This window comes from Durio zibethinus, chromosome 23 (assembly GCF_047325235.1).
Source record: "Durio zibethinus cultivar Kanyao isolate XHJ-2024 chromosome 23, ASM4732523v1, whole genome shotgun sequence".
NCBI classification, from domain to species: Eukaryota; Viridiplantae; Streptophyta; class Magnoliopsida; order Malvales; family Malvaceae; genus Durio; species Durio zibethinus.
The window spans coordinates 4,147,979-4,390,560 of record NC_143184.1 but is presented as its reverse complement, the minus strand read 5'-3'; the positions used below and the strand labels follow the sequence as shown (position 1 = coordinate 4,390,560).

Here is a 242,582-nt window from a genome sequence, read left to right as displayed (position 1 = left end):
AAATAAATCTATTTAATATTTAATATAATTTAAATTTAATATAGTTATTAAATAATATAAATGCGCATAAAATCATCGCACTTGATCAGAATATAAACCTAGTAAAAGCTAACTTTATCTATTCAATTTTAAGCGCTTTAACAGTACTCATTTTTTCCTATCAAGCACCGATTTCTGCGATGGTAATTTAAAAAGGCTTTTGTCTGACAAAAAACCAAAAGGCTTTTAATGCACAAGCATCGTCATAAATAAACCTATAATTGTAGAGCTTGTAGTATTAGATATTGACATACATGTATAAAAAAGGATAAATACAGCAAATATTTAAAAAAAAAATTTCATTAGTAAATAAATTATTTAGTTATAAAGTCATGATAAAATATATCGTATTTTATAATTTAAAATAAATAATTATAAATTATATATTTGAGATAATTTCAATAAATAATCATCGATAAAATTCAAATTTAAGAATGAATGTTCATTTATAAGAAAATTAACTTTGATTTCGTAATATAAAGATATTAAATTTTAAAAACTTCACATATATAAATTATTATTTAACTTTTTTTTTCCATAATAAAAGAATTCATTATCTTAAAAAAAATGAATGATGAACATTTTAAAAAAAATGAATATTAATTTGAAATTTTTATTTTAAATTCTATAAAATTATTTTCAATAAAAAAAATTACAAACTTCATTTAAAACATCTCATTTGCCCTTTATAATAAAAAGTTAAGAGAAGTCAAATCCTTTTCTTACTAATTAAATCTCACTTCTTCCTTGCTTTTTTAATTAATGTTATTATTATTATTTGTTATTAGGTAAGGTTCAGTGAATTAAGAATGACATATTTACTCAACCAATTACTCACAACCAAGCTCAATACAAAATTTGTGCTTTTCTTTTTCTTTTTTCTTATTGATGAACAAGATAGTTAGGAACTGACGTAGGTGTTTTTCAAGTAGCAAAAGAAGCTGTTAATTATTCCACCACAAAGAAGGCATTGATCTCTTTAATTTTCTTCTATTTAATTTTTTACTAAATTCATCTTTCCCCTATTTCTTTAAATATTAAAGACAAAGTAATTAATTAAAGTAAAAATTGTGCTGATAAAAATCATGGTAAGAACTTCCTTATCGTAATTTGTACGCAAAAGTATAAAAATAAAATGCTACTATAAATTAGAGTCAGATTAGGTGTTACTAAAATATTCTCTTCACAAGAGAATCCTTTTTCAAGCTCAAACCTTTTTTTTTCCCATTCATTGTATTTAAATTTAGCTATAAATTACATGTAGCAAACACAACATCAAATCTGGCCTAAAAAAAAAATCTCCATTATTAATCCATAGAGTTCTGTGTATTAACTATTGAATAAGGCATCATAAATATTTGGTACATTATATTTCATTTACTTGAAAAAAAATAAAAAAGTAAGAATTCAACATTTGTGTTAAATATATAAATGATATATTAATATTAATAAATTATTTAAATTCGATTCAATTAAAATTAAAATTTAATTTAATTATTATTAAATCAAATTAAAATTCAATTAATTTAATTTATCAATCGAATTAAATTTAAATATATTAATATTCTATTAGTAAAACTAATCAAACTCTTTTATTTTATTTTTTACCCAAAAAAATCCTAATTTTTTTTATTTTATTCTTTTCCTCTTACTCCCTATCTCCCTATCTCATCAAGAGACCTATCTACGGCACCTCTTCCTCTTACTCTCTCCTAATCCTTTCTAACATCAATGCAGTAGCCAACTAACCATCATTTTTATGTTGGCCTACTCTTTCTCGCTCCCTCGATCCTAGGCCAACAGTGCCCCATTTCCTCTCATTCTCTCCGAATCATTTATGGGTTAGTCCTCCTATCATTTCTCGATAATTTCTGATAGTTGTTTTAGTATTTTGGATGCTTCTTATGTTTTTTAATGAGTCACTTTGACAGTAAAATTTGGGAAATATTATGATTTGCTGGTACAAAGATTTTGTAATCCAATGGGTTTATGTTTAAAAGTCTGACTTAAAAAATATATATTTGGTGGATGCCATTAGCAAGCTCAAGTTTTAGGATTTTTTTTTTTACAAATCTTACTATCACATTTTTACACAGCTTTTAAAAAGATGAATTTGGATTTCAATTTGATTAATTTTTACACAGCTTAATTTTTATTTGGATTTTATTATTTAGATTTAATTTGTCAAGCATTTTTTTAATTAATTTATTAAGTGTTGTTGTCTTGAATAATTAAATTGAGATTTTATTACCAATCATGTAAATCTAATTTGTATATTTTTACCAGATATTAAAACTAATCAAATAAATTCAAGTTTAACTTTAGTTTTATTTCATGTTAAGTTTTAATCTAAAATATAAAATTTAATCGAATTTAAATTTTTTAATCAAATTTAAACACGTGCATAATGTTGGCTTGACTCGATTACACTCTTATTTTGTATTTATGTATCTTAACTTTTGTGAAAAATTTCATTCACATGATATAATATTTTTTTATAAAAAATACATTAAAATATATATTTGAAAGCAATGAAAAATTAATATTTTAATAAAAATATCCCAAGTAAGTCATGTTATTTTATGGAGTAGTTGATAAATACAAATTTCCTTTGGTGCATTTTTTACAAACCTAGTATATTTTGAGTCAATAATAAATATTAACATCATTGAATTATTATAAAATATTTAATTTAATACATAAATTTTAAAAAAATTTAATATAATATTTAAATTATAAAATTATTAATTAATATAATATTTATTAATAATATTATTAATTTTAAATAATAACACGTAACAAATAAATATTAATATTATATTAATTAATAAATTTATAATTCAAAATATACATTAAAAAGTTTTTAAATTAAGATATATTAGAAATTATCCCAAATATAAAAATGGCCCTAGTCCGACATACGCGCGTCCAGAGTAATTAGAGCGCGTGGTTGATGCCTAGAAAGCGTTAGTTTGGGCCTTGATATCCTACCCGGTCTGTATCCCATATTAGTTGCCGCTGCTGCCGCTGCTGCTGCTCTCTCTCCCCATATCTTTCCGATTCGACTTTCTTCCTCTAATTGCCAAACCCTAACCCTAATCATTCGTTTTCTGTCCAATAAACAACAAAATTTGGCCTTTTTTAATTATTGTTGGTCTCCTAATTACTTATGCACTGAACTCCAATGCGAGGTAGGCATCGATCTGGTGCGTGCAGCTCAGAGTTGTCAATCTGGAGTCTCGGCGATGAACGTTTTGAAGGGGAATTTGGCGGAGCTAGAGATTGGGAGCACCGTGGAATCGCTTCAAAAGTTTATAGACACTCAGAGGGAGCTCTTCCACGGCCAGATCGATCAACTTCAAAAAGTCGTCGTTACACAATGCAAACTCACCGGCGTCAACCCTCTCGCTCAGGAAATGGTTCGTCATTCCGAAATTCAGTTTCTTTCTCTCTTTGCTCAAAGTTGACAAAAAAAAAAAAAAAAGAAACCCTGAACTCTAAGAATTAAAAGTTTTATTATATTTACCGTTTTGCAGGCAGCTGGTGCTTTGTCAATAAAAATTGGTGAGTGTCTGCTAAAATTGCTTTTTGGGGTCACTTAAGATGCCGTTAGGAGCTAAATTAGTATTTCTTAATGGAAGTATGGCTATAATTATGTAATTATTTTGAGATTGTTGCCACCAAGTGTTTTCTTTCGTGTTTACTGATGTGCTAACTATTTCCTAATGTAGAATGGGAGATATTTTATGAATCAGAATGGTGGTTTATTAAATTACTGTCTAACTTAATATCAAATATGTTTTTCAGGAAAACGACCTAGAGATTTGCTAAATCCTAAGGCCGTAACGTATATGCAAGCTGTTTTTTCCATTAAAGATGCAATTAGTAAGAAAGAATCCCGTGAGATTAGTGCTCTATTAGGTGTTAAAGTCACACAGGTATTTATTTAATGATTTATTTCTTTTTTTATTTTGACACTAAATTGTGTCCATTTCCTTGGGTCAATGATTTATAAGATATTAAGAAATGGGTCTGCAGTTATGTTAATGGATCATCTTTTAGAACTATTTTAAATTCAATTATCTTCTTTAACTTCTTATTGTCTATCAACATAACATTGTTTCCAATCATACTGTCTCCCAGAAAGTGATTTAGATTCATTCCCTGTTAATTTGCAGGTGCGTGATTTTTTTGCTAGCCAACGCACTAGAGTGAGAAAGCAAGTTCGGCTGTCAAAGGAGAAAGGTCTAAGATCTAATGCATGTAAAGAAACAGAAGGGGTGGTTCCAACTGGGTCTGATGCCATGATACCTGTTGAGCCAGTTCCCTTAAATTCTGTTGGCCCTGTTAATGCCAAAGAAGCCCCATCGTGCTCAGCACAGGATGATGCTCTTTCTGGTATAGACGAGCTGGATAAACATTTTGTTGAAAATATATTCAGTAAGATGCGGAAAGAAGAAACTTTTTCTGGGCAAGTGAAACTGATGGAGTGGATCTTGCAGATACAAAATCCTTCAGTACTATATTGGTACTCTTTGAGGAAACTTAATACACTTAAAAATAGGCATACTGCTTTTTGTTTTATTTGATTCAGTATTGTCTTTTTATCTTGCAGGTTTTTAAATAAAGGTGGTGTGATGATTTTAGCAACGTGGTTGAGTCAAGCAGCTGTTGAAGAACAAACAACTGTTCTCTTTATTATCCTCAAGGTTTAAATAGGTTCTATTCAGATGATTTATGGTCCTGTACTTCTAACTTTACCAAGATTATAGTTATTATCTGGAATGTAGGTTCTTTGTCATTTACCTTTACAAAAAGCTCTCCCTGAACATATGTCAGCCATATTGCAAAGTGTTAACAAGCTGCGTTTGTACAGATTTTCAGGTATGCATTTGTTGGTTTGAATTTAATTCTTCTTGTGCCTTTTCTTATCTCCATATTTCATTCTTGTGCTTGGCTCAGTTTGGTTGGATCATTATCTCAGATTTCTAATCAATGTGTCAGATGCAATAATGATTTATGGCCCTATTGAAAGTGTTCTTATTTCTATATGATTGTGTTAATTTTTCTGGTATAATATAAATGCTTTGTTTTTGGAGTCTATTTTAATGGTTGCTTTTGGTTTCTGACTATATCCTCTGTAATGTCAGAGAGGAAATGGAAATCATTATGGCAAATTAGAGTGGATATACTGTTTCTTATTGGTCATTAACTGATATGTAGTGGCTATGAAAATGCTCTGCTCTAACATGTGATAAAAATCACTTGTAAATACCCATCATTTATGATGAAAATAATTTTTGTGCTTAGGTGTATTATATGTATGCTTTGTGGTGCTTGAATCTCATTTATCTGATTTGAAGATCAGACATATCAAACAGGTCAAGGCTTTTAATATCACGGTGGAGCAAAATGTTAGCAAGAAGCCAAGCTGCAAAGAAACCAAATGGTTTGAGATCCTCCGCTGCAGCACAGAATGAGATGTTACTGAAGCAGAGGCAAGTTTACATCTTTGCCTCCTATATTTGCTTGATTTTCTCTCAATTGATTTCTTATTATTGTTCTTTGGCTCTGCAGTATCAGTGAAATTATGGGTGATGATTCATGGCAATCAAATGTTGACAATTCTGTAAGAATACTACACACAAAAATCAAATAAAATTATGTTAAAATGGCTCTCTGTTTAGTGTTTTCTAATTAATGTTAATGGTCTTCCAGGAAGGGGTTCTTGCTACCTCTAATCTCAGGTGTGGATATTTATATTTGTTAACTGATGTTTATATCCCTGGTTGGCATTCTTAGTATTTTGTAATTGTGGAGATAATAAGTATAGGTGAATTGTTCAGGAAATTGGAGTCTTCACAAGTTCTGAAACTGCTGCCGGCATCCACTGATGATTCCACGAAGAAGAACATCCTTGGTGTATCTGGTTCCCGTATCCTTGTCATTGTTTGGTTGTGTTTATCAACCTCCCTGTTTCCTCTCTCTTCGCTCTTCGTTATTTATTTTTTGAGCAGGTTAGGGTGATTTATTTATTTCTTTTACCTTGTAAACCATCCAAATAAAAAAAGGAAAACCATTTGTTAAGGAACAAGGTATCTTATCAGTTTTAACTCTTAATGTATACTTTGTAGTACCTTTTGGTCATTTCTTTATTATACCTATCAAGTATTTTATCATATGAAGTCATGCACATTAGACATGTTCATTGCTATTCATATAAGTTAAAAGATGTATGCTCGGCATCTTTTTTTTTTTTCACCAGTTAGAGTTTGGATTTCTTGTTTGTATGGGAGATTGATTGTATCTTATCCTGACTTAGGGTTTGGACCTTTTTTTTTGGGGGGGGGGGGAGGGGGAGGGTTTGAATATGGGAATTATTAATTTTATTGATTTCTTTCCTGCTTGCTAGTCATGATCCATTTGCTTGAACTTCTTGCCTATCTATTCTTCTGATTTACCATTCTCTATCTTAATCGCTTTATAACATGCAAGATGATATATGTGCAATTGTATAGTTCCTTTTAATAGTTCCATTCAAGAGTAGCACAGTGCCTTAGCTAGTCCAGATAGCAGAGAACGCAGGAAGGTTCAGTTAGTGGAACAGCCAGGGCAAAAATTGGCTGGCAAAAGCTCGCAGACTAGAACAGTACCTATTAGTCAAAGTCGCCCTATGTCTGCTGATGATATCCAAAAAGCAAAAATGCGTGCTTTATATATGCAGAGTAAACATGGGAAAACTGGCTCGTCTAATGGAATGAATGAAGCAAAGAGTGAAGGTTTCAACAAACCTTCAACTTATCAGGCTAACTTATCCCCACCAGTTTCTAATGTGCCCTCTTGGCCTGCTGAAGAACAAAAGAAACCTGTAATTCCCCCCAAAACTTCTAACAGGCTGGAAAATTCTCTTGATCCAAAACAGACTATGGATTCAAAGGAGTCCCCATGGGAGAAATGCCAGAAGGTCAAAATCCCATGGCACACACCACCAGGTAAATTTGCTATTAGTGTTTTTTTTCATCGGTACCTTCTGCATTCTGTTAACACCCTGAATTTTAGATGGTAGTGAGTGCTCCTTAAGTAACTTCTACAATTATCATCGATGAAGACTCAATTGTATCTTTGCAACCATGGACTCCTACTTCCTTTCATCCTCATCCCATCGCCCACAATCTTTTTCCTTTTCTACCTTTTTTTTTCCCCCAATAGGAATAGTTAACAGCCTGCAAATTTTAGTTTTGCATCACCCCTTTCCAAAAATATTGAAAATAAAAAAGTTGTTACAAATATTTCTCTTGATATGTGATGATATTTATAATAATTGTATATAATAATTGTACTGTTGGAAATATCCTCGTGTTAAAAATATTAGGATTAACGTTGACAGAATGTATTTGATTTTTGGTCTATTGCAAAAGTTTGTTCTACACTTGATTTTTTTTTTATGTGTGCACCAAAATGGGGAATGTGCTTGCAATAGCTTAGTAAAGTGCCTAGCGGCCCATAACCATAAAAATAAAGGTGCTGGTGAATTGTACATCCAAAAAGTTTAGCGGAGAAAATGAAAACCATTAGTTTAAAAATTTGGTGACAACTAGTCTTGGTAGACAAAAATTCTTATTCGGATAATGAAGTTTTTGCTAACATTAGTGGTTAGTCCGAATATCATAATCTCTAGTAGAAGGTTTTAATTATCAGACAATGGAGGACAGTATTGTTTCAGTAGGATCAGGCTGGCTGTTTGAATCAGTGTGCCTTGATACGGGGCAGATACTGCCTAGACGCTGTAGTTACACCAATAAAGGTTCAATCATTTAATATAATTCTTAAAAAGAATTTCTCAATTGAGTTTGATTGAAGCCTTATGAAGCTTCAACCTTGAATGACCACTTGACCAGTGATTCCAAGGTGTAATTATCACACTGATGGCAATAAGGGTTTTTCTTTTATTTTTTCAATTTGAGATCTGGATGCTAAGAAATTGAAATTGAAATTTCTCTGGATCAAAGTGTTTTGAGAGCACATTTGGATTAAAATTTGGTCAAAGTAAATTTTGTCATGATTTTGGAACCAAATTTTTGGAGTGTTCTGAAGTGGTATTATTTACATTAGCAAAATTGACCAATGAGGCTTGATGATATCACAGATTTATGAAGCCACAAAACAACGGTTGTGGATTTTTCTTATAATGAGCTTAAAGCCTTTCCAAATTGCATTGACGTGCTTTGCTTTTTGCCAGTAAATTCTTGTTGAAATAATAATAATTAAACACAGTTCTCTCCAATCTGCCTGAAATGTTTTCTTTATTTTTAAGCCGGACTCAGTAACAGAACCAGCTCCTTTTTTCGTTTTTGATCCAGCTTAATGACTGTTGAACTAAGGCCAATTTTCAGTTATAATGGAATTGTCAGATAAGTTGAGGTTGGCAGGGATTTTTTGTTGAACTTTTGACTTTTACTTAGTTGCTGATTTTCACTGAGTGCAGTACCTTTCAAGGACATGTCTTCTTCATCTCATCATTTTTTATGATTTTTTTCTCCCCCTAGCCACCGTTCCAACCACGATAATATAGCAACCTTCTTCAGTGGTAGGCAAGGCAGTCTGTGACTATAAGGCAAGCAATCAAATCGTATAGCTAAAACTTTCTAACTATTTTGATCTTCCTTCTATTACTCTCTCTAAGCATTTTAGGTAGATATTCTTTTTTTTTTAAATTTAATCATTTCACTTATTTTAATTTATCTGCGGGTTTTAGACTGTTTAAGTCATTTTCTTTTATGCAGAAGTAAAACTCAACGACCTTTGGAGAGTTGGTGCTGGTGAGAGTAGCAAAGAGGTTGATGTGCAGAAAAACAGAAATTGTAGAGAGAGGGAAACTTTCTATTACTCAAACCAGGAGATAACATCTAACCCCAAGGAACCATGGGACAGAGAAATGGACTATGATGACACACTGATCCCAGAAATCCCAACTGAACAACCACCTGAAACTGACCGTATAGAAACACAGGTTGCGCTGGGTGAACATGTAAATAGTACAGATACTTTGGTACCTTCCTCCCAAATTGGTGGTGGCGTTGCAGCTGAACCAGATCTTGAGTTGTTAGCTGTACTTCTGAAAAACCCGGCTTTGGTTTTTGCCTTGACTTCTGGCCAAGCTGGTAACCTGACAAGTGAAGAAACAGTGAAGCTGTTAGACATGATTAAGGCTGGTAATTCAAACGATACTGGTAAAAAACTGGAAGAGAAGGTTGAAGTGTCTCTTCCATCCCCAACGCCATCGAGCAATCCTGGAACGGTGCGTGATATAGGCTTCTACCAAGAATTTATTTTCAGTTTCTCAGGGGTGGGCGGTGCCATCTGTTATCTCCTCGTTGCTGTCCCTTGATCCATATTGCACACATAATTAAAAAGAAAAACTACATATAGGAATCCGCATTCACTGAAAAGAATTAAAATAAACCGGGTAGAAATAAGGTTAAAAGTGAGGCCTGCAATAGAAAAATTGCAACCAATTTGATGTTTAGATGGGAGCATGCCCACATGGGAGAGAGCAATGGTTCAAGTCAACTATCGATGGCTATCTTCATCAGTTAACCAGAAGGGAAAACGTGGCAAAGGATAGAACAGGTTTATTAGGCCATGTGGGTTCATTTTTACAAGACCCTTTCACTGCCTGCATGTATAAAACTGTTGACCGTGGCTTAAGCAACGATATATGTGGACCCTCATCATCATTGCTATGTTTTTAAAATTATAGAGTATAGTATTGTTGTACTTTTTAAAGTATGATAATGACGGCTATCGCTATTATGAACTAACTTTGGTAGCTTGTTTAAGTATAAAAAATGTCTGATTTAGACTGATTATCGCTGTCATTTCATTTTATCTTGATTGTATTTTTTGTTTAATGTGCAGAGTGAATGGAGACCGGAGACAGTCAGGAACCCTTTTTCACAGCAAAGTCCAAAGAGAAACAGAGTTGTTCAGGCTTCTCTTGGAGTTGGCACGGCCACTCCTGTTGCGGAAAGGCTTCCTGCTACCAGCATGGCGGCGCTACAACAAGAAGCAAATGGCCCTTCATTAGCTCAACAGATTGCAGCAGCCATGGCACAGTTGTTGCCTCAATCAAATGCCATCATTCCTGAAAAGCAATCTCCTAATGTTGCTTTTTCACACCGTGGTCTCCCGTCTAATTATCCTGCTATACAACCACCAGCTTCCGACGTAGCCTCAACCATGCAAAATCCACCCCCTGTTAACTCTTTAACAAATTTATTAGCTGCAGCTGGTCCTTCATTGCGGGTTGAAACCATGAGTAATGTGAAGCGTGCAACAATCTCCATAACACCAAATGTACCAGAAAAAATGCACTCTTCATTTTCTCTGTCTCCCTTGATGCCAACACTGTCACGGCCGCAACCACAGCTACGGCCACAACCACCCCATGTATATGATCCTCCTCTGCAAACTCATTTATATTCATCTAGACCCCCAGTGGATAACATAGGTCCGATGTCTGATCCTTGGAGAGCCAGGCAGAGTTTGGCTTCTAATCCTCATTCTCAGGCTAATCAAAACAATTATAATGCATCGTTTGGAGGATTTGTGCAGCCTCAGTTGCGATCAGGTCCTCCACTAGAAGGGAATGAGTATGTGGGCAATGAATGTTTTGAGTCATGGAGTCCAGAGAATAGTCCAAATAGGTCTTCGGAGTATGTGCCAGGAAGGAACTACCTGGAAGCCAGAATGAATTCCGGGTGGAGTTATAGACCTGACAGGTCATGGCTAGGGAATTCTCCTGGGTACAGGGACCAGAACAGACAGGGAAATAGAAGATGGCGTGACAGAAGATGACGAGACTTGCCGGCAATTTTTGCCTTGGGTTGGGGATGCCGGCCTGTACACAGTGAGTTTTCTATAGTAATAAAATTCTTTGGTGGGTAAAGGTGGAAAATGGAAGGCAATACCGGAACGTTATGTTCACTGGACACTACAAATACTAATTGCGGCTTTCTGGATTTTCCAGGCTTTGTGCTTGGTATTCAATTTGACAAGCACATTCAAAGAAAGGAATACAAACTTGTGAGGAGTTGCCCTTTGTGTTTCTCTATCTCATACCCCATGGACTAACAGTTTAACGGTGGATTGGACTGGGCCAATTTGGACTCAAAATCTTAAATTACGGTTTATCTAGAGCAAAAAGTCGTTTAATCGCAATAGTAAATGGACCCTTCCTTTTGATTGTGAATGGACTTGTTTTGGGCCTTGCTGGATGACTTGAGAACAATCACCTGTACTAGATTCTATACTTTAAAAATATTTATGGCACCCGATTTTATAAAAAAAAAAAGGAGAAAATCTGCACTATTTCTAGAATAAAATAGCATTTTAATTTGAATGGCATGCTATTATTCTGCTAAAGTAAAAGAAAAAAAAAAGGGGAGAAAAAATAAACATGGTGAAAAAGAAAAACTGAAACTAGGCTATAAATTATGAAACCGAAACTCGGCTATTAATTATGAATGTGAACCAAGACTAGCTAGCCCAAAAATAAACCCACAGAAAATCTCGTTCTGGCCCGTGTTGCCATTTTAGCCCATAAGTAACACGAAGGTTGCGTGCACCGAACGCTGGCAAACAAGGTGAATATAGATTTGAATGGGTTTTATCATAACCTTCTAAGCAGCAGATTTCGACTGTGTTGCCTTGTTCTGACGAAGTTCCGGTCCTTGGATACTGTCGCAACTTGTTCTGTTAGAGTAGCTACCCAAACTCAAACACCAGCCAGGTTGCATGATTCAATTTTTTATTTATCACAATTTCTGAGCAAGAGCTCTGAAACAAGAATGGGATTCAGGTTCCAATTTCTAAATCCCATGTGCCGATCCTACCTCTCAAGACGGTCTTCACCCAAAAATCTCTGCCCCGATCCCATTATGATCCAGTCTCTCAATCCCCATTTCCAAGTTTACCATCGCCCGGTCTTCTCTGATAACCCCAATTACAACATCCCAAGACGGTGGCATTTGGGTCATTCTCATGATCACCACCATAACGTAACAAAGGAAGGAGAAAAAATATTCCAGTTGGGTCTGGGAGCGGATATCGGTTTAGCTACTGCTAAAGCTTTGACTGGGTATTTATCCGGAAGCACCGCTATCATTGCTGACGCCGCCCATTCAATTTCTGACGTGGTAAAAACATAGTCTTGTAAGACTTTATTAGTTAAAACTTGGAAGTCAAGCAATTAATTTTCCTCCATTTTTGTTTGTAGGTTCTTAGTGGGGTTGCTTTATGGACGTTTAAAGCTGCAAAGGCTCCCAAAGACGAAGAACACCCATATGGTTACTTATGATTGTACCTACACTCTACTCCATTGTCTTAATTTTGCTCGTATTATTGAATGTTAATTATGCTTTTAAGAGTTTTTTTAATAATAATTTATTTGGTTTCCTAAATTTCCTTGTTTTATGGTTAGGACATGGTAAGTTTGAGACCATTGGGGCCTTGGGAATTTCCTGTATGCTTTTGGCAACTGCTGGTGGTATTGCTTGGCATGCTTTAGAAATCCTAATTGTATGACCACTTTTGTCTTTCTTCCTATTTCTTCTGATTTAAAGAGAATAAGAGTAAAATAAATTTCAATATAAAAAAATGTCCTAAAAATCGAGATATACATGACTGAGAAAAATGGTTATATTTGAATGAAACTGGTTTGGACCTTACAATAAGTCAACCTTCTTTGTGTACAGGGGTTGTGGTCCACTGCTCCTGCAGTAGTTAATAATCATTCATTGGCTTACGGGCAGAGCCATCATCTTGGAATTGATATGCATCACCCTATACTAGCGTTGAATGTGACCATTGTAGCAATATGTGTTAAAGAAGGGTATTGAGCTTCTTTTTTGCCTGTTCTACTCTCATTTCTTTCTCGATAATATCTCTGCTTTTTTTCTTTGTTTCATGTGTGATTGCTTCTCCAAATATTAATATCTATATGTTGACATGTAGGCTTTACTGGATAACAAAAAGAGGTGCGGAAAGGCAAGGCAGTGGACTGATGAAAGCAAATGCATGGCATCACCGTGCAGATGCAATTTCATCTGTAGTTGCACTTATTGGGGTTGGTAAGACTTCTCTTTGGTGGTTTTCTATTTTATCCTGTGTGATTTTGGGTAATGCCTAGCTGAGTTAGTTATGAGCTGGTAAGCAATGCAAAATGGATATCATTGCTTTTGGTTTGAGGATTGCTAATTAATGTTAGTGGCTTTAGCATCTGGCTTGTTCTTTGCCCTTACATTGTTAGCTTAGAATTTGTCTAATTGGCTCTCTTCTAAATGAATTCGCACATTCAAGTTATGCTAACTAGGAATATATTTTTTTTCTTGATTAAAACATTTTCTAATTTCTTCATCATACAATTGTATCTATAAATTACTGCAATTTTAATGGCATCCTTTATGCCCCTTTTTCTTTGAAAATCTCTCTCTCACTCTCATTCTATCTTGTTGGGGGTGGTTGGTAGTTGTACTTCATGCAAGTGAAATTAAAACTTCACTGTGCTTGATTGTTTGAAGTCTGAATTATAAATTACATACTAATCTGGTTTCCACCTTCCTTCCCTGTCCCTACCCTGTACAATGTTTAAATCTTTTCTGCGGATTTCCTTAAATTGAATTTTATTTAAGTGAACAATCAATGACCTCATGCCTTGTCCAATGATCCAGGAGGCACTATTCTTGGAGTAAAGTTTTTAGATCCTCTTGCTGGACTGGTTGTCTCAGGAATGATTCTAAAAGCTGGACTGGAAACTGGATATCAGAGGTGCATTGCTTGTTGTCATTTATATATGCTCCCTTTCTCTTATTGTATGCTTTATCTTGGTGTCATTTTAGATTTGTAATTTTTCAAAGTGATTGTAGCTGTTCGGCAATTCAAAAGGTCAAAATTCAAATTGCATCAATGAGTATGGAAATAGTCAAACATACCTGATGTTTAAGGTCTAAAATTTCAATGTTATCAATCGGTATGAAAATAGGCAAACATAATGTTATGCTTTAGGTCTAAAATTTTTGCATTTATTCTTTTACTTTCTCAATGCCAGTATTTGGGTTGCAGGTTCAAGTTATCATGCTCATGTCTTCTTGATTGGTGGATTTGTAGGTCACGTGTTTTATTGGTGTTTCTTCAAGGCTTAATTTAGTTATGATCTTGTATTTTTGTATTACAAGAGTCTGATGATGTTAATAAAGTTGTGACAATTGGTTGGCTCATAAGATCATGTTTGTAGCCCTATGACAAGTCTTGTTTCGTTGGAAGTTTGTCAGTAATATCTACCAAATATTTAAGAATAGTTTGTTGTTTGATATGACCCGGCTATAGCCTATAGATAGGTTGTTGCTTATATAAAAAAAAAAAAAAATCCATAGTTGACATGTTTTTTTTGGCCAACTTTGTAGTGTTCTTGAACTTGTCGATGCTGCAATCCCTGCGGAACAGTTGGAGCCCATAAATCAAACAATTCTGCTAGTTGAAGGTGTCAAGGTAACTACTAAAATTTGTTTGCTTCTTTGTTTATGAAGACCAGTTAAAGCACTAAACCTAAAATAAGTTTCTCAATAATAGAGATCATCAATCTTGATGCATGTGTCACGGACCTAAGGGGGAGTCCTGAATCCCACATCGAACATAATAGGAAGGTCCCTGGGGTATAAAAGGGTTCACACCATCTCCGCCTTGTGAGGCGCCTTTTGTAGGACAAAACCGTGAGGCCAAGGGGGCCAGAGCGGACAATACCTCACAAGGGTGTGAACCGTGGCGAGAAGGCTGATCTGGGACGCCGAAAGGGTGAATGCCCGGGTCCCGGAGCCGCGCGGGTTCGGAGCTTGAGTCTCGACCCGTGACAAGTGGTATCAGAGCCAGCCCTAAACCGTCCGATCCACGCCGAGCACCTCGAGGGAGGTAGGCAGGGTGGCCGGCCTCCGTGACGAGGGCGTCACGAGGTTGGGTGCGGGAGAATGTCACGGACCTAAGGGGGAGTCCTGAATCCCACATCGAACATAATAGGAAGGTCCCTGGGGTATAAAAGGGTTCACACCATCTCCGCCTTGTGAGGCGCCTTTTGTAGGACAAAACCGTGAGGCCAAGGGGGCCAGAGCGGACAATACCTCACAAGGGTGTGAACCGTGGCGAGAAGGCTGATCTGGGACGCCGAAAGGGGGAATGCCCGGGTCCCGGAGCCGCGCGGGTTCGGAGCTTGAGTCTCGACCCGTGACACATGCACCTGGTATTTGATATTGTGATCTGTTGGCTTGTTACTACTGGTGAAATATACAATTAAGTTATGCCTTTTCCTTTCTTGGCAGTCTCCCTAAGTACTCTTTTAACAAATGTCTGTAGGGATGCCATCGTTTAAGAGCAAGGAGAGCTGGTTCTAATCTATACCTTGATGTACATATCGTGGTGAGTTTTTGGTACATTTTCTAGTGCCAGTGAAAATCGCAAGGAGAATATGATTAGAAAGTATAAAAAATTACCTCACTTTTGTTAAGCTTGCTGAGGATATGATGTTTAATAGAGCAGAATGAAACAATGTGATTCATATAGCTAACCGTAAATAGTCGGATAGCGTTTGTTGCTACTAGTACTTTATATTGTTGGTGTTTTTGCTTGACTGTTAAACTGCCTATTTGAGATTTCCTGATGCCCTTTGTGATTTTCCCCTTATTTTTGACATGTAGGTCAATCCCTTTTCTAGTGTTAGTGCTGCACATGGCATTGGTGAAAACATTCGTCATCAAATTCATGAGTCCCACCCTGAAGTGACTGAAGTTTTCATACACATAGGTACATTACTTGGTTACTTCATCACTGAATTGGTTGCAACAAATTTGTTAAGATGAGAGCTGTAATTTCACTATTTTGTGTTGAAAGATGACCATCTTTAAAAGAAAACTGATTGTTAAGGGAAAGAAGAAAAGAACTTTCCCTCTAGGTAATTACATCATTTGTCTTTTGTTGATAATTTCTTCTGACTTCCATGGACCATTTATTCTATTTTCAGCTTGATAATTTAACCTGTGGTATGGAGAAACAATTGATCTTGGAGCAAGTGATTTTTGGCCAGTGTAAATACTGAGCTAAGATGTACTTTAATGGCGATTAGCATTTAATTTAACTTTTTTTTTTTGCCCTTTATAATATTGTGGTTTTAGGCATAGATATCTGATACCATGCTGAAGAGATTACTGGTTATTGGATTGTAAAATTGATGCAAGAACTGTCTTTGCATCACCAGTTGTCGGCGTCTTTGTTCTGATCAACTTTCTTTTTACCTTTTGGAACGTGTAGATCCTGCATATATAGAGTTCTCCCCCGACGTAATGGACCAGAAAGAAAGTTTGAAGAGAATCGAGGAACGGAATAATAATATTTCTGCCAGGGAGGAAAATGTTGAAGCAATTGTTTCTTGCATATTTTCATCAAAGTTTCCAGAGGTACCTCTTCTCATTTTGTTGAGTGTTTTAAGTGTAGGCTCAATTATAAATAAACTATGCTGTGGATAAAGGTGTTAAGCACTGAAGTCGGAGTAGCAAGTTGAAATATGGTTTGGTAAAAAAAGCTCCAGATCTAAACTTTAACCATTGTTGGAAGGGAAATCATGAATTTTGTTTTCATCTTGTTATTTTTGCCTGTTATTCAAGCCAACACCACACTATTGCTTGGGGCAGAACTTGCTACTTTATTCTTAAAACATTTTTAATACATTTTTTTGTTGAATACATGAATTTTGCAGAAATTTATGGTTGAACGCATAACTCATCACATGTTACAAGGGAAGATATTACTGGAAGTTGAGGTTAGCATGCCCCCGGATATCAGGATTCGGTACAAGCTCTCTTTCATTTTTCCTTTGGCGGTTTGTTCAATATATATGTGGATTAATTTTAAAAATATACCCTATGGTAAAGGCTGAAATGAAAATATCCCCTAAATTTAATACGTGATACTTAACTAATTTATGATTTGTTATATTGTTTTTTTACCAAAATCTGTTATTTTTTCGGTTTCTTTTTAATTTTTTAATTTCTTTTTCTTTTTTTTTCATCTAAATTTATATTCTCTCTCTAAAAATTTATTTTTGCTCCCTAAAATCAAATTAATTCTCTCTCTAAATTCAAATCATATGACGAGAGGCAAAGTGGAAGACATTGGCTGAACATGAGGTAAAAATCAACTTTGATGGTGCTTTAAATACAGAGAGGAACGTAGGAGGAACTGTTAGGGGAGGGTCTTAGGAGCAGTGTCCATACTTGTACCAGGAATTAGGGATGCAATAATAATAGAGGGAATTGCTATCTCAAAAGCAGGTGAGTTTGCTTTTGCCACGGGATGGACAAACATTGTGCTGGAGGAAGACGCGCAAGGAATCATTGCCCAGATCACTGACCAACAAGAACATAATTTGTCTTTAATTGGAAACCAAATAATGGATGTCCAATATAGTCTAACCAAGTTTCAGAACTGGAAGGCAATGTCTGTTCAGAGAGAAGCGAATGAGGTGATGCACAAGTTGGTTAAAATGGCAGTGAAAAATGTGGAGACTTGACAGTGGCTTAATGTTTGCCCAGTGGAACTAATAGGCATTGTAACCCAAGAGGCTGTTTATAGAATTAATGGAATGACTTGCTTTATATAAAAAAAAAAAAAATGTGAATCTCATAATAGGCGATTGAATTTAAACCTCGATCTAGTTGATTTATACAACAATATTTAAAAAAGTAACAATCAAATAATATTTAACATGTTTGGTTTTGTTTGATTTCAGAGAGAGAATTAGTTTGATTTGAGAGAGAAAGAATGAATTTAGATGAAGAAAAAAAAGAAAATTTAAAAAAAAAAACAAAAAAGTAATAGATTTGAGTAAAAAAATAATGTAATAAATCATAAAATAGTTAAATGTTATATTTTAAATTTTAGGGGTATTCTTTTTTTTGGCTTTAATCATATGGTGTATTTATAAAGTTTATCATATATATAGGGATATGAATCTTATTCGTATCTAATGAGAAATTTGACTTTTTATCTGAATGGGGATAAGAATGTGTATTATATTGTATTTACAAAGATGGGTATGAGTATGTGTATGATTTTAAATTTTTATTAGATACAAGGATAATATAATATCCACCTCGTATTTGTACTTTATATATATTTTATATATATTTAGTAAATAGATTTTTTAGTAAATATAAATTATTTTATTAGATTAATTAAAATTAATATATTTTTATTGAAAAATATATTAATATGTATTTATAAAAAAATCAAAATATACAAGATAAAAAAAATTTTAAAAATAAATTTTTATTTTTATTTTTTTTAATCGCTGAAGGGTACGGTGAGTACTCATATTCATTAAATATTTACGGAGATAAGAATGTGAATAAATTTAAAATATTTATTGAATGTAAATATGATGATAAGTATAATATAAAAATATAAAAATGAGGATGCAGAATGCTTTACCTTACCTGTCGACATTCCTATTAATATTGACTTGAGGATGCGAAATACTTTACTTTACCCACTGATATCCTTATATATATCGAATACCAATTTCTTTTCTTTCCTCATTACAGTGATGCTATGGAAGCGGGGAAGGAGGCAGAGAAGGAGATACTGAATGCAGCTTCAAACATTGTTCATGTCAATGTTCAGCTAAGATTGGGAAGTCCAATTCCGCAGTTCAAGTATACATAGCAAAGTTTCAATTGTTCAAAAAACCAGGACTCTCTTCCTGTGGTGTTTTCGGTACCAATCGTAATTATACACATTGTTTTCCATACATCTTTAGCAGGGAAATTAATAAGTAATATTTGATTTACTAAAAAGCGCTTATGTAACCCCTGCATAAACCTCTTATTGTAAGTAGTACGCATAAACCTCTTATTGTATCAAGTAATCCAGATGTTTTTATCTCAATAAGATGACTTACATAAAGCTTGAAAAAAGTGGCTGTTTAAACTCAATTGAGTCAACTTTCAACTGATTATTATTATATACTTTTTTTAAAAAAATTAAAATCCAAGTTTTACATTTGAATTTTGTTCTCAAGTTCCTCTATCCCCAACCTTAAAAAGCTGGTTTGCTATCTATTTATTTTATCTTTTTCTTTTTTTTGTTAGTAATTTAAAGTTTCTCATGTTTCTCATTCATTCTATTTTTTTTCATTTTACAAGCGTGTTCTAGTAGAATTTTATTCTCTTGTCACAAAGTCTTGTCTCGTATATATATTTATGTATGAAATATGTACAAATCAACATTTTTGAAAAAGGAATACCTATTTGAATGATTACTCATATTGAAATTTACAAAATCTTCCTTTGAAATATCTAAGAAATTCTCCTTTTAATTTAATATTTTTTCATTGTTTTTGTTTTCATTTTTAATTGACATAAACCCAAATCATCCAGTATTATAAGATAATCCATCAATAATGATCGAGATAACTCGGTAGAACAAAGGATTGAAAACCCTCGTATCATCAGTTCATATATGATTTTCGACATATGACTAATTTGTATGAATATTTATTTTACAAATTAATTGATATAAATTAACATAATACATACTTATCTAACTAGTTATCTTAAAGTAAATCCTTTATTTATTTATTTTTTCTATTTTTTTGATAAGCAAAGAATCTATTATAATTAAATGTAATAAAAATAATAAATAATGCAGTAAAAAAACTTTCATTATCGTTCTTTTTTTTTTTATTCTCTTTACATTAAAAAAGAATGTTAATATTTCATACACCAAAAATATGGTGTAGAAGAGTTCAAAGATAGAAATAACAAACTCAACACAGCTACAGTACGAATAAAATCCAATTCCTTATTATTTATTTATTTATTTTTGTGTTCTCTTTCATATTCCATTTCTTCATTCTTTTTTATGCGACTATCTAAAGTTCATCTAAGTGATGTACGCGATATAAAATCTTTGTTATTCTTCCTATCGTTTCTACTCGTCCGAAATGAAACAAAAAATTATCTTAAAAGATGTATTGTCTTTTATTAAAAAAAATGGATTAAATAATATTAAAAAAAGAAAAACCTTGAAAATGAAAGTAAATATTATCAAAACAGTGAGAGAAAAAAGAAGCAAAACAAATTTGACACGAAAATAAAGAGAAAAAGGGAGATAGAGAGCCAAGTGATCAGATAATTGTAGTCTGATTTTTTTTAGTCGACATTATATTTTTCAGAAAAGGATATCATCATCTCAATGGCTCTAAATCAGACTCTAACAAAATTAACCTATCAATTTTTCTTTCTCATCAAAAACTAAAGTTTGGAGTTGAGAGGGAAGAAAATGAGAGAAGAAGGCTCAGAAGGATCCATTGGTGATTTTCTAATCACAAAATGGGCGAAAAACCCTTCATAAAATAGGTAGTTTTCAACATCACCGCCTCCCCTTTTTTATCATTGAAAATTAAAAAAAAAAAAAATCAAAGCTTCAAAAGTTTATCAACGCCGAACCTGATGTGCCTATGGGAGGAAGAGTAAAGATTAGGAAATTGAGATAAAAAAGATGATTGAATTATATAAAAAAGCGAATCCGAAGATTTGGCTTCGGCTGCGAAGTTGGCTTTCGCTATCGCGTATAAATAGAAAATCTAAATTAGGGTTAGGGTTTTTAACCCGTTGGTGAGAGAGGATAGAAGGGGCAAGCCTTATTACGAGCCTAACCCTGCGTTCACCAGAATGGGCAGATAGCTGATTTGGGCTTTGAAGGACTCCTGAAATTCTGGGCTCCGGCTTCATCCTAGTCTAAGCCCACTTGTTTTTCACTTCTCATTTGACCAGAGTTTATTTCATTCGCATAGTTGCTTTTGGTACTTACGGTTTTATTCACGTTGTACAATCTAATAAATATAATTTTTTGTATTTTATCATTTTTTTTATAAAATTCAATCATTTAACAAGATTATCTCTAATTTTATGATAGAAACTTAACTATAGAGAATGAATATTTTTAACATATTCTAGGAGGAGAAAGGGATTAAGAATTTTTAATTTAATAATTAAGTTATTCATTGGTAAAATAATAAAATTTTAATTTTCGTCATCAATAGTCAAATTTTAATAGTCTCATTATTAATGGTCAAACAATAAGTACTCATTTGAAGATAAGAGAGTGAGGTATCATAAGATTCCTAGTCAGATGTAGCATGTAATATTGGATTCAATTAATTTCACCAAAAATTGACTTCAAAAATAGAAAATAAACAATAGCATTGTGAGTCCATCTAGTGGGACAAAGTTGGGAAATGATAGTCTTTAATTGGGGTGGGGAGGGTAAAAGCGGATGTTAGGTATGATGAATATGTACGATTCCTACGACTTGAAAGATGGGGTAAAAGCAGATAGTCTCTGCTGAATTTTTATTTATTTTTATCATTTTTCATATTCATGTGGAAAACATTTTCCATGGAAAGTGGCCCAAGCTGGTTCTACATTTTAGGATTACATTACTTACCAAGTGTGTCTGTATCAGCGTTTCTTTTTTCTCGGTACAAATTGGCTGTGGAAAGGAAACGGAGTTTCATATTTGTTGTTTGTTTTAAACTTTGAAGAAAAATGTCTTCGAAGAGTGAGATTAGGTTATTTCGTGATCGACACGTGGTTCTCTTACTTAATTTTGATAATTTTAAATACAATATAATGATATAATATAAAAAATTATATATTTTAAAAAATATATTTTATATTTATTTATATCGATACGAATTTTAATATAATATAATTTATATCTTATACTTATTAATATATTAATACGTCTAAACACATAACACAATTAATTACATATTTAATTTAATTTTATCATATAAATATACATGTAACATATTTAATATATTTTTTATATTTATTTTAATTTAATATAAATATATAAAAATTATTTTAATTATTAATTTTTAAATTATAACATTTAATTAACTATTTAATATTATATAAAAATTATTTTTAATATTTAATTATGATTCTCATTTACGAATCGCGAGGTCTACTCCCACTTATCGCTGGGTCATCATGAATTTAAAAAGTCAGGCCCATTGTTTGAAGATAGATAAGTTGGTGTGTACCCCATGAGCCCCATTTGGTTTCCAATGCCAGAGTGGCCATCTCAGCATTGTCACAGACAAGAGCAAGAAAATCTTCCAAGGACAACTGACAGATAAAAGTAACAAAAAAACCTGTGGCTCTCAGACATCCCAGATGGACTTTGCAATAGCGGAATTCCCATGTGAGAGCTGTTGCTGAAAAGGGTTTATCATTGGCAGTCTTTGTTGGCTTATTGCTTCCAATTCTAATCTTTGTTGCTGATGCTGCTGTTCATGCAAATTGACTGGCCTTGACACTCCAATCCCCATGAAATCAAGAGTCGTCATGTTATTTTCTCCATTGCTCGCTCCAAATATTGCTGGCCCTGGTGGGTTCCTTTCGATCGCCTGAGTTCTCCCTTGTAATAAGCTAGAACTGCCACAATCTTCATGTTCCATGTTCTTTATCAAGCCTTGGTTTCGGTCAGCTCCATTAATGAACATGTTAGTGAAAATTCCCATATCATTCATTCCTGAGCTTCCTGCCACAGTATTGAAAAGTTGGACCATTTCATTGGGGCTTTTTTGCATGAGCGGGTTAGAGAACCCTCCCTCGTTGATCCCAACCATGCTTGAATGATCGGTTTGTGATGGAAAGTGTTCGTAAGATGTGTTCTGCTGCTGCATTCCTCCAAAATATGTTGGTCTAATGGACTGGTCAGGACCTGCCATGCTACTAGGAAAGCTTTTTTGCATCATGGGAGAGTTTATACTATTACTTGCAGTTGCACCCATTTGGGCTGCTTTCTGCAACAAGGCTGTGGCTGACACGTGGGGCGACCCGTCAATTTGGCAAGCATTGTTGCTGTTTTGTAAATAATTGAAGCCAGATGGGTTATTTGAACTAAGTTGTAGGCTAGAGGAAGCTGAGGAAATGCTTCCTTGGCTGCCAAACAGAGTGCCAGAGCTGCTTGAAAACATGCCTCCACCCATGTTCATAGGCTTAAACGGCATTGGCACTAGCTCTTGGGGAAGGGATTTGAGCGAGTTTTTCGGGTCAATGTTGTTGAAGTCAGATGTTCCCAGAGATGTGTTGGCATTGCTCATTGGCATTGATGACATGAGCTCTGGCATTTGGTTTAGTAAGTTTGATCCCATGTTGATGTTGTTCATTAGTCCTTGGTTTACCTTGTTGTTTTCTTCAGCTAATGCGTCACAGAATGCTCTGTGCGTGACGAAGCTGTCTTTTCTGCACAAAGAATAAGCAGTGGGGTCAAATTAGGTTTGTTATTGGATAAAAATTTTGATAAGAAACAGTACTTTTGATCTAGAGAGAGATTTTGAAATATGATAAATAAAAATGGGGTCAAAACTAAAGTATGAAAAAGCCTATCAATTGTCGGCCAATATTTTCCAACATTTCTTTTATTTGGAGAGCTTAGAGATGATATAATTAATGCATAATCTAAAACATATATGCAAGACAGCCTGCATCCAACAAGAAATTTTATAAAATCCAGTTTTGCTGTAGAGTTATGAAATTACCATGTAAAACAATGCAAAACTTTAGAGTCATCATCAGATAATCATTGAACACCTTGCACTGAATTTTATATATATATATATATATATATATAGATTTATGTACCTTGTAAAGGATACCATATACATACATACATATATATATATATATATATATCAATTTCAGTTCTTCATGCAGAAAGCGGATGCAAATCATTAAATTTGATTAAAAATTCTAATATAAAGTATATAAACCTTGAAAAGATGGTTCCACAATCACATTTGTATTCCCTAGTACCACAGGTCTTCTGATGAGCTTTCCAATCAGATTGCACAGCATATTTCTTTGAGCACTTGTCGCATTTCCACTTCTTCTCGCCATGCTTACGGCTAAAATGCTTCTTTATTCCTGTAAGATCCCCTAGTGCACGAGCCGAGTTGTGGTGGACACAAGTTGGCTCGGGGCATATGTAGACTCGTTTCTTGACCTCACTGGTTATCCTTTGCCTAAGCTTCCAGGGAAGATTGTGACCTCTTCGGTGCAATTGAAGGTTTTGGTCCCTTTGGAACCCTTTGTTGCATATCTCACACACGAATCGATTTGTCGCCATAAGCGTTGTTGGTGATAGAGCAATAACTTCAGCATTTGGATCTAATTCGAGCAACAATTATACAACTATTTCAAAAGACTACCAATTGTTCAATGAGAGCATGAGGTAGTAGAAGATTTACCTTTAAAAAAGAATTAAGTAATTGTTTTTGTAATCTAAGCAAGAGAGTTCTGTATTCTTACTAGGACAGTTGGACCCCAAAGAGCCAATAACCAAATAGAACACAGTCAGAAAACAAAAAGAGAAGTAAAAAGTGCAATCAAGCAAACAGTTCTTGGCAATTATTGTAAACTAATAGCAATAATTGAACCTTTTATATAACAAATTAGAAATTAATCTTTTCTTCCTAAAGGCTATTTATTTCTTGGAAGATACCCCCATTAGAAATCTTGTTCTTTTGTGCTGCTTAACTGGATCAAATCTACCTTGACATGCATGCTTCTATTGAAGAATATGTAAAACTCAGAGCCATGCATCTAACTCAAATCACGGATCAAATCTAAAAACCACATCAGTTAAATATTTCATCGGAACTTACCTGATCTTATAAGATCAAATATATGTCACCTGAATTAGATAAACTTAGCATAGAAGAAAGATTCAAGGGTAAATGGATTTGCCTGGAGTTCCTGGTAAATTTCTTTTCTTCTTAACTGCTTGTTGTGGCTGTTGAGTGGTAGAACCATTGCTGTTAGAAGCACCAGAAGGTCCTGAACCAGAGCTAGTCAAGTTATTTTGCAGCTGTTGTTTCTGCTGCTTCTCTTCAAGAGGCTGGACTTCCTCTCCAGCGTTTCCTGAAGAGAAGCTTCCGTCATCACCTGAGATATTTGACATTTGAAACTGAGAGGAAAGATATAGTGATAATATACAAGCTTGTCTGTTTCCTTTTCCTTGGCTCCAAATCCTATTGTTTCTTTCTTCCTTTCTTGTTGTTGGTGCTCTAACAAAAAGTGGAGGCTTGTTTTTTGGTGAACATAAAATCAGGAATCTGCTCTCTCTAGAGGAAGACAAAAACCAGGGAATTCTCCTTCATTCCTGGTGAAAGAAGAGGGTTCTAGCTGCTAACATTGGAACCTGGTCTTCTTTGGCTTTATATAAATATATATGTACAGGGTTAAAATTTGAAAAGGACAAGCACAAGGAAATTGCCCCCCTAATATGATCATTATTAAATAAATTGCCATTCTTTTTCATTGTTATTTTTTATATATAAATTAGTTTAATTGGTTCCCCAGGATGCCTTTCCTTGAATAATACTAATATGTTACTATGACAGTAATGTTAAAATTTTTGTTACCAAAACAAAATCAAATTAAAGCTTAGAGAAATTAATTTGGATGAGAAAATTAATTAGATTTCTTATCAATCTATAGCATTATGATTTGGGAGTAAATTAAAAACCAAGAAAGTTTGGCTAGAGCAAGGCTGTAGGCTTCACATGACATATTTAAGCAGACATTAGAATTTAAGTTATAGTTTGTTGATGTAAAATCACATGATTTGTTAATAGAATGTTAAATTTTTAAATTTAATAATTAAAAATCAAATTTTGATAATTTTAAATAAAAAAAATTGAAGGTATGATATATAAGACATAAATTCAACTAGCTAAAGAAAGATATCAATTGTTGAAAAGAAATTAAGTCCATCAATTCAAGTTTAAAATTCAATTATACTTGAAAAGATTGGACAATTATTGTGTTGAGCAAATTTCTTCATCTTCACAGATTTTGAGTTCAAACTTTTTGAAAATGTGTAAATTCTATTTTATAAAACAGTAGGAATTTACATCTGAACAATGATCATCTTTAAAACTAATTTAATTTTTATATTTCTCTCCTTCTATGCATTTATCCCACTCCATGAAATTAGTTTGCAAAAACAATTTTGCAGTCTATATCACAATATATAATCAAGAAGGGATAAATTTCTTATCAAAAAATGTTTAATATGATATTTATAATAAAAAAATGTTCAATCAAATATGAAAATTTACTTTACTTTATTTTTGGATTTTTTCAATTTTTTTATATTTCATTTATTTTATTTTTATTTATTTAAATTTTAGTTTTTTTTTTTTAACTTTATAATCGAACATTTTTTTGATATAGATATCATATTAAATATTTTGTAATAATATAAAAGGCTGCCTAACAAATTAATGATTAAACCAATCAAAAAAAGGTGCAAGAAGCTTGTTATATCATTAGGATGCGTCTCCGTTATCAGTTGAAACTGTGCCGAATCCTGTTTGTCTGGTTTGATCCAAACGATCAAGGAAACCAAACAAGTCAGTGTCCAGAGTTTCAATATCTTATACATAAGTTATTAACCCCATTAAAGATGGCTGCTGCTTTGTTTTCTAGGTTACAGTATTATAATATTTAGAGTAACGACGACATCTAAACTTGTATGTAATCTTAAACAATTGCATTACCCAGAATTTCTTTTGTTTCAACCGGTAAAACTATGCCTCTGGATTTGCTTTACATCAATGTGACTTTTTATCCTAATTACTGAATTTTCTGAACAAGAAAAAGCTGTGCTTATAAAAATATTGTTTCTATTATACACTTTCTTCTTTTACTATGAATTTTTTTATATAAAACATATCACAATTTAAAAATTATATTTACAATATATCATCTGATAACACATGAAACTTTGTATAATATCACATTCTATAAGCGTTTGAATTTCCATCATTCTAACTAAATCCTTCTTGTAATTGTCTAAGAATATTATAGGGCAAAAGTATTTTATTTGATTCTCTAGGGATGCTAAAGCTATCCTTATTTATGGCCAATGGGTTTTGTGTGTGTGTGTTTTTTTTTATCTCCGACTCAAGCATGATGGAGGTGACGCTATAGTTCAATCAAAAGGGGAGAAAAAGTGATACTTTAGAAAAAACGTATTAGCCATTTGCCTAACTGACAAGACAATCCTGAACTCAGGGAAGAACAAGTGCTTGTTCATTTGTTCAATACTAATATGTTCAGTTAACAACCATTATCGAAATTTTGGATAAGACCAAAACTAAATCCCAAAATATCACCACAAATATCGTATTTTTGAGAAAAAAACAGATCATACTCTTGAACTTTCTTGATCGTATTGAAGAAATTTCATGTTAAAAACCAGATGATCACTTTCTTTAGTGGCATTTTCTTTCAGTTTTTTCCACTTGAAAGAAGAAAATTGAACCATCCATGTCAATTAGCAGGATTTAGTTTTCCAAAAATTAGTTCACATGTTTAATAAGAAACAGCAAGAAGCCCGGCTGTAGAATGAGAAACAACAAAGAGACAGAAATAAGAATATGAACCATTGGCTAAGTTCCAAAACTCAGGTCAATCATATTTCAAAACTGTACCATTTTGCAAGTATCTGCTACTTCTCCATCACGAACTACTAGTTAAGACAAACAGAATTGCTTGGTTATCATCGATGGCGGATCGATAGAATTTATGAAGCAAACATAAACACAACAGTGTGAAGACAAAAATGTTCCAACATTATACATTTTCCTGGTTATTTTATGGCAAAGATCGAATATAAAGGACGACCCTAAACACCATTCAGATGCTGCAGTGTCACAAATGCTGAATAATTTAGAACGAACCAGGTTTCTAATTGACATAAGCTAAGTAACCCCATGGAATATAAACAACAGAAAAGACGGCCATGGCCTTGCATTCTTTCCTTTTTTTAAAATATATATATTTTTATGAAAACGATGTTTGATTGAGGTTAAAAAAAAAACCAATCATGAATATTCTATTGTTTGTTGAAACTGACGTGTTTTTTACGATGAATTAGAAAGGAATAAAAAGTAATTAAGGAGAAAGATTTTTTTAAAGATTTTAGTCTTGCATCAAGTGTGAACCTTGTCTATTTTGTGTCTGTTGATGGTTAATTTTCAATATTATTGTAAATTGGTGGATTTGAAATAATTTGTTTCATTTTGACTGGTTCTACGGTAAGAACGTAGCTTTCAAATGGTCCCAATTTGAAATTTATAAACTAAAAACAAAAGAGAAAATAAATACATGAATCACTTTATTAGAAGCTCTAGATATAGTTTCAATTAAAGTTAATTAAATAAGCAAAGGAAGTTATTTGTCTGTAATTTTTTTTATTCAATAGTCTTTTTTATATTCAAAAAAATTTATGACATAAATATTACATCACGTCTAATCACTTGTTTTTCTTTTTTTTTTCATCGTGCTAAATCCCGAACAGGTTTTGCTTCAAATTCTAACCAAGTGTTAATTTCTTTTAAAAACGTGGAGATATCAACCCTGGCAATCACTGGAGCATTGATGGAGATTATTTGGAGAGAAAGAAAAATCTTTGGGAATCCAACACCTTTTTGACTTGTTGAAGATAATCTAGAAAGTGAGAAAGATGAAAATCATTATTTAGACTAATAGGAATTGGGTTTTGAATTATAACATTAATAGTGATTAACATCATCATCAGTTATCACCATCAGCCTTGTGAAGTGGGGTCTCTCAGACCTTAGTCTATGTAAGACAAATTTTCAGCAAAAATGTCCCAAGCTCTAGGGCTCGAAGTGGAAATGGGCCTAGGTATGGTCCGTCCGTGACATTGACCATGTCATCAAGAATTAAAATTTTTTTTTTGCCCTTTGGATAATTAAGATCAGGCCTGATTCGGATGTGAGAAGAATAAGGTTTTCTTCATGTTAGAGAATGAAAATTGAAAGAGACCCTCGATTCTAGAGGCAGAGCTGAGCCTACTCTTGTTTGCCTAGTAATTCAAGCAGCGGTTTCCCACCTCGAAAACATGGCTCATTTTCACCAGTAACATCAATGATCTGCAACCGTTTGATAACTCGAAAATGGGTAAAAAAAAAAAAATACTACAGGTTTAGGAGGAAAGTTCCCATTGTTTTTATATGGTTTAAGTTTCCTTTTCTTCCCTTTTTCCCAGGTAGGTAACATGCCAGCGAAAAAATTTTGGCATTTTGAGTATTGATTGAACGTTTGTTTTCTGTGTGTTTTGACTGGCTTCAATTCAAGTGCTTAGTTTTTTGCCTGCCAATTACTTTGACCTCTCTCTGAAGTTGTATCCAGAAAAAAAAACTCAGATATCCTGCAATGGCAATTTCATAGACAACTAAAAGAAAGAAACTGCAAACAACAAATCACGCAATGCGACCGACCTGTCCAACTGAAATATAGTATCAATCAAAGATTACGAGCAATTTGACTTGCATACTTGGTTAAACTTTGTTTCACTTTCAGAATAATAAGTGCTATTAATCTTGACTCTTGATTCTCCAATTTTTTTTTCCTTTTCCATTCCTCGTGTTTAATAAAAAATTATTAATTAAAAATTTGACCATATGCTTGTTAAAAAAATATAATACTAACAATAGGACAACTTTGTTAAATTGAAAATCTAATATCGAAGTAAAATTCTTTTGCTTTATACACTTTTTGAGGACAAAGTTTATAGAGAAAGAGAACTTATTTAACTGAGAAAATAACAGTCAGCTTCACCAAGATCAAAGGTTGGCATTACGATTATTCAGCAGTCAAACCCCTATAAGGAATACCGTTTGCAAGTCAGTTATCTAGAAGACAGTAAGAACCACCTGTGTCATTTGCTCCCACAATGAAAAAGGTTACTCCGGTTTAAGGAATTGTTCCCCTCCTCTTCTTTCTGAGATTATAACCCCGCATCAGTTTCGTCTGACTTATGTAAGATGAACATGTTTGATACTTCAATTTTTCACCTGACATTGGTCACGAATCTGCAGCTGGTTGGGTGAATGGAGTGTTATGTTTTCCTAGTTTGATTAAGGAAACATATGCACTCCCAATTATTGACTAAAAGAATGAAAGGCACCCAAAACACAATGCTTTGGAGGCCGTGGAGGGAGACGTGGTTTTTTCAGGACCAGCTTAGCAATTAGTCCACTCATTTCTCCACGTATCAGATTCAGATTTGAGACCGACTGGCCATTTTTTGCCACTGCAGAAACCAATCTAACTCTCCTCCATGTTGGGCTTACAAGCACCATTTCTAAAAAGGGCATTAACAACAGGCCTGCCACGAACTCTTCGTGAGTTATTCTGTGGAGCCTCTGCAACTTTTCTCTTCCTCCTGGGACTGAAGAACCCACATTCAAGAGCTTCTAAAGCTTTTGTTGTTAATGGTCGGTTCCTGGTACTCTGCCTCCGGTTGTGCATTACAGGATGCTGATTGACCTCTGCGCCTTTATCAGGAAGCTTCAATGGTTCAGGCTGCACCATTATTTCGGACTGAAAGAATGATATATGAGCACACGAATTATCAATATTTTGCACCGTCTCTGTGATGAAGGGTCCATTGGTTTCAAAATCCATTGAAACTTGACGAACATTCAAGTCTATCAATGCATGTAACTGCGTTTTTATCAGAGATTCTTCTCCATGAAGGCAGTTTTCAGTGACAATGCCTTCCTTTCCCTCATCAGCACCGCCTTTAGACAAAGAACTGGCTGGTGACAAGTTTGGGGATCCCATTGGAAAAACCATAGCTTCACAAGCATCAGGCAAGCTAGACCTACAGTGCGAATTGTCTTCATTTAACATCCTCTCAGCAGAAAAGTTTTCAACACTACAGCTTGATTCTCCATTGACACAATCAGTTAAACCCTGCTGTTTAATAACAGGAGCCAAATATTTGGAATCACTAGACTGCACCTTTCGGCTGAAATTATACTTCATAACCTTTTTCTTCTTCTCATCAAGCAGACTTGTGTTATGGCTTTCATGATTTTCCATTGATATAATGCTGGTATCAGAGGTGTGGGGAATGACGATGTTTGAATTACTATTTACACAATCTGATAAGTCCACATATTCTTCCCCATTAGCCATGGACTCTGCAGCATTTGAAGTACTATTTTCTTCTGCATCATCTTCTGAGTCATCAGATGTATCCTCCTCAGAATCGCTGGAAATACCAGAGGGGGTGGATAAGCTCGTAGCTTCAAGTGGTAAGCTTCTCAGTTCTCTAACCTTGGATCGTTGAGCCCCTCGGACCAAACTAGTATCTACAACTGTAAACTTCATTAAATCTCGACTGCAACCAGAATTTCGTGGCTTGAGGTATCGGTTACGTTTATTTGTCATAAAATCAGGATCTTGTTTTGTTACTGGGTCCCACTTATTTTCTTTGTTCTCTCTGCTGCCTGGCACTTCAATTTCAAGCTCAAGAAGCCCTGGTTCTGAAGCAACTTTATTAAGAACGTCACTAACAGAATCAAAATAGTGGTTACCTTTCACCAGCTTCCTTCTTGAAAACTTCTTAACACCAGGTACAAGAAACACCAGAGAATTCTTTGAACCAGAAAAAACCTGATCCTTTGGCTGTTCAGAGTGCCAGCCTCTGGCTAAAAGGCGAGGCCAAACAGCTTCCCAGAAAAGATCACTGGATCTAGCTTTGCTCAACCTAAAATCTCCTGTTAAAAACTTGATAATATCTGCAGATGCAAGAGTAGAACATGCTTTTCCAACTGGTATTTCAGGACGAAAAGAAACTACATGATTGGCTTTTACTGGTTCCATGGCATTGCTAGTTAGGTCTTGCTTTCCTTTGCCAATACCTATAGCTTCTATGAGCATACCAATGCCAACTGTATTCTTTATGGTGAATACGTATTCCTCAAAGGAAACTTTTCCCTCACCAAATGTTTTAGAAACCTGCAATAATCAGAATTCATAAAAACACCATGATGAAATATTTTTGTCTCTGAAAAATATAGACCCAATATGGCTGAAAAATTAGGTGCAATAGTTCAGCAGTAAACTGAAATTTTCAACAGTACGTAAAAACCAGGAGTTCAATCGAAATCAATAGATGTTCTTAAAAGGTAGCTAAGAATAACTGCAATATTCTTAGAGATACACTGCAAAATGTCTAAGCTTTTAGACAGGGGTTGAAGAAAGAAATCTTTTATTTGTAGTTGAAATGCAACCGCATTTTCAAACCATTTTATATGTAGTTGAAAAATAGACCAAATAAAAGGGGTTGAAAATGCCTAAGTGGAAAAAGCATATTAAGCATTCTCCTTACTCTTGTCCATTCAAAAAATCAGACGAAGACCTATAGATACACTGCAAAAAACTCTGGATATTCATGTGAATTTTAGAGATGCATTTCCTAAGAACAACAGAAGTTTCCATGCATTATTCTAATCCTTTATGACCATATATTCTCCTATATTTCCAAAACTGAGCCAAGTGACTTACGGCGAATAGTGCATAACCCCCAGAAGAAGAGATTAAGCTCAATATATCCATACAGAAAGCCAGACACTCTATCTACCATGCTTCAAAAATGTTGAAAGCAGTCCAAGCAGAAGCCAAAGGTCACAATGCTTGTTAGAGACTGACAATGAAACACCAACAACCATTTTTATTGATCAACCTAGATCACATAAGTAAATTCTTACATGCATGCCTAAATGAACTGAGAAGACCAAGATAGCAACAAAAGTAAAGGACGAGCTTAAATTACCAGCTCCTTATTCTAAAGAAAACTTTAGGAGACTAATGAGCCACACGGCAATTCAATTGGCACAACAAAGCTCTTGGTAAAAGGAAGAAGTTTATTTTCCTTAAGGAAAAACAACAATGTTAAAGGCAAAATATGCCTTTATAAATCCAAAAAAACTAAAAACTAATTTACATTTACTTTATGTAGAAAAACTTAAGAAATAAAACTTTGTGAAAAACTAAGAGTAAAATTAAATGTATATTGAAAAACTATTCATCAGAGAATTATACAAGCACCTTAGGTTTATACACAACTAACTGGTAAGTAAACTAAAAAACTAAATATTCCTAAAACTGATCTTATAATTGAGAGATTGTCTATCATAATTTTCCATCCTTAATTCTAGAGATATAAATGCTTTAATTCTAGAGATAAAAATATAAATATACAGATTATAAAATTACACCTAGCTGTAAATAAGGTTTTGTTTGTTTCGCTGACTTTCAAAAAATGATTTCTAGAAAATGTTTATATTTTTTGAATTGAGAGAGATTTTTTATTATTTGGATGAATTAATAAAAAATATTTTCAGTTGTTTGGTTGTTTTTTGAAAAATCTATTTTTTTAAATAATATTAATATGACTATTAAAATATTAAAAATTATTTATTATTAAAATTATTAATCTTAAAAAATAATTATATTTTAATAATAATATTTAATATTAAAATATTTTGTTAATATAAAAAATACTTAAAATAAAACTATTTATTATTCTTTATATTATTTATTAATATATTAATATATTATTTATTAATAATATTTATTAATATATTATATTAATAGTATATTATTTATTAATATATTATAATATAATATTATTTATTTATTAATATAATATTATTTATAAATAAAATTATGCTCAAAAGTATTGATAAGTAGTTCTACTCATAGATAGTTCTTTTCCAGAAAATGTCTTCCTCTTTTTAAATTAGTAAGATAATTTTCAGAAAAATGACTTTTTTTTTCATTGACCAATAAGTCATTTTTCGTTAACTAGCTAATTTTCTGTCAAACAAACATCTGAAAATACGCAAATCATTTTTCGAAAGTAATTTACTGTGAAACAAACAAAGCCTAAGTGTTTTCCCACACCCTCGTCAAGCTGGTAAATAGGGGTTTTCCATTCCCAGCTTGTAAATAATTTCTTAAAATGTTACACTACTGAGACAATTAGTCAACCAAATTGCAAGTTGACTCTTAGTTGATACATACGGTGTACAAATCAACCCACTATCTAGTTTCTCCTTTATAAAATGCTATCTACTTCAATATATTTGATTCTGTCATGTTGCACAGGATTGTGTGCAATACTTATTGCAGACTTGTTATCATAGTAGAGTCTCATTGGTCCATCCCACTTGATTTTCAAGTCTTCTAGGATAATTTTGAACCATAGTAGTTCACAAATTCCTTAAGCCATTACTTTAAACTCTGCTTCAACACTTGATCTTACCATCACATTTTGTTTTTTACTTTTTCAATTTACAAGATTATCACCTAGGAAAGTGTAGTAGCTTGAGGTGAATCTTCTATCAATTACTAAACCTGCATAATCCATATCTGTATATGCTACCAGTCCCGAATTTCTTTCGAATAAGATACCTCTTTTAGGATTAGCCTTCAAATAGTGTAGTACATGATAAACAACTTGTAGGTGCACGTCTTTAGGACTATAAATAAATTGACTTATCACACTCACAACATATGCTATGTTAAGTCTAGTATATAAGAGATAAATGAGTCTTTCAACTAATCTTTGGTACATCTTTCTATCTACAGTAGCATCTTCATTAGTTTTTCTAAGTTTATAATTAGTTTCTATAGGATTACTTGCAAGTTTACATACAAGCTTCCCAATTTCCTTCAAAAGATTCATCACATATTTCTGTTGTGAGATAAAAATATCATGTCATGAGTGAGCTATTTAAATTCTTAGAAAGTACTTCAATCGCGCTAGCTCTTTTATCTCAAATTCTCTGGCCAAATATTGTTTATAGATTTTCTCTCTTTTTCATTATCTTCGGTTATAATTATATCATTAACATATATTAATAGAACTATGACTTTCACTGAATCTGAGTGCTTGATAAACAATGTGTGACCCTCTTAACTCTGCTTATATCGCATTGCTAGCATCACTTTGACAAATATCTCGAACTAGGCCCTAAGAGATTGTTTGAGGCCATATAAAACCTTTTTCAGCTTACATACTTTGTTTGTTTTTAGATGACTTTCAAATCCCAGTGGAACCTTTATTATATTTCTTATTTCAAATCACCATGTAAAAAAGCATTCTTTACATCAAATTGTTGAAGCTGCTAATTATAATTTGCAGCCAATAATAACAAAATCCTAACTGTATTCATCTTGACAACTGGAGCAAAAGTTTTCTGATAATCCACTCCATAAGTTTGAGTGTAGCCCTTAGCCACCAACCTGGTCCTATATCTTTCAACAGTACCATCTGCTTTGTATTTTACAGTGAAAACCTATTTACACCCAACTTGATTTTTTTCCTATAAGTGACTCTACCGGTTTTCATGGCTTATTTTTCTCTAAGCCCTATATTTCTATTTTTATGGTTTGCCTCCAATTCTCATTAGATAATATTTCGGATAATGTAGTTGAAATAGAAATAGTGCTCAAGCTCATAAGAAAAAATTTGTGAGATAGTGAGAATTTTTCAAATGACAAAAAATTAGAGATTGGGTATAGTGGATGTTTAGTACATTCTTTGGTTCCTTTCCTAATGGCAATAAGCAGATCAGAATCACTAGTTATAGTTTTAGAATATTCATGCTCATTTTGAAAAACAGAGTCAAAGACTGTACTTACCTCATTTTCAGAGTTAGGATTAGATTCTTGGACTTGCATTGGTTCAAGATTTGGAACTTTCCTTCTTGAGTACACTTGTAATTCCTTCGTAGAATCAAGAATAATATTATCCCTTGTCACATCTTCTGTGTTAGGAATAGGTTCAAACTCAAATTTAGTATTTAACTTGAACTTAAAAGAGACAAGTTTAAACTTAAAAAATTAATAGCTGAAAATGTTGAAGAGGAGGAGAAGTTAAGCAAAAAGAAGTCTTTATCCTTATCTTTCATGCATGAAGCCTCCCTCAGAAGATAAGGTTGAGTAAAAAATGATTTATTTTCTTAAAAAGTGACATCTGCAAATATAGCACTTATACCCCTTCTAAGTTGATGAATACCCCACAAAATGCATTTAATTGCTCTAAGATCCAACTTCTCCTATTATGACTGTGAACATGAACAAATTATGTACAATCAAATATTCTATGTGTGAAGTTGTTTGTGGTATTAAAGTTGAGATAAAATTGTAAGAGTAGATCTATAGGAGTTTTAAATCCCAAATATCTTGAAGGTAACCTATTTATAATATATGTGACAGTGAGAACAGCTTCCTCTAATAAGATTTGGGTACATTTACTTGAAAAAGTAAAGTTCCGGTTGTGGTTAGTAAATGCTTATTTTTCCTTTCTGTCATTCATTCTACTGTGGAGTATTAAAACAATATAACCAATCAATAATCCCCTCATTTTGGAAAGAGGTAGATAAATTTTGGTTGAAATAATCTCTTGCATTATAAAACCTAAATATCTTAATTTTCACTCCAAACTGATTTTTAATCATGTTTTGGAAGTTTAAAAACACACTATTCACATCTAATTTAGATTTAAGTAAAAATATCTAAGACCCTGGTACAATCATTTATGAAAAAAATAAATCACCTTGCATCAGAAATATTAGGAATTATAGAGGGACCCCATATGTCAATACGAATTAAATAAAAAAAATTAGAACTCCTTTTATTGCTAACTGGAAAAGACATACGTCTATGCTTTGCAAGTTCACAAACATCACAATGAAAATTTTTGGCATTTAATCCTTTGAACAAAAAATGAAATATGTTTTTCAAAGTTTCAAAAAAGATGTCCAAGACGAAAATGATGAAGCCAAATTTTGTCTTTATTGGGAGATTTTTAAGAAAGAAATGACAAAGGTAAATTATTCTTGATATTACTTGTATTGTTTGATGTCTCAAGATAATATAGTCTATCATTGTCCTTAGCAAGCCCAATCCTCTTTCCTGAACTCTGGTCCTGAAATTCACAATAGAAGGGATAAAAAATCACTTTGCAGTTCATATCTCCAGTAAGTTTTTGTATAAATATCACACTAGTAGACAATCCAGGAATATGAAAAACATATTTAAGAACAAACGAGGGATTAATTTGAATATATCCTAATCCTGTCATTGTAGTAAGTGAACCATTTGCAACAACAATTTTCTTATTACTTGGATACAAGGTACATGTACTAAACTTCTGTGAGGAATGTGTCATACGATTTATGGCTCCTGAGTCGATGACCCAAGAATTTATAATAGGCTTAATAGAAACATTTAATCCATGAGAACTAAAAGCTTTACCTGAATTAGAAACCTTACCCAAAGCACATAACCGGTATGCTTTTAAAGGCTTTTTAGTTTCTCAATCTCTTCTTTGTCCAACCCTCTTTGTTCTCAAGATTTTTATAGTATTTCGATGGTTTTATTAGTTGTTACTTCCTCAAATCAGGTAGTAGTAACAGATTTTGCTATCTCTGGCATAGTTATCTTTCTCAAGGCTAAAACGAATCTTAATAGTAAAAATTTTCTTCCCAAGAAGAGCTTAAAGCTCTGATACCATTTGTGAAAATCTACACCCAACCTGCGAGATACTATCTACTTTGACACGAAGATCTTACGATTTTATCCCACAAAAGTTGTGTGACAAGTTTAGGTTTAGATCTATCCATATATATCATAGTAGAAAGTCTGATTATCCCGATGTGGGATTAGGCATCACAAACTCCCCCTGTTAAAACTTGATGTCTTTGTCAAACCCAGCATAAAACACATAGATCCATCGAATCACACTAGATGTTGGGATTCTAGAGGTAGCTCTCACAATGTAGCACTTAACTCGTAGGATTCTAAAGGTGGCTCTCACGGTGTTGCACTTAGCTCACGTTCGATTGGTAACCTGGCTCTGATATCATATGGAAAAGCTAAGAAATAAAACTATGTGAAAAACTAAAAGTAAAACTAAATGTATGTTGAAAGACTATTCATCAAAGAATTATACAAGTGCTTTAGATTTATATAAAACTAACTAGTGAGTAAACTAGAAAACTAAATCTTTTTAAAATTGATCCTACAATTGAGAGATTGTCTATCATAATTTTCTATCCCTAATTTTAAGGATACAAATACTTTAATTCTAGAGACACAAATATAAATATACAAATTAAAATATTATAACCAACTATAAATATGTGTTTTCCCATATTTTATCATTCCATTAATACATAAATATTTCTGAATGTGTTAGTCAACAACCAAAATCATGCTCTTCCATTATCAAAAAAAAATCTCGCTCCTCCATTTTAGCCTCTAAAGACGGCCCTATAGTTAGTTGCCCCTTTTAAAAGACAGATCTTCAAAGAGAAACACTGCTTTGTTTCGATGAACCAACAGAATACTCAAGCATGGCCCCAGTTAAACCTACATTCTTTGCTAATTTGCTTCAATTTCCCCGTCTCAAACCATATATAGCATCTGTGTTATTTTTGGTTTACGATATTACACACCACAAAATCATCACTAATTCCCATGCTCAAAGTATGTTGCTCTCCAAAGTGGCCTGAAAAGTTACACAGTCAACACTGTATGTGTCTATGCAGTGTGGATGATGCACATTTGCATAAATACCACTTGAAAATAAAAATCAGAAATTATGTGCACATTTCAGAAGTTAACAAACCATGCTAACTAACAAAAAATAACGTCTCCATCAACATAATAATGTAGTGTTCCTAGATCAAGTTTCAAGGGAGTAGGAGAGATATAAAATGATTAGGAAGGGAGTATGTGTAACTTGACAGCACTCAGTGATATAAAAGGACTAATTAACAAAATAAATATGTCTAATTATTTAGAAAGATCAAATGAGTGGGTGTTGTGCATTAAAAAAAGGTCAGAAAAATACCTCAAGCAACATATCTTGACATTCTTTTGAAAGATGAGAAAATAATCGTGATAATAATTCCTGTTGCCTCCATCCTCTGAACAGCTTTTCTCCATGAATGCAACGTCTGCTTCTTAACTTTCGGCATTCTGACCATCTGCGATATCCGTCAGACCTGTAAAATTTTCCATAATAGAAAGACAATATCTCTCCCATCTCTTTACTCTCAACAAAATTTTTCACAAGGATAAGATTTTTTCCGAAGATGTATAGCCCAAGAAGAAAACTGTCAAGTTCAATATCCTTCCATACTTCACTCGAAAATCCTGGAAGAGGACAAGGACATCTATCCACCAGATTCAGCTTAGAATTTGGCTCCTGTGGAAAGAGTAAATCAACATCCAGCTTAGTTCCGGTTGTAGCTTGAAGCTTTGCATACCCTCTCGTGTCTTTCCCATCACCCAACACAGAATATAGACTTCCAACTTTATATTCTGCACATCCATGGCTTGACGTAATGTGGCTCTCTTCACTGTTTTCAAATTCAAATGCACCATTTATACTTTCTTCAGTCTTTGTCCAGAAAAGAGGGATAGGCAATCCCATTGGAAAAAGGTTTGGCACATTAATTATGACTTTTGAGTCAATTGGTTCCATTACAACCTGTAAACTACGACATTCTCCAACTAGAGGTGCAATTTCTGCTTGGTATTGATCTCCAACACGAGGAATCACATATGGATCTCCAAAAATTTCATCCAAAAAGGAACATGAAGCAAGTAATTGTTCAGCAGATTCATCTTCAATGCCCTCCATGCCATTATCCAAAAGAGTAGTGTCTATCTGCCCAAGAATTGAGCAAAAAAAAAAAAAAATTAAATGGACATAAGACTGCATAAAACCAGCCCTGGAGCCCTAATTTACTTCATCAGGTCCTGAATGCAAACATAGCAAGCTCCTTATATGGATGGAAAAACTATTATTATGCATGGGAATTTCAATATTTCTAGATAGAAGTACTTGCAGCATCAATTTTCTACTCTTAGACCTGCATGGAACTGCTAAAGTCAATATATGCCAAATATAATTTCTCCAAATTATTTATTTTAATTCAAGATAAAGACGGAACTTGAAAAAACAGAGGAATCCTTTTATGTATGAACATCAGTAATTTCCAGCAATCAATGCGGGAAAAAATCCTAACGTTTTTACATATGCTTGGGACTTAGGTAGGACCTCGAGAATTCATAACAGTGTTGAAAAACTTTATGAATGCAATGAAACAAGACAAACATTCATCAAAAGGGAAAAAAAAAAGGAAAAAAACTTGTGCAGGCTAAGTTCATCAGAAAAAGATCATAATAATCGAATGCAAAAACAACCAATAGCTAAGCAAGAATTAAACCAAGCGTGGTGAATATAATTTCAAACATAATTCTCGAGGGAAAAAATAAGGGCCCTCAATTTAAGCATGAAGCTTATGACTACAATTAAAACAGATAACAACATTTATATTTTTAATAATCTAAATTACCAACAGCAAGAACCAAAAGCAGGTGGATACTGATATTCAAATGCCAAGGTACATGTTCACATGCCGATTGAACAGATAAAAAACAACATAAAACCAATCTAAACGATCCCAAAAACACATAGCTGTCAATACAGAATACTAAACGATCTCATTCAAACATATAGTATACAGAATAATGAAATCAATCAAGAAAACTTGTGCATTATTCAGTGAAAATTAATATGCAACTCCATTAGATTTTGATTAAACATACAAAACAACTACAGAAAAAAGTAAGAAAAAACATATTAACTAATAAACGGTTGATAAGAAATGTCTATAAAAATGTAAAAGAACAATTTTTTTTTCATAAAAACATATGGCTAACCTTCATAGAAGAACTTGAACGTTAAAACCCACGTGCCAAAACCAACCTGGACAAATGGGTTTTCATTGTTATACATCTGTAAACCTCGATCGTCAACTCTTTTTTTTTTTTCTCTCTTCACTCTTTTCTTGTAGCCATAAATAAAAGCAGAGCAAAAAAAAAGTACAAAAACAAAAAAAAAATGAAAAGAAAAGAAAAGAAGAAACAAGACATAGTAAAGAAGATTTTTGTTACCTTGTAAGATAGAGCTTAGCTTTCATGAATACGAAAAAGTTGAATTCTTGAGGGCTTAGGAGAAAGAGAAAGAGAGAGAATAACAATACGACAAAGAAAGCAAAGAAATTCTCTTTAGTTTTGCTGTGAAGAAAAAAAAAAGGAGAGCGAGAGAGAGAGAGGATTAACGCTTGTGTTCGGTTTGATCTATGAGAGTTGAAACCACACGCGTTCGTAGATGGGTTTCGATTCGATGCATGGGTCAAATGACCAAAAAGGACAAGTTTATGTTCCCTTTATGTTGTTTTTTGACACTCCTATTTTCGAAATTTTAGGGCAGTGTTTTTGGGTTCTTTTTCAAATAAAAACACAATTTTGTTTTGCTCTCAGGAAAAGTTTTGCAGTGAGAAACAGTGACAACAGAAGGAAAAATATAAACGGATTGAACAAATTAATAAAGTTAATTAGGCTTTTTTTCAATAGTAAAAAAGAGGGGTTATTAAGGGGAAATACAAATTTTATATATAAATAAAATAAATCACTTGCTATATCTCGAATTAAAATTAATAAATTAAAAAATTTTATAATATAGATCAAATGTATAAATTTTAAACAAATTTTAATGCATTTTGATATATTTAGTATATAAATATTTTTAATAAAAATATATTAACAAAATTTTTGTTATTAAATAAATATCAATTAAATTTGAATTATAAATAATATTTTTATATTTTATTAATATTCATATTAAACTTTATCAATATATTAATTTAAATTTTTTATTTATTTATTTTTAATAAAAAAACTTCATAAACTTTAATTATATAATTTCATATAAACTTTGTCATGCGTTAAGTTTATCGGATTTTTCTTTATTATAGTTATAAAAAAATGGCATAAAATTCGACAATAGGTAGTGAGATTTTGAGTTTCTAGAGTTTAATTCTTGGTAGGTGAATTAGACTCGTGGTCCTTTGGGGAGAGATCATTGAAACCAAAACCGTACAGGGAAAAGGAAAGAACATAACTTTGTGGATTGGTATTAAATAAAATGCAAAAATATATTAGGGCATGTGTTTTATTTGGAATGAAATGAAATGAAATCCATGGAAAGAAATAAAGGAGCCCCCACTCTGTTGTTTGATCCCCAAGGGAAGAACTGTCTCGAGTCTGAGAGACCCACCTAAGAGTCAAAATGTGTTCCCAAAGACACCGTTTAATTTTTTTTTTCCCCCATAAAAACCACCATCCAAAAATGTTTGGAATTATCATTTATCGAACAGAGTTTATCAACATGCAAAAGCCATGGGGCCCCTTAAGTGTACGGCTGTGATCGTGTTGTATGACAAGGAAAATTTGACTTGTCTTTTGTATTTTCTCAGTGCTGCTGCGCTACAATAGCGGATGGCCCATCGTTTCATATCGATCGGCCAATCCCATGATTTGTAGCCATAATCTCAAAAAACAATGGGCCGTACTTATAATTAATGGTCCGCGGTGGCAACGCCATTAAAAAGTTTAACAAACGTAAATGAGGTTGGAGTCATGCTTCTTCTTCTTCCACTACCCATTTTTGGCCGAAAGAAAAGGGTCAACAGTCAACGTACCATAAATTTTTTTAATGGGTTAATATGTAATTTTATTTTTGTATTATATTATACTTTTTACGATTTGATATTATTAAAAAAAAATTTATGATTTGATATCAAAATTTTATTATATCATATCATTTGTCTTAAACTTTAATATTATTAATAATATGTTCATATGATATGAAATCTACAAATAAAAAACATGAAATATGACGTATTTTTATTGATCAACGTTTATTACATCATTATTTTACTTCACATCATTAATCAATGACACAAAGTATTTGATGAAAGAAAAATCAAAATATCAATTTTTTTTTACAAATGTTAAATTATAAAATATGATATAATTTAGGGAACAATTTACATATTATGTTTTTATTTTTTTATAGTCCACCGAAGAACTAGGTGAAAGGATCATAAAGTAATATAGCCCAACATAGTTAGCATGGGCTCTTCATATATTTCCATTTAAGTTGAAACCCAATTTATGCCCATCTTTGGAAACAAAAAGAGGACCAGTGAATCCAAATAAAGGAGGGCGCATTTTGACTACACATGTAAGGGCCCAAGATTTTCAGCATTATATATTGGGAGTAATTTTGCTAACTTTTGTAATATTTTGATAACTTTTATAATAATTTTCGTAACCGTTGTAGTATTTTTGGTAAGTTTTATAAGAATTTAGATCATTTTTATAGTGCTTTTGTACTTTCTATAAAAATTTTGGTAACTTTTGTGTGTTTTTTTTTTATAACTTTTGTCAGATTTTGGAAGCTTTTATAATATTTTTGGTAACTTTTGTAGTGTTTTTAGTAACTTATGTAATAATTTTGATAACAATAATAGTGTTTTTGATTACATTTGTAATTTGATAATCTTTGTAGTTATTTTTAATCATTGTAATATATATTTTTGGCAAAAGTTGTAGTACTTTTGACCAAATTTAATCGATTTTTATCTACCAAATCCATTGAACTTGACTTATGCTCACTCTCACTCTGCTCTTGGTTTTGCTCCTGTATATCCTTAATAAAGGTAATTTTCTCTCCAATCATTTTTTTTTCTTAGGAAGGAGTTAGAGAGAGTAGGGATGTGTATATATATATATATATGTGAGGCTTCTGAGTTGAAACTAGTTTAGAGGTTCAAAATAATCAATGACATCATCTTTTCCTATATATTATCATTCCTACCGGGTAAAACATGCAATCAAGTAGGATTTTGGTGGGTATCCATTTCATTTAGTTGCAGTGATGATCGTTCTTTCCTTAAGAAAAAAAAAAAAGGTGTACCAGAAAATAATTAAATTATATGCAGTTGAGTGGTTGACTCCTTTATCTGATTTTCCCGATTAGCTTTCATTCATGCGCAGCAGATCAAACAGTTAATTAACCGTATTTCTTTTCCAGAATCTAATCTTCGTGAAATTAATAGAGCTTTGCCATAAAACAAGGTACCCTGCAATAAACAAATATTAGAGCTCAAGCATCCAGTAATTAACTAAGGATTTTTTTGTGTAGCAGTGCGGCACCAAAAGAACACAAACATCAGAAAAGACATATTCCAAAAGCAGGCAAATTTGGTCATATATGTCATACTGTATATAAGAGTTGAATATGAAAGAAGACAATTTCTATTCCTTTGATGTAAATTAACATTTTAGCATAAGTATTTAGTACTCTCTAATTCTTACTACTGTAACAAAGCTGCAGATTCAAATATGCTTAGCTAATAAGATGCCCACTACAGCAGATGAAAAGAAGATTCTTAAACGAAAGTGGGAAGGGTTGGCCCCTAAAAAGATGAGAATTATAGAATGTTTAACTTTCTTTGAGGTCCTCAAAAACCATAAAAGACTCTTGGGTCAATTTTTTTTTTTCCTTTCTACATTAAATTTCCTTGTAACCCCCTACTTTTGATAGAGAATCCCTAGCTCCTTCTTAAGTCCAAATCTTCAAATAGTAAATTCTGGGAGCTATAACATTTTATATTTAATTAATAATTTTTCTAATCAATATATAATAATATTCTTGCTATGTTTGGAAAGATGAACCTAAGAAAATGGATTTGAATTAAGTTTGTTGAGACTTTTCATATTTTTATATGCTTCTCGATTTTTTAGGGCTTGCGTTTGATGCATAATTATGTTATTGTAAAAGCTGAAGTAAAATAATTTTAAATAAATAATAGTATTAAATTTAAAAACAAAAAAATGGCTCAAAAGGAAAGCACAGTTGATTTTTTTTGGCAAGCTGTAGCTAGGCTTATATGAATGGAACTCATGAAATGATGAGAGCTGAAACATGAGAAAATAAATTGATCTAATTTTAAAGTAGACTAAAGTTTTAAAAGTGAAAGTGAGTTTAAGATGGCCATGAGTATGTCTTTTCTCTGCTTTTGTTCAAGCGCCTCATGACTAAGAGCAAAAGCATGTATTTGTTTAGTAACCATGGACCACCAAATCATGTTCTCTTAACAGTGATCTCACGCATGACGCAGAAGATTGGCCATTGCCAAGCCAGTCCTGGGAATTACATTAAATTAAGGAAGGGATATATTCTCTTTGACAATACATAATACATCTAGTTATAAGGGGAATATATACAAAGGTGTGCACACGAATTTCTTTTTTCAAACTGTTGATTCGCATGCTTTGTCGCTGTATTTTTTCCTTTTTTTTTTTTTTTTGGCTAAGTCAATTCTTTAATATCATTAATAATTATCAAGGCAGTATTTTTTTTCTTTCTATTCGACTTTCAAGCATTTTAATCTGATTTTATAGTTGACAAATCTTTAATAAGAAAAAAATACAGTGTATTTTTCTTTATTACCCTCCATGTTTTAAAATCTAATTAAAGAAATAGATTGCCCACCTTTAGTGACCTAAATTGGTAGTTTTATTACTCTAACGACCTGTCAAAGTGTGCATGATCCTAATTTAGGCAACTTATCCTGTTGCCAATTGATTTTGTACATTTTCCCGACTTGCCTAGGAAATCAACGGAAAAATGCTATAATTTCTTTCGTTAAACCTAGTATTTAATTCCATTTATCAAGCACTTTGCCCTTGACAAAGCCATAGCAACTAAGGGTAATTAAGACAATCTAACTGTTAGATACACATATTAATTCTCTAATAGAAGCATCAAGTTGAAAATCTTCTCTCTCTCTTTTTTCTTTTTTTGAAACTTTATTTGTAAATTTATGTATAAAAAAACTCTTGATACTTGTTTAACATTATCACTAAAAATATCTAAAAAAAATTAGTTGAAAATTTCAATTAGCTTCTAAGATATTTTAATATTTGCCCTACTTCTATTTATGATCCATGATTTTTTTGTTTTACTAATATTCAATTTTATAAGATTAGGTTTAGATTTTACAACACTTTCAATGTAGTGCGATTGAGCTTATTACATTATTAATTGAATCCAAATGTCAACTCTAATAAAATTCATTTAATATAAATTTCTCATTAATTGTTGTTACAATAATTTTTTTTTAATAACAACTATAATAACGTTTAATACTATTTTTAATTTCATCATCCATTCAAATGAAATCTAAAAGAATAATGACGTCTGATTCCAAATGAATAAGCATCTAATAATTATTATTAGTTTACATAAGTGAACAACTTTCAATCAATCAATAAATAAGAACTTAAAGCTCACGCTTAAAGCTATAGGCTGCTTTAATTAATAAGTAAACCAAAGTCGTATTCATAGTGTTGGGTTTGGGGATGGTTTAACAAAGCATAATGATCATCAAGATGAATGACCTGTTAATGAACTTGCATCAAATAAGAAGTTCTTTTGATTATCAATGGATCAATCTTCCACCAAATGCCTCGTGTAGACCCTATATTTGTAGCCTTTAATTGGTCATCATACACGAAGTCCATAGTTTCAGGAGTACCCTACCTAAATTTAACAATTAAAAAGAAAAATAATTTCTTGTCTGGAAGAGTAAAATAATCACATGTAAAAACCTAAATAGTCGGTAATTCAACTTTATTGTTTTAATTTAGGCTAAAATAATAATAAAAATTCTGAATTTTATTACTTTATTTAGATAAGCACCTATATTTTTATTGCACTAAAATAAATAATTAACCTTTAATTACTTTACACCCCAAATATATTCTTAAACTTTAATTTATATAAAAATAAACCTTTATCTTTTAATTTATATCTAAATAAATCTTTAATATACATTAATTTTTTATTTAAAATAAGGGCATACTTGAATACAAATTAAAGAAAAAACTTATTTGAATACAAGAAAAATATAGAAATTTATCTAAATAAAGTGATAAAATTCAAGAATTCTTTTAATATTTTAACCTTATTTAGTCCACAAATTTCAAATCTGCAGCATTTTTTTAAGTTTCAGTTTGAAACTTATTGAGAGCACTAAGTGTTAAGAACCAAGAAGGGGGACCATTGTATATAATTGATAAGTTTCTCAATACCTTTCAAGGTTTAGATTGCTCCCACAAGTCCCGTAAGGGACAGTACTTATATATATATTTTAAAGGAAAACCCTAACTCGCACCACCAATGGAAAATTGCCTGCCTTTGGGTCTTCTATATGTTGACCAGTTTGCATTACGATTTGCCACATCATGAGAAACAATCTTTACCATTTTATCATTTACATATATATATATATATACACATACACACGCGCATAAACATACATACATAAATATATATATATATATATATTTGCGAGTTAGTAATTAGAAACGACGTGTTTAAGTTTAACGAGATATTAATTTTCTCTTAATCTTCACATTTTACAGATATGACCGATAAAATAGACATTGTTATAGATAGAGAAGGCCATAAGTACAGCTTTGAAGGTGCCGGCGATGTCTCAGGTGAGGATGGCATCATTAAGGAACAAGATCGGTTGCTTCCGATAGCTAACGTTGGGCGAATCATGAAGCAGATTCTACCTCCTAACGCAAAGATCTCCAAAGAAGCTAAAGAAACCATGCAAGAATGTGTATCCGAGTTTATTAGCTTTGTTACGGGAGAGGCATCTGACAAGTGTCACAAGGAAAAGCGCAAAACTGTTAATGGGGATGACATTTGTTGGGCACTCGCAACTCTAGGGTTTGATAACTACGCTGAGCAATTAAAAAGGTATTTGCATAGGTATAGGGAACAGGAAGGAGAAAGAGCTAACCAGAATAGGTCTGGAAACCACGAAGAAAATGAAGAAACACCAAATTACAGAGGTGAACTGCCAAGGAGATCTGCATCTGCGGTTCCATCAACCCCATTTAAGTTCAATTGAGAGGAGTAATAGCTCCCTTTCCAAACCGTTTTGAAAGATATAAAGCGTGGTAATTGCTTGTTTCCAGACTTAATTTTAAATTAAGTACTCTATGTTTCTGATAATATAGGCATGATAATAATTAAGGCATCAGGGCTACGGGTTTGGAGGGTAAATGTGGTAAATCTTTTACATTTCTTGTGTGGGCTTAAAATCAAGAGTTTGTTTTCTGATTGACTAATATCAGCTTAAGAGAACTGGTAGAAATATTGAAGCTAGTTCTTGGAAGTTTCTCCGTGAATTATTGAGTTTTTATTGCAGGTATTTTGTTAGACAACCAGCAGCCTATCTGATTAGTTCATAAGTTGGCAATTTGTGTATGAAAATTTAGGGTTTGGTTTATGCTTACTTAATTTCGATTTTGAGCTGAATTCTTTAACTATTACAATTAGCATCTTTTATAGTTTGATGCATAAATATAGAATGTGAATGCTGAAGAATACAGTCAAGATTGTAAGGGTTTTCATCCTTCTGTTTCATGAACTTTATGGCGAGGTTTTCTTTCTCACTGGCTACGTAATAGATCTAACCACAAAGAAGTCACCTCAATCCTTTATTAGAGTTAATAGCTAAGACATGCCTTGGGCTTCTGCTATATATGCCATATATTTCTCAAAGTGTTCTGATACCATACTGGTCAAGTGAAATATAGAGCAACTCCGGCCGCACCTACACAGGTTTTTTTCATTTCTTCATTTACCCTTTCAAAATAGTCATACTTAATTATCCAAGGTTAGGGTTTGTCTCTGAAAGTTCTAGATCCTGGAACCCAGTTAGTATTTGGACATATTTTTGTTTTATCGTGAAAACCCCCATCAGGTCTCGATCATGCTGCCATTAATTTTTTTTAATAATAATAATGTATACAATATATATCCAAAATGGATTGAATGGTTTTCGCGAAACTGAGGATGATTCAAAGTCAAGGTTTTGGAAGTTCTGTTTATAGGTTGTTGGCAGATGCAGACAATTAATATTAGAGAATTAAAGAAATTACGGAGAGAGTAAATAATTAGGCTTTTCTAAGGGTTTCTCATTTGAAACTTCTTGTTCAACCAGTTTGAAAGATACTGCCTGAGAGAAAAACAAAAGAAAAAGATACTGTTTGATTCTTTTTCTTGATAATTAAAAAAATGAAGATCATACAAGGATTTCAAACAGCTAATAAATTTTGAAAACCTATTGCTTTACTTTGTAATGAAATTTTCTCCCTTGGAAAAGGTAATTGTCAGTTTCGCTCTTTTCTTCTTCATGAATTAGAGTTGGAGCAAGGGTCTAGATTAAAGTAATGAAATTCTCCTGCTTGCTTGGTGTCATAACTGATGTATGCATGGAAAGAGTCGCCACCTGCTGGATATGGCCGATCATGATTTCATATATGAGCCCTGCCTGTCACATCTAGCCTCTAGGCTTAACGAGACGTGTACCAATGAGTTATGCCCAATGGCTTATGCTGGAGCTAGTGAAACACACCAAATCTACAACTTTATACTGAGCAAATATAATTCAATTTTGTTTTCGTTTTTTTTTTTAATCTAATGCAATTTCATAGTGTTTTGGCTACCAAACAAGAAATTTTTGGATATAAAATTTATGATAATATATCAAATATAAACTCATATAAAATAATAATTAATTTTCACGTAAAAAATTTTTAATTATCAAACACTTTTTCAATTTTTATGATAATATATCAAATATAAATTCATACAAAATAATAATTAATTTCCACGTAAAAAATTTTTGGCTATCAAACACTTTTTCACTTTGTCTCAAGTTTTCTTCAGGAAATTGTAAGCATATATAATCTATTAAAATCGTTTTCCTTATTCCTCCTCTGCTGGCAATCACCTTACTCTCACCAACCAAGTGTACAACACCAGCTTCCCATGCTTTATCCACTATGCTCATTTCTCTCTCCGCTGTCTCTTGATCTGATCTTCTTCATCCTCTTTGTTAAGTAGTTTGTTGTCCGACTCCTCACCCTTTAAGCTGTCTTTCCATTAGTAACTAGTGCATGAGACAACCATATATTTTCTTTGATAAACTCTTTCAATCTTTCAATTAAAGTCCCCTCAAAGGATTATTGTTCACTACGTATATCTGTATATCCACATCTAACAACACAACGAAAGACATTTAACTCCTTTAGTTATACTCTTCTAAAATGAAATCAGCCTCCTGCTGCAACCTTGCTAACTTGTAGTGATTTCATGGAGACAAAAATAAGGACCGAATGCAATACTGGTACATTTGCCACATAATGCTCGAAAATGGGTGGAATACCATGAACTAGCTCTGAGTAAAACATGGCACGTCCAGGAATTCTGCACAAGTTTGTGTTAGCAGTAATTATCTCCTTTAGCCTTTCAAGAGAGATTTTGTGATCTATCTCAAAATTGTACTTTTTTCGGTATACACTGTTCCAAACATATATCACGGTCATCAGGCCTACTACAAAAGCTAGAGGCAGGTATCCTCTTTGATCAAGTTTGTAGAGAACAGAGCTCAAATAGACTAACTCCACAGAGCTAATGAGAAGAACATAAACGATTACAAAAAGTATATTGGTTTTATATATCATGATCATGATGAGAACCAACAAGGATGATGTTAGAGTCATTACAAACACCACCGCAACCCCGGTATGCAGTTACTTCTTATTAATTTTAATGCTTAAGTTCAGGTAATTAGAAGACTGACCGATGCAAAATGAAAAAAATATAATTAATTGTATTAATGTGAATTAAATATAAGTTAAAAGCATAACCAGAGTCTTGAGTATTACCATATGCATTGGCAATCTTTTCTGTGGTCCTGGAACCTATAGTAACCCCAACACAAGCTAGCATCAGCAGGTAATTCTCCTCAGGAATATAGTCCTTCATAATCGGCTGATGTGTGAACAATTTTGACACGAGAAAAACACCCCAACGAGAGTGACTGCTGGATTATAGAGAAAGTCCCTGAAATCATTGCTTGACTTGATATAATTGCAGCAGCCACAGACACCACAAACATTGGCCAATACAAAGGGCCTGCATATCACAAGTCACAACTTGCCACCTTAGTAAGATATATATACAAAGAAAAGTCAAATTAGAAGAACATTGGGTATCCCTGGGCTTGACTTCTATTTTCACTTAAACGAAGGAAGGAGGCTTGTCCAATACAGGCCAGTAACAGAGCTGGGTAGATCACAGTGCCCATGCTTATATGTATGGAACGAACTATGAAATGGCCAACATCAGTAAACAATGCTTTTGTCCCTGCATCGAAGTGTATCGAAGCGTACGTTTGTAACTAGTAATATTTAACAACTCCTTCAATAAAAAAAGTTAAATTGAATTACTAAGGGAGCAAAATTTTGGAACCTGATATAGCAAGAACGACCCCACCTAGGGAGACCCATGCATCATTTTTTTCCCTGAAAGTAGTGTACAATGTATTTTGGGTTTATGTTGATGATTGTTGGATCAAATTTGATGAAGTTGTAAACTCCTATTCCACCAGTGAATGTGAACCAAACCCAAATTATGGGAGCAAAGCTGTAGCTCACTTTGTCAGGTCCAAATCTTTGAACCATGAAGAGGCAGAGCAAGATAGCTATTGACATCCAAACAATCCTATCTGTTTGCACCAAATATCTTTATTATGAGCAGCTTGCCTTTTGTTTCAAGAAAAGACAAAAATCAAATCAGTTTTATTTTCAATTTCATGGCAGGGGAAGAGTTAGATGCAATAAAATAAGTACATATACCCTCTGTCACTGCAGCTGTAGCTTCCTTGATGCCATCCACAGCTGACAAAACAGCAATTAAGTGTTAAAATATGTATAGCAATTAAATGCTTTTAATTGATAAAACAAATAAGCCATTATATATATATATATATTTATATATATATATATAGATATATCAATGAATGGTATGAAAGTACAAAAAATATAGTTAACCTGACATGCAAGGGGTGAGGACACCATCGCCAATGACCATGAAGTGCCAAGCATCATGATGATCAAGAGAAAAATTTTGGCTAACTGACTGTTCTTCAACATAGACTTGATTTTGTATGCCCTTTCAATACTCTTGTTGGGCAATTCCAGCTTGAAATTGGATACACCACGATCCTCTGCTACTTGACTAGGGACCAAACTCGCACCTATCGGCACATTAGCGAGTACATGGCAAATGTCCCTCCTGAAAAACGTCAATTAACGACATAATTCTTCCCGTCCATTTTAATTTGCTGAAAGTGAGATTGGATTATAGTATATGCATAGCAAAATTATCATAAGACTTAGATCTTGAATCTTGATTCCATCTATTTTAATTTGTTTTTAATACCTTAGTAGTGAACCTGATTACATAACAAAGAATGATGACTCCACCACTGTTATAGTGGAATATTGCGGCACACTTTTTTTTTGTTTTTTTGAAGTCTCACAAAAAAAGTCATTAACTATGTTTCAACATGCTTGTGAAGATCAGAGCACATTCACAAAACAAATTGAAAAGGAAGGTAATGAAAAATTAATGATAAAGCGTTAACAACTATACGATTTATTGATAAAATATTAAATTTTTAATTTCAAATTTTAAATTTTGATAATTTTAAATATTAAAAAAATATGTATACTAATACTTTTCTAGAATAAATAATGCAAGTCAAAAGTTTCTTTTTTTATACTTCTGATTTTTTTCTTAAACTGCCATTAAATAATGCTCCGTTCATTAAGAATTACATCGGCAACGTAGTTTCTGTCGGTGGATTCATGGGTAGTTAGATGAACATAGGTTTAAGAAGGTTCCCCCCCCCCCCCCCCACCACCAAACTTTTATATGGCCTACAAATAGTTTTTTTTTTTTCTTTTAATTTAACTACGTACTTTTCTGTGGAATTTAAGGAACCGATTAATTTTGTAATTCAACGTCAACTGGATTTTTTAATTCAACATGAAGAAAAAGAACTCAGCAACTTAACCAGTAAAGTTCTCTCTCAGATTGTTCAAGCTAACGTACGTTAATCACGCGTGATTATTTTTTTTAAGACTAATACAATATGAGATCATCTTCTCTTTGGCTCCCAAATTTCTAACCCATGCTATGTTGTTCAAACACACAAAATATTATTGGTATTTGGCTAGTAACATATCAATAAAAGATACAGTTTGCTATGATCTATAGTAAAAGTCAACTTACTTTAGTACTAGTCGTAGCACATCAGAGCTCAATTATTAAAGTTGTTAATAATATTCTTACTTACCTTCACCATTATCATTGGCTCGAAAGACAATGAAGACGTAGTTGATCAAAGCGATGAGAGTAATGGTATGGAAGATCAAAGAAACAACTCCCACTATGTCATCGCTGTGATATATACCATTCCCAAAGGGGTTTGCATAAACATAAAGTGGCGATGAACATATATCTCCGTATACTACCCCATTGCTCTGGAATGCTAGTTGCAGGATCACCCACCATTCAACACCCTTCACATTAACTCACATTACATTACATTAAAAAAATGAAATTATTTTTCAATGTTAAAAAGTTTTTTTTATCTTTTCTTTTGTGTTTTTTTTGGCCTCGAAGGTAAGTGAAAAGAAAGTGGGGGCGCGCGGATATCATCTACATTCTATATATATATATATATACATACCTGAGAGCTATGGCCGTGAAGGTTCTGAACCACGGCTCGGATTCCAAGTCCAGGGAATCGTATCTGCGCTGCTTTTGGAACGAGCGTTTTTTTCCCTTCAGAAGCTTTCTCATGGGTGTCATAATCATTTGATTCCAGCTCCTCATCCTCGTGGGTTTCTTCAATAGTTTCTTGTACAAAACTAGACATCCGGATATAAAGAACAATGAAGCTTCAAGCATAAGAAAATTTTATAAAAAATCAAGGAACGCCAATACCAAGCCCTGTTTTTATCTCTTTTCTCTGACAGACAAATTAGGGGTTGGGGAATATGAAAGGGCTATATATATATAGGGTATGTGAAGATCGATCAAGAGCCATAGCTCCCAAATGTGAGGGTGGGATGGAATTTATATACAAAGGGGGATATCGGCACTCACCAATTTTGCCACTATATATTTTAACATGTTGGAATGTGGTTCTATTAACAACTAAACAAGTTGATGAATGGTATAATTGAAGAAGCACAAAGGCTGTCCTTGAGTGACATTATTTTAGATGTCTAATCTCTTCTTCATTTGTCCATGGCATAATAAATATTGTCAAGCATGCACCCAAAAGATCAAACTGTATCTTTATTTGGGATCCATACATCTAACAATATATTATTTTTATTTGCAGGACTCTAGAATTGTGACATTTAACACGATAAATCCGCATTTTTTTTTTTTACAACAGGACATTGTTTTGTATTTCTATTGGTTAGCTTTACTTATTCAAGCCAACCTATCCTCCTTTTTAAATCTAATTAATAATAATAAATATATTATTAAACTCTATTTCCCCAAACGTTTTAAGTTTTATGTTAGAATGCCAAAAGGTAGCTTTTATGTCAATCAGATACCTTTTTCATTGAATTTGACATTATTCTTTGTTATTCCTCAACTCAAAACAATGAATTTCATTTACTAACCACAAAGTTCCAGCCTTCAATGCAAGAGACCATTTAGATTACCAAAAAAATTTCTTATTTTCTATCACCTGAAAAACGTAATTATTTTTGTTATTTGGACCTTACTAATACCGTTTTTTTTTTTTTTTGCATTACTATTACAAAAAGTATAAAATTAAATTGTTGAAACCAGAGTCTTTCTTACCATAACAGATTTGGATAACTTAATAATAGACAATTATTTTGTTTTTAACAACAAATTATTTTAGTTACATTATTGAACACAAACTTATTATTCTGTTAAACTATATCAATTTTTGTTTGCTATATTACTTATTTAAACATAATATATATGATATGAATTTATATATTACAAATAGGTTTTTTTTAAATATATTTTATTTTATTTCATTCCATATTGTTAACACAATGCTAAAAAGAATAACATTAAAAACCCATAATAACACCCAGGATGTGACATTAATTAATTATTAAACTTTACCATTTTCCAAAACCTAAGGAACTATTAGATATTTTAATTAAAATTTTACTTTTGCGCAATCATACATACATAAAATATCATGGATTCTCTCATTCCTTGCAAAATTCTAGAATAAGAATATCACTAAATTTTTATGCAACAATTTTTTAATGATAACATATTAATAAGACAGCTACAAATGAATTTGTGATAAATAGGGATTAAACTTACTCTTTTAATATATTTATCTCGGGGTCCATTTCTATGGTTGGTAAGATTGAAAATTATGGTGAAAGTAAAATTTATTATTGTAATGATAAGATTAAAATCAATAATTATATATATATATTTAAATATAAAAGCAACAATAACCACTACAAAAGTTTAGATTTTTAATGACGTTTTTTTTTAACATTTAGCAGTGTTTATGAAAATTAATAAAAGATTTGCGACGTTTGCAAAAAATATTAGTAAGAGTATCGGTTATACACACATAAGAGAAAATAACGATATTTTTTATAAAATATCGTTATTTTAAAAGCGTTTGTATCTAAAAAATACTGTTAATTTAGTGATGTTTATATTAAAAAAATACCGCTAATATAGTGGTGTTTATATGATAAAACGTCACTAAATTAACAGTATTTGTATCGAAAAAACATAGCTAAATTAACAGCATTTGAATCAAAAAATTATCATTAAAAATTTTATTCTAAAAATGTATTGATAATTTATTTTTATGCATTTTTAATGTTATTTATATTATTTAAAATCTTAAATTTTTATTTTCAATCAAAACATTAATACATAGTATTTATTAATTTATTATATAATAATAAATTTTATTTATTACAGTAAATCACAAAAGTTATTTCAATATTTTTTAAATAAAAAATAAAAATGAAAAACAAAAAAATTTGTATCGATATTTTGTCCAAAAACTATTAAATTTTAAAGGTAAAAATAGAAAAAAAAAATGAAAAATTATGGGCAAAGTTGGAAGAACGACACGTAATAGATGAAATTATTCTTGTTGGACCTAAAACATCCGGTAGAGAACTGGAGGCAAACGTGCCTCACTCTCCAAACACTATAATAGTGTTATTGAATAAAAAAAGGATTAAAACTGCACTGAAACGAAATGTCAGTGGGATTCAAATGATCCCTGAATCAAACAATGTGCAAATATTTAGTAAATTTGATTAATTTAAAATTTTTTCTTTATTTTGTTTTAATATTTATAAAATACTATTTGTGTAATATAAATATATTCTTCATAGATGACAATAGTTTACTTTTTTTAACTCAAATTAAAGAAGTTGTTGATATATATCTTATATTTAGTTTTTTATTTCTTTTTTTTCAATGTTTTTTTATCAATAAGTTGTGTTAATTTTGTCCTACATAATCTTATTGATATTAATAAATTAAAAGCATAGTTCAATATTTACTTAATGATTTGATTTATATATTTTTTATTTAAAGAATTGAGTTCGTATTCATTCATTTTTTAATATAAAAAAGAAGTTAATACAAATTTTTCATGGAAAAAATACTTGCAAAACACATGAAAAAAATATATAGTTTAACACTAAAAAGATGGACTGCTGTTTCGATCTTCAAATCTTGCTTAAAGTAACTTGTAAATTGATAAAACTGGATTGATATTCATAATACTATTGCACACATACAATATATATTTATAATATAAGTAAAACATTTCAAAGTACATATAAATATTACCCCATAATTAACATGCTTCCCATTTGCCTTGTGGAGTTTATTTATTATTTAAAACAAGAACTACTCTTTTACTCCTAATTTCTCCCTTTAGACTACAGGAAGGATAAACAAGTAACAAGTTTTTTCAGGTCTTCAATGGAGCTGCAACCATGTATTCATCAAGTCCAGTACCCCACATTCCATCAAATGTTCCAAAGCTCGAAAGTCATACCAACTTTAAGCAACTGGTTGTGAGGAATTTCGAACACTTTATCAGTTCGCCTCAAAATTTTCTTTAGAAAATTGTAAGCATAATCTATCAAAATCTTCTTTCCTATACCAGCTCCTTTGCCTGCAATCACATCAGTCTCACCTACCAAGTGAACAACACCAGCTTGCCATGCTTGCTCCACTAATTCAATATCTTTACGTATTTTCTCTTCTTGATCACCTTCTCCCACTTTCATTATATTCTGATCATGTTCATCCTGTTTGTTCTCAAATTCATCTTCCAATTCGGCACCCTTTTCAGTTGTTGCCCCATATTTAGCTTGCATTTGAGTTAACCAAGTGTCTTTTTGGATAAACTCTTTCAATCTTTCTAGAAAAGTCTTCTCAAAACTGTCTCGCTCATTGTGCACATCTGTATACCCATATCTAACGACACAACGGAAGACATTGGGCTCTCTTGGTTCAACTCTTCGAAAAAGAAATCTTTCTTCAATTGAAACCTTGCTAATTGGTAGTGATTTGATGGAGATGAGAACAAGGACAGAGTGCAATGCTGATACATTTTCCAAATAATGCTCGAAGAGAGGACGGATACCATGAACAAGCTCTGAGTAAAACATGGCAAGTCCTGGAATTCTACTGAAATTTGCGTTACTAGTTATCATCTTCAACTTTTCAAAAGAAACCTTATGATCGAGCTCGTAATAGTACTTTCTCCGATAAACATTGTTCCAAATATACATCACTGCAATTAAAACTGCAGCAAAGGCCAATGGCAAGTATCCTCCCTGATCAAATTTGTACAGAACAGAAGTCAAATAGATTAGCTCCACGGAACCGATGGTAAGAACGTAGGCAATTACAAAAGGATGTTGGTTTTCCATATCATTATCATGACGACAACCAACAAAGATGATGTCAGACTCATTACAAATATCACCGCAATCCCTATAGAAAGATGATGTCAAGAGTCATTACTAATATGTATGTATGTGTGTGCGTGTATTTGCACATTGAACAGATGTGTAAATTATGCAAAGTTGTGTGGGTTACCATATGCATTGCCGATATTGTTACTGGTCTTGAAACCAGCAGTAACCCCAACACAAGCCAACATCAGCAGGTAATTAACCTCAGGAATGTAGACTTGTCCTTCATACTTGGTGGAAGTATGGACAACTTTCACTCGAGGGAAACACCCTAGGGAGAGTGATTGATGGATTATAGAGAAAGTTCCTGAAATCATTGCCTGACTTGTTATAATTGCAGCAGCCACGGCCACCACAAACATTGGCCAAAACAAGGGACCTGCATCAAAACAAGCCGCGTAATTAATAAATTTAGTAATAAAAAAATCAAACAAATCTTAAATCAGAAGAGAAAATTTTCATTTGCTAGCAAGTTGGTTCACCTGGTATCGATTTGTAGAAGGTATCGTTAACTAAATTTTCGTTTTTACGAAGAAAAGAAGCTTGTCCAGTGTATGCTAGCATTAGAGCCGGATAAGTCACGGTGCTCATGCTTATTTGTATTGAACGAACCGTGAAATGGCCAACATCAGCAAACAATGCTTCCGCTCCTGCATTAAGGTGCAAATTCTTAACTAAATTAATTTGGAAGCTTTGTGAAGAAGTATAGTTAATTGAATTATAAGGCAGCGAAAAGTTAATATAGAACCTGTTATGGCAAGAACGACACGGCCAAGTGAAACCCATGCATCCTTTTTGTTTCTCTTAAAGTAATCTATAATGTACTTAGGATTTATGGCTTTAACCACTGATGGATCAAATTTAACCAAGTTGTAAATGCCAATTCCACCAATGAATGCGAACCAAATGCAAATTATAGGGGCAAAGCTATAGCCCACTTTGTCAGTTCCAAATCTCTGAACCATGAAGAGGCAAACCAAGATTGCTACAGGTATCCCAACAATCTTACCTGTTTACAAAAGATCAAATCATCTATTTACATCACTTTAAAAAGTTTCTGTTTTGATTATTTAACTTTGAAAATTAAGGCTTTAACACGTTGCATAAATAATTTTATATTCTTCACCACCCAATCGTTTAAAGGAGGCGAATTAAAACAAAATATATACCTTCTGTCATAGAAGGTGCTTTTTCCTTGATGCCTCCCACAGCTGATAAAACTGCAAATTGCAAATGATAAATACTGTTTAAATAAGTCATGATGAAGTAATTATAGAAAAGAAATCAGAAGCATTAATATATAAAAATTTTGTTAAACCTGATATGCAAGGAGTGAGAATGCCATCGCCAATGACCATGGAAGTACCAAGCATTGCGACGAGCAAGAGGAAAATTTTGGCAAAATTACTGTTCTCTAACTTGAACTTGAGTCTTGATGCTCGTTTAAGACGATTGCTAGGCAATTCCAGCTTAAATTTGGATACATTATAATCCTCAGCCTGTTGACTCGGGATCAAACCCGCCCTTGCATAACGGCATATCAGCGAGTACAGAGCAAATGTTCCTCCTGGTTCACATATATATAATTTAATAAGTGCATTTAACTTTGTCACTATCCTTTCATGATGACTACTCTGTCTAGAAACCAAGGGAATCTCAAAGCTATAGTAATCCTTGCTCAAGCGGTTGTCCGCAAAAATAAAAAAGGCAGTAGAAATAATTAGGTAAATGGATTTGTTTTCTGTAATTACAATTTATTAAGATGCTAAACGCTATATATTTGAATCTTGAACAGATATGATGTGAGGGTTTTTATCAAGTTGAAAATATATATATAATTTCTTCTACCTTAAAAAAAAAATGAGAGATTCATATTAATCTCAAACTACAATACACAAAGAGTGACTTGATGGGAGCATATACATTAGCTTTGTGGAGTGTAGTAACTATATATTTCTTCAAGAAAATTTTGCATGACTTGATGGATGCATGTAATGAAACAGAGAGAGAGAATCAGGGCATCTAAAAGAACTTAATTGAAACTAATCCTACCTTCGCCATTATCATTGGCTTGTAACACGATGAAGACGTATTTGATGAAAGGGATGAGAGTGATGGTGTAGAAGATCAAAGAAAGAGCTCCCAATATGTCATCTTTGTTCTTTATACCACTGGTGAAAATACCGGCGTATACGTAGAGAGGCGATGTGCCGATATCTCCATATACTACACCAATGCTTTGGAATGCTAGTTGCAAGATCACCTACCTCTTCAAAGCCTTTAGATTTCACAAACAAAGTTCAATATAATAAGTAAATAAGTTTGGTTGGATCAGTCTGGAAAAGGTATATAATAATCACTTACCCTTCAAAAAAAAAAAAAAAAACTAACTAATGATACTAATTATACGAAATTTACGTATGACTTCTCAGTTATCGTGCAGACCTGGGAGCCACGATCATGGTGACCTGGAACCTTGGCGGATTCCAGGTCCAGGGAATCGTATCTGTGCAACTTTGCAAATGAGTTTTTCTTTTTTTTGATCAGTTGGCCTTCATGATCAAAAACTTCCTCATGATGAGTTTCCTCTATGGGGCTTTGGACATTTACAACACTATTAGGCATTTTTCTAGACCAAGGTGGAAATTAACAAACAAAGGAAAGCTTCAAATTTATAATTAAAAACCAAGAAAGCATCAAAGCCCCCTTTCCTTTTTCTTTCTATCTACTTGATTCCAATTCTGTCACATAGAGAAAGGTTTGAGAATATGAAAGGGTTTGGCCATGACTCAAGAATCAAGGGTTGTTCAGCTATGGGATGTCTTCGACGTGATGATGCACAAAATTTATAGGCAAATTAGAGATGGAGGACTCACGGGCACTGTGAATCTCACTTTTTTCAATCCTGAATTACATATGTTGGTTGGCGGCCCCTCTCGACTTATTGAGGAATATTCTTTTTATGTTATGTTTCAAAGATATTATATAATTCTTTTTGTCTGTTGATGCTGTTATCATGAAGTCAAAGATGTTTTTTTGTTTGTTGGCTAGTAAATGTCAAAGATGTTCGTGCCCCAAACTTTTTTTTTTTTTTTATCCAAACCCTTTCTTAAAGTCATTGGTTTTCCAATGAATTTTCTTTTACAAAGTGCATTTATATATAGAGAGTGTAAATTCCTTGTATAATAAAATAATAATTTTTAAATGAATTTAAATTTAATATATTATTATTGTATAAATTTTATAAACTGTCAATAAATTAAATGATAATATCTCATTAATAAGTGAATATTAATCATTAAAGTAAATATACAAAAAATTTTTAAAAATTAATTAATTAAATTATATCATTTGATTTATCTTATTAATATGATGATATCATCTAATTCAATATCGATACATAAAATTTATAACAATACATCAAATACAAATTTTTAAAATTACTAATGTTAAAATGACATTGAACCCAATCTCAAGCGTGTAAATCCACGCACAAGAACTAAAGATGACTTAAGCTTATGTTAAAATTATTTTCATATAAAATCAATACAAAAATATTCAAACAAATATCTTAAATAAATATAAAACTAAATTAAATTATATAAAAATTAAATTAACCAATAAATTTAAATGTATATCACTAATAATTATAAGAAAAAAAATACAAAATTTACGATTCCCAATTTTAAATTGCTATATCTAAATTACCCCATTTCACCTTAAATTTTTTTTCAACTACACATATCATCGTACTACATGTAGATAATTTTTATTTTATATTAGATTATCAATATGTTATGTAGATCGCATATTAAATTAAATTTTGTATATTTTAAGTATTTAATTCAATGATAAATAACATAAATTTTATTTAAAAATTGATTTTGATTTTTTTCCAAAAATAGGAAAAATTTTGTACCCGTATATATCTTAGACAAGGATGTTTAATTTAAATATACACAAAACATATGCTTTGAAATAAGATTGTATAAAATAGTGCAATCATAGAAGTGAGAGGTGGCGTTCTTTATTATTTTTTCCATCATCCAAAGAGTGAATTCAAAGCAAAAGCTGCATGGCTCAGCTCAGGATTTACTTGATCGGGCGATAAAATTAATTTCATTGATGTTAAAAATAATAATATAGGTAGGATTGGTTAATATAATGATAAGATTAAAATAAGTTATAAAACATGTATTTATATGTAAAAAAAAAAAAAATGATGGTAGTGAAATAAATTATAAGAAAATAAAAAAATGATTTAAAAATTATACATAATAAAAAAATTTTAAATTATTTAATATTTATAAAATAAATAAATAATTAAAAATTATTAAATTATTTTTACGTCAAACAATAATTTGTTAATAAAAAATTAAAAATTAATAAAAATTATAATAATATATCAAATAATATTTTTATTATATTAAATTAACAATTTTATTTTATAATTTTTAAATAAAAATGAACAATAAAAAAATAAAATTTTAAAATTTAAAATTTAAAGATATTTTTATTTCTTGAATATAATTAAAATATTAAAATATTTAAAAAATGGCAATTAATATTCATCCACTAAACCAAAAAAGTCAAATAAATAAAATTTGATATTCGTGCTCCAAATGCGTTTTGCACAAAAACTTGTGCAAAACAGCGAGGATATCCTCACTGAGGCACAGTTGTAGCCAAATCACCCGTAAATCTCTCTTCCACATAGAAAGCGAATATAATTCCAAAGATTAAATTTAATAAAAAATGATAAATCTATGCCTTGAATATAATTGATCGAATTTAAGTTAATATAATATTAAATTTAAATTTAAACTCAATTTAAAATTTGAGACTCGAAATTCGAATAAAATTCAATTGAATTTTATTTTTTAAAATTAAATTTAATTCAAAATAGAAATTGAGTTATTCGAATTTACTTTATTCGATTTAATTAATATAAAAAAATAAGTTTGATTCTTATATTTGATAAAAATTAAATTATTTGAGCTTAAATTCGAATTCAAATTCAAAATATTTTATTAATTAAAATATTTTAAAATATAAAAACTAAATTAGACCCACAAACTATTCAAATCGGATATCAAAATACTCAAACTCGACTCAATTAATAAGTTGAGTTACTTAAATCCAAACTCGACTCGATAATAAACAAATTAAATTGAAATTTTATTCAAATCAAACCCGAATAACTTACGAATACTAATATATAATTTACATCTCTACTTATAACAACCGATCTCAATTATTATATAGTAAACTATTATAATTTTACCCCAATCTATTATTTCAACAAAGCCTTGAATTAATCAACTGAAGCAGACATGATAAATTAATAAATATATATAATAATTGAAACATTTAAATCGCTATTGGAGCATACATGAGAAATTAATAAAAATGAACAATAATTGAAACATTTAAATTGCTATTTGATTCGGAAGAATCGATTGAATTTGATTTATTCTAAGTCAAAATTTGTGTCTCATTCAAAATCTGCTGACCTAAATATAATAGTGATATAAAATGTTGGTTAAGCAAGTAACTATTTGAACCACCATGTTTGTAATAAACAATTGTAATTGCCTAAATAATGCTCTGCCGGTGGTTTCATGGGTAGTTGATGAATGGAGGTCTAAAATTTTTTTCCTTAATATGTCATACGGCTTACAAATAGGGTTTTTTTTTTTTTTCTTTTTAATTTAACTACGTACTATATCTTTAGTGGAATTTAAGGAACTAATTGAATTTCTAATTCAACGCCATATCGATTTTTTAGTTCAATATGCTTTGAGTAGGACATTAAGAAAAAGAACTTAGCAACTTAACCAGTCAAATTCTCCCTCAAATTGTTTTTGGTGACGTGATTGTTTTTTGAGATTAAAAGTAAATCAGATTGGATCCGTACATTATCAAAACCCAATTCTAGTTAAGAATACGATTCAATTTTTTTTTAATGATATTGGAATATCCGAGATTAAATAAAGAAATGTAAGCAAATTAATAAAACAACATTAAATAAATTTTCTTACAAACATGGATTAAATTAAACTGCCTTCTCAGGACAATTATTTCAATACTAAACGTAAGTCAAAGAATGTGCACATATTTAGTAAATTTGATTATTTTACAATTTTTTTTATTATGTAGTTTTAATATATATATATATATATATATATATATATATATATATATATTCTTCATTGATAGAAAGAAGGGTTTAACTCCAATTAAAGAAGTTGTTGATATATATCTTATATATAGTTTTTTTTTTTTTCAAATTTTTATTAACAATTAGGTTGTGTTAATTTTTTTACATATATAATCTTATAGACATTAATAAACTAATAGCACACTTCATTATTTTGCTCAATAATTATTATATAATTTTGCTTACAGAAAAAATTGAATTTGATTCCACTCATTTTTTTTAATATAAAAAAGAAGTTATTAGAAATTTTTCATGTGAGAAGTATTTGCAAAGTTGGTGCAAAAAAAAATTAGTTCAATTATGAAAAGATGGACTGCTGTTCTTGTAAATTGATAAATTTGGATTGATATTCATAAAATTTTTGCACACATACAACAATTACAATATGCAAAAAACTTTTCAAAGTACATATAAATATTGCCCCATAATTAATTAACATACTTCCCATTTGCCATGTGGAGTTTATTTAAAACAAGGACTATTACACTTTTAATTTCTCCCCTTTAGTCTATAGGACGGACAAAGCATGCAGTAGCAAGTTTTTCATGTCTTCAATATTCTAAAGCTCATAAGTCATGCCAACTTTAAGCAATCGGTTGTGAGGAATTTCAAACACTTTATCGGTTTGCCTCAAATTTTTCTTCATAAAATTGTAAGCATAATCTATCAAAAACTTCTTTCCAACACCAGCTCCTTTGCCTGCAATCACATCAGTCTCACCTACCAAGTGGACAACACCAGCTTGACATGCTTGCTCCACTAATTCAATTTCTTTACGCACTACCTCTTCTTGCTCACCTTCTCCATCTTGTTTCGCATTATGATCATGTTCAAATCCATCTTCCAGTTCGGTATCCTTTTCAGTTGTTGCCCCCTTTTGAGCTTGCATTTGAGTTAACCAAGTGTCTTTTTTGATAAACTCTTTCAATCTTTCTAGAAAAGTCTTCTCAAAACTGTCTCGCTCATTGTGCACATCCGTATACCCATATCTAACTACGCAACGGAAGACATTGAGCTCTCTTGGTTCAACTCTTCGAAAAAGAAATCTTTCTTCAATTGGAACCCTGCTAATTGGGAGTGATTTGATGGAGATGAAAACAAGGACCGAGTGCAATGCTGATACATTTTCCAAATAATGCCCGAAGATAGGTGGGATACCTTGTACAAGCTCTGAGTAAAACATGGCAAGTCCAGGAATTCTAGTGAAATTTGTGTTCTTCAACTTTTCAGAAGAAATCTTATGATCAACCTCATAATAGTATTTTCTCCGATAAACATTGTTCCAAATATACATCACAATCATTAAAACTGCAGCAAAGGCCAATGGCAAGTATCCTCCCTGATCAATTTTGTACAGAACTGAACTCAAATAGATTAGCTCCACGGAACCGATGGTAAGGACGTAGGCAATTACGAAAAGGATGTTGGTTTTCCATATCATTATCATGACGACAACCAACAAAGATGATGTCAGACTCATTACAAATATCACCGCAATCCCTACAGAAAGATGATGTTAAGAGTCATTACTAATATGTATATGTGTGTGTGCGTGTATGATCCATTACCGCACATTGAACAGATGTATAACTTATGCAAAGTTGTGTGGGTTACCATATGCATTGCCGATATTGTTACTGGTCTTGAAACCAGCAGTAACCCCAATGCAAGCCAACATCAGCAGGTAATTAACCTCAGGAATGTAAACTTGCCCTTCATATTTGGTGGAAGTATGGACAACTTTCACTCGAGGGAAACACCCTAGGGAAAGTGATTGATGGATTATAGAGAAAGAACCTGAAATCATTGCCTGACTTGCTATAATTGCAGCAGCCACGGCCACCACAAACATTGGCCAAAACAAGGGACCTGCATAAAAACAAGCCGCGTAATTTATAAATTTAGTGATATATAAATCAAACAAATCTTAAATCAGACGAGAAAAATTGCATTTCCTAGCAAGTTGGTTCACCTGGTACCGATTTGTAGAAGGCATCGGGAACTAAATCTTCGTGTTTACGAAGGAAAGAAGCTTGTCCAATGTATGCTAGCATTATAGCCGGATAAGTCACGGTGCACGTGCTTATTTGTATTGAACGAACCGTGAAATGGCCAACGTCAGCAAACAATGCTTCCGCTCCTGAATTAAGGTGCAAATTCTAACTTTGTTAAGAAGTATAGTTAATTGAATTATAAGGCAGCGAAAAGTTAATATAGAACCTGTTATGGCAAGAACGACACCTCCAAGCGAAACCCATGCATCCTTTTTGTTTCTCTTAAAGTAATCTATAATGTACTTAGGATTTATGGCCTTAACCACTGTTGGATCAAATTTAAACAAGTTGTAAATGCCAATTCCACCAATGAATGCGAACCAAATGCAAAGTATAGGGGCAAAGCTATAGCCCACTTTGTCAGTTCCAAATCTCTGAAACATGAAGAGGCAAACCAAGATTGCTACAGATATCCCAACAATCCTACCTGTTTACAAAAGATCAAATCATCTATTTAAACCGCTTAAAGAAGTTTCTGTTTGATTATTTAATTTTGAAAAATAAGGCTTTAACACGTTACATAAATAATTGTATATTCTTCACCACCCAATCGTTTAAAGAAGGCAAATTAAAACAAAATATATACCTTCTGTCATAGAAGGTGCCTTTTCCTTGATGCCTCCCACAGCTGATAAAACTGCAAATTGCAAATGATAAATACTGTTTAAATAATTCATGAAGAAGCAATTATAGAAAAGAAATCAGAAGCATTAATATATAAAAATTTTGTTAAACCTGATATGCAAGGAGTGAGGATGCCATCGCCAATGACCATGGAAGTACCAAGCATTGCGACGAGCAAGAGGAAAATTTTGGCAAAATTGCTGTTCTCTAACATGGACTTGAGTCTTGATGCTCGTTTAAGACGATTGCTAGGCAATTCCAGCTTAAATTTGGATACATTATAATCCTCAGCTTGTTGACTCGGGATCAAACCCGCCTTTGCATAACGGCATATCAGCGAGTACAGAGCAAATGTTCCTCCTGGTACACATATATATAATTTAATAAGTGCATTTAACTTTGTCACTATCCTTTCAGGATGGCTACTCTGTCTAGAAACCAAGGGAATCTCAAATCTATAGTAATCCTTGCTCAAGCAGTTGTTTGCAAAAATCAAAAAGGCAATTGAAATTAATAATTAGGTAAATGGATTTGTTTTCTGTAATTACAATTTATTAAGATGCTAATCGCTATATATAGCACTTTCAATCTTCAACAGACATGATGTGAGGGTTTTTATCAAGTTGAAATGTATATATATATATATATAATTAATTTCTTCTACCATAATAAAAAAAATGAGAGATATGTATTAATCTCAAACTACAATGCACAAAGAGTGACTTGATGGGAGCATATGCATTAGCTTTGTGGAGTGTAGTAACTATATATTTCTCCAAGAAAATTTTGCATAACTTGATGGATGCATGTAATGAAACAGAGAGAGAGAGAGAGAATTGGGGCATCTAACAGAGCTTAGTTGAAACTAATCCTACCTTCGCCATTATCATTGGCTCGTAACACGATGAAGACGTATTTGATGAGAAGGATGAGAGTGATGGTGTAGAAGATCAAAGAAAGAACTCCCAATATGTCATCTTTGTTCTTTATACCACTGGGGAAAATACCGGCATATACGTAGAGAGGCGATGTGCCGATATCTCCATATACTACACCAATGCTTTGGAATGCTAGTTGCAAGATCACCGACCTCTTCAAAGCCTTTAGATTTCACAAACAAAGTTCAATATAATTAGAAACTAATGATACTAATATTATACTATATTACACAAGAATTTTTAGTTATCGTGGAGACCTGGGAGCCACGGTCATGGTGGCCCGGAACCGTGGCGGATTCCAGATCCAGGGAATCGTGTCTGCGCAACTTTTCAAATGAGCTTTTCTGTTTTTTGGGTTGGTCCTGATGATCAAAAACTTCCTCATGACGAGTTTCCTCTATGGGGTTTTGGACAAGTACAACATCACTAGACATTTTTCTAGAACAAGGTGGTATTGGGAGTTTGTGAAGAGCACAACGTGACGATGCACGAAATTTATAGGCAAATTAGAGATGGCGGACCCATGGGTCATGTCGATGACAACTTTCCAACCTGCATTACATATATTGATTGACGGCCATTTTGACTTCTCGAGGATTCTTTTTATGCAATTTTGTTTTTTTGGTACTAATTTTGATGTAATCTTTCAATGACAGTATATTTCTTCTCATATCTAAATGTTTTTTTGTCTGTTGCCATTTCCCCAGACTCTTTTATTGTCCTTGGTTTTGTAATGATTTTTTTTTTTATTTACGATGTATAAATATATATACAAAGCGTGTAACTTCCGTGTATAATAAAATAAAGATTTTTAAACTGCTGTTAAGATTATACAAAATTAAATCTTTTGATTCGTATATTCGTATCATATAAAATATTAAAATTAATATATTTATATCATATTTTATGTAAAAATTATATTATAAATTTTATCGATACGAAAATATAAAATATATTTTTAATTTTGTTAAACTCAAATATAATTATTATTAAAATTTTAAATAATATTATTTATATTTTATTTTCTGTCATATCATTATATCATATTTTAAATTATTAAATTTATATAGAATCCAATTCAATCTTCATAGCTGTTTATTTCCATCCGTAGGGCCTGTAAACTCTAGAGAAAGGCCAGACACTAGAATTCAAGATGAGCTAAATCTATAATCATTATTGTCAATATATTATGTAGATCATATACTAAACTAAAATTTATAAATTTTGAATATTTAATGTAAGTATATACCTTGGAGAAAGATGTTGATGTTGAAATTTAAATGTATACAAACCAAAACGATGTACAGGGTTTGGAATAGAATTGTATAAATTAGTGCAGGTGAGATGTGGCATTATTTCTTGTTTTTTTTCTTTTAGCAAAGAGTGAATCCAAAGTAGGGACGGCAATACAACCCGTTCTTGACGAATTTTGATCCGATTTGATCTTAAAAGATAGATTTTTTTTTTAAATTCGAGTTTTTAGTCAGGTCGAATCGGATCGAGTTCAAGTTTTGGATAAATCCGATTCGATATTATATAAAAATTTTATTTTTTAATTAATTATTTAATTTTTTATTTATATATATTTTTATATAGTGATATTTTTTAATATTTATATTTAAAAAATAATATTTTATATTTAAAAAATAATATTTTATTAATTTCGGATCAAAATCGGATATGAAAAAATAAAAAAAATTTCGAATAAGATTAATTTCAAATTTAATAACACATAAAATCGAATCAGATTTAAAACGAGCAAAACTCGTCCCGAACCCGATCCGATATCAACCCTAATCCAAAGCAATGTATCATCCAGGGCCCAATAAGTTTCTTTCGCGGAAGAAAAGGGAATATAATTCCTTAAGATTAAATGTGATAAAAAAAAAAAAAAACGATAAACCTACGCCTGGTAATAACCGATCTCAATTAATATGTAGTAAACTATTATAATTTTACCCACAATCTATTATTGCAACAAAGCCTTCTGTTACTCAATTGGATTGAACCATTTAAAACGTTATATTGGGTTCGGAAGAATCAATGGATGTGAATTAAACTAAAATAAAATTTGTGTCTCATCCTGAAGACCTAAATATAATGATATAAAATTACTCATGAGTCGTTAAGTATTAACCTCCCCTTGCTTTTTCACTCTTTGAAAAAAAAAATTCCATTTGATTGAATTTTTTTTTAATTATTTTTTGTCAAAATAAATAAATAAAACAAACAAAATTTTAACCGAAAAGTGGGGAGTAGTGATGTATACTAATGGAGACAAAAAATGATTCGTTAGTATTAATCCGTGTCTAATGCTTATGTGTATTTGTTAGTAGGTTCTTGGATTGTCCAACAAACTCAGCGCTAAAGTTAAATGCTTCACCGTGCAAATCCAGGATCTTTATCTAGCTAGCTTCTAATAATACCAAGATGAATTAATTGATTAAACAGGTTTGACAACGAAAAGGAATATTCGAACTAGAACCTACAAAGAGATTTATTTATTAATGTTTTTTTGTTTGGCAACGAAAATTTCTGAGTCATATTAGTACAAGGAATGCTATGCCCGGAGCGTAAATCCAACAATTTCCGTTAAACAGCTACGACATAAGAAATCAATTTTTGTGAATCGCATATTTTCGGATGCCATGTTTGACTCGTAAACTTTTGAACAATCCGAGGGAAGGGAAGAGACTTGGTTCAAGATGGGCTTGCTTGGGCCCGAAGGCTTAAGGCTCATTTGCTGATAATTAAGTGGAAGCGACCACTCTTGCTAAGTCTAGCAGAGAGAATTGAGCTCCAAGAACTAGAAGCAAGCCTCTTAAAGTCTAATCGGTTATGAGACAGTTCCACAAAATAATTTGTCTTTGACCAGTAAAAGAAAAAAAAAATGGTCGAATAATAAGGGTTAAATAATTCTCAGGTTATAGCATGCCATGAACTTGGTCTTTCAAAAGTACTAACATTATTTTGAGGAGAAATTTTGGTGCAAAAATATCAGAGGAACCATGGAATTTCTTATGCTTTCCTTGAACCTTACAAAATTTGCACCATCACTTAGAGAAAGTTGATTCGGTGCATAAAACTGGTGCAGGAGATCGCTTTAGTCATATAATACTACAAATCTTGAGCGTGGCTTTATACCAACTTTACAAAATGGGCACCAGAATGGGGAGAAATTTTGGTGCATAAATTAATCAATTGTTTCACAGTTCCCTTAGTTCAACCTGGGTCAGCCGATTGCAAGTAGTCAAAATTGAGGCCTTTCAAGCTCCATTCGAGACATAAATATAAATTTGCTCAGGCTTTTGCATTATTTGAAACCTTGTCAAAAATTGGATTTTCAACTAATTCCTTAGCAGAAGGCCGTCGAACTGGATCCTGATCCACCATGACCTGATAAAAATTATAAGACCATCAGATGAAATCAACAAAGCTCTAGCTACCTCTGAGGGACTATAATCACTCCAGTCAACACGGATCAGCTAAGAATGACTCAAAGAGAAACTGTTCGCAATTTAATTCATATTGTATATGGTTTGACATCTGAAATCTGAATGTATGATATGTGATAGGATTACACTTATAAAGCTAATCATAATTCATGTATCCTTTGTCATATGTTATGTACTAATCTGATCAGTGAACTAGCTAATCAGACTAGACCTTTGATTAGCATGCTCTTGCTCATATTTTAAGAAAACCAATCAAAAGCATTGACTCAATACCGGATGCCAACAATATCCTTTGTTAATTTAATAGGCTGGGCATGCTCCCCATGAATTTCTTTTTGTTATTTATTTTCTTTTCAAAGAAATTAAAATTATTTTCTTTTCAAAGAAATTAAAAAAAAAAAACACTGTTATTCAAAGATCCTCAAAATCAGCATGATGCCTTTCATTTTAAACCAAAACCCAAATTAGTATTCATGGTACAAAGTCAAAAACTAAAACCAGACTAATATAAACAGAACAATTATACCAGAGAGCATTTTTGCCTTGCATATTTTAGATTTACTACCACTTACATATCAGAAGGACAATGAGGACTAATCATCTTCATATGTGCTTTAGGTGCAGCTAGAAAACAACTAAAATATCTACTTGTATTTAAAGAAAGGTTTTGAGCACTATTTAAAAAGAAGAGAATATATATACCTTGAGTAAATTTTGAAATTGTAGGGAATGGCCAGGAAGCAGTGGCAGCTTTCCTTCCCTAAGAAACTGAGGTCCTGATTCTGGCAAAGGTGACCCCCTAATGAACTCATAAATAGTAACTCCCAAAGAGAAGATATCAACCTTTTGAAGATGATCATAGTTCTCATTTAGGATTTCTTGAGGCATATAACGAGCATCACCCTCTTCAATTGGCAGGCTCTTATTTAGGAGAGTTGCACATCCAAAATCACCAAGCTTATAAACACCATTCTTGACATATATATTATCAGGTTTTATATCCAAATGAGCTATTCCTCTTTCATGCATAAACTGCAATGCCTTAGCAATCTGCACAATTTTTTACATCAGAGTGGAAGATAATAATAGAAAAAAGATAGAAATAAAGAACACATTTGCTTTAAAGGTGTTAGATGCGAATGCATTCAAGAGTACAAAGTGCTAAGTAGAAGGAGAAACAATGAAAGAGTGTGAGAGGGAAACTATTGTTTGGTTCTGAACTTCAAAGTATAACAAGTTTCAAAGGTTGAGAGGTGCTACTCTTAGCAGAAACTGATGATATATTTAGCCTTTTGATAACCATGAAGGGTGAAAAACAACACTATAAAGTTCTCATTATCTTTAGGATAATTATGTGATGTTACTTCATAACGGGGTGATTCAAACCATCCAAGCTAATATATAGGAATGACACCTCTTTATTTTTCAAAACATTATTCTTACTCCCACCCCCTTCTTCTCTTGTAGAGATGCTGTATTCCCCCTAATGCTAACCTGATGCAAGGCTCTCAATACTTCTCCTTCTTTGAACAACTGGGAAGATGTTTTTCTGGACAAGCTGGAATCACAGAGCTCCATTTGAATATAGAGTTGCTCATTTTCAAACCAAGAAGAGTAATATCCAACAATGTTTTCATGAGACCCTGCAAAGGATTGATTTAGTGTTGATAGTGAAAGTTACAATTCAATTTTTTCTCTTAAAGTGAACAAAACGAGATACTAAAGAAATAGAAAAGAGAGTAAACCCAAATTTATACCTAATGCAGCTAAAGCTTGAACTTCCATTAAGGCTTTCCTCCTGCAAATCGATAACAATTATTTTATGATTAAATTTTATTACCAATGTGCACAGAAAAATGCAAAAGAAAACTGAAAGCTACCTCTCAGTTTCTTGATGCAACTGCCGTGTAGTATGTTTCACAGCATAAAAACAACCATCAATTCTCTTTAAAACTTTGAAAACACGACTGAAGTTCCCAGTACCAACTTGCTGGAAAGCAACACAAAAGGAAAGAGGATACAAGAGCCTGAAGGTTAGATATCTAATATATAAATTGGAAGTGATGATTCCAAGAAAGTCTGCAAATTTGTGGAATATGGATAGACACCTCAATCTCATGAAAATCTGTGTGATAGCGCGAAAGGCCAGCTCCACCAATAATTGCAGGGAAGAAACCTGCAGATTAAAGGGATACGTTATTAACACCTTTTAGATAAGGAATTAGGATGTGAAGAGCACTAACCTTTTTCTCCAAATGGGTAAGGAAAATGGATATGGAAGTTTCAAGAAATATTATAAATGTGAATATTTCTTTGTAAACAAGACATGTACCTTCGCACTTTGATCTTTGATTTCCAAAAGGATCTGAGTAAACTTCTAAAGCATCCTTTAGATATGGGTTTTTAATGCAAGGAGGTGGCATAACCCGACATCGTAGAGCAACAGCAGATTGGGAAACATAATTTTTGGTCTTCTGTACTCCAGGTAGGACTGTTTTTTCTAGGCTGTCATCATCCACATCGAAGTTGTCTTTGGCAAGTTCCACTATTTTTTGAGAGCCAGATAATGTAGGACTGAGTGGATTTACCAAGATACCATCTGAGAAAAGAAGGGATATTCAATCGCAAAAGGGTTGACAGAAGACACTTGTCCACTTAAATTGCCTACATATATAATATAAACAAATATATAAACAGAAAACTCTTACGCCTAAAAGTTGTGACAGGAATATGTGCTAACAGATCGAGTAATGATAAGTTCTAGAACTTTCAGAAACTACAAATTGCTTAGGGAAACAGAGACTGAAAACAGGAGAAACTAAAACAATTATCTCAAACGTTCCACTAATAATGGATTACACACAAAAATAATGAGTAATTTCTATTAACAATATCTTTAAAGTTCATCTATGTTTCCCATCCCCGTTAAAGTTCAAGTTAGAGGTATAGCCACACTCCTACTTTTCACCATGTTATTCACCATACTGAAGATTGTGGTTTGGGTCATTAAAAATGTTCGATGACCTTATGCAGGATGGATCCAATTTGAAACCATATGCTCTTTGTCCAGGCTCCAGTTTCCACAATGAATATGCAAAATTTTTTATTATGTATACACTCACTAATTTGCCTTTTGATAGTAGAGAAATCGCTCTTCTGTCACAATGAACCCAACCATTACATGAATTAATTATCATAACAACATGGGAACATCATAGTTTAACTGTCACTTAAACTTATTGAGATCAAACACACACAAAGGTAAAAGAGCAATATTGAGATCACAACATTTCAACAACAGCCACAATCCAATCCATCTAAAACTTCTAGTTTTCACCGATTTGTGTCATACCTTGTCGAGGTCTCTTGCTTTTGTGAGTATTCAGCTTCTCCGGCGAATTAGGGCAGGGAATATTTTCCTGTGCAATTGATTAATTAAAGATAAAAAACAATTTTAGAACTCAAACCAGATATTTGTTGACAAATTAGTAACATTACCTGGTTGCAATCAAAGCCGTTCATCAAGTTCTGATTATCAGGGGTGATATAATCAGGAGTGCTGCATCCATAATCAAAAAAAAAAAAAAAAAAGGTGAACGAACAAAATAAGAAATTTTGAAAATTATATCCAATGAGTGAATATTTACCAGAAGAAATCTTGACTGAGAATGAAATCTTTGTCATCGGCGGCGTCGAGGTCGAGAGCGGAAGTGACAGGGTTATCGGGTTCGGAATCTAGAAGGTTCCGACTGAAGAGAGTGGATGAGGTGGTGCAAGATGATTGGTGATGGTGGAGCTCAACCTGAAAATGCCTCCCCAATGTCCCTTTCATTTTCCCACTGTCTCTCCTCCTATTACTTCCCCTCTTCACCCCTCTCCTCTTCATCAACCAACCCAAACACGCCCCAATGTCTCTCTCTCTCTCCTTCGATCGTGGGGATATAAAAAATGCCAATCTTTTTCTCCACTTTTTGGTTGGGGAGAAAAGTGGAGAAATCCAACCAAAAAGTGGAGAAAAAGATTTCAAATTGCGCGGGCAATCGGCAACATTGGTTGGTAGAATCGAGAGTCATGGGCACTACAGTAAGATCATCAAATCATTGAATCTTAACCGTACATCCCATTTGATTAGAATTTTCACAATTTCCTTCATCTTCAAGGGATTATTACTATAGAAGGCAATCTACAATTCTACATTGCGTACAACGTAAGCTTTCCTCTTTTCGTGGTGAAATTAAGCCCCAAGTAAGGGCACAATAGTAATTTTACTTCCAATTTGGGTATGGGTCGCTCTAAACACATCTCCAATTCTTCGAGTAATGCTATTTACATCTCGCTTTCAACCATAAGTGGGAGGGATTATATCCTAAAAAATTAACTTTAAAAAAATATATTTAAATACTAATCAAATAATCATCTTTTTATGTTTCATACCCATTTTCATAAAGTTATCGAAAATTTATGTTCGAAAACTTACTATTATACAAATAAATATATTTTCAAAAAATATTATAATTATTTAAAAATATATTTTCAATAAGCATTGTAATTATTTAAAAATATATTTTCGAAAATAATTTTTATTTTAAATTTTTTTATTGTAATCTCTTCATCAATGTTTGGTATAAAAATATTAGATGTCTCGTATTGTGATTATCAAATAGGTTTATAATAATTTTTACAACGTATAAGTTGTTTTAAATTTGACAGAAAAATCTTTAATCTCTCGATTGTATTGTTCATTCAATAATATTTACAACACTTTTTAAATTTTAACAAACACGCATTTAAAAAATATCTTTAAATACAAAAAAGTATTTATGTAAATGTACCTCTTCACATTTAACGATTTTTCTTATATGCACATCTGTCAAAATTGTAATAATATTATAAATATTATTAACGAGTAGTGCTTAGTGACTAAAAGATTAAAAGTCTTTTTTGGTAAATTTGTAATCTATTGATAATATAATCAGGTTAATGTACCTTATGATGTCAAGTTATTGTGTATCGAAATTTTATTTTTAAAGTTTTTGAATAATTTCAAAAATGAATGTTCAAAAATTATTGAGAAATTTATGAAATACACTTTCAAAAATTTATTTACGATTTCTGTAAATTGATGTCTAAGAGTTTTTAAGGAATTTCGAAAATAAATTTTTGATACATTAAAAAAGTTTTCGAATATCTATTTTAAAAAAATTTTGAAATTTTTTAAAATATTCGAATCATACCATAAAACTTAAAATCTTAAATTTTTTGAAATTAAATACAAAATGAAACAAAAAATAAAAAAAAACTATTTACATTTGATTCTAAACTATATAATATCAACTGATACTTGATTTAGGATTTAATCTTTAAAGGATTTAAAATTTCGATTGAAGAGGAAGTGTGAAGAGAGAAGTGGATGTTTGGATTTTTTAATAAATTTGTGCTTTAATTTTGGGTGTGAAGATAATAAGTAGTAGATGTTAATAGTAATGAAATGTGAAAATAGTAATTTGTGGTGCAAATAGTACTACTCTTCTTCTTTTCACATCCTAATAAATTTTATTTTTTAATAAATTACAATTCAATTTTTTTTGCATTTCATGTTTAAAATTTTAAAAAATCCATTTTTCATAACTTTAAAAGACTTTCAAAATTTTATTTTACAAAAAAAATGATTTCGAAAAAAACTTTTCACTCTATCACATTTCATTAAATGTTTAAAGTTCTAAATAATGGATTTTCGAAAAGCACGATATCGACAAAAAAGCTTTGAGATTTAGGGTTTAAAATGAAAAAAAAAAGACTTAAAATAGTATAAAAAAATGTGATTTTTGTTAGATGTAATGTATTTAAAAAAAATAGAGATTTTTATTTTGAAAGTGAGATATATTTAGTAATGAGATATAAAAAAGAATTTTATGAATATATTCAGAACTCCCTTTTGGCATTGATAACTCATTTCTCGTGGTCAAACCCTAAAAACTGATTTTTATTTTCGGAAAGGGAAATTGTTTTTTGAAAAAACGATATTTTTTGCATTCAAACTGTTGGAAAGATTGATCCCAGAAAAAAAGAGTGGAATGGACCGCCAAAATAGACACATGACATAACGTTTGCCAAACTTATGCATTGTGATCTATTGGCGACAGCGAAATAGGTTGTTGAATGAGGAATATAACAAAGTATATTTAAGTTGTTTTTGGGTCCAAATTAAAACAGAAATTAATAATTTTAAACAAATGCAGTTGACTTGAACAAAACTTGCACATTGTCAACAAAATCACATGCCCGACGTGCATATAATGGTTTTAGGGATGAAGTGTTAAGCGTGAGTACATTTTGTTGTTAATGTTTAATGACGGCCCTTTTTATTATACACGTAGGTGTCCGCAAAGTATTTTTGTGTTTTTATATTAATTTTATATATATATACATGTATATGTGTGTGCACACGTATATATTTTTTAATTTTTATAAATTAAACAATAGAAAATGATTTAGGTAGAACAAATGGATGCTCATTTAGAAAGGGTGCCCCAGAGTCAACTCAATATTGATGAATGTCCAAACTCCAATCTACTGCTATAATTTAGCTGAAATCGAAGGCAAGTTATTCATCATTTTAATATTGTCTTATTGACTTGGGTATTGGTATAATTCCTAAAAGGACTGGGGCATTTATACGCAATGCTGGCGTTGCCCTAATCGACATTTGAGTATCAGTCATCAGTATTCATACACCACCGTCATTATTTTCACTTATATTTCGTGTAAAAAATTTCATAATTAGAGAATATTTTTCAAACTCAAATGCTGTTTTTTTTTTTTTATCAACAAATTTTCTAATATTAATTATTTTTTAGTGATAATGATGATGTTAACCTTAAATAATTTTAGCACACTTCAATTCTTGAAAAGTTTGGCCAACATACACAAATTTAGTTCATATAGCAAACTTAAAATTCTACTCTTCAACTATTTGTTAGGATTCCCCCACTAAATTATCCCTATTATTATATTCTTAATTTTATATGATTTTTAATTTTTTTAATTTATAATTTAAAAACATAAATAAATAAATTATTAAATACACTGATATTAAAAAAATTTAGATTTCATAAGTAAAATTAAAAAGATAATAATATGTAAAAAATTAAAAAAATTTTAAGAAATATGATACATGTCAATATTTTTATCTCTATAAAATTATTAAAAAATTATTATTAATAATATATCAAATAAATTTTTTGATAAATAATAGCGATTCAAAATTATTTATAGTCACGGACATACCACTTAAGGGAGTGGAATTGCTGTTTCGAGTCAACTTTGAGTAAGTGGAGGTTTTTTAGGGGTGGTTAGAACTGTGCGTATAAACCAATGCCCAACCCAAAAGCAACAGAAGCCAGACCATAGTTGCTTATTATTTTTATAGTATCTGTTGCAGCCAGAAGAAGTTGGCGTAGGAACGAAGCGAAACTCTCCCGCGTTTGTCGATTCGTCTCCTCTAATTAACGAATCCTTGATTCAACACAACACATATATCTTTCTAGTTTCTACTGTTTTCTTTTCTATATGTTCCCCAATCACACCATAACCTTAAAACGGACACAACTGTGCTCCTTCCAACAGGACAACATCGTTCTAAAAACTATCAATTATTCTCTCCGTTTGCTCTGATGATTGTTATTGCTTTCGTAATCGGCCCCTAGAGTCCTCCATAATCCCTTCTGGATCTCTCCATGGCCACCCTCTCAGCTTATCCTAGCGCTAACCCTAACCCTAACCCTAATTTTCTCTCACCTACAGAACAAACCAACCAAAGCCAGGAATCTCTCCCTCAGATGCAACGTCAACCTTCCCCTGACCCGGAGCCGAACCCGACTCCCAACACTAACCCTAATTTCCACACCCCACTTTCGACCCCACCCGAGGCGGTTCCTCCAGCCGCGCCGCTGCCCTCTCTTCTGAACCTCTCCTTCAACCAGGACCACTGCTGCTTCGCCGCGGGTATTGACCATGGCTTCCGGATCTACAACTGCGATCCATTCCGCGAGATCTTTCGCCGAGATTTCGATCGCGGCGGCGGCATCGGGGTTGTCGAGATGCTTTTTCGGTGCAATATTTTGGCTGTCGTTGGCGGTGGACCCGACCCGCAATACCCGCCTAATAAAGTCATGATCTGGGACGACCACCAGAGTCGATGCATTGGCGAGCTTTCGTTTCGTTCGGAAGTAAGATCAGTTCGGCTTCGGAGGGATCGAATCGTAGTCGTTTTGGAACAGAAAATTTTCGTTTACAATTTTGCGGATTTGAAGCTGCTGCACCAGATTGAAACCATCGCGAATCCGAAAGGACTCTGCGCGGTGTCTCAGGGGGCCGGGTCTTTGGTTTTGGTTTGTCCCGGATTGCAAAAGGGACAGGTCAGGGTTGAGCATTACGCTTCGAAGAGGACTAAGTTTATTATGGCCCATGATTCAAGAATTGCGTGCTTCGCACTAACGCAGGATGGGCAGTTGCTTGCTACTGCGAGCACGAAAGGGACGCTGGTTCGCATTTATAATACCGTAGATGGTTGCTTGCTGCAAGAGGTATGTAATTTAATACTAATAACGCTATTTTGTTACTTCCTTTTTATTGATTATGTAACATGAATTAGGCAAATGGGGTTTAATTTTTATGGATTAAGTGGAAATCTTAGCACAGATGTTTAAAGTGAGTAGGACCTTTTTAGTTAAAGTAATATAAAGACATAATCTGCAGAAATTTCTATTAGAATGTTTGTTCTATAACGCTCAACCTGGGTGTTAGTATGTTTGTTGAATCTATTTTATTTCCTTTCTGATTTTGTCAGCTTTGAAAAGGCTAAAAATATATTCCTTCGAGCTAATAGTCAATGTTAACAAGTGGAGTTAAATATGTGATAAACTGGGAGCAAAAAGTGATGGTGTTCATATTAAATGAATGGCGATTGTAACCTTTTTGCCATTGTGATCTTTTAAGCTTTCTCATGTCTTTCTTATTATGTATGTAGCGGATATAAGATGTTCACACTTTTTTTGAGGGGGTTTGGTGATTTATATGGTTTTGGGTAGCATTGAGAACTCAAAATAATTATGTCTCACTTAGATTTTCTAACACTCTGAAAGTTTTATTTTATATAAATATAGGTAAGGAGGGGAGCAGATAGAGCTGAAATTTATAGTTTGGCGTTCTCTTCAAATGCCCAGTGGTTAGCAGTTTCAAGTGACAAGGGAACCGTCCATGTTTTCAGCCTTAAGATTAATGCTGGTTCTCCAGGCACTGACAGGTCACGAGGTGCATCCGACCCTGTTACATCATCCCATTCCTCTCTTTCTTTTATCAAAGGTAAAGTGTCCTCTTCTGCCCATTGCTTTTGTTGTTGTCATTGTTTTGAACAATGTAATTTCTGTCTTCAGTCACTGGATCACTATGAAAGTTGACATGATAGAATTATTTAATTTCCTTTTCATAGCATAAGATTATGCAAATGCTAGAGATTCTCTGTTGAAAATTATATTTTATGCAACAAAATAGAATCTATCATGGAATAAAAACATTCATGACAGTTGCCATATACATCTTCCTTTTTCTGATCTCTGAGATTCTTGTCGCCTCTGGCATGAGAAACAGAATTATAACTTTCAGGTGGATGATGTTTATGACCCAGCTGGCGAATTAGCATTCTAATAGTGTGTAATATAGCTGCTAGAAATGTGGCATTTAAGATATTGTTTTAAAATTTTGTGATCGATATGATGAGCTTCAAAACTGGCTTTGTACTTATAGGAGAGTTATCCAAGTACTTCAGCCAATTGAATGTGACAACTAACAAGACTGTGTCTAATATATCTTTTAGACATTAGGTATTTGAGACATTTTGGATTTTGGGAATCAATCATGGTAAGCATCTAAAACCTTTCTGCTTGCAGGAGTGTTACCCAAGTACTTTAGCTCAGAATGGTCGGTAGCTCAGTTCCGCCTGGTTGAAGGTTCTCAGTATATTGTTGCTTTTGGTCACCAAAAGAATACGGTGGTAATTCTTGGCATTGATGGAAGGTAAGAAAAAACAAATACTAAAAGAGATATCCATTAGTATAAAATTTCCAGTTTTTCTGTTTAATTTGAATTTTATATGTTATTAAATCAACAATATAATATTTAGGGCGGCGTTGGAAGTATTTTATGACTTGTAGGTGTTTGAAGCGAGCTTGGTAATTACTCAATGACCTTGACATAGGAGTTTTTGATCCACCACTTTCCTAGAGTTATCTGTTGTCAGAGCATAATTTGTGAAAAATCTTACGAGTTTATTCTTAGGAAATTTCCTTGAAGCATCTAGGTGTCATCAAGATGGTCCCTGTTGATGTGGCCAAAACCTTTGATATTCTTTTGCTAGGGTTTTCATCACTTCCTCTGCTGCTTTTCACTTGGCATGAGCTGACTAAATCCTTTTTTTTTTTCCTTCTTCGCTGCTACTTTTTCCTTTTGTTCTTGTTTCTGTCTTTGTTGAAGTGGAAAATTTATGGGATAATGAGGGCCTCTAAAAAGTGCAATTGATTATGAATGCAGCTTCTACAGATGTCAATTTGACCCAGTGAATGGTGGGGAAATGACTCAGCTGGAATATCACAACTTTCTGAAGCCAGAGGCAGCTTTCTGAAGACTTTTACATTTATATTTATCTATTTCTTGGCCATATATTGTATCTTCTACGGTTCTACCTTCTTTTTCCCATAATTCACCTAATGTATTTAGTAACTTGTAAATATTATAAATATATTTTTGTAAAGTTTGTAACTGCTTACTAAAAAAACCAATAGATTTATCCTGTTCATAATTTCATTGCCACTAGTTAAAAACTAGAGAGGGCGTTCAAATAGTAATCCTATATTAAGGGAATTGCTCATTTTACTTTGAAGCATAATTAGTGAAGTGTCGTAAGATTCTAACTATTTGAATTGCGATAAGTTCACTTCTGCCGATCTCACTCACCTTCCTAATTTGTAGTCTCTCTCATGAAGACCCCCGAGGAGGGGCTCTTTGATGAGAGGCCCCATGTCGGTTCCCGGTGCACAAATCTGCTGGCTCCGTCTGCTTGGGCTAAGGTTGTGGACATGGTTCAAATTAATGTTCTAGTAAAGGCTTAATGTCACGGATTTAATGATAAGTTTTAAATCTCATATCGAATATAAAAAGAGTTATTAAAGTATAAAATGGTTCACATCGTTTTTTTCTTGTGAGTTACCTATAAATAAAATTGTGATATTAGAGGAATCAGAACGAATAATATCTCACAAGGGTGTGAATCGTGATAGATAAGTTAATCTGAGACGTCGGATGAGTAGATGTCCGGGTCTTTGAGTCGCACTGGTCGAAGCTTAAGTCTCGACCCATGACGAATGGTATCATAGTTAGTCTTAAATTATTCGACTCATGTTAAGCGCTTCAAGGAAGATAGGTAGGGTGGGTGGGGTGTCAAGTGTCTCAAATGAGATAGGCAGGGTAACTGGCTTCTGTGACAAGGGCATCACGGGGTGGGTGGGGAGAATCAACGGAGATAGGTAGGGTAACCAGCTTCCGTGACAAAGACGTCACGAGGGTGGGTGGGGAAGAATGTCACGGATCTAAGGAGAATAGCTAGCCTCCGTAACAAAGGCGTCACGGGAGCCAGGATAGCTAGCCTCCGTCACAAGGGCGTCACGGGGTGAGTGGAGGAGAATGTCATGGACTTAAGGAGAAGTCCTGAATCTTACATCGAATATAAAATGAGAGTCACTGAGGTATAAAAGGGTTTACACCGCTTTTTCCTTGTAAGTTACTTTTTGTAAGACAAAACTATGAGGTCAAGGGATTAGAGCGAACAACACCTCACAAGGGTATAAATTGTGGATGTCTGAATCTTGGAGCCGCGCGAGTAGGAGCTTAAGTCTCGACGAGTGACAAGTGGTATCAAAACTAGTCTTAAACCGTTCGAACCACGTCAAACCCCTCAAGGGAGATAAGCAGGGTAACCAGTCTCCGTGACAAAGGTGTCATGGGGTTGGATGCGGAGAATGTTACGGACCTAAGGAGATATCATGAATCCTATATCGAACATAAAAAGAGGTTTACTGGAGTATAAAATGGTTTACACCATCTTCCCCTTATGAGGCGCTTTTTGTAGGATAAAACCATGAGGTCAGAGGAGTCAGAACGGATAATATCTCACAAAGTTATGAACCGTGATAGATAAATTGATCTGAAACGTCAAATGAGTGGATGTCTAAATCTTAGAGCTACGCAGGTGAAACTTAAGTCTCGACTCGTGACATTAGCACTACATATGTAAAAATAATGTGGCTGTCTTTCTAGATTTGATCTTTATTTCAAATGTTATACGTTTTCTTATTTCAAATTATAGAAATATAAAAATTATAATGGTAATTTCATGAAACTTACACCGATAGACCACGGCCTGATCCATTTTGTAAAACATAACGTTGCAATAAAGTTTGCATAAATGTCGTTGCCAGGTTAGGTTCAAGTTCGTAATTGGATTAAAAAGAAAAAAAGAGAATTTGATAATCAAAACATTACTAATAGAACTTGCCGTCTGAACTCAGTTGGTGCTTCTGAAGGCAACCATGATAATTACCCTTTCTACTACTAATAGAACTTGCCAACGAATAATCCTATCTATCTTTCAAAGTATAAAAAGATTTTATAAGCACTATTTTGATTGCTGTCCTATCCCGGTCATTTCCATCTTCCCACCAGTCTCCTTGATACCCTTCTTGCCATCCCTTTCCCTCGACACCAAACGGGCCAAGACACAATCTATTGGAACCACACAGGCCAACATTAACCTTTTGCTGGAACCTGTCATCTATGATTGCAGGGCTATGTTAAACCAGCTGCAGTCGAAGAAGGTTTCTCATATTTTTCATGAAGCTAACCAAATGTGCTGATGCTTTGGCAAGGAAGGGCAGCGACCACCCCCCATAAACGGGGTCTTTTGTATTCCTAGTTCTAGTAGTGATAATATCGAATCCTTATTTTGTCATGCATGCTGAACACCCTAGCTTTAAACAGCCTTTGATCCTGGCTGACGTTGCTGGAACTATTTTGTATCTCTCTTTTAATTAATTTCTAAGCCTTCCCTTTCGAACAGAAAAAAAAAATTGTCAGTTTAATACTGCACCCAAAAAACAGGCTGATATTCAACGTTACAGTTACTTCACATTGAAAAAAAAAAAAAAAAACTACTACTACAACCACTTCAAAGCAATAAGAAAATCTTCAGCACGTTAAAAAGATTCCTAGGTTTTTCAAGGAACGTCCAGTTGATTTCGATTTTGTCCTTGTTCAGAACCCACAAAATTTTTTCTCATAGTTCTTGAACAAGTTACAGTCGTCGAACAACTATGGCAGTCATCAAAGCACATGGAAACCCTTTGTCAACAACTACTCAGAGGGTTCTTGCTTGCCTTTACGAGAAAGAGGTTGAGTTTCAGTTTGTTCCTGTAAACATGCGAGCTGGTGAACATAATTCGGAAAACTATCTTTCCCTCAATGTAAGTATGGATTATAGATATCTCCTCTATTTTCGCTGAAAAAACCCATCCCACTTTTACCCTTCTTTTATCCTTTTGGAATAGGATTTCCCTCTGCAGCTCAACTCTTTCATACTACGAGGACTGAATTTTTTTCATACAAACCAATCTTTCCATAGTTTCCATTTGTTCAGGAAAAACAAAATGCAAAAACACCAATGAAACAGAAAACCCCAATTTGTCAGAACTGCACAAAGCCAAAAATTACAACCAAATCTTGTCTCACATAGTAACCAAGGAGAGTTTTTCATTTTCTTTTATGTATTAATCCAGGTTTCCCAAAACCCGTTTATGAGACTACTTTGAATCTAATACTTCTCATCCGGTTGATGCTGCCATTTGGTCAAGTTCCAGCTTTTGAAGAAGGGGACTTTAAGCTCTTTGGTAAAGTTTTATGAGCGAAACCCTTAAATTGTTAGCATGGCATGAAAATAATACTATTACTATTTAGTTTAACCCCTTCAAACTCTGAACTTTTAACAAGCAGAATCAAAGGCAATCACCCGATATATCGCCCATGAATACAGCGATAAGGGGACCCAACTGTTATTGCCTGGCTCGAATAAGAGTGTGGCAGTCCTACAATAATACAATTATGGAATGAGGTCGAAGCCCCCCAGTTTGATCCTGCATCTTCAAAGCTATTCCGGGAGCTGGTTTACAAGCCATTTTTTGGCATGGCTACTGACACTGCAGTTGTGGAGGAAAATGAAACTAAGCTTGCCAAAATTCTAGATGTCTATGAGACTCGATTGGCTCAGACTGACTACTTCACCTTGACAGATTTGCATCACCTCCCCAGCATTCAATATTTGCTGGGGACCCAGGCCAAGAAGCTGTTTGATTCACGCCCCCATGTTAGCGCTTGGGTGTCTGACATCACAGCAAGGCCAGCTTGATCCCAGGTCGTCGCTAAGCAAAAACAATGAAGACCTGGGCCACAATCTAAGCTATTAGCATTCAATGAATAATGTCGGGTGTAATCGTTTGCATTTTGGTTTCAGTGTTGTGTCTCATTGCCATTGTCTGGGGTCGTTACCTTCAATCTTTAAGTTGAAGGTGTTGACTCTGTGTTGTGTTCCATCTGTTGTGAAATATAAATTTGCTTCAGCTTTTGAATGTCTTCAATTCATTACTGTCATACAATATTCTTCTTAGCCCTTAGGAGCAGGATTGCATGATTTGAACCGTTCAATCGAAATGATCCTTCGTGTTTCTTAGAAGTTGGAAAACTGCTATATGTGCAGAGATTGAGCAGATAGATAGGACTGTTGTGTTAGCATTGACAAACACATCAAGCCCTTCGAATCAGCCCAAGAAAAGAGACTTCTCAAAGGCAGAACGGGAGTTGATCAATCCCAAAACGCAATTGAAAGGAATTATTGTGATAATACTTAAGTAAACCCTCTGTGATGAGATTATCAGAACGATGGCGATGTTTTCGTTTGGTTAAAATTAAAAGATCCATTTCTTTAATCTTGTCTTGTGATTTAAATAACAAAGCCAATATAATATATTCATCTATAAAATTTCAGTCTAAACCTAAGTAAATATCTTTTGCTATAAAAAAAAAAAAAGAAAAAAAGGTAGAGTTTTGTTTGATTTTTTAACACCTTATTGTCCAATAATTAGGTTTTTTTTATGTACTAATAATGGATTCATTGGAGTTCAATCAGGCCAATGTTTCTTTTCTTATTTTTAATTCCAAGTATTAAAGAGTTGGACCAAAAATGTCTAATAATAAATGAAATAAATTAAAACATTGGGCATCCTGGAATCGAACCCCTGTCAATGCCTCGGGTGGCTACTATGACAGGTACGCCTAGAGTTCAAAATTCGTTGAGCTGTTAGCATCTTTACTCTTTTAATAGGAAAGTAGCTGGCTAAAAAAATGTGGGACACGTCAAAGCACTGAAGCAGAGAGGAGGGAAGGGTTGAGTGATAATGAGGATAGTAGGGCTAACGGGAGGGATCGCATCAGGGAAGAGCACAGTCTCTTCCATGTTCAAGTACAACCACATTCCCGTCGTCGATGCGGATGTCATCGCTCGTGTACCTTCCCTCTCTTCACCTACTTTTCGTTTTTTGTTTTTTTTTTTTGGGTCTACCACATGTTTGATAAAATTACAGATTACATTTTTCAGTAGTACTGTTAATTTTGGTTTTGCAGGATGTGTTGAAGAAGGGCACCGGCGGGTATAAAAAGGTGGTGGCCGCATTTGGGCCGGACATTTTACAAGATGATGGACAAGTCGATCGTTTGAAATTGGGTCGAATCGTCTTCCCTGATGCCTCCAAACGTCAACTCCTTAATCGGTAAATTTTCTATAAATTTCCCTTTTTAATTTATTTTTAAGTGGGCTTAATATTGGGAATAGCTTTAGAAACATTATTTCTCCACTATTCTTATTCTGGTAGTCTTGGAGGTCGGGATTTCACCTTCAAAATGCAAAATTTAGTCGACTTTTTAATGTAAAAGTTGGTGTTCTTTAAGTTGCTTATATACATGGTTTTCTCAACTACTCCCATATGGTGCTGATGCTATAGCAAATTGATGTCATGATCTCCTAGGAGATTGCTTTTAACGATTTAAAGGCAGTTGGAAGTTATGTTACCCTCTGATCCTTAAGTCTGAAGATCAAATTCTGTCACTTAGCGTGTCAGTTTACCCAGGCTAAATGTTGGTAATATTATCTCCTTTACGCCTGGAGGTAATCTGCATGGAGTCTTGGTTACATATCGTCACCATTTACCTTGTTTTAAAATTGCAGATTGTATTGATTTTGAAAATGTGGTTAATTTTCTTCTTGTAGGTTATTGGCTCCCTATATAACTTCTGGCATCTTTTTAGAAATTCTGAAGCTTTGGATAGAAGGTCATAAGATAATTGTTCTTGACATTCCATTATTGTTCGAGGCCAAGATGGATAAGTGGACAAAACCCATTGTTGTTGTATGGGTTGATCCTGAAACACAACTTCAACGACTTATTGAAAGAGATAATTCAACAGAGGAGGATGCCAGAAATAGGATAAATGCTCAGATGTCTCTAGATTTGAAGAGGAGCCAAGCAGACATGGTATTAGATAACACTGGTTCTCTTCAGGACTTGGAGGAAAGGTTCAGGGAGGTACTGTCGCAAGTCAAAAGGCCCTTGACATGGACTGAATTCTGGCTTTCAAGGGATGGAGCCTTGTCAGCTCTTCTTGGTGTTATAATAGTTGTTCTTGGTGGCAAGAAAATTTTTACTGATTGATAGGTTCTACAATCACCAGCAACTTGTGGTTTTAAATTGGTTATAACCCTTGTCCATTCTTGATGGCAGGAAGTGATGTTGTAGTTTCATATGATAGCAAATAAGATGAATGACACTTATTCCTTTCCAATTTAATACATCAGAATTCAGTACTCCACCTTTGTCTTGGCAATGTAGAATGCAGTTGGTTTACTTTTGATTGCTTGCCCTTAAATATTGAAGTGGCTTTTTGTGTAAAAGAATGATTTTTATACCAAGAAAGTGAGATTTACCATTTAACTTTCTGTTTAAATTGCTTTGTATGAATAATCATTTAATACTTTTAGATGCTGTATCTGACAATATTGTTACTGAGACAAGGACTTCTGATGTAAGTTTGAACTTGGTTCTGAGGATTTTCATACTCTAGAAAGGATTGGTAAGGAATTTGTTGGTAGATTTTTTTTCTTTTTTTCCTTTTAATGTTTTAGGACCATGAAAGTAGATACTTGTTCGTTGCTAATGCAGCCTTACCGGATTCACACCAGGCTGCAGAGATTTCATAGATTGTAGTGGAAAAGTATTTTAGGTAGCCTGGTCCCATAATTCTCCAGGGGAACTGATAACTTAGTTGCTGTTAACCCAAGCACATTGCATCCCTGGCTGCTGATAGCTTTCTAAGATTGATTCTGTAAGTTACTTTTTCCACCATGATAAATGCTTGTGATTCATCTGCTATTACTTAAAGAACATACTCAAGTTTTACGACTATATTATTTTAATTCATTTTTTAATTGCCTAGTTTTATAATTTGATCTTCCTCTACTTTGCATTAATCTTTCCTGATGGTCCATAATTGAGTTATACTTCCCAATTTCACAATTTACTGCCTTGACTTATCCTCTGCTGCTTCATTTGGTCAAGTTGACGACTAATATTTTTAGCAATGTAACTTTTTCCGGCTTTGCTTTGCTATTGATGAGTGGTCCACTCCTGAGATAAGTAGCCCTCAGTGAGGTTGTGTACCGCATTAAGGTTATTGTTGCTGTTAGATTTTATTGATTTCTTCTTTTGAGATTTGATAACTGAGACTTTTTAATGATATTAAACATTTTCCTTTTGCAACAGTATTGTACAAAGGACATAAAATCAAGACCTATTGTGAGTTTCAAGTGTTGTCACGAGTCACACTACCCATAAAAGCCTGGCAGAGCCATTGGCTTAAACTAAGTGGGGGATAAGTTTTTATTAGAGTATTGCGTACTGTTTCAGAAAGTCCATGAAAGTTTCTTGTCCTCATTTTTGGGAAAAATATATGCCAAGTGCCAATTGCTTATTGATAGTTGTTTTCGTTTTATTTCCATTTAGAGATGCAACTTCAAGTTGCCAATTCGGTTGAAAACTTGCTTGGTACTTTCTTGTGAAATAAAAGAATCTGGCCGATTGTTGAACAATATAAATACTTTTAGGGAGGAAAGATGGCAAATTATAATGTTCTCTGCCTACCAGCCGCTAACGACCAATCGATAACACTTATATATGTGGGGTTTTTACTACCCTTTCTAGATCATGAAACATAAAAATTTGCTGATATATGAGACTAAACAGAGTTATCAGGGGATTATTTTGAATTATTGATGGCTAATCAGACTAATTGGGTGATTGGGGAATGTTTTTAAACGTCAATTTATTCCGTGTTGAAGAGTCTTACTTATTACTGAGTATACCAACTCAATACAAATCCTGTCATAGCCAGTGGTTTCATTATGGTAGTTGGAGATGGTGAACTGCCATGAATGAGATGATTCAGAATAAAAATTAGAAATGCGATGGTGGTTGTTCTAATTGAATTGATGGTAAATCAGACTTGTTAGTTCGAAGACAGTACAGAGGCATGCACCAAATTAATCAGGGTGTTTCTTCAATTGAATTTGCTTTGAGAAAAGTCGCAATTAAAGTTGGACGTTTAGCTTGGGAAGGGGTAAAACGAGATTAGGATTATGTCTTGTCCGCGCCTTGTTCAAAGAAAGGAACTCAATAATTTCATTCGATGATAATATACTACTATAAAACTTTTGTTTCTTTCGAATTCTAGAATCCCAATCGAAAGTGCAGCAAAAAGGTAATTCCACCAAGGATTTTGCCCGAGAATTCTAAAGGAGTTTTCTAAATCTAAAACATCCAAAAAAGAAAAAAAGGCCTGCTGGAATGCAACATTGCATGTGATTTTGTGATACCCGTCAAAGGGACAGGCAGTGAGCAAAGGCAAATACTATCCTTTAGGCTTATACGAACAAATGCTATCATTTGGCGCCGTAAGCTGAATGGCTTTGTTGCTGGCTCGCCGCTTGGGCGTTCAGCAGTTGGATTTGCTGCAAAAGTTTGTTGTGGGTGGGGGGCATGTAAGGTAAGCCTAACCCTGGAGGGTAATCTGGTGGGATAAAAATCGTGTGGCATCTACTGTGACCCGCAAATAAATGAATGGTTCAAAAACTAATTAGGCTAGCTTAACAGCTGAAAGAAAGCCATACAAAATATAAAATCACGTGATTATTCTCACAAGCAAGCAGAAATTGGAAGAAAAGGTGATGTGGCATCCACACCAAATAATATTGCTTTTTCTCTGATACTACCACTACTATTTTAACTCCCAATCTTTCTCATTCTCTTCTCTAAAGACGTTCGCTTCGCCCCCGCTCTCCAGCACTCCTTTCCTTCTCTCTCTCTCTCTCTCTCTGTGAGATGGCAACTAAAGCAGCTGATCAAGATGATGCTGCAGGAGCACTGAATTATAAGGTGAGCACCGTGCATATATGTATAGAATTTATAATGAGAATTTATCCTGCTAATATTTCTAAATTAGCTGACTCCCCCGGCCGTCTTTTACTGTTTTTAGACATGGGTCTTTAAAGTCTTAATTCATTGCGAAGGATGCAAGAAGAAAGTCAAGAAACTTCTTCAAGCCATTGATGGTATATTTATATCCTACTCTCTTTAATTCCATATTAAATAGTAAGTAGTACTGAAAACCAATGGAAAATCTATTCACTTTTCCTTGCGTTCTTAATCTTTTTTCAGGTGTTTATGAGACGACCATAGATTCTCAACAGCACAAGGTGACAGTCACTGGCAGCGTGGATCCGGAAACGCTCATCAAGAAGCTGAACAAGTCAGGGAAATCAGTTGAACTTTGGCCAGAAAAGCCTGAAAAGAAAGAGAAAAAGCCTGGGAAGCCAAATAACAATGAGAAACAAAAAGACGACGAAGAAGCTGGTGATGATCATGACCCCAAGAATAAATCAACAGAGAAGCCTGCATCAGCCGCTGCCAAAAATGGCGGTGCCGGTGCTAGTAAAGGCCCTGCTGGAGATGATCAGCCTCCAGCTGGGGACCAAATGGGAGGTGTAAGCCAGGAACCAGACAGTACTGCCGAAAGTGGGGGTGTTAATGGAGGTAAAAAGCAGAAAAAGAAAGGGCAGAAAGGTAACACTGGTTCCAACGGTGATGCATCCGGTGACACTCTATCAGCTCTGGTTCTTCCAGAACAGGCTCCACCTATGGCATCAATCAATCTGATGCCTCCAAATTACCCTATGTACCCATATGCACCTATGTACGCACCTATGTACTATGGACCTCCATCGTTTGGCGTAAGTTACAAAACGACTCATCCTAGCTCAAGCTTTTCATATTATACCCCTACCATGCATCCTAATGCGTACGGACCACCACCTCCACCATCCTATCCGATTGATGAATTCAATGAAGATGGTGATTACGATCGTGATGAAAGTGGTTGCTCAATCATGTGAACAAAATATTGAAGAAAACGAGTACATGTAGATTTTGATGTTATTTGTACTGTTAATGGATATCAGGGGACAGGAAGGGATTAATTTTGTAAGATGCAAATAAAAATAATTAATTTTAGTACTACTTTGTTAGGGAGAAATCAAAAGTTGGTTTTACTTTTCATCGGGGTTTGAAGGGGTTTGGAATTTTGCTCTTTGTAGTTGTAGGACCTGAAAAATCTCAACCTTTCCCTCTTTCTTATGTGCCAAGAAGATCTTTGTCCATGTTGGTCCCTCTCTTTCTTTATCATTTTCCCGTATAAAATTTAAGCGGAAAAACCTGAACTGAATCAGTGAATTATTTTATGTTGAAAATTGTGATAAGTTGTCAGTAAGTAGTAGTACTATATATTCCTTTATTTATCCAAAGACCCAAGTTTTCAGCTAAGGCAATCAAACCCTCGAAAGAACCATGTTTAAATTTGGATATGCACCATACATAACAAGAATATAAAAGTAAGTGAAGGGTAAGAAGCAGCTCTCACGAACAACTTGAAACATGCTTTTGCTTCAATTATCAAAAACAGAAAACCTCCAACCCCAATCATAACTTTCTAAATGGTTAGCATATACAGATCTCATTCCCACTATCTTACCTACCTTTTTTCTGATGCAGAATATTCATGGTGGATTATACTTTCTTTTCATATCGTGAAAGGGAAATTGGGGAATATATAATACAATATATAGATATACTTATCCTCTCACCAACGCATATGCCAATTCATTGTCGATCAAACCCCATAACAATACCATCCCACAAACCGCATATTCACATGCATGCAAGTTGCAATATTATATAATCATGAAGCATAGATCAACATGATTCTCAAGCTTCACCCCCCCTATTTTCCTTTGGATTTATCTAGAAAAATCTATGTTTTTTTAATAAAAAATTTTCTAGGATTGAAGTTCAGAAGAATATATATATTTTAATCCACTATGATTAGCATCAGCCAGAATTTTAAGTTGATAGCTTTGCTTCCATTCCTTTCACACAATAAAGAAGATTACTACTACTATCTTTCAAAACTTTGCCCTACACCTTTTAGATGGCGGAGATGGGATGATAACATAGTGTTGATTTTTGGGACCCTCTTACTAGAAAATGATTTATAAAATCTCGAAAGCACCCACCTTTGTCTCTTCCGAAGTCCATATTTTTTCTTGTTCTTTTTCCCCTATATATATATATATATATATATATATTAAAAATTATCAAAAGAGAGAGAGCTTGCTTGTTTCCCTGTACCTAAGAAACCAAGATTCCTAATGCAATAAATAATAATCATGAAATTCAGCTTGTTGGAATATTCACTTACTTTCAGCAAATCTTTGAATGAAGATGCATGCATGCCTCTAACCTCTTCCAGCAGAAATGATTATAAAAGAAGTACTGCTAATTATATGAGTTAACACCATGCTGAGCTGAGACGAAATGGGATGGTAGATGCGGTAAAATTCTGGAGATTAATCGAAAGGACAAAATGAAGATATCCTAAGATTTTTGATGTGAAAGAATAGTGGAAATGAACAGGGACGCAAATGTAGGACAGTTCATAATAACAAAGGAGAAATCAGTGCAAAGGGAATCTAGCTAGTTCAAAAGCAGACACATTCCATTTCCATAGCTTTGTTCTGTCTCTCACCGACCGATATATTGAGACCCTTTGTCTCTCCTGGTTATTAACTTCCAGCAGATACAGATCCATGTTTTGAAATAGGGTCATGAACATCTTCAAAAATTAAAAAATAAAAACTTTTATTAAATTTTATCATTTTTTTCATCGATAAAATTGATAAATTTAATGATAATTTATATCTTATAAATAAAAATTCTAAAAAATATTCTAAATCCATCACCGATTTCTCGTAAGGTACTAATGAAGAGTTTTCATGGTGAAACCTTGCGGTGGGGAATTTAAATGTCTTCCTAGATTTTTATTCAATCTAGATGATGTTGCAATTATTTATGGTTAATCATTCATTCGCCAAAAAAAAAAAAAGCAAAACAGAAAAGCTATTAGACAAGAAAAAAAATTTTGTCGCACGCTTTATATGTCTCAATTGATGGGCAACATAGAATTTCATTCTGGTGTGTTTATGGATAAGAATAAATTTCATAATTGTAATAATTAATTCCAAAAGATTGATGGAAATCAAATAGGACAATAAAGATCAATTCTACAACAACAATCAATGCATCCCAGCTTATAATATGGTGATAGCACATCAATACATGATAACAATCGAACAACAAAAAAAGTGAGATTTGAACCAAAATTTTAAATTTGATTCGTAATCTGCCTTACTCTCTTTCTCTCTCTCTCTCTCTCTCTATATATATATATATATATATATAAAGTTCTCCTCCTTTTAAGGTTTTAGTTTTAATAATTTTTTGGGTAAATTATAAAAGACAATTTTTCAAAAATTTGAGCACTTTCATACTATTTTCTTTTCATATTTGACATATTTCTGATTTCTTAATACTTCTTGATATTTGTTTAGGAACCTTGCTCCTTTCCATGAACAATATGATATTTATTAAGATATTTCAAAAAAAAATTATTTAGTATTTCTTAATTAGTTCAGTGCTTTGGAAATGATGAGCTTTGGAATAAAAATATTAAATCGAATTGTATTGCGTAAATCTTTGATATATTATTACATAAGTAATTTTTATTATTATTTTATTTTTGAAATGTAATTTCTATTATTGTTAGTTATAAATTTATAATTTAAAAAGGTACATATTATTCATAAGTTTAATTACTATTAAAAATTTATCATTATTAAAGTTTGTATCCATTTTTCCAATCTAAAAATAAAAAAATTATAAGTGCAAGAATTCAAAGCCAATTTTTATTATTAATTAGTTAGCACTTACCGTTGTAAATTTATAATGACTTGCCCATTTCTGTTTATTGGGGCTAGAACTAAGATGATAAAAAGGGCCATACAAGTGAAAGCCCATGATATATAGTTAGAGGGATTGGGCTTCGGTGTTAAGCCTTGTCTTGTTTTTCCAAGTCCATATTTTTTGGACATTTTTCTTACCTTTCTGAAACACCAAGGGGGTCAGCTAGTGTGCAACGGGCTTCTCGTTGGACCGAAATGTAAAATCACAGGCTCCAGAGTGCCCTACCAAGGGAATAATCTGGTAAAATAAAAGGAAATTCCTTTCGAGAAAATGGGTATTGGTCCCGATAGAATACAAACCATGATTGACCACATTTTAAGTGGTTTATATTTTGTACAATTGTTATGGACGGCTGTCCTGTCAGCTTCAAGTTCATGAAATCATGATATAAAATAACTTTTTTTTTTTCCTATTTGATGCGATTACTATCCACTACCCACAAATGTTTTGTCGTTTTTACAACATTGGAATCTTTAGGTTTAGGTACTCCAAAAAGCAAATTCGAATTTTAAGAGGCATCTTAGCACATGGATAAGAACAAAACATGTTGCATTGCACAAATGGAATAGTTAGATGCAAAATTGCATTTTGTTTTTATTTCTAATAAACTTATATGGCATATTTAAAAGTCACTTTTTAAAAATAATTATAAGAAATACTTGTATATCTACATGATTATTAACTTGATCCTATTTATTTATGATTGATGAAAAAAAATTATTGAAAAAAAAGAATATGATGATATGAGATATTTCTACTTATTTTCTTTTGTTCGTAGTGTCATCTATGTATTGCTTTTTCTTTTCTTTTTTCTTCTATTACTTGATTATAATACCAATATGACCAATAAACAATGACAAAATGGTCACAAATCGATAAGGAAATAATTGATAAATTTGATTAAAGGAAAATAGTTCACACCATTTGGGCCACGAAACCATCAAAGTTGATCTGTCACACAAGCATAAGGAATCTTATCCTATCTTGAAAGGAAAATGGTCCTACCACCCACAATCCATGGCATCTTGCCTTTAGTTTTGCCATATATACCCACATTTGTTCTATCTATAGTTCTAATATCTTAGCCTAAAGTCACAAGAACAGTAAAAGCATATATGAAGCCTCAAAGCCTCTGCAGTGATAATTCTCTGATAGGTGAATCAGAGGGAACGATCAGGGAAAGGTTGAAGCAAGCGTGGCAGGCGGCCATGGATACTATGGTTAGGAATGGGGTTCAAAGAGGGCATAGGATTCTGATTTCCAAAGAAATTGAGAGACGAAATGGGATCAGCTACTCCACTGAAGACCCCATTAGAACCATGATGTTCTTGGGTTCATGGAGCCACACCTAGCTAGGTTTTGGAGGTGTTTCATGCAAATATTGTAACTATATATATACATATATATATATATGCTTTAATATTTTGTTAAAAAAGTTAAGCCAAAAACATCAAGAAAGTTGTCACCAAAATGCAGTTTTACTTGGATGATGGAGCAACAAGCTCAATATCAATTATTGAAATAAAGAAAGACAAACTGTATATTGTTAACTTTTTTTTTGGGGGGGGGGGGGGTAAATGAAATGTAGCGATATATATATGCATATACTTTTGATGTCCTAAAATACTTTCGGAAATTCTTTTTTTTTTTTTTTTAACATACGAAAAGAATTGAAGAGAAGAGAAGGAATTTGTTGCAATTCTAGAGTTCATAATCAACTAATCAAGTTCGGGCAGAGCATTGCTTTAAAGTTCTTAGACTCAACCCCTAGCTTAAGAAAACCATATTTTCATATATAGTTTCAATATATTTTTTAATATTTAAATAATATCGAACCTCAATGAACGTGCTTGAATAAGCTAGACCCGAAATTGGAATTAAAGATGACAATTCCGCCTGACCCGCTTGGCCGACCCAAAATACTTTCAGCTACTAATATAAATAAGGGAAAAAAAATGAAAGAGGGCGGGCGGGTCATCCTCCTGCCTGACAGACAAAATCCAAAATGCCAAATGTCGGCAGCTGCCGCAACTTAATCGAAGTGCCTTTTTAAATGGGTCCTTTGTAATAACGTGTTTTTCTGGAACTTGTTGCCAAAACATAGGCTGCTCTTCTCCACCGCAATCTAGCATGCAAATGGCTTCTCCATCTGATCACGAAGCCACTATTATCGACGGCAAAGCCATCGCTCAGACAATAAGATCTGAAATTGCCGACAAGGTGCGCCAACTCTCTCAGAAATACGGCAAGGTAAGGGTTACCTTCCTTTTTTCCTCATTTCTTTATAAACTAGTGTCTTTGAATTTGATATGGCAAAAGGTCAATAATTTCATTTCATTTATGGGTAGACTGGGAAAGTTGATATTATTCTAACCACGTGCCAGGGCTAGCTGTGGTAATTGTTGGGAACAGGAAAGATTCTCAAAGCTATGTGGGAATGAAGAGAAAAGCTTGTCCTGAAGTTGGAATTAAGTCTTTTGATGTGGACCTCCCTGAGGAACTGGCCGAATCCGAGTTGGTCAGCAGGTTTCACGAGTTAAATGCAAATCCTGATGTACGTGGTTGGTTAATGTTTCTATCTTTATAATATTAATGAAAACTATAAAACCTTGAGATTACATTTAAGTTTCCTGAAAGAAGCAAAAAAAAAAAAAAAAAAAACCCATTTTTAATTGGTGGGAAGTGTAAAAATGTTAGCTTTATTGTAGCTCAATTGCTTATATGGAGATTTCCCTTCTTCGTTTTTATTTAGTATTTTTGTTACATTAATAGGTATATTGGTTCAGCTCCCCTTACCAAAGCATATAAATGAAGAGAAAGTTTCGGGTGAAATCAGTCTTGAGAAAGATGTAGATGGTTTTCATCCTTTGAATATTGGCAAACTTGCAATGAAAGGCCGAGAAAACCTGTACTAATTCCTTGTACTCCCAAGGCAATATTACCATGCTTTCAAGTATTATAATACAATGATTTACCTAGTTCTTTTGCTAAGATTCCCTTTTTTTTTTTTTCTACAGGGTTGCCTTGAACTGCTAACACGAAGTGGTATAAGCATAAAGGGAAAAAATGCTGTTGTTGTGGGCCGAAGTAACATAGTTGGATTGCCTGTTTCATTGCTGCTGCTGAAGGCAGAAGCTACTGTTAGTATTGTTCATTCACGTACGCCAGATCCTGAAACGCTAACTCGGGAAGCTGACATTATTGTTGCTGCAGCAGGACAAGCTATGATGGTAAATATATATTTTCGCTCTTTAGCTGCTCAAACGTTTTAAATTATTTTGTTCTAGCCTAGCATATTCAATTATTCATCCTTGTTTTATCTTCTCCCAAAAAGTTTAGCAGTCAGGTTTAGTTATAGCTTAATTTTGCTGATTAATAATGTTGATCCTGCTGGATTATGACATGATTGTGAAATACAAGAAAACACTTTACTCCAAGCGCTGCACAACCTCAAATATCCATGATATCCTTGTTTGAAACTTTGAATGTATTCATCTTGCAAAAAAGGGGAAAATAGAGGGGAAACTTAATTGCTGTTTGGTTTTCTGCGGATCAGAGAATCAATCCTCAATTCCTCTGCTTGGGGCTTCATCATTTATGTTTGCATAATGATGTTACTTTGATTGTTTTGTGATGGTAAACTGTGTTTAATTTTAAATTCTTCTATTTATCTTCCAGATTAAAGGCAGTTGGATCAAACCTGGTGCTGCAGATATCGATGTTGGAACTAATGCTGTTGATGACCCAACTAAGAAGTCAGGATATAGTTAGTAGGTGAGGTGGATTTCCAAGAGGCATGTAAGGTGGCTGGATGGATAACTCCTGTTCCTGGTGGTGTCGGCCCAATGACCGTTGCAACGCTGCTTAGGAATACCTTAAGACAGTGCGAAGCGTGTGATTAAGCAGCGAGGCTCTCTGATTTCATCATTGTTTACTTCATGATAAATTTGCTTATTTTTAACCTGTGAGTTGGATCTGTGACGTCATAGTTAAAAAGAAAATCTTTTTTGCAATTATAGAGGTATCACTGTTTCCATCCCATACTCAAAGTGTAGCATATTTGTTTTCTATTGCCAAATTCTGAAAACAAGTCAAAATGCAATTTCAAGTACTTTACAGAGCTGCTTAAGACTTGGGATCTATCTGTTGCATGTTTAATCATGTTCACCATTTCTTTCTATGAATTCTAAGCTTATCATTTGATTAGTTTATTTGCTCCCTCAAAATAACATCCATCTCAACTCTGTGCTTGAAGTAGTTTCTTTATATAAACTTGTTGAAATCTATTAGCCCGTAGCCTACGCCTGGAAAGAACGAAGAAGAAGGAGGGAAAGGAAATAGAGGCAGAGAAATCATTGGACTCCTCCCCACCACCCAGTCTACACTATTGAAATGATTCCCCATTGACAATTGAGAATCCTTGTTCTGCGTCTAATAAGAGAACGAAGTATGGCCAAAATGCCCGATTTTCTAATCATTTCTAGAATGCTTTCTTTCATATCTGGAAGGCAATGTTGCTACTGAACTTTGGTCTCCTCTGCCTGCAGCTGGATTCATAAAGGAATTCTTGTTTTTATAATATCCCAACAAAATTTTAACAGAGAACAACAATATTTTAAAGGGCTTTAATACGCAACTATAGACTCTGAAAATCTCAAGTGGATTTATGTTATAAAAATTACTATCTAAAATTTGTTATGGGTTAAGTCATATTGATTTTAAAGCTAAAATCACTGTTATATCAAGTAGGAGTGATTAAGGTTGAATTCTAAACCCCTTCTCTTAAAAGATACAAAATTTCCACTAGTTTCAAAGCATTCATCACTTGCTTCCCCTGACTGTTAGACGTGCAAGTCAAAAAGAATGGCTTCACCCATATTCACTTTCATCTCAACTTTGGTCTCAATAAAAATTTCTTAAGATAATGAAAAGGCTCAATCTTGAAAATTTATTTCAACAATATTTAATTATAGTTCAAGACATATAGATGAGAAGCAAGCTACTAAAGGGGGCAATTAAGACCAAAAAAAAAAAGAAAACGTAGTCCCACAAGCTTAATCTTTGTTGACGTGAGATTGGATTTGGATGAAGCTATCAGTCAAACGGTAATCTTTGTTGACGTGACAGTAGATTTTGACGAATTTAACGGGTTCGACTGATACGTCTAGCGGTCAAGAGGGGAAATTTTAATAAAAAAACAAAAAGTCGAACGGTCAAGTCTTCAAGAACTCTGCGCTTGTGAGTTAATGCAAAACGACAACGTCTCAAGCATCCCTCCGCATCTCCAGCTAGTACGTGTGGTACTTTAAAAAATTGCCGTAAGAAGATCGAACTTCAGAAGGAAAATATTAATATACAGTTCAGATAAACTGTTAAGTTTGGGGGAGAAAGTCGGGACACGCGAAATCTGAATGGCTGTGGCTGCTCTGGCACTGAACCGGCAACTCCCATGCTTCTCAAAGCCAAAGACAAGAGCAAAGTCAGGGGCATGGTTCCTCGAGAAAGCAACCCTTTTGAATTCTCAAAACAAGGCTCACGTCTTCCCATTCCCTGGGGGCCAACACTCAGACTGCAGAATCTTGTGTCAATCTGGGCCTTTCTTTCTTGTCCAAAGGATGCGTACGTATTACTCGCTTCTTGTTTTTGCAGTATTTTATGGTTTTGCGATGTGGCTGTCTTCAGTTTGGGTATTTTTGGTGCAATTAGATCCAAAGCTCTTTTTTTTTTTTTTTTGGCAAACATGGGTTTTGTTTTCTTTATGTTCTTAACGATTCCCTTAGATGCTACACTAGATACTGATTTAGTTTGAATGTGGCGAATGTTTTGTCAATGTCAGTTGCGAAATTGGCTATTTTCTCCCAATGCAAGTGGTACGCACCAAATATCCTGTTTAAGGTTGCTGCATATTATTTTTGCTATCTGGCATATTAAAGACTTTCACTTAATCATCTGTTAAATTGCAGAATATTGCGCCATTCTAACAGTATGTTGACCCACATCATCTAATATTTTTCCTTTTTCCTGATACTTTAATGTTCATGATTTGGTCACATAGTGCGCAATTCAGGGAGCAAAACCATGCTGGATTATGACACATGCAAATCCCTCCTGGCTCAATGAACAGTAAACTTTATCTTTTACAATTGAGATTAAATTCTAGATTAATTGATTTCCATAACAATGCTCCTTCAAAGTACTTTTATGATTTATGAATTTGTTGATCACATATTTCAGAAGTTCATATTCTCAGATAGCTCATTGTTATGCATTGCTGGTGCAAAATTATCTTTGCAAACCATACTTTTTATTTGTAAATTCAAATCATATTTTTGTAAAACAGTGCGTGTTATGTCAGAAGGATATTTCTGGTTAAAGATGCTTTAGTCCAGTTTGAAACAGCACTTAGTTTAGATCCAAAGTCCAAACCCTGTAGAAGCCCAAGCTGCTCTCTATAACAAAGCCTGCTGTAATGGCTATTGGTAAGAATTTCTGATGCTTTTTCCTCCTTTGTTTAGTAGTTAGAATTTCAAATCACCATGCATGATTTTGGTAATTCCTATGTACTTTAGGAAAGAGATGGATAGCCAAAAATAATACTACCTTAACTCCCTTCCAGCTGCACCTGTAAAGTATAGCTTATGTATAGTACTCAGAATTACATACTCTTATTATATGAATTGATACGCTATCTATCTGCTAAATTCCCTTCATTCCTCTTATACGAAATCCCTCCTTTCATAGGTATATAATAGAAGGTTTTTGGAATCCGATTTGGCATATTACTGCCATGTGGTATTTTTTTCTTACATGGCATGGCACGTGGCACACCTAACGGCTCCATCTCTTTTCAGCTAAAATCGGGTCAAATTGACCTGAAGTACTGCATTAATCTCAAGTTATGATTTGTTACTGAATGGGGCTGCACTTACTAACAATCTTTATTTTATCGAGGAAGAGGGGAAGTGAAGAAAGCTGCTGACTGTCCCAGTATTGCTTTGAGAGACTACAAGCTCAAGTTTGGTACAATTCTAAATGATCCTGATCTGGCCTCCCTTAGAGCATCGCTGAGTTCAAGGAATTGCAAGAAGACATTTATTGCTTAAGTTTTCTTCCAGCCGTTCCTCTTTCTCAATCTCCGCCAAGATATCCTAACTGCAACAGCCATGGAATCAAATGAAAGTAATTCATCCACATGAGGATCAAATTACTAAATGTTGGTATTGCAGCTATTGCTCATAATTATTTGTTATCTTTCCAGGCAAGACTTGGTGGAAAAGATATAGGTTGCACTTTTCAAAGAGATCTCAAACTTATCACAGTGAAGTCCAGGCCCCATTTTGGAGGGGGGTGGGCTTAGGAGATTCTTTTATGTGGCGTTCTCTGCAGCTGCTGGAATTTCACTGTACCCAGGCTATTTCGTGTTATTAAAGGTGGTGATGGTGCTCCTAATTTTTTGGAAACTGCCAGCAATGCTGCCATGAATATTGGAGGTAAATTAGGAGGTAAGTATGTTAGATATATGTGTGTTATTTGATGAGATAATCTCTGTTTTTTTTATTTTATTTGAATTTGTTGGTGTGACCATCAATCTAATAGTTTGTAACCAGCTTTTTAAAATGACTAAGTTTTTGAATCAGCTATCTACAGGTATCATTGTTCTTGTGGCATTCTTTTTCTGGGACAACAAGAAGAAGGAAGAGCAACTTGCACAAATATCCCGAGATGAAACTCTCTCTAGGTTGCCTTCGCACCTTTCCACCAATTGGGTTGTTGAACTTGTGCAGCTACGAACACTGCTAGGCCAGTTAGTATTAAACTGTCAATTTTTTTTTAATATTTCTTCCAAGTTCTTGCTGCTCCATGATTGCAAACTTCAGATTGATCGTTACAAATATTATGCCTGCATTGTCACTGTAAAAGTATAGTCTTCAAGAATAATGTTGCCGACCATAAACAATTAAGAATTCTTCTCATTTCAATCACAAGATAAAATTAGATTTCTTGTAGTGATTTTAAGTAAATACACTTGACACATTTCCACAGTAATCAAAGGATTAAAATTTAAGCTTATAGTTAATAAATGAAATAGAACAGCTACCTGTCTTAGCTCTTTGTGTTTCTTTAATGGTACTTAAGTGCATTGTGGACACTCCTGTGAACATCTGTGACCATAACTAGTTCTGTTCTGTTTTCTGTTTCTACATCATTTTTAGTGAATGCTACTGCTTGGGGTGGGGATAGAGACAAAGAGGAGAGCATAGAAGGAAAAAACTGAGACTTATACCATTAGATCAAAAGTCGTCTAAACTTACTATAGAAAGGTACATTAATATTTACTACTTTGGTTGAGTGTAAATACATCTTAATGCACTGCTAGTTGTATGTTAGCTTGCATGCTGATGCATTTTTTTATGCTTGCCCTTATCTATATGGTTTTTGTCATCACATTCTAATTGAAGGTTGGATTCAGGGAAAAAAAAGAATCTGTTTCCTTGGCTATACAAAAAGCAGAGAGATTTTGAACTGAGCTCCTCAGATGAGGTGTTCTTCTAGCTCCTGTCATTTGGGGTGATGGTAGAAGTAGAACACCGCAAGTGGAGAAGAAAGGTTTTGGTGTTTCTCCAAAGGCAGCTGCTGCACTTCCTTCTATTGGGGTAAAATACAGGTTTCTAACCTACAGTTTATTGGGGTAAGATACAGGTTTCTAACCTACAGTAGATTAGTAGCCATACAAGGATAATTTTTGTTCACTGATGACATTATCATCATTTGTATAGTTATGAAGACTTCTTAGATGCTTAATTTGTGCCATACATGCTCAGGTGTACTTGTGCCGGTATGCCATATATACCTGGGGTTGCTGTCTTGTTGCAATCGATTGTACATGGAATTTTAAGTTGTGAAAGATTAAACACATGCACTAGGTTGGTTTTTTATTAAATTGCTTTCTTGAAACTTTTTATGTATTGCTGTCGTGGCAGAAAGACTTCCAGAAACAAGATCAGTCTATAACTGCAAAATCAAAGTTGAAAGCTGAAATTCGATTTTTAAGGCTAAGATTGTATCACTGGAAGAACGGGAGAGGTCACCTCCTACTCTCTCTCTCTCTATATATATATATGTATATATATATTATAGTACTGTTTATCCTTGTTTTAGCATATAGAAAACAAAGGTTTTTCAATAATGTATCTCGATCAGGTCAGAAAAGTTAGTGTCTTTACAAACTGTTTCCAAACATTAATTACATTTCCAATTATCAGTGATAGGCTCAAATTTGTCAATGAACATCTTTTCTTTTGTTAGCTTTTATTTTTTCTTTTAATCTTTTAACTAACTATTCTTACTTAGGTGGATCAGGGATCAAGAAAAGTCTGAAGGAGTTACACCCGGGGAAGATGTGTACATAATTTTGCACCTAGATGGTCAAGTTCGAAGATCAGGAAAAAGTAAGAACACATGTTGGAAACTTGTGTTAGTTCCTCCTCTTGGACTGAGATAATTGCAAATACAATTATCAGTGAGTCATGACATTAATTTAGGAAGGTTATAACTGGTTGCTGATTTTTGTTGCTCAAAATTTTGGAATTCATGCTCACACTTTAAAGCATTGATTGGCTTTCCATCAACTTTCTTTTCTCATAAGGCTGTTAAATGAATCAATCTTGTAAACCTCCTTAGTTATCAGTTGTAAGTGCTTTGGGTCAGATGAATTTATGAACATCGACTCTAAAGTAGAAAAAATTCTGCACTTCATGACATACCACGTAGTTGATGTGATTCAGTTGCAAACTAAACTATATATTTTCCATCTTAAGTTTCAAATACCAGTAATGTAATATTGGAACTTTTTTCTTCATTATCATGATAAATTTCCTTGTCTGCAGGGAATGCCTGATTGGTCACAAATAGTGAAGGAGCTGCCACCAATGGAAGCATTGCTAAGCAAACTAGATAGATAGAATTTCTGTTAGCAACCCTTTTTTGAGTGTGCTTCAAACTAAGACGGGACAAGATTGCGTGGCTGATGGTAGTCTTTCTTCTTGTCTGATTATTCATTCTTTAGACAACCAATTTTTTTGTCATGGTTCTTTTACACAGCAGGTATTATTGCTTTGTAAATTAGACCATACAAAATTTTGAATACTATAGAAATTAGTTTTGGTCTGGTTATCTAATTCACCTATTATTTCACTATTTTTGAGTTTTAACAATGTTTGATCCTTACCCCTTTTTCTTTCTGTTTCTTTTTCTTTTTTTTTCTCTTTTAAGATGGTAGGAGGTTGCCTAACCAAGCACGCTGTTTCTTTTTTTTTTTTTATATGCAATAATGACCTAACCAAGTAGTTGTTATGATTTGGATGCGCTAACCAGAATAAAGAAAAAGACATTTCTTTCCCTCTTTGTCTAGACTTCAGCGATTAAAGACTTATCGGGCCGAGTGACCACTCCTCCCTTCATGGGATTGGATGATCAGATTCAGGTTATAGTTTTCAATTCATTCTCTTTTATTGTAGTACTTTCCCTTTGTATTGAACACTTGAACGCCAGGATACCCATACCCCGATTTATAGTTCCAATGCTTTCTGGGCGCCAGGATTTTCAACAGTTTCCGCTTGTTTCCACTGCTAATAATTTGCTGTTTTTTAGCATGTTCTCAAATTTTTGGAGCTCAAATTTATCATCTTCTTGGCTTCTTGGCAAGATGAATACACCTGTTAATACCACCGTCTAAATTTGACTATGTCCTACTTTTAAACGTTAGACACAATATAAAAGTATGGAATAGCTGGAAGTCGTCTTTCACCTTTTGGTTTAGTGGTCAAAAAGCTTTAAAAATGACATGTGGACATGAGTTATACGCCATCCCCTTTGCGCAACACCCTCCTTTGAACCAAAAAAAAAAAAGAAAAGAATAGCTGGGAGTTGCATCTACATAGAACGATGCGGGCTATAGAGAATTGAAAGAGCCAAGAACGGGTTAAGGTTGGGAACTTGAGGCACATGTGCTGCGCTTGCTTCTAAGAATCTGATAAGATTAAACTAATTATTTCATATTTGCTTAAGCCTTTAACCCGAGTCAAACGCATCTTTTTTATGCTTATCTTTACTCTATAATCTTTCTCAAGTACTTTTGTTATGCAGGAGAGTAATTAAAGAATCCATTAGTATTTCTCAAGTATATTTATCTTGATCACTGATCTTCAAAAGTTTGAACCCTGTGTAGCCTCTTAAAACCTCAGACCAAACACCCTGAATAAACCACCCGTCAGCTTATGTAGGAGAAATTGGTGTCCCTAAAATGCGGTGATCAAATTCTAGGATTTCACATTCAACTTGACAACACATTTTTGCATGTATTATAGGCCACTACACTGGCTCTAAGCTATCTAGAAAACCTCACCGCCTATCTGGAATTCACAACTCAAATCAACAAAGAAAAAGCTAACGACGTTGGAAAATGGACCTACCCAGGAATTTCAACGGATTATCTTTTGTTTTAAAACTCTTGTTTTCCGTTTTTCACATTACCAATTGTGTCATTTTCTTGCATTAGGTTTTGAAGAGGTCATAACATTCACAACGATTCCAAAAACTTTTAAAATAGCTATCCAGGCGTGTTTGAACTTGTAAAAGAGTCGTTGAACTAATGAGTTTTACTTTATCAAAGAATTAAACGAGTGCCCATATCTCTAAAAACATTTCTTTTTTCTTCCATTGTTGGGTTAGGTTGTGCTCTTATTGTTATTCTGATTATTTTTTGTCGTTATTATTGTTAGCAGACATGGGATTAGGACAGGCAAACTAGTGAGGCTGTTGGACGAACTAGGATTTCAGCCAATTCAAGAATATATGCCTCCCCAATCGGTCAACCAATTGCCTCCTTGGTGGGCTTAGACGACTTCAACCATCATTATCTCCATATTTACAAAACTACCAAGGATTCATGTAATTTATGTCTGTCCAAAGCTACTAATAAGCAACAGCCCAAACAAAAGAAAAAGAAAAAAGACATGGCTAATCCCTCTAGTTTTCTCCTGGCCGTTTCATTAGTCCTCACAACTCTGATCATCACCTCGTCGACCGTCGATGCAAGTAGTGAGCACCACTTGAGCTGGTTTCCTACCAAGGCTGGCTGCCAGGGCTCGATGGCTGAGTGCATCGCTAATAATGAGTTTGACATGGACTCCGAGATTAACAGGCGCATATTGCAAACCACGCAGTACATAAGTTACGGAGCTCTGCAGAGGAACACTGTGCCATGCTCTCTAAGGGGTGCGTCCTACTATAACTGTCAGCCAGGAGCACAAGCTAATCCTTACAACCGAGGCTGCAGCGCTATTACTCGTTGCCGTAGTTAAGGTTATTCTCCCTACTTTTTTTTTTGTGTCGTTTGTTTCTCATTCGTAAGATGGAAATATATGTTGTTGAAGAAATTTCCAATTATGTTATCATTAAGTCTTTTGTGTTTCATTGTCTTTTAATTTGCTGATTTAGAATTTTATCTTCAAGTTTCAATCAGTTTCAGTTCAGTTATAGAAGATAGATTGATCAGACGTTACGGTTTATTTGGGAGGAGATTCTGGTCAACCCTGTTTGTTGACTCCAACACGCAATGGCAAATTATGAACCGGGCATGAAAAGGAAGACATGAAAATAACATCACCTAAAACACCGAGGTAACACTTAAATAGTAAATAGTAAATAGTAAATATTATGATTATAGACACTGAGAATGATCGTTTATCAACTAATGAAAGGGAGAACAGACATGAATTGAACTTGTACTTTTTTAACCAGCTCAATCATAACCAACTTTGAAAGACAACTTTAGTCATCATCTCTTAAGTTCATATAGCATTTCAAAGTACTAAAATTGATATATTTGTGCTTGTCCACACCGATTAAAGATTAGGGTTAACAGCAGCTCAACCAGAAGGATAGTTGACAAAGCCGTTAACTGCATATCAACTTGTCAAGCTTAATGAATAAATGTAAATTGTATCTGCTATTGCACATAGGTAGAGCAAAATATTAACAACAAACCACCTCACATTCATTAATTCCCTCTATAAATTGCCAAACAACCAGTGCATCTATAGGTGTTGAAAGCAGATAATTCTTTCTCCCAGATCACAGAAGCAATACTTAGTACAAATAAAAATGGAAAAGGGGGCCATGCAGTAATGCCCCTAATCTCCTGCCAGTAGTAGTCTCAAATAAAACAAGTTATCACCAATTACAATCATAACCAGCTGCTAAAAACAATCTTTGGCCAGGTTTTATGCTGAGCCTTCATCTTGCTTTGATTCATCTGACTTTTGCTTTGATGGGGCTAAAGGGGATGGAGAGCCCTCCACTCCCATCTCCGCTTTTAGGTCATTGATGCTCTGCTCCAGCTCATTTATACGGTTTCCCATTTCATCAAGTGCTTTGGAGTTAAGTAAACAATAGATATCCCACACTTCACAATAATACTAAACTAACTAACTAACTGTTTCCTTTTAAAGTAATGCTATAATACTGCAAAACATAACAAAGTTTCAAACTTCTTCAAATCTAGCCAGCAAAACAGTTATCAGATACAGGTTCAAACCACTGTCTCACAAAGCTTCTTAGCCTTATAGTCCAAGATTTCCCAATAGGTTGACAAATATAAAACTAAAGTATCAACTACTTAGACAATTCAACCTATTTATGTAACAATAAAATGAAAAAGCTCAAGAACGAAAAATAGACAAATATTTTTACGAAGCGTATCATTTACGACAAACCATTTACTTCATACATGAAGCAACTCGACAACATTTCATATGTTTGACAATATTTCTATCTTATGAAAAAAAACATGTTTCAATGAAATTTAAGAATATAAGAAAAGGATATTCTTTGTGATAATGGAATCAGACATTGTTTGAAACCTGGATTGCTGCAAACAAAATCTTTGTCAATAACTGAAATATATTCCACCAACAGAGGTTCCACTTATAACACTCACCATTTGTTGAAGAAGGTTTTGCACCTGCATAAAGCACTCAAAGAAATCATTAACTAAATAATTATAAAGGCACATCAACAACCGCAGCAAATAATTACTGAATTATACTCATTAGAGACTAGGGCCATCAACAACTTTGCAACTTAAAGTTGAGACTATATCAAAATTAGCAGTAGTGATGCCCTTATGGTACTAGCAAAACAGCATACATTGAAAGTGGTTATTATTCATGTTATAAGACAGGGTTGAGGAACTCACAAAAACAGTCATATCAGCAGTGCTTTGCTTTGACTCTTCCGAATTATGCCCGTCCTGCAAAAACATATTCCAGCCAGCCCATACCACACAGCATTAGCATATGGCCTGATACACAATACTAAATCCTACTTCAGATTGTTTAACACTAAGAATGTGGTTCATCAAATCGTCAAATAGCTCGAAACTATAATCCTCTAACCGACTTAAAACAAATCATCAATTTCCCTTTTTTTTTTGAAAAAAAAAAAGAACTTGAGTGGAAATTGCATAGGAATTATGAAAAATCTCAAGAAGACAAAGAAATTGTATGTCATTCAATAAAAGGATTGGGTCTCAAAACAAGTAAAACCCTAATAAACGTAAAAAAACCTGCGCTAACGTTCATAATAAGGCCAGAAAGTAAAACCCTAACGCCAGCATTGCAAGCACAACCAATTTCAATTGAAAAATACAAAATTTTAAAAATAAAAATTCAAACGAGATATGAACCAGAGAAGCATAATTGTTAAAAAAACCCATCAAGATTTACGAATTTTTAGACAAAACGGATCAAAAACGAGTCGAAAAGAACGCTCTTTATAGCAAATCCTTTAAAAACCGTGATACGACTTTAGAATCCAAGATTATCAGTTCTAAAGTTTAGATAGAGCTTACCATAGTTTGGCAGTGGATCTCGGGTAGTTCGTCCTGCTCCTCAGTTGCAAACCGTTGCTTCAATTCGAAAAATTGGAAGCGTTTGAGTGAAATCAGAGATCGTCGCTGCTTATTTTAAAGGCGGATGGTTGCGTTCCTTTTTCATCCCGGCCTACACCTTTTATTTACCCATATGCCACTATCTCTTCAACTTTTTTTTTTTTTTAAATAGAATTGAGCTCTATGATTTCGATAATAATTTCTTTAAGCTTTGTTTGGTGTTTTTATTTTTAATTTTTTAATAAAAAATTTAAAAATAAAACTGAATTAAAAATAATGGGCAAATAATAAATTGTAAAAGCACTCTTGAAACGGAGTCTAAATTTTTTTTCTTTATCATATCTTTTAATTTTACGGTTATTATTTTATATTTATTGATAATCTTTTTGAATTTTACAAATAAAATTAAAATATTATAACATGTCTCGTTATTTATTATATTGTTTTATTAAAATTTTTAAATATTCTCTAACAAGATATATTATGTGATAACTCTATAACCTCGTTTTCTGAAGTGCAAAAATTAGAAAAAAAAATTATAAAGGTTACCAAAAACACTATCAAGGTGACAAAAATTATTACAAAAATTATAAAAAATACTAAAAAAATTATCAAAATATTACAATTATCATGTCACATAATCATTTATGTGACCATGAATTATCTGTTGGTACATAGGTTAATAGTAGTTTACATTAATATAAATTAAAAAAATAAACTTATTTGAATACAATCAAAATATAAGTTCGTATTTAAAAAAATTAAAATATATAGAAATTTTTAGTATATTAGCCTAACAAAAAGTAAAACAAAGCCATATATTTAGCTGATTAATTGTCATGAATTTTTTTAAAGTTAAATAATAGTAATTGAATAACCCTTCATCAGAGTAAGCCCCTTTTTGAAGCAATTGAAGCACCGATGAGGTGCAATTGCCATGGCTCGTTAGAGCCTTTTTTTCCCAAATGGTCTAATGGTGTGGTTGATAAAATATCAGTCATCAATTGACCATATTTTATTCAATTGATGACCGGTCACTGATTTCCTTTTTTTTTTTTCTTTTCAATTTTATTCTTTAAATTATTTTGTTATATCAAAAATATCTTTATGATTTTTTTTATTTTGATTTTTTATTTAAAATTTTGAAAATATATTTGTTACTTTAATATTATAAAGAAAATTTATTACTTATTAATAAATTTATTATCTATTAGCAACTATTATATAATAATTAAATTTTATAAATATTAAATAATTTAAACTTTCAATTATATACATATTTTAATTTAATATATTTAATAATCAATTTATTTTTTAATTATAAATCATTTTACTATTACTATTATTTTTATTTTAAAACACATATTCAATTATTAATTTTAATCTTATAATTACAACAATCAATCCTATCTTTATTATTTTTTTAATTTTATTAAAATTAATCTTACCATTCCTCTAAATGAATTTAAACGATTTGCTAATTGCACTCAAAGAACCGATATTATCTTTTTCTTTTTTTTTTCCTTCCCCAATGCTTATTAAAATTATTGCAGTATTTTAAGTATTAGCCGTTTAACGACCATTGACCATTATTCGTTTGTATCACGAAATCTTAAAACAGCGTTTTAAAACAATCACTGGGCTGTAACAGCGCAAACAGAAAAAGGAGCCCTCTCCGACACATCTAATCTTAAGTTGTTTCACTACAGGATCCGGCGGGCCCAGGCATGTTCCTACAGCTGTCTTCGAATTTCGTGTCGGAAAACAAATCACACCCTTAGCTTAAACTTAAGCTCTGTAGGGTGTTTGGGATCACAGAAAAACGCGTTTTTCATCCTTGAAAAACCCTCTCTCAAAATTTTCCAATTCATAGGGTTCTCATCAATTCACCATTCCGGCAATTGTTTGGGTTTGAACCGATACGGATCGGGCATAGAACCGGAAGATGATAGACAAGTGTTTAGGAGCTCAAAGATCTAGAAAGATCCAGAAAGCTCTCCGTCACTGCAAGGTCACGATCCTCTGCCTCGTTCTCACCGTTGTCGTCCTACGCGGCACTATCGGAGCTGGAAAATTTGGAACTCCGGAGCAAGACTTCGTCGAGATCCGCGACCACTTCTATTCCCGTAAACACGCTGAGCCGCATCGCGTCCTTGAAGAAGTCCAAACGACGTCATCCAATGACCGCGTAGCTATCGACACCAACAATTACAACGAATTCGACATAAATAAGATCTTAATCGATGAGCAATCCGACGACTCGAAACCTGACTCCAACAAGGCCTATTCTCTCGGGCCCAAAATCTCCGATTGGGATGATCAACGATCTAGATGGCTGAAAGAAAACCCTAATTACCCAAATTTCATCGGTCCAAACAAACCAACGGTCCTCTTAGTCACTGGTTCATCTCCAAAACCGTGTGAGAACCCGGTTGGTGATCATTACTTATTGAAATCGATTAAGAACAAGATCGATTACTGTAGATTACACGGGATAGAGATATTTTACAACATGGCGCTTTTAGATGCGGAAATGGCAGGGTTTTGGGCTAAATTACCGTTGATTCGAAAACTTTTGCTTTCGCATCCGGAGGTGGAATTCCTCTGGTGGATGGATAGTGACGCAATGTTTACGGATATGGCATTTGAGGTTCCTTGGGAAAGGTATAAAGACTCGAACTTGGTTATGCACGGCTGGAATGAGATGGTTTATGATCAAAAGAATTGGATTGGGCTAAATACTGGGAGTTTTTTGTTAAGGAATGGGCAATGGGCACTTGATATTCTCGATGCTTGGGCTCCAATGGGTCCTAAAGGGAAGATTAGGGAAGAAGCAGGGAAGGTTTTGACGAGGGAACTTAAGGATAGACCCGTTTTCGAAGCGGATGATCAGTCTGCAATGGTTTATTTGTTGGCTAATCAAAGGGCGAAGTGGGGTAATAAGGTTTACTTAGAGAGTGCTTATTATTTGCACGGTTATTGGGGGATTTTGGTTGATAGGTATGAGGAAATGATTGAGAATTATCATCCGGGTTTAGGTGATCATCGTTGGCCTTTGGTGACTCACTTTGTGGGGTGTAAGCCTTGTGGGAAATTCGGGGATTACCCTGTTGAGAGGTGCTTGAAGCAGATGGATAGAGCATTCAATTTTGGGGATAATCAGATTCTTCAGATTTATGGGTTCACTCACAAGTCTTTGGCTAGTAGAAGGGTTAAGAGAGTTCGAAATGAGACTGTTAATCCGCTTGAGGTGAAAGATGAACTTGGACTGCTTCATCCAGCCTTTAAAGCGGTCAAGGTATCCTCTTCTTGATGATATACGCTGTCTATAAGATCTTATGCCGCTAAATGATAAGTTACGATGTTCAAATGTTGAGTGTGTAGTGGGAATTTTATGCTTTAGGCTTGTATAGATGGTATTCTTTTGTCCCTTATCTGTGTTTAAAATAAAAAGTTCTTAATGCTTTCCATAGAAAAACAGAGCCCATTATTTTATCTGCGGCTATTCAGTTTTGTAGCACATCAGCAAACTTGGATCTGTCATTACCACTTGGATTTGTTAGCCATAAAGTTGCTGCATTGTAATTCAATCAGTCAAATAAATACTAATACAAGTATAATATTGCTGCATCATACATCAGTTATGTTTATTGTTGTCTGTAGCTGGTATAAATATAATTACTTATTGATAGGGTAATGAAGTGAAACAATGGTGACTCCTGGTACTCCATTCTTTAGAACCAATATCCTTGCTCTTTATCAATCTCTTCTTTCTTTGTTTTGGACTATTGAGGTTAAGAATGAAGATGAAATATAGAAGATGATGATGAGTCCACAGAATTAGAGGAAGGGCGCTGTAGTTCTCCTCTTTTTATCTTTTTAACTGTTAATACTAATGGACCACGTAATTATAGTAAAAACAAAAATATATAGGAAGATGTATAGTTCAAAGTATTGAAAGATAAAAAGATAGAAGTCGGGGAACTGCAGGAGGCAAACATCTTCACTCCTGTTTCTCAATGGACTCATCACCATCGTTTTCTCACTTTTCTTCCTCTTCTTCCCTAAGGATCCTAACCTTTACCTGATCATAACAGCATTAGCCTTACCGGACATGTCCCTTGTAATGTTTTTTATCTGCTTCTCCTTATTCTCGTTCTCGTTATCAAGCTGCTTTTATAATGATAGAGCAATCTCCTTTGCTATTAAAAATTAATCTACCTTGTCAGATGCTTGCTTTGTAGTAATTTGATGCTCTACTATGATGCATTTGGGACACAAATGAAAACTTAAAAGGTCCAGTCAAGATTATAAATATGCGATACTCATGAGTTACGGTTCGGGGATGCTATCGTCCAAGTTGTCACGTTTTTTTGTATTTTTGATTTCCAATATGGTGGTATTTAAATTGATCCTCATATTACCACATAGGATTTCCAGCCTCATGTCCTAGCTACAGCATACCTCGTTTTAATGGAGCCTTACATGGATAATTATCTAATGCCATAGAAAGTTTTGATGATATTTCTAGCAGAAACTGGCATATATTTACGTAGTTTTATCTCTGTTCTGTGGGTCAATGGTTCGTCTTATGTTGTGTGCTGTTTCTGGGTCATGTACAAGTTCGGTGTAGAATTAATATGGTTTCTGTTGAAAGATGAAATAATTTTAATTTCAAATATTCTGCTATAACTCGGAGCATATAGGGTAATGAGAAGACCGGAGTTGTCGATAGACAATGAAAGGTCATTTTTAACCCAAGTTTTCTTCATATTGCTGAAACCAACTAGATAGAGAAAAATAATTATTGGCCGAAAATGGTTGATAATGGAGCAAAATGCGGCAGAGGCAAATTCCCTGCTCAGGTTCTCTGTTCGGGAAAGATTATGTAAAATATTGCGTGCAAACCTGTTGGATTCATGTTAGAACAACGAAAAAGCTACAGGAAAATTGAATATACATAAAAAATGAATAAAACATTATTAATCTGGACATGTATTTCTATTTAGCGAATCTACTAAACGAATGAGCAACTTGATGGTGACAATTGACACGACGTTCAGAAGACTTCAAAACCCCCTGATAACAAAAAGGAAAAGAAAAAGCCAAAATGCCTCCTAATTTTTGCTGGGTACTGTAAAATAACATTACTAGATAACAATAAAAGCTCGTGCAATGTTTCAAAGGAAAACAAGCTTCAGATTTACAATGGCCAAGAACGCAGCCCATGCCAAACAAGGCTTAACCAAGCCACCAGCTGTCGGATTCACCTCTCTGAAATCCCTTGAACACCCAACCAGAGCACCAAACAACGCCAAACACGCAACCAACCCCGACCCAACTGGCTCCCATCCACAACGCAATCGGAAGCCAAGCCAAGCTCAAACCTAGCTGATCCAAATAAAGAGAAAAAGCAGTTGGTCTCTCGTGGAACCCGTCTTCAGCCCAAACAAGCCAAGCTGAGAGACCCATTACGAAGCTCGAAGCCATGCAAGTTATATGTATAAGCCACAAAGGAGGGAACCAGAACGGTTTTGCTAGAGTACCGTAACTATGACCTGAACCAAACAAGTAGATGTTTAACAAGGAGAGAGAAAGAAGGAATGAAACTGCTATGGCTAGCGATCTTAGGCCGCGTTTGGCCATAGCCATTCTCTTTCTCACCTGCTTGCTCTATTTTTTTCGTTGTTTTTATCCTTATCCTTGGTGGTGGTGGTAAGGGTAATGCCAGGGTCATCTCTGAAAGTTGATTGAGGTTTTGGGATGCCATAGAAGAGAGAGGGAAAAATGGAGCCTGAGTTTACGATAAGGGAGGAACTTCAGGTGGTGTTGATAGAGAGGAGAGCGCGTTTTTGGGGCTAAATTTATTTGAAAGGTGGGAAAAGAGTGACAGGTGGGCGGAGAAAGTGTTAAGGAGTGGACATTGGACAAGGGGTGTCACAAGTGGATGAGAAAGGCGGCCTTTCGTTTCGGGGGCGGCTTTATTCTCAGCAATCTGGGTGTTCTAGTCCTTTTGGGAAGACAAAACTTTGATCTATTTGTAACTGGATAAGATCTGTTTTACCAAAAATAGAAAAAAGAATGAACTGGACTAAGTTCTTATGCTCCCTCGTTTCGCAGTCCTTTTTTTTTTGGGGGGGGGGGGGGGGGTTGATTTGTTGGTTCCTGTTTGTTTTGCCGCACAGTTGTCAAACTTTGGTTGATATAATCATATGAAATAACGAGCCTTTATTAATTCTTTTACTTCAGCTGGTTCAGGCAGCCTGGCCGGAAAAAAGAACCAGCACATTGACAGGGTTCACCCCACAATTGCATTGGAAAAAAAATACTTTCTTTTCTTTATCGGGTATAAATGTTCTTTTTTTAATAGTTTTAGTGATTTCCATTCTTTTAAATGTAGGTTTAACTCTGAAAATCGATATACGTATAAATGGAATATTTTGTTACAAAAAAGATTGCTAATTGAATAAAAAAGAAAAATAAAAACTGACAAAATTTGGGCCCGTCTTTTCATTTAGCCGAACGCAGCTCAACCTAACCTTGGACTTGGGCTTCGTCGAACCATCAAACGAGACCATTGCAGGTCCGCATGCGGCAGCAGAACTAATCGAAAGGTCCACAACCAAACTAATTTTTGTCGAAAAGACTTTCTTGACCGTTCGTTTCCTCCGCTTGGTTCCCTAGGGTCTCGTTTCCTTAGACTGCAAACTCCAATCTCTTTCTCCTCGATCAAAGTACTGGCAAAGACAACTTCAACACAAAAGAAAAAGCCATGGCAGTGAAAAGTTCAGCTTCCGCTCATGCCAAACGCTCTCGGAGAAAAGATGATGGTGCTTCTTCTTTGATCCCCAAACTTCTCAAGAACCCAAAGACGGCAATGGCTTTGGCTTTACTCTTCATTGACTCCCTTCTCATCTCCTTCATCATCGCCTACGTCCCTTGTAAGATCCCGAAAATCCCGCTCTTACTTTTTTTTACTGAATAATTGAACTCTTTAGTGACATGTCAACGTTGTAATTTACAGATACGAAGATAGATTGGGACGCTTACATGTCTCAGGTGTGGCATTTTTATGCTAATAAAGCTAATTTATTTTTCTGGGTTGGCTCAGTTATTAGTTTTTAATTAATGGGATAATGTAGAATTAGTGTTTATTAAGATGACAGGTCAGTGGGTTTCTTGGAGGAGAAAGGGATTACAAGAACTTGAAAGGAGACACTGGTCCACTTGTCTACCCAGCTGGTTTCCTTTATGTTTATTCTGCTATTCGGTATATTACGGGAGGACAGGTTTTTCCAGCTCAGGTGATAGTACTAGGCAAATTGAATTTTCTTGTCTCTTATTTGTGCTTATGTAAACCAGTTACTTATGCTCCCCCCCACCCTCTTTTTGTGTTGTTGGTTGCAGATATTGTTTGGGATTTTATACATCATAAACCTGGGAATCGTCTTATTAATCTATTTAAAGACTAATGTGGTATGATTTTTGTGTTTTATTGGTTTTGTAACTAATATTCGCCTATAATATATACTGTCACCGCCTTTTTGTTTCTGTAGTTAGGTGTGTTGGTATGTAAAATTGCATAGCATTATTCAAAATCCTACTTTTTTTTGGCCAAATTCAAAATCCTGCTTTACCTGCCAATAAGGTAGAATGTACTTTTAAAGTTCTAAAATAGATGTCTTTATTCTGAATGCTGGAAACTTGGTAATTTGTTTGCTTGGTTTCCATTATGCAACTCCATTATCATTTCACTGTTCCTTAAGCACCATAAATTTTGTATCTTCATTCCTCAGAAACCATCAAATATCTGGAAAAGGAAAATGTTCTTGACTGTTAATGTTTCTTAAAATTTGTCTTGGGTTTTGACATTGCCAATTATTTTTTTTAAAATGTCTTGCAGCTTCCATGGTGGGCTCTGAGCTTGATTTGTCTTTCAAAGAGAGTTCACTCAATATTTGTTCTTCGTCTGTTTAATGACTGTTTTGCAATGACACTCCTCCACGCTGCAGTGGCATCTATTCTGTATCAAAGGTGGCATTTGGGATTGATTATTTTTAGGTAGTGTTCTCTCTTTATTAGTACCTTTTTCTTTTAAAAAGGAAAAGAAAAGAAGTCGTTTCAACTTTCCCTCTTTTTATGTGTAGTGCTGCAGTTTCAATAAAGATGAATGTCCTTCTCTATGCTCCACCTCTTTTTATACTCATGCTAAAGGTACATTAAATTCTGCTTGATTACATTTTCCTAGTAATTAGCAACTGGCTCATTTATTACGCTCAATCAGCTGCATCTTTCTTTGGTATCACTTCTTATAACAGGCTATGAATATCAGTGGGGTAATATCAGCTTTAGCTGGTGCGGCACTTGTGCAGGTGTGTCAACTATTTCTTTTTGGCCTTTGAGGACTCATTATCAACATTTTTAAATTTCCTGATAATTGAGATTTCTATTTCTAAATCCTTGCTTTACAGATTAAATTCTTTTTCTTTCTTAATGTGGGAAGTAAATATAAATCATCATCCATCTTAACTTACTTTCAATGTGGTTAGGTGAGTTGGACTACTGCTTTTAATGTTGTGGCAGGAGGCATTGTCTGCCAACATGTTGATTCATTTCTACATACTCAATAAATGGTTCTGCAGATTGTGCTAGGGCTGCCATTTTTAGTATCATATCCAACTGCATATATATCGCGCGCCTTTAATCTTGGACGTGTCTTCATCCACTTCTGGTAATTTTATAGTATAGAAAATGTTCACCCTTCTCCTTAGTTGCCAGTTACTACCAAATTGACAGGATTAATCAGTAGCATTTTTACTTGATGGTGGTAAATGAAAATATTGTTTAGGTAATTTTTCTTCGATTGTTGATATTTCAAGAAATTTTAGCTTGATAGTGCATCAACTGGATTACACAATGGATTGTTAGATCAAAATCTGATTTCAAAGAATTCTAAAGTTGAGAAAAGTTTGTTGTTTTGCCTTCTTATAAATCTGTTAATTGTGAATCCTTCTGCAAATTCAATGAACTTAAAATTTAAGATCACTTGTGTAAAAGCTCTCTGTGGTGCATATGTTATAATTTTCATGTTATTACCTGCCTTTGAGGGTATTAATTATTTGTTTTGAATAGTTCAGAATATTTACATAAACCTGTCTCTGAAAAATATTGCTTGCCATAAAATATACTGAAGCTCATAATCAGTTTCTGTTTGGTAAAGCTGTATAGATTTAAGGGGTTAGTGGACAGTATTCTTCATTAATTTTTTGAAGTTAATTTTGAAGGGATAAGGGTCCACGATTATATTTTTAAGAGGTTGTACCCATGAGCCTGCTTGTCATTTTGTATGTGGAGGTGGTTTGTTGGGAATAGGGCTGTAGTTCATTGTTTTGCAGACTATGCTTTTATGTAGTTTACTTGCACAATAATGGGTGTTGTTGAGGTCTAACTTTGATTTTTATTCTGTGGCTAGGTCTGTTAACTTCAAGTTCATTCCTGAACCAATTTTTGTGTCAAAGGAATTTGCAGTCTCTTTGCTGATTGCTCACCTTTTATTACTCGCTGTATTTGCTCATTATAAATGGTGCAAGTAAGTGAAACTGCTTATATTCTCTTAGTAATAAGCAATGAGCATGTGATTGCAAGATTTATTTTTTTTTTTTTTTGGGGAAAATGCAATATTTCCCTCTTGTTAGATAACCAAGATATTATATGATGCAGACCCCAATAGATAATCCATTAAGAGAATATTTGTACCTGGATGGTTTTGTTTCTCTGGATGTTTGTGATACTTCCGGGAAAATGTCTAGTTTTAGCCTTTTAGGTGATATTCTTGCCGTGTAACTGATGATAAGCATGTTGATTGCTCTTATATCTGGTTTGCAGACATGAAGGTGGGCTTTTTAATTTTTTGTGTTCGAGGATTAGGTCTTGTTTATCAACATCTATGAGTTCATGGCCAAAAACCCTCAAGAAAGAATGTAAGTTGTGATCCTTCCATGAATTTTATGAGAGAATCCCTTCATTCCTTCTCTTCCTCTTCATTGGCATACTAAATTTGGTGGAAATAAATCCAGATATTGTTACAACCATGTTTGCTGGAAACTTCATTGGCGTTGTATGTGCCCGCTCATTGCATTATCAATTCTACTCGTGGTGAGTGTCAGGCTTGTACAAATGCCTTGTTCTTCATAGTAGGTTGTCTAACCTTGTCAATTTTGAGGAAAAAATGTTTCTTTGATGCCTCCTATGATGCTGCAAATTATGGATTATCTAGATGACTACTTTTCCAGTTTGTCTATATTTGATTACTGCCGTACAAAAGCTTTTAGAAGGAATCGGACCTTTTCAGATCTCTCTATAGTTTGTAATTTAATTTTAGAGAAAGAGGTTCTTAAGAGTTTCATCTGTTCCTGACTAGAGTCTCTGGGTGCAGGTATTTCTATAGCTTGCCTTACCTGTTGTGGAGAACACCTTTCCCTACATTGCTTCGGTAACTTCTTCACTCAAGGTCTTGAATAAATTTGGAGCTGTCATTTACAATATTCATGAATTTTTTTTTATTAAACTTTTTCTTTGTACAGTGTGCTTTTGTTCGTAGGAGTGGAGCTCTGCTGGAATGTCTATCCATCAAACTTTTATTCATCTGCTCTACTCCTTTGTCTTCACTTATTTATACTGTGGGGTTTATGGTCTTCTACTCCTGAAAATCCTTATGCAAGTGATAAATCGCTTAGCAGAAAAGAAAATTGAAATGCCCTGTATTTTCATGTTTGCCTTTACCGGTGAAATTATGTACTCGTCTTCTAAATGTAATCCAATTACACCTCAAATCAAGTTAGTTCTCTACATATTTATACACAGGGAGAATCTGGCTAACTTTAACGCCTTTTCGAGATATAGTAAAATGAACTTGGTTGCATTTACCTGTTAATTTTTTTTTTCTCTTGGTAATTCTGCAAACTTATTGTAATGCCTGCTCTGAACTCTATTGATTTTACCATTTGGTTTGCCACTCAAATTTTGTATTACCTATTCCAGTGCTCATACATATACATGAATACTGTAATTCTCATAATAAAGACCAAGTTGAAGACCAAGCTTATAGATAGATGATTCACAGATATTAAGAATGAAATCAGTCCAACAGCAGATAACTTTTCTTATTTTCACCTTATTTGCCTTGTTTCTTTTCCTTTCTATGCTCACCTGCGCAATATTTTCGAGTAAATACCGGTACATGGAGCCAGCAACATGGGAGGTCGTCAAAGTGCTCGGCAAGTTTGTGAAGAAGTTGAACGTAACAAATTCCCATCTTACTGAATCCACCCTGGAGAGCCCAAGGGAGCTAATCTTCGGGTGCCGTTCATTATTTAATCCTAGCAAAGCAATTGAGATACATTGATAAATGATAATTCTTGCTTTGTCCTGCTATCTATCCCCTCTCTTACCAACAGCTTTAAGTGTTTATCAACATCACCACTAGACAATTACAGTGACAGAAAGATGCAGCTGACAACCAATAAGTTTCACTTGCTGATATTTTGATTTGTCCACGCAGGCAACAACCCTGTGAATGTCTAAATCTAAAATAATTGATAGAAGTTTTTATGATAGGAGTCAAGCTCTCGAAAACCAGGTTAATCAGTGCAATTTCCACGAGCCCACAACATCATGTACTAGACGTATTAGCTCCCTTATGTCCCACATTCAAAGTTGGCAAACGGAGCGAGAAAGAATTAGCAACAAGTGAAAGCCACAGTCCTAAACGTGATGGCAAATTGGATGAGTAGATGGAACTATCAAAAAAACTGAAGCAATGGCAAGCTAGTCGACCTGGCACAGCTTTCTCAAGGTTATGGAAATTCTCCTATCCTGAATTAGTTCTTGCCCTTCCCATATCTGAATCCCAGGCTTGCGGTTTATCTCATGTTTCCAGATGTAGCGAGCTTCTCCTGACATTAGAACCAGAGATCCCGGAGTCAAGAGAACAGGAATCTTTCTTATAAGTGGAAGCCTTTCACCATGCTCAACAATAACAGAACCTCCTTCAACTCGGGTGAAATGCATCACACATGATGACTCTAAGGAGACAATGGCAATTCCATCTTCAAAACGCATTAGGTCAACATGTGCACAGATTCCCTGCACAATAAACAGTTAAAAACTTCGTGTAGTTGATATTCCTTGATTCTGGAACATAAACATGTCCAAAATGTGATTTCGCACCTCACCTGGATGGTATACATTTACAATTAGTTGATCAAATAGAGGTTCTCTCCACAATAAATTCGATGGTAATAGACAGGGTTTGGTTCCCTGGTTAGAGGTAGCCAAGTCTGTGGATTCAGATACATGATCACCAAGAAGCACTGCTTCACGTATAGAGTTAGAAAGTTCAGTAGCCCATGCTGGGAGATGTCCAAATCTCATGGCCTGAAGAATGCACAATTAGAACATAAATTCTGGAGAAAGTAAAAGCACAATACAGAAAACTTTGAAGATTTAGGAGTGTGTCCAGAATTGGCTTAGATAACTAGTCAAAAAATAGTTTTAACATAAATTTGATACAAAGACAAATCTAGCAGTAAGAGAAATTGTCTCCAATAATCTATTTTGATCATGGATAATGACCATCATATTATCCCACCAAAATTCTGCAGACTAAAGTTCATGAATCTCTATCTAGTTGAACATTCAAATGCTGCAAGTTCATCTTCTAACGCCAAAAGTTGCTTAAAGTCAGACAATAAAGACCAAGAATAAAATAGATGCTAGCAGCTAAAGATATGTTTTTCTCATAGAAAATGTCCACGGACCTGATTGTAAGAATCTTCAGTGAACCACCCCTCTGCGACAAAACCCATCATACATCAGCAAAAGAGATTTAAACTTCAATTCTCTTCAAACATCTAAGTTTCTGCTTATTGGTCAAGACTCGAGACATGTAAAAAGACGGATAAAGAAACGTACCGTTTAGCACGGCGGAAATCAGTGAAGATTGATGTTGAGGAGAAAGGAAGTCTCTGCACAGCCATAATCCATTAATTTCCTTGATCTGTTCCCAGGATGGAATTAGGTATCTGCTTTGCTTAAGTTCTGGTTGTGAATCATTGTCTTCGCTGTCTGAGGATTCACCAAATACTTCCCTGAAAAGTTCCTTGTGATTCTCCTCCATCTTCAAAAACTTGCCTACAAAGTGGGCTTCAGCTTTGCCTTTAATGGCTCTTATGGGCTTCAGCTTTGCTGCCCGAATCCATATAGAAGTTTGGAACTTGGAAGTGTTAATACTTTGGACCGTTGTAAAAAATAAAATAAAATTCAATAACAAAATGAAACTTCGAGATAAACCGTTTATTTATATTATATAAAATATTAATAATTTATATATTTATATCATATTTTATATAAAAATTATATATCACATTTTTTGTTGATATATTAATATAATATTTTTAATTTTATTAAATTTATTTATATTTTTTATTAAAATTTTAAATTATATTATTTTTATTAGTCTTAAAACTCAACGGTTTGGAAGTTTCCTCGAAGACATATTATCTATTTATCAGCAATAACGTAAAAAGCAGTCAAGAGACCGTGAGAATGAACAGACAATGACAAAGCATCAACTTGATATTTGTGTCAATCAGGTCCATAGACATCCGTGCAATGCACAAAATGCTATCTCTGACACGTGAAGTCACAAAAACTTATCTCGTTTTGCCACTTGTCACTCATTCACGGCATCAAATCCCACGTGTGAAAAACTTTCAAACTTTCTCTCAATGGGCCGTCACAACCATTCGCCATGCCTAATTGTTGAAAGTAAAACCTAGGACAGGGGAATCGCTATAAAACGGGAGTTGTTACAACGCTCTGTTTCGTCCCTTCCGTTTTATTCAAAGAAGCTCGATTACATCTCTCTCAACTCTGCTCGTTTTCAAGTAGGAGACTCAAAATCGTGAAATCAATGGCCGAAGCAGATCCCAAGCAGTCAACAGAGACTGTAAGCATTTCATATGTTAATTAATACCATGTTTTATCAGTACTATATATTTTCATTCTTTTGGATTGATGAGTTTAATTTTCTTTTTCCTTATTTTTTCTTTTTTGATGAATGAGGAAGATCGAAGAAAATAAGAAGCAACTCAAGTATCTAGATTTCGTTCTACTGGCGATGGTATATGTAGTTGTATTCTTATCTAGCATCTACAAGTACGCCAAGGAAAACTCCGGTCCACTTAAGCCAGGGGTCCAAGCCATCGGAGGAACTGCCAAGACCGTCATTGGCCCCATTTACGACAAATTCCATGATGTTCCGTTCGAACTCCTAAAGTTTGTCGATCGAAGGGTCAGTACTCAGCACTCGCTTTATTATGGGAACGTGACTTTTTGAAGTCGTTTAGTTAAGGAATCAAAATTCTTTAATATATTAGCAGAAATAGCAAATTGATTTTCTGAAAAAAAAATGCAAATTGATGAGATTCTTGATGGTCACGTGGTGTGCAGGTAGACGAGTCCTTGAGTGAGTTGGACCGTCACATGCCGTCTCTCGTAAAGCAGGCTTCCAGCCAGGTTCGAGCCATGGCTTATGAAATCCAACGAGCCGGCGTTTTCGACACGGCTAAGAACATCACGAGGACCGTTTTCACCAACTACGAACCGACGGCTAAGGAGTTGTATTGCAAAAACGAGCCCGTAGCGGAACAGTACGCTGTTTCGGCTTGGCATTCGCTTAACCGTCTCCCGCTTTTCCCTCATGTGGCTCAGATTGGGGTTTCCACGGCTGCTTACTGGTCGGAGAAGTACAATCAAGCTGTTATTTGCTCTAGGGAGAAAGGATATGCAGTGACGTCGAACATTCCGTTGATTCCGATTGATAGAATCGCAAAAGTTTTCGAAGAGAGTGGAAGAGTCCCTGCCATTTCGACCAATGGGGGATCAGTTCTGACGCAGTGAAAATCAAGGGGGGTTTGGTTGGGTTTTCGGGATTTGCATTTTTGGGTTAATTATTTATTACTAATAAAAAAATCGTTTCAAGAAAATGGAGACATGGACTCCATTGTGCGACTTCAGCCTTCTTTGTTTTTCTCTTATTTTTGGGTTATTTTATTTTATTTTGTGATCATTTAAAAATAGATTATAAATAATAGAGTAGGAAATTTTATGGTTGTTTGATGCCAGCACAAAGTTTATGAGTAAATTGATTGGATAAATGTTTTGAAGTGGTTGTGATCTTTTTATTAAATTTTGAAATTCAAAACGATAAATTAAAAATTTTATTACATACATAAATGAAATATATATAAATTTAAATAATTTAAATATGCATTTAACATATTATTTATTTTAAATTTAATTTTTATTTTATATTAAAAAATTCACCTTAAGTTTAGGGATAACTTAATAATGTACGTCAAAGGTACTTTCGTCACACTTTGGGTAGACACGCTAGGCGTCCAGGCTCAAACACTAAGTATAGTTAAAAGGGTTAGCGTAATAAGCATGAAAGAAGTGTTAAAATCGCAACACAAGCATGATGGGTCATTGTAATTGTGTGTGGATAACAGGGCACTGAACAAGTATCATATCCCACTCATTGTAGACTTGTTTGATCAACTTGGAGGCTTTAAGTGGTTCATCAAGTTGGATTTGAAGTCAGGTTGTTATCATGTCATAATCGCAGAGATAGATAAGCCCAAGACAGTGTTTCACCTACTATTGCTCTTATGAGTTATTGGTTATGCCATTCAGACTCACCAATGCCCCAACAACATTCTAAACACTTATGAACAAGGTACTTCAGTTGTTCTTTGATCGTTTTGTTATGATTTATCTTAATGATATTGTGATACACAGCTAGACATTGGAAGACCATGTAGACCACTTGAAATAGGTGTTCGAGGTGTTGTAGGCACATGAGCTGTATATGAAGAAAGAGAAGTGTTTATTTGCCTAGCAAGAGGTACCGTTTCTAGGCCATATAGTGGGAGATGGCAAGAAATGCATGGATGCAAGCAAGGTGCATACCATTTTGGATTGGGAACTGTCAGCCAAGGTAACTGAGTTAAGGTCGTTCATTGGGCTAGTCAATTACTACTGGCACTTCATTAAAGGCCACTCAGCTATAGCGACACCATTGACAATTTTGCCCAAGAATGAGAGAATGTGGGAGTAGAGCACTGAGTGTCAGGATGCCTTTGATAAGTTGAAGCGGGCAGTGACCGAAGAGCCAATGTTAGCCTTGCTAGACCATGCTAAGCCATATAAAGTGCATACAGATGTATTAGACTTTACGATAAGATGAGTGCTGATTTAGAAGAACCATCTGATTGCATTTGAGAGTCGAAAGCTCAATGAGACTGAGCGCATGCATATGGTCCAATAAGGAGATGACAGCAATGGTGCACTGCTTGCACACTTGGCAGTATTACCTGTTGGGGTCAGGGTTCATGGTCATAACAGCCAATATGACAACCAACTACTTCTAGACGTAAAAAAAAGATGTCCCCCAAACAAGCTTATTAGCAAGATTTTCTTATGAAATTTGATTATAAGTTGGAGTACAAGCTAGAGTGGGCAAACACAGTGGCTGATGCCCTAAGCAGAAAGGTAAACCTTGCTGCCATTACCCAACCAAAAAGGCATTTGGTGTTACGTATCAGAAAGGGGCTCACGTATGATCCTACAACCAAGGCTTTTATCCAGTATGTCAAGCAAGGTAAAATTAAGTGGTTTTGGTTACAAAATGACTTATTGTACACCAAGAGCAATAAGTTATTTATGTTACAGCATGGAAAGCTCCATAAGGAAGTTTTATAAAAGTGTCATGATTCTAGGTGGGCTGATCACCTAAGGGTGAATCGCACCTTAGCCTTGCTATAGGATCGATACTACTAGCCACACATGAGGGACGATGTGGAGGCCTATGTAAATACTTATCTTGTATGCCAACAGAACAAGGTAGAGCTGAAAAAACCAAGAGGTTTCTTTAAGCCATTGTCAATACCAAAGCGACAATGGAATAGTGTCACTCTAGACTTTATAGTCAGTCTACCGAAAATAGAAGGGTTCGAGAGCATCATGGTAGTGGTGGACAGGTTTTTTTAGTATGAGTTTTTCATGTCAGCAACCAACGAATGCCCAGTCAACGAGGTAACTCATTTGTTTCTGAAGAACATGGTAAAATACTTGGGAGTATCGAAGACCATTGTTAGTGATTAGGATGGACCTTTTACAGGACGGTTATGGACTGAGTTGTTCAAGTTGTTAGGTTAAACTTAAATTTTTTCACCAGCATACATCTACAAATTGATAAGCACACTGAGCGAGTAAATGGTTTGTTGGAGGTCTACCTCGGGCACTATGCGAATGCCATGCAAAGGGATTGGCCAAAGCTGTTAGATGTCACCCAATTTTCCTATAACTTGCAGAAGAGTGAAGCAATAAACCATAGTCATTTTGAGATTGTAATAGGTCAGCAATCGCTAACACTTGGTTCAATTGCTACAGGTTATACATGGCCCAATCCAGAAGCATACAAGTTTGTCAAGGCTTGGCAGGAGCAAGCCAACTTGGCCAGAGTATGTCTACACAAAGCCACAGAGAGGTCAAAGAAATGGGTAGACCATAACAAGAGAGGGGTGTAGTTCCAAGTAGGGGACTTGGTTTTAGTGAAGCTACACCCCATTGTGAGCCATAAAAGGTTGCACAAAGATTTAGTTTGAAGGTACAAGAAACCTTTCAGAGTTTTTAATAGGGTAGGCAAGATTGCCTACAAGTTAGATATACCACACAAGCTAAAGGTACACCTGGTATTTCACGTTAGCATGCTTAAGCCATTCCATAAGGATGAGGGAGATCCAAGATCGACAGAGTTGAAGCATGTACCATTAAGAGTCAGCGCCTTATATAAAAGAGGGTTCACAGCATTATTGCTAATCGAGAGGTGAAACAGAATAATTACTAGCCAAGATAAAAGTACTTGACACTCTAGAAGGGACTTTCAGATGTGAAGTAAGTTGGGAGTTAACGAAAGACTTATAATAGTTTCGAGACCATATCAGATAGTTTCACATAGTGGACGCAACAAGGGCGTCGCGCAATCAAATAAAGAAGAATATCACGCCCTAAGCGGATACACCGGGCGCCCAGGCTTGAGCAACAAGGGCCAAAGCTTGAGCACTAAGAACAATTGCGAGGGTTGGCGTAATAAGCATGGGAAAAGTGTCCAAACCGCACGTACAACATGCAGACCTGTTCGCATAGCCAAAACCAGGTTAGCAACATGCTCGCACCACACCTAGGTGGACTTAGGGGAGTTTAGTCGATCTAGAATCTTTTAAAGGCATCTAAGATCGGTAGGATTCAGTAAAAAAATCTAGTTGACTTTGAAATTAATATGAGTCTTATGTAATTTGTGTAATAATATATAACCCTTTATTTTTAGGAATATTATAAATCCCTTAATTTTAGGAGATAACCATAAGTAGAATGGAGGCTTCAACTATAAATAGAGGGTTGACCCACCCTTAATTGTACATCATCACATCATCGAACACACTTGTTTTAGTAATACACAGAGTATATTCCAACATTCTATTATGTTTTCTAACTTGCATAATTTACTTTTTCTTGTTATTGTTTGCCCGTCATGCTAGTTGCTTAGGTTGAATTTAAGTATACGAAATTAATTTTAAATTCTAAGACTGCACGGATTCAAGTTTAAGTCCAGAGCTCATGCCATTTCCGCTAAAGATATCATAATCAACTATTACATGTAGTACTCTTTGTGTGGTTCATGAAACAAATTAAAATTCTCATAAATACAATTTAAGAAGAAAGAAATGTAAAATACCATAATTCAATCGAAAGAACAATATCTGGAGTTATTTATTTATTTATTTATTATTATTATTATATCTTTTTCCTTTCGGGGACTGCAACTTGCAGGACCACAGACCACAGCCCACAGCCCACTGCCCACAGCTGGAGGTTTCGCTTGATCCGCATTCTGGACCTTATCCAATGCACTTCAATTTTTCGGCTGTATTTGATTTCGAGCCGGCCGTCGCATTGGCAAACCAAACCCCACCCGTATGTTAAAAGTTGCCAAATCAGGATTATTCCCCCACCCCCGTGTGACCACGTCAAGTAGTACTTCTAGTAATTTTCCTTTCCCTTTCAACTACATAGGCTATAACCCAACACCATCCTCTGACCAACCAAACACTTTAAAGTTAAAAGTCCATTCTATTTTGTTTCAAACCAAACCCCCCTTGTTTAGAATCCGAGCAGCAAAAAAAGTATCTTTGCCTAAATCCAATCCCACCCTTTTATATTGACTTAAATCGTTGGCCAACACATGCTGACACCGATAAAGCAAGTTGGCCATAGTTTGGGTTTCAACTGTCGCTTTGCAATGGTTAAAATAAACCACATTTGGTGAGAGATTTTAATTGACTTCCTTTTTTAATTAGTCTTCGTTTTAATTAATGTCTACAAAAGTGTTGATTTTTAGTATTTCTTTTGCAATGAATAAATCCTAATCAATCCATGCTTGATTGAACCTGCCTGATTATTCCTTTTTCCCCACTTTCTAGGGTCCATGTGATCATCTCCTTTTTACACTCTGAAACCAAAATTATATATTTAAAAAAGAGAAAACATAAGTTAATCCACAATGTCCCATGCTGGCAGACGAAAATTTTTAATTAAAAATTTAATATTTTATTATAATAAATTAAATCTTTCTAATCAATAAATTTTAAATTCTTAAAATATTATTTTTATCTAATTAAACTTTTTAAGTATTATTTGAATTTAATTAAATCTTTTTTTTAACAAATTTTACTGACTCTCATGCAAAATAAGAACTTAATTAATCTAAAATAATACTTTTGTGGCAACATGAAAAATGCTTTGAGACTCAATTGAGTATAATAGAAGAGTAAAAATTTATTTGAGAAATTTTCATAACTGCTTATTATTAATTTAATTTGGTAATTTTTATATTTAATATGTTTATTTTATGTTGAATATGTATAAAATATTAAAATTATTATATAATAATTTATATTAATATATCAAATGTAAATTTTTTTATTAAAAATTTAAATCATATTATTTTTATTTTTTTATTATGTTTAAAATTATCAATATAATCAAAATTATAGTTCTTCGTGAATCTATGTGAATTTGGATTGTTATCAATCGGGTAAGTACTTATGTGCAGATTTACGTTAGTTAACGGAGAATTACATGTCGGAGAGCTGTGGCAAACTGTGAAGGACTGCCCAGCTTTCACAAACTAAACTTGAAATTGAGTTTGTTTGTGGTTGGGTAATTGGGATAGTTGATCTTTAATTTATTTACAGCGATTGGCCACCTAATTTGAAGCTCCGCCGCACTTTCCATCACGCCTAAAATCAACATCATGTATGAAATCATAGTTGAATATTGCTGTATCCCCAAAATTTGGCTGCCAAACAAAATTTTACTACTATCACTCTTTTAATGATACTTGAATTGTTATGCACGTGTTAATGTCTGTAAATGGCAAGATTTTAATATTATCAAAGCAAATCAAAGCAACTTTTATGTCTGGTATTTTTCTTTTGCTATATTTAAAAAAATACTATATATGAGAATATTATATATTTATTTTTTGATATTCAAAATTATTAAAATTAAAAATTTAATATTTTATTAACATGCCAAACATAGCTGTTGAGATAAAATGTCAAAATTATTAAAAAATTATCTAAGAAGACTCAATTGGTATGTTAGCTCCCATTCTATTTTTACTCGTACGTATTATGTAGAGTTTGTAACTGTTGTAATTTTTTTATATTAAAACAAAATGCTTAATCCAATCTTCAAGTATTCATAGACAAATTAAGGAATTTCCCTTTCTTATCTAAAGCGTGGTCAACCAAGGAATTCAAAAAAAATTTTTGGCTAAAAATCCAACAAAATTCCTTCATTCCCACTCATTTAAGGGACACTGAATAAACTCAACCAAACAGCAATAAATGTACAAGTCAAGAATAATAAAAAAAAAATCCTCAAAAACAAAACGAATTGATCCATGCGCTTTTTTTATTACCCAAAAAGTTAATATTTTTGACACTTCCAGCGTACCCTCAAACCATTTAATCTCTTCCCTGTTAATCTTAGCCTCGAAGAATTAAATCCTAAATATAAAAAAAAAAAATCTATCATTCCCGCAATCAGTCAGTCCTTTTTCTCTCTTCATCTCTTTACCCTCTTCCATTATTTATATATTTTTTTTTCTCTGGGCGGAGGTGGGTTCCTTTTCCGATTAGGAGAACAGCAGAGAAAAAAATCCAAACCCCTTCCTATCCTCTGTAACGAGAAGATTTTGTGTTAAAGATGGTTGAAACGCGACGGAGCTCTTCCTCTTCCAAACGCCGGCTGTCCTCACCTGTTACATCTCCTCTTACTCCCAGTAAAAGATCCAAGGTTATATCTTTTTTCCCCTTTTTAACAATCAAATCTTTTTTTCTTCTTTAGAGTTTTTAATTTGCATGCGTGTCAAAATCTCTTTCTTTCTTTTTTTTTTTGGTTTAGATTTGAATCTGAGACTGAGTTTTTTTTTAGGCATCTGAGACGCTTAAAGAAGCCCTAGGCCCCCCTAAGGAATCCGGCTCGGACTCACGGGTAACGGATCTCCGTCCTTCTGATCTGCGAGCATCTGATGCAGCTAAGGCCATTGATGCGTCTGTCCCCGATAAGTCTGCCGATGCTAATGTGGACAACGGGATTTTGGTGTCTCCGCGGTCCTTAGGTGCGATCCCCGATTGGTTTCAAATTTGGGTTTTTAGGGTTCTATTTTTGTTGTGAGGTTGGTTTGGGTTTTTTATGGGGTTTTGATGTAGGTTTGTTATGGTTAAGTAGGTGAAGCTGCAGTTGATGCGGAGAAAGAGAAGGCCGTTGGTTCAGGGTTTACCGGTCCAATTAAGAAGAGGCCAACGAAACCAGCGAAATCAGGTTCTAAAGTGCCGTGGGGAAAGCTTCTGTCCCAGCGCTCTCAGGTATGTTCTCTAAAATTGCATTCTTTTTAATTTATGGGCTGGCATTTGGTTCTTGATCTCTGTGTTTAATCAGGTTAGGATTAGAAATTAATGTCAGAATTCTTGGTCTTTTAGCCAATAAGAAATAAAAAATAAAGGTTTTGTTCCAAGAACTGTTAATCCTGGATGGATTTTAAAATTTGTACACGTGAATTTTGGAATATTTCTACATAATATGTGAGTAGAACAATGATATGCTTTGGTTCCAATCATGCAGTGGAATCTTGGAGTTCATAATCCTATAGGTAAATTTGAAATCCTTTTTTAAGTAGAGACTTGAACTGGATTGCACTGGAAGTTTTCCATCCGAGAAAATATCTGATTATCATTTGAGGTGAATGGGGTAGATTTTCATTTCCTATAGATCCCTTATTGGTCTATTTGGCTCATGCTTGATTTTTAAGAATTTGTAGATGTGAATTCTGGATGACTTGAAAACTATACCAAACAACCTGTTGTTTTGGTAATAATATGCTTGGGTTCCTGAAACAGGTTGGCTAACTTTGTAGTTCATTTCCTATAGGTCCATTATGTCCATTGGAAATTCTATTAATTTAGTCTTACTGAATGCAATTTAAGTTTTTCTTCAGAAAAAAGATTGGGAATTTGGGAGAGGAGGTTTCATTATTGTTAGGTGTCATTATTCTCAGCAAATTGGCAGGAAAATTACTTTTAGGCTATCTCAGTAAGTCAGCTTGCTCTTGTAGTCTGGTCTAATCTCTTATATTTGTCATTTTCTTTCTCAAGAATGGAATGAATGAACTAGGTAACTTGTTTCCTCACTTTTGTAGCGAAAGAGTTAGTAATTTTTTATTTGTTTTGTGAACAATCTCAGGGAAACCTTTTTTCTTTTTCTTTGCTTTTTGGTTATCTTTCAAAGTTGAATCTCATCATCTTATTATTTGATCCATTGGCTGGGTAGCCACAGAGAGGTTATCCATTCTCATCTTTTAACTCATTCTTTCTAATGCTAGATGACAACTCTTCACAATAAACTTACTTAATGAAGGATGTACCACTAAGTCAAAAGCTAATCGGCCCCTTTATATAGACTTTGATGCGTTATGGTTTTCATGCCGAACTATTCTGCTTGTGGTTCTTATTATGTTCAATTTATCACCAGAATCCTCACATGGTCATGTGTGGCACACTATTCACCGTTGGTCAAAGCCGTCAGTGTAATTTATGTCTTAAAGATCCCAATATTAGCGGTGTTTTGTGCAAAGTGAAGCACATAGAGGTATGGATCTATGGATTGCTAACCTTTTGTTCGTAATTTTTATTGCATGTTTATGACAGTAATAATTTTAATTTTCCAATGTAGAGCGATGGCACTTCTATTGCCTTACTAGAAATTACAGGAGGAAAAGGCTCTGTCCAGGTTAATGGGACGGTTTACCGTAAAAATAGTTGTTTAATTCTAAATGCAGGCGATGAATTGATTTTCACTAATACTGGAAATCATGCTTATGTATCCTTTTTCTTTAACCTGTCTAACACATATTTTTTACAAATTTTGATATTCCCCTCCCTCCCAAATGAAAATCTATGTATTATTGTCTTCCTGCATGTTTCATTATTGAACTTTGATGTTATTATGATATTTGTTCCTTCTTGGAACTGTTTTAATTCCTTAATGGAAACTTAGATTTTTCAGCAGCTCACCAATGATAACTTAGCTGCCCGGGGCATACCTTCTTCTCTAAACATTTTAGAAGCCCAGACTGCTTCTGTAAAAGGGATTATTGAGGCACAATCAGGGGACCCATCGGCTGTTGCTGGGGCAGCAACAATATTGGCCTCTTTGTCAACAAAAGAAAATTCAGAGATGTCCACTCTACCTTCTGGGTGCGATGTGTCAGATGACCTTGTTCCAGAAGTGGTCATGAAGGACAGTGCTGGTAATACTGATCCAGCAACTGCTTTTTCAAGGGAGAAAACTGTTGCTTCTCCACCTGATGCTGCCAATGAAAATCCTAATCTTGATAGACTTGGATTGGATGATAGTATTGATGCTGACAGTACAAAGATCCCTGGGACAGGTTACCCTTTGAGGCCATTGTTGCGTATTCTCGCTAGTTCGTCTTCTACAGACTTTGATTTTAGTGGTAGCATTGCCAAAATTCTTGATGAGCAGAGGGAAATTAGAGAGATGCTCAAGGAATTTGAACCTCCTATGGCTTTGGTATCAACTAAGCGGCAAGCGTTTAAAGATAGTTTACAGGAAGGCATTCTTGATCCGGACAATATAGATGTCTCATTTGAAAATTTCCCATATTATTTGAGGTAAATCTTGTGCATTCTGTTCTTAATTGGGTCTGGCACTTTTGTATTATTATCTGGGAATATATTTTGATCATTCCTTATGTCTATATCTTGGGAAGCCTAATTTGGATTATTGCTTTTACTTATTTTGCCAATCCACTTTTCTGCATATTTGCAAGTCCATACATTATTTGTGCGGTGAATGTTGACCACCTGATATGGCAAGTACTGGAGAATGTGGTTTCCCTGTTACTGCTGCCCAGTATCATCTTTGTGTCTTCTGTTTTTGTTGTACCTAGTCCACTGCCTATTTTACTGGATTTGGTGTGTAGGGGAGTTTTGAATAATTTTACTTGAAAATTTCCATTGTGACAGTGATACAACAAAGAATGTTTTGATAGCCTCAACCTACGTGCATTTGAAGTGTAATAAATTTGCGAAGTATGCAGCAGATCTTCCTACCATGTGTCCTCGTATATTATTATCTGGTCCTGCTGGTATGACTGCTGTTTCTGTTAACTTGCCAAGTAAACAATGTTTAATTCTTCTTCTTTGCTCTTTCTAATTCCTGATGAGAGTTTTTAATTGCCTTTGATATATATAGGTTCCGAAATATACCAGGAGACTTTGGCAAAGGCACTTGCAAAACATTTTGGTGCTAGATTGCTAATTGTTGATTCTCTTCTGTTGCCTGGAGTATGCTTCCTTCAGTCCTCCACTTGTTTTGATTCTTTGCCAATTGCATGTTATGAAAGCAAGAGTGGGTTGAAATTGCAGTTTGCATGCATCCTACTTCATTTTTCTGCATATTGTACCTTTGGAAATTTTATGCAGATGGGTATTTTTTGATCTACGTTATCGGGGGAAGTTTGTTCAAGTTATAATTATTTTTATTGTTGTAGATAACAATTCTGCCTTACCAAACATGTAAATGACTAAAGTTTCTTTTCAATTTTGAAAACAAAAATATGTCAAACTCTGGCTGGAAGTTCCTTAAAAAATTTGTGTTTTAACTGTTTCTTAAGCTAGATATCTGGTCTAGTCTTGTTTACTTTCTTGTGGTTGCACAAATTTCTGTATTTTTTACTTTCTGAGTTTCTAAATGTCTGAACATTTTTGTGTTGTCTTATCTTCTATTATTTTCTTTCCAATATATCCAGGGATCAACAACAAAGGAAGCTGATGCTGTGAAAGAAACTTCAAGGGCTGAAAGGGCATCAATATATGCGAAAAGAGCCGCACAGGCTGCTGCTTTGCATCAGAAGAGACCAACTTCTAGTGTTGAAGCTGATATAACAGGTGGTTCTTCATTGAGCTCCCAAGCTTTGCCAAAGCAGGAAGTATCTACTGCAACATCTAAAAACTATACATTTAAGAAAGGTATGCCGATTCTTTGAGATAATACAGGGAAATTGTCCTTGTTATTTTGTAATGCCTTAGGTTTCTAAGCAGTTATCTTGTTGATGGAACATTATCAACTTGTAACTGAATTAATTAATTTGAAACTTTCAGGTGATAGGGTTAAGTATGTAGGTCCCACATCACCTTCTGGATTCTCCTCTTTACAACCTTCTTTAAGGTAATTTTTTTTTTTTTTTGGCTTTATGTTGTATATTCTACTGTTTAGATTAGCCATCTGCCTGTTGTCTGTTTAATAACAATTACCTTTTTCTTTACTTCAAAATTTAAATTCAGAGTTTATCTTATTTTGGCTCTGTCCATGCAAGCATATTTCATGTGCATGCTATGATTTTATGCCATGGATTGATGACCCAATTTGATTGTAGTCCTTAATACCATAGATGGTCATTTGAGATGTTTATGTTTGTTTTAAGAAGTTTGCTGCTAGTGTTAGCATGGTGGTTAGAACAATTTATTTTTTCAAGGAAGAAATTTTATTAATGTATGCATTATGTTTTGCAAAAAGTTTAGTAGTTTTTTTCTGTGTAGGGGACCGACAATTGGTTTTCGGGGCAAAGTACTCCTTGCTTTTGAAGAAAATGGTTCCTCAAAAATTGGGGTCAGATTTGACAGATCTATTCCGGAGGGCAATGACCTTGGTGGGATTTGTGAAGAAGATCATGGTTTCTTCTGTGCTGGTGACCTTTTTAACCCATTTCTTGCATTAATTTAAGCATCTTTTATTATTTATTGTGGACTTTACTTTTATCCAATCTTACCCATCATGTTTTCACTTTATAGCTAGTTCACTTTGCTTACCATTTTGTTTTCCCTCTACAGCAAGCTCACTTCGCTTGGATAATTCTGGAGGTGATGATGTTGACAAGCTGGCTGTTAATGAACTTTTTGAGGTACATGTCATTGATTAATACATGAGAGCTATCGCTTTACCCTGTTCACATTTTAAAGTATTTAGCTTTGAATTGTCTCAATTTATAGGTTGCATTGAATGAAAGTAAAAGCAATCCCATGATATTGTTTTTGAAAGACATAGAGAAGTCTATGGCTGGAAATACGGATGTGTATACTTCCTTGAAGAGTAAAGTTGAAAATCTGCCTGCAAATGTTATAGTAATTGGTTCTCATACCCAGATGGATAATCGTAAGGAAAAAGTAAGCAACTTTCTGTTTTTTGTTTAGCTATGCTTCTTTCTTTGATGCTGTATGAAGTATTTTTAACTGTTTGATGTTGGCATTTTTGTGTTTCTGTAGTCTCATCCTGGTGGGCTTTTGTTCACAAAGTTTGGAGCCAACCAGACTGCTTTACTTGATCTTGCTTTTCCGGTACGTCAAGCACCAACATTTTGTTTTTGTCCAATGTTTCTTGCCGTTGAAAGATGTTGGAGTGGTTTGCCTAATTTTGATGGACCATCTAAAAATATTAGAGATGTTCCTTACTTGAATTTTACATGATGCAATTACACCAAGCGATTATAATGGGTAGCATTTCCGGTTTCGTTACTTAAAGTGACTGTTCCTAGAGAGTGTCCTCACATGTGTTAGTGCATTGTAATCTAGTATTCGCCTCTTTTTCTCACTTATTTTCTCATTTCTGATAACATACTAATTAAGTATCATTCCTTATGCAGGATAATTTTGGTAGACTTCACGAAAGGAGCAAAGAAACACCTAAAACCATGAAACAAGTTACTAGGCTTTTCCCTAACAAAGTGACAATCCAGTTGCCTCAGGTGTGTTTATGTCAGTTTCTGCATCAGTTATCCTGTTACGATTATTGAAATATTTAATTTAATATTTCTGAATCGTCAGGATGAAGCTTTACTATTGGACTGGAAGCAGCAACTGGAACGTGATATTGAAACTCTTAAAGCACAGTCAAACATTATTAGCATTCGTTCAGTGAGTATTGCTATAATTGTACATTGTGTATTCCAATTTTTCGTTTTCTGTTTCTGCATGCCAGTAGAAGCTTCTTTCTATGAAGCATATTGCCTGAAAGTGGCTTACTTTCCTGAACTTGGTAAAACCTTGTTGCAAGTGTAGGATAATTAACCTAATGTGATGGGAAACTACAAGAAAGCTGAAGGAGGTTATAATAAAAATACACCTCTCCCTTCCCCCAACCTCATCTACCTCTTCCAAACAGACAGAAGTTGCCTTCTGTGTCCTTGTTATATTTAGAAATTAATAAACAGTTTATTTATTTGAAAATTTGAGGTTACAAGTTTGTTTTTGGAGATTTGCATAACAGTTATTGCTATCAGGTTCTCAATCGAAATGGTTTGGATTGCCCTGATCTTGAAACGCTTTGCATTAAAGATCAAACCCTTGCAAATGAGAGTTAGTATCCTTGAGCTTCTTATTATAATGTACTTCATGCCAAGTGTGTATTGCTTTTTCTTAATTTTTAATATTTTTACCTTTATATATATCTATATATATATATATATATATATATATATATACACATTCATAAATGATTTTCAGGACCTTTTTTTATTATTTGAAAATTTAACTGATCATTTACTTTAAATGTTGTAAATGTATAATACTTCATACTCAAATTCAAAAAACATGATTTGTACATTTGGAAAGGAGCTAGTGGTTAAACCTTGTGCTATTTTTTACTTTAATATTATTAATTTTGTACCTTTTCTATTATCGTAGGTGTGGAAAAAGTGGCAGGCTGGGCATTAAGTCATCACTTAATGCATTCTTCAGAAGCTTTCGTGAAAGATGCTAAACTTGTAGTTTCGACTGAAAGGTTTCATATTCTCTTCATTTATTGCAACCTGCATCTTTGAAACGTGAAAAGACGAGCTGGAACTATATGAACTAAAAGTTTCTCTAATTTATTCTTGTTCTAACTTTTCTGTGAAATTTTCTGTTTCAGCGTCAAATTTGGGCTGAACATTTTGCAAAGCATTCAAAGTGAGAGCAAAAGCTTGAAGAAATCACTTAAGGTACAGTTGTCTTCTTTCTCTTGGGTTCTATGTGTAGTCATTGCTCCTGATACAGTTGTCCATCATCTATCTGGTTAAAAAATTCATTATGCTATTTATTATTATTTTTTTATTTTCAGGATGTGGTTACCGAGAATGAATTTGAAAAGAAACTTCTTGTGGATGTTATTCCGCCAAGTGATATTGGGGTTAGTTTTGATGATATTGGAGCCCTTGAGAATGTCAAGGAGACCTTGAAGGAATTGGTGATGCTTCCCCTTCAAAGGCCTGAATTGTTTTGCAAGGGACAGTTGACAAAGGTTAACTCAATTATACATATTTTTCTATATGTAGTTTCACTTTATCATGTGTTACTTGGAATTGTGCATTTTCAAAGCATACCCTGCTGTTTTATTATTTTTTAAGTTATCGTTTTGCAGCCCTGTAAAGGAATATTGCTGTTTGGGCCTCCTGGTACTGGAAAAACAATGCTTGCCAAGGCTGTTGCAACTGAAGCTGGTGCAAACTTTATTAACATATCAATGTCTAGCATTACCTCAAAGGTATTTTAAGTTCATAGAATCTGTGGCATGTACCCTTTCTGTTATATAAAATTTCGTTTTGATTTATGTATATGACTTATTTGTATATCTTGCAGTGGTTTGGTGAAGGAGAGAAGTATGTTAAAGCCGTTTTCTCTCTGGCGAGTAAAATTGCACCTAGTGTTGTTTTTGTTGATGAGGTTTGTTCAACTTATATGTAAATTCTCCTATTTCTCATTCATTTTTGTGTGTGTTTTCTGTTCTCTCTAAAGATTTATTGCTGATATGTCATTGTCTTTCCCTATTGTTTTCATATTTTTCTTCCTGTTTCTTAAATAATCTATGTAGTTTTATTGATTTGGCTGGTTATTTTAGGTTGACAGCATGTTAGGAAGACGGGAGAATCCGGGTGAACATGAGGCTATGCGTAAAATGAAGAATGAATTTATGGTCAATTGGGATGGTCTTCGTACAAAGGATAAAGAACGAGTGTTGGTTCTTGCTGCTACAAACCGGCCATTTGACCTTGATGAGGCAGTCATCCGGAGGCTTCCTAGAAGGTAACTTGCTTATGTTGTTTCTGTGAGTTGCTGTAATCGGACCTTAAGATATAAGCACCACTGACTTCCCTGTTGAGTGTTGTGCAGATTGATGGTTAATTTGCCAGATGCTCCAAATAGAGAAAAGATTCTAAAAGTTATATTAGCCAAAGAGGAATTGTCACCTAATGTTGATTTGGAAGCTATTGCAAATATGAGTGATGGATATTCTGGAAGTGATCTGAAGGTTGATTTTTCCACCTTTTTACTTGATTTTATTGTCTTATTTGAAAATGTAAAATGGTGTAGTGAACCAAAGTAGGAAAGTAGGGAAGCTGCAACTCACATGCTAATACTAAATTGAACAAGCCTGGTCATTTTCTCTTCTAGCTAAATATTGATTCGTAATGAGTTTTCATCTGTACTAGACTGGCAATAGTTCTGGCATAAACTAGTTTTGAACTTTGTTTTTCCTCAATATAAAATTTTAACTCGTCAAGGTTATTAGCAAGGCTTCCCCCTTCCTGTTAACTGAGTCATCTTGTAAATTTTATACAAAGTCAAGTTGAAGCTTTTTAATAGGTTAAGTGGCTTTATCTTTTATCTATGTTTATTTCCCTAATAAAATTGTCTGATTGCAGAACCTTTGTGTGACTGCTGCACATTGTCCCATACGAGAAATTTTGGAAATGGAAAAGAAGGTCAGTTTGATATTTTAGTTTATATGTTCTATGATAAATTTGCGGCTACTGGCATATAAACTATGTTGGTTTTGCAAATGGTGCTAAAAAGCGGTGGATCAGTCATGTAGGTGTTCTTTTTATAATGGTGTCTAGTAGTTACATTTTTTTTATGAGTCTTTATCTATGCAAGTGTTGTATGGTGTGGGTGCTTGACTACCTTGTTCACATAGGCCAAGAAGATGATAAAATATGTTTTTGCTAATAGCTGGATTTTCTTTGTGTGCTAATTTTTGATATTACCCATCTTGTGGGTTAAGGGATGATAAGAGAAGGAAAGGATCTCTTATTATGTTGTTTAAGAATTATATCTTTTTTAAGTAAAAAGAGTAAGTTCTAATTCAAATGTAATTGCATCTACAATTTTAATTAAGGAATCCTTCCACTACATACGAGGATTCAAAGGAATTGATACTTTGATGGGTTTTGGACAGATAATTGTACCCTTTTTATGATATACTGCATACCTTTTGACATGAAAGTTTATTACTTGTACAAGAGTACAGACTGATATATGACATGCAATTTCAGGAGAGAGCTTTGGCGGTGGCTGAGAATAGACCTCCACCTTCCTTGTATAGCAGTGCTGACATTCGTTTTCTGAAGATGGATGATTTTAAATACGCACATGAGCAGGTACCATACTTGGTCTTAATAATTATATTTTAGAGCTTTCAATTTTGGATTATCCATTCAAGTATCAGAAGTTTAATTTTCCCCTTGATTTACTTGGTGTGTATGTGAGCGTTGAGCATATATTAACATATTATATTTGTCAATTTGAATGATTTTGAGTACTGAAATTGGCATATTTTTAATGGAATATTCTTTGAAAAAGGCTGTGCTCTATATATATAGTTTATTGTATTTGATTGGTTATGATGCAGGTATGTGCAAGTGTATCATCAGAGTCTACAAATATGAGTGAGCTACTTCAATGGAATGATTTATATGGAGAGGGTGGATCGAGAAAGAAAAAGGCTCTAAGCTACTTCATGTAGAGGAGGTATCTTTGTGTATAGCATTCCTTTTCCATTTCATTCTTAGTTGTCACCATAAAAGGTGGCCAAGTTGAGAGACTTGTTTGTGGAATTCCATGGCAGGTCCCGGCTTCCTTGTACTATAGCATATAGGTTTTTGAAAATTTCAGTCTTTCTGTTAGCAATTTTACAATATCTATCAAGCAGGTTAACTTTATTAAAAGCAATTTCCATTCCCCTAATACCATGCCTATTTCCTCTATCCGTGGCACCATGTCCTTCGCCTGTACATACAAGTAGCAAATTGATCAAAATTATTCTTTTCTTTGTAATTTGTTCACCATCATGTCATCCATTTGAAACGAAATAAATACCCCTTTTCGTGCGAGGTTAGCACCCGGCTACCTTTTTATTTTATTTTATTTTTTCTTTTTCTATTTGGGGGTGGAGGCTGATGTAGGGTTGGGGTTTGTAAGGAATGCTCATGAACTTTTTTATAGTAGGTTGCAAAATGGGACATTATCTTGTTGTGTTGTATTATTTTTTCTTGTTTTCTTTTATTGGGTTCTTGATACTTGAGGATCTGGAAATGATTGGGTTGATAATTACTAGGTATATTTTGAGCTGCGCTTTATTGTTGTTTTACTTTTTCAATCGTGTGCTGATTGTGATTGGTGAGTACAGGTTGAGTGGGATGTGCTGAAACTGCCGTGTTGGATGGATATGATTCGTTGGTTATGAGAAATGGATTAAAGTTTATTACTACTATGCATTGTTATTGAATCTGTTGATTCCTATGACAGTGACACTAAATTGGGTAGAATTTAGACAAACTTGATTCTGTGCGTCTAGCATTTTATAAAAAGTAAAAAGATAGAAGGCAAAAGGATAACTAAGTTTCTGAATTAAAATTTACTAACCATTTAAGCCTTTATTTTTTAATAAAATCGTTAAACATTTATTTTCAGTGATTGAACTTTTATTCGAGTAAAAAATTTTCCAATCAAAGGATTAATTTAGTGAAAAATAAATGCATAGAGATTTAAGAAGATAAAAATAGATGTTAAAAGATTCCATATATTTCAAGATTTAATTTAATTTTTAATTTTTATTTGAGGTTTTTATTTTTATCCTTTTGCCAAAATAAAACAAAATCCCCCTAAACCCTGACAAAGTCTTGGAAAAAGTAAGGGCTATCAAAATCTAGTACTATTTTATTTGGAACAAAAGAGAAAATGGAAAAAGAAAAAAAAAACATTTTCCCAATTCGAAAAGGGTTTTTTTCGGCAAAAAAAGAAAAAAAAAATCTAAAATGGTCCTTTAACTTTTTTCACAATTGTTGGATTAAAGTTTGAAAAGGAAATTGTCGCATCTAACCGTATGTATGTATACATATATTATATTTAGAGAGAGATGATTAGGCAAAAACACAAAACAGGTGAGCATCCAAAATTAGGATGGAATTGGTTCTGATTTTTGACTGTATCAGGGAGACAACTTGTGTTGTTGGACTAGAACACATTGTAGTAGTTGGAGGATGAAGAACTTTGTATGCCCCCCCTTGCCTTTGGGCATTCGCATTGGCATTGACAGCTTATTCTGATTGGACAAGTGGAGTAGTAGTATTTATTATGAATTATGATCGTATATGATAAGGTTGTACTTTTTGTGAATAAGGGTCTGACTGACTCTCACTACCGAAGGAAAAAGCAGCCACCATTCTTGGAGTTTTCTCCCCACAAATCCCCACTGCCACAGCCCTTCTCTGACGTACGCTCTAGTCGTTCTCAACCAAAACATCCCCAGATTCACTCCTCTGCTTTGGAAGCACGGTACTTATCCTGCATCCTCACTTTCGGTTTTTTATTACTTGTTATTTTGTGTTTGCCGTCTATTACTTTAAATATTGCTTTTTTCTTTTTTTTTTTTTTTTTTTGGGTTTAGAGTAGCTCAGCTTCGCCTATGTGCTGACGGTGGCGCCAACCTAGTGTACGATGAAATGCCTCTGTTGTTTCCTCAGGAAGATGCCTCCGATGTTCGACGCAAGTTTCTTTTCTTCTCTTTTAGTTATATACTTTGACGCTTCGGTTTTGTTTTTGTTTTATTCCTCTTATATAAGTTGTTCGACGGACTTTAGTTGGAATCAGTTTATTTCCTTTTATCTAAATCATGTGGTTTATATTCTTGTATTAGTTAAAACCTTTGAATTTGATCAAAATTTGGTCCAAGCAATCGATGAATTGTTAGAACATAGCTTCTTTCCATTATCAAAATTTTTTAGGATCATTTCGGTGAATTGAGTTTCTAAATTGATTTTTTTGTTCTAAGTTATCCGGAAAAATGCTTTCTTGTTGGTTTTTTTAAGCGACGTGATAACATTAGGCGCTTTGATGTTTTAATGCTGCATTTATATCTATCTATTATGTGGTATTCACATGTATATTACTTTTTATTATCTTACTTGCTAGCATATGGAATCATTCCTTTTTATTTAGCTTGGCTGTAAAACTATAACAGTGACGGCCCTAATGCTGTATCTATTTCATACTCTCATCTCTCCCTCTGTCTAATTTTCTCCCATTTTCTTCTAGAGCTGGCTCATTCCAGATAAAACAGAGATGAGATATGGTGGTTTAGTAAGCACATTGAATATAGTTACAGCAGAGAAAGTGATAGTGCAATCTGATTGTGATCTTATTTGGATCATTTCCCTTGAGAAGTTGTAGCGGCTTTGTATTTCTGGTTGCCACAACTAGCTCAGGCTGAAGATTTCACTTGTTCTAAACCTAGATGGCATTGATCCTCTCTGATTCTTATGTCTTTGAGTTATTTTTCTGTTTCATTTGATTGTGACAATTTTCAAATAAAAACTGTACCATCTCTATGTCCTTCATGATTTTTTTACAATTTTATTTTTCCATACCATTGTAAACTTGGACATCGAATTTGAATCATGAAGATGATATTCATGGTGTGGTAATATCATTGTTTCACTTGTATGTAATATTGATGGTAGAGGAAAATTACTGTTCCACTCCACAAATTTTCAGTTGAGATAAGTTCCCAGTTCCCCCAAGTTGTAAAGGGGGTCTATTTGGCATCTTCCTCAGTTTGGTTCCAAGTTTTTTGCAATGTAAAAGGTTGTTAACTGAGGACTTGTTGATGATGTGGCCATTTCAAAAAGATTTGAGGTTGGCAGCAGTAACGAATTGCTGCAATGTTGTCCAAATGGTTCCATTTGCTGTTTTATTGCTGTCTGGTTATCCTGTAATTGTAGCCTGTCAATTAGGTGAACTGTATTTGAGATATTGACTGATTGGATACCATCATGTGTCTTCTGAAGCACACATCAAGCTATCCTCTCTTCCGAAGCTTCTGACCAAATTTTTGGTGAAGTATAGGCAAAACCTACAAAATAAACATGCTTAAATTCATCATCTGCTAGAAATTTGAATGTTTCTAGCTTCCAAGCTTTTCATTCAAGGGGTGGAAACTGGTATGTCTACGATATTATTCTTGTCATTGCTTTAAAGCATCATTTATACTGGTCGATTTAATTGGATTAGGAAAGTATGGAACACAAAAGTGGCAAGGTGTTGAACTAAATAACATTTATCATTTTGGATTGGTAGTCCAAGACTTTAGCTGTTTTGTTTCCATTTATTTTCCTATTATTTTTCTGCTTATGGAGATATTTTTATTTCCAGTGAGAATTGTATTCTGAACTTGACTTCTAACTATGTCGAGGCCACTGATATTGGAGCTATCTCCTGAAGAAGTAATTGCTTCAATGCATATGGACCTAATCAGGTTCAATTTTCTATTGCATTTGGTTCCTTTCATTCATTTATTATTTCTTTCTGAATCCTTTGAAACTTCAATTTACATATGACATCTCTGAAGTAAATCTTATGATGGTGCTTTCTGAATTTTTATCTTGTATTTTCAGGAAAAATGGGTTTGTTTTGGAAGAAGATCCACATGCTCCACCAGGGGCAAAAACATTACTTTTGGAGTTGAAGGTAGTCCTCCTTTTCAGTGGTCCTAAGTGTTTAACCGATCATTGTTCTTTATTCAGGCAAATTTACCCCTTTACAGTATCTAGGCTAACTACTTATATGGCATTAAAATTTATTGATATGCTATTTGACTTACAACTAATTGACTTGGATATGGACGTGATATAAGATGTAAATATGAACATGGCAATTTAAGGAAGAAAAATTGATATCAAGATGGTAGGAACAGAATAATAAGTGTATGCCATGCCAATGTGTGTGAATAGATCTGACTAGGTGTGGCATTTTTTAGACTCACCACACACTTGGTTACCACATGCTGATACACATAAAAACTGTGCATCTGAAAAAGAGAGGCATCCTGCCTGAGTACTAATTCTCTTGGAGTCAATTTAAAATCTGAAAAAAATGATTGACATTTTATAAACATGTTCTATAATTTTGCCTGTCCTGAGAATATGCACCTGATTAATCTTTATTACAGACTATTGTTTCTTGCAGTGTAATGATGTTTTTATCCAAAGTAAAGGCATATCGAAGTTGAAGAGATTGTCAACACTCTGCACTGCATATTGATTAATGGTATCTCTAGAAACAGATGTCAAGGATTTGATTTCTACTCTTGCTGATAATTAAGGAGAATGCTCAATGATCAGTAGTTACAAAGTAGACACGTCTGATTCTGTTTGCCCAACTGGAGTTCATGCAATTTTGGCATCTTGTGCTTGCAGATCATCTGTTATGATTGGAGATCCACTTGGACGAAATGAAATGTAGAAGGTAATGACCTTAGCCTGCGTTGACCTGATTTTTTTTTCTCATAGTGAAGCATGACATTTTATAAATGCATACATCCTTCTTGCTGTCATATATAGGCTTTAAATACAGTTTCTGGATCTGTGTCCCTCCCCTTGATGGAGCATGGATTTTTTACCCAATTCCTAGCCCTACAATTGAGGCATGATCATTTGACAGCAATTTCTTTGTTGCTGAAGGCTAATACACATTTTCTGATGTCATGGTGTTTATTAAAAATGCCTTTATTAGTTATAATTACCGAGTGACATAATAATGGTTACAAAAAAATTGCATCTCAAGTTCTAAGTTATTTTCCCAGATACTTGAGCATTTAGCAGACTTGAAATCTCCCTGGAATTGCCACATGGGCGGCCAACAATGCAACATTTGGTAGACCTGACAGCCTTAAGCAAAGGACCAGATGAAAATGACACAAGCAGATGGATCTTCGTTGCGTGTGGGTTTGCAGCTTGCTCCTCTCCTTAACTTATTCTGTATATTAATATAGTTTCATTTCATTCCTTCAAGACTTGATAGATGTCCGCTAGTGACAGAGCTGGAAATGTGCATACTACAGAGAAGGAAACCTTGTGTCTTTATTGTTTTCAAGTAATGTCGTTCCAAAGAAGAGTAAAATATTTAATTCTGATCTTGGGACCAAAACAAGCTTTTCAGAACCATGGTGGCAAAAATTGGCCGGTTTTAAAAATGATTTCTTGTCGCTGGACTTTCAGTCTAATTTTCTAAATTCTATAACTTTCAGTTTTGGATAAATTTCATCTAGATCTTTAAGTTTTAAATATAATTTAACACAAGTTTATTAATTTAAAAAATAGACATTTCACTCCAAAATTTTTAATTAATAAGATAACGAGGTCATTTTGTCAATTATCTTATAATTATTCTTTTAAAAGTCTCATTAAAAGATTATTTTATTTTTAAAAAATTAATCTTTTTAAATATTCATGTAAAGTAATGATTTATGAAAATAAATTTTTTTATTTTTCTTAAAATACATAAAATAATAATAATATATAAAAAAGATTTATAAGTGCAATATATAAAAATAAATAATAAAAAACTACCCTGCTGGCTCACGTCACGTTGTTTATTAAAGTTTAAAGATAAAAGCGTTCAAATGTAATATAAATAAAAAGAAGTACAGGCTATACAAAAGCCCGCCTGGATCCCTCAAGGCAAACTCTATATTTAATCAGTTAGTGAGGTCGGATTCATCAACCATAAAAAAATAGTGAGATCGAATTACGCCTAAAAGTTGTCTGTGTCTCTCCTCAACTCTCTTCTTCTCTTGTTGGTATTTTCGATTCCTTTTGCTTTTCTGTTAGGGTTTTAGGCCGATTGATTACCTTTTTTTTCTACGAAAAAACGATGCTTTAATCGACTGTGCTAGGGTTTAGACTTTAAGCTTAATGGTTATACTGTAATTAGGATTCCAATTCCTAGGTTTTTAATTCCTTTTTTCGATATTGTACTTGACTTTTTCTATTTTTCCTTTTTTTTTTCTTGCAGGTTTCTTTTTTTGGTTCTTCGCTAGGTTTCTACGTTTTAAAAAAAAAAAAAAATGGTATGTTACTCTCTTAAATTTACCTTTATTTGTCTGTTAATTGGGGAAATTTGGAAAAGAAAGAAGAAAGCAACTTTTTGTATGCTGTCAAAGCGGTTTTGGGTTACTTGCAGTTTCTTTTAAGGTTTTTTTTTTTTTCCTTGGCTAACCCTCTTTTATCTATATGTAAACTTGGGCAGCTTCCTCTTTCTCTACTTAAAACTGCGCAGGGCCATCCTATGGTAAGATCTTACTTTCCCTTGCATGCCTCTTCTCAACTTACCGTGCAAAACGTTTGCTTCAGTTATTGATTTTTGAAACAACTTTGTGATTTTTTTTTTCTGTTTGCTAAAAGCTGGTGGAACTGAAAAATGGGGAGACTTATAATGGACATTTGGTCAATTGTGACACTTGGATGAACATCCATCTCCGCGAGGTTATCTGTACTTCAAAGGTACAAATATAAATTCATTCAATGTTTCTTATTTCATTTTATTTCTTTCAAAGAATAAAAGTAAGAATTTTTTTTTTTAAATTATGGTTGGGGTTTGATTGAAAACATGTTGTAGGATGGAGACAGGTTTTGGCGAATGCCCGAATGCTATATCCGTGGAAATACAATCAAATATCTTCGAGTTCCTGATGAGGTACCTTTACTCCTTGTATAATCTGTTGTTTAGTTTCTTTCCTTTGGGTAGTTAAGAGTATTTATCACGTTTTTAATTCATTCACTCTTAAATTTTATAAATGCTTGATTCTTAGCTCGCTTCATGAAAGCATAGAGTGGATTTTTAGCTTATTATTATTATTATTATTATTATTATTTGTTGAAGAAGCTTATGGTGCTATAAGGAGTAATTTTTTTTACCAGCTAACTGGTAATGGTTTTTTCTCGAAAACGTTTGCCATTTGTAAAAAAAGACAAATTTTAAGTTTTCTTACTTGATCACCTTTGTGTTCCACCTGCAAAAGTTTTAGGGTCCACATAAATATTGTTGCTTGGTTTTTATTATAATTTTCTTCTGCTGTCCTTTAACCATTATACTAGCATATTTCACCAATCTACAAATCTTAATAACTTAACCATTGAATTTCAGGTAATTGATAAAGTTCAGGAAGAAACAAAGAGTCGTGCAGGTATGATTTAATTCTCTTGCTAGCTAGTAAAAGGGATGGATCATTATCTTAATATTCAATTTAAGTAGAAACATTTGAGGTACAAGTAGCATGTTTCTCTGAAAAGATGCATTGCAACGATGTATACTATATCCTCTAGGTGTATGTTGCAGTTTAAATTGTGCTTGGATAAATAATTTTATGCTGAAAGTAATGTAATTTTCCTATGTACATGGTCTATTGTGTTTCCTTTTTTTTTTGTTTGTTTGTTTGTGTCTGCTTCATAGAATTCTTCTTCCAGCTTCCCCTCCCCCCCCCCCCCCCTTTTTTTTTTCTTTTGTTTTCTGTTATAGCTGTATACTGGGTGCCAACTGTATCAAAACTTTCCCTTGAGGTTGATTCTGTTGATTACATTTGAGATTTATACATTTGAAAACTGAAGTTCTTAACCTGGCTGTTTGATTTTGCTGACCTTTTCAGATAGAAGGCCTCCTGGTGTAGGCCGTGGCAGAGGTAGGGGTAGAGAAGATGGTCCTGGTGGAAGGCTACCAAAAGGAGTTGGGCGTGGGCTAGATGATGGTGCCAAGGGTGCAGGTGGAGGCCGAGGCAGGGGTGGTTCAGGTGGAAAGACTAGTGGAACCAGAGGTAAATTTGCTGAAAAATGGCTGTACAAGAGTGTGTGTGCTGGCATTGAAATACTCAACAAAATGGTTTTGTAGTTTAGCAGATTGAATCATCTGTCATTGGTGGTGTAACATTTAAAAGTTCAGACTAACGGGCTTTCTCGTTCTGATGGCAGGTGGTGGCCGAGGTCGAGGTTGATGTGATGCTGCTGCTTCATTTTGGGGCGATGTTGCTATTTTTAGAAGCAGGTTGCATCCAATTGAGTCAAGTTGGGTTCTTCCGTTGAGTTAATTCTATCAGAGTGATCGCGTTAAGTGCCAAATATTAGGTGGCATTGCAGAACAAAATTAAGGATCTTGTGTTGTGTTTTCTCATTTTACCTTCTCGCCCTTTTATCTTGTTGAGGTTCTAGCTTGTAAGACAATTTACTGTTAAATTTATGCGTTAAGGTTAAATGATTATCCCTCTGACTGCTTGTTGAGCTTACCTGACTGCTTGTTGGAATGAATTTATTTGTCTTCTGGAAATGTTAGTTGCAGAGCTCCAAACTTATGATAGACCGCATGTTTGGGAGAGATAGGTTCCAAAGTATTGAACTCCAAAAGGAATTGAAACAATTGTTTTAAACAGTACAAAATTTACATTTCCTTACATAATTGTACGGTTAATTAACAACACTTTCTACGGACCTGGGAAAATTTTTTAGGGAAAAGAAAAGTTACAATAAAGCTATTAGATGACAAAGCAATGCATGGCTGACCAGTAGATATTTAGAAGGGATGATGCCTACTCTTTTTGCGAGGTCGTGGTGACTTAACGACCAATACACTTTGAGATCCAGGATCGATTTATCTCTGGTGAACCATCAGCCATCCAACAACACAAACGACCATCCTCACCGCCAGTCCATCCAAAAATGCCTAGACTTTGAGCAGGCCGACTCTGCATGCTTGACATAGGCAATATACTCCTAACACACCGATTTGCGCCCCCCCCCCCCCCCCCCCCCCAAAGAACTGCTTCAGCCGGTCCTATCGCTGCTGCTCCTTTATACTTTACCGGGATAGAGACCCAGCATTAGTCCCACCAATCACCCATAAATTTTGTCCTCCTGAACAGTGACAATCACCAAAATAATCAACCTGCAAATACAGGAAGGCAAACTTTCCAATGGGACTTCTTTGATAAAAGATTAATTGTTGAAAATGAGCAAAAGATCCAATTTTTAACTTCTAAAATGACTTGTAACTACAGAAAGCAGAAAAACAAGTTCAACTATTTTTTGTACTTACATGATCCAATAACCGTCTGATGCTAATGAACAAGCTTCCTCAATGTTTGCTTCTTTTCTTCCGTCCTTCCTGTTCCATACACGACAAGGGTAGTAAAATAACGATTCATTAAGCACAACTTCTGGATAAAATTTGTTTAGTTAAGATATTTTGGAGCAGGGTTGTCAAAATTTTAACTACTAAACTGACGGTTTAGTTGGAATGTAAGACGGACAATCTGCTTGTATTCTTTGGAATGGGATGTCATTTTTAGGGTAGTTCTGTATTTTCTATTCCAAGTATTCTAATGAAGTAAAATTAGGTCTTAATTCACCCGTTCTAAACAAATGGACATAGCAGATACCATCTCCCAATATTTTCAAAACTCAGAAAACAAGTCTTCATGATTAATGGATCAAGGATAATCATACCTTAAGGTGTCAATGTTTGTCAAACACCAGAGCTTCTTGGAAGAGTTCCCAAAAAGACCAACTTTCCCAATTGAAGTTCCCACATTAATAACTTGAAATAGTGATAAAAGGATAAATCAGATTCTGATATGAAACTCATCAAACCAGTGGCAGGAATTTGTCAAAAAGAAACTATCAATTCTCTAAACAGCAAGTCAAGCAAAAAAGTATTAAATTCTAAGGTTACGAGCATCGCAATGAGACTTTTATTGGTAAAAGAACTTCACTTTTATGTGTAGAGCGTATGGACTGAAAGGAGATTCGTTTGAAAACGAACAGGCAGGAACTAGGAAATCATTTATAAGAAGTATTCATAGAAGGCTATACTACAATTAATTCATAGGATGAGTTAACAGATTGCTTGACAGACCAATCAGCTGTATGTAATAATATTCCACCCTTTCTTTGCTGAAATTACAGGACTTTGCAATTATACACTACTCTTCAACAACTCCAACAAGCAAAAAAGTTTCATTTATTTATGGATAACAATACACTAACAGATTACCATCTAACTTAATTAAATTTTTTCGTGGTTGGATCAGGGACCTAAGAAGAAACCTGTCCTCACAGTTCTAAAAGATGAGGGAGGGATATCCACTGGTGACCAGTCACTAAACAAAATAAAATAAAAACCATATGCCTGCACTTACAGATTCAAGATGATCATCATCATTAATATCTCCATTGGTATCAAATATGCATATCAATCCATCAGCAGAAGCAGAATCTAGTTTGTTTTGAAGGCCAGGGATGAAATGAACCTATCAACAATAAGGACAAACACCAAGAGTGACAATAAGCTACATGATTCCACCAATAAAATCCCAACCTTAACTAGTTTATTGCTGAAGCATGAAGTTTTTTGATCTACATTAAGCTTCAGTAAGCCAAGCATGCTTATGGGATATTAAGCAAGCAATAGAATTAGCCACAAAATTTGGGACGTAAGTAAACTCGTTGACCTCAAATTAGACAGACAGATTGTAAAGGGGCCAAGACTAACCTAAGTAACATCCTCCACATGGGATTCCTCCAAGCATGCAACTTGCTTCTTGTTCCTACAATCCCAGAAAAATGTGTTTTTGAAACAGCCAACAAGCAAGAAAATTGAGACACTGTCAGAAGTAGTTGTGCCCAACAACTTATCCCGCAAAGGAAAAGCATATTGACTACAGTTAGAACATCTGTTTTAATTCAAAACTAGACCAAAATTAGATGCTAATCTAAACTGGGAAACCTTTATAACTATCAAATGTGATAAAAGCCACGATAGAAAGATTAATAAACCTGGGATTGACATCCTGCAGACAAAAGATTATCACCTAACCCTCCAAACTAGAAGCTAAAGACCTCTTGAGAAGAACCAGCAGTTATACACGAAACCTACGACATAAATCATCAAACAAATTGATACAAAAAGAAAAGGAGGGTCCATTCCATAATTGGTATAGGGAAAAAAAAATACAGGCTGATCTATTAAATACCTGGTGAAAAGTTCTGGTATCCCACGCTCTGATGGTTCCATCATAGGAGCAAGAGTGTAAAACATGAGCAGCAGTACCAGAGAAAGAGAGATGATTGATAGTAGAGGAGTGTCACTTTGCATTCTCCAAAATATTGACCGGTCATTGGTGAGTAAAGTTTCACGGTGACGGGTCAATACTTTGGAGGGGCGCATAGGCATAACGAATTCAGGGTTTTAGACGGTCGACTATAAAAGGTCAGGTTGGCCGTAACTGGCTTCTAGCAACCAATCATTGTCACGTCGTTGAGCATCAAATTCGGCTGTAGTTCTACTGACAACAATATTTGATCAAGAAAAATCAAAATTATTAATCTTGGTATCATCATATCCAAGTTAAAACCCGAAATTGACTCTCAAAATTAGTCTAACAGCTAGATTTGGAAGTGAACCTCGTTCAACGATCCAACTTTGATTATATTCATCATACTAGAAATTGGTGAATGGTGATCCTCTCTTCCCAGTTGGTACATAAAGAGAATAATTAGATTGAAGTAGATGTCATTATAACATTTTAAGACCCAATCAAGGATGAAATCCAGAAAACCCCATTTTTGAAGGTACAACAACTACAACAGCTTAATTCAAGTCAAAGAGATAATTGCCTGCCCATTGGACATAAACATATATCTTGCCGGATTACGCAAAGTTTAATCTCACACAGAAAAACCAGCACACTTTGATCCCATCAAAGAGACCAAAAAAGTATGACGCACAACTATAGGTTGACAGAATTTGATATCTTCAGCTAACAAGATATCATGTGCTTGTAGCAGCTTCTTTTTTCTCTGAAGTTCCACCACCTAGCTCCTCTGGCTTTGCATCTCCTTCAGCCTTGTTAGTGTCTTCCTCTGCTGGCTTGGTCACTTCTTCCTCTGCAATGGATGAATATCAGATTAGCCAACAACCAATGAACCAGTAAAGAGAAAAGGTAATCACAGGCAAAAAAAAAATAAAAATTACTCATATAAAGTCTCGCAGCATTCTTACCTTCTTCATCACTGTCTTCAAAGTCACCCATGTCACCACTGCCCATGCCTCCCATGTCACCAAATTTCTACACACCACAATTATTAGGTCAGAAAGGAATGTTCATAAGTTAATGCTGCAAATAGAAATTGTAGATAAAATCTTATATATCCATACCGAGAAGTCCATTCCTCCCAAGTCAATATCACCAGGACCTAATCAAAATAAGTAGCAATTAATAAATTCTCAGCTTAAAATGAATCAGCCTTTACATCAATGCAATCTGAACAGAGAAACATCAATAATCACAATACTTACCACCATTGTCTTCATCTTCATCCACCCATTTGTCCCAGTCCACTTTGATATAATGAGGGATCTTACCACCCCCACGCAATAATTTTTTCCACCACACTTTCTCAGCCTTCTCCAAGATACAGAATATGCTCCTCACTCCTATGTTAATTTTGCTTTCCTTTTTTCCAAAAAAAACAGTAAGAAAATTTTTCAGAAGACAAATTGCTTAGAAATCAATATCAGAATTAACAAGGGTTAGGAAGGCAGCATGTTTATCGTAACACATGCATACATCAAGGGCATTTTGTGGTAGCAAATACCGCATACAAATAGGCAACATTATGAAAAGGCCCAGGAAGAATAAAGAGTTAGAAACGACAAGCATATGTGTTAAAAATCTAAAAGATAGTTGGAACACATATAATCTAAATCTAATTTAATACACCTGAAAACTGAGTTTACAAAATCTAGCAGCTTTCAGAAGTGAGCCCTTAAAATATAACACTGGGGGGCTACGGGCTAGCTAACAAATATTCAAAATTCATTTGAAAGCTACCCAATCAGCAGCATTATACTAGCATCCATTGATCATCATCATCATCATCCATCATCATCGACACCCTAGACTCTCAAATATCCATAAAAAATGAGACAAATGTATTGTTGATTCTCAATAATTACTAGAGCAGTATCCTACCTCCACAATGACCTTATCATGAAGATCCAACTTCACCTCATATAGGTTGTTATCTGCTCCAGCAGTAGCAGAGAAAGTAAAGACTCCCTCTGGTTCAAGATTGACCTTTGCATTCTTCGAATCAGGTAATAGCACCGTAAGGTAAACCTTGTCGGCTCTTTCAGCCCACTTAATCTCGGGATGACGACTGAAAAAAAAAAAAAAAAAAAGAAGATTTCAAGCATAACTAATAAATCACAATTGAAAAGCAAAAAATACCCAAAACCAAACAATTACCAACCAAACAATCCCAGATAGACAACCTAATCAAAACCCCCCACTAAAGCCTTTTTTCCAATAGCAAAAATGTTCAACCATCTAGAAAGTTCCATTTTCTCCCCCTTGTTAAGTTGCCAAATAAAATTTTAAGACAAAGAAGAGCAAAAACAAACAAAACAATCAATCTACAATCATCATGACACAGAGACACTCAAAGAACAAGTCATAAAACATACGTTGAAACAGACAAAGAACAATGAAAACAATGGCAAAAGCGTAATATCAATCAAATCGGGTTTTTTTGCGATAGGGTAGGGCAAAGATTCGAAATACGAAATGAAAATAAAATCTAAGAAAAAGAAGAGAAAAAAAAAAAGATTGTGAAGCTTACCTCATGGTTAGTAGAGTGTAGAGAAGGAAAGAAGTTGCAGAATGTAAAACCCTAGACAAAACACAACAGGCAACAACCGATATTAATATACTAAAATCTGCAGCTGGACAGCCTTCCTTTTCCTTTGCCCTTTGGCTTTTATTTTCCTTTGGCTTTTATATTGTGGGTAAAGAATGGCCTTCTAGGACTTTCCATTTTAATTTTTTAATGCTATCGTGTGGAAAGCTCTATTGTCTTCATCGCATCAGCATCTATTGCTTCTTTTTCTGATATTTGGATGGAATACGATCGGACGGTTCAAAATCATCACCATCAAAAGTCTGGTTTTGTATTTGGGTTTAAGGTCTATTTTTTATTGTCTGCGATGCTAGAGTCCAAAGTGGCTTGGGCTTTAAAAAGCCCCAGCCCTTTAGGCATGAGCCCAAATTAAGCGAGTCCACAGTTTCTCTCCCCTCATGAAACGACATCGTTCGGAACTACTCACGGGTTGAAAATGAGACAATATTGTCGATCAAAACCACTGCAAAAACCCTAGCCAACAATTTCTAGAAAAAAAAGAAGCAATAAGGATCCGATGGGGAGGTCGAGAAGGAAATACAAGCAATCTCGTGCGAAGGTGAAAGTGGGTCTTCCGAGAAAAAATCCTCACGTCTTCAAGCAATCCTTCACTCTCCCTCCGAAGCTCCGCTCCCTCGTCGAGGTCGACGATGCCCACTCCAAGTGGGACGACAAAGCCAGCGTCATTCAAAACTACAAATCCTTCGGCGTCGTTTCCAACCCTAATTTCCTCGGCGTCCGTTATCGTACTTCTCACATCGTGGAAAGCGATTCCCTCCAAGTCCCTCAGCCTCCGCCCTCCGATCGACCCGCCGATGAATTCGAGCCCATTGATTCCGGCAGCGATCTCGAAGAGGATGGTCAGTTTTGCCCCTCTTCACTTCTCTACTGTTTCTGCCTTTCAACTTTGAGGTCTATTTAGGTTTGAGAGTATTTGGGTGAATAAAAAATGATTCCTTTAGATGAACAAAGTTAACCCATGAATTAAATGCTATTACGAAATTGTAAGTTTCTCTCAGTTGCTTCATAGAAACGCTTTGTGGTATCATTTAGAACTTTCACTCTTTGAAAAACAGAAGTTGCATTACCTTTTTACCTTCTCTATTGACGTTTAACATACCATAATTTTGCCTATATAGACTTAAAAACAGCATTGGGGAAGAAGCGAAGAGATGGAAAAAGCACACATTTACAACCATTGACTACTATGCAACGTCTTCATGTAGGTCGGCTGATTGAGAAATATGGCGATGACTACCAGGTTGGATGGTATTTCATTCTTATATTTGGAGTTTTTGTAGTTATTCTTATGATGTTAGTTTCCCTGATTAATGCTTTATTTTACAGGCAATGTTCATGGATACAAAACTAAACAAGATGCAGCACTCGGTTGCAGCTCTGGAGAAACTATGCAAGAGATATCATATGTTTGGAGATAAAAATCCTTTGATATTACTCAGCTGAGAATGTGACAAGTTTTTGCTTGTCAATCTCTCAGGGCTCTTAAAAAATTATGGCTTTTCTCCATTTTCTATTTGTAGTATGATCAGGATGTTGTATGGATAGGCAGTGATCCCTGTAGCCTTGCTCAACTTTCAATTTCGATTATTGTATTATCTTGGCAAAGAAACAAAATTATTCATTATTCATTTTCATTAGAAGATTTCATTGGTAAATTTTCCTGCTTTTTCTTGCAAGTGCATTTCTGTCTGCGTTATGTATCTTGAGATGAAATTGCTGAACCTGCAAATCCAATAGTAGCGCAAAAAGGAAATAACAGAAAGGAAACAGAAGTGCCAACTGGAAATTGGAAAGATTTGTGAAAGTGATCCCAGCAACGCCCATCTTATCTGCTAAGTAATCCCTTGAAAGTGGTGATCATGCAAAATCCCTAGATAGGGAGGTAATCAACAGATTCATCCATCTCCGAGGTAATAGTCCATTTCAAGAAATTATCTTCATTATTTGGAAATTGTGAGCAGATATACATCATGCCATTAAGTCAAATACATGGTAGCAAATGTTATTGAATAATGATTTGCCCTAGGAATTAGAACACTTGGAATATATTACAGGGGAAAAGAAACAACTGATAATCAGACACCAATAAATGCCCGACACTGGGATTCCCAGTGTTCCTTTGCCTGCCTGATTCTCTCCACTCTTTCTGTCTGAAGTCGCTGCTCCCAGTATTCACGACAGCTGTCCAAAAAAAATGCATGATCCGAGTAAAAACCTGAATATTGGGTGCAAAAGCACTAGCATACTGCAACTGGCAGCACATATTGGTACGTATTCATTTATTTGTCACTCTTCACTCCAAAAAAAAAATTATATTTGAAAAAATGAAACCTAGTTAAAAAATCATTGAACTGATTAAAGAAAGAAAGGGGTCAATAGTATAACAATAGGAATGTACCTTCTCCTTAATAGTATACTAAGCTCATCCAAATGTACAGCACCTTCATAAACTCCTGCCTGAAGTCAGGAAAAAAGTAAATCACAAAAATGAAGAATAATTACTTTTGATGGTAACGATGTTGACTTACTTCTATGGGTTCAGGTTGCTAAACTGCTAATAGCTGCACAGTGCATGCATCCAAAGAATGAACAAAAACAGATGGAAAATTAGTCTTTAGTTTACACAAAGCGTTCGTTCACCTGATGAGATTGAATTACATGCATGCTACTTAGTTCTCTGTTATGAAAAGGAAAGCCGTTTATCCAAAGAATGAATAAGCACAGAAGGAAAATTAGAGCAAAAGTCAATTATGGGGCATAGATACTCACCTCTCGACATAAAGGACACTTTTCTTTTGGCGCTGCTGATTTCAGTCCATCAACAATGGTCACAGACGCAGCTGAACAAGCGCACATGTAGCAGAATATATGTCCACAAGTGAGGGATACTGGATCAAATACCGTATCCTGTAACATTAAGAAAGAAAATGAAATGTCTTAAATCAGTGGAGTCCAATTAGCAGCTAATAAAGCTAAACAGTTTTATAATAAAAATTTTCTGTACTTTTTATTTTCCGCTAGATAAAGTAACAAATTTTGACAATTATTTTCACTTATGAAACTGTAAAATCATATTCTAAAACTTGCTTTGTAATATCTGTGATGTGTTTTACTAGTTACTACACTTTTTTTGTTTGAGAGCAAATTATTTTTGTGATTAATAGATAGATGGTACCCAAAGTACTCCACTATCAGAGCTGACAAGAGCTGAAATCCTGTCACTTACCAAACATATAGAGCAAGTTAAGTCAATATCAAGCTTGACAGAATCAAAGAGTTGACAAGACAGGAATGGTTTGCCATCATTAAATATAAGGTAGCAGCCCTCAAATAATGCAGGGGTCTTCCCTGATTTGACCTTGGTTTCACTCAAATTTATATGGAAAGCCATAAGCTCACATAACCATGGTGATTGAAGAATTTCCATGTGCATACTTTGTGCTTGTGTCCTGAAGGCTTGTCCTTGTTTGGAGTAATGAACCTGCAATCCATTGGAAAGCAAAAAATAAAAAATAAAAAAGCTAAGCAGAATTGGAACATAATCTTTTTCGCCACAGCAAATTCCGCAGAGAGATGAAAATACCTTATCATATTTCTTGAGTATTTTTCGAATTGCGATAGCATTAATCAATGCATAGTTAACCAGGTCCTTCCCTTCTTGAATCAAGGCAACATGGCTTCCTTGCAGAGCGCCTTTGAACCAAATGAAATACTTCCTGAAGCCAGAAGCCAGATGCAGTTCAAGCAATTTCTGTGCACGCTTATTGAAGCAGCCTACTACATCAGACATTTCTTGGAGAAGGGAAGGGAAGAAGGTCCCGTCGCACACTGGAATAAAGATAAATCAGATAGAGCAGAAATTACAAGCTTCTGCAGGTTAAAAAACCTTTCTCCTTTGTATTTTTAAGGAATCCACTTCAAATCACCAATTTAAAGCTCAAAGAAATACTATACCCAGATCAGAAAGGAAAAAAATCAAGAAGGGAATAAAAAAAACATGAGAAGTATGAAAAGATAAAAGATAAGAAGACACAATAGTATCCTCCCTGATTTATTTTTTCTTTATATTTGCTTACGACCATAACTCCAATATAACTGGTTAACGTTGTCAACGCTGCATCTACTCCAAAGTATCAATTTATATTTGCTTAAATCATTGGTAGCTGTTAATACCTACCCGAAATCAAGCAAATATATGTTCAAGAGGCATATTTAAGAAACTAAGGCCGGCCACCATTATCTCCTGGATTTTAAAACCGCAAAAGTACACAAAAAAAAGAAAAGAACCCAGAGAACAAAAAGGAAAGTTTAACCAGAAAAATCATCAGAAGGAAAAAAAATATATATATATATTTTTTTTTTTTCAGAAACATTTATGTCTGATCAACATATACCTGTACAATGCTGAGGACAAGTTTGGATGTGATCAAGAACCCCATTAACGTCTTTCTTGGATTGAAAATCCCTCCTACACTTCTTCAAAATTTTCTTAAGCTTCTTGAAACCAACCCCAGGTAGTTTCTTCTCTTGTCCTTGCATGTACTCTTGATATTTCTTGCAGAACTTCATCGTTACTTATAAATAATTATCCCTAAAACCAAAGACAACACTTAGTTCCCGTTCTTTCTTTCAATCAACTTACATAGGTATCCCGTTCTCTCTTTCAATCAACTTACACAGGTAGAAATAGAATCGAATAACACCAAAAAAAAAAAAAAAAAGACTGCAACGTAATTCAAGAAGACATGGAACTGAGGATCAGTAATTCTAGTTTTAGTTATTATCTGATATTTTGGCTGTTTTTTCTGTCACTCTTTTCCGAAATGGCACGCATTTAATGGACAGATGGGAATGGTGAGTGTGGAAAAAGTCAATTTCTCGGAAATCTCTCGGCCTATGACAATTCATCTACAGCTGCAGATATAGTGCTTGTTTTTGTTTTTTCCTTTTTTTTTTTTGTTACCATTTCAGTGTATATCACAAGAATTCAGACATATAATACTAAACCCTTTCACCAGTTCAGCTCTACCAGTCATCTGAGTTTTAGTTAATTACTACTAGGACTATTATAATAGTCCAAATTAATAATATTGCGTCAACGAATAACTCGGTTAATGCAACTATTGAAAAATTACAAGATATAATTAATTTTTTTAAAACGTACTTCAAGTTTCCGTTTTCGCCTTGTTTTCCAAGGTCCCTAAATTACTGAACACTTTCGTGCTTTAAAAAAGTCAAGTATTGGCTGGATGGTTAGCTAAATTCACAAATAGAAAAAGTTGATTGGTATTAATGAGAAAAAAAAAAAAGACCTCAAAAAGCAGATGCCAAATAAAGTTGATACTGAAACAAAAATCATGTGAAATATGGTACATCAATTTTTATCAGCATCAAGGTCACTGCCAGAGCCGATCACTACTCAACCATTCAATTAATACTAATTGGAGGATGATTTAAGCAATGAAATCAAACTAAAGTGCTCAAAAATTTAGCACAAAACCGCGGTGCATATACAAAATTTGACCCCGGCTCTGTGGGTGGTTGATAAACCATTTAAACTTCAATGTCTACTTTTAACTACGCAAGGCTACATCATGTTCAGCATTATTATTATTATGACATGACAAATTTAGAATACTACTATATTTAATAGTTTTTTTACTTTATGAACGGACCAAAACCAAAAGGCAAACCATATTTTGAGTCAGTGGAAGAGGCACTAGATGTTGTCGACTACTCTACGCGGTTTAAAGCATTTTCCAATTTCCAAAAGTGTTATCATTAGGCAAATATATTTTATTTAAAGACTAGTCTATTTGTAGTTGTAAACCAACTACTAGAAATGTTCAAAGTGACGATAAAAATATAATCCTGGCTTACCAACTTGATTAAGAGTGTTTTTGGGCATCATTACGAATTGCTTTGGTGAAAATAGTAATAATCATGATTTGATAATTTAATTCAACTCTCTATATATATATATATATACACCTCCAACACATTTAATTGTTTTTCTTTGGCTAATATAACACATGTAAAATGTTGTTTTTGTTTTTGTTACTAACATAGTAACACATATTAGGTAATTCGAGCGTATGATTAACCATTATGTCTCTGCTTGTGGAGAAGCCCATGCCCATCAACTGCGGCTGATTTTCCTTTCAGTCGGGCTACAAAAGGGTCCATTAAAGTGAGTTGGAAGAAGGCCTTTTTAGGGTGAGCCCAAGAACCACTGGGCCAATGATGTTTTCTAAGACCGCATATATATATATATATGATAATTTGATATCATATAAAATATAAAATATTTATATATTTATATTATATTTTACAAAAAATTTATATATTATAATTTGTGTTAAGAAGAAAATATAATTTTATTTTTATTTTTGTTAAATCTAATTGTGATTTTTATTAAAATTTTAAATTATATTATTTTTATATTTTTATTTATATATTTTTTATCATATTATTGTATCCCGTTTGAAATTACTAAGTTGCCTCGGATCCCACGTGGGCATTATGGCATTTACACTTCACGAACAAATCATCACCACAATCCCAACACGATGGCGGCGGAAAATTGAACGATTTGTTTAGTTGAGAAGGCAAATGCCAAATGATTTTGTCATTAATTGCTTACGGATAAGCACCAAAACCCAATCTAGTTGGATCTTCCTTATTCTAAGCCTAACTTTGACATGTTATTTCTTGGTCTCTCTGAATAAATTACTTTCTCCACCTACTTTATCAAAACCCAAGAAAAAAAGGTGACCCTTGATTCCGATACAGGACTAAAGAGCTGCAATGGCGACGTCGGAAAAGCAAGTCATGGTGGGTGGCATCGACGATAGCGAGCACAGTATGTACGGGCTGGAATGGACGCTTGATCACTTCTTTGCTCCTTTCGCATCCAATCCTCCTTTCAAGCTCTTTATCGTTCATGCTAATCCTTATGCTTCTTCTGCTGTTGGTCTCGCTGGACAGATATTTGACTTGTGAGCGCTCTCTGATATTGATTTACCAAGTTCTTTGGAGTTTACTCTTTTAAAGGTATGCTGTAATTTTCATATTGACTTATAATTATAGGAGCTGCTGATGTCTTACCGTATGTGGAAGCGGATTTGAAGAAGATAGCTGCCAAGGTTGTAGAGAACGCCTAGGAACTGTGCCTTAGTAAATCGGTATTTATGATTATATTTGCGCTATTTGTTAATTTTCTGATTTTCCTTTGTGTATGATTAAGATCAGAATGGTTATTTCCATGTAGAAAATTGGAACTACAGAATAGTAGCAGTTGTTAGAAAATTTTAGATATTTTGAGATTAGACATATAAATTTGAGGTCAATAAAGTTATATTTGGACGATGATATTTGATATTTCTCTGACATGGTTGAAAATTCCTGTTACGTTTTCATTTCATTGATATAACTCTATGACTCTTATATCAAGCAAATGAGAAACCATGTTATTTCTCTTAGTAATTTATTGGACGGTCAAGTTCCAGACTTCAGAGTTCAAACTTTCTTTTTAGCCTAATACAAAAGGGGTATTAGCTCTCTACTACACATTTCTCCTAGCAGCCAATCTAACTGTTTTAGGTTTTATGCAGGTAAATGATGCCATAGTTGAAATGGTGGAAGGTGATGCCAGGAATGTTCTTTGGGAGGTTGTAGAAAAACACCATGCCTCAATACTTGTCGGCAGCCATAGATATGGAGCTATAAACAGGTAAACATATATCTAATCTCTAATATTGAGATAAAGATTGGGAACTTTATGATGAGCCATTTAATATTTTCTTTCTCTTTAGCTAAAATTTATTAAGTTTCAAAATCACTAAATGAATCTTACTTCCTGAAAATTGATGATTAGTTTGGTTTTGTGGGGAGGAATTCTCAAATGAGCTAATGCATCTATTTTTAAGATCTTTTTGTTTTCTTGTTATATTTTTGGTTTATTTGGCGGGCTAGGCAATAGGAGGTTATTGTTTTCCCTCTTCCTTTTACCGAGTTTGAAACTAGGAGTTTTGAGTTTTCTCCCCACTCCTTGCATCAAGCAAGGAGGCATGTGCCCTTATGCCACAAGGTCAGTGGCAAATTTGAAACTTTCGTTTTATTCTTAGGCCTAGTTCATTGACCTGATTTACAATCATGATATATCAGTGTTGACACTTGAGAGTAGCTCTGCTATATTATCTTGCAGATTATAAACCAGCTTTTTTCATTCTCGCTTTGTAGTTCCTTTCATTGAACTTTCACTCATTTGTTGTGAAGAGTTCTTCCCAATAATTTCAACTTGATTTTCTTTGCCACACGCATGAAAAAGCACTCAAAAAAACAGAAAGACATCTCTAAATATTCTTTCACAATTTAAATTTATTGCAGTACAGCTTTTAACAAGTTATCATATATTCTATTTCAGGGCTGTTCTTGGTAGTGTGAGTGATTATTGTGCTCATCATGCTCAATGCTCTGTGATGATCATGAAGAGGCCCAAGATCAAACATTAATCCTATTATGGGCCTCAAAATAAAGAATCGAACAACAGTGGGTGTACCTTTTTTTAGTTACCCACTAACCATGATGTTGCACACTGCACTGCCAATAATGCTTGATGTTGTATATTGGTGTAAATAAGCACATTTTATATATTCTTATGCATTTGATGTCTAATATTTTAATTATTCTTTTTCAAGTGAATATTTTCTGCTTAATCCGTCATGCGATTGCTTAAATAATTTTCTCATCAATGCTTTATCAGTGATAAGCCTGCTTGAAGTAAAAGAAAGGCACTAAAAACTTGTGAAATGAAGGTTCATTTTAGTTATTTCTTTTTATGATCATAGTTTTGCAGGTGATCTTACTTGAAGAACTTTGAACTGCTATGGCTGGATTTATAAGTTTGGGGTTATTGTGGATACTTGAATGTCTTAAACTACATAGCTTGATTTCTTTCCATCATTTACAATTTACTTTTGGTGATTTTTAGTTCTATAAAATGGGAAAGGGCTTTTTATCTTCTTAAGTTGGACGTAATTTCAGTTGTTATTTGAGGTTGTTTGATTCATACATCCAATGCACCAGATATGTGGTATTATTCAAGGCCAAGTCATTAAAATATACAGATACAATCAGGAAGAGTTATTGTTAAGCTAAGGTTCCAACGAAGCCTAAGGGTAATAGTATGAGGCAAAGACTGGTTTATGGGAGCCAAATGAGGGATGGACAGCATTCAAAACAGAATGCAAGGGTTGTGACATAGTCCCTCTAGGCACAAGTGCATCCATGGCAAGTTGGAGAGTGAGCCAATGGTCAATGATCTGGGGAAGTACAATGGGATGTTGCCTGAAGTGGTGATCTATTTGCTTAGATGGGGGAGAATATAGAATAAGTGGATGGATGGAACAGAAAGTGGAGGGTTTAAGGATATAAGGAAATAAAGTGGATTTTACTGGAATGCTGAAGCATTGTAGTGGATAAGGGATATATTTTGTATTTGGCAACCAATAGGAAATTGACACTGGATTAACTTGGTGCTTCAAGTACAATGGTCTTGGCACAGACAGAAGCAGTCATGTGGAATGGAAGATTAGCAATATTTGATTCTGATTTTCGTTTTACTGAAAAATTCAAGAATTAAACCCTAATCTCACATTGATCCACTTGGAAAGTGGGTGAACACTTTGATCTAATTCAGTCTCAACTGTCAAGCTACTTGCATTACATTCTACATTGACTGAATTACTATATTATTCAATATACAAAACGTTTAGAGCAGAAAACATTGTCGTATCTTGTCCATCATTTATCTGAATAATGTGTGACGCTCTTTCACCATTTTGCGCCCAGCAGCCCTTAAATTCTTTGATTATTGTTTTCTTTAATAAACTTAGCAAATAAATTATTGTTTTCTTTCATCATTCATGATCAAGTAGCTGTATTCAGGTTAGCGATTCTTCCTCATCTAGATCCAGATACAAATAAATTAAGACTGACAACTTATTTTTGTTTGCACGTCAATGTGAAAAAAGCAAGAGAAATTATTGTGCGAAAACAATTAAGTACATGTTGAAGAAATTATTATATAGAAATTTGCTTAATATAGTTTGTTGGCAAAGTTTTTCTTTTGTAAATCAAACTAGATCATGATTACGCCACTATCCAATCAAGTCCAATTTGGGCCTTGGGAATTAAATTATTTGATGGTTGATCCAAGATTATTATTAGAAATTTGAAACCAAGGAATAAAAAAATACTTAAAAAATAAACTGTTTAATTACTGTTATGTTTCATATTGTCTTCGTTAATTTTTACATCTCAAAAGCTCGATTAATTTTTATAGTGCGAAATCATTTTTTAAAGAAAATTTATTTTTTATTTCTAAATATAATTAATTTTTTGTTAATAAAATTTTAAAATTTTTATTTTAATAATAAGATTTAATATTTAATAATTTTATTTTATAAAAGTAAATTTGACAATATTAAATAAGTAGGTGTTCAGGTGACAAACGACCACATTAAAAACAGAGTGCAATGATGCTTAAAAAAAAAAAATGCACACATAGTCTAATGAAAGAGGGTCAATTAAATTTAAATAAAAAGAGATTATTACATTTTAGTTTTTTTTTTTTTTTTGTCGATGTGAAAAAGGAGGGTATTTAATACACCGTATTTTAAAGACAAAAGTTCGTATAAAACTGTTAAAAGTCCCGACCGCGTACTCTGACACGTTGGACACCGAAACATCAGATAGATATTCCCCACATTCAAAACCAAACACACGCCAGATAGACAACCAAAAGAAGAAAAAGAGAGTAGATTGAAATTTGTCGCTTTCGGATTTTTTTGGCAATTTGGTTGGACTCTTTGTTTTTCCCCTTATGCCTTTGTGATCGCTGAGTGGTGAAAGAAGGGAATGGTGGGCTCTAATGGCTCTCAGCTTGATCGTTATCTTGATCATGATCATCATCATCAACTGATGGACGGTCGTGCTGGGAATCATTCTGTACCTACATCATCTGAGTTCTCATGCTCGATTTGCCTTGATTTGGTTTCCGATACCGGCGGCAGATCCAGGGCTAAGCTCCAATGTGGTCATGAATTCCATCTGGGTATTTTTCAGTTTTCTTAATTATGCTGTTTTTATCATTAATTTTTTAAAATTCAAGTTTTTTTTGGTAAAAGATTATATTTTAAGTTGGATTACTGCTTGTTAACATCTCATCTGTTTTGATTTCGTTGTAAAGCAAAATAAGATAAACTACTTGATGATTTATGCAAATTTTGGGTTATTATCAATGAAATTATGATAACAGAAGTCTAGGCGGATAATGTTAGTCAATTTAATATATGGAATCCATGATCAATGGGTTTCAATTCAAAAGGACTGATAAGTTTTAGGCTGGACTCTGAAGTTTGTCAGATAAGCTAAGGGGTGAAGGCCGAAGAAATTTATAAATGAAGCAAACTTCACGCATTTACAGTTTCTGCTTGAACCATGCTTTTATATTTTTTATTGTGTCTTGTTGTCTTTTTGTTTGACAGATACACTTCTTCTGTTATTATTGATTTTGCTGCTTATGACCCATACTCTGCAGATTGCATTGGTTCGGCATTTAATATGAAGGGGGCTATGCAATGTCCAAATTGCAGGAAGGTTGAAAAAGGCCGATGGTGGTATGCAAATGGCTCCACCCGATCACTTCCTGAGCTAAGCACGGAGGACTGGCATCTTGATTATAATTATTATGATCCAGTTTATTCTGAAATGGTATAACAAAGCTCCTATGTTTTCTATTAGTTGGTATCGTCATTTGTTATCTTAAAACACACATCGTTCAACTTACACAATTAATATAGCTGCATTTTTAACTTGGACTAGAAATTATCTTTTCGAAATATTGACATGTGTCTAATGGCATACCTAAAATCGTAGTCTTTTATGTAGATGCAGATTATGGCTTGCGATATTGTATATGCCTTTTCATCTTTATGCTGCTCTTTATGTCTTAGTCTCTAAAATATATAAATATAGGCTTCAGTGTTCACATAAAGACAAGTTTAAAAAATGTCAAATTCGTTTAAACCCTGTCCTTTTCATCACTGAAATTTCCGGCAACTTATCTCTTTTGAGTGATATATTTTTAAAGATATACTGTTTTCTTTGTTAAAAAAATAAAATAAGAATAGTGGTAAGACTATTAAGACTCCTTTCAATTCTAAAATAGTATGATGAATGTGGGCTCTTATTTCTTTTCCATTACAAAACTTGTTATATAGGTGCCAAATATTTTTGTATTTTGCATCTTTATTTTTCTTTGCTATTAAAAGTGTTGGTTCAATTCTTGCTCACAATGTGTTCTTGATATGATCTTTGTGATCACATTGTGTTATCCCCCCCTTTTTTTTTTTTTGCAGCCATTTAGGGCTCAATGGTGTCCATTTGGTGAATTTACAAGAACTGCTTCATCTTCTGAGTAAGTAAGCAAGATCTCTCTTTTTTTTTTTTATATTGATTTCATTTTGACCAATTTTTTGTACTATGATTGCACAACTGTTAAGCTTATATTCTCTTGAATTTTTAGTTGTTTAGTGCTTTAAGATTATATTAACATAATTGGTTACAATAATATCGCTCCATATTTGGAATAGTTTTCTCTGATGTTGAAATCAGGGATTCAAATAGTGGCAGTGTAGTGGTGTCACGGCCACTATTTCACAGTTTCGGTCCCCTCCACCTCGGCTACATGCCCGAAATTTGGGTGAGAATGGGATACCTGCCCATAACAGCGTCTTGCGGCCACAAAATATAGGTGTAGCAGACAATAGCGGGACGCTACAGCCGCATCCACCATTTCCCAATCCAAAGTGTAAATCAAAAACCCATTTTTTTCATCAATCACAAAATTTCACATGAAAAAAAAATCCAAAACAACACCTCCTCGATGAAGAATCGGCAAATATGAACCTCAATCAATATCAAAGAACATGTTGAAGTTAACAGGAAAAAAATTACCTTTTTTTTCTTTTAAATTTCTGCAAGTTTAAGGACTTGATTTCAGCAAATTTCTACAAATTAGCTTTTGGGTTCATCCATGGCCACTCTACCTCAGATCTTGAGAGTTGAGAGGAAGCAAAACATCCTCATAATCGTCAAGATGGGAGGATGAGGAGCTTGGCTTCAGTAATGGTTTAGGTAGCCGCTTGGGTTGAGGAAGAAGGCAAAGTTACTGAGTGGAACTTAGAAGAGATTAGGACTTAGGAGACATAGGAGGTGTGGGTGATGAGTTAGGGAGGTCTGAGCATCTAGCCACTGATGGATTTTAAGAGAAAGACAAAGTGATTTAGAGTGAAGGAGAAACATAGTTGTGAATTTTGAGAAGAAAGTGGGAGCGTTTGGTAGGTTTTGGTTAAGCTGAACCAATAATAGAATTTTTATTTGTTTATTTTTTTTACCTTAAAACTTAGGTGAGAAATTTGAATGCTTTGGGTAACTCATGTGTGGCATCTAAAACTTATAATTATATATATATATATTTATTTAGGTGAAAATTTGAGAGAGAAAAGCAAATGATTGATGAAAAATTGAATATTTAAAAGTTTTTTTGATAATTTAGTTGAAAGTTTAATCGGGAATGTAAGTTGTTAATTAGTGAATTTTTTTTTTTTGTATTTTTATGCATTTAGTCACGTATAATCATTTAAAAGTAATTAGTAATTTGTTTATAATTTCGATAACAGTAATGTTATTATTAATTGTATTTTTTATGAGTCGATAAATATTAAATTACTAATTATTTTATTACTTTGATTTAATTAATTATTTTAATTATTTCACTTGAATATTTGATCTACTTGTAAAGTATATTTATCTATACTCAAAAAGTTAGATTTTAATCATCTTCCCTTAATAATCATGCTTTATAAAAAAAAATAGTTAAAATGTTCATCAATATTTTTCTAATTAAATTAAATCATGATGTTAACTTAATATAAGATATTATTTTCAACCTTATGTATTTATAGTATTTATGTCAATGAATTTCATGGGTATATTGATGAAAAGCATTTTAAATATTCATATTAATTCTAAGTTATAACTACAAAATGTGAATAAAATATTTTGACTTATAAATAAAAGAATTAAAATGTCATAAATCACTTTAAAAATAATAAAATAATAGTTTCTATAATTATAATTATAACTATTATATTTTATAACAAGTTGTGCAAAATTAAAAAAAATTCACGACTATGATGATCACAATAATTACGATGATCTCCATTATATCTGCAATCGCAATAAACGCGGTAGGAATGCAAACGCATCCACGACCGCAATTTAAATTCTTGGTTGACATATCTTTACCTTGTTCCTCCTTTCCATGGACATTGATTTCTTTATCCCCAAGATAATTACAACCTCTTTGCTCTGAGAGCGAGTTTCTAGTTGAATTTTTTCTTTCTAACTAATTTGGGGTACTAGACTAATAAGGTTGAAGTGGTTCCATCTTTCCTTGAACTGGTTAAGTTGCAGAAAATAGCTTATTGCTTTATTGCCACCAATTCTTTAGAACTTGTTACATTTTTAAAATCCTGGACTCTTAAAAGCAACGGATTTGCATCTACTAGAAAATTTCTTTGAGAATCTTATGTAGATATATTTTCCTTGGACAGATAAGATAAATTCATTTAAAGGAACGGTAGCTAAAAAATTGTCGGTTGCTGAGTACTAGGTTTTATATTTTATTGGAAGGATTATAAGGAGTGATGAATGTTGTGCAAGTTTAAACTTTCTTACTAGTTTCTTCTTATGTTTTGAACTTCCGTTTGGTTCAGTTATTGCAGTTATTTTCTTATGCTGTCAATCTCTCATTTCTCCTGTTCACCCTGGCGGAACTGTAAAACAGGATGGAAAAGCAGTTATATAAGAATCTTGTTGTCTATTTACTGAAAATGTTTGGCAGTTCCTTTGATAAAAACTTTGCTGCTCTCTGACATGTTGATGCTTTATTATATCTTTCAGGGAAGTGGAATCTCCATCAACTACATGTAAGCTTTTTTATGATTACAATACTTTCTGCATCCCAATTCTCTGGTGACTAAATGAGGCAACAACTATGTGACACAAAAATGAAATTTCTTCTTCATGTAGATCATGAAATACATGAACAACATGGTATGTTTGCTGAACACACTGCTGCTTCGTCTTTGGCTCATTCATATGTTGCATATGTTGGACCACGTCCATCCACAACTCTAAGATCTAGTGATAGTGTTGATGATCCCAACTTTAATCGCCATTGGAATATCGTCTCTGGACACAATGAGATTTTTATTCCCTATGCTTTGCCCACCTTTAGCATCCAGTATCATAGTTGGGGCTGGCATTCTCCAAATATCTCTGTCTCTGATAGCCATATCAGCAATACTGATCCAGCTTCTATTCCAGCTGCAGCTCTGAGATCTTTCAATGGTGAACTTGATGCTTTCACTAGACCCAGATCGTTTCCACATCCCTTTCCCTTTGAGTATGGGTAAGGTGCCAGCTAAGATGAGTTTGCATACATACCTGATTGTTAGTGGCAGTGATTATTGAAACATGACAGTCATGTTGTCAATTGTTGGATGTGAAAATAGTCGCACACGTGTGTGTGTGGGGGGGGGGGGGTGGAGTGGGGTGGGTGCGAATGTCATGATAATGCTCTCCGGTTCTATGTACTACCGTACATGGTCTGTGATGTAATCATGTTATAGGTGTTCATAAAAGCCAAGTTTACTTGTGTTAAATACCATAGGAAGATAACTTCTCTTTGTTTATGAGCCCACGGTGATTAATTCAGTCTATGAATTCAAGAATGCAGTACTCTTTTGTTCAAAATACCCAACATGATTGGAAAAAGAGTCACTTGCCTTATTTTCTTTTTATCGTGAATGCTGTTGATCATTGGAAAACTAAATGGTTGTTTACTCTTCCTAGGTCCAGTTCTAGAGGTGGGAGTTCGTTTGTCTCTTCAGTTATTCCTCGTCATCCAGGCAGTGGTGCTCATACCTATGATAGAATCCAGGCATCTCTTGCCTATTATCGACAGCAACATCGTTTCAATCAACAGCACTTCAATCGACCTGGTGTGCCTGCTCCTGTAGTTCCTGGTATGAGAAGAGGTTTGGCCCCGGTAGCCCCAGCAATCCTACAACCTGATCAAAGCGGTAGCTTCTATATCTATCCTCCATCAAGTTCATCAGGACAGAACCTACATGAAGCAGAAAGCTTTAATCCAAATAACTGTAGTGCTCTGGTAAGAGAGCGTCTATCTCATTTCCCAATCGTATCAAGGGTGTCAGGTTGGGGTTCATATCATCCTACATCTAGATCTGATTCTGGCCACAGGTCTAGGAGCTTCATCCATTGGCATTTTGCTTAGATGATCCATTCAAAGTTTGGTTGCAAATGCTTGTCAATTGGTTTGTCCATGTTTGCTTCAAATGATTGCATCTGAATTTATGACTGACATGAAAGGAGAACCATAAGAATTGATGAACTCTGCCCAATTTTGTAGATTACAGCAAATTTGCTTGGATATGAATCCTAGTCAAAGTCAAAGGTTGGGTTTGCAAATCCGTATCAGCCTGTTTTTCCATGCTTGTTTAGTACTAACATGAAGACGACAGTAAGATGAGAGCATTGAAGAAACTTTGTCCTTGTTGATTTTGTCAAAATTGTCTTGTCAGTCACAGGCAGACCTTGAAATTTTTTAAAAGCTAAATATGAGAAATTAAATTTAGATATGAATTTGTATTTTATATAGTTGTATATATTTAAATTTTTTAATTTATCTTTTCTTTTTGTATTTTATAAACTTATAAATTCGAAAATTTTTATTTAAATCAATATTATCTTATTTAACCTCAATCTATATTCAGCTTTCGAAACTATTTCCCATTAAAAAATTTATAGATTTTAAAATCTTGTCTCTCAAATATATAGGTTACCCATTCAGTGATTTATCTCTTATACTTTAGTTATTTAAAAATGAAGAAACAAAGATTCTATTTGATCCACGGAAATTTTGAGTAGAAGAAAATAGAATATTTGAGATTTTGTAACTTATGTTTACTTAAAGTTGAAAAAAATTTTCCCCATTTCAATATTCGAGAAAAAAAAAAAAAAAAAAAAACAAAAATCATTGTCAAGACTCCGGCTGTCAGCATCTCCCTCTGCTTGTCTTTCTTCTACTTGGCCATCATGCAATGGTTTTCTCGGTCACAAGTGTACTACTCATTATACTAACCGTCCATTTTTAAAAAATAAAAAATAAAAACTAAAAACTTGCGTGATAATGGATTAATACACAATTTCTTTAAGATTTTTCTCATACCATCCAAACAGATAAGTAATTTTCTTTTCTTCTCCTTAGATTTTTCTTTACCTCGAATCTTTTACTATGAATCAAAACTTAACCTAAAGGAGGGATATATGATATGGAAATCTGATTCCAAAACAAAGAATAAAGGCTGTCAGTCTGTCAATCACATTTTTAAGAATTTCCATACTTGAGGTTAAAACGTTTAGTCCAGATGAGACAAGGAAACTTGATACAGGGTAGGTATCCTGCTCTCCTATGTTTTATTATATTTTCTCTTAAAGTAGATAGCCAGATTCCAGCTCTAATCTTGTTTAAGACAACATTGGAGAACTATGAAAAGTAAAATGGCAAACAAAAAATTTAGAGGATTGGTTTCTGAGTTCTATCTTGACCATTAGGTGCTTATACAAACCTGTTTATGCATGTAGATTTTGTACATTGGTGTTGAAGAGCATTTAGAGAAATAAGTTCGCTAAAGGACAGCTGAAAATAAGGAAATTGAGGAGATAAGCCTAGTGGAAGAAATGGCCATGGGAAAGAGCAGAGAAATTAGTCTTGAGCTCTATCACTTTGTCTGGGCTGACACTTCCTCCCTTGAGAAAATGGGAATACCAATATGAAGAAAGCTTTGGTTGTCTCTTCAAATCCGGGTCATCCAAATCTACATAATAGAAGCCAAAACTTGATCGATAACCATCCAGTATCTCCAGCACATCTAGGAATGACCATGAGAAATAGCCTCTTGTATCCGATCCATTCCTTTGAAAATTTAAAAACAGAAGGAGCAAAGAAAAACTTCAGACTGAAAAACAAACATAAAAAAAGGGGAAATTCAATAACTTTAATCACCTTCCATAATAGGATTTGCAAAGAATGATTAAAACACATATCTCATGCAAAGGCTGTTGAGTGTTGACTAGAAGTTTGTCTAAATATGTGTACCTGACTGCGTCCAGCACACTCCCGATGTATGCATGCAGATATTCCACTCTCGACGTGTCTTCTAAGGTTGAATTGCGCCGAATTCTCTGACCTGCCCAGACACCATGCCATGTTCACCAATTAGATGAAAAGACAGGATCAATGAAATACATATATATTGTTTGAGTATCGATATCCCAATCTTTAGATTCTAATACACATCCTTTGAGGCCTAGCGGTTTTGGAGTTGGGAATCTTATGTTTCCATTAGTTACTAATTGCTTCGTCTATTGTCTGCTTAATGCCCATCTACCATCTTCTGGTACATGTTTATTCAGTCATTTCCGAAGATTCACCAATACGAAGTATTTTGTTTAAGTTTTAAAGTCCAAGTACTTATTTCATCATCATGTCTTTTTTCGGTCTTTCTAATTGAGAGCTAGTATTATATAGAAGCCATTATGTTTCATTGAAAAATCAACTAGCGTCTGCATAACGGCATAAATACAACAATAAAGAACACCGCTCTCTTATCATTCCCAGGAAATTGCTGCTTTTTTATTGCTGTAAGCTTCAGCTTAATCTACTCTATCTGCATTGTCCTTTTTTTTATGAAATAGCTAAGATCATTTGCATGTTTTTCTTGCATACTTAATAGATAGGAGGCAGATATTCTTCTTCTCTTGTACAGTTTTTACTTAATTTACCTGTATTTCAGGAAATACTTTTATAACATTAAGTTTTCAATCGAGAACCCTTGGCGAGAAACACTGTCATTATAAAACAAATAATTCAAGAGTTTTGGAAATTATGTTTCATGGACATAATGTAGCAAAAAAATGCTGATTTCGATATGATTTTCACTTCAAGAAAGAGAAAGGATGGATATCCAATTCAAAGAGCAACTACACAGACAAGTAGGTGCACACATTTAAGTTTCTGTGTGAAAGAGGGAGAGAAATACCATTTTCAACAATGTAAACAGGAGGATTGCCATACATTTGCTTGACATACTCCAGCACTCCCTGTAGGCCCCAAGGATATATTGGAAACTGAGCAAGGAAGCTGATTATTAATTCAAAGCCCCAATTGCAAACGAATAAACAGATGTAACAATATCTTGCAACCCACCTCAGAATCCAAGAAAATATCCCCCATGTCTGCCATAAACAGAATGCATTAGCATGTACCTTATGAATATTCCCTTGACTCATTGAATCTAGGACTATTTATGCAATTAATCTCAGATGAGTCAATGGTTCAAAGCACTAAGTAAATCCAATTTAGCAAGGAGATTTATATAGCATACTCATTATCTTTGCAGCTACATCTATGTTAAAGTCTCTTTGTTTCAATGCCAGACTGCCAGGGTCATCTTGGATGTAGCATGTTGTGTAATGTATTACTCCAAAATAGTCAAACGAACCCTTAACAAGTTCAGATTCATGATTGCTAAAAGCAGGAATTCTGGTGCCAACCAGTTTCTTCATTATGTCAGGATAATCTCCAAACACCAAGGGATTCGCAATCCTGAAGTACAACACAGACACATGTTACTAAAGCTAGAATAAATTTGCCAAACCCCATAAAAATACCAATAGGTGGAAATTAGTAGTATTGAAGTTCATCTAGATATAGTGTAAAAATCAATATTCAAACAGAAAAGACAATTTTCAAAATTTGTCCCTTAGACATACATGCTTTCCTAAAAATACCTTACGTATAGGACTTACCAACCAATATAGAAGTCATTCATTCTTTGAGCTGCCATTGCATCCTCTGTTGAGTTTGTACTAGAAACAACCCCAAATGTATAGATGCTAATGCCTATGAATCCATTCTGCTTTTCCTGCATTATCATATATTACTCTTATAAGGGGCATTACCTGAGTTGTTTCTCATCCTAAAGTACTTTATCTGTTCTGGCATTGAAACAGCATTGAGTGAAAACTAACATTTTTGGAGAATTTTTGCGCAGCAAATCAGCATTCAGACAAAATTAGTTTTCAGAAATAAATTCCCAGTTCCTTATTGATTATAAAAATGGGATGCTAGAGCCTCAAGCAGAATTCTTGTTGCTAGAATCGATTTATTAGAATAAATACATAGCATTAACAGAAAATGAAAGTTAAAATGATGCTTGATAAAACTTTAGATGTTAGATATTACTTGATACTTTCTCTTGTACAATCTTGAAGCTGATGCATGTGCCAGCAATATATTATGAACAACTATGTATGGCTCAGACGAGGAGTCGCCTCTGGTACAGTTTACTCCAAAAGGTGAAGAGCAATGCCTAGGAGGAACAACTCCCTGATCATAACCTCCAATAGCAAAGACGTTTGGCTCATTCACAGTAATCCAATATGAAACCCTGTCCCCAAATTCTCTAAAGCACACATCTGCATAGGCGGTGAAGTCTTTCCTGCATTGACGAATTGATTCATTCACTTTCTTTGAACTGTATTGAGCCTAAAATACAGAAAAACATAGAAATGCAAATTAAAAAGATAAGTTCAAATAAAAGTACACAATTCTTCGGTTAATCCATCCTCCATACTCATCTTCAAGTGCCTGTGGGAGATCAGCATTGTTCAAAGTAACATGAGGCTGTATTCCTGCATAGTCAAGTCAAATAGATATCATTTAAAATAATACTCGAGCATATTTTCTGGCAAGCATTGCTCAACTTCGAACATGAAAACTTCTTCTAACTACTGAAGATATTGAGCGAAGTTTGTCCCAACCATGGCTGACTAGTTCATTGATGAGGTTGTTATAATATTGAACACCCTTTGGATTGAGAAGCCCTCTTCCATCTGAAACGTAAAGGTATGATAAAATGTGAAGAAAGAGCTGGGAAATGGTATCCTTCTTTGGCTAATATAAGTAAACAAAAATTTGAAAATCATACTTGGGATAAGTCTTGACCAGGAGATGGAAAACCTGTAGGCATCTAAGCCCATTTCTGCCATAAGTTTCACATCTTCCTGAAAATAAAAAAGAATAGTAGCATAATTACATTTAGACCATTCTTAAACAGAATTCAGTTTGGTGTAGCTGAAACTTGAAACTTAGACAATGGACAAACAATAGTTAGTTGCAACTTCCTGGTCATATAACCATGGTGACATTATGGTCCAAGATGCTAGCCAGTATGAAAATTGCAATATGAGAAAAACAGTTGGTTTCTTCATTCACAGGAATATATGGAATTAAAAGCAATGTAAGAAAAGTCATGAATTAAAAAGCTTATTTCATGCACCTTGTATTTGTGGTATTGATCAACAGCTACATCTCCTGTGGCTCCATTAGCATACCCTGAAATTTTTTCAGTAGTTGTGAAATTACTTGTTAAATCATACATTTTATCATTATTAAAAACAAATAAATCTTTATACTCTGAGACAGAAACTTTTGGACTTAGGAATTGTTGCTCTCAAAGCCTCCAATATATCAACGGAAGCAAAATCAAACAATAAATCAAATATATAAGAGACAATAATTTAACATGGTTCGGTCCAATCAACCTACATTCACGAATGAAAAACAAGATTCACTAGTTGTAGAGAATTACAAACATACATCAAATCATCAACCTCACTCAACAATTAATACGCATAAAACACTCTCAATCTCCTCTAGTGTTATAAAGTATTCTCAACCCAAATCTTTGTACACTCTTTCAATATAATCAAACACATACCCATATACTCCAATATATCATACTTATATAGACTCTTTCAGTCTCCTCTAATCCACATCATACCTATGTAGATTCTCTTAGTCTCCTCTAATCCACTCACAAACAAACACACACACCCATAAGATGTATTTGACAATTTTCTGGATGTTAAATATCATTGAATGGGTTACTTTTTTTTGGCATTGGAAACACATCACATTATGGCAGGGTAACGTCTCACAGTTTAATAAATCTTTCACTTATTTGATAGGATGGTTAAGAGATTATCTATAGTTAAACTCTTCACAACTTATCAATGGTTATAACCCATTTGGTATGAATAATTTATCAGTCTGTGCATGAATGTTCTTATTTGGACATCTTGTTTAGGCTACCGAATTTATGTTTCTCGACCTGTGAAATGAAAAAATATACTCTGGAGTTTTTTTATTTTATATTCATCTGAAGGAAATATGAGAAAGAAAACAATAAATAAAAGAAATAATATATATATCATATTATAGTAATTTAATACACATAAAAATTAGAAGAATACAAAAAAATATTGATTTTTATCAATCTCACTAACAAGATCCAAGAAGATGAAGGGAGAGGGGTAGATATGGGGATCAACTAGCAGCGAGAGAAGGGGTCGCTTCTTTTTTCTCATAAGACGTAGAAGACTCAATACTCTTATGAGATGTCTATCTTATAAAACTCTCAACTCTTTTTTATTTTTTTTTCATACTTAATCTTGTAGAGATTTCAACTATTTATAATCATACAAATTAATCATTAAGAATCCCTCTTCTCTTAAAACTCTTCTCTTACAAGTCAAACTTATCTATTAATAATTTACTTTCTGTTAAAATTCTTCTTTTGCAAGTTTTCTTGTCCATCAAGTAATATTTAATAAATCTCAAATAAATCCAAACAAATCTCTTATAAGATTTTGAGTCAATATTCTCAATAGAAACCCCGTGATGCAAGACAGGGTAAAAAAGGAATGATAATTTTATGATTAATTATGGATAATTTGTTTTCCTAAACTAAACAAGGAGTCAAAGACTTGAAGGTGATGGAACAGAGACGGACCCTGCCACGTTTCTTTCTCCTTTTTCATTTGCTGGCAGCACTTAGGCCAAATTGAGGTTTGGGGTTTGCCGTTCTTCATCTGTTTTGTTCTTTATTGAATAAAAAATATGGAATTTGTAGTAGGTTTAATTAGATTAATTAAACCACCCTGTTAGTGATGTCTGATGAGTAAGAATATTTAATTATGTGACCATATGAGCCAAAACCAAAAGTTTACTTCAAGTCTAAAGAATCAAAGAAAAAGAATGAAATGGAAACAACAAACAGGCTCAAGCTCGAAGCAATGAGAAAACAAAGGGGTTTTAACAAAATTTTCCAACTCCCAACACCATTTACAGAAGTTTGAAGAAAAGAAACGATTTGGGAAGTGAGTGTGTTAAATTATTCAAGAGGAGTACTAGAGTAAGAGAAGAAGAAGCTAACCAGAGTGAGCAAAAGTATCCCATATGCTAGGAGTCCTCCCATCTTCGCTTGCTGCTCCCTCCACCTTCCATATGTTGTCAAAACCTTGTCATTCTTCATAACTAATGTATGATCTTTTATTCATAATCATTGTTCAATGACTAGCTACCAAGTCTTAAAGTGTAAAAATAGATAAAATAATGAATAACAATTTTGATTGAAGAGATAAAATTACTAGTGAACAACCAAACTACCTGATAAGCAGAGGTGGCAGAACCAAAGACAAAGCCTGGTGGGAAGTCATATCTGCTATATTTATCAGCGCAAAGCACTGCTACTGCCAAATTTAGTAGCACTATAATTAGCAAGAAAGAGAGGGTCTTCATTTTTCTTTACCCCGAGAGTTCACTGCTACGTCCCAGCTGGTGAACCGATATGATTTCACAACCAGAAGAAATGAGGATAATAAATTATATGAAGACAAAATGCAATGGAAGGCCAATATTGTTCATCGAGTCTCGATGGTGACAAAACACATATGACAAACAACTAGCGGAATTAAGAGTGAAATGTGGGATATTTTTGTGTTAGAGGTAGCTTTGTAAAGAGTCCTTTTAGATGATCGAAGTCAAAGTTTGGCTACGAATGCTTATCCACCGATTTTGCATGGTTGGTTCATACGATTGTCTACGTTTCTGCCGAGAATGAAAGGAAGATGTGACAAATTTCTCCAATTTGAACGTCTGATATATCTATTTTCCTTTTTTGAAAATTTCAAGAAACTTAAAGAATGAACAGGATTCTAGAACAGAGGATAAAACGCAGGCCCAAATGTTAAGAATAGAGCAATGCGAGTTAAATTGCTAGATTTAAATTCCAATCTTGTTTTAAATAAGAAAAATTCGAAAAAACAAAAAACAAAAATACAAATGACAGGTTTCTATATTGACCATTAGGCATTAGGTGGTTAAGAAACCAGCAATTAACATCTTATGATAACAATTACGTATTGAAGTTGAAGAGAACCCGCAGAAGTTCAGGGCATATCTTCGAACCCGGATCTTCCAAATCTACTGGAAGAAGTGGCTCTGCCTATGAGCAGAGAAGTTTCAATTAAGCTTGGTTAGTACATCTGAATTGATGCCTTCTCCTTCGGGAAAATGGGACTAACAATGTGCAGAAAGCTTTGGGCGTCTCTTCGAACCCGGGTCTTCCAAATCTACTTAGTAGAAGCCGTAGCTTGATTCATAGCCATCCAATAACTCAAACTCATCCAGGAAAGACCATACAAAGTACCCTCTTGTATTTGATCCATTCCTTCCTTAATTTGACGAACGAGGACAGGAAAACATTATACACGAAATGGAACAACTGAAAGAAATCTACGTAAAATAATAAAGATAAGGGTCCCTAAGTACTTATCAATTGCAGACACTCTCAAGGCTGATGGCTCTTACTTCTTAGGATAGTCTAAAATTCAAATTGGCATACCTCACACCAACAAGTACACTTCCAATATACAACAGCAGATAGTTTACCCTCGAGTTGTCTTCCAGAGTTGAATTACGCCTTTTTATCTGATCTGTCAAAGACACCATACCAACTTCACCGATTAGAAGAAAAGCAAGATCACGGGCGCAGACAAATTTATGAGACATTGCCAACCAAGATCTTTTTTAATTCCAGTTCACATTCTTTGAGACCTAGTAATGTTGGTATTGGCGTTAGGAAGCATATATTTTCATACAGTTTGCAATAAAAGAGGTATACAACCTGCGAGACTTAATTGTATCAGCAATTGTCTGTTCTTCTGATAGGTGTTTAGCTGTTATTTTTTCTGCTTATTCCTTTTCCCCAGCAAAGTTAGCGATTGTTCTAAATAACAGTATGTTTCACTATAGTCTGTCGAATTGAGAGCTATCATAGTGTACATGTATGTGTAACTGTTAGACCCTATAATTTGGAAGCCTCATGTTCTGGACTGCAATTTCACCAATGGACACGCATAACAAATAAAAACATCCAGGCCAATTCCTGGAGATGCAATCATGGTCGATGCAATCATCAGAGGTCAAACATGATCCAGATAAATGCATCAAACATTGTTAGACAATTGATTGTAGATTGCACTAACCAGGAATGTGGTGCAAACACAAAGCTGTATTTTCAAGATTTATATAAGCAATACAAAGCCCTTATCAGATTTCTCCCTTTTATTTCCTAAAGTTCTAATTTATAGGGGGTTAGATGCAAAAAGCCCTAACAACCATTCTTGCACATGATATAAACCATTGCTGTGCATAGACCAATCAGTTAATACCACAAGATTCACTACAAAAGAATCAAATCTTAAACAGAAAGCCAAGTTCAATTTGTGATTTTAAAGTTTTATTTTAAAACTACCATTTTCACAGTGGAAGAAAGACTGTAATAACCTATATATTGGCACACATATTACTTCCCAAAATATATCTAATCTTTGAATTAGCACATTCAAACAAATTGATCAGTAGCAGAATAAAGAATAATTAAAATCTGAAAACGAATACTAGTTCAGAGACTGAAATTCAACTTCCACTACTATCATCTTTATAATTTATAATCTGTCATTAATGGAGACAAAAATAATTTCCCATCATTTCATAAACTGTGAAATTTCATTTCCCAAAGTTCAATCACGGAAAATTCAACCCATTGAACAATTGCGTGAACAATTGCTGTGCACGCAATCTGACCCGATAATCTAATTGATTCAATGCCAATATACAATGTAACGGATTAAAACAAGCTTAGTTAAGAAATTAGACATAACCATATCTCAAACACCGCAGTCTCATCTTCTGAGAAAACCAAATTGAAAAGAACATCATTCTTTCATCAAAGCTCAAACACAATATTACTACTTAGTACTTGTCACATTGCAAATTCCACTTATTTGAATAAAATATAACTGACTAGGAATTTTGATGTGATACACTCTCCTAAGTGTACAACGGCAAATCAGTCCAAGCACCAGAAACATGTCCATTCTCACAGACATAAGCTCGAACAACAGGCTCTCCATCGTCATGGTACCCGAAAACCCGCTTCAAACAGAAAGCGGAATGCAAATCCCAAGTCTGTTTGCAAGAGCAAAAAGCGCAATTCAGATCAATCTTGCTTCTGTTCCCATCATTTATCGTCCTCCACACCCGAGAGTTCTTGAAATTCTTGAAAATGCCCCTGAAAAGCATGTAATTTCGCTTCTCTTCTGTGTGAACGCATCCCGGCCAATCGCAAATGTATAAGCAATCACCTCGAAACCGGCTCGCTAATAGCTTATTCCCTCGTTCTCGGGTTAAATTCCAAATACCGGATGCTAAATGAGACCTAAGCGGTCTACAAATCTTCCTTCTTTTGCAAACGGAAAATTCACGCTCAATTTTAGTTGTTCCGTTATTCATTATTTGTTCAGGATAACCATCTATGGAATCGGACGCGTTATAAACGGTGTCGTAATAGAGATCATCGAAAAGTGACCAGGAACAATGGGACCCGGGAACGTCCACTTCCTGATTCGGATTGGGATTGCCTTCCGTTCTGCTGTAACAGGGCTCGGTGGACTGCGTTGAGTCTTGGAAATTAGCTGGCTTATGATAATTCTCGTCGGGGCCAAGCTCGCGTTCAAGGCCGAAATCGGAGTTCTCTAGAAGGACGCCAGCGTGGAAGAGACCTGGGCAGCAGACAGACAGCTTGTAGAGGGAGGCCCACTGGCCGGGTGGGGCGGATGATGAGGCCAGGAGATCGGCGCAAACGGCGGGGATAGTTTTGGAGCATTTTTGTTTCATGCAGGTATTGCGAATTAGAGAGGAGAATTTGGTGCAGACGCAAGCGAGACAAGCCCAGCTTTTGGAGTCGTCTTCGAGCTTCGAGAAGATGTTTAGAACGACGTCGTACGGGAGTTTTGAGAACGGCGTCGATGCCATTGTTGGGAGTGGGAAACCAAAGGGGTGAAATTTGGTATCTCTGCTGTCTCCTTCTACTATTTTCTTTCTCGATTTAAAATTGGTCGAATTCAGGCCAGGTTTGGGGGTTGTCATTCTTGTTGGACTTCAGATATCAGTTCAAGGAAATATTGCTTTTCCCTTTTTTTACTACTTTTGGAACTGAACGAACTTTCAGAGAAGCTGATGAGGCCGTAGGTGGTGGCTCGTTGGTGTCAAGGCAAAGAACCTTGTGGTGGTGTAAGACCGCGGGGGTTGCATTTTTTATGGATGGACAGTTACTTACGACCACTTGGTTATGTGCTACTTGTCAATTTTGGAGCCTCAATTTAGTTGCAATGCTAGAGGCGTCGTTTAATTTAGCCGCAGATTTAAGACTTAACAGAATGATCACGAATGAACCTTTGACGACAAGAAAGAGAAAGTAAAATTTTAGAACTTAAATTTAAATTTCATTGTACATAAATTATTTAATTATATTTAATTTGTTAATTGATTATTAATGATATATTATATAATAGTAATAATTAATTATGACGATAACTTTTTTTATATTTTAATTTCATAAAATAAAAAACTTAAGTGAAAAAAATTAATCTAATCCCTTAAATATATTAAAATTAAAAATTAATATATATAAATTTTTAATTTAAGATGAACCCTCCCTTTTATAAAACATTAGCTTCAAAATACCTTAAATCCTAAAAAAATCCAGACAACAAAATTTGAACCCACACTACGTTATAGCAATGATAGACTGGCTAATAGAAAAGCACATTCTTCTCTCTTGTAGGATCATTTGGAAATGATTTTTTTCATCAATCGTTTAATTTATTAGAAGGACCAAACTAGCATTTTTATATATCTTTTTGGAAAGCTTAACGATGATTTTCCTTACCAAGCAAAGCTTACCACTACTCCCACACCAAAGGAAACACAACTTTTATCACCCTCGTCTTGATGCTGACCACACACCATTTTCAATCATCATCCAGGAGGGGTGGAAAATTCCGTTCCTTCCCAATCCCTCCACATAGACGTTGACATTTCCCGTGCCCACTCGTTAACTTGCCTACTCGTTAACTTGAACCTGCAACACCAGGACATGATTCTGCCACCGCCACTTCTCTCCTGTACTTTTATGAATCTGATCACAAACGTAAATATTCGTACTGAATTTCATATCAAATCCGGAAAAACAAAAACTGCCCTTCGTTTGCTTGCATGCAACCAATCTTATCCACGTCTTGATTGGAAGTAGGAAAGAAACAAGATAGATTAACATTTAAAAGTACTAATAATAATTTAAATTAAAATGAGAAACAACCAAAAGGAGGATTAAAATTAACTTGCAGTTCCACTTCATCTAGAAATTTAATTCAGATTTAAGTTACCCACTCCCAAATAAAACGGAAAACAAAAAAGAAAAAAGGAATAGCTACCGTTCAAAGACACCGGTCATAAACGTTTTTAACTACTAAATTTATTTATTGGTGGTACTTCTCATGCTATCTCAAAAAATTGTACTGAAAACCGTTACGTGCCATTGGCTGCCATTAAGGTTCATCCAGAATTAAAAATCTTAGGCTATTCTCCTTTACCTCCTTGTTATCCCAACAAAATTCACAAAAACCAACAATCAATTCTAATGAAGTGCCAACAAAAGGTATATAAAAATGGTTTAAATAACAGATCACACACCAGATGTTCTAAATTTAGATATGAAATCCAGCATGATTGTATACTTCTAATAAGTTTTCCACTGCTCATGGTAATTTAATAGGAACTTAAAATTCATAGGACTCTTCAGCTTCTGGGTCACAAATCAACTCAGCAATTGTCTCTTACCTGTCAAATGAATTGCTATCAGGTTGCAGCGAAAATTTATAATAAGAGAATATCGGAGATAAATGGACAAGCATCGTCACAGATATTAAAGAGTTATAGTGTTTGACTAATCAAATCAGCATTTTTATTTTATCTGGCAATGGAATGAAAGCAACATCCTCCTAATAAGAAACCATACCAACGAAAAACAATTGAGGAGCATGAGATCAAGACCTGGATAAACTCTTGCTCCTACTCCTGCTTCTACTCCCACTTGGACTCCTGCTAACACTGTGTTGTTTGGGACTCTTACTCCTTCCTTTTTCACGCTGCAGTGAATCCATTAAATGTAATGTAAAATATAAAAAAATATTAACCAATAAAAGGAGGGGCAGCAAACCAGATAGGTTAAACTAACTCGTCAAACAAACTGCACAATGGGACAGAAACCAAATTTTCCAAAGATGAACCAAAAAAAAAAAAGCATCTTCAATTTTGAAAAAAAAAATGACTAGATATATGCCAAAAAAAAAACACTTACAGAAGGCAAAGGAGACCTGGATCTTGATTGAGATCTGCAAAAGTTCCAGAAAGAACCCAAGTTTAAAATCAACACGTTCCTTTTTTTAACAACTTTCATCCAAGAGCCTTGATGCCCCATCCATGTCAGAATCACCATATTCAAAAGGAATAAAAAAGAAAGCATAAATATTTAGCAATTAAATAAGGAAATAAAGAATAGGACCAGCTCACAAACCTGCCTACATAAGGAACAAAACCTAATCTAAGAAAATGAAATCCTTAAAAAGTAATTTTTCATATTTTGACACCAGTGGATAGAGAATAAGCACGCCCCTACTGTGCCACCAAAATCTACAGGTAATCCACCCACATAGCATGGCATGTCCTATTAGCTTGGAAATATCTGGAGCTGAAATTGACAGTGAAATGTTTCTATCGCACAATGATGGTGACTTGCAAATCCCAATGCATTTACTTCACTGAAATCCAGCTCTACTATTGCAATTCCTTGTAAAGAAATCCAGCTCTATTATTGCAGCCCATTGTCTCCTTTGTTCCCAATCTAGCACCCATGGACATTTATGATGCTATGTACATTAGACAAGGGGTAGGGAAGGTTTTTAAAGTTTCCCATCTAAAAAACAGCATACCTCTGCAACCAAACGAGTTGCATGCAATTGAACCATATTCCCACAAGATCCTAATTTCCAATCCCCAGTTTGCTGCACATATCCACATCTAAAAAGACAAACAAGGCAATTTGATATAATAAAATAAAGAAAGTGGACGTAGTTCAAAAGCTGGAAACAGTCTGGACCCAGTTTCTCATATAACCCATCTTCTGGACGAGGAAAGCATGTAATCAAAAGCATAAATTCATGTTGACAACAACAAGAGAAGAGTCCAAAAAGCATTAAAAATATTTCATCATTGATAACACAAGTAGATCCCCATGAATAAGATGCGTACAAACAAGTCTAACACATTCCTTTTACCATATACAAGAAACTAAGCATAAAAGAAATAATAACTAATTAGATATCAATAACAATCCAGAATTTAAGGCTTGAAGCAAAGTCTGAATGATTGGTTAATTTGGAGTGTGCAATATCTATTTCTAGATGCACGTGTTTTTCTGTATCTGTTAAAGGGGCAACTGAATGAGAAATTTTTCACTGGTGAACAAATATTGAAACAAGAGGCAATAATAATGTATGACCAAATAACTCTATCAAGTTGGCAAACTAAATATTCATTACGCAAAATGAGATAGTTCAGCTTTCCAAAAGCCTGCACTTATTGCAGTGCTTTTTTTTCATTTTCAGAATCCAAAATGATCATAACTTCCAAGTCACACGCCATACACTTATCTAATTTAGAGGATTCATTTTAAACAAAGAATCCTCAAATGCATTCAAAAATCAATTGCACGGTACACAAATCTGATGCATTTACCCATGACCACAAGCATAAAACAGAGGAAATTATTATCTGTAAAACCAACTGCCAGCAACTAACAATACAAAATAACATTATTGATACAACAAAAACATATCAAATCGAAAGGGGGAAGGAAGCATACCTTGACAAAGAGCGGGACCTTGATGCAAATGGGGAACGAGAAGGAGACCTTGATCTTGACTTTGCAGGTGACTTGCGCAAAGGTTTAGCTCTTGGAGACTTGCTGCATTACACTTGCAAGGTTAACATGCAATTGTTAAGCCATAAATAAAATTTCATATCCTAAAAGAAAAAGAAAAACCTGCGGCTCTTGCTCCGACCATGACTGCGACTGCGGCTCCGGCTTCTTGAGAGAGATCGACCACGACTAGGGCTTCTAGAGGAGTCCCGCTTGGAATCATATTCCCTAACCTAAAGATAAAAAGTCTAGTAAGTAAAATGGAACATAATACTAGCAAATAGAGAGAAATAGCATAAAATATAGCAAACAAATCAACTGAGCTTTAATTGTGTGTATGTTAATTGGCAAAATGAATCATCTTCCTTCAGTTTCTAGAACACTAGGTTGAGATCATATACCCTAACATATGCCCGAGAAAATGCATTCCGAAACTCCGAGTCATCAAGTTTCTTGATCTGCAAAACAGGACAAGGAATTTTTGTACAGAATCATTATTAATCAAGAACATTAACTAAGTTAGGACAAGGTAGGTCTTCCAGGCTGTCAATAAGAGTTCAAAAGAAGAAAGAAAACTTACAGCATACTTCATATCATCATGGTTGGTATAGTCCACAATCCCAGTTGTCCCTGCAAAACAAAAAGACAACTTATAAAAATAAACCTACAATCATAAAGCAGTTTAACTTTCATTCCCATAGTCTAGATCTGATTGTAATGGTTTTGATCAATTCAATTATGCAACTAATTTTAACTAAAATTGCACATAAAAGCTAAAGTATCAGTCAACAATTGGGAGCATCAAACATAGTGCCTTACCACTACCATCACGGAAAACTTGGGAGAAACAAACATCCCCAGCTCGACGCATGTGATCCTGAGGAAAAATACATCACACAACAAAGATTTGTTTTAACTTCCTTCTCTTTTCACATTATAGGATTTTTTTTTTTTTTTTGGAGGGGTGACACAATTACCAAAATCAACTTTTACCTTCAGGTCCTGCCATGAAGCAGAAGATGGCAACCCAGTGACAACGACTGCACATCATAGCAATCCATTTAAGGACAAATCATAAGTAGCCTAATATACATAGCAAAGGGATATAAAGAGCATCAAATAGATAACAAACCACGATATTCAGAACGTCTGGATGGTCCACGCCCACGACCACTGCTATGACTGCTGTGACGATCTAGGGATGAACGGCCACGACCACCATGTGCAAGTTCAACCTGTAATTAATAATAAGCATGAGATAGCCTACAAAGTCAATTCCATTATACAATGGATAGATGCTAAATAAAACCTAAACATGCAAGAAAAGTAACTAACCCGCAAACGATGTCCTCCAAAATCATAGCCATCACGACCACGGATAGCATCTTCAGCATCTCGAGCCTCTTCAAACTAAATATATATATATATATATATACATATATATATATATATACATACATATAAAGTCAAAACAAGAAGCAAAAACCCAAAAACAATAGTATCCCCCTCACAATAAAAATAAACAACAAAAAGAAAAGTCAGCACCTTTAGAACTCACCTCAACAAATGCATAACCTGGAGGCCTTGGTGGAATTTTCAGGTCAATATGGGCTATAGGACCATACTGCAACAAAAACAAAGAGATGATTATAACTTAGAGAAAACCTACTAATCTAAGAAAAGCATATTGAGATTCATTCAAACCATCAAGCAAGATCAAACTCAATAGTGGAAACTGTAGTTCCACTCCACATTTTTAAAAGAGCCAACCTTTGTTTGACAGGCATAGTCAAAGAAGAATTTATCCAAACCGTGAAAAAAGTATGGTAAAACTACATTTAGGTATTTCCTTGGATTTCAGTAGCCAGGATTAAAGGTTAAATTTGCAGATTAGCGGTCTTTACTTTGGCAGTCATTTACTCTCATCGTTTTTCTTTATCCGTAGACCTGATTTGGCAGTCTTTATGCTATAATTCCATTCCTTTACAATTAATATTCCCTAAAGATCTAATCCAAGCACGGAATTCAAACCATAAATTCGCAATTTATATTTTTTTTTCAAAGTCCCACCTAAGACAACTTGTTTGCTCCCAATCAAGTACTTCACAAGTAAACAGCAAAACTACGTGTTTTCTCATAAGAAAACTTTCATTTAACCTAAGTTAATGAGGAGTTAATGGTGAAATTGCAAAAAAAAAAAAAAAAGATGAAAAGGTTATTAACCTTGTAAAACAAATCTTCCACTTCTCTCTCGCGCACATCACCAGGAAGATTTCCAACATAAAGAGTCCTGCTCGAACGGCTACTCATTCTTTTCTTTCCTGAGAAATAGAAGAGAGAAACAAAGGCAAATTTCCAGAGAGCTCCGTTAGGGTTTAAATAATAAAGAGAAAGATGCACTGATTTAAGGTTTGAATTCAGGAATTATGGTTTTTTACCAGCGAGAAGGCAGACTGTTCCGAGTCGGTGAACAAGATTTTTTAGGGTTTCGATATTTTAGAAGAGAGGGGGCAGAGGTCACTTATCGAAGAATAAATGAGGAATAAAGTTAGAGTGTGGCGACGTTTATAGAAATTTGTTGCGCCCTTTCGATATTCTTACAATCAAGTGTCGATGATATCTTCTGTTTTGACCTGTCCGACTCGTGGCTTACTGCAGGGCCCTTCTATTTCGTGGGTAAATTTTCCAAAAAAAAAAATAGTGATAAAGTCAGAGTGCGGGGGTGTGTATAAAATTTTGTTGCGCTCTTTGGATACTTTCGCAATCAGTGGCGTCAGATACTACGAAGATGAAATCTTCTGTTTTGACCTGTCCATTTGCATGCCTCAAGAAATACCGCGTGCCCTTTTTAATTCGTATTTGCCGAATAGATTTTTTCCACTTATTCATTGCCACGTAAGGACGCGTTATATCAAGAACCTTTTTTTTTTTTTCCAATTATTTTCTTAATTTTATTTTGTCCACATTTTTTTTACTGTAATTTTTTTGGTTAAAAAAAAAAAAAAGGGCAAAAAGAGGTCAAAGGTGAGAGTTAATAATAGGTCGATTCGATGAAAAAATTAATAATTAATTTAACTAATTTTTATTTAATAAATAATTAAATTATTCAAATATTATTAAATAATTGATTATAATCAAATCGATCAAAATCGATTTTATTAGGTTAAATAATTATTTTTTTATTTTTTTATTATAAATAATTATTTAATTATAAATTTAATTTAATAAAATTCAAACTCAAGTATCATTTAAATTAAATTACTAAAAAATTTAATAATTTCAATAATATTTTTCAAAAAAAATAAAATAAAAATATTTATCTCAATTTTTTTACTTTTATTTATTAAAAAATTAATTATTTCGATTAGTTCGATTATCAATTTTAAAAATAAAAAATTGATTGAATTAATCAATTTAAAAAATCGATTATAACTAAAATCAAATTAATCAAATTAATTCAATCGAATTCACTCAATTTTAATCAGTTTAGTCAATTCAAATCGACTTTTGCTCATCCCTAATAAAAAGAGTTGTACATATGAACTCAAATAGAGGTAATACTAATTTACTAGATCAAGACTATATTTAATATAACGTAGCATGTTAAATATATATTACGGTTTTGAAAATAGAAAGTAGTATCAGATGTGCCCATAATGATGTTAAGAGCTATTTTCACAAAATTATTAGAAAAAAAAAAAAGATGTTAAAAGTTTTTTGGTTTAGGAGAAAGGTTGAGTAACACTTACCATCCAATTCCATGTGTATATATATATATATGATTCTCAGAATTTCAGCCATAACTGCAATATTATGAGAGTTGACACAACAGATTCTCAAATGAATGTTGCTGCCACACCTAGGTGTGATGAAAGATTAATCATTGCCTCTTTGCACGGGCTCAAAACAATAATATCCAATCCAAGGAAAGGGAAACCAAGATCATTTAGAAAAGAGTTGGAATTCCAATCCGAACAAAAATACAACAATCTCCATGTATTATTATTCTTGGAAATTTAAAGGATCATAAATTATCACTATGCATGATGGCGTATACCATCTTCGCCTTCCTTGTCTTTACGTGCAGCAGCTCTTAATTTACGTTGCTCCTCCTTGTAAATTCGATTTCTTCGTTGAAACTGCAATAATTATCAAGATCAACCACAATGAACATCAATAGATGTAAAAGCTTAGGTCAATGGTAAAGAAAATCACACATTACTTTTTGGGACATGAATCGTAAATTGAATTTATATCTTTTGGTTTCATCCCATGACCTTTGGTGATGATCATGTATTCAAACTAGCTGCCTCTACAAAACCATTAAAATACCACTTGACAGAGAATATATTGGACTTGTTTACAATAAATCACACCAATCATCAGTTGACATTATTTTCATCTTATGATACTGTTTCATAGGTTACAGAAAATCGGCGTCCTTTAAGCAAAACCACAAACATAGATGCTATAATTCCAAAATACTCATAAAACTGTATGAACAAAAAGTTTAACAAATTCCCCAAAACAGCCTCTAGGTCACAGCCATATTGATTCAGATATCAGGCATTGTAGCTCTAATACCTTTTGAACTACACACTCTATGTTTGCAGGATTATACTACTAGTAATGTGGAAGGAAAAGCATATACTTATCATTTTGTGACAACATACATATAATAGCAATTCAAGAATCATTCTTGAAGGCCTCTAATGATATTGCGACCTTGAAATGCTTAATGTATCACTCTACCATGTGCCACATCTTTGTATTAATACTGCACTGAAGAAGTTAAATTTGAACTTTCTATGTTGCTGTAGTTTATATGAGTTCAACTACAAGTAAAGCATATCCCATGTACAATCCAAGATCAAATATATTACATCATATATCCCCTTTTTTCTCAGCTTTTAAGTTGATGTTACACTTCATCTTCTTGGAAACTTGTTTACATGGAAATATATTTGCCAGATTGCCCTTCTATAAGGAAAAAGGTGCAAAAGGAAATGGAAGTGCAAATGAAAAAAAAAAGATTATTTAATGCAATTCTGGTTCTGGAAAGTAATTGACGAATACGAGGAATTAAAATTAGAACTGAAAAAAAGTAATTCAGGAGAGAAGTATGACACAAGTTCCATGTGTCTACACTAGATTGTGAATGGAATACTCAGCTGGTGTTAAGATCAGATCATCCACTACCATAGAAAGTTTAAACTAACCTAAAGGTAGATGAATTATAAAACTAATGAAGCTATCTATAACTGGATTATAATTCAGTCCCAGCCGCAGCACTAAGACATAAAGAAAGCACCTATTATTAATAATTCATAATCAACACTGGGGCTCATCAATAAGGCTCCAACATTGCCCTCTTTTTTTTTTCTTTTTTTTTCAAATTAGGGAAAGCCAGAATCTAAACATACTAGAGACAGCAGTAACTTGGATTTACAAGTACGATTGAAACAAAACAATGAAAACTACTCATTTGCAAAAGATCGTCAAAAGAAACTAATTGAATCGATTCCAGTCCACTCTGGAGTTTTGAGGACCCACAGGGCGTGAAATTTAGTTAGCTCAAGATCAATATTTAACAAAGCATGAAATTTGAAGGAAAAAGAAAAAAAAAATATTTATCTCATAAAATGCGTTTCTAATAGTAACTAAAATTATAATGTGATGGATCAAGAAATTTTCTAAGAAGACTAATTAGACACTCCATTGACAATAATATAAAGGAATTAGGGTTTCAGGAACATTTCAGCGGCAAAAAATAAAATAAAGAAATCTTGGAATCGAAGTGAAAATTAAATTAAATTAAAATAAAAACGAATGACGAGGTAGAGGGATTACCTCTTTGGAATGGTGGAGGCACTCTAGATAATCTTCACGGAGGAGAGCGCAGTCCTTGGGCTCTCTGCAACGGGACATACACTCGCTGAAGTCGACCCAGAAATCGTAGCACCTGCCTTTGTTGCCATTGATTCCCCAACCAGATGCCATCTCTCTCTTTCTTTCTCCACCTGCCTGCTCCGCTCGATTAAATCGGCTGTATACTCAAATACAATGTTCAATTTTGATTGTACGGAGTGAGGAAAACAACTTTGGCTAGTTTCGGCCTTTTCAGGTGGCTGCAAATTTACCAAAATACCAGACAGACGGGTTTCGGGCTACCCGTGGACCGCGGGTCCTCGTCCGATTTCCTTACTAATAAACCCATTTTATTTTTATTTTTTTTATGAAAAATAACAATATGTACTGGTAAAACATTTTCTTTTGTTATACGAACGGCGAGAACTGGTAACAATTTAAATTGTACTTCGCCTTTTCCCTTTCGCAAGTGAAACTTAAAAAATGCATATGAACCCATCGCTTGTAATAATTTAATTTAAGAAAAATCTTACTGCTATATTTATGGGCATATATGATATTCTCATATTCAAAATCTCACCAACTAATAATACGTGCATGACTTAGTTAAATTAGTTCTTTTTTTTTAGAGTTTAAAGTGCATGTATTTACTTTGATAACTCATGATTGTTTATTTTGGTCACTCCTAAATTCAAGTTTTGCCTTGACATATGTAGAACAATAAGACACAATATATAATAATAAAATTATAAAGTGTAATTAAAATAATAAAAATTATGATAATTTTAAATTTTTTAAAATATTATAAAGTGTAACAATTTAAACATATTTGTAATTATCACTTTTAATTGAATACTTTATGAATTTCATCTTTAATGCTTCATATAATGTATCATACCTTTATTTTAATTTTATTTTACATCGTACTTGTTTTAGCATTTCAAACAAACATGGTTTTTAATTTAACACTACATAAAAAAGCTATCTAAAAAAATACATCAAAGTTAACTTGTCACACCAATAAAACATTGTGGAAATTATATAGTAATGTATCCAAATATTAAATTTTCAGTATCTTCAAATACAAAAAAATTGGTGTAGAAAATTTAATCATATAAACTTTGAAATTTTTATTTTTTGTACAATATTTGAATTTTAAAATATTTTTAAGTTTCAAATTGCAAATGTGATTTTTGATTTGGTGTTGAAGAGTTTGTTGGAAATTAAGTTTGATGATGGACGAGATATGTTAAAAAAAAAAAAAAAAGTTAAGTGGCATTAGAGATGATATTTCATGGTGCATTTATACACTCAAATTAACAAAGTATAAGGAGGAGGATGTGTGAGGGAATGTGGGGATAGATTTGGTTAGGGAATTGGAGAGAGCAATTGTGAATGTGTCCTACAATTAAAAATAAATAAATTTATAATTGTTGAATAATTAAATAAATTAAAATATAACTAAATAAATTTAATATAAAATTAAATTAAACTCACATATAACAAAATTTAGATATAAAACCTAAAAAATTTAAAATTGCTTTCTTATTACTAAGTCAAATCCTTATTTACTGGTTCTATGGTTTAATGTAACGTAACTTTGTACATCAAGTAACCATATGCATCTGATTGTAAAAAAAGTATCCAATGCATTTGCTAAATAGGAAATTATGTCTGAATCTGGGGCTGGGCCAATGCTTTGTTTCTGAAGCTCGGGGGCCATGGGGTCATCATATCATTTGCCTGATTTCCTGCGTGACACGTGCTTGATAATGACCCTTGGCACTAAATAAAAAATAATAAATAAGAAATCAAAATATAGAGAGGACAGATAAGCTTAAGCCTACGAGTCCCAATAATTTTATCCTCCCCCAGCTTTTTCAAACTTAATAATTTAACTTAAAACCACCACCGTCTGTATCTGGTTACTGTAGTAATAAGTTCATAATCTTTTGCCTTTAAACTCCCTACGCTCCAACCTCAATAAATATCTTTCAAAAGAAAACTGATTTTTTTTTTAATTTAAACAAAAATAATGTAAATACGAGAGTTGGGTGCAATTGCAAAAGCCTGAATCTCCAAATCCAATGTTTAATTTGAAATCCTTTGATTGAAGGAAGAATCCATCTGCCAATCCCATGTCACACAAGGCTCTAGATTCACGTCCCTCAATAGACTCGTGCACGTTCCAGCTCCATTCATGGAGACCCTTCCAGCGACAACAAACCCGAAACTCCTCCGATCCCCAACATACACCTCCAAAACGCTCCCCAACCGATGGGTTCCATTCCAAGCGTCCTTGCCTCTCCGATCGCACCACTTCTTTCTCCATCGACCTCTCCAAGCTAACTCTTCTCGACGACGACAACAACAACAACAACCCAATCTCCGTCAATCCCAAGAGAAGTAGCTTTAGGCTGTTTGCAAGGAAACGCCGCCGCCATGGGTCGAGGTCGGTGTCCGGTCGGAGCTCCGATCGGAGTGGGACTAGAATGTGCTGTTCTGTGGGGGCGTCGGCGGCGCATGGGACGTGCTCGGATTTTCCGGTGACGGTTGGGACGGACTCGAGTGGGGAACTGTTTGTGAATGGTGGGGATGCTTATTGGGCCTCGGATGTGAGCGATGCCCGGAATTCCAGGCGGGAAAGAGTGGATGGTGGGAGTGGAGAGAAGGAGAGTTTATGCGGGGTTGGGGGGCAGTTTGGGGGTTTTGATGCTCAAGGGAATGAATCTGGCTATGGGAGTGAACCTGGGTATCGTGGTGATGGAGAGTTTGGTTATGGGGATGAGGTTGATGAGGAAGAAGACGACGCTCGCTTGTTGTTTTGGGGGGATCACGTTGGAGGTATTGTTAATGTTCTTGTTGTTTGATTATTTTAATGCTTATTTTGTACTTCTTAATATGGTTCTGAGATTTTTTTTTTTTTTTCGGAAAATGCAGTTAACTATTAGTAATTGATGATGTTTGGATTGATGATTCTTGTTGGCGTAGTTGTAGCAATGCTGGTCATCTTTCTTCCTTTCTTTTTTGTTTTCTCAAGGCAGCGTGGTCAAAACTGCAAGTGTTTTAGACACTGCTATCTGTGTTACTGTTAAGTTTGAAGACTTGAGAACTTATACCGCTTACTTATCTGACTAAAACGAGTAAATTTACCAAAGTTAGTTCTGGATTTTGCCCTATTTCGTAGTTGACATTATTGTACTCATGATTTCAACAAGATGAAGAGACACACTAAAGGAGCTTAAGTAGTAAATTATGTAGCAGAAGCATTTGGATCAGCGAACGTATAAGTGCCTAAACACAATAAATTTAGTTTCTAGAGGGCAAGAATTTACAACAGTGATCATAGGTTTCTTTCTCCTTATGTTACAGAAATTGTCATGTAACTTGGAAGCATTGTAGCCTTTGTTTTAAGGCGAAGTTGGAAGAGCAGATCATAGTGTTCTTTGTCAACTTGAGTTGTGGTATTTCTGTAATCTTGGTAGATGAGGCAAGTTGTGTGGCTCGAGTGGCAGTTTATTTTGAGTGAAAAATTGCAGAAGCGATATTCTTAATAGTAGTATTGATATCTATAATGAGGCAAGTGGTCTCTGTAATCTTGCAAAAGTTATTTTCACGCAGTTAGTGGTTGTTAGACTCATTCAACTTCTCTTTAAATTCATGTCTATAATCTTTCATATATATTTTTCAATTTTAAAATGTTGCTTTAATGGACTCTTCATATCCCCAATAGGCAATATAACCCTGTCTCATAGATCATAAGATTTTCCTTGCTGTATTTCAGAGCTTATAAGTTGCATTTCTGGATGGGTTTTTTACGTCAGGATTTTTTTTTTTTCATTTCTTTACTTAATGTTTAAACTTAGCCTTGTGGTTCCCAAGTTCCAAATCTGTGAATTCGGCTAATGGTCTAGGAAAGAGCTAGTAGACATGGAACAATAAGTACATGGTTAGAAGAAACTATTGTTGTGCCTTCTCATCTGCCTTTGCCTTACTTTTGTGGTTGCTTGTTGTTTCATGAACTGAATGCCTTTTCCTTGCACCAGATACATATTCTAAAATGGAGATTGTTGGGGAGAACACATTTTCTGATCAAAAAGCCCATCATAGATGTCGTCGCAAAAAACATGATTATAGAATGGTTGATTCCTTGAGGTAAATTACCCAGTTATTAAATGATGACATACTCCCTGATACCAGCTTGGACATTGTTTACTCGTGGTGGAAGGATGTGTTGGCTTCTAGATTGCCACTTGAGAGTGATTATAATGTATCAATAACGTTACAACCTTGTGCAGTCGAAAAATTATCCATTTGCTGAGTGGTGAAATTCTTCAGGGTCTCTTTGGATATTTTATGCAATATATTCTATAAATTAAACATAAAGTATTTTGGATGTGCATTAACATTGTAATATGTTGTAAGAAAACAACGTGAAATGTCCTATTGAAATTGATGTTGTGTATTTTACTAGGGTTAAAGTTGCTTTCTGGAGGTTACCATTGTCTCTTGTGCCTTTGCTCGGAAGAAATGAAAACTAGGGATGGCAACAGGTCGGGGCAGGGTGAGTTTTTGCTCGCCTTGAACCCGATCCGATCTGAATTAATAAAATATTATTTTTAATATGAATATAAAATTATATATATATATATAAATAATTATAAAATTAAATAAATATATAAATAATTATAAAATTAAATAAATAATAAAAAAATTATTTTTATATATATCGGGTCGGGTTAGCCTAAAACCCGACTCTGATTTTTTTTTTCGTGTCATCAAATTCGATACTCGATTTAAAAAAAAAAAAATTGATCCTAAAAGGTCAAGTCGGATCGAAATCCGTCAATTTTAGGTTTTTTTATCTTCTCTAATGAAAACCATGTACAATTACGGTAACTGAAGTGAAAAATTTTGTATTAAAATTACAGATTGTGGCAAAAGGCAAGGTTAGAAGGTTTATATTACCGTGAGTGGTTTTAGAAAGGGAAACTGGCTTGGATTGAGTGGGATGCATGCAATGTATTAACTCCACATCAAATAGCAGGGGCAGTGGGACGCATTTTAGTCCTTAGAGATGGTAAGAGGAGCATGATTTTTGGCAGCACTCATCATTCCGTATAGCAAGATCCCCATAGTTCATTGCCATAGCCCATATAATGTTCACAAGATTTTGGTACAAGGCTACAAGTGGATTGAAAAGTTATTAGCACGGCTCTTTTTTTTTTTTTTTTATCTTCATTTAGAACAAGTAATTCTGGAATAATACTACTACGTAGCATACTTGATACTACTAATCCACTATTGATTAACTGAGTAAGCGACAGCAGGACCAGTAAGAGTTTGAGTAAATTGTTTTTTAACTTGATTTTTAAGAAATCAAAAATAAAATTGCACCTTGGGAAAAGAAGGGTAGAAGGAACAATGATGTGGTGATTAAATTATATATTTGCTAAAGCTAAGAAACGATAGGGTGCCAAATTAGTAGCAAAAACTAACAAGCGGCGGTGCAGTAAAAAGGAGATGGTAAGAGGAGAAGCACTGAGCGCGTACAGGGCTCTGTTAAGAGCGACCCGGAAATCATTCGTGGGGGACGCCTTGATGCTGGACGCCTCCGCCATGGAGGTTCGTAAGAAATTCGACGCCAATCGTAACGTGACCTCTGAGCCCGAGATCCAGAGACTCCTCGAGGAAGCACGTGAGGCCTCCCATTTCATTTGCACTATGATCGTTCAAGCCAAGCTCAACGACCGCGGCGGCTATGGTATTTAACATCATTTGCATTGCATCCCTCAATTACACTCCCAATATCTCATTAGAATTTACTTTTTTGTTTTACTTTAAGTGATTAACACATGTTCGATGGATTGTCTGTTTGAGCTCCTCTTTCATATCTTCATACATTTTCTTATTCTCTGTTGACATACATTACCGTTTCAATTGTTTATAATTATTATATGTTTTAGTTAAGGGTCATAATTTTAAGCTCTGTTATTGATTGCTTGCTGCAGAGGTGAAGCCGAGTAAGGAGCATGCAGGGGCTTCACTGGAGATCCCTTCCGAAGAGATCATTAGAAAATCAGCATGACAATCAAAGAGTAAACTTGGGCTTTTATCAGATACGGCTTATTCTCTGTTTGCTTCAGGATGTCTGTCCCTTCAGCTTTTTCTATTCTGGGATACCTAGTAGAAGATTTTTCTGTTTCTTTGTTCCAGTCCATCAATTGTGTTATCCATCCAAGCAAAAACCATTTTGATTAGTTGCTCAAAATTTTTGTTAAAGTAAAACAATTATGTTACAATTTTTGCCTCGGTTCATGAGGGTTTGTCTCATTAATAAATTTCAGTATCGTTCCATGAAATACCGAGAAAGCACGGGGTAAATGATCAAGAAATCAAGAATAGACTCTCTACTCCTACATTACGCGATAAAATCCCCACCAAATAAAACAAGCCTTCTAGCATTCTGCATTGTGGGAAGTATCAAAGCCTGCAGTGCAAGAAATTCCATAATCTTTCAACAAGCAAGTTTTCTTTCATGAATTCAAATAAAAAATGATACTAAAGGATGGAACAATTTTGCCTCTCATAGGTATATTGCTTCTAATAAACATAAGGACTCTTCCCACTGGTACAAGCGACATTAAAAATATTGACACCAAGTGCATTTTCTCTTTCTCATATCAAAATCTATGGATCTTCTACAACAAATGTAAGCAAAAATTCAAGAGGAAAAGACAAAGCAAAGCAGGAAAGGAAAAAGGAAAGGTAAAAGGCTAACGGTCATGGAAGCAAATCGGATCCTCTTATGATGGAGGATCTCTCTCACTTTAGGTGAGCACCTTCCCTATGTAAAGAACATCACTAATTATAATTGTCATGTCATTTAATGAGGAAATGAAAGTTGTGTGTCTTTCCACTTTGCTAAACTAATCTTCTTCGTTATCTTCTTCACTTTCTTCAGTATCTTCCTCATTATCCTCCGCTTCATTATCTTCATCACTATCTTCCATTTTGTTGTCGTTCTCACTATCTTCCCTTTCATTACCATCCCGACTTCCTGGCTTTTCCTTATTGCCACCATTTCCTGATAAACAGAGAATAGAACAGATTGACTTATAATCTGAAATATCTCAGCGAATAATCTAGCATGTAGAAGAAAAGGTTAGAGATTTTTTTGTTAAATTCTTATTCTCGTTCTTATTCTTCTCTTCTTTTCCTATTTTTCGGTAACAAAGATAAAAATTGCTAGGATAGATAAACATACCGTATTCACTGAACATAACTTCACCAGAACATAGTCCACCCTCAATTTTGATGAGTTGGAGAGTCATTCTAGGTCCAATTTCTTGAAGCTTGACAGCACTTTTTGTAGAAGCTCGATTAACTCGACTAAGATCACTAATCAGAGTAACTGTTGCAGCTTCCTCATCTGCTTCACTTTCTGATCCATAGCCAGCTCTTCATATAACAAACAAAGAAGTGAGTAGAACTATATAAATCACAAAGTGTATTCCATCCATAAGGACAGTACTGTAGATATGTATAGCTCATAAGAAAGGATACTCACTTAGTGACAAAGTCGCTCACATCTTGAAGATTCCTAAGATCAGGTACTTGATGATTCTGCACAAATTTTCTGATTCTACGGGAGACGCCAACAGGCTGTAGTCTGATAGAATAATGTCGAAAATCAATAAGCTTTGTGTCTTTATTGTAATTAAGTAACACAATCCTTTGGCAAGAAGAGAGTTTAACCTGAAACATTCATGTTAAGACAATGTTAAGAGGGAAAAAAGAAAAGAATTGAAGTCAGTTTGGATACTAAAATTTAACCATCTAACCACTCACAGTGTTGATATCAATATCTGGAAAGATGTTCTTGAACATGGTAGTCGTGAGCTTTAAATGTTCATCTCCTGCAGCAAAGCCAGACAGAACAATCTGCCCAAGATATATTCAAAATTAATACTATGAAGATGATATAAATTAAGATATAACTTCAACCCCTTTGAGCAAAATGCTTAATGCGAAAACATTAAGGATTCGATCTCTCCCTTGTTCTGTTTTAATGCAAAAATCACAGCAGCATTTGGCTTAAAAAAAAAAAAACCAATCTACTAAAAAAAAAGGCTGAGATAAGAAGAAATTACCAAAGGAGAATTTTTGAAAAGATCCTGAGGACATCTAGGGCGCAACTGAGATTGTGCAATATCAACAGCCAACGAATACCCATATATTTTAAATGTAAGAGTAGGGCCTTGAGGGGTCTTTGAAACCCTCAGGAAAGGTGAAGTTTCAGTTTTGGATAAAATGAGGAAGTGGGTTACACCCATTGGCCCTGCAACATTCAAAAAATCTTTCAGATTGTTCCTCCTCTTCTCCTGCAACCATCAAATAACAACAAAACAAAAGTTTATTAAAAAGAAAACGTATAAGACAACAAAATTTCTGTAAAAAGAAAAAAAAAAAAAAGGAAAGAAATTACCTTGAGTTTGAGAGCAGTATAAGGAAGCATCAATTTTCTCAAGTCCATTTGAAGTTGCCTAAGCGGACCAGGCAGCTTCCCTCTCGAAAACACAAAACTCTTTGGGATTTTATTCCCTGTGATATGGTCCACATTTGGTTGCTTTTTCTGCTGCTTTTTCACAATTGGCTTCACGAAAACCTTCTTCTTTCTCTGTTTCTTATTCAGACATCGGACAATGATTAAACCAAACCAACCCCAAAAAAACAAGAACAAAAAAACCTAAAGGCACAAAAACATTCCTAAATTCATAACTAAATAGAATATTTTTGAACTTGAAAAGAGGCAAGCAACGCTAAAAAAAAAAAGAAGCAGTGCCATTACTTACGTTATTGAAACGAGCCATGGCTCAGACTCTGTGGAAGGACGGAGACGCCGCAGGCCGCTGGTTTAATGGAGTCAGCGGATTTGAATGAGAAACAGGGTTTAATCGGCTGGGTATTGGAAAGACAAAATTTGATATATGCTTTTATACTTTGTACGGCAAATGACTTGGGCTGGGTTTGATACAAATTTTTAAAGCCCAAATATTAGTTTTAATCGTACCTTATGACGATCGATATAACCCAAGAATCCGTGTGATTTTGCCCGATATGCAGCAATGCGCCTGGATTTTGCCCACAAAACGTCTAAAACTGGAGTCATTACATTCATGTGAATTGCATCATTGATTTGGCTGAATCATGTCACTTGAACTAAATAGGATTTGAACCCCCCCCCCCCTCTCCTTTAGGTAAAACAGTCTCCTGATGAACCAAAAACTATAACTGCTAAAAGTAACTGCAATTAACCCAAAACAATCATTAATCAGCCAACCATTTACCTTGACTAGGGCTGCCTAACGGATAACTTTCTTTTACACATTCCTCCTATAAGCCATTTCAGTGATTTCATCATCTTTCTTATCTCATTTGTTGTATTTAAGTCGTTACCATTATACAATTTAATGATAAGTAAATACTATCTGAACCTATGAGATTAATTTCACTTAGCTGATTTGAACTCTGGACCATTGGATGTGACCTTCTTTTTACAACCAACAGACAATTTTCTGAATTCGAAAAGGGATGGAAGAGTGATGGTTTACAACGGCAGTGGTCGTTGCTGTATGTGCATGATTTGATCTTTTGCAGACATTAATATTTTCTCATATTATAAAGAAGATACGGATACCTAACAGATCTAATCCCATCCAAATGCACGAGTAACTCACCTGCCGTTTCACATGTTCTTCAATAAATTTATTGCATCCATCACCAGTCTCTCGCTTTTCCCACTTCAAAATGAGTGCCCAAGTCAGTCAAAGAACACTTTATAAAGCTACCTATTCTGTGCATTCAGAGAAATCATAGTTCATAAGCAAACGGCTCTTCCAGCCTTTTCTTAAAATCTATATATTTATGGTAGTTCAGGGAGGGAATACCTAGTTCTGCTCTATTTTTTCAAGTTCTTGTCAATCTTTTGGTTTCTCTTTATTCTTTTCCCTCAAGAAATTCTTTGGTTAATGCTAATGGCAAACGCCAATGTTTAGCTGACATTTTTGCTTCTCATATGCCTTCTAAAATCGGGTCAATCGGCACCAAACGCAGCAAGCAATTATGTGCAAGATCCATGTAGTGTAACCACATACCGTGCCCTTTGTATCAACTCACTAGCATCATTTTCCAGCACTGCTAAGACAAGACCAAGCAAGTGGGCGCGAGCCGGGGTTTCAGTGACAATAGGAGAAACCAAGAACGATGCTCAGTACTTGATGAAAGTGAAGAATTACAGGGAGATGAGAGGGAGATACGAATTTCCACTCTCAGATTTGCATTGAGTGCTTTCAAAATGCTATCGACCTGCTACACGGGTCACTTGGGGTTCTTAGGAAGCTAAGTGCCAGAAATTTTTATACACAGATGGGGGATGTTACGACTTGGTTGAGTGCAGCACTAACCGATCAAGACACTTGCTTGGATGGTTTTGAGAATCCAAGGGGAAAGCAATCCAAAATGCTGTGAAATCGGGTTTTGAGATCCTGATATTTTACCAGTAATGCTTTGGCCTTGGTCAATGAACTTGCAGCCTCCGGCTTGGAAAGCTCAAATGAACCTTAACGATTCTGAAAGAAGGGATTTGATTATAGGTTAATGATTAAAACGACAATAGGGTATTTCAGCTGAATAATGCCACCAGGCACCACGCATCAAAGCATATTTTGTTTTCAGCTAGATATGTATGAATATTAATATCTAGCTTGTTCATTTAGAGCCCTGCTTTGAATTCTATCAGCTTTAAATTATTTTTTTTCAAATGATACAATTGGCACTCGTACTCACAATTTTAATCTTTTTAATATAATTTATAAAAATCTCATCTTCATACTTATTAAATTTAATAATATTGATACAAATTATAATGCTTTCGATTTTTTTTTTTTTGGTTAATTTTATTGACGATTAACTTATGTGAATGATATTGTTCTATTTTTGCTAATATTTCATTTATTATGCCACATGACTATTTTTTACAAGTGGACTTAACATTAATAAAAAATAAAATTTATTTTTACTTTTTTTAATCCGGTCTTAATTAAAAAAAACCCAAATTATAATTATAATTATAAACGATGAGTTACAGCCTGCAGGCAAGGCCCACGATTGCACTCCGCTTTTGTTCGGAATTAAAGGGCTTAACGAAGCCCAAGCCTGTGAATTTGAGGCTCCAAGTGCCCTTTAAATGATTTTACCGAGTGCCGCAACGGTGTCTGTCATTGGACCTGTGGCAGTGCTAAACATGGCAAGGTGTCAATCTTTAGATTGTTTGGTTAAGACTCTCCGGTATGGGATCATTGAGTTCTATCGCTGACCCGTTTGCCTTTCGTTTTTATTATAGTTTTTCTGGTTTTTGATTGGTTAATAATTAATAACGAAAAAATATTTTGCCTTTAGTGAACTCCAAGAAAGTCATACAGGCATACATAGGTTGTAAGAGATTAAATTTGCAATCTGCGTAGGCCTGAGTCTGGAATTTGTACTGTCTCATTTTATCTATTCAAGCTAACCCGAAGTGTCCCCCCAATGCAAGGATTGCTACTTCGAAATATACATTCATCGATAAAGATAGTTGAATATTTTATTCATAAATAATTAATTTAATTGATTAAAATTATTATTTTCGGTAAAAAAATTTTAAATTTAAATTTTATTGATAATCATTTATTGAGATCATCTCGAATGTATAATTTATAATAATTTATCTTAAATTATCAAATATAGCACATTTTACTTTAATTTAAAAAATTAAATAATTTATTTATCCTCAAATTTTTTTTACAAAAAAAAAAATTAAATACTTTTGTTTTCAATAAATTTTGATGTGTTTTAATTTAATAAGAGTATTTTTTTTTAAATTAGGGTTTGATTAGAGGTCGATTTTAGGATACTTCATCCTTATCCCTTTCAATATAAATATATATATATATATATTATATTTTTATATTAATAAAATTATTATTTAATATTTTATATTTAAAATATTAATTTAACAAAAATATTATATTTACATTTAATTAAGATATAATTTATATTAAAATATAATATTTTATAAATATAATATTAAAATTAAAATTATTAAATTAATTTTGAATCAAATACAAATTGTACACAAATTATATATATAATCAAATAAAAATTTTTAAAGAATCAAATTGAAGTCGAGAGAGGCGGGCGAAATCGTGAATCAGAATTTTACATAAGTTTTTTCTCTTAAAATATCTTAGGCTAACGTAATGGTATTGATCACAAAGCGGGGACCATTAATTATTGAGGTTGAACTTTCTACGAATGCCCTTTATAAATCATATATCATCATCAAATTTAAGAATCTTTTTTTTTTTTTGTGCGGCTCTTCTTTAAAGCAAAAATTATTTTTATTATTTCACTTAAAACGACGATAATAAGGAGCCAAAACTTTGAATATTAAATCAACTTGACCTCGTTAGAGCAAGTACGGCTAAAATCTAAGTGTTTACTGCTTAGCAAGAAAAAAATGGCAAAGAAAAGTCTTCCAGACCCAACAGTCCAACAGGGACATGTGCCTCTTTCCCACCTCAAACTCAAGAAGGTGATGTACAGAGAAAAGTAAAGAAAGTGAAAAAGTAAAGAGAGCTCTACGAGTTTTGAGATAAAAAGAGGCAATGCATGCGAGCATTGTCCTACTCATTGGCCATGACAAAGGCACATCCATGGTTTTGTCTGAAGAAGACAAAATGCAGTGGCCATAGACACATTATAATAATTGAGGGATGGAACCTTCTATTGCAGTTACTCAGTCAATCATTTACAGTTGTAAATAAAGATGTTAAATATATAAGGAAGTGGGGGGGGGGGGGGGGGGAATATTACTAATGTGTATAATAATAAGGTTTTTAATATGTTCCAATATTATAGCATCAACAATGGAACCACTTGCATATATAAATACAGTTTTAAATTTTATTTCAGGATATAGGAAATTGAAATAACACCCAACCCCATATTATTTTATGTATATTTCATAGATAATATTAAAACTCAGTTCCACCCGCCATGAACAGCCAACAACGACAATAACTCCATATGCTTTGATTCAAACTGCTTAATTTATTAAATTAATTCATAAAAATACTAAATGCAATCTTTGAATATGTAGAAAATTTTTACGATTTAACGTTTTGAAGAAGGTATTCCGTTCCAACTCAATTTTCAAAGACATCGGAATCAAACGAAAAATCAAGAAAAGTGTGCATAGGATCAGTGGCCACTGCGTGATGGAAAAGATATTTTTAGGGGCCCTTTTCTTGATCTCGTCAGTCAATGGTTTTCGTGGAAGTCATTTCCCCAAGCCTAGAGGCATGATTTGGAATATGATATTTTTAGGTATAAGGCCACGTTACTGAGCTCAATTCATAATACCAATGGTTCCCTTTCCCCTCAATACATATATATCATTCAAATGAAACGTTACTCTCATGCTCTTAACGATGTGATGCTTGTATTTGAACTACAAAAAGGTTCTCAATATTAGTTAAATCATTTTCTAAAGTATCCACTAATTAACCAATATTTGATGCCGACTGAAACCCCATCTAATTTTTTTTCAAGTTCTAATCTGCATCTGTTTGCCAATAATGCATTGTTATTGTTTCTAATCAACCCAATAATGAGGTTGCATTCATAGGAAGTTTTCATTTCACTTCAAATTTCAATTCGTCATAGTTTTTCTTTTTCTTAATCCATTAAAATATTCTAATCTTAATTAATCTTCAATCCAACCAAACCAGGAAAACATTCTTACTGCCAAAACAAAATTTCTCTGTTTAGAAAAAAAAAAAAGAGTAGGAATTTCTAAGTATAAGGGCATGAGTATGCTAATTGCTTTGCACTGCTGTTCTTAGTTCTTACCATGGCAGATGGTGATTGGCAAAATAAATAAAAGAGGGCAAAGGCCAAGACCCAAACGCGAAGTGACAGACAGTGGATAGAACGTGGGAAATCGTTCAGAGCCAAGTGTAAGGAGGAGAGTCGACGTTGCTTAAGATGGAATGCTCCAACGACGACGACGTGCAATTCAAGTCCTGTCTATTAGGTCCCCACGGGTACACATGTTTTGTCCACCCACACGCCACACATCCCACACCCAGATCCAAAACTCCGCATTGCAAGCGCCCAATCAGAAGAAGTCATTTTTGCTTCATCCTTCAAAAGAAGCAGTATTCAAGTTCTGTGCTTCTTTTCTGGTTCAATCCTATTTGAGCTTTGTGATCTATAAGTTAGTAAAATCGTAGTACGATAAATCTAATTATTTTATTAGAACAAAAGAAGAATCCAAAGCTTTTTTTAAAATCTTAACATATTACAAACCAGGAGGAGAGAAACATTTATAAAATAATTAGCAAAGAAAATCTTTTTTCCTTTTTAAAATTTTTTATACACATTAGCTATAATTTATCAAAAGTTAAAGCTCAAGACTTTAATTAATATTATAATTAACAATTTAAATTTATTGGAATAAAATAATTGGAAAAAAATGAATTGGTGTAAAGATGATTTGGGAAGTCGACGATAAAGACTATAATTATAATATTTATATATATTTAAAAGATTAATTTCATCCGAGACTTTTAAGTTTTGACTGAGTATTTATAAATTTGGAAGGTGTTTTAATTAAAAGTTACAAGCAGGTTTATACATTTTAATTTGAATTAAAGATATATCATAGAATTATTCTGACCTTTTTTTAACAGTAATAATGCAATCAAATTATAAACTTATGGTTCCCACTTGGCACATGTAGCTTATAAACAATTTAAATTAAGATTCGTATTTAACAATACATCATTAAGAGGTTGTTTGGATGCTTTATATATATATATATATATATATATATATATATAAAGAGATCATTAGACTAATACTACTTTGATTAACGCCATTTATATTTAATTAAACATGAAATTTTGATTTTGAATATGATACTTAATTTAATTTATTTATATAATTATTTTTAAGAAATAATATAACATTCAATCGTTTGGGATATTTAATAAAATATGAAAAACTGATTTCGAATGTAACATTTAATTTAATTAATTTATATAATTATTTTTAAAAAATAATATAACATTCAATAAATTTAAAATTTAAATGTCAACACTTATAATCCATTCATTTATCTTAAATTACAATATCTTTAAATAAAAAAAACCCAGCTTACCAAAAACAAACAAACGATCATCAGCTTGAAATTCTAATGATTTTCAAAATGGCACTGACATGTTGTTGAGATATTGAATATACACTTGATACCGATCGATAGACGAAAACAACACAAGAATTTTCGTTGTCAAATGATAATAATTACGCAAGTAGGGCTATTAACTGATTGAGGTATTAAATACTTGAACAAATGGATGTTGATTAAGCTAGCAAGTAGAAACTATCTGCCCTGCCCCCACTATGAACCGACATAATGATTTTTAATTTAGATAAAAATGTTCCCCTCACCGATTAACAGATGTTTTCCATCAATATTTCTGCAGTCTTAATCATCTGATATCAGCGGATTAGTTAGGGATTAATCAGTGACAGGAGATTTAATAGTATTATTGCATATATGACTTTTCAAAATAAAACAAAACGCCGTTGCAAGAATAAACACAACAGACTACCATATTAATTTCTTTGCTAAAGAACAATGAAAGCTTTTTTTCAAAGTGACATTTCTTTTTCATTACAACGAAAATGCATGTGCCAGTCTCTCCCTCTCTCTTCTTTTTTTTTTTTCACCTAAAAAACGTGCAAATCCCTTGTCGTTTAAGGCATTAAAAGAAACCGAAATCCTAGATTAGTGTTTCTAGTTTTAACCTAACATTGAAATCAATTAGAACGAAGAAAGTGAAGCATGAAGGTGTCCAAATTCATCAAATTGTTGATTCACATTTGTGCATGATTTACGTAAAGTGGGTTTAATTTAAAAAGAATTATCAAATTAGAAAAAAAAATCGAAAAGGAAAAGGGGAAAAAACAACGGGGAAGTGTTAGGTTGGCTAGAAAAAAATGGAAAGCGTCGAAATCACTTCAACTTATTCAACTTAAGGTTGGCCAACCAAATTTGTTTTTGAGTACATTTGGGGCGGGGGAATTGTACTTTACAAAGAGACCTAAGATCGGAAAAAATTTACGAAGTAATCCTTCTTCATGCTTTAACTTCACTTTTAGAAAACTTCGGAATAGCTACCTAGGTAGTTAGGTAGGCAAAACTGGGGAAGGTTAGAGAGAGGAATTTGGTTGGCTAATGGAAACAAATGAATCCATTGAAAACTTCCTACTTTTTTTTTTTTTTTAATTATAAAATATGGAAAATATTAATCTAAATATACTGTTCTTATTTTTATAAATTAATTGGATATTGAAATTATAGGCTTAGAGTTAGAAAGAAGTTTTGTGATTGAAACTCAAAGAAATCTTATATATATAAAAAGTAGCTGCAGTCAACCATAGTAAAATGAAGTTATGAAGGTATCAGCTTAGTTTTTCTATGTTAATTAAATCTATATGACATGGTAAGATTTTATATATGCTAACCCAGTCAAATGAAATGTTTATATAGGTTTCAATCCTAGGGGGACCCCAAACATTTTTTAGGGATATACATGTGTATGCCAATTCCTTTTTTATTTTACCTATCTATATTTTGGTTTTAAAAAAAAAAGATAGTGAATTTGTAGTAAGAAACGTACAAGCAATTTTGACATGTTTATAGTGTATCTTGAAGTAGGAATTATGATAAACAGAGATTTTCGTCTTTTAAATAATAATATGAAAAAATTTTCATATTCACTAAAATTAAATTTAAAATTTAAAAATTACTAATTTCTTTTTAAAAACACTAAACATAATATTTTTAGCTCAAGTTTCATCCTACTATAAAAAGACTAACACAAAGTAAAATATATATTTTTTAATTTTTAATTTATCTCTAAATTTTCATAACTTATTATTTATTTAGTTAAAAAAGACATACATATTTAATTTTTTTTTTGAATTCGTTATCTTTAAATATAAAATTTAATAATATACTAATTGATTTAAAGAATAATCAACCCAAATAAAATACTTAATTTCACTAATTTGTAAATTAGATATAATTGTCTAATTCAAACGTAAAATAATAAAAATATTTACTATGCACCATAAGCAAACAATAAACAAACATTTTATTGGTCTCGAAGCTTTTGATTTAATAGTTAAAAGCGTTTAAAAGAATATTAATGGTTTGATTTTGAGTCAAAATTTTTTTTTATTCTTACTTGTATTAAGATTTTATTCTCTTGATATAATAATAATAAAAAAACAAACATTTTCTTAAAGCTTGTGTCTCAATTTCATACGTATACTATATTATATTTGATAAAATGAAAACCTTTTTTATTAAAAACAATATAATATACTTACATAATAATGGTATCACTAATAAGTATTACACTCATAGTCAAACTATTTTGTTTTAGTCATAGATTCCAGATGCAAATTGGGTAAAAACTTGGAGGTATAAAATAAACAACTAAGGCAAACCACCCTTATTAAAGCAAATTCATAAATAATAAAAAAAAGGAAACACCCAATTAAACACCTTCCAAAATCGCTAGAACTTAGAAAAATGAAAATACCAACGATAATAGTTTACTTTTCAAATTTGGAAACTTGAAAAAAAAAAAGCCCACTAATTAGGGTGTTTCGGTAATACCACCCCTTTCCCAAGCCCTTATTTATCTCCGCTTTTCATCTTACATCTCAAACCCCCTTTCTGCCCTTTACACCACGCACTCCCGTTCCAACGCTCATCACCCTCAGCGTCAACTCGCCGGCGACTCAGTTCCTGGCGTCTAACTTTAACAATTTTTTTTATAAAATTTATCCTCTTTTGATCTTATAAATTGATTTTGGTTTTTGAAGTTGAAGAGCGATGGGGTCGGAGCTGATATACAGAGGCCATGAGACTCAGACTGCTTCGGATTCATATTCGCCCAAACCCGTTAAGCCATGGGCCTCCGTTACCCGCCCGATTCATTATCTGCTCCGAGAACAACGCCTTCTCTTCGTGCTCGTTGGCATTGCGATAGCCACTCTGATTTTCACCATCTTCCCAACCTCACGTCCTCCGGGAGTCCCCCGCCACCACCTTACCACTACGATCCCTGATTCAATCACCTACTTCCCCATCGAGACACAAAACAAGTTCTCCTACCCTCACCGCGTCGGGTTTGGATCGGCCAATCCGACCGGTAAGATTCCCTTGGGGCTAAAGCGGAAAGGTTTGAGAATCGTCGTAACGGGTGGAGCCGGGTTCGTCGGGTCCCACCTCGTGGACCGTCTTATAGCGAGAGGAGACAGCGTGATCGTGGTCGATAACTTCTTCACGGGAAGGAAAGAGAACGTCATGCACCATTTCGGTAACCCTAACTTCGAGCTTATCCGACACGACGTGGTGGAACCTTTACTCTTGGAAGTTGATCAGATCTATCATCTCGCATGTCCCGCTTCTCCTGTTCATTACAAATTCAACCCCGTCAAAACTATCATATCCTTTTTATCTAATATACTTTATAAATCCCCGTAACTCTGTTTTTGCTTTTTCTTTTTTTTCTCGTTCAGTAGTATATGCATGTTTTACCTTAATTGGGGTTGGAGGTGTGTGTTTTTACAAGACGAATGTGGTGGGGACATTGAACATGTTAGGGCTGGCGAAAAGAGTAGGTGCCAGGTTCTTATTGACCAGTACCAGCGAAGTGTACGGAGATCCTCTGCAACATCCACAAAAAGAAACTTACTGGGGCAACGTTAATCCCATAGGTTAGTCCCTCTCTCCTTTCTTATTGGAAAATTTCTGTGGCCGGAAAATCTAGGAACTTGGATTTTTTCTTTATATCTTTTCTCATTTCCAATTTCACTAGTAGTTCCAATTGTCTTCAATCTGGGGTGGGGATTGGGAATTGGGTTTCTTGTACACATTTTGTTGTCCTGTTTTGGAAGTTTAAATTATTGCAAACATGGCGCCGGTGCTGGCGCTCTAGATATTTTTAGATCTGGTCCAATTTTAACGTTTCACGAGGAACCCGTGATTACTGGCCCCTTAAATCGTACGGCCAACAATTTTACTTTCTATCCTACAGCACACTAACACGTAGCGTAATTTACTGCCACTTCAGAAAAGAATCAGTTAGGTAATTATCAGAAAAATTAAAAATGGAAAATGGACTTTTTATTTTTATTTAATTTTCGGTTTTGGAATGGTGAGTGAGAAATGGAAATTGCAGTAAAATTTGTCTTCTGAATGTGGAATTTAGTTTTAGTTTTGATCTGGCTGGTTGTGTTTGTTGTTGTTTGCGCGTGTCTCTCTGTTTACATTATGAAAAAAGCACATTTTCAATTGGGAATTGACCAAATTGGTTTGAATGTATGATGATAGGTGTCCGAAGCTGTTATGATGAGGGTAAGCGTACCGCTGAAACGTTGACCATGGACTACCATAGGGGAGCTGGAGTTGAGGTTATCTATTATATCGGCACTTTTTTTTTTTTGCTGTACTAATCTAATTTTAAGCCTACGTAATCTTAATTAATTTATCTCCACTGACATAGCTCCAAACTTTTAAATTACTCGTATAAATATGAGTATTATTCTATTAATGTATAAAATTTTCTGTTTGATTATTTCAGGTTAGGATTGCCAGAATTTTCAATACCTACGGACCTCGTATGTGCATCGATGATGGTCGTGTCGTTAGCAATTTCGTTGCTCAGGTACCCTTTTTGTTTTAGTAATTTTTAACAATTTGTTTGATAGGGCCATTGGGATTGTTAATGTGGATAATTAAATCATGAATGCAGGCTTTAAGAAAGGAGCCCTTGACTGTGTATGGTGATGGGAAGCAGACAAGGAGTTTCCAATATGTTTCTGATCTGGTAAATGATGTTTGATTATTGTTTTAGTCAGAATTCTTTCTGATCAAAATTTTTTTATGACTCTTTTCACCTTTTATTTCTCTTTATTGTCCATTGGAAATGTTGGTGCCATAATACTGCATTATTTTTTTGTATTGTTATAGTTTAACGTATGATTCTTAGCTGGAATGAATCTAAAATTTCTAGTGTAAAACTAGAAAACTAGGAAATGCACATGATTTAAAAAGTACATCCTGACATTACATGGTAAAAGAACATTCAAAATATGAATATATGATATTTCTGTATAGGAAATGTTACGTCTTGTGCAATAAGATCTTAATTGACAGGATCTTCTATGGTTCTGATTTTTCCTGTGGAGGGTGTAAAAATTAATTGAAGAACCATACTCCATGTGACTTTGTGCCAGATGAATATCCCAAGTGGACCAGCAACTTTTAATTGCCCCATAAGTATGAGGCATGCATCATTGTTTTTTCAGTGCCAATGGAACTAATAGTTCTTCCAAACCAGTTTTAAACAAATTGTACTTAAAAAGATGGTATCCTCCTGCTTCTTTTAACAATATCTCAAGTGACCTTTTGGGATTTTTTATTGTATTATTTTATATGATTGGCCAGCGTTTTAGAATAAATAGTTGGTACTTGCTTTTGAGTGCACTACGTTATCTTATCTGGGGTAGGTTTTTCCCCAGGAAACATTTTATTGATGTATTATTGCTAATGCTGTGTAGCTAGATTTGTGGGGTATATGCTGTTCAGTTTTTTGTCTAATATCAATACTGTCCTGTCCTCTGGTGTATATGCTAAATCAGAACTTTTCTCTGCTCTCTACATTGATTAACGCATAGCATAGCTGTTTATGCTCATGTTTATAAAAGTAATCTGTGTTGAAAAAGGTGGAGGGTCTCATGCGCTTGATGGAAGGAGAACATGTTGGACCGTTTAATCTTGGAAATCCAGGTGAATTCACCATGCTTGAGCTTGCTGAGGTAAGTTATAAACTGAAAAGTAGTATTGATATTATTTTCTAAGGAAGCTGATGAAGCTAATCTGAAATGTGTTGGTGATATTGATGACAGTGATTATTGCAATTAAATGCATGAGATCTTAGTTTCAATCATGGGTGCGCCATAAAATAAATACTGTGTTCACAGTCTGATTTGATTCAGATTTCAGAGTCTTGTTAGTTGAGGTCTTAAGTGACGTGGAACCCTGTGTGTTCATATAGATGTTGAGCACATCTCTTCCCCTTCTTTTCCTGTCCCTAATTGAGAAAATGAGACAAATTAACATCCTAAGCTTGTGTAGCATATGTTGAAGAGTTACTTTTATTATTTACATTTTTGTAGTATGTTTCCCGCATCCTTCATATGTGTGTGTGTAGAGGATGGATCAACTTAGCGGTGTAAAACTAAAAAAATTTAACATATTTTTCTAAGCATTAATTTTAATAGTTTTGAAGAATGAGATTAAACCATTTTTTCTTATTTTTATTTGTCTCTCTCGTCCATTTGATCTATTGAAATCAATGTTTAAAAGAATATGTAAAATTTATTTACTTTTACACTGTGTAAGTCAACTCTTTCTCATATATACATCAATAATTTTTCTTGGAAAGTACTGAGATTTCTCCATTTGTATTTACAGGTGGTCCAAGAAACAATTGACCCCAATGCAAAGATAGAGTTTAGACCCAATACAGAAGATGACCCACACAAGAGGAAGCCAGATATCTCTAGAGCCAAAGGGCTACTTGGTTGGGAACCCAAAGTATCCCTCCGAAAGGGTCTCCCTCTAATGGTTTCAGACTTCCGGCAACGTATCTTTGGTGACCACAAGGAGGGCAGCAACGCCAACAATGCATCATCTTAAGGTGCCATATAGACACTCACAGACAGGCCAATCAAATATATAAATTGTTCAGTGGAAAAGAACTCCCTTTTCCACATTGAAGCATTATATAGTTAGCGGCAGCAGCAGCAAATGAAGTCTCTTTAGAATAGATTTTGGAGGTTTCCCTTTTTGACATGCGTTTCCCAACTTTGTGATTTCCATGGCTCTATACAGTGAGCTTTCGAATCTAAAAATAACATTTTATCCTATTTTTTATGCAGTAGCTGACAGCTGCTTATGTTCAACAGCAATAGTGAATACCCTATGCATTCCCATACTCATATCTACATTTATAATTCTTTTGTTTGCTTATATTAGTTTGTCTCAGATTACTCTTACAACAATTACTCCAGCTCTTTTGGTCAGTCCCTCGGTTTCTTTCCCCTTTTTCCTTTTCTCAACAAGGGTGCGGCCGTTTCTGTAAGAGTCTACTCCTTTTCAATTAAAGAAGGATTCATGAAGTTTCTTGCTAGTAAAATATGGGAGAATCTTGATGTTAGTGACACCACGAATGAATCAGAAAAAAAAGAAGACAAATTGGATCTTACAAAAGCGACGGATATTCTAATCTGTTTCCGTGAATCAAAGAAAACTCTTACGAAAAAATCTACACGAAGGACATGAATGAGTAAGAGATTATTGCCAAGTAGAAAGGTTCGACTCTGCCAAACAATCTTGATGCCTGATCTGTTTCCATGAATAAGTCTCGACTATCAAGTTGCAAGCCTCAACTTCCTTCCCCTCCTTGAGTTCATGTGAATCTGAATGGGTGCTTCACTTAGTCTAAAACTAGAGTTCACCAAAGAGATGGTTTTAGTTTCGGACAAAAACTAGTAGCTTAAGATTCGCTTTTCGCCCAAAAATTGTCCTGGTACTAATGGCCCAACCTAGTTAAGAAATGGCCTCATAGCACTTCGCCTCTTTTAGGACCTTCAGGAAGTAGTAGTCTATACTCTGGAGTTTGAAAGATAGGAATCACCCATTGGGCTTCAGGGTATATTTTGTATGAGACATTATAGCAGCCATGTTAGACTTCTAAACCCAATACTCAGAGCTGCTGACTAAAGATTGGTTTGGCTAACTAATTTCACCATGGTTCTTGGACATAGTACGCCTTAAACAGAAGTTATGACAGAAAGAAACTTGTTTCAGACATCATAGAATAACTCATCATCAACTTCTCACTTTGGATTTCTAAGACCAATGATAGAAGAGTCTCCTCTCAGGAACAACTTAGTGATGAACCTATCTTTGTTCACTGGAAGAGCTTTCTTCTTGCCTTTGCCAGTTTTTGGTACCTGAACTAAAGTTAACATATGAGAAGTTAGATGAAACTACTAGCCCTTAGATCTTATAGAATAGGATTGAAGTAATAAAGTGGTCTAAAATATTCACTGCAGAAATAAACTGAACTCAGTCCACAACTCTCCTACATTATCTATAACCATGTTGCATTGCCGATCAAATGCCCTCACATGGCCAAGAAGCTTCTCATTGTTTCGGCAGTTAATTAACACCTGAGTGACCAACAAATATTAAAAAAAAGAATTACAGATTCAAATAAAATTAAAAATTCAACAAGAAAAAAAGAAAAGAGGCACGAAATATCCATTTATCTATTCACTCACTGATCTCACAGGCATAAATGAAATATAAAACTCCACAATAAGCTGGAAAACATAGGGCTATCAGGAAACCAACTTTCATAAGAATGGGAGGGAAAAACATGTAAAACATGCTAAATAAGAAACTCCATGATTGCAAGCCTGCAAGACAGAGCTAGTCTGCCACAGAACTCCCCTTAAAAACAGTCAACTAAAACCATCACAGCACACTGCAGCTGTGGTTATCCCAAACAGTCCCTGTAGCTAAACCTTTCAGTCACCAGTGAAACCACTGGCTTAACCCTCTATTTACCTTACATCTAACCATGCTTATTAACTTTGAAGTAATCGATTAAAAGCTTCCTTCAATAGTAAAACCACACACATATTACCTGGGTGTTGTTTTTAACACTCATTATCAGCCCAGACAATGGCACTATGTTGAATTGTTCTTCCTCGTTATTCCCATCCTGCCCAAAATACTATAATTTTATTAAATGACTACTACGAATTTGAATTGTAGAAAAGATAGTTTTCAATAAAAAAAAAATCATTCCCTATTAAATTAAGAAAGAAGCATATACTGATAAAGGAAGCAAGATTACTAATATTGGTATCCTCATCCATAGGCTCACAGCAAAATCTTTTCAGAAGGAGAAGTGAGTAAACCTTAGGAATTTCGTTTAAAACTTTAGAAGAAACAGTGATTTATTATGGGCATGAAAATCCCTAAGAATTAGTAGGGAAAAACAGAAATTAAAAAAAAAGTACCTCATCGCGATTTAATGCGATTATCACCCAGCAATGCCTGCAAATATTAACAAATTAGGGTTCATTAAATTTTTTTTTCAATGGAAGAAATGAAGATGAAGAATCGAAAAACAAAAGAAAATGAGAGTAGAAAGATTAACTGAACTTACAGAGTTAGGGTTTCGCGAGAGGGGTTTCTTTCTCGGAATAAGATTCTCAAACGGGCCACAGTTGAATAGAAATATACAGGGTTCAAGCCGAACGTTCAACGAAAGAAAAAGGCTGTTTAGCGCTTCAGATTACGGTCCAATAGTTCGTGTCATGGACATTAAGTTGGGCCTCCATGGTACAGTAACCCATGACTATATATAGGGATATTAATATTATCCATATTCAATGAAAAATCTTACTTTTATTTCGGATAAAGAAAAATATTATATTATGAATACGAAGATAAAAAGGTTATGAATTGAAATTTTTATTGTGTATGGATACGAAGACGAGTAATATAATATTTGTTATGTACTTATATCCTACATATATATATTTATATATAATTAATGAATAAATTTTTTATTAAAAAATATATTAGTATATATTTATAAAAAAGTATTAAAATATACAAGTTAAAAATAAAAAAAAACTAAAAAAATAATTTTTTTATTTTTTAAAAAATTTTATGCGTATAAAAATTATCCAAACCATTAAATATTTACAGGAATGAGATGGAGATAAATTTAAAATATCCATTGAATATGAATATAAGAATTGATATAATATAAACATTTGAGAATTAGATAGAGAATATTTTACTCGTTTCATATCCTATCCATTTATATCCTTAAATATATTAAACAAAAAATTTACATAAATATTTAATAATTTCAAGTTGACTTCAAACGATAAAAATTTGAATTATGAACTCTCAAATTAAGAATATGACATTTTGTTAACAATTGACATTATTATCTAAAAAATGTGATTATAGAGGCTAAAGGACCACGGTCAAAATAAGTACTGTATGGTACTACAATTTTGACATTTTTTGAGGTGCAATCCTAGCCTTCCCTTGACAATTTCATTCAAATTCTAAGTAGGTACTTACTATTTATAAAAACTAGAACGTGTGTAATATTGGAAGCTAAATCTATTACTTTACATGCGTACTTAAAGCCTCAACAAAAGAAATGAGGAAAAGATTGATGTTTTTGACTTAAGTTCTTTCTAATTTGGGGGAATTTATGAAAATATGGCATCATGTAAATGTTCTCCAGATGACCAAATCGATAAATTTTTGTTCTTTGAATATTAGGATACTTGTAATCTTGAAAGGGGAAAGAGTATGTATCTCTCATAATTATACTTGATCGAAGAATAACCACATTTATGGATTTAGCTTTGTATTTTTAAAACTATACAACAGTCAACAAGGTCAAGAAATGACCAAGCATTGGGGCCTCAATGGATCAATGATGGCGTACTTGCAGTAGGTGGTATTGGCCTGCAACTGCAAGTGCATCATTTGCATTTATATTATATATATATTCCAATTACTCGCTGCAATTAGTTCACAACAGGAGTGGGGAGGAAGGAGCTATCACTGTAACTTATCAATGACTTTGTTGGAACCATTAACTTCATTGGCAGTGAACACAAAGCAAGCATCTAAGTTTTTCTCACTTCCCTGCCTCCAATATAACTTGAATAGTGGTCCAAAGGAGATTTTGGGTTTTTGTCAGTCAATCTGTCAACAATCTATAGCTCAAATCGAGCATTTTTAGGGACCCCAACAGCAACAAAACATTTCAGTGAAACAAATTAATCGTCCACAAACATTTCAGGTTTCGTTTTTATTCCATGAGTTTTCCCCTTCAAGGGTTCAGTTTTGTCGTTTTGGGAGAATAAGAAAGTTATGCTGCAGAGAAATATACAGAGACAACAGCTAAGTTGATACTATCAGGCTACATTGCTGAGTGGGTGTTGTGTGCGAAGTCCCTTCAATCCACACAAATACCTCCCGTTTGATTGCGTTCTGCCACTGGTTGTTGCCATTGACATTGTCGTATTAGTGAATTTTTTGAACCCTTGGTTGAAAGGATGAAGAATTTGCTCAAACGTTACAGCATTGCAGCGCTTGTCAAGCCAAGCTGTGATATCTGCAAAAACTATTTCTATGTTTTCATCGGGCTCTCCTGATGTCAATCCATGCCACATCCCTGGATACAATTTTATGGTTTTGTCCCTGCTGCTAGCTTTCTCATACAAGGCCTTGCTTACTTCAGGATCTGTTACTATATCTGCTTCCCCATGCAACACAAAGAAGGAGATTGTCACCTGCCAAAACAACCCAACCAACCGGTGTAAATGTAACATAAATGAAAAAGACTCTCCCGTTTGCCGACAATTCAACTACCTAATTTCTTTTCACTCCATTAACTCATTCAAGGATCCTAGTGCCTCACGTAACAAGGAAACCTATAATAAGAACCTTCTGACAATGTACATTATGAGTTCATAATAAAGGACCTAACAGCACCTACTATTATTTATTACTGTTATTTTTTCCTCTACAATGCAGTAACATTTACAGACTGATGTGCAACTCTATCCCTGAATTGTAGAACTTCTTTCATGATTGAGGCTTAAAACCACATAAAACAGAAACAAGTAATATTTTTGCAATGGGGAGGGCTCAAGAGGGGATGATTTTAACCTCATTTAAACCATCTTCAAGGCTCATGCTGGTTCTGAGCATTTCAAGCGCTGTTTTCAGTCTAGGCTTGTCTTGATATATTAACTTATTGTTCCTTATCTGCATCCATCATAAATCAAAAAGACCCCATGAGCTATACATAATTACAGTATTAAATCATTTAAATAAACTAAACTAATCAAAGATGAGCAAGAATTAACAAGAATAAAAGGAATTGAATATCCTCACCACTTCTCGCTTAGTAGGGTCCTTGAATGCTGACTCAATGACGTCTTTTGTGGGTACTATCTTCCATTTAGGTATAATTTCTTCCATTTTTGTCAGAATATTCACGACCACTGGATGTGGCTTCACTTTCTCTGATATCTATAAAATTTTTGAAGTACAATTAGAAATAGACTATATATATATATATATATATATATATATATTCTCACCATTACCTTACACATTGGTGCAATGAGAACAGCACCATTCCAAAAGGAAGGGGCCTTTTTATGAAGCAGTAGGGCCACTGCGCCGCCCATTGACTCTCCATATAAGAATCTGGTCTTGTCCCTGTATTCTTCCTGCGCTGGAAAATCATGGTGGCAGATTTAGACGGTGAACTAAAAGAGAGAAGTTGGTTAAGCAATTGAGGTAATTACGGGTAATACACATACCACAGATGGATTTGAAAAAATCACTGCAGTCATCAACGATGTTTTCAAACTTTTTAATATAACATCGGGCACCCTTTGACCTTCCATGTCCTTCATAATCAATCCCAAACACGGCATATCCTCCGGCAGCTAGCCTGGTTCCACATTCTATTAAAATCATTATATCAGATCAATCCTGGCCTTGACCAACTCCATTAATCAATTCCAAACACACACAAATGAATATTATGTAGTACCACTGTAAGAACTTTGATTTCATTAAACTAAATTATCACAAATGACTAACTATGTTGAATCTTCTGATCACCTAGCCAACTTAGGGAATCAAATAAAGCCAACATCATTGACTTTTAATCTCTAATAAATTTTTACATTTCATTAAACAATAGGTCTTCTATGAGCAGAAAACAGGTTCAGATATCCCAAAGGAAAAGGGAATATAAATAAATGTTTTAAATTTTTACATTTCTTTGCTGAATTGTCCCGTCATCATGATTTAGACCAAGCAAATGTTTCTTTCCTCCTCCTTCTAATAGAATTCATCCATTAGCTTATGGTTTCTGATAGTCCTTATTACAGAAATCTTGGTGGGGCTAATTTGGATGGTGAGTCCAAGCAATTGAATGTATGCCTACCAAACCAACCCAGCTGACCACATTTTAAATTTCAGTTCCGAATACAGAATATGACCCACCAGAAGATTTACACAGCTTCAAATCTTTATCAATGTTATAGATGATCATATAGAACTAGAACACCCATCATTATTTGAAGGAAAAGTGACTATCATGTACTAATAAATAACTAAATAATTAGTCAAGCATAAATTCAGTTATAACAATACTTTTTTTTTTTAAAATAAAGCTTCAAACTAGATTTTTGAGCTGCTTGTTGTTGTAACATCAACACAATAACAATATCAAGTTGATCATCGAACAAATCAAAATGGGAAAAAGCTTAAAAATCATACTGAAAACGTTGGCTTTATTTGGCCTTGCGTACATAATAGAAAATCCTTCAGAATGTCATGCCAATGTTAATAACTCTTTTTATTTTCCATGTTAAGGAATAATTTCAGGATCTATCTTATACTTCCCTATATGATTAAACAATTAAAATGAGAAATTGGGTGTCCAAAACTGGGGTTGTTTATTTGTGGCTGTTAAATGTAAGTAATTCTTGAATTAAGACTGCCAACTTAGTTTGGTTTGAAGTTCCCCATCTCCATATTCTACCTGAAACTTAAATTGAAGGAAACTGCCAAACACTGTTTGCATCCATCTTAACAAAGATAATTAATTTCAGTAACTCATAAATACTTTGGTGGTTGATGACAAGATGACCCAAATTATTTGGCGAGCTAGGCAAGCAAACGCTGCTGGTAATATTATTGTTCACTATTTAAACTTGGGTTGAGAGAAAAAAAAAAAGGGTAGTCAATTCTGGGTAGGAAATTTTGTTTAATTCGTTTGGTAGTTTGTTATTCAGGGACGGATCCAAGATTTTTAATCAGTGGAGGCAAGTGTTTTAGCTTAATTTATTAAAATTTTCATTGAAAGATAAATTAATATAAAAAATTTTAAACAAATTAACATATATAACAATTTTTTCTATAAAATACAATTTTTTATGCCATAAATACAATATCTGTGTAGCTAAAATTAATTACATGGTTATTGATGAACATAATCTAAATACTATTATATCATAGATAAATTATTTTTGGATAAATGCTCCTGTAGACATAGGCACATATAAATATATATATTTATTTAATAAAATTTTTTGCACTTGAAATATAGACACATAAATATGTATATATATTTATTTAAGGAAATTTTAATTATAAAATTCTTAAATATAGATATAATATATGAAATATTTACTTTAATTTCTTATTCATTATAATGTGACAAATAATAAAAGCTTATTTTCTTATATATAATGAAAATAATATTTTTTTATATATAATGAAAATAAGAATAAAGACATAAATCTATGTTAATTAAATATCATTTTTTATTTTTTATTTTTTATTTTTATTAATTCACACTTATCGATATGAAATGTAAAAGTTTTTTATTTGTTTTTCTTTAAAATTCATGTATATATTATAATGAAATTGCTTATCACTCAAAGTATAAATGTTCAATTACTAGATAAATAATAAAAAATTTTCTTTCATGATCCTCAATTTAACGAAGGCAAATATGATGAAAATTTTTTTTAATAAGGGCAAAGCTTGAAATTTCTAAAATTTATAAGATTTTTTCATAATTAATCTAAAGCATTTTAATATTTCAACGAGACAGCTACCCCACAATCCTATACGTAAATCCGTCCTGGATTCCTAATGAAATGTGAAAACCATTTTGAAGCTACCGAGTTTGGAAAATTATTGTTTTGAGTTTGATGGCATAGCCTATGGCAACATGCAAGAAAAAAGGATATGCTTCAGCGACGATATTTAAGTGTTGGAATTTTGATATTATTTGAAAAAAAAAAATTGTTAGTGAGTGGTTTAAGAAAATTTTAAAGTTAATTAATATTTTTTATTAATTTTAGTAGTTGATAATTAATATTTAATTTTTAATTTAATCAAAGAAAATATTATTTAATACAATAATAATAACTTTAAAGAGTATATTCAGATATTAAATAGCAAAATAAAAAAAAAAAAACAAAAAATAAAGGAAATTCTTGAACGGAAAAAGAGTGACAAATACTGACGAAAAGAGTTTTAAAAAAGGGTAATCGGCCGTTAAAGAGTATTTATTACCTCTCATGAATCCACTGCACTCCACACCATAACCTGCAACCACATTAATGAATTAAATATTTTACACCCATGACCCAACTAACCTTTTTTTTTTTTTTTTTGGTTTTTTTGCTAAGTAATAAACTGAGTAATTATTGAAGAGAGAAAGAGAGAGGGTTACCATGACAAAAGAAAACAAGAGCCTTCGGAGAAGAGAAAGGCAACCATCTGCAAGTAAAAAGCAAAGCTCCTCTTGAATTCCTTATATGCTCCTACACCCTCACATTCAACCCACAACCATGAACGTTTAACTCAATCTCCACATTCTTAAAAAGAAAAAAAAAAAAAAAAACAGTAACAAGCATGAAAATAAATACAGAGGAAGAAAAACCCATTACTAAGGCTAATTACCTCCTGATATTCAACCGCCATGTTCATGAAAATAGAAGAAAAGACAGAATACCACTCTCTCTTTCTTTTTCTTTTTCACAATCACAAAGAGATTTTTGTTTTGTTTACATATTAAGATATTAAAACTTTGAGAACAACCCAAAGATAAGTTACAACAGAGAGAGATATGAGAATGAAAGCAGTTAAAGGAAGAAAGAGCTGATTGACGTTGGAGGAACTGAAAAGTTATATTATCGTTACGAAAAAACAAAATACAAAAGGAAATGAGAGCGAGCAAGGGCAAAAGCAAACGCAGGGTTTTTTTTTTTTTTTTTTTTTGAGAGAGAGAGGGACGGAGAAGGAGACGCGTTGAGGATCAACTACTTGTTTATTCTTGGTTTCGAAAGTGTAATGCTTCGTTGTTTTATAGGAAATTTTCAAAAGAAAAAAAAAGTTACGGAAAAGGGATAACTGATGAGGTGGCGTTGTGGAGAGGATGGGAGCTGGGGAAGTGTTGTTTTTCTGTCTACTTCTAGAGAGTAGAGTTCACGGAAAGTGGAATTATATCAGCTCAGCCCTCAGCCTCAGCCTCAGATGCCCATGATTTTCCTCTTCTTTTGGATTCTCTCGCATTCCAATTCCCAAATTCCAATCCCCTCAGACTGTCTTTTTTTTTTTTTGTTGGTTTTTTATGAGTGCATGGGACGGTTATCTTGGAACTTAAAGGAGTAGAAAAAGGAAAGGGCATAGAATTTTAGATTTTCTTATATTAATCAGTACGCGCGGGTTAATCTGACAATTACAGAAAAAAAAAACTGTAATTAATACATTATTTTTTTAGAAAAATGCATTAAAATATTTTAATTATCTTTAATTTATATTATAATTACCCGTTAATTAAATTTAAAAAGAAAATTTGCCACCTATTGTGAGAATAGGGAAGGCAAAACGAAAAATAATGAAAAAAAAGTACTAAAAATTAAACTATTTAATTTAGTTAATTTAATGATATTAAAGTTGATTTTAAGATAAAAAAATTTCGAATTCAACCGAACTCACAAAACTAACAAAAAAAAAAAAAAAGAACTAGATTTTGTATTTTTGTATGGGTAAAATAGATTTAAACGTAGGAGCTGGATCTTAATTTATAACAAAAGCAAATATTTGATCATTTCTATTTTTATATATAATTTTCTAAATAAATCGGTGCTTTTTAACTTTGTAACACCAACATAATTAGTAACATATATATAGATATATTAAATCCATTGATTTTATTTAAAAATATAGAATTTTAATTGGAAGTAACAATTCAAACGATTATAATAGAAAAAAAAAATCCTGGTTTGGCTATCCATCTTAATAAAAAGAAACATAGGATTTGCATGCATGAATTAATCGAAATTCATTAAATTTGACTAGGAGTGATCATTTGTCAAAAACTAATTATAGTTATCAAATAGTTAAATTAATTTATTAAAAAAAAAACCTTATTAGCCATAAAAAAAAAAAAAGATGTAAGTATGTGTTTGTTTCTTAACATATCAAAATTAATTCAGACAATAAATAAATAAGTAATTGCCAATAAATTTTTGATCGATCGATTGATTAAAGGACAATTTATGGCAAGTCAGATTTGGATTCAAATACAAGTAACTTCAATGCTCACTTCAATTAAATAAATAAATAAATAAATAAAAGATTAAGGCTTGAAACTTTTAATGCTCAACTGAATTGCATTGTATTGTAAAGGGTTGTTAGGAGGTCCAATGTCAGACGTGGAAAACTATTTTGCCCAAAACCATGAAACTAATACTATGAATATATTAATGGTCCCACCGTCTCGTATAAATCTTAAATATTAGGTTGAGTATTATTATTATTGTGATAAATACCAAACTCATTTTTTCTACATACCCAATTCTAGAAAACAGCTTTAAATTCCAATAATAAAATAAATTAAAAGAAAAAGTATACCTTTTATGAATGGTATAGAAGATTATTTTTAAAGGTGTATTCTGTCATTTCATCTAATTTTTGTGCAGTTTCATAAGGCTCTGAGTTGATATACACAGATCAAACTTAAACTCGTTTAAAAAGAAGATGAAAAAAAAAAAAAAAAAGGAAAGCAAAAGTCCAGTTGAGAAACAATATCAGAAGCATTTAAAAAATTCTGATTTGGCCATCCCTACCTACCCTTATCCAGGAAAAAGAGATTTGTCTCTTGTTCCATGATATTATCAGTTTAATTACCGGATTTTCACGGGAGGGAAGGTGTATAAAGAAAGTTACAAATAGAAGCAACTGGTTTCTGGTCCCAAAATCCGGTTGAAAAAGATAGTTCTAAACGACAAGATTGAATCAATTTATTAAGCACTAGTAGTGTAGTTCATCAACCATTGCCCATTAGTCCATTACTCACCTATATATTTCACAAACCCCACTTACCCTTCCATTTTGATTCACTGCAGCATTTTTTGCAAGCTTTGGATGACATTATTGGGGTTTACAATCCCTGTTCCACACTCATCCCAATCATCAAACTATTAGGAAGAGTAAGGTCCAACCCCATTGGTTTTAGCCAATTAAAATGCTTAAAGTTTTTTTTTCTTCAACTTAAGGAAGCCCTACTTATATAAAGCCTTAAACAATAAAAAGGAGGCTGTGTAATAGAGAAACACAGAATGTGGTGGCGTCGAAACCAAGAAAAAGAAGAAAAGCTAAGAAAAATAAAAAGAAAATGAAGACGAGAGAGTTGATTGAACGAAAGTCGATCCATGATCTAATTAAGTTAAAATTTTATCAGCCAGTTTATGATTTAGAGAAACAGAATGTGGTGGTGTCGAAACCAAGAAAACGAAGAAAAGCCAAGAAAAATAGAGAGAAAATGGAGACGGGACAGTTGGTTGAACGAAAATCGATCTATGGTCCAATTAAGCTGAAATTTTGTCAGTAAGTTTATGATTTAAAGTTCTACATTTTGAATGGTGAAGTTAGGTTTGAAGCTGTCTAGGAACAAATTTAGAGTGTATTTATTGAGTCACCTATTTAGTAAGATATCTCAAATTATCTTTTTAGTTGTTGATTAACTCTAGTTTTAGCTAGAGAAGAACTTTGTGTATCTATTATTTGATACCGAAGATTTTTTTGATTGGTTTGTAGTTTTTTTCCTCTACATTGGAGGATTTTTCACATAAATCTTGGTGTGCTTTATTTTTTTTGTGTTGTTGATTATTGATTGTTGTCTATTACTATAGGTTTATTGTGATATATTATTTTTACGTTGTTATGTTTATTGCTTCAGGCTCAATAAGTAGTATTAAAATTATGGTTATTTTAAGACATTGATACAGAAGCAGCTCAAGACAGAAGTAAATTTTATTTAAGATGAAAGGTGATACAAGTTTTATGATAAAATTGATAGTATCAAATTATTCAATTTAAAAGCCTATGATGAAAGATTTTTTATACTGTAAAGATTTGTATGAGTCGATATTGGGTGATTTAACTAAACCAGCATATATGAAAGTTAAAAGCTTAAAGAAGTTAGGCAGAAAAACACTGACTATAATCAAAAAATGGTTTGATATCAGCGTATGTTATCATGTAGTGCAGAAGGCAAATGCCCACACCATTTTGAAAAAATTATCAGCATTGTATGAGAGAAAAATAAATATGAATAAAGTTATGCTTGTTAAAAAGCTTGCAACTTTACAGTAAAAAGATAGATGATCGATTACAGAGTACTTAAGTGATTTTCAATATATATTTAATCGGATGACTACTATAGAGATTAAGATGGGTGATGAAATAAAGGCGTTATTTCTTTTGGGTTCATTGCCAAACAGTTGAAATATTCTAGTTGTGATTGTTCTTAATTCAGTTTCTGATTACAATGTGACATTAGAGATGGTAAATGACAGTATGCTTAATGAAAAAGCAAGATGAAAAAATTTAAACCTTGAGAATCAAGCTTTGGTCACAGAGAATAGGCGTAGAAACATCGCAAAGGTCAAAACTTAAAAAGTTATAGTAAGTCTAAACATAGATCCAAGTCCAGAGATAAAGAAAAATACTTTCATTGTAGTAAAGTAGGTCATATAAAACGATACTACAAAATCTTGAAGCAAAAAAAAAAGATGAGAAAGATAAAAGTTTAGATGATGACAATATTGTAGCAATAAATTCAGGTAGTGATTCAATTACTTTGATTTGTACACGTGGTAATTGTAATCATGTTGGTGATTTCAGCATTGAATGGATAGTTGACATAGGAATGTCATATCAATGTATATCTAAAAAAGAGTTGTTTACAACTTACAAAACAAGAAACTTTGATTGCACTAAGATGGGAAATAATAATGTCTCACAGATTGTTAGAATTGATGATATTATTATACAAACTAATATGGGCTGCATGTTGACTTTGAGAGATGTCAGACATATTCTTGATATGAGAATAAACTTGCTTGCTATTAATGTCTTTGATAAGGAAGGATATAAGAGTTGATAAAAGAATGGGCAGTGAAAACTTCTCAAAGGATCTATGGTAGTTACAAAGAGAAAACTATGCTACATAATGTATAAGACATGAATGTAATTGAATGGTAGCCAGATAAATGCCATTGAGGATGATGCTTCAAAAAACTTGTGACATAAGAAGCTGACACACATGAGCAAGAAGGGGTTACAGGTTTTGATAAGGCAGTCTCTCATTCTCTTAATCAAAGGTATATCTTTCAATTCATTTAATCATTATTTGTTTGACAAGAATCATAGAGTTTCTTTTCTTAAGAGTTCTTAGAGAAAAAAATAAATTGGAATTGTTTCATTTTAATGTATGTGGTCCTATTAAAACTAAGTCATTGGATGGTAATAGGTATTTTATTACTTTTATTGATGATGATTCACGTAAGACTTTGGTGTATATGTTGAAAAAAAAATGTCAAGTATTGCAGCATTTTTAAAAATTTCATGCCATGATGGAAATGATGACAGGGCTATCTTTGAAGTGTATTCAAACTAATAATGATGGAGAATACACATCCAAAGACTTTGAAAAGTACTGTTCAAAGCATGGGACCAGGCATGAGATGATAGAACCCGAAATATCATAACATAATGGTATAACTGAAAGGATGAATTGCACCATTATGAAAAAAGTTAAATTTATATTGAGAATGGCAAAATTATCAAAGCCATTCTGAGGTGAAGCAGTCAACATATCTTGTTATTTGCTTAACAGATCACCATAAGTTTTTTTGGGCTTTGACATTTCAAAAAGAGTGTGGACAAAAAAAGATACTTCATAGTTCACTTGAAAAGTTTTGAATGTAAAACATTTATGCATGTATAAAAAAAGTAGAGGTCAAAGCTTGACAATAAAATCACATAGTGTGTGTTTGTAAAAATAATGATGAAAAATTTAACTACAGAGTATGAGATTCAATGAAGAGAAAGATAGTTAACAGTAAAGATGTAATCTTTTATGAAAAGAAAACCATAACATACCTAAAAAAAAAAAAAACTATACGGATTACTGTTAAGTGTGATGTTTCAATATCGATAGGAGTTCTACAAGAAAGAGCCATAGATGGTGAAAATGAGCAAGAAACAAATTTTGAGGATGTGAATAAGCCAGCTACAGTTAGTGATAAGCTAGATGCAATTAGTTTTGAGTAGAAAAAGCAATCTTTTCTACCTAAAAGTGTTAAGTATGGTGAGTAGTTCTCTTCACCAAAGAATGTTGAGCAGGAGGAGCTACCTTTGACATCAGATTATGTAAAGTCTTAGTCTAAAAGATCTACTAGAGAGCACAAACCATCTACCAGGTATCCAAGTTCAGATTTTATTTTAATTACTAGTAAGGGAGAGCCAAAAAGCTTTCAAGATGTGCAGACTATTCCGAATAGAGAGTACTGATTAAAAGTAATAAAAAAAGATGAAATCATTGTGAAAAAATAGTCTATATGATCTTGTTAAACTTTCAAAAGAGAGGAGATCGTTAAAGAATAAATGGGTATTGAAGTTGAAAAATGATGGTGACAAACTAGTGAGGTACATAGCTTGATTGGTAGTAAAAGATTTTTCTCAAAAGCCATGCATCAATTTTGATGATATTTTCTCTCCAGTTATAAAGTTAAGTTTCATTCGAGTAGTACTGAGATTACCAGCTAGTTTGAATCTTGAGTTTGAGCAACTTGATGTCAAGACTACATTCTTGAATAGTGACTTACAAGAGGACATTTATATAAATCAACCTGAAGATTTTAAAGTGAAAGAGAAAAAACACTTAGTTTGTAAACTGAAAAAAGCTTGTATGGCTTAAAACAAGTTTTGCGACAATGGTACAAAAAGTTTAATTTTTTTATGGTGAGCCACAGTTATAAAAGAACGGTAGCAGATCTTTGTGTGTATATCAAAAAATTTTATGATGGTAACTTCATTATTCTTTTATTATATGTTGATGATATGTTGATTGTGAGACAAGATACTGATATGATTCACAGGTTAAAAGAACAATTGTCTAAGCCTTTTGACATAAAGGATTTAGGTCCAACAAAGTAGATTCTCGGTATGAACATTATCCAAGATAGAAAAGTTGAAAAAGCTATGATTGTCATAGAAAAACTATATTGAACGGGTGCTTAGTAGATTCAACATGTAACATGCTAAATCAGTTAGCAGTCTACTTGTTAACTATTTTCATCTTAGTAAGAAATCTTATCCGGTGACTAAGAAAGAGCAATTAGTTATGTTTAGTATTCCTTATTCTTTTACAGTCGGTTCTTTAATATATCTTATAGTTTGTACACGGTTTGACATTGCTTATATATGTGGTGTAGTGAGTAAATTTCTTTTTAATCCAAAAAAAATTCATTAAAAAGTAGTGAAATAGATTATCAGATATTTGAATGGCACCTAAAAAAGGTGCTTAAGTTATCAAGTTTCACAACCAGTTTTAAAAATGTTTACTAATGCTGATATGGTAGGTGATTTTGATAATAAAAAATCTACTTCAAGGTATTTATTCACTTTTACAGAAGAAGCTGTATCTTAGTAGTTTAAGTTACAAAAATGTGTTGCTTTGTCAACTACAGAGGCTAAGTATATTGCAACAACTAAAGCAGGTAAAAAAATACTTTGGATGAAACATATTTTCTTCTTGAATTAAGGTTGAATCGAAAAGAGTATGTGATATTTTGTAATAGCCAGAATGCTTTAGATTTGAATAAAAATATCATATATCATGCTAAAATGAAGCATGTTGATGTTAAATATTATAGACACCCAATTTGGTCTAGGCCTGGATTAATTGGGCCTGGTCCAAATGGGCAAGATAGGCCCATATTTTTTATTTTATTTTATTTATTATTATTATTAGCATTATTTTTTTTCTTTTTCTTTTTTTTGTTTATTATTTATTTTTATTTTATCTTCATTAGTTTATTATTATTATTATTATTATTATTATCATTTTTTTGGAATTTTATCTTTTTTTTTCTCGATTAATTAGGAGATAATGATCAGATTAATTAAAAATAATAAAAAAATGATGGAAGTAGATTTGGTTGTGAATTTGAGGGCTGGCAGAGTTGAGATTGGATTCAAAGATTAAATCTCAATCCCAAATGAAATCTCTTTGAATCTCAATCCCAAATGAAATTGAGATTAATTAAAAATTTTTCTAATCAATCTCTATAAATAGAGGTTGAAATACATAGAAAAGACATCGAAGGCACACAGAGAGAAAATAGAAGCAAAAATAGTGTTTAAAGGCAGTTTAAAATTAAAAAATTTTTTTTTTTTAATTTTTGGCTTTTTTTTTCTGAGAAATTATGAAAAGTCCAGATTTCGAGCAATTTTTCGACAACATTCAAGTTTTTCAGCGAATAGTCCAATGAAAAACCTAGTTTTTGACCTGTTTTTCAGATTTTGGTATAACATTCAATCAAAATCTGGGTTCTGTTTAGAGAAAAAAAAGAGAAAAAAAAAAGAAAGAGAGAGAAGAAGAGAGACGCATATACTAAAAGGCTAAGTTTTTAACCTTATACACCCTGCTAAAACGACGTCGTTTTGGCGTTAGTAAACCCAGAGGATCCACGCATTTTCAAACAAGTGACCTGATCTGTAGCGCGACACGAACCAACGACCCACTTCTCTGCCTGGGTTTCAGCTAAGCCGAGCCAATCCGTTTTTCGTTGAGCTACACATTTGAGACATTTCTGTCTTTCAAGTCGAGCCGAATCCAAGCCAAGCCGAGTTGTTCCAAGGTTTTTTTTAATTAATTAATTAATTATTATTATTATTATTAAATTAAAATTATTTGGTATTCTTTAATTTAATTTAATTTAATTTCTTATTTCTTTTCTTAATGATTTTCTTAAAATAAAATTTTCAAAAAAATATTTTTAAGGAAAAGTTGAAAGTATCAATTTGTCTTAAAAATAATTTTTTTTTTTTAAATATTTTTAAGAGAAAGTTCAAAGTATCAATTTTCCTTAAAAATAAAGTTTCTAAAATAAAAAAATTTCAAAAACATTTTGGGAGGAAAAATTGAAAATATCAATTTCCTTGAAAATAAAAAAGTTTAAAAAATATTTTTAGAGAAAAATTAAAAGTATCAATTTTCTTTAAAAATAAAGTTTCTAAAATAAAAATTTTCAAAAACATTTGGGGGGAAGTTGAAAGTATGAATTTTTTTGAAAATAAAAAATTTAAAAAATATTTTAAAGAAAAAGTTGAAAGTATCAATTTTCTTTAGAAATAAAATTTTTAAAATAAAAATTTTCAATTGCTTTAAGGAAATGTTGAAAGTATCAATTTTCCTTGTACAAAAGTAATAAGTTTTTTTAAAATAAAAAGAAAAAAATTTATATCAAAAGGTGAATCATTATTCTTTTTTATTATTTTATTTTATTTTATTTTATTTTTTGTAATTTTTTTAATATTAAATAATCCGACGATGGAGTCTCTGCAAATGAAATAATAATTTGTATACTCTTGAGGTGATGGGATTTTTCTTAATTTTTTGTCAAAAATGTTGGAATAAATCAAGAATAATTTTCAATAATTAATTACTTGGTAATTTTTTTAGGCTTAATAGGTAACACGAAATCAAGTCGGTACCATCTTTTGATGGGTGTTGTGAGGGTGTTATAACCTTCTTCACTCGTAACCGAACTTTTGAACCCCGTTCTGGTTAATAGACTAAAACCTATTCTTTTAGGAACCCTTAATCAAGCTTAGGTGTTCCTTGAAATGATAGATTCTTTAGATGGCCAATCGTACCTAAACAAAAAATATTGGTGACGACTCCTTAAAATCAATGTCTAACGATAGATCTTCATATCTAAACGTCAGGATAGTTTGGTGACTCTGCTGGAAAAAAGTTGAAAGTCAAGCCAGCAAATAAATTTGTGTTATCTAAAAGCTTAATAAAATTAAACCTTTTGTATATATTTTTTATTCATTTATATTTATTTACTTTGTTAATTATGTCATTCATATGCATGTGTCTAACATGAGCTCTATACCCTAGCTTCATCCCTCTAGGAGGGAGTAAAGTACTTATTACTTTCGTGAAGTTTTAATGCTTTCGCAGTGGCTAGCGAAATACTCCTATTCAAATTAAACATTTTTCGCTTGTAACCTGTAATGAGTGAAGATGGGATGTCTTACTAGTCTGTAATAGATGATAATGTAAGGAGCAATTTGAAAACCTTTAGACTTTAACCTCGAACCACATATAGTAGACCTTAGAAGTGCCTAACCTATAGATAGAGCCATCTCTTTCCTTTTAGAATTGACCAAAAACATAGGATTCATTCCTCTTATTGTGTGTGACGTTTTAATTTTTTTTATTTATTTCTTCTTATGTGATGCACTAACCTCTTATCTTATTCATGTTTGTATGGTTCATGCTCATATCATAGAGTTACATAAAGAACATTTGCTTGAAAGACGATCTTTAACAAAGAGTTTTTCATGGATTTCATAGAACGACTAGTTTGCTCTTCATCTGTATTAACTCCTTATGAGTCACCTAACGAAGTAAAAGTTCAGTCAGAAAGGATTCAACTAAAGAATGAGGATTGTCTACCGATTAGCTATGATTCCAGTTTAACTCAAGAAACATCCATCCTCTTCGAACAAAATAATTTAAAAAATTTGGTTAATATATGGAAGAAGATGAGTCCGATTAGACAAAAAAAGTTTTGCCAGAGGCATTGATATATAGCACACCTCTTTGTAGTGAATGTCGACAATCAATTAATTAAAGCTACAATACAATTTTGAGATCCTGCATATAAGTGTTTCATCTTTAATGAAGTTGATATGACACTTACCATTGAAGAATATTTGACTTTGTTAGGTTTGCACCTCAAGGCTCATGACAAGATATATGTCAAAAAACACAAATAAGATTTCATAAAAAATTAGCCATTCTTATGGGGATAGATAAAGAGATTGTGGATTCTCAGACGAAGAATAAACAAGAATAGGTTTGCCTTCTTTGGAAGTTTTTTCATGATTTCCTAGTGCAACATGTCGACAAAGAATAAGGGTTAGATGTATTTGCCTTAGCTATATACGGACTGGTGATATTTTTAAAAGTTTTAAGTTATATTGAAATAACAGTGATTGACTTCTTCGAAAATGTGATCAATGGTTGTAACCCTTCAATGATAATATTAGTAAAGACTATCAAATCTTTGAGTTACTGTCACTGAAATGATGGGCGTTTTATAGGTTATATACATTTATTGTACTTATAAATGAAAAGTCACTTCGAGTAGAGAAAATGTACTTTCTCGAAGTTTTATGTCTGCAGTCGAGCTCCAATCAAGAAATTTTACAAAAATGAGTGGTTAGAACAAAAGTCTAAGAAAGAGTGGGTAGCTTTCTTATAAAAATTGACAAGCACTAAAGTAAGATGATTGATCCTATGGATGAATCGTGAACCTATGCTATATCAGTGTGAAGATAACATTGTGATCCCACTACTAGGTTTATGGGGAGCAATGAGTTATGCACCACTTCTAGTGAGAAGGTAGTTTGGGGCAGAACAATTTATTCCTATGATGCATGAGCTTTATCAATCAAATTATTCTTACAGTGAGCCAAAAGCATTTCAGAGGATGAATGGGGTGATTAAGGCATGGTAAAACCCTTGTAGAGTGAGTCCTAGATTGTTCACTGATAAAGTCACTTAGAGATATTTGGTTTGGAGAGCAAGACGAAGACAGAAAATGGCATTCACTTATGAAAGCTTTCAATTGCCAATAGGAGAAATGCTCGAAAAAACACCATCAAAATTAAAACTTGCAAGGAAAGAATTTGAGGTCGAAAAGGATAGGTTAAAGCAAGATGTTCAGAAGCTTCGAGAAGAGAAGGATCAATGGAAATATAGAGCTAAAAAGCATAAAGTTAAAGTTTACAAGATTGCTAGGGAACGTGACACAGCTGTCTAAGACTTATCAGAGTTACACCATGAACATAAGAGGTTGTGTATGAGGTTGTAAGTCAAAGAGATAACAATTGTTGAGCTAACTGAAGAAAATACATGATTAAAGCAAGAATATGCTGAATTAGAAGAAGAAAGTACCTAAGTACAGATAAAGAATAACATGTTGAACAACTACTTAAGCAAGTTAAGATAGAATTTGAATGAACAAGAAGACTACACTACTGTATTGGTTAGAGAGCATAAAAAGTTATCATACCAAGTTTGGTGTGGTAAAAGAGAGAACCTAAGAAGACAGAAGTACATTGAGTACCTAACGACCTAAATTTACAAAAATATATGTAAGACAAGAGAGATGGTAGAAGAGGCAGAGATATTGAAATCAGTGGTGGCCTCGATAGGAGAACATGGGTAGCGCCTGCTGAACTTCATCGAGGAAGCAAGAGACCAGTATGAGCAAATCAAACGATTTTATGGTTATAACCTTAGGATGATAAATTCTATGTAAACCAAAGTTCTTTGAAATAAATGAAATCTTTTGGTTGAACACTGTCTCAAAATAAATGTTCTTCGCATACATGCATTTTCATTCATTGCATTCTCATTCATCATATTTAAAATAACCATGATATAGTCATATAAACTTGCTAATCCTAAAATATGGTATTCAAGATTCAAGGATAACTCCATCCAGTAAAAATCTCACCCACTGATATAATACAAGAGCTAGAGCCAGACAAATGGAGCAAGAAAACTTTCATCGATTTAAAAAATTAGAAAAAGCATAGAAAAAAATTGAAAATAAGTTAAGAAGGATTTTGAATGCTCTCAATAAGTTAAACAAGAGAAAATGGATAGAAGAAAACATAAGCCAACAGGGTCCTCCATCACAAGAAGTGGTCGACCCTCTATATCCCTTAGGTTTTGATCCACAACAAGCTCAGTCCATACAACATATACCACCACAACAGTTCACATATCTTGTATACCCTGAAATGCCATCAACTTCAAATCTCAGGCATTACCATAGTTATGCGAATCTTGTCTTTACTAAAAAAAAAGTAGAACCGATTTAAGTTCCTGATTTAGATGACTTAAAAAAAAAAGAGAAAGAAAAGTCAAATGTGGTATAATTCAGAAAGATTTGAAGATTAATGTATTTGAACAAAGGTTACAGGCTATAGAAAGAATTGGGTTTTATGGTTCTGTCGATGCTGTTGAGCTATGCTTAGTCTCACATGTGGTTATTTCACCAAAGTTTAAAGTACCACAATTTGAGAAGTATGATAGTACAAAGTGCCCAAAGAATCATACCACTATAGAAATGTTGGCTATCCCACTGAAAATTACATTATTTTGAAACATAAAGTGCGACGGTTAATCAAGATGGGATGATAAGTTTTGATTAAGAAGGAGCAACAACACTTAATGTTAGTGATAATCCATTGCCTAATCATAATGTCAATACTTTGAGTGAAAATCAAGAACACATTGATTAAAAAAGACATAGAGAATTGTAATGAATTGAGGGGCAAGATGTCAGTAAAAATCTTTCACCTGATTGCACAAGGGCATACTTTTGAAAATGTTGTTCAGGCTGTTAGAAGCTGCTTGTCATTTTAAGATTTTTTTCATGTTAATGTTAGAAATTTTTTTTTGCAATATGATTTCACTTGTTATCATTTTAATAAAAGGTAATTTAATGCATTTCATTACATTTTCTTTTTCATTCAACTACTATTCCATGCTTTATCAACTTTCATAACTTTTTGTTCCCATTGTTAAATTTCAAACGATGAATATTTAGACAATGATAGCAATAAGTTTAGGATTTAATTTTGAAAACTCATTCACATTGATTTAAGAAGATTATTTGAGTAAAAGAAGCCAACTGTTAGCAGATGTGAAATTAATATGATTCGAAGAAGTGTAGTCTCTTATAAAAATTTATGATCTTATTCAATAGATGATGTTCAAAGAAAGCATTCACATTAGAGACGAAAAATGATCATCTTTTTTTTTAAACAATCATTCATCGTTACCCTTTTAAACCTGTTATGATTTTTTTTTCTAAAAGAACCCTACCCAAGGATCACCCTCCACACTGAAGGGTAATTTTTGAAAAAAAAAAGTTCAAAGATCACAAAAGGTTTAAAAAAATAAATAAAAGAATAAAAGAGAAAAAATGAATGCTATAACAAGTTGAGGTAAAGTAATGGGAGTCTTTTTGTAAAGAATGAAATGAAAAAAGAAAAAATAGTGAAATGATGTGGAATGGGGCAAAATGCCAAGCTACATCAGATGAAAAATGATCATTTGGTTTTAAACCTTTTAAACATATATTTTGAGCCTATTGTATCCATTTCTTTTATGACCCTCACCATGGCCTACATAATAACCTTTAAAAATCCATTTAGATCAAATGTGAGTGCTTGAATTGAATGATCATATGTTGGACTAAAGCATACTCATGATGAAATGATAGAATCATGCTTGGTTGTTGTAAGGATTGATATGAAAATGGGAGAAAGGGAAAGAAAAAAATGAAAAAATGAGAAAAAAAATGAAAAAATGAAAAAAAAATTAAAAAAAAATGAAAGAAAAAAATAAAAATGAGAGAAAATGAAGACTCAAATTGAAAATCTGAAAGGGTGATTTAGGTAAAAAAACTTCTGAGCTAAGAGTAAGATAAACAATTCATATAGATAAGAGATCAAAACATCTAAAGATCCCTCAAAGACTGAGGCAAAGTTCAAGGAGCTCAAAATGATTTCGACAGTCAATGGAATGAGTTTTTGAAAAAATCCTAAATTAATATTTAGAATTGTTTGAATATCTCTTTAGCTCAATGACATACATCCAACTTATTTCTCTCTCTATTTGTTTTTATACCAAATTTGTTCCTCTTTGATTACTTTTCTCCCAATTCACTTTGTGCTCCCTTATTGTTACATCCCCAAAATAAATCGTGAAAATATACGATTACATTATATTTGTCATGATTTGAAATGATGATTAATGAATGACAATATGCATAAAAGAATCTTGCATTCATTTAAAAAGAAATCTGAGATGATAAAAAAAAAAGATATGCTAAAAACCTAAAAAATGATGATTTGAAAAGATGTATGGTACGACCAAGTGATGAATATGATCGACATAGCCTGTGAATGGTGATCAAATGATAAACATAATGTGGATCAGTGGGCATAGTTTATTCTAAAATGGCTAGTGCTGAGAAGTCTGTGAATAGTGATAAAAATAATGTGGGTCAATAGATAAAATTTATGTTGAAATTGTTAGTATTGAGGAGCTTGTGAGTGGTGATTAAACGATGTGGGGCAATGGATGAAACTTGTGTCAGAATTGTTAGTGTTGAAAAGCCTATGGATGGTGACTAAGTGATGAAAATAATGATGATCAATTGATGAAACTTGTTCCAAAGTGTTGAAAAGCTAAGCAAGGAGAAAATGTGAAATGATGGAGTCTTGAGAACTATGTTACCACATTTTGATTAGAATTTCATGACGCCTGCATTCCATGCATTATGTTTGCATTGTTGTTTGAACAGTACATGCGCATAATTCGATGAATTAAAACTTTGTTTGGACATGCATCAACCAGCAAGCATTTGAATTATGACTCAAAATAGGGCATTGTTAGAATTTAGATTGTTACATTTGCATCATTAAAAAAGTATTTACATCATTAATCGTGTCATTCAGTACACATAAAATTTTGATTTTAGTAAAACTTTAAAGCCCATCTGAAAAAAATTTTTTGAATATTTTGATGAAATCCTGATTTCTTAAATGGGAATCTTTAAGAAGTCCTCAAATGAGAATCTTTAGGCCTTAAATGAGAATTTTTAAGACGTTTTCAAATGAGAATATTTAAAATATTTTTAAATGAGAATCTTTAAGGTGTGGAACCCTAAAGTTCGTTGAAAGTGAATCTTCAAATTAGAATGAGAATCTTTGAACTTTTGGATGTGAATCTTTAAAATTCAAACGAAAAGCTTTGAACTTAACTTTTGGATGTGAATATCTAAATTTTTGAGTGAGAACCTTTGAACTTAGATGTGAAACTCTAAGTTTTATTGCATATGAGCCTTTGAACTTTAATGAGAGGCTTGAAACTTTTAGATGTGAATATCTAAAATTCAAATGAGACTTTTTAAATGTGGATGCAAGTCTTATAATTTGCGAATGCGAATCTTAAGATCTTGCAAGTTTGAATTCTTGTGAAACTAAATTTTTGAGAATCAAATTTCAATATATTCTTGTAAAGTTGAAAGATTCTTGCGAATCTAAACCTTTGACTTTCGAACTCAAATTACGAATCTTTGAGTTCCTATTACAAATTTCATCAGACATGATCTATGACTCATTCAGTCATGATTGACAAAGAGCAATTTATTTTTTCACAGTTTTGGTATCTTTGTTTAGAGGAGCAATTTATATTTTCAAAATTGTGGTGCCTCTGTTTAGAGGAGCATTTATTTTTCAAAGTCGTTGAGCCTCTACTTAGAGGAGCTTTGATCAAAATTTTAACCAAAAACAAAAAAAGCAAAAAAATATAAAAAATATAAAAAAAAGGTCGAATTGAGTCTTGAATGAGTTTTTACATTTTTGCACAATTCCTATTTGACAGAAAATGTGCAAAGAGCGACAGCTGTAGACACCTAATTTGGTCCAGGCCCAGATCAATTGGGCCTAGTCCAAATGGGCAAGATAGGCCCACATTTTTTATTTTATTTTATTTATTATTTTATTTATTTTATTTTATTTATTATTATAATCATTTATTTATTTATTTATTATTATTACTATTATTATTATTATTATCATTTTTTCATTTTATCTTTTTTTTCTTCATTAATTAGGAGATAATGATCACATTAATTAAAAATAATAAAAAAATAATGGAAGTGGATTTGACCGTGAATTTGGGGACTGACAGAGTTGGGATTGGATTCAAAAATTAAATCTCAATCCCAAATGAAATTAAGATTAATCAAAAACTCTTCTAATCAATTCCTATAAATAAAGGCTGAAATACACATAAAAGACATCGAAGGCACACAAAGAGAAAACAGAAGCAAAAATAGTGTTTAGAGGCAGTTTAAAATTTTTAAAATTTTTTTTGAATTTTTACCTTTTTTTGTTTAGAAATTCTGGAAATTCCAGATTCCAAGCAATTTTTCAGTTGCATTCAAGTTTTTCGACGAATATTTCAGTGAAAAACTCAAGTTTAAAAAATATTTTTAGGAAAAAGTTGAAAATATCAATTTTCCTTAAAAATAAAGTTTCTAAAATAAAAATTTTCAAAAACATTTTGGGGGGGAAAGTTGAAAGTATCAATTTTCCTAAAAATAAAAAGTTTTAAAAATATTTTTAGGGAAAAGTTAAAAATATCAATTTTTCTTAAAAATAAAATTTTTAAAATAAAAAATTTTAATTACTTTAAGAAAAAATTGAAAGTATCAATTCTTCTTGTACAAAAGCAATAAGTTTTTTTTAAAATGAAAAGAAAAAGATTTATATCAAAAGGTGAATCATTATTCTTTTTTATTTTTATTTTATTTTATTTTATTTTTGTAATTTTTTTAATGTTAAATAATCCGACGATGGAGTCTCTGTAAGTGAAACAGTAGTTTTCTTGCATACTCTTGAGGTGATGGGATTTTTCTTAATTTTTTACCAAAAATATTGAGTCAATCAAGAATAATTTTTAATAATTAATTAATTGATAAATATTTTAGGCTTAATGGGTAACACGAAATCAAACTGGTACCATCATTCGATGGGCATTGTGAGGGTGCTATAACCTTCTTCACTCATAACCGAATCCCGGTCTTGTTAATAGATCCGAATCTATTTTTTTAGGGACCCTTAGTCAAACTTAGGTCTTTTGTGAAAGGTTAAATTCCTTAGGTGGTCAATCGCACCTAAACAAAAAAGATTGGTGGCAACTCCTTAAAATTAATATCTAGCGATAGATCTTCAGATCTAAACGTTATGACAGATATCATTGGTTACATTCAGTGATTGAGAAACAGCAAATGCTATTGAAGAAAGTCCATACTTATGATAATGTAATAGATATATTAACTATAACACTTCATAAGAAAAAACTTGAGTTCTATAGTAACTTGGCGAGAATGAGTTCCTTGGCCAAAGTAAATTCAAAATAAAATTGCTATGGTGATGAAACTCATCCTAATAGGGTTGGATGAGGAGATTGTTAGGAAGAGTAGGGTCCAGTCCTATTGGTTTTGGCCAATTAAAAGACTTAAAACTTTTTTTTTTGTCTTTGACCTTAGAAACCCTACTTATATAAAGCCTTAAACAATAAAAAGGGGGCTGTGTAATAGAGAAATAAAATGTGGTGGCACTGAAACCAAGAGAAAAAAGAAAAGCCAGAAAAAATAAAGAGAAAAGAGAAAAAAGAGTTAGTTGAATAAAAATCGATCTGTAATTCGATTGAGCTAAAATTTTATCAGCAGGTTTATAATTCAAAGTTTTACATTCTAAACAGTGAAGATTGGGTTTAAAGCTCTTTAGGAACAAATCAATGGTGTATTTGTTGAGTTACATATTTGGTGAGATTTCTCCAATTATTTCTTTAGTTGTTAATTAGCTCTAGTTTTAACTAGAAAAAATTTTGTATATCTATTATTTAATAGTAGAGATTTTCTGGTGGTTTATGGTTTTTAGAGATGAGCAATTGATCGATTTAGTCAGCTTGGTTTGAAAAAATCAATAATTGACTTAATCGACTTTCATTTAACAAATAATTAAACCAACCGAATAGTTTTAAATAACTGATCAAAATCGATTCAATTATATTGGTTTGGTTAAATAACTAATTTTTTTATCATTTTTCTTTCTATTATGAATAATTATTTAACCACAAATTCAATTCAATAAAATTCAAACTCAAGTATCATTTAAATTAAATGACTAAAAAATTTAATAATTTTAACAATATTTTACAAGAAAAAAATAAATAAAATTATTTATGTCAATTTTTAAATCTTTATTTATTAGAAAGTCGATTAATTTGATCAGTTCAATTATCAATTTTAAAAATAAAAAATCGACCGAGTTAACCAATTTAATTGATTTGAAAAACAATTATAACCCAAACTTAATAAATTGAACCGATTCAACCAAATTCATTCAGTTTTGATTTATCTAATTGGTTTAAACTAACTTTTACTCACTCCTGGTAGTTTTTTTCTCTACATTGGAGAGTTTTTTTACGTAAATCTTGATATGTTTTATTTTTCATACATTGTTAATTATTGTTTATTACTATAAATTTATTACGATATATTATTTTTATATTATTTTGGTTATTGCTTCAAACCAATACAAACAATGCCTCCCCTTCTCTATCAAAATCTTTTTTTAAAAAAAAAAAAAATTTATTTGGAAACTCTCTTGATTCTTGAATAAGTAGGCAGGTGAGGGGTCTATAATTTCAAAATGTAATTAACCCCTTCTACTTCCTAAAACAAACACATAAAAGAGAGTTTGTTGTCTTCAAGCAATCATATGTTCATAATTCAAACCAAAATCAACTCCTCTCTCTCTCTCTAGGGTTAATTTTATTCTCTTTTAAAAAGCCTGTTTTAACAAGGTT

General features: G+C 33.6%; 29 protein-coding genes, 2 long non-coding RNA genes, 2 other non-coding genes and 10 pseudogenes across 82 annotated transcripts; 22 read left to right on the top strand and 21 right to left on the bottom strand.

Moving 5' to 3' along the window:
- Positions 1–3,053: 3,053 nt before the first annotated feature.
- On the top strand, positions 3,054–11,350 carry LOC149512124 (homeobox protein LUMINIDEPENDENS-like). Of its 2 annotated transcripts, XM_089752828.1 has the most exons (13): positions 3,054–3,458; positions 3,576–3,603; positions 3,847–3,977; positions 4,218–4,567; positions 4,655–4,748; positions 4,830–4,923; positions 5,408–5,537; positions 5,617–5,668; positions 5,758–5,786; positions 5,886–5,974; positions 6,609–7,031; positions 8,823–9,337; positions 9,958–11,350. In XM_089752828.1, exons 1-13 carry the CDS (start codon positions 3,285–3,287, stop codon positions 10,894–10,896), a joined length of 3,048 nt encoding a protein of 1,015 aa, XP_089608954.1. In that variant the 5' UTR covers positions 3,054–3,284; the 3' UTR covers positions 10,897–11,350. The 2 variants fall into 2 exon arrangements, with proteins under 2 accessions (XP_089608954.1, XP_089608953.1); XM_089752827.1 differs by lacking the exon at positions 3,576–3,603.
- Positions 11,351–11,722: 372 nt separating this feature from the next.
- On the top strand, positions 11,723–19,073 carry LOC111314152 (metal tolerance protein C1-like). Of its 6 annotated transcripts, none has more exons than XM_089752833.1 (12): positions 11,723–12,236; positions 12,317–12,386; positions 12,521–12,618; positions 12,795–12,931; positions 13,054–13,169; positions 13,770–13,866; positions 14,502–14,586; positions 15,442–15,504; positions 15,783–15,888; positions 16,393–16,538; positions 16,838–16,900; positions 18,684–19,073. In XM_089752833.1, the coding sequence occupies exons 1-12, from the start codon at positions 11,889–11,891 to the stop codon at positions 18,684–18,686; spliced, it is 1,332 nt and encodes a 443-aa protein (XP_089608959.1). In that variant the 5' UTR covers positions 11,723–11,888; the 3' UTR covers positions 18,687–19,073. The 6 variants fall into 6 exon arrangements, with proteins under 6 accessions (XP_089608959.1, XP_022770954.2, XP_089608958.1 ...); XM_022915219.2 differs by having other exon boundaries at positions 16,838–16,929; XM_089752832.1 differs by lacking the exon at positions 18,684–19,073 and adding an exon at positions 17,412–17,737 and having other exon boundaries at positions 16,838–16,929.
- A 1,187-nt stretch (positions 19,074–20,260) lies between these two features.
- LOC149512123 (small nucleolar RNA Z155) lies at positions 20,261–20,337 on the bottom strand. Its single transcript, XR_016332980.1, has one exon. It is a non-coding gene; the product is annotated as a small nucleolar RNA Z155 (small nucleolar RNA).
- Positions 20,338–20,428: 91 nt separating this feature from the next.
- Positions 20,429–20,524, bottom strand: LOC149512122 (small nucleolar RNA R41). The gene has a single exon (XR_016332979.1). It is a non-coding gene; the product is annotated as a small nucleolar RNA R41 (small nucleolar RNA).
- Positions 20,525–22,147: 1,623 nt separating this feature from the next.
- Positions 22,148–25,358, bottom strand: LOC111314149 (zinc finger protein GAI-ASSOCIATED FACTOR 1-like). Its single transcript, XM_089752988.1, has 3 exons — positions 24,903–25,358; positions 23,927–24,323; positions 22,148–23,399 (listed from the first exon to the last, which is right to left on the bottom strand). The coding sequence occupies exons 1-3, from the start codon at positions 25,114–25,116 to the stop codon at positions 22,313–22,315; spliced, it is 1,698 nt and encodes a 565-aa protein (XP_089609114.1). The 5' UTR covers positions 25,117–25,358; the 3' UTR covers positions 22,148–22,312.
- A 4,334-nt stretch (positions 25,359–29,692) lies between these two features.
- LOC111314155 (uncharacterized) lies at positions 29,693–41,341 on the bottom strand. 3 transcript variants are annotated; one of them, XM_022915221.2, is made up of 6 exons: positions 41,025–41,192; positions 40,791–40,836; positions 38,911–39,732; positions 36,903–36,981; positions 35,694–35,818; positions 29,693–32,000 (listed from the first exon to the last, which is right to left on the bottom strand). In XM_022915221.2, the coding sequence occupies exons 2-6, from the start codon at positions 40,794–40,796 to the stop codon at positions 30,300–30,302; spliced, it is 2,733 nt and encodes a 910-aa protein (XP_022770956.2). In that variant the 5' UTR covers positions 40,797–40,836; positions 41,025–41,192; the 3' UTR covers positions 29,693–30,299. The 3 variants fall into 3 exon arrangements, with proteins under 3 accessions (XP_022770956.2, XP_022770957.2, XP_022770958.2); XM_022915222.2 differs by lacking the exon at positions 40,791–40,836 and having other exon boundaries at positions 41,025–41,341; XM_022915223.2 differs by lacking the exons at positions 35,694–35,818; positions 36,903–36,981 and having other exon boundaries at positions 41,025–41,221.
- Positions 41,342–47,392: 6,051 nt separating this feature from the next.
- On the top strand, positions 47,393–48,376 carry LOC111314150 (nuclear transcription factor Y subunit B-4-like; annotated as a pseudogene).
- An 820-nt stretch (positions 48,377–49,196) lies between these two features.
- Positions 49,197–53,984, bottom strand: LOC111313058 (potassium transporter 5-like; annotated as a pseudogene).
- A 2,961-nt stretch (positions 53,985–56,945) lies between these two features.
- LOC111313057 (potassium transporter 5-like) lies at positions 56,946–60,527 on the bottom strand (annotated as a pseudogene).
- Positions 60,528–64,569: 4,042 nt separating this feature from the next.
- On the bottom strand, positions 64,570–68,471 carry LOC111313404 (potassium transporter 5-like). Its single transcript, XM_089752538.1, has 8 exons — positions 67,996–68,471; positions 67,676–67,901; positions 66,912–67,160; positions 66,763–66,813; positions 66,343–66,603; positions 66,095–66,262; positions 65,737–65,991; positions 64,570–65,622 (listed from the first exon to the last, which is right to left on the bottom strand). The coding sequence occupies exons 1-8, from the start codon at positions 68,170–68,172 to the stop codon at positions 64,682–64,684; spliced, it is 2,328 nt and encodes a 775-aa protein (XP_089608664.1). The 5' UTR covers positions 68,173–68,471; the 3' UTR covers positions 64,570–64,681.
- Positions 68,472–70,680: 2,209 nt separating this feature from the next.
- LOC111314146 (wee1-like protein kinase) lies at positions 70,681–75,397 on the bottom strand. Its single transcript, XM_089752943.1, has 10 exons — positions 74,841–75,397; positions 74,692–74,752; positions 74,546–74,612; positions 73,526–73,792; positions 73,302–73,369; positions 73,074–73,183; positions 72,951–72,991; positions 72,688–72,836; positions 71,896–72,243; positions 70,681–71,134 (listed from the first exon to the last, which is right to left on the bottom strand). Exons 1-10 carry the CDS (start codon positions 75,077–75,079, stop codon positions 71,039–71,041), a joined length of 1,446 nt encoding a protein of 481 aa, XP_089609069.1. The 5' UTR covers positions 75,080–75,397; the 3' UTR covers positions 70,681–71,038.
- Positions 75,398–78,588: 3,191 nt separating this feature from the next.
- Positions 78,589–82,053, top strand: LOC111314143 (autophagy-related protein 18a-like). Of its 2 annotated transcripts, XM_022915208.2 has the most exons (4): positions 78,589–79,778; positions 80,358–80,556; positions 81,141–81,267; positions 81,781–82,053. In XM_022915208.2, exons 1-4 carry the CDS (start codon positions 78,930–78,932, stop codon positions 81,869–81,871), a joined length of 1,266 nt encoding a protein of 421 aa, XP_022770943.2. In that variant the 5' UTR covers positions 78,589–78,929; the 3' UTR covers positions 81,872–82,053. The 2 variants fall into 2 exon arrangements, with proteins under 2 accessions (XP_022770943.2, XP_022770945.2); XM_022915210.2 differs by lacking the exon at positions 81,141–81,267 and having other exon boundaries at positions 78,647–79,778.
- A 4,531-nt stretch (positions 82,054–86,584) lies between these two features.
- LOC111314145 (dephospho-CoA kinase-like) lies at positions 86,585–88,215 on the top strand. The gene is made up of 3 exons (XM_022915212.2): positions 86,585–86,855; positions 86,974–87,119; positions 87,617–88,215. Exons 1-3 carry the CDS (start codon positions 86,748–86,750, stop codon positions 88,056–88,058), a joined length of 696 nt encoding a protein of 231 aa, XP_022770947.1. The 5' UTR covers positions 86,585–86,747; the 3' UTR covers positions 88,059–88,215.
- Positions 88,216–90,605: 2,390 nt separating this feature from the next.
- Positions 90,606–91,970, top strand: LOC111314144 (uncharacterized). Its single transcript, XM_022915211.2, has 3 exons — positions 90,606–90,833; positions 90,934–91,009; positions 91,116–91,970. The coding sequence occupies exons 1-3, from the start codon at positions 90,780–90,782 to the stop codon at positions 91,847–91,849; spliced, it is 864 nt and encodes a 287-aa protein (XP_022770946.1). The 5' UTR covers positions 90,606–90,779; the 3' UTR covers positions 91,850–91,970.
- Positions 91,971–95,926: 3,956 nt separating this feature from the next.
- Positions 95,927–98,951, top strand: LOC111313055 (bifunctional protein FolD 2-like; annotated as a pseudogene). Its single transcript, XR_016332369.1, has 6 exons — positions 95,927–96,143; positions 96,916–97,056; positions 97,196–97,372; positions 97,584–97,743; positions 97,829–98,041; positions 98,490–98,951. The product of XR_016332369.1 is annotated as a bifunctional protein FolD 2-like (transcript).
- Positions 98,952–100,438: 1,487 nt separating this feature from the next.
- On the top strand, positions 100,439–105,008 carry LOC111314142 (uncharacterized). Its single transcript, XR_016332534.1, has 9 exons — positions 100,439–100,706; positions 100,867–100,934; positions 101,152–101,990; positions 102,070–102,313; positions 102,449–102,549; positions 103,282–103,465; positions 103,793–103,895; positions 104,172–104,260; positions 104,699–105,008. It is a non-coding gene; the product is annotated as an uncharacterized LOC111314142 (long non-coding RNA).
- Positions 101,988–103,133, top strand: LOC149512121 (protein LOW PSII ACCUMULATION 1, chloroplastic-like; annotated as a pseudogene). Its single transcript, XR_016332533.1, has 3 exons — positions 101,988–102,301; positions 102,459–102,615; positions 103,025–103,133. The product of XR_016332533.1 is annotated as a protein LOW PSII ACCUMULATION 1, chloroplastic-like (transcript).
- Positions 105,009–105,157: 149 nt separating the features above from the next.
- Positions 105,158–107,645, top strand: LOC111314140 (protein RALF-like 1). Of its 2 annotated transcripts, none has more exons than XM_089752486.1 (3): positions 105,158–105,294; positions 106,595–107,174; positions 107,335–107,645. In XM_089752486.1, exon 2 carries the CDS (start codon positions 106,826–106,828, stop codon positions 107,171–107,173), a length of 348 nt encoding a protein of 115 aa, XP_089608612.1. In that variant the 5' UTR covers positions 105,158–105,294; positions 106,595–106,825; the 3' UTR covers position 107,174; positions 107,335–107,645. The 2 variants fall into 2 exon arrangements, with proteins under 2 accessions (XP_089608612.1, XP_089608611.1); XM_089752485.1 differs by having other exon boundaries at positions 107,325–107,645.
- Positions 107,646–107,846: 201 nt separating this feature from the next.
- Positions 107,847–109,915, bottom strand: LOC111314141 (heat shock factor-binding protein-like). Of its 2 annotated transcripts, none has more exons than XM_022915205.2 (5): positions 109,723–109,915; positions 109,069–109,173; positions 108,811–108,834; positions 108,699–108,741; positions 107,847–108,240 (listed from the first exon to the last, which is right to left on the bottom strand). In XM_022915205.2, exons 2-5 carry the CDS (start codon positions 109,132–109,134, stop codon positions 108,095–108,097), a joined length of 279 nt encoding a protein of 92 aa, XP_022770940.2. In that variant the 5' UTR covers positions 109,135–109,173; positions 109,723–109,915; the 3' UTR covers positions 107,847–108,094. The 2 variants fall into 2 exon arrangements, with proteins under 2 accessions (XP_022770940.2, XP_022770941.2); XM_022915206.2 differs by having other exon boundaries at positions 109,069–109,122; positions 109,723–109,907.
- A 1,436-nt stretch (positions 109,916–111,351) lies between these two features.
- On the top strand, positions 111,352–113,391 carry LOC111314135 (xyloglucan 6-xylosyltransferase 2 pseudogene; annotated as a pseudogene). The gene has a single exon (XR_016332531.1). The product of XR_016332531.1 is annotated as a xyloglucan 6-xylosyltransferase 2 pseudogene (transcript).
- A 1,424-nt stretch (positions 113,392–114,815) lies between these two features.
- Positions 114,816–115,583, bottom strand: LOC149512120 (translocator protein homolog pseudogene; annotated as a pseudogene).
- Positions 115,584–116,366: 783 nt separating this feature from the next.
- On the top strand, positions 116,367–120,781 carry ALG3 (asparagine-linked glycosylation 3). 6 transcript variants are annotated; one of them, XM_022915196.2, is made up of 13 exons: positions 116,367–116,702; positions 116,786–116,820; positions 116,928–117,065; positions 117,169–117,237; positions 117,665–117,822; positions 117,909–117,975; positions 118,080–118,133; positions 118,404–118,492; positions 119,234–119,350; positions 119,647–119,741; positions 119,838–119,916; positions 120,197–120,253; positions 120,345–120,781. In XM_022915196.2, exons 1-13 carry the CDS (start codon positions 116,534–116,536, stop codon positions 120,511–120,513), a joined length of 1,296 nt encoding a protein of 431 aa, XP_022770931.2. In that variant the 5' UTR covers positions 116,367–116,533; the 3' UTR covers positions 120,514–120,781. The 6 variants fall into 6 exon arrangements, with proteins under 6 accessions (XP_022770931.2, XP_022770934.2, XP_022770937.2 ...); XM_022915199.2 differs by having other exon boundaries at positions 120,197–120,271; XM_022915202.2 differs by lacking the exon at positions 119,838–119,916 and having other exon boundaries at positions 120,345–120,694.
- Positions 120,782–121,080: 299 nt separating this feature from the next.
- LOC111314137 (2-oxoglutarate (2OG) and Fe(II)-dependent oxygenase superfamily protein) lies at positions 121,081–123,037 on the bottom strand. Its single transcript, XM_022915203.2, has 4 exons — positions 122,734–123,037; positions 122,580–122,611; positions 121,990–122,196; positions 121,081–121,905 (listed from the first exon to the last, which is right to left on the bottom strand). The coding sequence occupies exons 1-4, from the start codon at positions 122,936–122,938 to the stop codon at positions 121,588–121,590; spliced, it is 762 nt and encodes a 253-aa protein (XP_022770938.2). The 5' UTR covers positions 122,939–123,037; the 3' UTR covers positions 121,081–121,587.
- Positions 123,038–123,486: 449 nt separating this feature from the next.
- On the top strand, positions 123,487–124,808 carry LOC111313403 (stress-related protein-like). Its single transcript, XM_022914076.2, has 3 exons — positions 123,487–123,769; positions 123,890–124,114; positions 124,273–124,808. The coding sequence occupies exons 1-3, from the start codon at positions 123,734–123,736 to the stop codon at positions 124,720–124,722; spliced, it is 711 nt and encodes a 236-aa protein (XP_022769811.2). The 5' UTR covers positions 123,487–123,733; the 3' UTR covers positions 124,723–124,808.
- Positions 124,809–130,945: 6,137 nt separating this feature from the next.
- Positions 130,946–141,828, top strand: LOC111314128 (uncharacterized). Of its 2 annotated transcripts, none has more exons than XM_022915180.2 (27): positions 130,946–131,247; positions 131,386–131,572; positions 131,683–131,819; positions 132,982–133,098; positions 133,183–133,329; positions 133,507–134,144; positions 134,499–134,620; positions 134,728–134,819; positions 135,284–135,503; positions 135,636–135,702; positions 136,074–136,222; positions 136,365–136,435; positions 136,524–136,697; positions 136,797–136,868; positions 137,174–137,275; positions 137,355–137,444; positions 137,810–137,885; positions 138,213–138,309; positions 138,439–138,508; positions 138,628–138,807; positions 138,928–139,050; positions 139,146–139,229; positions 139,405–139,589; positions 139,677–139,815; positions 140,210–140,269; positions 140,840–140,944; positions 141,196–141,828. In XM_022915180.2, exons 1-27 carry the CDS (start codon positions 131,158–131,160, stop codon positions 141,307–141,309), a joined length of 3,708 nt encoding a protein of 1,235 aa, XP_022770915.2. In that variant the 5' UTR covers positions 130,946–131,157; the 3' UTR covers positions 141,310–141,828. The 2 variants fall into 2 exon arrangements, with proteins under 2 accessions (XP_022770915.2, XP_022770914.2); XM_022915179.2 differs by having other exon boundaries at positions 131,680–131,819.
- Positions 141,829–142,707: 879 nt separating this feature from the next.
- Positions 142,708–149,895, top strand: LOC111314133 (putative U6 snRNA-associated Sm-like protein LSm4). Of its 7 annotated transcripts, none has more exons than XM_089753229.1 (14): positions 142,708–143,120; positions 143,233–143,330; positions 144,996–145,098; positions 145,238–145,310; positions 145,792–145,889; positions 146,039–146,087; positions 146,425–146,562; positions 147,636–147,690; positions 147,870–147,911; positions 148,025–148,123; positions 148,239–148,316; positions 148,767–148,806; positions 149,266–149,430; positions 149,585–149,895. In XM_089753229.1, the coding sequence occupies exons 8-14, from the start codon at positions 147,688–147,690 to the stop codon at positions 149,605–149,607; spliced, it is 450 nt and encodes a 149-aa protein (XP_089609355.1). In that variant the 5' UTR covers positions 142,708–143,120; positions 143,233–143,330; positions 144,996–145,098; positions 145,238–145,310; positions 145,792–145,889; positions 146,039–146,087; positions 146,425–146,562; positions 147,636–147,687; the 3' UTR covers positions 149,608–149,895. The 7 variants fall into 7 exon arrangements, with proteins under 7 accessions (XP_089609355.1, XP_089609354.1, XP_022770923.2 ...); XM_089753228.1 differs by adding an exon at positions 143,880–144,784 and having other exon boundaries at positions 145,792–146,087; XM_022915188.2 differs by having other exon boundaries at positions 145,809–146,087.
- A 105-nt stretch (positions 149,896–150,000) lies between these two features.
- LOC149512119 (uncharacterized) lies at positions 150,001–152,837 on the bottom strand. 4 transcript variants are annotated; one of them, XR_016332861.1, is made up of 7 exons: positions 152,638–152,776; positions 152,441–152,536; positions 152,157–152,337; positions 151,804–151,914; positions 151,112–151,202; positions 150,702–150,770; positions 150,001–150,551 (listed from the first exon to the last, which is right to left on the bottom strand). It is a non-coding gene; the product is annotated as an uncharacterized LOC149512119 (long non-coding RNA). The 4 variants fall into 4 exon arrangements; XR_016332859.1 differs by lacking the exon at positions 152,441–152,536 and having other exon boundaries at positions 152,157–152,211; positions 152,638–152,837; XR_016332862.1 differs by lacking the exon at positions 151,112–151,202.
- Positions 152,838–153,139: 302 nt separating this feature from the next.
- Positions 153,140–155,396, bottom strand: LOC111314131 (uncharacterized protein OsI_027940-like). Its single transcript, XM_022915185.2, has 6 exons — positions 155,288–155,396; positions 154,639–154,825; positions 153,963–154,119; positions 153,822–153,859; positions 153,666–153,732; positions 153,140–153,550 (listed from the first exon to the last, which is right to left on the bottom strand). The coding sequence occupies exons 1-6, from the start codon at positions 155,290–155,292 to the stop codon at positions 153,435–153,437; spliced, it is 570 nt and encodes a 189-aa protein (XP_022770920.2). The 5' UTR covers positions 155,293–155,396; the 3' UTR covers positions 153,140–153,434.
- Positions 155,397–155,804: 408 nt separating this feature from the next.
- Positions 155,805–157,020, top strand: LOC111314132 (uncharacterized). The gene is made up of 3 exons (XM_022915186.2): positions 155,805–156,204; positions 156,484–156,605; positions 156,692–157,020. Exons 1-3 carry the CDS (start codon positions 155,862–155,864, stop codon positions 156,806–156,808), a joined length of 582 nt encoding a protein of 193 aa, XP_022770921.1. The 5' UTR covers positions 155,805–155,861; the 3' UTR covers positions 156,809–157,020.
- A 256-nt stretch (positions 157,021–157,276) lies between these two features.
- Positions 157,277–160,256, bottom strand: LOC111314129 (E3 ubiquitin-protein ligase NLA-like). Of its 5 annotated transcripts, none has more exons than XR_002693095.2 (7): positions 159,760–160,256; positions 158,949–159,193; positions 158,592–158,846; positions 158,135–158,272; positions 157,894–157,926; positions 157,764–157,822; positions 157,465–157,546 (listed from the first exon to the last, which is right to left on the bottom strand). XR_002693095.2 is itself a non-coding variant. In XM_022915184.2 (6 exons), the coding sequence occupies exons 1-6, from the start codon at positions 159,932–159,934 to the stop codon at positions 157,441–157,443; spliced, it is 978 nt and encodes a 325-aa protein (XP_022770919.1). In that variant the 5' UTR covers positions 159,935–160,256; the 3' UTR covers positions 157,277–157,440. The 5 variants fall into 5 exon arrangements, 3 of the variants coding, with proteins under 3 accessions (XP_022770919.1, XP_089609352.1, XP_089609353.1); XR_002693097.2 differs by lacking the exon at positions 157,894–157,926 and adding an exon at positions 158,006–158,042 and having other exon boundaries at positions 157,469–157,546; XM_022915184.2 differs by lacking the exon at positions 157,894–157,926 and having other exon boundaries at positions 157,277–157,546.
- Positions 160,257–161,985: 1,729 nt separating this feature from the next.
- Positions 161,986–164,068, top strand: LOC149512118 (uncharacterized; annotated as a pseudogene). The gene is made up of 4 exons (XR_016332446.1): positions 161,986–162,359; positions 162,452–162,549; positions 162,979–163,097; positions 163,791–164,068. The product of XR_016332446.1 is annotated as an uncharacterized LOC149512118 (transcript).
- Positions 164,069–165,762: 1,694 nt separating this feature from the next.
- Positions 165,763–172,282, top strand: LOC111314127 (E3 ubiquitin-protein ligase RFI2-like). 6 transcript variants are annotated; one of them, XM_089752310.1, is made up of 7 exons: positions 165,779–166,481; positions 166,968–167,140; positions 167,788–167,846; positions 170,396–170,421; positions 170,525–170,548; positions 170,822–170,906; positions 171,350–172,282. In XM_089752310.1, exons 1-7 carry the CDS (start codon positions 166,286–166,288, stop codon positions 171,792–171,794), a joined length of 1,008 nt encoding a protein of 335 aa, XP_089608436.1. In that variant the 5' UTR covers positions 165,779–166,285; the 3' UTR covers positions 171,795–172,282. The 6 variants fall into 6 exon arrangements, with proteins under 6 accessions (XP_089608434.1, XP_089608435.1, XP_089608436.1 ...); XM_089752311.1 differs by having other exon boundaries at positions 165,780–166,481; positions 171,356–172,282; XM_089752308.1 differs by having other exon boundaries at positions 165,763–166,481; positions 170,525–170,906.
- Positions 172,283–173,081: 799 nt separating this feature from the next.
- On the bottom strand, positions 173,082–179,300 carry LOC111314123 (beta-glucosidase 11-like). The gene is made up of 13 exons (XM_022915159.2): positions 179,094–179,300; positions 178,861–178,924; positions 176,923–176,978; positions 176,572–176,647; positions 176,405–176,476; positions 176,188–176,275; positions 175,827–176,082; positions 175,391–175,506; positions 174,967–175,187; positions 174,789–174,817; positions 174,622–174,709; positions 173,679–173,769; positions 173,082–173,495 (listed from the first exon to the last, which is right to left on the bottom strand). Exons 1-13 carry the CDS (start codon positions 179,223–179,225, stop codon positions 173,249–173,251), a joined length of 1,536 nt encoding a protein of 511 aa, XP_022770894.2. The 5' UTR covers positions 179,226–179,300; the 3' UTR covers positions 173,082–173,248.
- Positions 179,301–181,557: 2,257 nt separating this feature from the next.
- On the bottom strand, positions 181,558–183,872 carry LOC111314124 (phytochrome A-associated F-box protein pseudogene; annotated as a pseudogene). The gene is made up of 2 exons (XR_016332444.1): positions 183,735–183,872; positions 181,558–183,224 (listed from the first exon to the last, which is right to left on the bottom strand). The product of XR_016332444.1 is annotated as a phytochrome A-associated F-box protein pseudogene (transcript).
- On the bottom strand, positions 183,623–189,316 carry LOC111314125 (serine/arginine-rich splicing factor SR34B-like). Of its 6 annotated transcripts, none has more exons than XR_002693090.2 (15): positions 189,249–189,316; positions 189,034–189,131; positions 188,369–188,434; positions 188,146–188,220; positions 187,943–188,045; positions 187,804–187,850; positions 187,630–187,687; positions 187,391–187,440; positions 187,212–187,268; positions 186,934–187,043; positions 186,754–186,855; positions 185,822–185,909; positions 185,191–185,224; positions 184,884–184,978; positions 184,445–184,670 (listed from the first exon to the last, which is right to left on the bottom strand). XR_002693090.2 is itself a non-coding variant. In XM_022915165.2 (14 exons), the coding sequence occupies exons 2-14, from the start codon at positions 189,118–189,120 to the stop codon at positions 183,810–183,812; spliced, it is 1,044 nt and encodes a 347-aa protein (XP_022770900.2). In that variant the 5' UTR covers positions 189,121–189,131; positions 189,249–189,316; the 3' UTR covers positions 183,623–183,809. The 6 variants fall into 6 exon arrangements, 4 of the variants coding, with proteins under 4 accessions (XP_022770900.2, XP_022770897.1, XP_022770898.1 ...); XR_016332445.1 differs by lacking the exon at positions 184,445–184,670 and adding an exon at positions 185,407–185,733 and having other exon boundaries at positions 184,882–184,978; XM_022915165.2 differs by lacking the exons at positions 184,445–184,670; positions 185,822–185,909 and adding an exon at positions 183,623–183,969.
- Positions 189,317–190,643: 1,327 nt separating this feature from the next.
- On the bottom strand, positions 190,644–192,932 carry LOC111314126 (NADH dehydrogenase [ubiquinone] iron-sulfur protein 5-B-like). The gene is made up of 2 exons (XM_022915167.2): positions 192,661–192,932; positions 190,644–190,949 (listed from the first exon to the last, which is right to left on the bottom strand). The coding sequence occupies exons 1-2, from the start codon at positions 192,808–192,810 to the stop codon at positions 190,848–190,850; spliced, it is 252 nt and encodes an 83-aa protein (XP_022770902.1). The 5' UTR covers positions 192,811–192,932; the 3' UTR covers positions 190,644–190,847.
- A 1,590-nt stretch (positions 192,933–194,522) lies between these two features.
- On the top strand, positions 194,523–197,143 carry LOC111314118 (uncharacterized). 2 transcript variants are annotated; one of them, XM_089752264.1, is made up of 2 exons: positions 194,523–195,522; positions 196,725–197,143. In XM_089752264.1, the coding sequence occupies exons 1-2, from the start codon at positions 194,817–194,819 to the stop codon at positions 196,835–196,837; spliced, it is 819 nt and encodes a 272-aa protein (XP_089608390.1). In that variant the 5' UTR covers positions 194,523–194,816; the 3' UTR covers positions 196,838–197,143. The 2 variants fall into 2 exon arrangements, with proteins under 2 accessions (XP_089608390.1, XP_089608391.1); XM_089752265.1 differs by lacking the exon at positions 196,725–197,143 and adding an exon at positions 195,619–196,318 and having other exon boundaries at positions 194,538–195,522.
- Positions 197,144–197,538: 395 nt separating this feature from the next.
- Positions 197,539–199,040, top strand: LOC149512117 (mitochondrial zinc maintenance protein 1, mitochondrial-like). Its single transcript, XM_089752266.1, has 2 exons — positions 197,539–198,442; positions 198,690–199,040. Exons 1-2 carry the CDS (start codon positions 198,202–198,204, stop codon positions 198,764–198,766), a joined length of 318 nt encoding a protein of 105 aa, XP_089608392.1. The 5' UTR covers positions 197,539–198,201; the 3' UTR covers positions 198,767–199,040.
- A 290-nt stretch (positions 199,041–199,330) lies between these two features.
- Positions 199,331–202,324, bottom strand: LOC111314121 (peter Pan-like protein). 3 transcript variants are annotated; one of them, XM_089752263.1, is made up of 8 exons: positions 201,752–202,324; positions 201,534–201,639; positions 201,167–201,358; positions 200,832–201,062; positions 200,530–200,622; positions 200,249–200,436; positions 199,946–200,139; positions 199,331–199,765 (listed from the first exon to the last, which is right to left on the bottom strand). In XM_089752263.1, exons 2-8 carry the CDS (start codon positions 201,549–201,551, stop codon positions 199,608–199,610), a joined length of 1,074 nt encoding a protein of 357 aa, XP_089608389.1. In that variant the 5' UTR covers positions 201,552–201,639; positions 201,752–202,324; the 3' UTR covers positions 199,331–199,607. The 3 variants fall into 3 exon arrangements, with proteins under 3 accessions (XP_089608389.1, XP_022770890.2, XP_022770891.1); XM_022915155.2 differs by lacking the exon at positions 201,752–202,324 and having other exon boundaries at positions 201,167–201,427; XM_022915156.2 differs by lacking the exon at positions 201,752–202,324 and having other exon boundaries at positions 201,167–201,364.
- Positions 202,325–202,421: 97 nt separating this feature from the next.
- Positions 202,422–203,475, top strand: LOC111314122 (pectinesterase inhibitor 6 pseudogene; annotated as a pseudogene).
- Positions 203,476–210,552: 7,077 nt separating this feature from the next.
- Positions 210,553–214,900, top strand: LOC111314116 (UDP-glucuronic acid decarboxylase 2-like). Its single transcript, XM_089752118.1, has 7 exons — positions 210,553–211,310; positions 211,435–211,581; positions 212,198–212,277; positions 212,448–212,531; positions 212,619–212,693; positions 213,592–213,684; positions 214,343–214,900. The coding sequence occupies exons 1-7, from the start codon at positions 210,695–210,697 to the stop codon at positions 214,565–214,567; spliced, it is 1,320 nt and encodes a 439-aa protein (XP_089608244.1). The 5' UTR covers positions 210,553–210,694; the 3' UTR covers positions 214,568–214,900.
- A 232-nt stretch (positions 214,901–215,132) lies between these two features.
- Positions 215,133–217,246, bottom strand: LOC111314117 (uncharacterized). Of its 2 annotated transcripts, none has more exons than XM_022915149.2 (5): positions 217,113–217,246; positions 216,964–217,000; positions 216,585–216,662; positions 216,022–216,105; positions 215,133–215,886 (listed from the first exon to the last, which is right to left on the bottom strand). In XM_022915149.2, exons 3-5 carry the CDS (start codon positions 216,606–216,608, stop codon positions 215,770–215,772), a joined length of 225 nt encoding a protein of 74 aa, XP_022770884.1. In that variant the 5' UTR covers positions 216,609–216,662; positions 216,964–217,000; positions 217,113–217,246; the 3' UTR covers positions 215,133–215,769. The 2 variants fall into 2 exon arrangements, with proteins under 2 accessions (XP_022770884.1, XP_022770885.1); XM_022915150.2 differs by having other exon boundaries at positions 215,752–215,886; positions 216,585–216,674.
- A 1,222-nt stretch (positions 217,247–218,468) lies between these two features.
- On the bottom strand, positions 218,469–224,174 carry LOC111313402 (caffeoylshikimate esterase-like). The gene is made up of 8 exons (XM_022914075.2): positions 223,487–224,174; positions 223,257–223,347; positions 223,097–223,129; positions 220,318–220,464; positions 220,099–220,229; positions 219,884–220,021; positions 219,656–219,754; positions 218,469–219,276 (listed from the first exon to the last, which is right to left on the bottom strand). The coding sequence occupies exons 1-8, from the start codon at positions 223,511–223,513 to the stop codon at positions 218,899–218,901; spliced, it is 1,044 nt and encodes a 347-aa protein (XP_022769810.2). The 5' UTR covers positions 223,514–224,174; the 3' UTR covers positions 218,469–218,898.
- Positions 224,175–242,582: the final 18,408 nt, after the last annotated feature.

What these genes read in the sequence shown, in the direction of transcription:
- LOC149512124 (XM_089752827.1), top strand. Translation starts at nt 3,224, where the DNA reads ATGCGAGGTAGGCATCGATCTGGTGCGTGCAGCTCAGAGTTGTCAATC. An exon ending in ACCCTCTCGCTCAGGAAATG is followed by an intron (nt 3,459 to 3,846) that starts GTTCGTCATTCC and finishes TATGTTTTTCAG; the next exon opens with GAAAACGACCTAGAGATTTG. An exon ending in TTCTCTTTATTATCCTCAAG is followed by an intron (nt 4,749 to 4,829) that starts GTTTAAATAGGT and finishes TCTGGAATGTAG; the next exon opens with GTTCTTTGTCATTTACCTTT.
- LOC111314152 (XM_022915219.2), top strand. Translation starts at nt 11,889, where the DNA reads ATGGGATTCAGGTTCCAATTTCTAAATCCCATGTGCCGATCCTACCTC. An exon ending in ATGCTTTAGAAATCCTAATT is followed by an intron (nt 12,619 to 12,794) that starts GTATGACCACTT and finishes CTTTGTGTACAG; the next exon opens with GGGTTGTGGTCCACTGCTCC. An exon ending in GCAATATGTGTTAAAGAAGG is followed by an intron (nt 12,932 to 13,053) that starts GTATTGAGCTTC and finishes GTTGACATGTAG; the next exon opens with GCTTTACTGGATAACAAAAA.
- LOC111314149 (XM_089752988.1), bottom strand. Translation starts at nt 25,116, where the DNA reads ATGTCAAATATCTCAGGTGATGACGGAAGCTTCTCTTCAGGAAACGCT. An exon ending in AAATTTACCAGGAACTCCAG is followed by an intron (nt 24,324 to 24,902) that starts GCAAATCCATTT and finishes TGCTCGAATTAG; the next exon opens with ATCCAAATGCTGAAGTTATT. An exon ending in TGTGGAACCATCTTTTCAAG is followed by an intron (nt 23,400 to 23,926) that starts GTTTATATACTT and finishes TTCTTTGTGCAG; the next exon opens with AAAAGACAGCTTCGTCACGC.
- LOC111314155 (XM_022915221.2), bottom strand. An exon ending in GTCAAGATATGTTGCTTGAG is followed by an intron (nt 36,982 to 38,910) that starts GTATTTTTCTGA and finishes TGTGAATTTCAG; the next exon opens with GACCAGAGTTCAGGAAAGAG. An exon ending in ATCCTAACTCTGAAAATGAG is followed by an intron (nt 32,001 to 35,693) that starts GTAAGTACAGTC and finishes TGATTATTGCAG; the next exon opens with GTTTCTAAAACATTTGGTGA.
- LOC111313404 (XM_089752538.1), bottom strand. Translation starts at nt 68,172, where the DNA reads ATGTCTAGTGATGTTGTACTTGTCCAAAACCCCATAGAGGAAACTCGT. An exon ending in CCTCACTCCTTGCATATCAG is followed by an intron (nt 66,814 to 66,911) that starts GTTTAACAAAAT and finishes TGCAATTTGCAG; the next exon opens with TTTTATCAGCTGTGGGAGGC. An exon ending in TGTCGTTCTTGCCATAACAG is followed by an intron (nt 66,263 to 66,342) that starts GTTCTATATTAA and finishes ACCTTAATTCAG; the next exon opens with GAGCGGAAGCATTGTTTGCT.
- LOC111314146 (XM_089752943.1), bottom strand. Translation starts at nt 75,079, where the DNA reads ATGAAGAGGAGAGGGGTGAAGAGGGGAAGTAATAGGAGGAGAGACAGT. An exon ending in CAGATTTTCATGAGATTGAG is followed by an intron (nt 73,184 to 73,301) that starts GTGTCTATCCAT and finishes GTTGCTTTCCAG; the next exon opens with CAAGTTGGTACTGGGAACTT. An exon ending in TTGCATCAAGAAACTGAGAG is followed by an intron (nt 72,992 to 73,073) that starts GTAGCTTTCAGT and finishes ATCGATTTGCAG; the next exon opens with GAGGAAAGCCTTAATGGAAG.
- LOC111314143 (XM_022915208.2), top strand. Translation starts at nt 78,930, where the DNA reads ATGGCCACCCTCTCAGCTTATCCTAGCGCTAACCCTAACCCTAACCCT. An exon ending in ATGGTTGCTTGCTGCAAGAG is followed by an intron (nt 79,779 to 80,357) that starts GTATGTAATTTA and finishes ATATAAATATAG; the next exon opens with GTAAGGAGGGGAGCAGATAG. An exon ending in CTCTCTTTCTTTTATCAAAG is followed by an intron (nt 80,557 to 81,140) that starts GTAAAGTGTCCT and finishes TTCTGCTTGCAG; the next exon opens with GAGTGTTACCCAAGTACTTT.
- LOC111314145 (XM_022915212.2), top strand. Translation starts at nt 86,748, where the DNA reads ATGAGGATAGTAGGGCTAACGGGAGGGATCGCATCAGGGAAGAGCACA. An exon ending in ATGCGGATGTCATCGCTCGT is followed by an intron (nt 86,856 to 86,973) that starts GTACCTTCCCTC and finishes TTGGTTTTGCAG; the next exon opens with GATGTGTTGAAGAAGGGCAC. An exon ending in AAACGTCAACTCCTTAATCG is followed by an intron (nt 87,120 to 87,616) that starts GTAAATTTTCTA and finishes TTCTTCTTGTAG; the next exon opens with GTTATTGGCTCCCTATATAA.
- LOC111314144 (XM_022915211.2), top strand. Translation starts at nt 90,780, where the DNA reads ATGGCAACTAAAGCAGCTGATCAAGATGATGCTGCAGGAGCACTGAAT. An exon ending in CAGGAGCACTGAATTATAAG is followed by an intron (nt 90,834 to 90,933) that starts GTGAGCACCGTG and finishes TACTGTTTTTAG; the next exon opens with ACATGGGTCTTTAAAGTCTT. An exon ending in ACTTCTTCAAGCCATTGATG is followed by an intron (nt 91,010 to 91,115) that starts GTATATTTATAT and finishes ATCTTTTTTCAG; the next exon opens with GTGTTTATGAGACGACCATA.
- LOC111314140 (XM_089752486.1), top strand. Translation starts at nt 106,826, where the DNA reads ATGGCTAATCCCTCTAGTTTTCTCCTGGCCGTTTCATTAGTCCTCACA.
- LOC111314141 (XM_022915205.2), bottom strand. Translation starts at nt 109,134, where the DNA reads ATGTTTTTGCAGGACGGGCATAATTCGGAAGAGTCAAAGCAAAGCACT. An exon ending in CTGCTGATATGACTGTTTTT is followed by an intron (nt 108,835 to 109,068) that starts GTGAGTTCCTCA and finishes TGCTTTATGCAG; the next exon opens with GTGCAAAACCTTCTTCAACA. An exon ending in AAAACCTTCTTCAACAAATG is followed by an intron (nt 108,742 to 108,810) that starts GTGAGTGTTATA and finishes TTTTGTTTGCAG; the next exon opens with CAATCCAGGTTTCAAACAAT.
- ALG3 (XM_022915196.2), top strand. Translation starts at nt 116,534, where the DNA reads ATGGCAGTGAAAAGTTCAGCTTCCGCTCATGCCAAACGCTCTCGGAGA. An exon ending in TCTATTTAAAGACTAATGTG is followed by an intron (nt 117,238 to 117,664) that starts GTATGATTTTTG and finishes AATGTCTTGCAG; the next exon opens with CTTCCATGGTGGGCTCTGAG. An exon ending in CTGGTGCGGCACTTGTGCAG is followed by an intron (nt 118,134 to 118,403) that starts GTGTGTCAACTA and finishes ATGGTTCTGCAG; the next exon opens with ATTGTGCTAGGGCTGCCATT.
- LOC111314137 (XM_022915203.2), bottom strand. Translation starts at nt 122,938, where the DNA reads ATGGAGGAGAATCACAAGGAACTTTTCAGGGAAGTATTTGGTGAATCC. An exon ending in GATTTCCGCCGTGCTAAACG is followed by an intron (nt 122,612 to 122,733) that starts GTACGTTTCTTT and finishes GTTTTGTCGCAG; the next exon opens with AGGGGTGGTTCACTGAAGAT. An exon ending in CTGAAGATTCTTACAATCAG is followed by an intron (nt 122,197 to 122,579) that starts GTCCGTGGACAT and finishes TGCATTCTTCAG; the next exon opens with GCCATGAGATTTGGACATCT.
- LOC111313403 (XM_022914076.2), top strand. Translation starts at nt 123,734, where the DNA reads ATGGCCGAAGCAGATCCCAAGCAGTCAACAGAGACT. An exon ending in CCAAGCAGTCAACAGAGACT is followed by an intron (nt 123,770 to 123,889) that starts GTAAGCATTTCA and finishes TGAATGAGGAAG; the next exon opens with ATCGAAGAAAATAAGAAGCA. An exon ending in TAAAGTTTGTCGATCGAAGG is followed by an intron (nt 124,115 to 124,272) that starts GTCAGTACTCAG and finishes CGTGGTGTGCAG; the next exon opens with GTAGACGAGTCCTTGAGTGA.
- LOC111314128 (XM_022915179.2), top strand. Translation starts at nt 131,158, where the DNA reads ATGGTTGAAACGCGACGGAGCTCTTCCTCTTCCAAACGCCGGCTGTCC. An exon ending in AAACTATACATTTAAGAAAG is followed by an intron (nt 135,504 to 135,635) that starts GTATGCCGATTC and finishes TGAAACTTTCAG; the next exon opens with GTGATAGGGTTAAGTATGTA. An exon ending in TGGATAATCGTAAGGAAAAA is followed by an intron (nt 136,698 to 136,796) that starts GTAAGCAACTTT and finishes GTGTTTCTGTAG; the next exon opens with TCTCATCCTGGTGGGCTTTT.
- LOC111314133 (XM_022915188.2), top strand. An exon ending in AGGTTATCTGTACTTCAAAG is followed by an intron (nt 148,124 to 148,238) that starts GTACAAATATAA and finishes AACATGTTGTAG; the next exon opens with GATGGAGACAGGTTTTGGCG. An exon ending in AGAAACAAAGAGTCGTGCAG is followed by an intron (nt 148,807 to 149,265) that starts GTATGATTTAAT and finishes TGACCTTTTCAG; the next exon opens with ATAGAAGGCCTCCTGGTGTA.
- LOC111314131 (XM_022915185.2), bottom strand. An exon ending in TGGGAGGAATGGACTTCTCG is followed by an intron (nt 153,733 to 153,821) that starts GTATGGATATAT and finishes TGTGGTGTGTAG; the next exon opens with AAATTTGGTGACATGGGAGG. An exon ending in TGAAGACAGTGATGAAGAAG is followed by an intron (nt 153,551 to 153,665) that starts GTAAGAATGCTG and finishes CATCCATTGCAG; the next exon opens with AGGAAGAAGTGACCAAGCCA.
- LOC111314132 (XM_022915186.2), top strand. Translation starts at nt 155,862, where the DNA reads ATGGGGAGGTCGAGAAGGAAATACAAGCAATCTCGTGCGAAGGTGAAA. An exon ending in CAGCGATCTCGAAGAGGATG is followed by an intron (nt 156,205 to 156,483) that starts GTCAGTTTTGCC and finishes TTGCCTATATAG; the next exon opens with ACTTAAAAACAGCATTGGGG. An exon ending in AATATGGCGATGACTACCAG is followed by an intron (nt 156,606 to 156,691) that starts GTTGGATGGTAT and finishes TTTATTTTACAG; the next exon opens with GCAATGTTCATGGATACAAA.
- LOC111314129 (XM_022915184.2), bottom strand. Translation starts at nt 159,934, where the DNA reads ATGAAGTTCTGCAAGAAATATCAAGAGTACATGCAAGGACAAGAGAAG. An exon ending in TTGTCCTCAGCATTGTACAG is followed by an intron (nt 159,194 to 159,759) that starts GTATATGTTGAT and finishes TCTTTATTCCAG; the next exon opens with TGTGCGACGGGACCTTCTTC. An exon ending in AGTATACTATTAAGGAGAAG is followed by an intron (nt 157,547 to 157,763) that starts GTACATTCCTAT and finishes TTTTTTGGACAG; the next exon opens with CTGTCGTGAATACTGGGAGC.
- LOC111314127 (XM_089752308.1), top strand. Translation starts at nt 166,286, where the DNA reads ATGGTGGGCTCTAATGGCTCTCAGCTTGATCGTTATCTTGATCATGAT. An exon ending in TGGTCATGAATTCCATCTGG is followed by an intron (nt 166,482 to 166,967) that starts GTATTTTTCAGT and finishes CATACTCTGCAG; the next exon opens with ATTGCATTGGTTCGGCATTT. An exon ending in ATCCAGTTTATTCTGAAATG is followed by an intron (nt 167,141 to 167,787) that starts GTATAACAAAGC and finishes TTTTTTTTGCAG; the next exon opens with CCATTTAGGGCTCAATGGTG.
- LOC111314123 (XM_022915159.2), bottom strand. Translation starts at nt 179,225, where the DNA reads ATGAAGACCCTCTCTTTCTTGCTAATTATAGTGCTACTAAATTTGGCA. An exon ending in CTGGTCAAGACTTATCCCAA is followed by an intron (nt 176,477 to 176,571) that starts GTATGATTTTCA and finishes TTTACGTTTCAG; the next exon opens with ATGGAAGAGGGCTTCTCAAT. An exon ending in AATGACTTCTATATTGGTTG is followed by an intron (nt 175,188 to 175,390) that starts GTAAGTCCTATA and finishes GTTGTACTTCAG; the next exon opens with GATTGCGAATCCCTTGGTGT.
- LOC111314125 (XM_022915165.2), bottom strand. Translation starts at nt 189,120, where the DNA reads ATGAGTAGCCGTTCGAGCAGGACTCTTTATGTTGGAAATCTTCCTGGT. An exon ending in AGTTTTCCGTGATGGTAGTG is followed by an intron (nt 187,441 to 187,629) that starts GTAAGGCACTAT and finishes TTTGTTTTGCAG; the next exon opens with GGACAACTGGGATTGTGGAC. An exon ending in GGTCGGAGCAAGAGCCGCAG is followed by an intron (nt 186,856 to 186,933) that starts GTTTTTCTTTTT and finishes AGTGTAATGCAG; the next exon opens with CAAGTCTCCAAGAGCTAAAC.
- LOC111314126 (XM_022915167.2), bottom strand. Translation starts at nt 192,810, where the DNA reads ATGGCATCTGGTTGGGGAATCAATGGCAACAAAGGCAGGTGCTACGAT. An exon ending in GCCTCCACCATTCCAAAGAG is followed by an intron (nt 190,950 to 192,660) that starts GTAATCCCTCTA and finishes TAATTATTGCAG; the next exon opens with TTTCAACGAAGAAATCGAAT.
- LOC111314118 (XM_089752264.1), top strand. Translation starts at nt 194,817, where the DNA reads ATGTCACACAAGGCTCTAGATTCACGTCCCTCAATAGACTCGTGCACG. An exon ending in TTGGGGGGATCACGTTGGAG is followed by an intron (nt 195,523 to 196,724) that starts GTATTGTTAATG and finishes TCCTTGCACCAG; the next exon opens with ATACATATTCTAAAATGGAG.
- LOC149512117 (XM_089752266.1), top strand. Translation starts at nt 198,202, where the DNA reads ATGGTAAGAGGAGAAGCACTGAGCGCGTACAGGGCTCTGTTAAGAGCG. An exon ending in CAACGACCGCGGCGGCTATG is followed by an intron (nt 198,443 to 198,689) that starts GTATTTAACATC and finishes TGCTTGCTGCAG; the next exon opens with AGGTGAAGCCGAGTAAGGAG.
- LOC111314121 (XM_022915155.2), bottom strand. An exon ending in TTTTCAAAAATTCTCCTTTG is followed by an intron (nt 200,623 to 200,831) that starts GTAATTTCTTCT and finishes TATCTTGGGCAG; the next exon opens with ATTGTTCTGTCTGGCTTTGC. An exon ending in AGTTATGTTCAGTGAATACG is followed by an intron (nt 199,766 to 199,945) that starts GTATGTTTATCT and finishes TCTGTTTATCAG; the next exon opens with GAAATGGTGGCAATAAGGAA.
- LOC111314116 (XM_089752118.1), top strand. Translation starts at nt 210,695, where the DNA reads ATGGGGTCGGAGCTGATATACAGAGGCCATGAGACTCAGACTGCTTCG. An exon ending in TTAGCAATTTCGTTGCTCAG is followed by an intron (nt 212,532 to 212,618) that starts GTACCCTTTTTG and finishes TCATGAATGCAG; the next exon opens with GCTTTAAGAAAGGAGCCCTT. An exon ending in CCATGCTTGAGCTTGCTGAG is followed by an intron (nt 213,685 to 214,342) that starts GTAAGTTATAAA and finishes TTGTATTTACAG; the next exon opens with GTGGTCCAAGAAACAATTGA.
- LOC111314117 (XM_022915149.2), bottom strand. Translation starts at nt 216,608, where the DNA reads ATGAGTGTTAAAAACAACACCCAG. An exon ending in GTGTTAAAAACAACACCCAG is followed by an intron (nt 216,106 to 216,584) that starts GTAATATGTGTG and finishes TTGGTCACTCAG; the next exon opens with GTGTTAATTAACTGCCGAAA. An exon ending in GCAACATGGTTATAGATAAT is followed by an intron (nt 215,887 to 216,021) that starts GTAGGAGAGTTG and finishes ACTTTAGTTCAG; the next exon opens with GTACCAAAAACTGGCAAAGG.
- LOC111313402 (XM_022914075.2), bottom strand. Translation starts at nt 223,513, where the DNA reads ATGAACATGGCGGTTGAATATCAGGAG. An exon ending in TCTTGTTTTCTTTTGTCATG is followed by an intron (nt 223,130 to 223,256) that starts GTAACCCTCTCT and finishes ATGTGGTTGCAG; the next exon opens with GTTATGGTGTGGAGTGCAGT. An exon ending in ACCCTACTAAGCGAGAAGTG is followed by an intron (nt 219,755 to 219,883) that starts GTGAGGATATTC and finishes TGATGGATGCAG; the next exon opens with ATAAGGAACAATAAGTTAAT.